This window comes from Drosophila bipectinata, chromosome 2L (assembly GCF_030179905.1).
Source record: "Drosophila bipectinata strain 14024-0381.07 chromosome 2L, DbipHiC1v2, whole genome shotgun sequence".
Lineage (NCBI taxonomy): Eukaryota > Metazoa > Arthropoda > Insecta > Diptera > Drosophilidae > Drosophila > Drosophila bipectinata.
The window spans coordinates 12,067,466-12,330,263 of record NC_091736.1 but is presented as its reverse complement, the minus strand read 5'-3'; the positions used below and the strand labels follow the sequence as shown (position 1 = coordinate 12,330,263).

General features: G+C 40.6%; 24 protein-coding genes and 4 long non-coding RNA genes across 34 annotated transcripts; 16 read left to right on the top strand and 12 right to left on the bottom strand.

The window, feature by feature from the left end:
- Positions 1 to 4,810: 4,810 nt before the first annotated feature.
- On the bottom strand, positions 4,811 to 7,875 carry LOC108125520 (aminopeptidase N). 2 transcript variants are annotated; one of them, XR_011442059.1, is made up of 5 exons: positions 7,237 to 7,875; positions 7,020 to 7,175; positions 5,590 to 6,946; positions 5,281 to 5,520; positions 4,811 to 5,225 (listed from the first exon to the last, which is right to left on the bottom strand). XR_011442059.1 is itself a non-coding variant. In XM_017241742.3 (4 exons), the coding sequence occupies exons 1-4, from the start codon at positions 7,731 to 7,733 to the stop codon at positions 5,413 to 5,415; spliced, it is 2,118 nt and encodes a 705-aa protein (XP_017097231.2). In that variant the 5' UTR covers positions 7,734 to 7,875; the 3' UTR covers positions 4,811 to 5,412. The 2 variants fall into 2 exon arrangements, 1 of the variants encoding a protein (XP_017097231.2); XM_017241742.3 differs by having other exon boundaries at positions 4,811 to 5,520.
- Positions 7,876 to 15,644: 7,769 nt separating this feature from the next.
- On the bottom strand, positions 15,645 to 20,617 carry Tep1 (Thioester-containing protein 1). The gene is made up of 10 exons (XM_017241408.2): positions 20,497 to 20,617; positions 18,995 to 20,185; positions 18,674 to 18,938; positions 18,388 to 18,616; positions 18,310 to 18,327; positions 18,171 to 18,221; positions 18,003 to 18,111; positions 17,765 to 17,943; positions 16,793 to 17,697; positions 15,645 to 16,731 (listed from the first exon to the last, which is right to left on the bottom strand). Exons 1-10 carry the CDS (start codon positions 20,556 to 20,558, stop codon positions 15,718 to 15,720), a joined length of 4,023 nt encoding a protein of 1,340 aa, XP_017096897.2. The 5' UTR covers positions 20,559 to 20,617; the 3' UTR covers positions 15,645 to 15,717.
- A 1,083-nt stretch (positions 20,618 to 21,700) lies between these two features.
- Positions 21,701 to 23,336, top strand: LOC108125338 (uncharacterized). The gene is made up of 5 exons (XM_017241468.3): positions 21,701 to 21,929; positions 21,983 to 22,042; positions 22,095 to 22,493; positions 22,681 to 22,991; positions 23,056 to 23,336. The coding sequence occupies exons 1-5, from the start codon at positions 21,847 to 21,849 to the stop codon at positions 23,295 to 23,297; spliced, it is 1,095 nt and encodes a 364-aa protein (XP_017096957.2). The 5' UTR covers positions 21,701 to 21,846; the 3' UTR covers positions 23,298 to 23,336.
- A 1,899-nt stretch (positions 23,337 to 25,235) lies between these two features.
- Positions 25,236 to 26,882, bottom strand: LOC108125346 (retinoid-inducible serine carboxypeptidase). The gene is made up of 3 exons (XM_017241477.2): positions 26,745 to 26,882; positions 25,745 to 26,656; positions 25,236 to 25,684 (listed from the first exon to the last, which is right to left on the bottom strand). The coding sequence occupies exons 1-3, from the start codon at positions 26,824 to 26,826 to the stop codon at positions 25,389 to 25,391; spliced, it is 1,290 nt and encodes a 429-aa protein (XP_017096966.2). The 5' UTR covers positions 26,827 to 26,882; the 3' UTR covers positions 25,236 to 25,388.
- A 180-nt stretch (positions 26,883 to 27,062) lies between these two features.
- On the bottom strand, positions 27,063 to 28,739 carry LOC108125310 (retinoid-inducible serine carboxypeptidase). The gene is made up of 2 exons (XM_017241439.3): positions 27,727 to 28,739; positions 27,063 to 27,649 (listed from the first exon to the last, which is right to left on the bottom strand). The coding sequence occupies exons 1-2, from the start codon at positions 28,706 to 28,708 to the stop codon at positions 27,336 to 27,338; spliced, it is 1,296 nt and encodes a 431-aa protein (XP_017096928.2). The 5' UTR covers positions 28,709 to 28,739; the 3' UTR covers positions 27,063 to 27,335.
- Positions 28,740 to 30,674: 1,935 nt separating this feature from the next.
- On the bottom strand, positions 30,675 to 64,558 carry beat-Ib (beaten path Ib). 2 transcript variants are annotated; one of them, XM_017241690.3, is made up of 6 exons: positions 63,902 to 64,557; positions 32,968 to 33,179; positions 32,342 to 32,477; positions 32,026 to 32,282; positions 31,791 to 31,962; positions 30,675 to 31,225 (listed from the first exon to the last, which is right to left on the bottom strand). In XM_017241690.3, exons 1-6 carry the CDS (start codon positions 63,969 to 63,971, stop codon positions 31,119 to 31,121), a joined length of 954 nt encoding a protein of 317 aa, XP_017097179.1. In that variant the 5' UTR covers positions 63,972 to 64,557; the 3' UTR covers positions 30,675 to 31,118. The 2 variants fall into 2 exon arrangements, with proteins under 2 accessions (XP_017097179.1, XP_070133413.1); XM_070277312.1 differs by lacking the exons at positions 30,675 to 31,225; positions 31,791 to 31,962 and having other exon boundaries at positions 32,065 to 32,280; positions 63,902 to 64,558.
- LOC108125477 (plasminogen-like) lies at positions 38,399 to 39,550 on the bottom strand. The gene is made up of 2 exons (XM_017241689.3): positions 39,382 to 39,550; positions 38,399 to 39,298 (listed from the first exon to the last, which is right to left on the bottom strand). The coding sequence occupies exons 1-2, from the start codon at positions 39,517 to 39,519 to the stop codon at positions 38,459 to 38,461; spliced, it is 978 nt and encodes a 325-aa protein (XP_017097178.2). The 5' UTR covers positions 39,520 to 39,550; the 3' UTR covers positions 38,399 to 38,458.
- On the bottom strand, positions 40,141 to 41,222 carry LOC138925717 (inactive CLIP domain-containing serine protease A8-like). The gene is made up of 2 exons (XM_070276852.1): positions 41,085 to 41,222; positions 40,141 to 41,001 (listed from the first exon to the last, which is right to left on the bottom strand). Exons 1-2 carry the CDS (start codon positions 41,220 to 41,222, stop codon positions 40,141 to 40,143), a joined length of 999 nt encoding a protein of 332 aa, XP_070132953.1.
- Positions 43,561 to 44,236, top strand: LOC108125479 (uncharacterized). The gene is made up of 2 exons (XM_017241691.3): positions 43,561 to 43,718; positions 43,851 to 44,236. The coding sequence occupies exons 1-2, from the start codon at positions 43,714 to 43,716 to the stop codon at positions 44,128 to 44,130; spliced, it is 285 nt and encodes a 94-aa protein (XP_017097180.2). The 5' UTR covers positions 43,561 to 43,713; the 3' UTR covers positions 44,131 to 44,236.
- Positions 64,559 to 65,770: 1,212 nt separating the features above from the next.
- On the top strand, positions 65,771 to 67,264 carry LOC108125475 (uncharacterized). The gene is made up of 4 exons (XM_017241687.3): positions 65,771 to 66,185; positions 66,255 to 66,508; positions 66,569 to 66,864; positions 66,921 to 67,264. Exons 1-4 carry the CDS (start codon positions 65,889 to 65,891, stop codon positions 67,127 to 67,129), a joined length of 1,056 nt encoding a protein of 351 aa, XP_017097176.2. The 5' UTR covers positions 65,771 to 65,888; the 3' UTR covers positions 67,130 to 67,264.
- A 14,370-nt stretch (positions 67,265 to 81,634) lies between these two features.
- On the top strand, positions 81,635 to 83,203 carry LOC108125474 (uncharacterized). Its single transcript, XM_017241686.3, has 5 exons — positions 81,635 to 81,792; positions 81,847 to 81,945; positions 82,000 to 82,398; positions 82,454 to 82,785; positions 82,852 to 83,203. Exons 1-5 carry the CDS (start codon positions 81,767 to 81,769, stop codon positions 83,091 to 83,093), a joined length of 1,098 nt encoding a protein of 365 aa, XP_017097175.2. The 5' UTR covers positions 81,635 to 81,766; the 3' UTR covers positions 83,094 to 83,203.
- Positions 83,204 to 83,924: 721 nt separating this feature from the next.
- On the top strand, positions 83,925 to 85,118 carry LOC108125481 (uncharacterized). The gene is made up of 6 exons (XR_001773305.3): positions 83,925 to 84,191; positions 84,259 to 84,332; positions 84,385 to 84,526; positions 84,591 to 84,796; positions 84,856 to 84,935; positions 84,993 to 85,118. It is a non-coding gene; the product is annotated as an uncharacterized lncRNA (long non-coding RNA).
- Positions 85,119 to 85,930: 812 nt separating this feature from the next.
- On the top strand, positions 85,931 to 86,822 carry LOC138925836 (uncharacterized). The gene is made up of 2 exons (XR_011442071.1): positions 85,931 to 86,287; positions 86,365 to 86,822. It is a non-coding gene; the product is annotated as an uncharacterized lncRNA (long non-coding RNA).
- A 13,023-nt stretch (positions 86,823 to 99,845) lies between these two features.
- LOC138925942 (uncharacterized) lies at positions 99,846 to 101,698 on the top strand. Its single transcript, XR_011442194.1, has 3 exons — positions 99,846 to 99,985; positions 100,159 to 101,164; positions 101,221 to 101,698. It is a non-coding gene; the product is annotated as an uncharacterized lncRNA (long non-coding RNA).
- Positions 101,699 to 101,954: 256 nt separating this feature from the next.
- Positions 101,955 to 102,269, bottom strand: LOC138925943 (uncharacterized). Its single transcript, XR_011442195.1, has 2 exons — positions 102,177 to 102,269; positions 101,955 to 102,112 (listed from the first exon to the last, which is right to left on the bottom strand). It is a non-coding gene; the product is annotated as an uncharacterized lncRNA (long non-coding RNA).
- Positions 102,270 to 103,214: 945 nt separating this feature from the next.
- Positions 103,215 to 104,179, top strand: LOC108125347 (dynein axonemal light chain 1). The gene has a single exon (XM_017241478.3). The coding sequence runs from the start codon at positions 103,324 to 103,326 to the stop codon at positions 103,870 to 103,872; it is 549 nt and encodes a 182-aa protein (XP_017096967.2). The 5' UTR covers positions 103,215 to 103,323; the 3' UTR covers positions 103,873 to 104,179.
- Positions 104,180 to 106,597: 2,418 nt separating this feature from the next.
- LOC108125301 (UDP-glycosyltransferase UGT5-like) lies at positions 106,598 to 108,317 on the bottom strand. Its single transcript, XM_017241430.3, has 2 exons — positions 107,620 to 108,317; positions 106,598 to 107,563 (listed from the first exon to the last, which is right to left on the bottom strand). Exons 1-2 carry the CDS (start codon positions 108,300 to 108,302, stop codon positions 106,651 to 106,653), a joined length of 1,596 nt encoding a protein of 531 aa, XP_017096919.2. The 5' UTR covers positions 108,303 to 108,317; the 3' UTR covers positions 106,598 to 106,650.
- An 833-nt stretch (positions 108,318 to 109,150) lies between these two features.
- On the top strand, positions 109,151 to 164,000 carry beat-Ic (beaten path Ic). Of its 2 annotated transcripts, none has more exons than XM_070277718.1 (8): positions 109,151 to 109,170; positions 137,492 to 137,856; positions 154,347 to 154,558; positions 156,101 to 156,236; positions 156,656 to 156,789; positions 161,566 to 161,688; positions 161,788 to 161,974; positions 162,968 to 164,000. In XM_070277718.1, the coding sequence occupies exons 2-8, from the start codon at positions 137,682 to 137,684 to the stop codon at positions 163,648 to 163,650; spliced, it is 1,650 nt and encodes a 549-aa protein (XP_070133819.1). In that variant the 5' UTR covers positions 109,151 to 109,170; positions 137,492 to 137,681; the 3' UTR covers positions 163,651 to 164,000. The 2 variants fall into 2 exon arrangements, with proteins under 2 accessions (XP_070133819.1, XP_017097121.2); XM_017241632.3 differs by lacking the exon at positions 109,151 to 109,170 and adding an exon at positions 125,676 to 126,480.
- Positions 127,463 to 128,236, bottom strand: LOC108125433 (keratin-associated protein 5-2). The gene has a single exon (XM_017241633.3). The coding sequence runs from the start codon at positions 127,981 to 127,983 to the stop codon at positions 127,552 to 127,554; it is 432 nt and encodes a 143-aa protein (XP_017097122.2). The 5' UTR covers positions 127,984 to 128,236; the 3' UTR covers positions 127,463 to 127,551.
- Positions 128,723 to 128,989, top strand: LOC108125436 (uncharacterized). Its single transcript, XM_017241636.3, has one exon. It carries the CDS (start codon positions 128,825 to 128,827, stop codon positions 128,987 to 128,989), a length of 165 nt encoding a protein of 54 aa, XP_017097125.1. The 5' UTR covers positions 128,723 to 128,824.
- LOC108125434 (uncharacterized) lies at positions 129,013 to 129,653 on the top strand. The gene is made up of 2 exons (XM_017241634.3): positions 129,013 to 129,154; positions 129,221 to 129,653. Exon 2 carries the CDS (start codon positions 129,257 to 129,259, stop codon positions 129,575 to 129,577), a length of 321 nt encoding a protein of 106 aa, XP_017097123.2. The 5' UTR covers positions 129,013 to 129,154; positions 129,221 to 129,256; the 3' UTR covers positions 129,578 to 129,653.
- LOC108125435 (uncharacterized) lies at positions 130,057 to 130,591 on the bottom strand. Its single transcript, XM_017241635.3, has 2 exons — positions 130,430 to 130,591; positions 130,057 to 130,361 (listed from the first exon to the last, which is right to left on the bottom strand). Exon 2 carries the CDS (start codon positions 130,343 to 130,345, stop codon positions 130,157 to 130,159), a length of 189 nt encoding a protein of 62 aa, XP_017097124.2. The 5' UTR covers positions 130,346 to 130,361; positions 130,430 to 130,591; the 3' UTR covers positions 130,057 to 130,156.
- Positions 164,001 to 166,750: 2,750 nt separating the features above from the next.
- On the top strand, positions 166,751 to 168,568 carry LOC108125466 (uncharacterized). 2 transcript variants are annotated; one of them, XM_070277006.1, is made up of 3 exons: positions 166,751 to 167,277; positions 167,790 to 167,966; positions 168,535 to 168,568. In XM_070277006.1, the coding sequence occupies exon 2, from the start codon at positions 167,802 to 167,804 to the stop codon at positions 167,934 to 167,936; it is 135 nt and encodes a 44-aa protein (XP_070133107.1). In that variant the 5' UTR covers positions 166,751 to 167,277; positions 167,790 to 167,801; the 3' UTR covers positions 167,937 to 167,966; positions 168,535 to 168,568. The 2 variants fall into 2 exon arrangements, with proteins under 2 accessions (XP_070133107.1, XP_017097165.1); XM_017241676.3 differs by having other exon boundaries at positions 167,787 to 167,966.
- Positions 168,569 to 168,709: 141 nt separating this feature from the next.
- On the top strand, positions 168,710 to 173,122 carry BicC (protein bicaudal C). The gene is made up of 9 exons (XM_017241675.3): positions 168,710 to 169,063; positions 169,135 to 169,184; positions 169,560 to 169,629; positions 169,693 to 169,772; positions 169,823 to 170,149; positions 170,209 to 170,334; positions 170,393 to 170,774; positions 170,848 to 172,062; positions 172,290 to 173,122. The coding sequence occupies exons 1-9, from the start codon at positions 168,724 to 168,726 to the stop codon at positions 172,535 to 172,537; spliced, it is 2,838 nt and encodes a 945-aa protein (XP_017097164.2). The 5' UTR covers positions 168,710 to 168,723; the 3' UTR covers positions 172,538 to 173,122.
- Positions 173,123 to 180,344: 7,222 nt separating this feature from the next.
- beat-Ia (beaten path Ia) lies at positions 180,345 to 207,077 on the top strand. 3 transcript variants are annotated; one of them, XM_043212631.2, is made up of 7 exons: positions 180,345 to 180,433; positions 200,376 to 200,584; positions 201,978 to 202,113; positions 203,219 to 203,352; positions 205,036 to 205,158; positions 205,213 to 205,411; positions 205,767 to 207,077. In XM_043212631.2, exons 1-7 carry the CDS (start codon positions 180,370 to 180,372, stop codon positions 206,183 to 206,185), a joined length of 1,284 nt encoding a protein of 427 aa, XP_043068566.1. In that variant the 5' UTR covers positions 180,345 to 180,369; the 3' UTR covers positions 206,186 to 207,077. The 3 variants fall into 3 exon arrangements, with proteins under 3 accessions (XP_043068566.1, XP_043068565.1, XP_070133803.1); XM_043212630.2 differs by having other exon boundaries at positions 205,743 to 207,077; XM_070277702.1 differs by lacking the exon at positions 180,345 to 180,433 and adding an exon at positions 200,148 to 200,281 and having other exon boundaries at positions 205,743 to 207,077.
- Positions 207,078 to 219,797: 12,720 nt separating this feature from the next.
- Positions 219,798 to 220,744, top strand: LOC108125280 (uncharacterized). The gene is given in 2 exon segments (XM_017241409.3): positions 219,798 to 220,205; positions 220,208 to 220,744. Coding segments are annotated over 2 exon segments (876 nt in total). The 5' UTR covers positions 219,798 to 219,851; the 3' UTR covers positions 220,730 to 220,744.
- A 35,380-nt stretch (positions 220,745 to 256,124) lies between these two features.
- Positions 256,125 to 257,101, top strand: LOC108125352 (protein CDV3 homolog). Its single transcript, XM_017241484.2, is given in 2 exon segments — positions 256,125 to 256,242; positions 256,245 to 257,101. Coding segments are annotated over 2 exon segments (756 nt in total). The 5' UTR covers positions 256,125 to 256,202; the 3' UTR covers positions 256,961 to 257,101.
- A 1,398-nt stretch (positions 257,102 to 258,499) lies between these two features.
- Positions 258,500 to 259,190, bottom strand: LOC108125355 (male-specific sperm protein Mst84Da). The gene is made up of 2 exons (XM_017241487.3): positions 259,033 to 259,190; positions 258,500 to 258,921 (listed from the first exon to the last, which is right to left on the bottom strand). The coding sequence occupies exon 2, from the start codon at positions 258,913 to 258,915 to the stop codon at positions 258,733 to 258,735; it is 183 nt and encodes a 60-aa protein (XP_017096976.1). The 5' UTR covers positions 258,916 to 258,921; positions 259,033 to 259,190; the 3' UTR covers positions 258,500 to 258,732.
- Between the last annotated feature and the right edge of the window lie 3,608 nt (positions 259,191 to 262,798).

Below are 262,798 nucleotides of genomic sequence, written 5' to 3'. Positions count from 1 at the left end.
CTACACGATCACTTGAATAGTTGAATACAATTAGCCTCCCACAAAAAAATGTAGAATTATTAAATAAAAATATATATATATTGAGTTAAATTGAAGTAAACACAAGAACAAAGTTAAATAATGAATTCAAGTAAATTAAATATGAAAAGAAAATCAAAATTACCTATTAAACACTTATACCTATTTTTTTTTGTATAACTTATCTTCCAAGTTTTATTAAAATACACTTTAATTTTAGAATATTTTATGAGCCGATCAAATGTATATCCTATCTTTACTTTTATTATATAAATAAACCCATATTATAATGTCTGAGTAAATAACCCTTTTTAACTCCATGCTGACCCAAGAGCCGTCGTAGGTTCAACATATTAAAAGGGGCCTAATGCGTGATTTTATCGGAAGAGCATTGGCCATGGTAGGGAGGGCTAATAACACCCCCATTTACATCTAGGGGCGTGGTATGTCTAGCGAGAAGTTCTATTTCCTTTTTCTCATCCGTCTGTCCGATTTTCATGTTATCTCTTTTCCGGCCGATTTTGAATCGTTACCAATTCGCACGCGATAAATTTTAATTATTAAAGATACAAGTGAGCACCCGTAATCTGTGTCCTCTAAAGAACACCACGACATTTGCCGACGAGACATAGCCGGAATTCAACGCGTGCGGGACAAACAGTTTGCATGACCACCAGCTCAACGTTGTTCGTTACAATTTCAATAGAATTAAAGATAGAAAATGATATGCTAACTATAGAAGTTATAAGTTTATAAGGTTGTTCGAAAATGCATTCCAAAAGATTAGTCGAGTTGCTGCAATTTTTCGATGCCAAATCTAGTAATTAAGGCGGTATTTGGCAGCAACGGAAAATTGTCAACTTAATTCGAACGGAAGCGAAAACTTTTTATTAGCTCACCAATTTCTCCGTCCTTTCTTCTCTGCATTTCAATTCACCGAACTTTTTTATCAGGCATTTTACAGTTTTCGTACTTAACTTAACATTCACTTGGCCGCCGTTTCTCCGCCTGGCAGGTGAGTGCAAAGAATGGAAGGGAAATGAAAGACGGCAATTAATGTTAAACTCTTGGGCACGGCCCAAAGGATAGTTGAGCATTTGGCCAGGCGAAAAAAGGACGAACGGCTGCAGCCGACGGGCGAGGGCGCCACGGCCAGGGATTGCTTTTAATTAGGAAAAGTGTTTTATACTCCAATAACATTATGGTAAGCTTCGCCGGATTGAACCCGGAAGACTTTGATACAAAGTTTAAAATTCGAGGAGAGCCCACCCTTTTTCGGCCCACAGGATGAGAGTGGTGTTAAAAATCAATATTGGGCTTTTAAAAATGTGTGACTACCTTTAAACTAAAAAGTTAAGATCTCAATTTTCAATATCCTGCTGTGTATGCTAAATCAATTCAATAGCAAACAATAAAATAATTTTTAAGAATTTTCAGAATACGATGTTTTTCATATTTTTCGTAGAAGGTTGAAGGCAAAAGCAATTCTGTATTTATCTCTGTTTGTCATAGTTTATGCTTGACTGATTTTCCCATTACGTACGTGTATTTTTCTTTCCAAAAAAATATTTTTTATTGTGTCAAGAGAAAAACAACAATAAAAAAAACGGAGCTCGCCGTTTTGGCTATTTTTTGCTTATGGCATCGGGAACACAGTTTCGAAGCCCAGCCTCGGCATTCCTAAGCTTTTTAGTGGGTAAACAAGATTTTTGATGCGGCATAATTCCACTTGCCCCACTTTCTCCTCCTCCGGGTAATTGGTTTTTGATGCTTTGCTGATAACAACGATGATGATGTCATAATTTTATTTCGCATAGCGCCAAAAGTCAAAACAAACAGCGTTTAAATATCAACGGTCTATGCGCATTCCTAGTAATTTGCATAATAATTTTATAATCATTTTCCACACTTATTGGCGCATAATTAGATGGTTTTTGTGGTGGGCTCTGTTGTTTTGATTTTCCCTACTAACGAATCTAAAGTATAAAATATTTTTAAAACTAGAACATAAATAGTAATAGTTACTTTAAGTTAAGCTCCTTTAGCGAACCATTTTATGGCTTTGGGAAAAAGATATTGGAGCGTACATGTGAACGCGAATTTTTAATAGACTGTGCGGCTTACACGCCGAGCACATACCAAACACACATGCCCCACGAATGTTTCGGGCCACATAATGTTTGTCTAAGATTCACAATGCTGCCCTAACCAGCTAGGGAAAGCCCGCCACCCATCTACCCAACGAAGTGGGTACTTCTCATGGCAGTCCGGGGCCCGTTGTCCTGTTCCCTGGGCCCTTGGCCCCTTACAATTTTTTGCACACGCTCCAGGAACCTTTACAAACACACTCGAGCTGCTGAACGTTGCCGGATATTGGCTTCATACACCGCCAGCCAATTTTAAATTGCCAATATTGATTTATACGCCGCATGCGTTCCTGCCACATGGGGTAGTAAAGCTGAGAGCGGGGGGCCCAGAACCTCCGAAGTATTGTTAAGTTGCAATTTCGCAGGTGGTGGCCGGGACTGCAGTGCCGAAGATGGACGTGGGGCCAAAGTAAATGGGCTAGGGATTTCAGGTAGTTAACGCTAACAGAATTTATTGGCCAGGCTTTAATAGTTGCACCCTCCATGCATGCAATACAAGTTCTTTTAAATATTCAGACGTGCAAAAGTTATATAGTATATAGGAAAGCATTCGCAAATATAATATTACTTAACCGAAATGCAATTGGATATGCCATCAAAGCGAAAAAATTATTTGGCCAACGTTGAGTTCCCCATATTCTGGTAATTTCCTAGCACCGTCTCTATCGCACTCGGTTCTTGGCTCGGTATGTGATTTCCCAAATCCCATTTAAGTATTCCCTTTGTGGGATTCGGGGATACCAGAAACACACTCTCGCCACAACAGTTGGAAAAAACTCCTTTGCATAATTCATGCAAAAACAAAAAGTAGAGACCAACTCGCATTTGACTCCCAGTGCGTTGGTTGTTTATTAGTTTGAAACAGGTTCTGGTTTTTAAAGATACATCGTGAAATTATCACAGGGAAGTGAATAGATAACCTATTAATCTGGATATTTGAATATTTTAAATACTAGTAAGCTTATTTGTTAAAATAGTTGCGTATAATATAGCAGTTCGCCCCTAAAAACTAAAGAACAAATATTCTGTGGCATTTTATAGCCTTGCCACCTGGGCAATTAAAAGAAATTAATTGCCCGCATTTACCATGAAAGTCATTATAAAGCTGTCAACTGCATTCAGCAACTGTATTATGGTCAGATCTGACACATAATGACCTTTTTTCGCTTCCTTTATAATAATTGATTTTTTTTAATACAGCATAAGACTTGTAGTTTTATTGCCTCCAAAGTGAATATTTTGTGCGCAATATGTAACAATGAAAAAATAAATAGCAGCCTTAATGAATTTCCGTATTCATCCACAACCATAACAGATGAGAAATAAAAATACCCTGAGAGCAGACTATTCTGTAACATTCATGCGTCGAAAACAATCATTATAATATTGCATCAAGAGGATCAACGTAAAAAAAAACCTGCGAAAAGCTAAATAAAAACACTATATAAGTATGTATAATGGATGCGCAAATAATTACGCTTAAAGGTAATGATGCGCAAATTGGCGGTGCAGTTGGACATAACGAGTCTCTACTGTTTTCCCCAAGCTGCTTAAACTTGTTGCAGTAAACAGAGTTATTAATGCATGGCCCCAAATTTGATTTATAAATATTTGCCATGCCCCTGGCCTCAAAGGAAGTTCCACCAACTGAAAATGGTAATTTATTTTCCAAAAAATTTAATTTGCATGGTTTTAGGCGCAATTTGCTTCCGCCAGGACTCCGCCGAGCTTTCGCTCTTTCTGCTCAAGGTTGTGGCCAAAATTTCATTATGCGTAAAATTTATTTTTCTTTCCCTTCCATGGAATACATCACGGGACTTGCCCAGAAAAAAAATCAGAAAGTAGTAAGAAAATAAACAAATCAAAATCAATCAAAATCGACTTTAACGTAAAACAATGTTGAAGGATTTAAAGGATTTCGCTTATATGGCCCTCAGTGCTGGGTATATCTTCCCCAATTCTTTACCGATTCTCAAGCGGAGTACCTTAAACGATTTCTGGGTCGATTCGCCACGATTCTGCATCAAAATCCTGAGACAAAATATTTTTTAGATTTTTTGTCCATTTTTCGTGATGTGATCCCTTGAAAATGGGGTGTTCCCCTATAGGGCCCACAGTGATGGCTATAGCTTCCCCAATTCTTTACCGATTCTCAAGCGGAGTACCTTAAACGATTTCTGGGATTATTCGCCACCATTCGGCATCAAAACCCTGAGACAAAATATTTTTTAGATTTTTTGTCCATTTTTCGGGATGTGATCCTTGAAAATGGGGTTTTCCGCTATATGGCCCTAAGTGATGACTATTTTTTTCCCAATTCTCATTCCATGTTATTGCGTTTGCGAAAAATCAGTTTTGCGGCAGCTATAGAATATAGTCGGTCGATCCCGGCCGTTCAGATTTACCATATATACTGGGTGCAAAGGAAAGACGCCTGTATGTAAAGTTTAAAGTCGATAGCTTTAAAACTGAGAGATTAGTTTGCGTAGCAACATTCAGACGTGCATTCTCATATCAACTCAGGAGGTGATCCTGATCCCTATATACTTTATAGGGTCGGAGATGTCTCCTTCTCTGCGTTGCACACTTTTGACCAAAATTATAGTACCCACTGCAAGGGTATAAAAATATAAACCAAATTGTGTAGGATTGTGGGTATTTTTCATTTTCTGAGTGACGATGTTAAATTCCTTTAAGAACTTGGACTGAAGAAGTTCATTGCATTGCCATCGCCATCGCCATTGGAATCGCCGCATTAGGGTCCTGGCTGGCATTGTCTTTAACGCTCTCCGTTATGCGGAAAAGGAGCATCGATATTGTCCTTTACTTGGGTCTTGGCTCGCCCCTCTGCCGGAGTCTTAGCCTTTATTGTTATTTCGCCTGCCGTCATTATTTCAGTTGGCGCCTTGGCACTCGGCGGGTTGTAAGTGTAGCCGCAGTTACCAGTTACCAGTAACCATCGCCCCGGCTCCCAGTTGGCCACTACTACTCCCAGCCATTGGCTCCTGCGGCCGGGTCCTTTGGCATTGTGCGGAGCTGCCGTCGTGGCTGTTGCTGTTGCTGTAGATAAAGATAAATAGTCTCAGATAACGCTCAGTTATTTGCAAACAAATACAATTGCGGTTCATTGATGGCGGTTTCATTTTGCTTGTTCGCGCAGGAGGAAGTGCCACTGGGGCTGCTCTGGTCCATTATCCTGCGGTTCCCTGGGAACCCCCAACAGCACCCCTCCGTGCCCTGGTGGAAGCTAGTGCGGCATATCGAGGGTATTCAAACTTTGCTCCTGCATCACGAACTTGTCGAACGTGTAACTGATGAACTCCGCGTACCACTTCCCGGCAATGCCCAGCCATTTCTGTAAGGGGTGGCCGGATGTTATTTTCGTTTAAAAAATGCCACTGGATGGTTAATTTTTCCCACTTACCGCAATGGAAATGGAAGTGTCCGGCGACAGGCCCCAGAAGCCGTTAGTAACCCCCACAACGAAGGCCATCAGTGGCTCGTACTCGTCCTCGTCAATAATGTACTTGAGCACCTCGAAGGCGTTGTTCCAGCTTATACGGCCCTGGCGCCTCAGGAAGAGGACATCGCTGACGATCTGGGCTCTGTTCAGAACATGGATACTACGAAAATTATTGAACAGCGCCTTGGCTAAAAGTTTCAGGTTGTGCTCATCGTATTCGACTCTGTAGTAGCCGAGGGCCTGAAGGTTGAAGATTACCCAGTCGCCCTGGGGCAGAGTAAGATTCAGATGTAGTTTCGGCTTGTCCGGAGTGAGCCAGGCTTCCGGAAGAGTGCGCTGGAAGTCTGACGATTCCTGCATGGTAAAGGTGAGCGGGATCCACCATAGCTCCGTACTGTTATCATCGAGGGCGTCACTCTGACTTACATCCAGACCATAATCGCTCCGGCTCACCGTCACCAGCGGATAGCCGCTCTGCATGGTCCACGTGTTCATGATGGTCCTTACATCGTAGCCTTCCGGGAGCGAGTCATGCCGCTCGCCTGCCAGTTGTATCGCCCGTAGGAAGTCTCCGGGAGTACTGCTATCGAAGCTGTGCTTCCATAGGTGCCGCTGTAGGCCGTCAAAGAAAGTGGTGTTGCCCAACATGGAGCAGAGCATGACCATCAGCGCGGTGCCCTTCTGAAACATGTGGGTATCGGACTCGATGGGCATTGTATCCTGGACCAGCATTAGGCCCCCTTTCACCGTCTCATGCATCAGAGATGACTCACGGCTACGGAGCATCATCCGCAGGCCCATCCGCGGCTGCATCCTCTCTATGGCCAATGACTGGAGAAAGCAAGACAGGCCCTCCAACAGCCAGAGGTCCGTCCACCAATTGAGGCCCAGTAGGTTCCCAAACCACATGTGGGCCATCTCATGGGCTACTAGCTCCATAATTTGTAGTTGTGTGCGTGTGAGTGGTTCGCCGGGAAGCTCTTTGTGGAGGATCATGTGGCTGCCATAGACCACCAAGCCCAGGTTTTCCAGCGCTGCCGTGGGGAAGTTGTCCACCACCAGCTGATCAATCTTTTCCAGAGGGAGCTGGACCTGCAATATCTCCTCAATGTGGGTAAGCAGCTGCGGCGCCACCTGCGCGGCGAAAGAGGTTTCGCGCACCTGACCTGCCGGCGAGCAGGTGCGAAAGCTAATGGGCTTGGTATTGGCCGACTGGCTGAAGTGGCAGGTGAAGTTGTTTAGGGCAAAGGCCAGCAGATATGTGGGGATTGGTGGCGATGTCTCGTGAACAGACCAGACATAGTCCTCAAACTGGTGACTAAAAAAAAAGAAAACCAAATATAAAGTACTCTGAGGTGAAGCATTTGAAGAGACCTTGAAAATGAACTCACTTGGGCAGGACTTTCTGGACCTTCATGTTGCTGAAGCTCTGGAAGCGTTTGTGATGACCATGGGTCACATTGAAAGTAGCCCTCATAGAAGGCTCGTCAAAACTGGGCATTGTGTTCCGGATGGAATTCCTATTAAAGTGAGTCACCGAGTACCAACTGTAAAGAATGTTAGCTTGGAAGAATTGAAATCAATGACAAAACAAGATTCAATACTCACTTTGTACGGGATGTTGCTCCGTCCACATAGTGGTTCACAACATATCCGGTCTGGCTGTCGTCCGACATGGGGCGTTGAAATGGCATCTTCAGAGTATAGAATTTTCCCGGTCTCAGATGCTGGTTAAAGGTGAGAACCATATAGCTGCGGCGCCTGTTGAACTTTGCCTTTACCAACTTAAAAACATGGTCAGTGCTCCACAATGATACTTCCTTCATATTGATTTTAAAGTCGGCTGCATGAAGTACTAGCTCATTGGTTTCTTTCTGGATGTGAATGGATATGTTGACGACCCCCTCGTACCTAAATTTGGACGAGTCTTCTAAATGGGTTATCAGTTGTAGGTTGTAATGGAAGGGTATCACAGTCTCTGGCAATCTTGGTTCATCGTAGACAGGAACATTGTCACACCATACAACCAGACCAAAGAACAGGACAAATAGGATAAGCTGATTGACACTTTTTTTGGCACCAAGGCTTAATAGACATATCCCCATACTGGTACTTGGTATTCATTCAAAAGAGGTTAGCCAAAGCTAATGCCAAAAGCAAAAACACAAAAAATTTTAAATATTCTTAAGATACACAAAATTTATTAACATTCTGGCATATTAATACTGGTTTACTTTTGTAAATGCTTAGAGATAATTTTAATAGCTTTCAGAGAAAATACTTTCAAAGAATATCATATGGCCTAAAGCCACAATACATTTATAATAACTTTTTCACGCCACCGGTGGTTCGTTGTCTTTTAAAAGCAATAATCGATGGAAGTACACCTAAGCGGTATACCTCTAAATAGAGGTATACTTAATGGACCATTTGAAGAGATTTAACCGGGCGGGGGAACTCAAAAGTAAAAGTTACACTTCCAGCTCTTTCTGGCGTCTTGACTTACTTTCCGGCTTTCACTTGCGGCCCGCAAAACTTTTCCAACTTTTAGCGCTACGTGCGTTTATTTGCCTATGTGTCTGTTTGTACAATTGTGTGTGTGTGACTGTGAGTGTGGTCGCAATGCGTGTGTGTCCTGGGCCGGGCGCCAAAAAGTATGTTAAGCACTTTGGTCCCAGTTCGCAGACGCACTCTTGCCACAGCCGCACAGCCCTCGAACGCTGCGAATTCGTATCTGGTTTGCGACTTATACGTGCATGTAATATGTGTAATTTATGACTGACGGGATGTGTGCCCTTAAATTATGTGCAAAATGATCACAAAAGCCGACCGGGCTTTTGGGGACTAACAAACTTTAACTCAAAACTTTGCCACCGGCCGTGCCCCTTCTCGAAAATCAAGATATTGAGTCACGTGTGGATTAGTTGTTGGCTTTGAGTTCCATATTTTCCAATCGATTTCTTTGTGAACCTTAAACTTTTAAAGGTTTTAATAGATGTGGTTCTTGCAGATCTACATATGTATGTGGAATAATTTTGACAAAACTGAGTAGGAAAATGAGATGGTTTCATGAGCGAAGAATGGCTTGAAACAACAAAGCTCATCAGATTATGCTTAGGCCCCTTTCCCCAAGACCCATTTAGTTGGAGAAACCTTTGCCGACGCATTCGTTCATCTCAATCCGGACCCTAAATGAATTTTCATTTCCAATTACTTTACAATTCTGCTTTTGTGCTCCTGATAACTCTTCCCCGGCCTGCCTCAGTGCCTGGCCTCGCTCCCTTTCTTTGTCTAAGGCTGCCACTGGTGGCATTCGATTTCCTAATTTTCAATTTTACACGTTTGGCAAACACTCGAGTCGAACAGCCGGATCGAAAACAGGACAAGAGCCCATACCTAATCCTCATCCGGATCCGGATCCGCATCCACATCCGCATCCGCATTGGTAAGGCCCCATACCAATTCAATCGCTGCACTATCCGCAGCAATGCCGGGCCAGAGACTTTTGAGAAATTTTAATTAAAATTGAATTTTCTTGCATTTAATTAAAAGCTTAGCTGGCGCGCATGAAAAATGAGAGAAGCCAAAGAAAAACTATTCTCTATGCGGATGCGGGTTGAGGGTGTGGATGTGGATGTGAGTGTGGGTGTGGATGCGGCTTTGGCTGTGTGTATGTATGGGTGGGGGTGCGAATTCGGATGCGGATGCGGAAGTGGCAGGGCAGTCGAGTAGAAGAGCTTGCATTCGCTGCAGCAGAGATATGAGTATCATCATGGTCGACCTCCTGCCTCAGCCTTTCCCCAAAAGAAAAGGAAGCTGGATGTATTCTCGTTTGTATACTTTGGATAGGATCCTTGCCCCAACTAAATGCAACACTGACAGCTACTGTCAAAATAACCGACACGCCCATTTACATGCATAGATACTGTTTAAGAGCCTGCCAATTGATTTCCAACAAAGACTTTTGCCCGAAAATTTCCATTTCACGACTGGCCGAAAGAACAATTATCATGGCAATTGGATTTCGGGTTGCAGCGGGCTAATTAGGGTTTTTGGCTCCCATTGCTGTCCCCGTACAACCGACGGAAAATTTTGTCTATGCCGCAACATTTACCACCACTTCCGGTCATGAAAATGCATCATAGATGCAAAACGGAAGTGGAATCAGTTATTGGCAAGAGGCGCCCAGGCGGAAAGATTTACTGGCAACATTTTTCTGGCTTAGCGATAATTTTTAATTGACCGAAATGAGTCATTGGGGGATTAGGAAAATCTTGTTAACATTTTCCATTTGAAATAGAAAATGCTTCACACCATGGACCCTTTCGAAGGATGGAACTGTTCTCAACCGGGTTACAGAAGGTCCAGCTCTGCTCTCGGAATTTTCCAATGATTGCCGAACTAAGTCATCGCCCGAGGGCGAGGTTTTTTAATCTTTCCAACGAATTTTAAAGAAGCAATATATACCAAGGCATAGTTGGTATTTCTCCTCGGACTTTGCCCACAGAATGCCACGAACAATTTCTTGTGCCGCAAACTGACCAGCCAAGTGATCAATGACCATCCCTCCTTCTTTCCGCAACAGCTTCGAGATTTTGCGCTCAAAGCCACATAATTGCCTTAAATTTTTCATAAATTCCCCGCAAAATGTTTCACCCGGAGAATGCGGCACACGGACTCAGTTGCTGTAGGTAAATTTTCGAGTCGATTCTTGGCAGCGCCAACGAGCCGAGACTCCTCGAGATCCGGTGGCCGGGATCCGAGGACCGGCTGCTGCGATGGCATAAATAGTTTAATATAAAGCCCAGACAAAGGCCCGGACTGGGTAGCCCTTCGCTCATCTCATCTGGGGCCGGCATAGTTCGGTCGGCTCGGACATGCTCTTGGCCTGGCCCTCTGCCTCCGAGGTTGGTAAAGCGTTTCTTTTGTCTTGCGGTCGAAAGGGGGGGAAAATATTTAATGCACCCACAACATTTTGCTCGGCTGGCAAGTGATAATGCACCCGCCCCAGGCTGCTCAACTGGGGACTGCCTCTCTCCAGGGCTGCCTTGGCCTTTGGCAGAGCTACAAAGGACCGAGGACAACCGAACCGCCCATGGCCCGAAGGACTAAAGTGGGCGAGCCACTAGTTATCAAAGCTACCCAAAGTTGGGAGCCGCCCCTCCCGGTGGCAGATTCGCTTTTTATATGCATATTCAACAGCGTGGAAATAATAAAGCCAACTTGCCGACAGTTATAGTTGCTTGTACAGTTGTCTGAAGACAGTCGGGATGGCGGAAGCAGGAAACAGGAAGTAGGAAGCACTCATTGCCGGCCCAGACATTTTCAGTTTGGGCTGCATTCGCGGTAAAAGGATCAATGGGTTTTGGACAGCAAGTGAGCTCTTCATCACACCGATGCCAGTCTTTAATGTCATGCATAGAAAGCTATTTATTATTGGAGAACACCACCTTAAGATCTTTTATTGAATTTATTTCTTGACTTTTCTACACGTCATACTTAAATATTTTATATTACGCTCACATTTATCAGCTGATTGAATCCACATCAGGCCGATGCAATGACATAATTAAATTTGAGTTTCCTCTGAAGGCAAGATGGCAAAATAGAGTCGCACTGAATTTAGCTAATTTGTCATTCAAAACACGCTTTAATCGAACCCACCGACCCCGGCACGCCAGCCAAACGAAATTGAAAGTGACATTTATGACAAAGACTACACTCGTACAGACGTCCTCATCACCATCATCAGTGGCTGCAGAAATTCCACCCTGTGGGCATTGATTTGAATTCTGTCAACAATTTCGCAATGCGGCGACATCTACGTAGGTGAGAGGAGGCTTTCTGATTGCGGCGGCAGACAGAAGAAAATTTAATTGTTGTCATTCTGACATTCTCAAAGTAGAGTTTTATGAAGCCTCTGTTTGTTAGCCGTTTTTGTGTTTAATTCAAGATACTAAATAGCAAAAACCCAAGACAATAAAATGATTGAAATTAAAATTTTTTGAAAAATATATTTGCAAGTTTTAAATATAAGTATCCTGAGTTATAAATCAAGTATTATCAATGGTAATAATAACGCCATTAAATATCCAAAATTTCTGTAATATTCTGATAGTTTAAAGTGTATGCAATTTGCGCATTCCCTCAACCCATGAAGTTTATTTTCAATGTCATGGTTGCAGAAAATTGCAGAAATATCCTGCGGCTAACCGCCCTGCTTCTGACACTGCCACTGCCCACTCGTTTTCTGTGCTAGCGCTCCTAATTTGTTAGCGTTCTTTTTTATGTTTCTGTGCCCCTTTCTCCTATAGCATTATTGTGATTTGGGGCATAATTATTTTTCTGGTTCCCTCTGAAATGCACTGGACGTAAATGCCCATTGCCGACCCCGTCATACCCCCTTTGGAAGTCTGTTGGATGTGGTCCCCGGATGTGCCAACATTTTGCTTGTCACGCAAATGTTTCGTGTCAGATTTTCCCAGCTCCGGCTACTTTTCTGCAGGAAATATTCATTTCAAGTTACATATATATTACCTAGCTATGGCGTATTCTCCGTGGAAACCATTATACATATATATTTCTGCATTAGTGTAAAGAGTTGTGTACGCGGCACGTCGACGGTCCACTTATAGGAGTCTTCTCTATTTTCCCAACCAACTGACCCATGAAATGTTCCAAAATCCAGATGTGCCAGAAGAATATTATTTAAAAAAAATTTTAAATGGTAATTTTTAAAGTTCTTATAGCTTTTAGCTTATAGTTTATAAATTATTTTATAAAACTTATGAAAATTTGTATAAGCTCTTTCCACTGTGCAGTTCTTGCTGCACGTTCTTCCAGTCGCAGGCTATATTTTTCAATTTGTAAACATATCCTGCGGTGTCGGCGCAAAAAAACCGGTCTGAAAGGACGGCTTTAGACAGCATCTGGGCACACCCACCTTCGCCTGGGATGAAATGCACTTGCTTCATTTGTTTGGCGCGCATTTCATGTCAACTTAATGTTTATTAGAAGGCGTCCCCTTCAATTGCAAGGAGTCCTTGTTGGCAGTTGCTCCTTGCTCCTACTCCTTGCTGAGATGTAATATGTCCAAACTACCAGGGGGTTTATATGCATGATTATAGAAGGAATTTCCCAACATGCCAGTTTTAGAGCAAAAAAATTATTCATTTATTCGTTCTTTATTCAAAATGTTAATTATCTCTTCAGCTTAATAGTTTTGACCTATGTCTTCCAGTTTTCTATTGATCCATGGTTGAAACTTTGCAACATTTGTGAAGACACTTGGACGCCCATCATTGCCACAAATTAGGATGCCAACCTGCCTAAATTGATTAGGGTTTCTGGGTACTGAGCAGACCAGGGGCGAGCCACTGTCGCCCTTGCAGCCAATGCTTCTTTTTCTGGCTTGGCCGAGAATGAAATAATCAGAAATATACCTACTACTTAGATTGTTCTTTAGATTTATGCGGACTTTCTTTAAGACACTAGGGTATTCCATAGAGGTTGTCTGCTCCATTCCCCAGCCATTGTAAAAGCAGCCCCCGAAGTCGCTGTTTTCGTCTGCCAGGCATACTGGCCGGATATTTGGCTGGGCGGGGAAGGGCGCTGTGAGAAAGAGCAGAGCCACATCGTTGTCTCCAGTTTTCTTATTGAATTGATCGTGTCTGACTATCCTTTTGACCTGACGGTCTACGTGGGGATAACTTTCAGACGTCGTCGAAACATTCCACTCTCCCGCGCGCACCAGAAGATCGGCATCGTCGGCGTCTTGAAGTACTTGAACTGCAGTAAGCACCACACTGAATGAAATTAGGGACCCTCCACCTATGTAGCGAGTCAGAGAGTCCCTGTGGTCCAGAACGGCGATTACCCATGGGTATTGGCCCGGCCTTGTCTCCTTTTCTTGGTAAGATCCTGAAAAGTCCATCCCGTTTGCATCATAGGCCCCGCATTCCGTGTGTAATACCTGTGGGAAATCTTCTTTATGGCTGCATGCTAATTGTTTCACAAAACTTTACTTGACTTGACACTCTGTTCCAGAAAGCAGAACTCAATATTAGCAACAGCGACAGACATAATATGAAATTCATTACACTATGGAGAGCCAAAATGAAACTGATGTCGAGAATTAAAAAAGCAATGAAACATGAGACGAAAGACGACGAGACGTTATCAACAGGCCGCTGATAATGAAACAGGGGTGACTAAAAATAATACATAATCTTCTTTCTGAGAATTAAGTCATGATTTTTCTAAGAATATGCAGACTTTCTTAAGAAGTTGCACAATATTGGCATTTCCAAACATCGTCACAATAATCATGTTCAATGTGTTATACCCTAATCTTATATCCACGCGATGCTTTGATTTTTCGAAATAAAAATACACAAAAAAAACCTGAGAGGCGCACCATTTTATGGATAAAATTTTCCATTTTTTTATTTTAAGGGTAAAGCTGTACATATGTCTTGCTTTAGAATTTGGTTAAGACGCCAATTGAAAATGATTACTTTTATGGAACTTTTTTTAGAGTGATTTTTTGTAGTATCTTATCAATACTTCTTTTAAATTGAAATTAAAATCGGGGCGTCAAGTGTTTTATTTTGAAATAATTTAAAATTGGAATGGAAATTTCTTGCTGCAAACCAGTTGTCCGAAATCACTCAGTCCGATTTGTTAATATTTATTTTTTTTTAGAGAAATTTAGCAAAAAAATAAAAATGAGAAAAGCTAAAATCCAAGTTGTGTTGCTATTAATTTTATTACACGTAAATCTTTTAGATTTTCTTTTGGAAATAAAGATGATACAACAACAACCACGAAAGCCCCACCCACTTTGACGCCCACTGATTATGATGATTATGATCTAGACATCGGACCCCAAGATCTTCCATCTACAACCACAACAACAACCACAAGCACTGAAGCACCGATATATAGAGAGCAGTGTGGATTTAACAGAACCGAATACTGTGTAAAACTAAACGAGTGTGGTATCATAGTCGTACTGGACCAATAATTCTTGAATTAGATAGACCCGAAGTAGTGTGTCATTATTTGGAAACTTGCTGCAAAGAAAGCGAAATTAAGAAATCCGTAAGCATTATAGTACAAAAAACCATAGTTGCCTTCAGTTCAGAAAAATATATATATCTTTTTACATATTTTAAAAGTGGTTAGGTTAGTTAGAAAATTTAAAAAATTTTTAAAACTAATTTTTTTGATTTTCCAGCCATCTCCACGTGAAGTCAATTTAACGAATAATCAGTGCGGGATTACCAATGTGTACTGCCTTTATATGACTGTGAAAAGCCGTGGCAATGAGGCTAGCTTTGCGGAGTATCCCTTCGTGGTAACCATTCTGGACTTGGAATCGAATCCCATATGCAACGGTGTCCCGATAAGTCACACGGAGGTTCTGTCGGCAGCTTCCTGTTTTCTGGCGACTGGGACCATCTAACAGACAACGAGATAGTCCCGCACGAAGATCGCTTAGTCAAGAAAACCATTGTGCATAACTTGGCCATGGCTACCCTGGAGAGCGCCTTTCCGCGTACAAGGCACATAGTTTCCGTCTGCAAATACGATGATCTTGGCACCTCGATACTTAACACTAGCTGCTTTGTCGTAGGATGGAATGTAATGAAATCTGCTAGAATACCGTCAGCAAGAAATATTGTTTTTAAGATGGACGTAGACACCACGAAGACATCTAAAAGTGATTGGGATGGAAGCATCAAGTTAAGAGTCAGCCTCTCCAGGCGCTTGAATTTTATGGGATCACCTCTTGTCTGTCCCAACGAGAGGAACAAATACTTTGTAGTGGGAATATGGAGCTACATTACCGACGAGAAAAAACAACCCGTTTTTGCTAACGATAAAAGAAATCGTGAATGGATTAATGAGCACCTAATGCGTGACGGGGAATTTTAAAATTAAAATCCTTAATCCAATTCTATTTCGAACAACATGAATGATATTTGAGGAATAAAAATAAGGATGTTGGCACCTTTCGTTGCAATCATTAATGGCAATTGGTTTTATTGTTATTTTTTTTAGGAAGAACGATACAAAACATAAAATTTAACATTCTTTGCCGCAGTCGGCGCCCTTGCAGATGTCGCAAAAGGAGTTTTTAACATCGTACTTCTCCACGGTACTGAGGCTCGGGATATAGTAATCGTATAGCTTGACGTAGGAGGATTTTTGATCTGCCACCGCGTGGAGTCGGGCTGCTGTCACTATCACGCAGATCGGTTGATGCGAATACAAACTGTCGAAGTAGACGATCACCTGAGTGTCCTCGTTCTTGGTTTCCGCAAGCCTAACCCCGTCGGAGGACTTAATTTTGGTCAATTCATTGTCATCAATCTCGTAGCCGGAAGGAAGCTGGATCTCCATGAGGACCATGTTGGTATGCTGCTTGGCCTGGTCGAGAGGAGTGTATTCACCGCAGACGCGAAGCACCATCTGGTGATTCGATTGGCTTTCTACAGTTGGAGTGATTTTCAAGCTGGCATGAGGCTTTCTTTGGGCCTCGTTGTATTGGATCGAGACCTGGCCCATTGCTGCACCTTGGCCAGCTGCCCTGAACATGGCCTTATATTTATGTTTTGGGATCTGGTAGTTGTGCACATGTAATGCATTTTCAGGATTTACGTCAATTTTCGCTGGCGGCATGGATGGTGCAGCCACCTCAATAACCATCTTTGGTTTCTCCGTTTTGATCAAGATTGAGTACTTGGTGAGGGCGTGCAGGGCCACCACCGTATCCTGGGAGGAACCGAATCCTCCATTGCTGTTTCGCTGTTGAATCAGCCAATCTGCCACGGATTTTGGGTTGTGACTCATTCCATTTTCCAACATGGCCAGCAACACGTAGGCAGTGGTCTCGACGCCGGTTGACCACCACATCATTCCGTTCTGTCGAATGGCCATGGAGTCCAGCCTGTTTAAAATGACTTCTCCCTTCTCATGTTTGTTCATTTGTAGTGCTAAAGCGGCGATTGACAAACTAAATTCGTTACGAGACTTTCCCGCCTCACTAGCCACATATCTGACGGCCTTGCTAATCACATAACTGTATTCCGCAATATCCTGGCCAAGAAATTAATGAAATATATTATCAATGGTATTTGAGTATGTTGTAAAAACTCACCTTGTTCTCGAGGAAAGTCAGCAACACAAATGAAGTTAGAGCAAGGGGGTCTGAGGCCTTGAAGTCCACGAGGCGACCTCGTTCGAAGAACGCGCCAGTATTCGAAGCCCTTGAAGCAAGGAAATTAAGGCCGTTCCTTAAGACTCCAGGATCTACGTAGGTGTACGGCTTGGCCAAGATAAAGGAACGAATTACGTAAGCTGTTAGCCAGGTGATTCCCTCACCACTACCCCAGGTGCTGAAGGCGCCGTTAGCGTGCTTGTATTTCAGCTCTCGCTGATAGCCGGTTGTTAGATATTTTCCAGCTAATACCGCCAGTTGTGGATCCGATCGGCCAGTCGCGTCAAGATACCGAAGTACCAGAATATTGGGTACGAAATTAATCATGTTCTGTTCACCGCATCCAAAGGGCATGTTAACCATTTTGCCCAAACCATTTATGACAGGCGCTTGGATATCGCCACCCACTGCAACATTGGCGTACACTGAGCCGGGCACCGCGTCCTTAGGTATATCCACTATCAACTCCTTTTCCAATTCCCAACCTGATGTTGTAGTACTCCTTCCCCGAGCCAGATTTATCAAAAACGGTTGGTTTACGTACTTTGTGACGCCGTCAGCCTCAACCTTGAGGGGCTGTTCAATAGCATCACCGGCCAATTGTGAAATGGCGGAGATCTTGAGGATGGTCAAACCCACGTTCTTGGGCCGAATCATGAATGTGATACTCTTGCCACTGTTGGGTGCAATCCTTAATTGCTTCTCTCTCTTCAGATTTGACTGGGCATTGGAACTGGAAGCTTCGGCGAAGTCGTACTCCTCATCGGAGTTGTCCATCGATACCTTCGTTTTGGCTGTCTCGTCCATGTAGTTAAACACTATCACTGGAATGACAATGATTTCTCCTGCGTTTTCGAAAAGTTTTAATGATAAAAGCTCAGTATTATTTTAAAATAGTTATAAATAACTTACCGCGCTTAACAGAGTATGGCAGGTTTGTAGATACAAAAAATGGCTTAAATGCTCGAATTTTCGTAGCTTCTTTGGTCAAGGCAATACCGGTGTCTGGATTCAAGGAGAATCCAGTTATCATCCAGGAGGTAATGGTATCAGGAATCTTTCGCTCTAGATATGCCACACCGTCTTGCATCCTAGCAATGCAAAGTATATACATAAGTAGTTCATGGATAGTTAAAAAACATTTTCTTACTCGGTTATGTTCTCGAAGAGCCAAGTCTCCGGAAAGTGTTTTCGGGGTGTTGGATTAGATGTTTCAGATGAGGTTGATGAGGGAGAACGAGCCGGAATCATGATGTCCCCTAATTTTGGAGAGATAGTTCATATAACAGAGACTGTGTTTAAATATTACTTGGCTTACCTTTGCTTGTTTTAAATTTATCACTTGTGGAAAAGCCGTTATGGCAATACTCTAATAAAAAGATTAATATATTCTTAATAATTGTTATATTCATAATTATATTATTCATAATTTCTTAAAATCAAATTACAAAACTCACCTCCATCCCGGCAGTCCTCTAAAAAAAAAAAAATAAAATTAGCTTCGAATTTTAGAATTTCTTTTTTGTAAGACTTACCATGGATAATATCGCTTTTTAAGTTAGCGTTCGTTAAAATGATAAGGCCAGAAGTTCCGTGAGTGCCAAGATCGCTAAATATTTTATCCGGACTCAGGTCGTTTCCTCCCCTGAGCAGTCGAACACTTTGATCCACTCCAAGGAGTCCCACAAAGGATTTGGGTTGGGTCTTTACCGTCAATGTAACATTTTCTCCGGGTTGAACGGTATCTGGCGCTGCTATTTGGATCTGGAAAGTTATAAAAAAAATAATAAATCGAAAAGACGAATCATTCAGAATGCATACCGAGTTGCCGAAATCCTTCTCAAAAGTGACTGTCTTCATATCCATTCTCATTTCCTCGCCCTCAAAGCTGTAGACATAGAACGTGGCTTCCGGAATCATGCTGAATAAAACGCTCATCTTTACAGTCCTATATCTCGGGTTCGATTTCATTGAAAGGTAGGAGTTGGATACGATAGTACCCCTGGCGACGATCGTGAGCAAAAACCTCGTAATAGGTGTTTCGGACACCACATTGAATTGTAGTCTTTCATTCAACTTGGGCCGTCTAAATACAAAAATTAATTTAAGATACGCTCGAGAATGAATCCTAAGAATACTCACTTTAAATTGTTAATCTCAATACGAAAAGATTTTTGTTCTTTATAAATTGATTCGTTAAGTCTCGCTGAGTTCTCTAAGGTAGCAATTACGTGGCAAACACTGCATCTTATGTCGGGCATTAACTTCGTTCCGGTGGCTATGCCGTTTATGATCGGCGCTTCGGTAAAGCGTTGCATACCGCAACAGGAGACGGTGTAGTTAACATTTTTATTCAAGCCAGTGACGGCCGAATCATTTAAATGCTTAACCACAACGGGAAAGTTAAGCTCCTGCTGTGGCCTGAAACTGGTTGGCCATTGGTAAGACTCCAGTCGGTATCGGTACTGGTGGAGGGTTACATAAGCGGACCCGTTCTGACTGAGGTCAGTGAGGTCCTCGGTGACCACTGCCACGACCTTCAAGGGTGATTTCATACTGGCGACGAATGGAATCTTAAAACTGACTTTGCCGTTAATGTCGATAGTATGTGCCTGGGAGCTCCCTTCGATGGATATGGTGGCCATTCCCTTGACCCCCTTGCCGAATGTATATTTTGCTGTGATTGATGCTTTGATATTTCCAGCGGTAGCCAATATGTTCTCTTCTGTCTTGACAATCACTTGAAACTTGGGCAGCACGTATTTGTCTACCTCGAAGGATTTCTTCTCCAAGGTTTCGTTCTGAATCGAGACAGTAAGCTGCCAGGTGCCCAGTACAGGCTGATCAGAGAGCGGAAGCTCTCCCGAGAATACTCCATTAACTGGTGTGATGTCGGTCCATTGTTGGATACGGTTTTGAGCTCCATCGGCGATGGATATGGTAATGGGTTTTTGGATTGTGGTGGCTTTCATATATCTATCTAAAAATAGTACTCGGAACTGAACGAGATCTTCCGGCTTGTAGGTAGCCTTATCTGTCTGGACATAGATCGAGGGCTTCTCGACGACGGTTTTAAGCTTCGCAACCTTTTTGAACTCGACACTACCTGACCCTTCTACGGTGAGCTGATAATCACCTTCAGGCAGTTGATCCACTTTGAAAGGAATGGCCTTTGTAGTCATGGGCTCGATTTGAATCCTCTCGGTCTTTTGATACGAGGGGCCACTAAGAGTGGCAACGATATTACAATCTCCACTGGCACTGTGCAGGGAAACACCCACGTTAAAGGTCATGTGCGATCTTATTGTGTCAGGAACCATAACCGAGTATATGCTAAATAATTGATAAGAACAAGAAGTGAATTCGTATTAAAATAATGCATGAAACTTTTTTAATTTTTGATTTTAGTCTTATTAGTAAAAGAAAAAGTCTTATCAGTTCTGGGCTATTCCCAATGTGAAAAACACAGCGTATTCACTAATCGCTTTCTTAAAAGCCAGAAAGTCACTTTTTATTCCGGAGCCTTATCCAGAGTAGAGGGACACACACTGCACTTTCCAAAATCTTGGTAATTGGTTTATTTGGTTTTTTTTACCAAATTTATAATAATTGGAATATTTAGAATATATTTTGCTTTAACTAACCCATTGCCGTTGATACCGGACACATATGGAAGGATCAAAATCCCTAGCAGCCACATACACATATTTAACGGATTATTTTACTCAGTTTTGTTGCATTAATTTAGCAACCGATTTGTATGAAACGAAAAGAACGAATCCATCAGACTGTTTCGTGGCTGGGTTTTTATACATGACTCTTGGCTTTCTTCTGCTGATAAGAATGATTGCGAAAACCCATATTATTTTCCAAGAAGAAGGTATTATCAGTTCCTAGAATTAATTGTATTATATATATAATTAAGTGTATTATGTATGTATTATGTATAAATTATAATTTTATTTTTTTCCCCTTCCTAACTTTCTAACTGTTTCCATTATGTAGAAATATTTTATATTGCACTGAAACGTATCTATAAATTGGTTTTCTCTGATCATAAATAGAGTGATTTGCTACCAGGATTACTCTTCGCTCAGTGCAAAACACATCGTCTCTCTTTTGCAGCACGGGTATATACCCATGCCCATGCATATACCGCAACAGCCAGAACCATAACCGCATGTGGTGAAATTAACGCCGGCGCAACGCATTACGGGCCGCATCCAGGATCCACAGGACCCCACCTATTCTATTTTGATGTCGCACCCCGCCGATAGAAGCCCTGCGGAGCATTTAACATTTTTTACTTTTACTCTTTTACTTTGAACAGACACTCAGCAACGCACAAATGTTTGTACATTAGCAGCATTTGTGGCAGCAGCAGCCTTGTCGTCACAGGTGCTGATTATATTGAAAATTATTAGTGAAACATTGCAGCATCAGCCTTCCTGTGAGGTGGTGGTATCATGGAGGTGGAGGCTTTTGGGTGCTGCATGTGGACTATAAAAATTGATTGCATACTTTGCGGCGAGCCAAGTGTGCTGCCATTTTGTTCAGAGCCATCGTACAAGAAACTTTAAGGGTTCTACAAAACGCTTAAATACTTCTTTTATCAATTTAAAATTTGTTGAGTAGAAATATAGTTATCGAAATAAATTTGTAATTAAAACCCCAAAGAATATTTTCATATAATATTCTAATTTCGTACCTTTATATATACAACACCTTGTTTATTATATTATTTTATTTTTATTTTATTTCTTTACAAACAAGATTGTAAACAACAACTGTTAGCTTTTAAAAATATTGATATCTTATATTTCGAATATTTTTTGTCTACATTTCTAGTAAGTTTCTCTCTTGACAGCTGGAGAAACTAATTTAAATTTATTTTAACACTACTCAGAATGATTGTTGAAACTACACGTTAGTTTTTTTTCAGAGTTGCTGCAACACACACACCTTACACTGCTTAGTTTAAACCCATAACACTGATGTTCCGACATAAGATTCAGTTGGTCGTTCAACCCACCACTCCACATGGTGAGGAACTAATTGAGGAAGAACTGGGCCCAGGGTAAGTGGTACTTGTATTATCTAACTGGAACTAAATCCCATATCGTGGTTTAGATATTCAGACGTGGAGTGCGAGGCCAGTTCCGAGTGGCCCTTGGAGGTGAAGTTGTCAAGGTGAGACCAGATGCAATTAATGATTCCAGAAATATGATCCACTTCCGCCTAGGACCGCCCATCATATGCTCGACTACAAAATGTACCTCGCCGCGAGGCGCATCCAGGCACATTGGCGGCAGTTTCGCGTCCAGAAGCTGCTCCACCAACGCCAGCAGGCAGCAATTACCATACAGCGTTGGTGGCGTGGCTTTTGGATGCGAAGCCAGCAGTCGCTTCACATGGAACTGCTCCTGCAGAAGACAGTTCTCGACCATTTTCAACGAGCGTCGAACACGATTCAAGCTTTGTTCCGGGGCTGGCGCGATCGACGGAACGTCCACGATGACAACAAACTAAGACGATCACAGAAGGATGCCGTCGAGGAACTTCTTCACTCCTTGGCAGTTGAGATGCGCAGGATAAAAGCTGCGGGATTCATCGCTGGCACAGAATCTTTAAGACACTCCAGGTGATGTTTCGGGAATGTTCTAGGGATTCCTTACGGGGGCCACACATTTTTCTACGGATTTTCCATTTATATACAAAGGTTTCATTGGAACTTATAACTCAGTTTGTTTTGTAAAGCAATTTACTTGGGAAAGCCTATTAACTAAATATGAATTCAAGAAATAATCAATTTTTGGTATTTTCTTCAGACTTCTTTCAAAGGTTGAAAGGATTATTGCCATGTTGGGTTTCCGCTTCCACAACGCGAGGGTACTTTCCCTGGTGGCTCGCAGAACGTCGTATAAGGATGAGCAATGTCGATATTTCAAGAGAGCAGATTTTTTCTTTGAGGTGCCCTTTGCAGGGCCGAACTTTTTTGAAATGTGTTCCGAGGGCGTCACTAACGATATGAGATTAGTGGAAACTGACATTGACGAGTGCTACCACGACATAATCTTCGGGTACGAGACCTTCCAACAAAATAGCAAATTGAGGGAGCATCTTCGTGCCAAGGCACTCCGTTAGTAATCTTGTATAGAAATACTAATTGTGTACAGTAAAATTAAAACTATTTCTTTATTTAGAAAAATTACAACAACTGCGTAACCATATAATAGAAAAAGAAAGGAAAAAAACTAGAGACTTCTGCGAAGATGTCGCTGATCATATCAGTAAATGGCCAATTTGGCAAAACATCGAATCCATGGACAGCACGTCGGAAACATTTTGTGGCGAAAAGTGTGAGTGCTTTTTCAGAAGAATGGAATATTTGCTCGACGAGTACAATGTATCCTGCTATTGCAAAGCCAAAATGAACTCCATATAGAATATTGAGAATATTAAATGCGTATACTATCTCCAATTATTTAAACATTTTTTAATAAACAAATTCTTTGCTCATGTTACGTTATAATTAATGTGAGAATGGCACAAGTGCGTTTATCAAAAGTAATTGAATGAATAGGTGGTCCGACAGCTAATAATTTGTTTGTTTTTGTCTTGAAGAAAAAAAACTGCCAACCACATCTGCAGTTGACTGTTTACTAATTAGATACCATTTTTTCACCTTTGCTTTCTTTAATTTTCTCTCACATCTCGCCAAAGCACTTTCCAAGGAGGCAGCCATATTTTTCATGCCCGGAATTTCCTTTGTTTTCAGCAGGCATTTAATTTATTTTGCTCCTAGACGACGCACCGAAGCAATTTGTGAGCTTCGAGGTAAATCTTGGCATGCTTACCTATAAATATTTGACATGGCTACAATAGCATTCGCCTTGATCCTGATTCGTGAGACGTGGCAGCCACACATCCCACTTTGCCCTAACCTGTTCGGATCCCTTGGCATACGTGCAGGGGCTTCCAGCGACCCGGGTTACTCGGGGTCCCTTCTACGTGACTCATAGCTCTGACTTGGCGTGGTAATGGCAACTGCAGGGTAGAATGTTATGTAGGTGTGGGTATGGGCGCGCAAATCTAATTTGCAGATTTGCCTATAATTAATATGCACGATATGTGCCGCTAAGTTGTGTGAAAATTACTCGAGACCTGACGTGACGGAGCACGGTTCGTGTGGAACGCGAACGAAAAACCATCTACTTCAATTACAATCTATCTAGCCGCCTTTGGTGGTCCTCTTTATTTTATTTCCCCCTCCTAAGTATTTCCTAATTAGTTGTTGATGGCAAACAGACGTGTGGGTGTATAGAAAAATTTAATTTGTAGTCATATTTGTCACTGCACTCCATATGGAGTTCGACCGGAAGTACTAATCAAATTACATTTCCGGTCAAAGGGATATAAGATAACTGGTTAACATATGATTCCACGAATGAACCTAATTGTAAGCTTGGTTATCTTTAAGCTGTACGTATGTACTTCTTGGATATAAAAAAAAAATATCTGGATCCTTGTCTCTCTGGCAAGACTCTGGCTCAAACTTGAAACTTTGAAGTGCTTCTTTGGGAAGCCAAAACGCATCCAGCCAAATCAATTTCCCTTTTTTGGTACGCCTTCAGATGAACCTTGACAAAAGGTCCTGACTCAGCGTGTTTCCGGCCCTTGTTTCCGGAATACTCCTTCATTCCACCCAATTGGGGCGTTGCCGTAGACAAACTTTTAAGTTTTTAATTAATTTGTTTTGCTGCGGTCCCCCTTCTCGGGCGGCAATCTCTCCCGAGCCCGCTACTTCTGTTCCCATTTTTCTTTCGGCGCAGGCGAAAAAAAAAAGGTTAAGTGGTTTCATTTGGCAAACATTTACCCAGACCCAGACCCCAGGCACTGGGCCAGGCCATGCCAGACCCGAGCGGGAAGTGCCCCCAGCCACTCATCAATGCCCAAGTGTGTAAGACTTTTAATAGGCTTTTGTGTGGAAAATAAATTGATGCGGTGCACCTGTAAAACGCTTTAACAATAGGGCCGTCTGAGCCAGACGAATGTCTGTCCGTGTGATGCGGCCAACCGCATCCCAACCCGAAAACTGAGAGATGAGAGGCTGCGGCGACTGGCAACCGAAATTCAGTTAATTTTGAGTAAATTGTTAGAAAATTGTTTGCTCCATCTGACTGGTGCGACTATGTGTGTGTGGCTTGTGGCCTTGACTCGAGAATTATGGCATTTAGTTGGCAGCCATATGAAGCTACTTGCATTAATTAGTAGAATTTTCACATTTTAATATATGTTTCACAGAAACTCAGATACTGGCCACTGCCCTTGGTTATTCAGAGAACAATAAATTACAGAAATATTTTATAAAATTTATAGAGTCTCAAGCTAATTATAAATAGTTTATTTGTCTTTTAAAATCATTAGATTTTTTTTAAAGAATGTTAAAAAATTACTTGGTTCTTGAATCTTCTTTTAAATGTATGTATATATTAAATCTGACTAAACTTTACTATACATTACTCATTTTTAAATCCTATCCAAATTTTGTAAAGTATTTTAAAATATAACCCATTGCCGCTGGGTTATCCTGTTGTACAAGATGTCCTGCCCGAAAGACCCAAAACATACTGAGCTTCCCACCATGCTTTTCATATCCTTCAAGTATCCCGTTGATTCGGAAAGGGGTCCGCGGTGCTTCAGAATACTCCATGCGGCGGCTCCACATCAACCTCCCAATCCAGTTAATGGTTCCTGGAGTGGCACAAAGCAGGTCCAGGATTCCGGAGTATATACCTACCTGAATTTCGGTCTCGTTAAGCAGCCTGGTAACTGAAATGCTCACTTAAATATGAAAAGCCGTTTTAAATACATGTTTAATATAAATGCTACCTATTTTTGTGGCTGGCTTGATGATGTCATGGCAGAGAGTATTGAAGACCGTTCCATTCTGCTCCATCCACCCGGGCATGTTTTCCAGTCCCAGAGCCCGAGTGACATTCGTTCGGACAAATTCGCTCATCTCCGGGTCCTCACCGTACCGGTACTCCTCGTCGACGTGGACCCGGCGCTGGGTGTTATAAATAAAAACGCCGCCCGTGCTGTCAGTGATCGCCTTTTGAACGTCGGATACCTTCATCAGGGCACGGAACCACATTCCGGCATACACATGTCCGGCCAGCTCGCCGGCCAGCTTGGAAATGGTGCGGTAGCCACTTTCGTCTACGATGCCCAACTGAAGCAGGAAGGGCGCGTATGAAAGGATGCTGTCCAGAGGAGAGGTCCAGGGGTTGCCCACCACCACCGACTTCAATTGGCAGTCGACTTGGTGCCTCTGTCCGGCCAAATGCAATTCCAGGGCGAACTCCGGAGCAACCTTGCCGCCGTAGCTTTCCGAGAATATGTGCAGGGGTACGTGGCGAAAGCGAGGGTATTTTCGAAGGAACTTTCGCATTAGCTGTACAAGATCTAGGGCTATTTGCCGATTGGTCCTAGCAAAGCTGCCGTGCTCCTCCACATACCCAAACCCGGTGCCCACAGGGCTGTCCACAAACAGCACGTTGGCATGCCGCACCCAACTGCTCTCCCGGTGACGCCCCTTAATGTCGATCGGTCCGAGCTGCTCGAAGACTCCGGTGCCAGTGGAGGCCACTCCCGGTCCCCCCTGTAGCCAGATGATAAGTGGTCTCTCCGTGAAACTACTAACATTTGCCGTCGTGTAGAAGAGCCAATAGAAGAGGTGAGCCCCCGGTCGTACTTCCACGTAGTCCCATTCTTGCTCGCCGGGTCCTAACCCAGAGCGCCCTGTTAAGAATTTACTGATCATATCCTCAGGGTAATCGAAGATTGGACGAATGGTTTTTTCTTTTATTCTGGTTTTTGGAATACCAACCTTGAACTGAGGCCAGGGACGCTACAATCAGCATAGAACACACCCAGGCTTTGCTTAGAGTGGCATCGGCACTGAACGGCATCGCTATTGTCTTAATTGTCTTAACCGAGAAGTGAAACTAAAACATATACCGCCCGGTCTGAGGGTAAATGCGCACTGATCTGGCGCATTTCTTGGCCGTTGGCTATTTATAAATTTCGAAATACACAGAGTTCTGGTAAACAAACTCAAAAGATGCTAGAAACATTTATACTTCAAAGCTCGATGTACTCTTTGGCGGATTTTCCCTTTCTTTCCAATCAATAATAAAATTAAATGTATTTTATAAAACTTTTATTAAATATTTCAACAGTCAAGCAACAATTTTTACTTTCAGAAAGTATATAAATAGTTAAAATTTAATATTTAATGCATATTTAGTAACAATAGTAGGTATACCACATTATAAGCACAAAATTTGTTTATTCGCCGCTCAAAATTAAACATTGACCACGAATGCACACCTAGAATTTTGTTTACACTTAAGTTCTTAAAATTCTAAAGATTAACATCCGTTCGACTAAATATTTGGCGAAGATGTTTAGAGCTTCATTATTTGGGCGAGTCGTTCTTGTCATATCCCGTCACGTCTTTTAGAACGAATTGCATCGCTGACGGATTGTCGTTGGGTACCAAGTGTCCCGACCTATTGATCCAGTACATCCCAAACTGACCCCCACGTTTTTTGTAACCCTGCAGTCTTCCGTTGACCACAATTGGAGTTCGTTCGGCATTCAGGTATTCGCTCTTGTTAGTCCAGGACCAGTCCTTAATTAAATTCAAGGTGGCTGCAGTAGGCACCAGAGTGTCCAATTGGCCGGAATAAATGTTGACCCTCACGGACGTCTTGTTAAGTAAATAGGGAACTAAAATAATTTATAATTTTGGAATTTTACAAAAATATAGAGTTTGAAGGGTGGAGAATACTTATCCGAAAACTTACTAAAAGTTATTTCCGATCTGAGCCGATCTGCGTGCAAGCTGGTGAGTACATCCAGAACCTGGGAGGCGTAGACACTTCCGTTGATCTGCAGAGCCTGGCTCACATTCTCCTGCATGAAGTTGGTCAGCTCGTCCCCGTAGCCGTAGGTGCGATCCTCTGACGGATCCACATGTGTTTGAGTGTTGTAGAGGAACACCTCGCCAGTGAGATTCTGCATCAGATCATAATACTCTATGTACGCATCCGTGGCCTGCTCGAACTCATGGTCCTTCAGGGCCTTAAGGATCTTGTCTTCCTGGGCATCTATCTTTGCCGCCCCATCCTCGTCGATCAGCCCGTTGACGAAGAGGTACCGCGAGTGCTCCTTACAAATATGTCGTGTAGAGATCCAAGGGTTTCCGAGGGTAATCGACTTTAGGGTGCCCGGGTTGGCTACCTCACCGGTACTCATGGCTGCGTCCAATCGGATGGCCAGCGCTGGTGCCATTTTTCCGCCGTAGCTCTCCGTAAAAATGTGCAGCGGCACGGCCTTGAACTCCTTGTGTTGCTTGTAAAAGTACATCATGAAGGTCATTAGGTCGTCTGTCAGCTCCTCATTGTTGGAAACAATCAAGCTGGTGTTGTCCACGTAACTGAAGCCGGATCCCACCGGACTGTCCACGAAGAGTAGGTTGACATGCTGTGCCCAGTTTCCTTCCCGCGGGTCACCCTTTTGGTCTACGGGTCCAAGCTCGCCAAAGTTTCCCAGCGCCGTAGAGGGGCCTCCGGGTCCGCCCTGGAGCCACAGAATCAGCGGTCGTTCCGTATAGCTGCTCACGTTCGCGGTGGTGTAGTATAGCCAGTAGAACATGTGTGCACCCTCGCGGACATCGACGTAGCCCCAGTCCTGCTCCCCGGGCCCGACTCCTTTACGCGCTTTCGCCCTCAGGACGCCGATTCCCAGAAGGAGGACCACAATAAACCAACAGCCGACGCACCTCATTCTCGTAGGTGAGTTGTACGTTCACTTGGCCCTCCACTGCCGGAGCAGTGTCTATTTATCGGGTTGGCGGCGGCTAATTATTTCGGTCTTATGGAGTGCCAGTTGAAAAGTGATTTCCGAAATTTATTTAAGAACACGTTTGTGTGCTTGACCAGATACACTCAACAAAATTCAACGCTCAAGAAGAAATATAAAGGATTACTTATAATGGTATGATTAGGATGGTAATAAGGTAACATGATATTAGGAAAATAATTTAAAAAAAGAAACGTTCATGATCCAATGATCATATTATTGAAAAAGAAAATACTTCTAATTGTATTTAATTTATTTCAAATTATGTATATATCTATGTATGTACAACCTTTTTAAAAGATTTTCAACATTTTTATACATTTTGTGTGTGAGTGTTGCAGCGATTCCCATATGTTTACCTAAGCACTGTTAAAATCAAAAGTGCTAAAAAAAAATTATAAACATATGGAAGGCCGATCTTAAAGAAGAACCCTGTGGATTTAATCTGCTATTAGTTTTTATATAATATAAAAAAAAAATTAAAATTTTTGAACTTTATGTAGCATACTTTTGGGATTTCCTGGAAATAATGCATGTACCTTTTGGATAAGAAAGAGGAAATTTATATTCCAATATTTCATCTGATTTCTGAGTAATTGTTCAGTATGTTAAGTATTTAGAAAATTAGAAAACCTAAATACCGAATGTTTCCTCACTCGAAAGCAGGGTGGCAAAAATGGAACTGAAAGGGCCTTTGACATGGCCAAAAACGACGACCCTGCGTCTTTCCCAAACTGTCGCTCCCATTACCGCGTTGAATCCTCAGAATCAGAGTGCAGTTTTAATGGAAACTCCACCTGACGGCTACGCCTGTCGTCCGTGGCCAGTTAACGCTGGCAGGCGACCGCAAACGGAAATCAATTTTGAGAATGTGGCTGACAAGGATACGGTGGCCAAACCGCAATTGCCAGTTCAATGCGTTTTTGATTGTCCATTAAGCAGCACCAGCAGCTTGCTTTTTGCCCGCTGCCAAAAGTCATTATCAAGCAATTGGCCAGGCTGCAAAGGCAATCCCACCCAAGCACATTTGAGAAGGTTTGAGTTTTCCAAAATCGCAAAAAGGAAAAAGCAAAATGGGAGGTTATTCCAAAAAACTCTTGCTGGAAAATTGTTGTTCTTAATTTAATGAATATGCTAACGTCAGGCAAATTATATTATGTTTCCTGTAAATTTTATAGTTTATGGTTTGTGTAAAATATCAAAACTTAAAAATGTTTGCTTCTGCTTTTCGGAACACCCTGGCAGGACCCCTTACACACTGCAGCCAGAAATGCAAGCTCACATGCACAATAAATTTCGTGGCACGGTGCCACGCCCAGTGTCGACCCGTGCAGCATGCAGATGCTTAGCAAAGATGAGGCTGCTCACAGATCCAGGATGCAGATTCAGTCGAGTGCGAAATTGCGAGCAGCAGCAACAAAGGCCCGGCCAACACACACTCTCTGATGATTGTCCCGGCGATGCTCGGTGGGTGTTGCCAAAATCCTTTTTTGAGACAGAAAAACACACAGATGCAACGCACACTAAAAACCACCCATGTGTCGCTGTTTTTCGTGTCAGCCCTCTACCAAATACTGAGACTCAAATGCCCGATTCTGTCGCTGGCAGACGCTTGTTTTTGTCACGTAAATTACAAGTTTTTCATTTGTGCTCCAGCTTTGAATTTCGCCTGTGCTCCAGCTTGGTTTTCTTCATTTTTATCGCTGACGCCGCAATAATTCAGAAGTCGGGGTCACACGGGCTGCAGTTTTAAATAATAATTGCAAAATGGGGATACAATGAGAATTACTGAAAAATAATTCCTTACCTTATCCATTTTGATCCTTCTTCTGAAGGAAAGAAAAACTTCCAAGTAGTGATCAAATAAAACATTCTTTATTTGGCTCTTTAGTTTTTCTCATACACACACTCAACTTAAGGTCACACTAAGGTTAATGCTATGGCTAAATAGTTGTACAGTTTTTGAAACAGACACAGACGAACAGAGTAACGAATCTGCCTAGAAACCACAATCTTAACAATAAATCCTTGACGAACCCAACGAAAGCAAACATTTCGAATTCTGCTTAGAGAGTAAGGATATATGGCTGACGATGTGAATATGTGAAAGGATGCGCTCTATGTTTATTTACATTTGACGGGGGTTAGAGTAGTCCTCGAGTCTTTTGCTAGGTATAGGTGTATATGAGTAGGTATATCCGGTTTGCTGAGGACCTTTCACTGTTGATTTGCTATGCGATTTGCTAATTTTGGGTTCCATAATTGCTGAGCCCGTGCCGGGTATTCCCTCGGGAGCCCCTCTTGAAGTCATTCTCTCCTGCCAGTGGCCAGCTTATCACCGCTCCAGGTTCCTGTTCAGATTCCCCCAGGCCCCCACAAGGCATAGGCCGGGCCACAGGAGCTGGAGCAGGGTCGGGCTAGAGAAGCGTGCAGCAGCCACATCTGAAACAAAAGAAATAGAGATTGGCTTAGTACCTACATCCGAAAGATTGAAATCTGGCTCGGAAAGGGCACCCGCTGGTCAAATTAATCTTGGAATTAATTGCTTCCAGCTTAGCGCAGAGCATTAATAAATCGCTGCCATGCCGGGCAGAACCAAAACACACAGGGATGGGACGGCAGTAGGGCTAATAAGGTGCTCGGTCCTTTTCGCTAACTTTGATTTAATGCCCCACAGTTTTTCATTGTAATGGCGTGCGTGTAAATGTATCCCTTGTGCATTTGTTTTGGTTGTAAAAACAATCGGGTCGAGATTTGTACAACCCTCACCACAAGGCCGAGTTGGGTCAGTAGCTTCTCCTCCCGCTTTCTGCCACTGGGCGTGGCCCTTTTTGCCTATCTGTGGGCCTATTTTTAAGCGGATACAGTAGCATTAGCAGATAAAGCCAAGCAACTAACGACCGGAACTTAATCATGGAACATATTGATTAACGCTATTGGTTTAGTTTGTATTTAGGGATTAATTGAACCTTCGAAGGTTTTTCTATCGGAAATACTTGAAACTTACTTGAATGTATCAGGAAAAGTTCGTTGTGTTCATCTACACCGCCAGGCTGATCGAAGGGGAACATATTAATGTCGGGAGAACGTCCTGACGCCAGTATCCTGGGGCGATCCTCTTCAATTATTTTCTCGGTCTCCTGTGCATAGATATCATGTATGCGGGCGGAGCACTTGAGCTACAAATTTTTAAATAATTTATTAAATATATTTTTGTTTCATAATGGACAGTTACCACCCACCTTCATGCGGCTCTTAATGAAGTGATGCACGGTTACCACAAAGTTGATCTCCAAGACAGCCGACTCGAGATGCTCGGCCACATGACGCTGGATGTCGTAGATGCGTAGGTAATTGGGAGGCACCTGTATATCGTTGATCCACCAGGTGAGGTTAGCCGCTGGCTTGGAGTAGTCCGATGAGCAGTTTCCGTTCACCACATCGCCCAAACGGTAGCGGGAATGGATGCCGGTGATAATAGGTCGTTGGGTGGGCAACTCTGAAGCGAAGAGACAATTAAATCCTGTCGAGTGCGGGGGTTATCCTTTCAATACTCACCCACCACCTCCATGTCGGCGGCAACGATGTAAGTGTCAAAGCCGGGGGCATCGGCGGAAACTTCGCAGGCAAACTTGCCCGAAATTGAGGTGGGCACATTTCGCAGGAAAACATGACTGGCATTCGAATGGTCGGTCTGGAAGAGTATTATATATGTAGTTAAATCCCAGAAACAACCTCTCTCTTGTGTTTCATATAAAGTTATAAAATGAAAATGTAATTGATGCCTAAGGGCATTGGTTTATGCACAATTTTCACAATTTAATTGTCATGCTTTATTGCTTCACTGAAGCTGTTCTTATCAATCATTACATGCGTGTTTTTTGTTCTTTGCAGTCCTTTTTAATATCGAAACTCCCGCAAAAGTCAACACAGAAAATGGAAGGTCAAAATTCTTAATTAAAGCTTTTTAACAACCAGAAGTCAAACAGTACTGCACGCTTGCACACCGAAAGCAGAAGCGATGTTTACTTTCCCGCCCACAAGGATGTTGTCCTTAATTCCATGCCATTGAATGTCGTTCAACATAAAATCCTTTAAGAGCTCTTAAAACCTCTACTTCGCCTGACTTTCAATGATCTTGGAAAACCTGACTATCAATGGCTAATTTGGGTAACTACACTCACCTCTACGTCTATTTCGTTTGTTTTCCTGAACGTCTTCCAGGCTGGATTCTCCTTCGGTGTGTAGCGATAGAACTCCCGCCGTCCCCGGTACCACTTTACGGAATAAAGCGTATCGTTCTCGATGTCATAATTGCAGATTAAGAGCGCATTATCGCCGCGCTTGACGGCGGATGGTATCCGAACGTTGACATTGCGCAGACCCACAGCGAGTCCTGGAAAGGAGAAAAACAGAGCGGCGGAAAGGTGTAAATGAGTGGTTGCCATGGCAAGTTGGGCAGGCTTAATATGACAAGTTATTGTGGCTTAATTATGATCCCCAGCGGATTACAAGGGATTCTTCGCGCTTGCCGGCAACTTAAACTGCGACTCCAAGGGGAAAGATACACACATAAGTCACACAAAATACAAAAAGTGTAAAAATAACACAGTAAATGGTGATAAACTGAAATGTTTTCTTAACTGAAAGCTCAGGTAAAGTTTTCTGCATTATTTTTTATTCTTTAAAATGTGTTCTTATTGTAAGGTACTCAGATTTTTCCCAGGAGAGCTCTACTAATGCTTTGCATATATATAATATTTGATGAGATATGTAAGATATATTAAAACTAAAAGATTAAAATATGAAGTCAAGGATAACAAAAAACCTGGAGAACACATTATGTACTAAACTCTTGAACGCATTTGTTTATAATTCCATCGTTTTTTAGGTTCAAGCGTCAAACATATGTACATCGGGCATATATGTACATATAAACCAGCCATAAAAAAAAGTGGGTCACAGCCACCAAAAAAAAAAGACCTCAAAGTGCCAACAAAAACCTCATGAAAACTTTAACGTATCAGACAGAAGTGGGTGCGACAGAGACAACCGGAAGAGTCTACCTCAAAAAGCTGATTATAAAATAAAAATTCGGTGATCTCAATTGTGGCCAACAGCCCTAAGCTGTTCCCCTGGTCGAATTTATAAAAAGCTTCCTAGAAAAATTAAAATCGAAAGTGAATCGCTTCGGAAAGAGCCGCTCTCTTCGAGAACCCATCATAAATCATAAGGGGGCTCGACGCTTTTGTTATCCGCCATCCGCCATGTAGGAAATCGAGTTGTGGCAACCGACCAGGGCCCCAGCAACCTCTGCTGCCCTCCAGTCAAAGGTTGATGGGCGCCTCCCTCCGGGGTCACTGAACTGAAAAGCGGGCTAGAAGCCCATTGCTTTCTAGCCGTAAGCACGTTATAACAGATGAGCGCACCCAATTAGGGGTAATTTTTGTATGCATAAGTGGTTAGATTGTAGACGCTGCTCATATCTGTTTATCTTAATTGTTAACAATTGAAACAGGATTGAAACAGAATGTAGATATCTATAGAAATTTTTCAAGATATAAAGATCGGCTAAAAAGCAACTTATAGTTTTGACGCAAGTTTTAATTCTTTTTGGTTGAAAAATTCTGAGCTATATCTTCTAGCTATATCTATATCTTCTATACCTATCTTGCATCCTAAAATAGCTTCTAGTTTCCAATTGTACAAAAAAAATAAATAAAACCTTAAACCGGTTTACTGGCGGGGGGCTAAGCATTGCGAGTATGTTAACAATTGCTCCACCGCCGATTTTCGTAGTCCCCCCCACTTGGTAACTGCTGGCGTTCAGCTTTTTATTTTTTCCGCGCGCCTCGTTTCTGGTTAACCTTGAATACTAATTGTTGTTTCACGTTGACTTTAATGTTACTCGCTGCGTACGGAGCGCGATGTCGTTGTCGTTGTAGTTGCTTTTGCTTTTGCCTCCATATCAGCATAAACATTTCATGCTGCGCCCGCTCGACGGCTGCTGTATGCCGCTGAGCGCCGGATCGAAATAGTACGAAAAAACTAATCTCATCCGCCGGGCCGGTTGTCTAGCCGGCCGCCGACCGCTGGCCAGGCCGAATTTGCGTAAATCGAAGCACTATTTGCTTAGCCGATGCGTGGAAAGAGGCTCTCGGGCGGTGGTAACGCTGGCAAAGATTAGACGTCAGACTATTTAGAAACCGTTGCTGTTCTATTTTGGCCAGGCCAACAGAAGAGGGCCAGCAACGGCGCCGCCGACTTGCCACTGACTGTTTACGTTTACGTTTAATTCAAAGAACCTTGAGGTTTTTGCCTCGATCGAACTGGAAAACCTTGGAAAACCAGAAGCGCTAACCAGCGGTGGAGCAACAATAGCAATACCCGCCAAGGTAACAATATCATAAATATACAAAAGGGAGGAGCTCAGGAAAGATCAAAGGGCTTCTAGAACAAATACTACTAGAAAAGAAGAGATACTTTTTTTTGTAATGAGAAGATATTTATTCTTATAGTTATTTGTTAATATTATAAGACTATAAAGAACAAATCTTTGTATTTAGATATTAGAAAATAATGAATGTTTATGAAATTATTAACTGCTTCTTATATTTTAGAACCTAGATTATAATTTCATCCATTCTTATTATAAGAAATAACATTGCAAATATTAATGTGACACTTAATTACCTATGTATATCAGTTAACTTTCTCTCAGCCCTGTTGTACAATTAAACCACTTTTAACACTGATGCTCCTTCAACTTCCCTGCCATTGTTAAAGCTTCCACATAAATAATAAAATAACAAAAACAAAACCCAACGAAACAAAACGAATCCGAAATACAGGCAACAAGCGAAACGAGGTCATCGTAAGCGAAACACAAACTGAAGAGCGAGCCCGTTTATTTAGGCATTATGCTGACCTGTTACTTGCTGCCACTATATTATCGATCATGTTTTGAAAGCGAAAGGGAAGGCAGCCGTCAGATGAGCTGGGTGCGTGGCAGATACAGATACAGCGGCAGCAACAGATACAGATACAGATACGAGTGGGGCGCGGCACAGATGCAGATACAGTTCGTTGGCTTGCGCTGCCTGGTTGCCTGGTCGTCGAGCAAAGCCGGCTATCGATTTCTACATAAAAAACGAAAGTGAATTTCGGCAGACGGCCGCACTGCTCATTGCCTCGCTACTTGACCCACTTTTGGGCTCCGAACCGTTTGCCGACCCTGCCCGGCAAGGTTCAACGCTCCGGCCGCGAGCTCCAAGGTGAGCGGCCGCCAACGGTGTCACGTTCAGGGTCCGCCCCTGACCCACCGCCGCTATGGAGCAGATCGAGCACGATTGAAAGAAAAATCAGACGCCTGTTGCCCGCACCAGGCGACCAGGAAATTCAGAGTGTGCCCCGGGTGGTTTCGGTTTCAACTTTTCGGCAGTTCAATGACCCTTCCTTTTTGAATTTTGAAGATCGTTGACCGTAGCGCGTTGGCGGAACAGAGATGGCAATAACTGAATGGGGGCACGCAGCCACTACTGTTGGTGGGAGCGAGAGGCGAACAGAATTCACGCTCCACAGTGGAGAGCGCTGACTTTTTTTGATGATATCAGCGAACAACACAGTGCTCCCCCGCTGAAAGTAACCAATCACGTTCAACTAATGTATGAGGTACGATTGTGATAAAGTTTCATGAGTAAGCAACCTTCTTTTTTTAGTATAATAATATAATAAATAATAATAAATTTCAATGAAAATGAAAAAGTTTTTCATAAAACTTTGTCATATTATTATTATTTTAAAATTACTACATATTATAAATAAAAAAAATATAACCTACAGAAATAAAGTATATTGTTGAAAATTATTATTTTATTATATTAATATTATATAAATACGGCGATATAATTGCTAAAATATTTTTGAAGAATCTGAACATATTCGTAGTATTATTATTCAGAAAAGTAATCTAAAACCTAAAATATTTCAGCTAAAGATTTGATTTAAAATATTTACTAAAGAAACTATAAAGTTTTTTTATATATTTGCGCAAAAAATTAAGAAGAAAGAAGTACATATGTACGTATACTTAATTTTTTGTTGTATTAACTAAACGCTCAAATCTGAACTGCCTTTATCGCTTCGAAATATACACTGCTAGAGATTTGGTTTTCATCAACTGGAAATGTTTATAAACTTTTTTGGGTGGCATCCCCCTTGCTTGTAAAACATTAATTTTTTTGTTAAATACGAAATTATAAACTTTTTGTAACAAGCGCACAGAAAGCGTTTGAAAGTCGTTTGTCGGATGCATCTAGCATGCTCCACTCGAGTGGTTACAGGGCATGCTCTGTTTGACGGGTGAGGTGGGGCAGGGCAGTGGCAGTACTGGTGCGCTGGTGGGGCTGTTGACGAGTGGGAATTTCTTGATAATCTATCTGACATATAACGAATCGAATTGTGTTGGCGACAGTTGCGCGGATCGGGCCCCTTTGACTTATAGAATATCCCAGGGTGGAGAGTAAAATATTCGCTTTTAATAAAACACTTTCGCTTTCAATCGCCGCTCTTCAAAGCTGACCATTTATCCAAAATCACAGGAGATCAGTGCTCTAGAGGCAGTGGGTATATCTTCCGCATTTGCTTTTCGTTTGGATAAAAAGTGATTTGTAAAATACACTGGACGAAATCATTTTAAAACTTGGCACGACCTGTTGTTTAATTTTCCTAAAGACATATTAACAACTATTAAAAATATGATAACATTTTTATAATATTATCACTTGAGAAGCCAAGCTATATGTAAAGATTTCTAAGGTTTAATAAAAGAAATATTGTGTTTCAGTGCACTTAATGTTTAAACAAATGAATACAAAGCTCAGCGATGATTGCTTATAAACAAATTAACCTCAGAGATACGTAGATACATACAAAAGCCAAACAAACTCGAGTATCTGTGTGTTCGTTGGGGCTGCATGTATGGGTTCACCGTACACATTCCCACTTATCAGCAAATGGCGGAGAGTCTCCAAGAGAAACACTGCCCTCGAATGCTGCTCGCCTATTGGAATTAGTACAAAATAATACCGTATTTCCTAGAAACTTACGCATTCACCGTTACGCCGTATCTCGTTAAGAGAGCCGGAGAAGACCCGACAAAAGGGCATTTTAGTACGATTTCGGTTTACCTCTCAGCTAACATTGAAGATCGCCATTTACTCTCAACTCAACGCCAGCCGGGCCGGGAATTGTTTTTATTTTCTTTAGAAATATTTAACGATACAGCGCGTGAAAAAGTTTAAAACATTTTAAATAGTTTGCTAATTGAACAGGCGATCAGAAAATGGAAGCGCTCTATACAGCTAGCCCCAAAAAAATGCCCAATTGAATTCCCATTGTGATTGTACCACACACATCAACTGATAAACGTGTGCCGGCACACTCGACATTTTCGACTTTCGAGTTAGTCATAACCGAAATGAGCTTATGAAAAGTCGTACGGTTACTCTTGGTTCTAAGAATCAACCTCGTTCGTAGTCCATCTATCCCTCGGGTAATTATTTATAATTACTTGTATTCCCTATCAGTGAAATACCTCGAATTAAAGTGTGCGTGCTTTTAATGCAAAGTATAGGTATATAGTGCAGATATACATATTAATATAGCTTCCATAGATTACATAGAACTCTCTATGTATTCTTCGAAAGATTGATATTCGGCAGAATCCTCTGCTGGTGCTTGAGAGCTATGAGATGCTGCGTCGAAATATGGTTGCAGCTCTGACTCAATCCACGGCAAATAATCGGGAATGTTGACGAAGAGGGTGGGTTTGTTGTCCATGACCCAGTCACTGTTTAAAAGGCTTACACCAGCCAAGACGAAGTTATCGGTTCTACAGACTAGACCTGCACCGATATTCAGAGGAAGGAATGTGTTGAGCTTGTCCTTGCAGCAGATCGTATTATTATCGATTGTCTCGTTAAACTCGGTGAGGCAGTCCACGTTTCCCATCACTACATAGGGTCTCTGCCAAAGGAAGTCCTTCTCGACAGTAATGGATTTGTCCCTTATATTGGTGGAGTTAAGATACCAGCCAACCGTTCCGCAGTACCTTTCTGTGAAAACTTCATTGGGCAGAGGCAGGCATATTGGACGCACATGTAAAAATTCCATTGTAAACGGTGTGGTGAGGTGGATCAGTGCCAATGACAAGTTGGTGGACACGCTGCGGGCAAAGCGATAAATTTGTTCGGTTTCTGTTCGATTCATGATGCCTGCCTCCACTACCAACTGATCGTCTGGCACGTTTTCGATTCCCTTCAAGGCCGTGATAACCACATCGTATCGGATCAGTGTCCCTGTAGCAATGAAATTTTCCGATTCATTCGAGTATATGGCCACCATCCAAGGGTGCAATCTGAATGTCTTTAAATCAGATATGGCACTGAAGTTCAAACTCGTAAGATCATTTTCGGGATGTCCGCATTGGAATCCACTCCAATCGTTAAACGTTTTCTAGGAGTATTAAAGCAAGGCATATTCATATTCAATATTAATTTACTGAATCGAGCACTAGTTTAGTTTTGTTTCTAACTCACTTTGGGTTCGACGGTCACTTTAGGTTCGCTTCCTCGCTCAATTTTGGGTCCCTCGGTCCCAAGATAGCTATAATCGTCAGATTCGTCTTCTTCAGCCGCTATGAAAACGAGAAATGCCAATATCCACAACTTTTTCATTTTTCTCAAGACTGGTGATCTTTTACTTCTGGCTGCTGAATAGCAACTGTCATCCAAACTTGGAATATACACACACAGAGCTTTTTCATAGAGAGCACCATTATCAGCACCATTGTTGAATACATTGATTAAATTAATTGATTACTCATAGTACAATTAATTAAATGATGATTGAAAACATATACATATGTGGCATACACTTATGTTTAGTTTTTGCGCTAGAATTATGTATATACGTCGTTTGAAAGAAAGTGTGTTCTTTTTTTTCGAAATTTGACAGATCTGAGGTCTTCAGAAGGTCAAATACATTATTAAGACAGAGTCGAATATTAATCATAAAAAAAAAAACAGTCGAGTGTACATTTGTATGTGTATAGACTCTAAAGATCTTATAGTGTTCTTCAATTTATTTAAATCTTAAAAACAAAAAACTCCAATAACAAGCTAATAAATAAATTGGCCAAGTTTTCTGACTTGTTATGGTGGGGTTAGTTTATCCGGTTGCGATGGTGGATAACATGTAAGTTTAGTGAGAAGCAGGGTCGTCCACAAAGGACCCACCACTGCCAGCCAGCACCCTCCAACAACTTCCACAATGCTCGAGGGCTACTTAACACGGTGTCAGGTGAGATGAAGGTTGGAAGCTGGGATGGAAGGGGTGCCGGTTGCTGAAGAATGATATTCGGCAGAATCCTTTGCTGGTGCTTGAGAGCTATGAGAAGCTGCGTCGAAATATGGTTGCAGCTCTGACTCAATCCACGGCAAATAATCGGGAATGTTGACGAAGAGGGTGGGTTTGTTGTCCATGACCCAGTCACTGTTTAAAAGGCTTACACCAGCCAAAACGAAGTTATCGGTTCTACAGGCTAAACCTGCACCGATATTCAGAGGAAGGAATGTGTTGAGCTTGTCCTTGCAGCAGATCGTATTATTATCGATTGTCTCGTTAAACTCGGTGAGGCAGTCCACGTTTCCCATCACTACATAGGGTCTCTGCCAAAGGAAGTCCTTCTTGACAGTAATGGATTTGTCCCTTATATTGTCGGAGTTAAAATACCAGCCAACCGTTCCGCAGGATCTTTCTGTGAAAACTTCATTAAGCCGAGGCAGGCATATTGGACGCACATGTGAAAATTGCATTGTAAACGGTGTGGTGAGGTGGATCAGTGCCAATGACAAGTAGATGGACACGCTGCGGGCAAAGCGATAAAGTTGTTTGGTTTCTGTTCGATTCATGATGCCTGCCTCCACTACCAACTGATCGTCTGGCACGTTTTCGATTCCCTTCAAGGCCGTGATAACCACATCGTATCGGATCAGTGTCCCTGTAGCAATGAAATTTTTCGATTCATTCGAGTATATGGCCACCATCCAAGGGTGCAATCTGAATGTCTTTAAATCAGATATGGCACTGAAGTTCAAACTCGTAAGATCATTTTCGCGATGTCCGCATTGGAATCCACTCCAATCGTTAAACGTTTTCTAGGAGTATTAAAGCAAGGCATATTCATATTCAATATTAATTTACTGAATCGAGCACTAGTTTAGTTTTGTTTCTAACTCACTTTGGGTTCGACGGTCACTTTAGGTTCGCTTCCTCGCTCAATTTTGGGTCCCTCGGTCCCAAGATAGCTATAATCGGCAGATTCGTCTTCTTCAGCCGCTATGAAAACGAAAAATGCCAATATCCACAACTTTTTCATTTTTCTCAAGACTGGTGATCTTTTACTTCTGGCTGCTGAATAGCAACTGTCATCCAAACTTGGAATATACACACACAGAGCTTTTTCATAGACAGCACCAGTATCAGCACCATTGTTGAATACATTGATTCATTTAATTGATTACTCATAGTACAATTAATTAAATGATGATTGAAAAAATATACATATGTGGCATACACTTATGTTTAGTTTTAGCGCTAGAATTATGTATATACAACGTTTGAAAGAAAGTGTGTTCTTTTTTTTGCGAAATTTGACAGATCTGAGGTCTTCAGAAGGTCAAATACATTATTAAGACAGAGTCGAATATTAATCATTGAAAAAAAATCAGTCGAGGGTACATTCGTATGTGTATACACTCTTAAGATCTTATAGTGTTCGTCAATTTATTTAAATCTTAAATACAAAAGACTCCAATAACAAGCTAATAAATAAATTGGCCAAGTTTTCTGACTTGTTATGGTGGGGTTAGTTTATCCGGTTGCGATGTTGGATAACATGTAAGTTTAGTGAGAAGCAGGGTCGTCCACAAAGGACCCACCACTGCCAGCCAGCACCCTCCAACAACTTCCACAATACTCGAGGGCTACTTAACACGGTGTCAGGTGAGATGAAGGTTGGAAGCTGGGATGGAAGGGGTGCTGGTTGCTGGATGGGTAAATCGGATACCCGGGCACGGTGCCTGTTGCACTTTTTGCACATAATCATGTCACATGAACGGACGACAGGCCAGGATATGAACAACAAGCCATCCTCCACTTTTCTCGGTCTTGGCAACATGTGACGCTTTGCTTTGGCTGCCCCTTACAAAAAATACTATATATATATATATATTATATATATGGGGAAGGAGTGCAGACTTTGAGGACCTTCCAGCTTATTTCCCGACAGTTTGCTGCTTCCTCGCTCAACTTTTCACTTTATGTTTATGTTGTGTGTTGTGGGCTGTGACGTTGGCCACTGACACTTGGCTCCTGTTGCTGCTTTTCCTGTTCTTCCGGCTTTTCCTGCTACTGGTGCTGCTACTGGTGGTGCTACTGCTACTGGTGCTTTTCCGGCTCCTGTCGCCTGTCTCGTTCTTTTCACAAGCGGATGTGACCGGAGTGGTGGCACCTGGACACGATGGGTGTTAAAATAACAGGCACCGAACATATTGACTTTTAAAATAAGCAGTATGGCGGTAAATTTTTATGAAACCCCAACACCTTCCTTCTCCAGTTTCTTTTCCTGCCCGGTATGTTCCAGACAGCTGAGTGATTTATATATATTGTTTAATATTATTATGGCTGGCAGGTGGCCATTCGAATCAGCTTCTGCCTTGGCTCTGTTCCGGCCGACGGATGTGCAAAATGCGAAAAATTGAGCACATTACATGCTCGGACTCAGATCCCGTATCCATGTCCATGTCCATGTCCTTGTTCATGTCCATGTCCACGTGTGGTTGGCAATAATTGTTATAGTAAGCGGTTGGAAGAATGCGGGCCAAATGATGAAGTGACGGCCCACAGACTGAAGTTTGGCCTGATCTGACAAGATCGGGAGCATTTAATAGTATTTCGAACTATCCAGAGGCCTTTGATGCTTGATGAAAGAGCAACGACAGGTAATAATTGCCTTGAAAACTTTGTGAAATTAAATATATGTACATTTGAAAATAAATATCACTTAGTTAATGTACGTTTTATCCACTTTGTTTAAACACAAGTCTTCACCAAATTGGAATATTCAATAAAAGCAGATGAGCTTATAACGAACAATGCCACTAACCGTTTTATTTATGCATTACCCGGAACTGGATAAATGGTTCAAGGGGAAAATCAATTAATAAATGAATAAATGCGCCCGCAATTAATTTTCATTTTGCGTAACGCCCAATTCTTGCCCGTTCCAGATTGATTGCATTTTAAATGTGTTTGTTGAATCCCTGAAACCCTTTCTTCGAACAATATAACCACGAAAAGGGTTTAATTCCGGCCCAAAAGTATACCTTGTATGTGTCGTACAATAATATTAAAGTTTTGGTCAAAAACTTTTGGGAAAGTTAATTGTAACACAAAGAAAATTTAGTACTACCTTTTAACAAGGTACTATTTATAAGAACATTTAGTAGTTCATAGGCCTCCATTAGTTGTATCTCCACCAAGGATGTCTTATCTTTGACAGATTTGTTCTATTAATATTCAGAAGGATTAAGGATATCCCAGCTAATAAATTAGAGGATTAATCAGTCGGCTTGAAAACTATGCCGCCTTTACAAACCGCAAAGTGTAATTGAGGCGTTGCGCCGGTATCTTCGTGGCTTTCGTGGTGCCAATTAGAAACGTAAAGGGTAGAGATTTTCAAAGGCAACACCAGAGCGGAGCAGGCGTAGGATCTCCCGGCTTTGAAATTCAATTCAGAAAATGAAATTCAAGTATCAAAAGAAACACCAGCCGCTCGACCCAATTAAACAAGCACTACGACTCTTAGCATGTGGTGAGTGAAATGAAATGGACTTTGGAAGGCGTTTAGATATAATATTATTAATTACTAGTCTTGAAATTGAGTTTGTGTTCCTCTTGTATTAAAGTATTAATTGGTAATAAGGTAATATTAATTTTTTCGCAGCCCTTGGAAAGGCTTTTCTCTACTTGGGAACTCCGGCCCTTTGCCCGCTCCACCAGACGTGTTCGTTATCACAGCTCCACTGCCAGTATCTAGGCGTGTGTCCCTTCTGCAGGCCGTGCACTCTTTCCGTATCGAGGATCCCGAAAACATGCTTGAATCGGTACTCTTCGTGCTAAGGCAGTTCTATAAATTCGTCTGCCCCCTGCAAATCTTCTATGAAATCGAGGAAATGGAACGGACCGACTGCAGGGAGGAACGGGAAATCTGGTATGAAATTTAAGATTCGGCGACATGACAACCAAACAAATTGATTAATGGCTGGCAATAAAGAGATCCCTCGTTTTTTTGCTCCGAGTTGCCAGTGGAGATGAGGCTGCTCAACTCGACTCCGATTCGCACATAATTTTCGCATAAATTGTCAAATAATTTAAAGCCTCTCCAATTGAGCAGGAGTCAAGGTAACTGGGCCCTAAGCCTTCAAATGAAATTTATTGCCCAGGCATTAGATGGCGGGTGGCTGGTTGAGGGTTTACTGGATGGGTGGGTGGGTGTCTCCTACTATCAGGCATCATTGAGTGTCGTTGAAATGCCAGTAATTGCGTATTAAAATTATACACCAGAGACCATTTGTCTAATGAAATGTAGCCGTGTCTGTGAGCTAATTAGGTTGTCGTTCTCCCCCTCTTGGCGTCGTATTTATGCAAAGTAATTGAAGAACTACGGACTATTGCCCCAGGGGACTAAGAGTTGTGCTCATAATCACTGGCAATTCTGGGTAAGATTTTAATTTTCTGCCTGACGAGGCCGAAGCATAACCGGGCAAGGAGGTGCACTGCGGAAATTGTCACCTCGGATATTCAATATCTCTACTTTGCAATTCAAATGCGATTCCACTGACCTCCCTTTGACCTCGTTTCAGGCATTTCAATAAGCTTCTTTTTGCCAGTTGCACACCCAATAGGCAATTTGTTTTTCTTGTCGGAAACAAACCGCCCTCGCCCTCGCCCTCGTCCTCGCCCCGCCCACACACGCACAACAACACATCACAACAAACTTGTCCTGAGAAGCTCTGACATGTTTTCCGCCCTTTTCCTATGTCTTTTTTCCTGCCGCCCCAGCAGTTGACACAATTTGACTTTTGGCATCCAAACGTTCTAACAACGTGAACTTTTGAACTAATCTATTTGTATTTGATTAACTTTGTAGCAACAAAGCTGACGTTTTTGTTGTCCTCTTTATGTGTGTTTTTCCCTTCGCTCCTCACCTGTCTAGGTGGAAATGATGGTAGGCACTGATGTGATGCAGGTCATGGAAGTTTTAGGGGCTTTTTAGGGGCTATTCCTCGAGAAGTATGTGGTGCTTTAAAAGGATAAAAAGACAAGAGTCCTAATAAAAAAACGAATAGCTTGTAACTATAAGATGACCATTGAAAGTACCATTGATTGGCTCTTCTTGAGAGACCCACTGATTATCGTGATTATCGTAATTGCATTAACTATATATATGACATTGCTTCCAGAAACCGTTGCCAATTATGAGGATATTTGAGTCCACTCCCCCTTGCTGTCATTAATACCGCAAATTAGAAGGGACGGAGCGGAGGAGCCGAGCTCAACTAATAACTTCTACTTGCGTAAACAGCCCGTAAACCAATTTCTCCCGGCTGTGCTTTCATTAGCGCTGCCCGACCGGCCAAAGCCACCACCCTCAGGAAGCCATCCCCCTGACTTTCGACTTCTAGGTTCGGCCTTGGCTGTGACTAAACGATTATTGGACTCTCCCCCGTGAGCGTGTGCACTCAGTGGGGTTATAGTCAAAGTCCCGGCCAGCTAAAGCCGCTGCCCCGTCGAATGCCAGATTTGTTAATTATGCACGTTATAATTAATGCTCGCCATCCCCACGCCCAGTCTCTTGTCTCTGCCCACCGGTATCACACTTGCCGGCTAATTGTCAATAAATTTGCCAGCTCAAAATATCATTTTCAACCTCCTGCTGTCATGCTGGCTGTCAGTTGTGCTTAATGCTTAAATGAAATCTAATCACGTTCTAATGTCAGTTAAGCATGATAGCGTCCCGCCCTCAGAACACGATTCCAGCTCTCCCCGTGACTTTTCCTTCCAGCTCTGTTCCCGTCTAGTTGTATTCCATTTCCGCCACTTAAGTGGGCCACTCGCCCCGTCTACTGTACAATTCTTTTTGGCAGTAAGCCAGTTGCGAAAATTTGCATCCATTGGGGATGGCTATCATGCAATTGAAGGGGCGTTATGTCACTGAGAGACCAGGCATAAATCAGAATTACCAAGTTGTCTTTAAAAATATAGTCTAGAATATCTAAGCAAAGTAATGGCCAAATTTATTCCGATTTACTTTAAAAAATGATTCTAATTTATACCAAGTGTTCAAGCTTTAATATTTGGGACATTTGGGATAATGTTTATACATCCATGGGATGAGTTCAGGTCAGACTACCCGCTCTGATGTCAAAGTTTCATGAAATAGTGCAACTGGATGTAAAACTCCCTCGGTGGAGCCCCTTTTTGCAGCATGCTTAATAACTTTTCATTTGAAAATGACGCCGGAGGGGCTGGGAAAGTATTTCGCTTTCAAATTAGCAAACGGTTTTCCCTTCAAAAATCTAGTTAATTAGCGTTCAACAACAAACAACTCGGGGTGGAACAACAGCGTCATCATCATCGTCGTCGTCGCACAACTTTTTCGGCGCGAAATAGTCGACTAGCTGCGGAGATGCCACGCCCCCTAGTCTGCAGTCCACTTAGCCGCCCACAGGGAACGGAAAAGTATGTAATGCAAAAGTGCTCGTGAATTAAGCAATTAGGAAGGAAGTGGGAAATGGCAGGCGAAATAAAAGCACAGAATTAGCAGGAATCCTCTTCCCGAGTAGCCTATATTGGTGTCCAAATCCAATACTTCCCCCCCACCACTAATTGACCAATATTTCGGAACTGGATTCATCGACTTTAGGAAGAGTCCTTGGCGATGACTTTGGTCTTGCTTGGAAGTTGTTATCCCCCTCGGTCTGGCATTCGTACTCGTAGGCATTCCAATCCCGGCAATAATAAAGCCAATAAATTGAATTTATTTCAGCCATCTACCAATTCCAATTTAGAGCATAAGCTTCCCTAACAAATGTTGCTTAAAGTAAGGTAAGTTCTTATAAGTAAGTTCTTACTATAATGATAAATGGTTTTAAAGTAGTATACGAATAGTTAAGATGAGTAGAGTGACATTTTCGATAACCAATTAATTAAATTTTTTTAATATATTTTAAGGATATAAGCCAATCAGTTATAATAGCATGTACCTTTAGCTTGTAAAATAAAACAATCATTTTATTCCGAATATTTCTAGAGTACTCCCAATTCGATTATGCCCACATTCCTGTTTTCCTTAACTTTTCTCGACTGCTTTTTGGCACATTGCTTATTGATTATTTTTACTAATTTATGTGCTAATAAAATTGTCAATTTGTATGCGTGCAGTAGCGTTTCGAATTGAAGCGAATTCTTCTGCTGCGAGTGGCTCAGTCTGGGGCCAGAAAAAAAAACGGTGGCTTGGCTGACAGGACCATTAGACTTAAGTGTCTTCTGCTGGCCAGCGGTTGGGCTCCCCACGGCCTTCCATCCCCCCCCAATATCAATGCCCTTACCCCTGTGAGCTCTGTTGCCCCTCTCTTTTCATTTCATCCTTGTGCCAGAGGGCAGAGTGCCAAAGGCGCTTACAGGACATCTCTGAAAATGATTTTCCGCTGAAAGCCATGCGACTGCCCCTTGGCTTTAGTTTCAGATTTCCGGTGGATGTCTGCCTTTCAGGCCGGGCTGTTCAACTGGCTTATTATGCAGCATTTGAGTTTAAATACGGGCGCATGGATTTCGCCAATTGCCCTGGGACTATTGATAATCTTTTGCAGTAAGCGATTGGATCAGTATAAATGCAAATATGGTTGGGAAATATGGCATGATTGGGAATTGCATGGGAAGGAAACTGAAATAGATTCCCAAAGGCTCGAACTAAAGACATACATTTTCTAAATTAAGACCCATATGGGGCAAATATCTGCACCGAAGGTCTACAGCTTGTTCGGCTTGATCGGGATTCTATAAAGGAAAGTACACCCGCCCCATCTCTTAAGTCTCAAGTCCGTGATATAAACAATATTTTCGCACACTTTCCTGAAGCACCAATTTCCACTTAGCAAACCTTTCTGACTTTTACACCATTTGCGCCCGTGGAAGGTTGGGAAAAAAGGAATCCATCCCCTTGAGCAAACCACTTGATGATGAAGACATTTTGCCGGCTAAAAAATCGTATTTACAACATAATTTACACTTTAAATGGATGAGCGGTGGTGGCGGAAAAAAAGGAACCTCGGGTCCTCCGAGCATCGAAGGAAGGTGTGATGGAACTGGGGGGCCGTAAACCCCATTCAAAGTGCTGCCACTCAAGGGGCACTTCGGCATAGTGGTCCCCGGGAATGGGTAGTAGCCGGGTGCTGCAAAGAAATGGCACAGTTTTACGCTCTTTAATGGCGTACTTTTAGTGGTCAATGCAATGGCTGCCGCAACAACGACAAAATCGGGAACATTAACCAGGCCTTCATCCGGCGACAGAAGCATAAAGAAATGGCAAACTGACCCGGCGAAATGACGGACAAACCATCGCCGCCGCCACTGCCATCGACTTTCCAAGCTCCTGTCCCCCCCTGTTCGCGCCAGCTCGTTCGACTTGTTAAATTATGTAAAAATATAATTTTCCCTCAAAAGGCATTTGGCGGCGGAAAAGGGAAGGTGAAAATTGTATTACTGGCAGTGGAGTTGAGTTTTTCACTCCCTTTTGATATCGTTCTGCGAAAATTGAATAAAAATAAAATTGTAATGTGTTTGCACCACACCGAGATGATGATGAATTTGCGGTTGGGAGCTGGAATTGAAATTAAAGGAGAAGTCACAAAAAGGACTCTTAATGAGGTAAGACATTTGAGCTTGATGCAGCTTCTGGCTTTCGATGTCTTGACGAAAAAACTGTTGCCAGTAAGTACATCAAAGTAAGTAAGTATAATATGTTCTGAAGCCCATATCTTTGATTGGTTTTGGGCCTGCATCAAGGCCAGTGCAAATAGAACTTAATTTTGATCAAATTGAAACATAAGAATTATGTTCTATTAGCTTTCTCGAAATAAACACAAACAGAGCTAATGTTTAATCGTAAAAACAGTGAGTAGCTGCTATTGTCAATACTGTATTATTTATACCAGACCTCTCAGGGCCAAACGAATGTACACTGAGTGGCCAAACAGTTTGGGACTGGCCCGTTGACTGTTTACATTCGATCTGCTTGCATTATGCATGACAAATCTGCTAATATATTTGCTCAAATATTAACCGATATGGGAACCGGGGAGGGGCAGGTGCTTTTGGCCCACTTACGCCTTATTGATTCTGTGGCCCACAGCATCAGCTAATTGTGTCAGCTTTCGATCAGGGTTTATTGCAGGCCAAGCCGGCCCCCAAAATACGATTTCGTGACGCACAAAAATTGCCTTTCGTCCTGCCGAAAAGGACTCCAAAGAGCCAGAAGTGGTTGCGGGGGGCGATGGCATCGAAGCACTCAGAGCTAGCTAGTCGAATGTGGAACACATTGTGGCCCTATTGCTTTTAGCCGGAGCTCGCTTCTTGTTTATTTGTTTGTTTGACTGATTTGCTGTTGTTTATTTTGATTTCCGGCTCAAATGCTCAGCGCACGAGGCACGGGCAGCGGGTGTCCTTGTCGATTTCTACATTGATTGTGTTGTCGCAGCAGGAGTTCGATTTCCTCTCCGGGACGAGTGTGTGTTTGTGCTGCAGCAGATTAGTGTTGACAAACAGGCAAATGGCAAAGGTGATGGCCTGTTACTGTGGCGGCATCATCAGGGCCTGGTAATCCCATGAACACCTACCCATCCGTACCGTTTTCAGGACTTCACAGCCCGAAAAGCTTTTGTTTAACGCCCCCATCAGCTGCCTCAAAGGGAATCCCGTCCGGGCCATCGGAAACGCCAATTCAATTGCCCTCGATAAAGAGGTTTCTCAACGATTCCTTCCTCCAAACTGTCTCCTACGTTACAGTTCGGTTCGGTTCGTTCAGCGCAGTTAATTTGGCATTATTTGCATAAAAAATGCATTAATATGAAATTTATGTATTTGTTTTGTATTTTTTTGCCCTCAGATTGGCCCCGTTAATGTGTCACCAGGTCGTAATTCTCGTTTTACAGTAAAGCATAAACCGAGTTCAGCTCAGACACGGAATAACTTTTAGTTGTTCGGTAAAAAATGTTGAATATTTCATTTTTATGCCCCTGGTTTTTTTTCACGGCTCATCGTTAAAGCCTTGGAGCTTATATTGATAATTTGAATGGTGGTCATTATATTTTCTATGGCAACTTAAATAAACATGACCATATAATCATTATTACGACTTTGGACAATCAATCGGATTTAAAAGAAATTAAGGACGAATTCAACAAAAGAAACTTGCATTTCTGAAACTTGTTACAAAATAAAATCATACAAATGTACACACATAATGACCAAAGTTAAACACTGGCTCTGGCACACAATCAAAAGGAAATTAAATTAAAATTTAATCCCTACTCTGAGACTGTATTCTGTTTGCATTTGGGTGGAGATGAAAACTAGCAATGGGCAACCGTCGGCGCGACGCCCATAAAATGTTAATTCAGCAGAAATTATGTTGCAGGCAGCTGCATTTTTAAGATGGACTCGGACTCGGGATGCCCATACATTAAGGCAGCCGTAATGCCGAAAAAGGAAGTGCGGAAAATTTCATTAAGGGTGCAAATGAAAAAGTAATTACAAGCAATTATAAACACGTCTATTCCACACATGTACACCGTATACCGACACATAACTCGCATGTCCAAAGCACAACTCCCAAAAACGAAGTGTAGCCAAAATGATCGCCAACTTTTCGCAGCCAACTTTTGCAAGCAATTAAATATATTTGTCACTTCAAAATGGGTGACAAGCCAGGACCTTACCGAAACCGCAACAGAACCGAATCGAGTGGTGCAGGCTGCTGTGGCTGTCAAACATTAAACTTTGCAGCATGTCTCAAATGTTTGGCCCAAGACGCAAGTTGCCGGCTCCATTCGGCAATGCAAAGAAACCTTCAACCTCAACATAAAGTTGCCCAGTAACTGGCACTCGTGAAAAGTTGGAAAGTTTCATTTTTCCTCGCCTCGCCTCGCCACGCCGTAACTAACTGCTGCTCCCGCAAAAGGGAAAATTTATAAAGTTTTAATCATGTAGAGCATTAACAACTCATACTGATCTGTGGGTGTGTGCAATGCACACATCAATCAAGCTGTTCCCAAAGTGGGAAATATAATTAAACACAGTATGGTGTTCAGATTGAGATTGCAAAGTGCGCTATAAATTCAAACTAAATTAGTACTTGTAAACAAAACAATAATAAAGCTTTTATCCTGTGAGAACAGGTATTTTTAGAGCCAGTTAGGCTTTAATCTAGTGCGTCCCGTAAATAATAGAAAATTCTTAAATAACATTTCGATATGCTCAATAGAAGTTGGTTTAAGCCAAATAGTAACCACACCGAAAGACAAAAACCGAACCAATTCAGAAACTTTTTGCCGATTCACCCCCAGACCAAATTCCTGTTTCCGGTTTTTGGGGCGGTAGCCAGCAGGACACTCTGAGTGCAGCCAAGTGGAATCAATTAATCTTTTCTCGCAAACATTTGCCAGCGGACCCAAGCCGAAAAAACCAACACCAACATGCTGACATCTAAGGAGTCTGAAAATGTGTGACCGGGATGGGGTTTCCGGCCCCCGGCCTCCCATTCCTGTTCTGAGTGAAACGTTTCAAGAAAGTGCAGCTTGCAGCCATGAAAAATGATAAATTTCACTTTGTAGCTCTCCCGCTTTTAGCCATACCCCCTTTTGGCCCTTTTGAGCCCTGCTTCCCCGTGCTATTTTATTATTTATCAAGCTTATTACGAAAGCAGCAGCATCCACCAGGGAGCGAAAACAGACTTCAGCTGCAACTGTGCAACACCCTGGGAGCCACCGCCCTGGACTGGGCGGGTTTGCCGCTTGGTTTGATATTGAAAAATTATTGCTTTTTATGAAATAGTGTCATAAATTATTCGTAATACATTAACAATTATTTAGTAGTTGTTTTCTCCCTGGCTCGCCGTCATCTACTCAAATTCGTGATATATGGCCAGTACTTACTCAAGCGAGTCTCGACACACAAGAGGATAAAAGTTAATTTCATTTTGCAATCACTTACCTAAACTAAGAGTAGAGATGGATGGAGCTTAGTGAAAACAAAAAAACAAAACCTTAAAGCCTTAGAGAATGGTATAGCCTCATTACCCATTACCCTTAAATCTGTTACAGTAATTGTGAGTCTGGAATTATGAGCTAATAAACTTAACAATTAGGGAATTAAAACTGAAAACCGACAAAATCTTGCCACAATTACTTGTTTACCTTGTTCAAGGATCTGAAACCAATGAAAAGCCTACTCAATTGTTTCAGTCACAACCCCACAGTCACTACTTCGTTGCATGGAAGCCTCGACAGTTTGCCATAAAGTGGAGATTAATCTTGAGCCAGACTTTATGTCACATTATGCTTCCCCTTTTGGCATATTTACATCGACAAGGGAAGCCATCAGGCGAGTAAACACCTCAAGGGGCTCCTGCCAAGGACACTTTTATTGATTTATCACGTCTGGCGTGAGTTATAATTGGATGCCAAGTGGCAGGGGGTTAAGGGGATCCGTGGGGTCTGCAGGATCTGTGTCCCATCAAGTGCAAAGTCGGCCCGGAATAAGTGACGTCTCCGGGGCAGATTTATGGCATATTTTACGAGGGCCTCTTGCCGCTTGCCGTGGCTCCTTAAAGCCTTTTTTGGCTGTTGCAAATTGGCTGATTAGCTGATGAAAGTGTAATTAAATTTTCGAGGCGGCGCTTTGAGACGAGTGATTTATTCGTAAGAAGCCGCATAATATTCCTTAAATTTATTAATTATGTCTCATTAATTTGCAAGCACATGACGATGCCAGAGGGTGCCAGAGATACAGGCTTTCATGGGAAGTTTGAGCGGATTTTAAATCGTACTCCTATACCAGACCAATTTCAATTAAATTTATTTCGATATTCAATGTTCCCTTAAAATCTCATATTTATGGATGTATTTACTCTTGGGTGCGAAACTGTAGTAGGGCTGAATAGCCGGGGCTGTCAAAACAACCCAGAGTCAATAAACCCGGCACTCTGGAATATTTTAGGGAAGCGATTTTTAATAATTTTGCTGGCACCTAAAGGAAAACAAACACTACAGTAACTGAATGTTTTGGTCAACCGGGGAAATGTTTACCCTGTGTCGGCGCCGAAAATTTTGTCAAAATATAAACAAAAATCGGCGGGCAATTAAAGAGGAGAGTAAAGTGCCTTTCGTGTTAAAGGGAGCTACCACCCTTTAACCGACATTCAATGGGATCAGAAATGAAGATAGCGTCCATAAGAGAGAGAACTGAACCCATTACCCGTAATATTACACACATTTGCCTAGCCGTCAGCAAACTGGCTTTAATGGCAGTCCCGCATCCTTCCCCTTCCTCGAAAGGCGGAAGCACTTCAGGAGCAAGTGCGAAAGAAGGAGGTAAACCGCAGGCCATCCTTGACTTCCTGGCCCAGCACATATGCTTATAATGGCTTTTTGCAACTGCCACTCGCACCCCAACGAGCAACTAGCAATTGCCAGCCAACAAGTAACTATGTATGTATGTCCGCAGGACGTCGGGACTCTAGGACACCAGGAATACCCCGAGTCTACTCGCGTCTAGCACCGCCATTGTAGTAGCTGGTGTTCGTTAGAGTTAATCGGTGATGGCTAGAAACTTTTCAAGGATGGGAGGGTATATGTGATCACTGATTACTGATCAAATTTTTACTATTTACGGTTTTAGTTGATCAATAATTGCTTTTTATGAGAAGGAAAGGCCTCAAATTTTGAGGAATATGTCGAATATTCTATAGCCACCAGTAAACTGTATTCATAATTATGTTGTAAGAGTATGGCGGATTCATCAGGATACAATCCTTTTTCCTCAGTTGTTTTTGTCATTTATGTTGCCGCTGTTTGTTGCTGCCGTGTCCGTGGCTCGTGTACTTTAATTGCGCCCTTTGCAGCAAATGTTGTTAACACACACACTGTCGCTCCGGCTTTTACAGCCGGAAGTCAATGACTTTTTGCCGGCGAACCTCCGTCGGTTAAAATATAAATAGAGACGTTACCACTGGCTTAAGCCTGGCCCGGCGCCCGGCACATGTTGTTTTTGTTTCGGCGCATAATATGACCTTTGCCATCGCTGGAGCGTGGGGACATTAAGTCATTTAGTTTTATTAGTTATATCGCGCCCGGGACTTCCAGGGCAGGCATATGGGTTAATTGCATAAATTAAAGCCGCATGAAGCGGCTATTTAAATTATTTTCCACCACGTGTCACGGAACTACCGGCGAAAAGGGAAAACCGGACGAAGATGGCGAGCATAAATCATTGTTGGCATTTTTAAATTGGCTTTCTGTGCCGAAACATTCCGTTTCGCCGTTGGCCTTGCTGTTGTCCATGCCCCTCCTGGCCGGGATTAAGGCCAACCCGAAGGCGATCTCGGAGCAGTGTGTCGGAGCTCGTAAGCCATTTCGCAAACAGGAGGAGCCGTGTAGCCATGGAGCCGTGGAGCAGTCGAGCCGGAGATGCCGTCGAAGCCAAGGCGAGGAGAACGGAAATTTAACAAAAATTGACTCAATTTGAATAAGCTATGGAAAAACGGCAAGCTTCAGCAGAAAAACAGAGGGAAAACCGGAAAAATCGACCCGAGGGGCAATGCCAGACGAATGGGAATGCATAAAAACAATAAAGGCAAAATACTAACGAAACAAAAGCCAAACAGGAAAATTCCCAAGGAATACGTCGTATGCACAAATGGAAAAGCTGTGGCAAAGTGAAAAAGAAATTTACTGCGAAAACACCTGAGAATTGTGGCTTAAACCTGAGTAAGCTTAACTAGAGGTCGGCAAACCAGAAAACAAACACCCACAACACCAACATGGGAAACCTTTGTTTAAAAAGTAATGGATAATCATGAGCATAGAAACACAACTCCATTAAAAACATCACTAGTTTAAAATTGCACTTGTAAATATGGAAAATAAAGTCCAATTAGTAAACAATTCAATCAACTATCTTTCGATTGAATTCAAGTCCCGATAGACACCCCATTTCGTGTAGCTCTTAAAAGTTTTTCGTGTTCCTGGAAAATAATTTCTCGGCAACATTTCGACAAGTTTGCCAAACACTCGAAGGCGCCAAATCGGTAAGGGGCACGCAATTGCTGTCAATTGTTGCCTGGAAATCGTGGAGTCGTCATCAAAGTATGCAAAATCATGAGCCAACCCGGGGAAAGTTTCCGCAGAGGCTAAGGCAGAGGCACAGGCAGAGAAAAGTCCTTCGGACAAAAGTTCGATTTGAATGGCTTTCACTCAGCCGCCGCCCACGATGCGGACGATGTTGTCGAGCTGTCTAATGCATTGATTGATGAGCATGTCATGAACTTATGACATTGATAGTTATAAATTATTATTATTTCGACATTGTGTTCTTGCCCAGAGCCCAATGGGCAAAACTTTTTCTCCGTCTGGGTCCCACTTCTTTTTTCGTCCTTGGATGGAAGCGTTTGACAACTAATTGACATTTAAAGTGCGCCAGTACAAATGATAACCATCTGACAGGAAACTCTCGTGATAAATTACAACTTATCGTATTTGGGTTTCAGCGAAGGGATCATTTTTATATCAGATAGAAAATATTAAATGTTCTCTTTTCATTTAAGAAATCAAAATAGTTAAAATTATAAACCTTATTCTCAGTGTTGCTTTAAAGTCCTAATGACCAAACACATTTTCCTGCTTTTACTGTTTTTTTTTTTCGATTCTGGCCAGGTCTATTCTGGCCGCATTTTCATTGTTTTTGTTGCTATTTATCATTTTGGCATCTTCATCGCTGTCATTAGGCGCGCATTTCGCTGCCCACCTGCCACTTTCAGGAATCTCCCTTGCTGTTACCTGTCGACTGCCGCCCACCTGCCGTTTTAGAAATGTTTCAAAAATACACCGTACCAGCGTAATGGAGGTAAATATTACACAGTCATAGTCCAAGGGAGAAAAAAAAACATTTATATAGAGGAAAATTTGATAAATGCGTTTTGCGGGTTTATTTAATGTTCGCCAAGTGCGTTCGTCGTGTGAAATCATAAAAAAAAAATACAAAAAAAATGAAGGAAAAGGACGGGAAACGACTGTGGAATTCGAAAGGACAGACCCTTTATTTTTTGTAAGTCCCTCGGACTCTTTTGTAAAAGTTAACTGAGTAACGTCGATTTTTTAAGTGAATTTAATGTGCCGAGACTTTAGGTCTTTGCTAAGATGACTTATTGAAAAAGTTTGTACATATATATTTCCAGTTTACTTTTAAGCTGACTATAAGAAAGCTCAGGATATATACATCAGTCTAAGCTTGTCCTGTTGAATTTAATTAGTATTTATCATTTCCTTTCAAACCTCTTTCAAACCAAAAATTAAATCATATTTGAGGCAGCTTAAGTGTTTCCGAGTGTTAAATTGGCCAGGCTTAAAGCGCTTGAAAACATTAGCAAGCGGCGTCAAATGAAATTAGCATTATTCAAGATATTTCCACAGCTATGAATATGCAATGCGAATTCCACGAAACACGTTCTATGGCTTTGTTCGACAGATCGCTCCAAAAATGTATTCCAGGATGTGTATATATTAATTTTCATGCGTCATGTTGGCCACACATGACGTCACGCTAATAATGACTGCGATGATGACCATAATGATGATTTTCCAGCCAACACAGAATTCATTTGGGAATGTGGCGCATATGGAGAAACTTTGCCGTGCTTCAACGCAAATTTCCCGCACATTCATCAGAAATCAACATAAATAAATACATGAAGGGAAACCTCTTAAATATTAACATATATCAAATTTTATTGCTGTTCAGGATTGTGTCTTTCGAGGAATGACAGAAACCTATATAGGAAGTAGGTTTTTATTCACATATCCCACATAATCAGTGGAAGTGCTGCCCAAACCTTTTATTTTTCAACAGTCAACAGTAATCAAGAACAATATTTGCGTATTTTTAATTGGCAGTTTAAGGAAGCTTGCAAAAAAAATTTAATAACAGAACAGAAAACTATAGGAATAATGTCTGCAATTGTTCGGCGCTCCATATAATTTGCGCACTTTCATTAAATTTAACCCATTTTTATTTTGTTTTTCATGCAGATTTTTGGCATTGTTTTTCCCAGCCATGCCACACTCTTATTGTCAGGTCGCATTAGCACTTGGACCAGTGAAACAACAAGGAAACTGGCCCAGTACCGCCCACAGCCCCGAAACAACAAGAAAACATTCCACTTCCTGTACGAGGACTTAATGAAAATAAATCTAAAAAAAATAATAACAAAGGAAAGGCGTCGAGGAATGGCCAGGACAAGGGAGAGCGAAGGGACCGAGCAGGTTGGGCTACCTTACACAGGTGAAAAGCTTAAACTTGGAACTCTGCTTGGGGGATTTCTTGATGACGCATTCAACAGCTTGGAAATAATAGCCCCTAACAAACAAACCAAACAAAACATTTCCCTTAAAAGAAGGCGTTGCCCTTAAAAAAATGGTGAATGAGGGCGGGAAAACTCGGAAGGAAAAACAAGCTGCAGGCGAAACCGAAGGGTATATGCTCTGTAATAAGATTGGATTTAAGAATTTAAAGATTATAGCATTCAGAACATTTTAAATCCACGTCAAAGCCTATTAACTTGACCAATCTTCCAAGGCTCAAAATTCAATATTATCTGCTAACTCAAGTTATTAGGATTATGCTTTAGTAAATACAGTCTAGTGTCTTAAAAGAAATTCCCTCGCGAAGAGTATAAAGGACTAGAGAAAAGCCAGCGAGCTTATTCATAATTTCTGCAAGTACATGTGATACGCCATGCGGAAACTAGAATTTATTGTATTTAAATGAGTCTGGCTCTAAATGGTAAAATATTTCCATGTAGTCGCCCTATTCAAATATTTTTAAATATTCCATGTCTAACTTTTAACGATTAAGACTTCATAGCTGCTTTGTATTCACCAAGGACCGTCACACATTTTAAATCAATTACGGATACGCTATGCTCAATCTTTCAATCAATCAATAGCCGTGGCTCGTTCTTCCTCGTTCACTTAATATTGAATGCCATCAATAACAATAATATTCACAAATATGATAAGACATAAATCACAAAAGTAGCAGGCGCCACAAAATGCCTGGCTTAGGGTCCTGATTCGGTCCCGTTCGCTGGCTTCCCTCTGCTCGTCGTGGCCCCTGACCCCGTTTGGGTCAGTCCTCCGACCGCCAACCGCCCTGATGGTCTGCAACACGACTTGGTCATGCGAAACACGCGCTCCAAGCAAGCGACAACACAAAATAAAAAAATAACAAAAGAGTACGGATTAATAGGCGAATCGGTAAATACCCTATCATATAATTATTAACAAGAAATAAATAATCTTTCAATAAATCTTTCACTTTTAAAACATGAATCTTTTGGTAGAATGATTTCTATCAAAAATTTTAATAAAAATGTGTTTAAAAAATAATAAGGTGAAGTATATATTATAATTTTTATATAAAAGCTTATTAAATACAAATAAGGATTAATAATTTCAAAAATAATAAAGGTTCATGGCCAATTTGCGGCTTGCCAATTCCGAAGAACATTGCAGGGCGATACCGAAATTTTCTGCACCGCGGGACTCTAACTGAATTTATTATACTCTTGCGAGGGTATAAAACAGAGCGCTAAGCAGGACCCCCCCCCCACACGATGGTGGCGGGAAGGACCTTTTCGTTGCAGGACCCGGATGAGAAGCGGTACAGAGGAGGCGGCAACGTCACGCGGCGTTGTCATGGCGCAATAAAAATAAAAATCTAATTAGTATGCCGTTGACAGTTTAATCGTGATTACGCTGGCAAAAATGTCAGCTAAACGGGTGGTGCCTGGTGGGTGGTGCTGCCACCCAAAAGGGGGTGGCCTTTGGGGGTGTCCTGTGTTGGTGGCAAAGCGTCAACATCAACATGCCAACAGTTGAGCTTGGCATTTCCGGCAGCCGCCGCATGCATCGCGTGCGTGTCACAACAACAAGTGTGTTTACGTGGCACTGAGTATGTGTGGGTGTGCGGGTGCACTATAGGAAATTTGACCACTTTTTCTGGCCAAAAACCATTTTTTGAAAGTTGAAAGATTAAAATAATTTTAACTGCATATCATTCAAAATAGATTAATTTTTAATGTTGCATACCAGAAATTTTCATAGATGGCGCCACTGCGAAGAAATCAGCTGTTAAAAACAGCTGTTGATGTTAACATTTACATGAGCTTAGAATTTACGATTTTTTGGTGCCATTTTAAAAACGCGAATACTGAAAATTTTATGAACAAAATCAAAAGTTTTGAAATGAATACTTTTCAATGTGGTTTGTATTATGTGTTTGTGTATGTGAAGTGTCCAAAAAACTTGTGTTGTCTTTTTAATAAAGTGAAAATATAAGTAGTCTAGCAAAAGAAATTTTAAGAAATAAATCACATTTTTAAAAAGAGATTTAAACCAAGTCTGGCCGAGTCGGACAATGTAATTTAGTCCATGTTGTAGATTGTTTAATTTTCTTCAAATGAGTGAAATATGAATATGACCTTTTTTGCACTTTCGAAGAAATTCATAATTTAAGGAGGCAACCTCAACACCTTCTCTGTGAATCTGTTAGCTGTGAGACCAGCGCAAAACCGAACAGTTAGCATGTTATTTTTAAATAGGGGGCGGTGCCACGCCCACAATTTTTTCATTTCTGAGTTCTTTTGACCATATAAACTCAAATCAAAAATCAAAATCTAAATATCTTGCATAGTTTTTGAGTTAGAATGTGTTTCTTAAAAAGTGGGCGGTGCCACGCCCACATTTTTTTAAAATCTTAAATCTATTGGCCATGTGAACTCAAATCAAAAATCAGAACTTAAATATCTTGTTTTGTTCTTGAGATATTATTTTTGGCCAGAAAAAGTGGTCATATTTCCTATAGTGGGGTGTGGGTTGGTGGCTGACAGCGATGTCCATGTTTGTGTGGGTGTCAGAAGTTTAGAGCTGAAAATCATTCGTCGTCCTTTCGTTGGCGGATTCCCCAGCATGTGGCAGCAAAGCAAAAACATCAGAACTAATAAGCCACACTTGGCGAAACGAGGCACAAATTGCAGCTTCATCTATTTCACTAAAAAGCTACATGATGGTTTTTAATATAGGAATAAGGATTATGCTTTGAGGAAATAAACCAAAAGCTTATTCAGGCAGGAAGTCACATTAATGAGGATCTTCATTTTTAAAGCCATTTGGTTAGTAGGCAAAAATAAGATTTTGGCTCCACCTTACCCATCTCCCCATCTGAATATTACCTAGTTATAGGGCTACTACTATGGCCTAGGAACCATGCATCATAATAAAAATTGCTGTACTTTAAACCATTTATAAGAGTCTCCGTATCGTTGTGACTCTTTTGGCCCATCTCGCAGTGTTAGTTTGGTAGTCACATTTTGTTTCATACACCCAGACACGCTCAAATCGAATCTCGCCTGAATGTTGGCCATTGAAATGCGTGTCTAGTGAAGGATCCGCGGAACGTGATTGGAATGTTTAAAAGCCATGTCGCAGTTGCCTCTTTGTTTCGAGTGGGCTGCGCCCAGAAATATGACTAACTTGGCCCAGACTGGTGAAAAATGGTGGAAGTGGGTGAGGGGTCAGAGTTAAGAGCACGTCACTTGGCCACATGCCAGTCAAAAGTCAAGAGACGGCTCTGAATTAAAATCAAGCTGTTGCGTAGATCTCACTGAGACCGGAACCGGAAGTTGCTGCGATGAATTGCCTGCTCTAGCATCCGCTTTTCCTACATTTTGGGGCTCCGTCAATTTGCGGACCAACTTTCAAGTTCGGCTTAGAGAACTGCTCGAATTTTTCAATTTTTAATATAAAATTCTAGGGATTTATGAGCGCTTCTTTTACAACTTTATTATGCCCCAATCTCACAATGAATGGAAGGACGGAGGGATAAGGGTAGGACCGGGAAAGACGCCCAGCAAAGGAATATGAAATGAAATTAAAGCTGCCGGAAATGCAGACAAAGCGACATCTCATTGCAGCAGCCATTTTGCCCGAAGTGTCAGACGGAGATGGCGGCTGCTGGCGGCCCCGGAGAACTGAAATTAAATCCGATTCATATTGCTCTGGGAAGAGCGGAGGGAAAGTGACAAACAAACAGCCCTATGTAACATAAAATTGCAGCGAGCCAGATATATTAAAATATTAATAAAACGCGTTTTCTAAAGATAAATGGCGAGAGCACTTGCCAGAGAAGTGAACAGAACCTTTATTATGTCCCAAATAGAGCAAAAGTCGATCAACAATGGAAGTCAATGGGCCAATGCAAATTACCTGGCGAAGTAGAAGGCAACTCACAATTTACATGAAAAGCTTTTTCAATTGGAATAAAGTCTTTTATCAACTGGACTTAAAGAATCCTGAGGTAAGAAATGAAAGCTTTATAATTATATCTGCTTTTGTAAACTCTAAAAAGACGATTGTTATACTGCGTCAGCTGATTTTCTAACATGACTTGACTAGGAGAAGACTTTTTGTATAAAGACCCTTTGTTTTGTAGTCAAAAGAGTTTTTTGTAAAGAATCTCAAACAATTAATTTAATGTAAGTATATTTTTTTTTTATTTTTTTCCGCTTCTGTTTTACTTTGAATTGTGTTACTACTGCGGTTCAATGCTATTTTTGTGTTGTTGCTACCAAAAAACACACACAAAAAAGCTCAATGCATAACCGGTATTTTCAGAAATGGTAACCACAGGATAATTGAACCGCAAATAATGTGAATAGTGAGTGGGTTTTTTCGTAGTTTAAAAGCCTTTTCTTCGGGGCCGCAATTTAAATTATTATAAACGAAGAGACTTAAAATATTATTGAATGGGAGAATTTAAGCCTTGCAAAGTACGAGTAAATTATTGAAAAACAAGAAAGAAAGGCTAAACTCGGGCGAAGCAGAAGTGATATAGCCTTGCGGTTAAGACTGAAAATATTAGTCGGGTATAGTAGGGAGCGCCTGATGGGGTTTCCCCTATATGGTCCACAGTGATGGCTATCTCTTCCCCAATTCTTAACTGATTCTCAAGCAGAGTACCTTAAACGATTTCTGGATTGATTCGCCACGATTCTGCATCAAAATCCTGAGACAAAATATTTTGTCGATTTTTTGTCAATTTTTCGTGATGGGATGCCCGAAAATGGGGTTTTCCCCTATATGGTCTACAGTGATGGCTATATCTTCCCCAATTTCTAACCGATTCTCAAGCGGAGTACCTTAAACGATTTCTGAATCGATTCGCCACCATTCTGCATCAAAATCCTGAGACAAAATATTTTTTAGATTTTTTGTCCATTTTTCGTGATGGGATGCCCGAAAATGGGGTTTTCCCCTATATGGTCCACAGTGATGGCTATATCTTCCCCAATTCTTAACCGATTCTCAAGCGGAGTACCTTAAACGATTTCTGGATTGATTCGCCACCAATCTGCATCAAAATCCCGAGACAAAATATTTTTTCAATTTTTTGTCCATTTTTCGTGATGGGATGCCCGAAAATGGGGTTTTCTCTATATGGTCCACAGTGATGGCTGTCTCTTCCCCAATTCTTAACTGATTCTCAAGCAGAGTACCTTAAACGATTTCTGGATCGATTCGCCACCATTCTGTATCAAAATCGTGAGATAAAATATTTTTTCAATTTTTTGTCCATTTTCGTGATGGGATAACCGAAAATGGGGTTTTCCCCTATATGGACCACAGTGATGGCAATATCTTCCCCAATTCCTAACCGATTCTCAAGCGGAGTACCTTAAACGATTTCTGGATCGATTCGCCACCATTCTGTATTAAAATCCCGAGACAAAATATTTTTTCGATTTTTTGTCCATTTTTCGTTTTTTTCGAAAATGGGGTTTTTCCCTATATGGTCCACAGTGATGGCTATATCTTCCCCAATTCTTAACCGATTCTCAAGCGGAATACCTTAAACGATTTCTGGATTGATTCGCCACCAATTTGCATCAAAATCCTGAGACAAAATATTTTTTCAATTTTTTGTCCATTTTTCGTGATGGGATTCCCGAAAATGGGGTTTTCTCCTATATGGACCACAGTGATAGCTATATCTTGCCCAATTCTTAACCGATTCTCAAGCGGAGTACCTCGAAGGATTTCTAGATCGATTTGCCACCATTCTGCATCAAAATCTTGAGACAAAATATTTTTTCAATTTTTTGTCCATTTTTCGTGATGGGATGCCCGAAAATGGGGTTTTTCCCTATATGGTCCACAGTGATTGCTATATCTTCCCCAATTCTTAACCGATTCTCAAGCGAGGTACCTTAAATGATTTCTGGATCGATTCGCCACGAATCTGCATCAAAATCCCGAGACAAAATTTTTTTCGATTTTTTGTCCATTTTTCGTGATAGGATCCCCTAAAAATAGGGTTTTGACCAAAATTATAGAACCCACTGCAAGGGTATAAAAGCTCGATGCATATCCGGTGTTTTCAGGAATGGTAACCACAGGATAATTTAGCCGCAAATGATGTGGATAGTGAGTGGGTGTGTGGGCAGCTTGAAAGCCCATTCCTTGGGGCCACAATTTCAATTATTATTTAAGGTAAATTGAGTCTCGCAAATTAAAGCCTTGCAAAGTAAGAGTAAATTATGAAAAAAAGGCTTTTGATTGATTGGGGGCTGTTACAATATTTGGATTGCGTTTTAAATACACTCACCTGGCAAACTGGCTAAATAAACAGCGGCAATGACGAGAAGTCGTCGCAGTTTAATCGCTGACCGTTGCATTCTGTTTGATTGTATTGCCCACAATTGTATTTGTTTATTGAAAAATCAGTTAATAATTGAACAGCACGCCGTACTTCAAATACGATTTAATGTCATATACGATCAATATCCGTTTTGCAGACCACAAAAATCAATTTTTCCATTCCCTAACTCGTTTTGTCGTCCCTTTGTTTTTTTGTTTTTAGTTGCTCCGTATGTGCAATTTCCTTTTATTTTCGACGCTTGATTGGTTTTTTCTTTTGACTCTGTTTTGCGGTTGCACTTAATGCATTTTTTATTCCCACCCTTGGGTATGTCCTTGCCTCTTCCTCTGGGTTGCCAGTAAGCCACAATTAGCAATCTGCCCTGTGAGTCGCATTTGTATTCGGATTTTTGCTCCAGCTTCATGCCCTGCCACTGCCATGCATGTCGAATTGTGTAAATACGGTCGGGTTAGCTGCATTTCTTATTGAACTCGATTTGGCTATTTGCATTTTTCATATCCCTTCTACCTTTTTTGCATATTCATTTCCGGCTTTCCTCGATTCCTCCTCCACTTTGCAACTCTGTGTATTTTATATGATTTCACTGAACTAGGGCGAGGACTGAACTAGTTTTGTGATTTGATTCGATCTGAAAAAGAAATTGAGTTTAGAGAAAAATAAAGATTAGAAGAAAAGCTTTTATTTTTAAAAAGAAAAGGCATTTGGCCATTAAAACTTATAAATAAACGAAAAAGGTCGATAAGCATTAACAGATCTCATGGCTTTTTGTGTGACACTTTCCCGATTGGAGTTGTCATCGTCAAATTCAATATCCCCGCCAAGATTTACCGCCCTGGAGCCGCAGAATCCTCTGGGAGTGAATCATTGATGGACACTTTAAGCTGCAACGACTCCGGAGCGCAGATTTTGGCAGCGTGGGGGCGAAAAAAAAACACAAGCTCAGTGCATTTTCCAACTGATTTGAAAATCCAAATGTTGCCCATTAGCAAACCAAATACGCACAGCCCCACCGCAGAAGGGGTCGGGAGACTTTGGAGCCACCGGAAGTGAAAGCCGACTGACTTTACATGGGAAATTGGCACAAGCCAAGCCATGAAATTGTACAACACGATTTTCACATTCCGTACATGACACCATTCCGACCGCCACGGCGGGGACAGTGGCGCACATGTGTGTAAGGCGCCCGGGTGGCAGCCTACTTTACATGCCTGCGATTCGATTTGCCGACGCTGTGTGCATGGCTAAAATTCACTTATGGAAATCGAAGATTTTCGCAGTGAGTTTCTGTCTACCCTGCGTTCTCTTTTCCCATTTCCTAACCTTTTTTTTTTTGTTTGGTTGGTGGTTGGTTGGGAGCAACCTAACGAAAACTAAACTGATATGAAGTATCAGCATTCAGTATTCAATGTAAATCCTTTAAGCTGAAAATGCGCTTGAAAGGAACCCAGGACCCCTCTTCGCACATTGTTGACTGACTGACAGCTTGACTGCGCCTCTGATTGGAGGTTCTGTCTCATAAAGAGACATCCACGGCGGGAAAGCGAAAAGCGATGGGTGTTCCCATCCCATTCAAGTCATGTTATGTGTGCCGAAGTTGTGGAGGTTCAACTGGGTAGTCATTTCCAAGAGTCTCAAAGTGAATCGAATAACCGAATATTTTTGGCTGAGCCGTCATTATTCACGATAAGTTGGCAAGTGATTTAGTTGGAAAAAATGTTGGCAAAAAGTAATGGATTGAGATATTTTAATTATACTTAAAATCTATTTTTAAAAACTAGGCAAATAAAAGTAAGAAAGCAATATTTTCAAGATCCGTCATACAATTAATCCATATGCCACAACACAGGTCACATTTAAACACTCCAACACACTAATGCAACATAATACCTTAAAAATAATAAACCCAAACACTTAAGACACACACAGTTCCTCAATGATTCTGCCATACACCCAGGTGGGACATATTAGTAAAATGTCGATGTACCAAAAGTATGATGAGGAGGGGTCACTGCTATGTGAGAACATGGAGGAGTCCTTAAACGAACCCTCCTCTAGACTCGAACCACCCAGAGGTCCAGCCTGGCGAATCCACCTCGCCCTCCTGGAATACAAGCACTACAAGGCGGCCAGAACAATTCAAAGGTTCTTTCGAGGATTTCTCACCCGCCAAAAACTCCTAGAACAGAACGAGGCTGCCACCAGGATCGCTAAATGGTGGCGAGGCTACAAGGTGGGAGTATAATTTTAAATAATCAAAAGTAAATACTGAGTATTCTTCTTTACTTTATGCATTTCCTAGGTACGCAATCTATTCTTCGAGGTAGTTCAGAATCTGCTGCAAGATCGGGTAATGAAATTTTATAATGCGAAGGCCCAGATGATCCAAGCCAGCTTCCGTGGCTGGAAAACGCGCCAGTTCCTCCACGACTTCCAGGCAATGAAGATGCTGCGACTACAGTACGCCGAGGATATGCTTAGTCAGCTGGCAAGGAATCTTTTCAGAATAAAACATGAAAATAAGCTGCCGGGTGTTTATTCCTTGCGCGAGTCTGCGTATGTTCAACATTCTAAAGTTTTATACAGATTCAGAGTCTCAACCTTTAACTTTTTCAGTCTTCTAAATCGTATTGAGGACCTGTCTTGGTCCTTTGGCTACCGCTTCCACAATGGACGAGTGCGAGCGGCCATAGCCGCGAAGAGATCTTATATCAACGACAAGCGGGAAGAGTTCAGATCCGCTAAGAGATACTTCAAATCACCATATCCGAGTCCAGATGCAGAGGCCCTCATATTTGGCGAGGGAGTGATAAACAAGGAGATTTGCACTGCCGGACAGCGTACCTTCATGGTGTATGAAAATTCAATCAGAGACCCACACATCAAGAAAGTTTACGAGAACTTTGCAGCTAGTAAGTGCCCCAACTAATCGATTTGTGAATCAGAAACATTTCTTTCGTATCTTTAGGGCGGCGGAATAACATGCAGGCCAATAAGGAGAACATTAGGACCTTATTTTGTAGGGACTTGGTCAGACGACTGATTAAGAAACGTTTGGTAACTCGGAATGCTGAGAAGAAAACAATGCGTCAGTTTCTGGAGGAACTCTTGGCGAATACCGGAGAATACAATTGCTATTGCGCACCCAAACTGACGGAGGATACCTTATGCCATTAAGGCTCCATAGTTCTGGACGAACATTCGCTTCGGTGGATGATCGACCAGAACTAGAGAACCTGTAGGGCCTACGCCTCTCTTAAAAAAATTGTCCACTGTATATCCAAGTGACACCCAAAATAATATACAATGCAACAATATAAACTAATGTTTTTAAATCTGGGCTGGTATTTAGATTTTATAGGTGAGTTGAAAGTTAGTGATCTGTGTGATTTATTGCGGGTAACAAATATGAGGAGGAAAATACTTAGAAAGCCTAAGGGAAAGCGTCTTCCGTGCAGTTACAACTTCCCCCTGACCATTAAAAATGCCCCTAGACACTGACAGACATTCCCCTTAGCCATCAGTCACAAAATTTCACAAATTCCTCGACATAAAACAGACTCTGTCCTCCGAGCGCAAGAACGTTCTCTGAAGAGCTTAATATTTTTTTTTAATGTCAAGGCAACAAAAATTGGGGAAAACGAATTCCAGTTTCCTTTGTGCGAGTGCGTTTTTAGCAGCTCACAATTTATTTGCAAACATTTATTATAGTTACTTTTGTTTTATTCGCCTGAAGTACTTTCGCTGACGGAAATGTAGGGGTCACTTTTTATGCTGCATTGTTTTACGGTCGCGTTGTGGCTTGGTAATGAAATGCCCCGTCATAAAGAAGGCGGTCCATGGCTGATAAGGCCGGTGGAGGACAGGGGACTCTAAAGGACTTCAAGCTGGAGAACAAATTAGTTTAAAGATAAGTGGGTTACACAATTTCGTGTTGCATACTTTGTGGCATTAAGTGGCTGTCTTGATTAGTCCGTCGAGATGGCAAACACAATCAAGCATCAGCACCAGACTGCACGTGAAAATGTTTAACAGCTGTCGATGGTAGAAAGGATGGGTGGACTAGAAGGATGGTTGAGGATTAAAGGTAAATAGCGTGAAGCCACTCCTCGGGGGAATTGCAGGCGGGCTTAAAGGCATCTCCGCAATGCTCCTTTGGCCAAGTGCACAGTAAATACCAAAGCAATTTCCACTGCAAAATTAACAAGCACCAAACCGCAACACGAGCCCGAGGTGCTGAAGTGGATTGGCTCGAACTGAGATGGCCAAGGTGCTGCTCCTGCCAGTAACTTTCGCCTCCGGGCTCTTACAATCTAAGCTGAGCCGCAGGCACAAATGAATTTTTCCTTCTGCTGCTCGTCTTCTACGAACTCCGTCTGTTTGTTTGGCTTTTTAGCCATTTTTTCTAGCTCCTTACAGGACGAATGCAATTAGGCTGACTGGACTGAGCCCATAACCGAAGGGTAGTGGAAAATCAAAGGTTTGCGGGATTTCTATTCAACATTCAATTGGATCATCAGTTTTTAGTGTCTGCGTAAGACCAATTATCTTAGCTTTAAAACTAACCAATGTTTTGTTGAACTCCTAATTTATGAATCCCTTCTTAAATTATAATTGGATATCGGAGAACTATTCGCCATGACCACAAAAATAAAGCGTTTATGGTTAAAGCATGTGCACATGACTAAACAATTTTCCATAATGATCACATCAGCTTCCATCAACGCACTAATCGTACTTAAACTCTTGGGAGTCCTAAAATTTCATTCACATAAGTATTTTGCTGCCAAACTGACCATTAAACGAACGCACAAAGGATTCCAATTAGAGGTCGTAGCGAGTGGCCAAACCAGCCCCGAAAACCTCGAACCATTTCCTTAACCCTAATCTTAATTATGCAAAAAAACGAGGCCATGTGCGAAAACTACCAGAAATGGACTGAATGGGCAACCCAATTCGACAATAAACTAACACCAAACGGCTCGGCCTGAGAGCTACCAAGTGCTTGGGTCATCAAAATGTGTCAGGCCGGTCGATCCATGCAAATTTCAAACTTAATCATGGGACATAATATTGCGAATGCCCGAGACGTCCAGGAGCGGCCAGGGAGGGGGTCATCCAGCCATCCTGTGACCCTGTCCGTTTATCAAATGGCCAGCACAACAACAGCTGTTCGCTTTGAAATAGTTTTCGCCCCCCGTCCGTTTTCTTCTCTCATGGCTGTCAAATGAGATTAAAATAAGCTCTTCCGTCAATCGACATCGACTTGGACTGCTGCTCGATGCTCGTATATATTTCCCACATGACAATAGCCGACCCTTCGACCCACGCCGCCCCCCCTGCTTCTTACCCCAGCTCCTCTCGCAATATAATGGGCCAAGCGAATTTATAGCAATTGTGCACTAAAAGGGTTTTATCCACGCACAACAGCTTGACCAATAAAGCAACTAAGCGCATTTGTGCACCACTTCACAAAGAGGGGGAAAGGATACTAGGTTCGTGCCTTATACTACATAGGGATCCGATGGGAGGACCCCAAAGGGTTGGCAAGGGGCAGGACATGAGCTTTGAGCGCCAGTTTATTGCCAAATTGAGTTCTCGGCCGAAAGGGAACGCGACAAAGCTTTGAGTATGGCGAACGTTGTCAACAACAGCTGCACAATTGAGATAAACTTCAATTTTCGTAAATTGTTTAGTTTATTGAAAAATCTGCGACATGTGAAGACTCTCCATGTGTGCCAGTTTGCGAGTATACGAGTATGCGAGAGTGTGTGCCACATTAAGCGCTCTGAATTTTAATTCAATTTAACTTTAGTTTCAGTTTTGCAGCTTGCGGATGGCTGATGGCGGATGGCGGGGACAGCAATTTATTGGCACATTTTATTTTACGAATTTATTGGATTTGATTGGAAGAGACCAGAACTGAACCAATATTGAATCCATGGCAACTGGCAGCTGCGAAAATTTCAATTGCTAAATATCAGTGGACTATAAGTGGTCTAAATGGATTTCAAAGAACTTACCATATTATGCGACATAATCTCAGGTAGCTTAAAAGGTATTTGTTGGAAATTGTGCCTATTTTATTATTTATACTGCTCATTCTGATTGTGGGGCATTTCCATTGTGTACTAAAATCACATATTTAATAGTTTCAAAAAAAATTATATAGTTATCTAACACTACACATTTTTTTTCTAATGGCCTGTAGAGAGAAGCCCCTTATATATGTTCTTTCACTAATGAGCTCAGCTTTAAAACTGATTTTAATTACAGAAAAATAATCATCAGCATTTTGAGCTGGCGATGCTAGTGTCAACATATCTATATATTATTATGGTAGGCCCCAAGAGCTCTGTCATGAACTATAAAATATATCACCTATTGTTGTGGGAACGATCACTTGAAACCAGGGATGGTTCCTGCTTGAAACTTTATCCGTAAAATTCTATTATAATTCTATTATTATTCTATAAATTTTTAGTTTTTTCATAGGAAATAAAATAATAGCCAAATGCAATTAAAAAATCACAAATCATTTGATTCATGCAGCAATATGTCCGATAAGTGCCAACAACTGGAGCTGATATTGCAAGTACAGATTCCCTAACATAAAATAGTCATACTCAGTATTTGTTTCATTTTATATTTTAGTATGGAAATTACTTTGTGTACTTCATAAGTACTTTCTAGAGGGGGCCTGAGAACCATTCCTCCAAAGTCTTTCTATCTGCCAGGACTCCCTCTGGCACTCAAGACAACAAAGCGTACCTAGATCGAACTTTTCTCCTCTCGAACCAAAGACCTCCGAAAAATATACATTTCTCTTATCGGAATCCCCAAAGGTCTACCTAAACATGCACACACAGTCACTTGGAGAGGCCAGACACAATATCCAAATATCCGAATGCCTTATCCAATCCCTTCCCATATTCTCGCATTCACGTACTCACATTTCCCAGTGGAAAGCGATGCCTGTGCCAGTGTGTGCTCAAATTATGCGCATGCCGTTGATATTTTTCTTTTTTTGTTGGCCTCAGCACGATTTTCAATTCAAATGTTTTCTTTTTTGGGATTCGATTTCGCAGGCAGAAGGTGAAAGATGCGGTTACATGGGCGTGGCAGGCGAAAAACTTTTCGCATAAAATAAGGCAAGATAAATTGTTAATGCGTCTGTGGGGAAGCGATTAGCGGTAAATGTGCCGAGTTTATGTTCCAGTTCGTTTCGAAACTCCCATTCCTGCACTAAGGCTGAGCTATTTAAATATTATTTTTGGTAACGAAGTTTTTGGTAACTTAAAGGAAAACAGGATTGCAGGAAAGGCCAACGGGAAACTAGGGAACGGGAAACGGGGATCGGAAAAACTTCCGGCCAGATGCATTGCGGAAATATTTTCCAAATCGACTGCAGCACACACAACTAATGTATGTCTGACTGGCAAAAAATAAGAAATCCAACAAGCAGACGACAAAAGGTAAGTTGGCTCAGTGGAAGCTAAACTCTCGTTGCCATTGGCAATTTATTTTCAGCAGCCGGGCAAATCCAGCGCTGGGATTTTGTCCTTAGCCAGGGCAATTCCTCCTCTCCAGGATGTGAAGGCACTCTAGAACGCATTCAGGTGGGCAATTGGCAAATGCAACAGCCACTGCAGGCCATGATAAATCGTTATTTATAATTTGTATTGTAAACGAAGAAATTTGTATTTTATTTTCCTAGTGGTAGTCTCGGCAGAAAGTCAGAAGCTTATCAATGCAGAAGAGTTTAAGGATTAAAATAAACAATTTATAAAAATTTCAACTATATAATAGTGTTATTGCTGGTCGGGTAAACTTTTTTCCGCCATGATTCATTTACTAGATATGTTGGCTTGACGGTAAAAGCTAAACTTTTATTTTAGGTATAATTAAATATTTGTTAAAACACACGAGAGTGCTCAGGGCCCCTCTCCAATGATTAATTTAGCTTTCAAAGTTTTGTTTGGTTCGTGTTTGCAAATATTTCCATATTGAAATTTTGCATTCGCTAGCTGCTGGCTAATGGAAAATAACTTCCTAATGAATGCTCGGCTTATACATGGCTGCTACTGACTGGAGTTGAAAGCCAGGTTCATCTGTCCCGGCCAAAAAGGACACTTGGGCATAAATAAATGCGGCTGTCAGTGGCAGCAGAAGAAGCTGCAAGCTGCACGCCGCCTGTCGGCCACTGAGTGCTAGTGACAAGTTTCTGTGGAGCCGCCAGGAGCAGCAAGAAGTGAAATCCAGGACTAAGGACGAAGCCAACTAGCCGACCGAGGTCAGAATTTTTCCTCCAGCTTCCCCCTCGGACATATTGCGCATTCCGCTGCCGCGACTTCCACTGTTGCTCACTTTTCAACGCTCCACCGAATCCTTGAGTGATGCAGGCCAACCGCCCCTCCTGAATTCCCCACCTTCCAGTTGCAGCTGCAAAATTACCCGACCAAAGTTGCGTAACGAATCAGGTGTAAAAGCAGACCCGGGCAGACAAAGAGAAGTAGCCTCCGCCACTCGACTGACAGATATTATTATTCATGTTCCACCGCTGGGCGAACTTGCTTCAGTGGCCCAAATATGCATCCGACATGAAGTGCAATTGCCAACATAAATAAAAGTTTGAAACTTTCTCAAATAGAATTTCGAGAAAGCGACCACGCCAGCGAATTTAAATTCGGGATTTAAACAACTCGAAGTTTAATGATTTTAATGAAATTTAGAACATTCGGGTTAGGGGTCATACTTTATCGGTTTAATCTTTTCTCAAATATTTTCAATTTGCCAAATCGCTGCCTGCCTGTGATGGCATCAGAAATACTCAAAGGAACCGCACACAATTTATGGTATGCCACTTTCCCAAAGTAATACTTGCGAAATCCGCCTCCAACTCATATTTATTGATTTAAAGTTTGGAAACTATTTGGGCGCAGAACTTAAAGGCGTGGTGGGGGCTGGGGACCGGAGGCTGACCCAGAACCATTGTGCCACTATTGCCGAGGCGACAATCAAATAAATCACAAGTCCTGTGTCTAATTAAACTTAAGCTGTGCGACCCTTAACACTTGAGCTCGGCCCCTTGTCCTTGCGCATTGCCGCTCATTTGCATAAGGAGCGCGTGTGCTGCCTACCCGGCAAAAGATCAACCAGGGAGCCATTTCCAGCCGCCTCTTTATACCACGCTATCCCCACTCCTTCCTAGAATGTGTCTATGCATATAAGAGAAACTTTGTCCTCGCCATCCTTTGGCTGTACCCCCTACGAGGCTCGTGTACTCCCCCACGACACCTCCTGCAAGAAATAGTGTGTCACGCCCGCGTTTGTGTCATGTGTGCCAATTAAAGTCGGTGCCACACCCCACGACGCCTTGGAAAGGATTTTAAGACACAAAGGAGATATATTTCGAAGGCGACAAGTCGAATCTGAAATGTTCTATAATGGAACTTATCATAATGTTATTCGAATTAAATTTTACCTAGTTTAGCTTAAAAGAGCTCCCCAAAGCTCCATTGATCTGCTCTCCAAAATAGCCCATGTTGGACCACAACAAACTACTACTGTATTCACCTCTGAGAAAGCATCAAGCTCCTGGTCGTATTTCCCGCACAAAGGGTATGAAAAAGCCAAGTGGCTTTCTTAGCCTTCTCTCCCCCACCCTTGGTCTTCGGTCCTGGATCCTTGCTGGTAGCTCGTTGTGAGCATTATTAGCTGTCGTTTATTTTACCCAGGCAGCCGCCAAAAGGAGGCTGGCTGCAAGGACCTCGAGTCGGGACCCCCAGCTGCTTTTGATGGGACTGCCACGGGGTCGCAGTCGGTCGGGGAGTCTCGAGCACAACAAATTTCAGTTGTCGTCGTCATCGTCGCTCACTGGCTCGTTGAGCTCCTTGTGCTGTGCTACATATGCCAGGTCCTGCATCCTGGTCCTGGGGCTGCTTATCTCTGCACATTTAAAGTCATTAGCCAACTCGGCTTTAAGAAGTTGCTTTCGGGAAAATCAATGCCGCCTCGCCGTGGACCCGATGGGAGGAATGAGCGAAATTGCAGCGCTGTCAGGTTAAGAGCCCTGCCTGCCAGACATCGCAAAAGAAATTATAAAATGAAAACAAAGTGCAAATATTTTTCTAATGTCTGACAGCAGCTGTTAAATGCTACGGAAAATCCCGACAAAAGAAAAACCAGCAGAGTGGCGGTGGAGGGAAGGAGATTCCAGCGAGGGGCCAGGACACTAATGAACTATGAAAACAGCAGACGACAAACAAAAACAAAACGGAAGTGACAAAAAAGTTTCTTTCGAGGAGAAGGCAACCCTTGTCCCACAGTGGGCCAATAAGATTTCAACTAAATACTTTACAATAATTATTTTTAAATAAAACATAAGAATGATTTTAAGAATATAACCTTAAGCTCTCTAAAAGTCCTGACAAATTTTCTTTAAATATTTTAAAAAGGTTTGTTTTTGGGGAAAAGTTTTCAACAACTCTTCCACGGTATTGAATAATTAATTTGAAAAGAAAAACAGCTCAGAGAACGAGGGAGCCGAGCAAAGCAAAGAAAGCAACAAGCAATCGCTTTTGGATTAGAAAAAATAGAGCAATATCCAAGTGCCGGACTTGTGGCATCCACTCAGCGATGCAGTCGCCACCGAGGAAGCGGAAGTGGGCGGTTGAAGGGCGGTGGCAGGACTCCTTTGCTCGGTGGCCACAAGATGGCGCTGTGCATTTACTTTTCTCCAGCTTGACAGCGCTCGAAATGAGACAAGTGGCAACAGCACCCGCAGCGGAAAATGCAGACAATGGTGGCAGGACAGGATCCGAGAAGAGAAGGCGGGTGGATGCCACGACAAAATGCTAATGCAAAAAAAGTCAAGGGAGAAGGTCGAGCTGAGGGGCAACAAAAAGGTGAGATGCAATAGGTCTGTTGCTTGGCAGCTTGATTCCTAGGGTTTGGTTTTGCTCTATTTGGTAATTTATGTGGCGACATTTTCCACTTCCACTGCCATCACACCATCCCTACTACCATCACCAACCACCACCACTTCCACTTCCCAATCGCAGTCCCATTTTCCTCCAGAATCGAGGTTGTTTTTGCCGGGGCAACCGCAAGGAATGGAATGAAACGAAAGCTGACGGGAAGCATTTTTGTGACAAGCGCACAAGTTTCACGCTTCAATGTGCAACCGAATGGCAAGCGTATGGAAGTGCAGGGGGCGTGGCAATATCCACAACAGATGACTGACCTGCTGTTGGTTGGTGGCAAGTGAGTTAGAAAATTAAAATCACAATATGTTTGGAATTTGTTTCTATTTTTAAGTCCATATGTATGTTAGGGCTTCAATCTTACTCTGGACAGATTGGCAGCTATTTAAAAAGGGTAGTAAGGAGCTTCCAAATGTTATTCACAAAAAATATTATAACAATTTTGTGTTTATGTTTTCTTTTTTTTTTACCTGACAAGAAAAAACTTTTCCGTTGGCGACATTTTCTTTAAGTTTTCGCGGGCCGCCGCTCGTCGGCAGGCTCTGTTGTTATTATTATTCAGTTACTCTGTTTATACAGGAAAGTTATTCATACATTCATGAATATACATACCCGTATAAAGCACGTATCTCCCTTTGGCGCTGCCCCACACAGGGCCTGCATTTGCATAAACACCAACGAACAACAAAAATAACCAGCCAGGGGTGTCCCAGTGAGCTCGCCAAGTAGTAAGCGGGTAGAACATCCGCAGATAGCGCGATGTGATGCAGCTTGGTTCTCTTTTAAATTTTTACTGTGTGCAATACCAGCCACAAATAAGCACTGAAAAAAAGACTAGGCTTTAAACTATCTTGAAACTACTACTACTAACAAACGAACTAATAAGCCCCTATTACTTGTTGGTAGTATAGGTACACTCTCAGTGTACCATGTAGTATTTCCTTCTTGCAACTCCTTAGACCACCGCATATTTTTATATGTACGCCAACTTATATTCATACAATTCTTCGACTCGTATGCATGTTTATAAAATTGTCCAAATTCCCACAAGTTGATTTAAACTTTCTTCGCTTCTATATGCTCTTGTATGTTGGTTCGTGCTTATATATACTTTTTTTTTTATACAGAAAAAATTGCTTTTGTTAGTTGGATGCCCGGCGGTGCAGCTCAGGACTCTAATGCAAGTATCTCTTTCGAGCTTTCTTCTTGTTTTCAAAACCCACATCGCGTATACGTTACGTTTTTGCAGAAACTAACTTGTTATTGTGGCTAGAGTACGACACAGACAAGCGGAAGCATCGTGTATTGTATTGTTGTTATTTTCACGGTGTCCTTTTGAGGTTTGTCGTTGTAGAAAATGCCACAAATTCACTCAGATATTGAAATCTGAACCGTGTCTGGGCTGGGAAAACCATCGGTTTATTTGTGCACTTGTACATATATTTTATTGTTGAAATTCGGTGCCTGCTCGTTTGGATATGAGATAAGGCAGAAGCAAAGAAGTGCCACAAAATGCTGGCATTGAAAGCGAAAGTTTGAGAGGATGTGTTACGGTGTAGTGGTGAGAAACCTTGGTGAGATATTTGGGTTAAAGGATGTGGAAGTTTATGAATATGAATACTTGTGTTATTATCATTCATATTTACTTAAAAAAATTGTGCCTATTTTTCTCTTCTCTTTATCGGGAAAGCTAGGGGAATGCTGCAATACTTATTATTATAAACTTGTGAAATGAGTTAAATGTTAGCATATGCGTATTTTAAAATTAATATGCACATGTGTATGTATTTAAAAAAAATATAACTCATACGACCTCTTGCATTTATTAAAATATTATTTATTTTATGTCGTGTTGGTCGGCTTATCAAAATATTTATTGACTGGTGTACGGGGCGTATGAGTAATTTGTACCATAACTCATACGACCCGTATGCCATGTGACGACTGCGTTTTGTTTTAGTTCGAGAATAAAATAAATAAGTCGAATGTTTCAACTTTCCAGGTAACTATTAGTGGCAAAGTAATAAGTGGCCGTGAGTAATATTGCACAACTGTACATAATTCTCGACAGCTTATCTTCGCCATGAGACACTTGGCCCACTTACCCACTTGTACCGACTTGATCCACCTAATCTACTTTCCTACATCTGTTTATAATTTCAGCAAAGAACCTTTAGGCCTCTTTGGCATTGCACTTGACTGAACTTTCGCCCGCCAGCACTCACATTCGCACTGTCATCCACTCACCCGCACACCCATTGACACACTCGCATTCACACCCACACTCGCGCTGGTATTCATGGCAGGGTTCCGTCAGCCGCTTTAACCAGCTAACCACTTGACTCAAGTGTTTGCTCACTTTGTGGGCTGCTCTCCCTGTCTATCTCTCACTTTCTCGCCAAAAAAAAGACCTTTCACCTCCCATCCGGCCCACTGGCTCTTTTGCAGACTTCTTAGTTACCGTTTCTGTTTGCGGTTGCTCTTTTTTTCGCATATGCTTTGACACGCCCTCTTTGCGCCCACATGTTTTTGTTTTCTAGCGATTTTTCCAGTTTTTTCTTTGTTTTCAGCATTACCCCATGGCATACCCATTGTCTGCCGGCTTCCATTCACTTTATTTGTACTCGTGCATCATAAGGGTTTAATGGATTTGCTGCTGGCCTAGAAGAAAACTTCCCCAGCTCAGCCTATGGTTTTGTATCATTTGCCCACTTTTCACACGCCCCCCTTGTGGGTGTGGGCCTACGCAATGATTATCATATTACGGCCATTGGTTTTGCTGAAGGAGCAACGCCCATTCTCGCAGCACTTCTTTTTATGACTTTATTTTCACCTCCCCTTCTGGGGCGGCAGTTAATACATTTTTATAGACTTGCCAAACTACTTAACCGCCCCCCGCCAAGCCAGTCTCGCCATTAGCTTTTCGCGTGCTTTGTCATTGCCGTTAATAGACTTACTTTCCTGGTTTCTCGGCGAGGCCTGGAGAGAGGGTCAGGGGCAGTGACAGACCATTAAGGCCAACTGCCCATCTGCGGCTCAGGTAAGGCAAGAGCCTCGCAACGACTTGGGCAGACGAAAATTTGTCAACACTGCGTATGCGTAATACGCATATAAAACTTCCTTTTTGTGGGGATAGGTAAAGGCGCATAAAATATATTCCGACAACGACGTTGTGGGAGCCCTTGGGCTCGTTTAGCAATTTTCTGATCCATTTAATGCTTAGGCTTAAATATGAAAGTCAATTAATAAATATTTATATTGATTATTCAATAAGGAAATTGGATATTGGTATAAAATGTATTTCAAAAAAATTTTTTTTTTCTGCTTTGGACTTATAAGAAAGCTGGAACAAGTGCAAAATAAATTCATCCAACTACCCAGTTGTGGCACCATTTCTTTGCAATCTATTTGCCAGCGGATTGTGTTTACATTTTCCAACATTTTGGCAGACTTCACATGCAGCAGGCAGCCGGCAGCATGGGAAAACAACAATGGACATGACTAACTCTGGATGTCGTAGTCTGAAGCTGTCTTTAACACACATCAAAGGCATTATTAACACCGCATACGCAAGTAGGGATTCTAAATGATGCCTTCAAGCTGGCTCAGGGGCCAAAAACCTAAAACATGTGTCGTTGGCCTTGTTTGGCCATGTGTATGTAAGTGTGTGTGTTTGTGACACTGTACGTGTGTGTGTCTATGTAAGTGGCTGTATGTGTGAGCGTATTTATGAGCCATTGTATATAGCTGGCAAGCATGGCCGCATTACATACACACATAAACTGCTTTTGGCGTGCATTAAGTGGTCTTAACTTTCAGCACAAGGACATGCTTTTTGTGGTCTTTAAAATTATTTCCTCTTCCTCTCGACCGTTCCTTTTGAAAAGACGGATTGTGTAAGTACGTCTGTAAAGCCAATAAAATTTATATTGGCTGGCAAGGCAATATAATGCGTTGGGAATTATCTAAAAAATAGTAACTTTAATATTATGCAGCGTGTATACTCTCCTGAATACCGCTACTCAAATAATTTTAAAGCTTAGTTCGTAGCTTTAAATTTTCCCAATCCGGGCATCCTTCAATTTTTTATCAGCGTTCACCGCTCTCACCCCAACTACTTGGTTCAATAAACCCACCTATTTGGCTTGTCTGAGGGGCATCACGAAATTTACAACTGCCAATTTGTGAGTCAGAGCCCGTCTGACCCTTTTTTTCCCCGTTTGCCTCATCAATGAACCAATAAAGTATTCTACAAAAAAAATGGAAGCAAAATGAACCAGCAATCGAAGTTTTATATCGTCGTTATATGTGCGATCCATACAAATACATATGAGGGGATGTTTACCTGAGATACAAGGCTAACGAATCATCATTTTTTTTGGGAATCTAATAAAAATTTAGTAGAGGTGCCTTTCGTTTTCGAGTTTCCGCAATTAACGTCGCCTAATATATTCAAGGTGAGATGAGAGTGGTGGCAACTTGGAAGCCTGATAGATTGAAATTTGAGCTAGAACAGGGAGCTGCATCACGTCTCTCCAGTTTGCCTTGTCACTTTGCTTCGCTTTCCCCGTATCCCCGAAGCTGCTCCTCAATGTCGTTGCCGCACTTCAAAGTTCGCGTTGTCGCCAAGTTCGGCGAGTAATGAAAGCTGCGTGCCTTCCGTCAGAAATTGCGGCGAAGGCCAGGGGAAAGGACGAGGACGTGACGGCATTACGGCGCAAGGCGGTTGCATTCAAATTAAATAGCATTTTGATGAATATTGATTGATTGCCTTTGCCTTGGGGCAAATTAGAAGCGCAAACCACATTGGCAAAGTTTTTATTTGCGCGCCGCAGGCGAAAGAGCGAAAGTTCAACCTTGAGGCTTCTGGGGGGCGGATTCAAATTGAAATAATTTGCAATTTCAATTGATTTCAAAGCGCTTTATTTAATTGGGCATTCGGTTTATTGGAAACCCTTAAAAACTTTAAGCTCTTAGCTTTAAAGATGGGTATCGTAATTAAGTAGATTGCCACCTTATATTCTTGTAATAAATATTATAACAAGAAAGTAGCATTTTTTGTAATTATCATAAAATTATGGCTCAACTCTTGACGATGCCATTACTGCCGGAAAACTTGCCGTCTACGAAACCAAATTTACGTTAAAGCATTTTAACTATGGAAGCTACAATGTATTTTGGCTCTGCACTATTCAAGCAAGGGAGCATGGAGGAGCCACAATGCAAAGCAACGTCCTTTGCCAGGACACAATGCCAGCAGCAACCGGAAATGAGTAAACAAGCGTCAAATAGTGAAAACAGCGGACTCAAGAACAATGCAATACACCAAAGTCCTTGCAACAGCACCCATTCTTGCAACAGCACTCACTCCTTTGGTTCTTTTTTGTGCCTCACTACGAAAATACAAATAAATGAAACATTAAACGAGACAAGGATGCAGCGCCAAGGGGCCTCGACCGGGGCTCGCAAGGGGTCGGAGTGGAAGAGATGAAGGCGCTGCATAAGGACGAAAAATGAGCGCCGAAGACAACAACCGGATATCCTGGAACTTTATAAGGAGCTCCCCGGCAGGCACCGAAAAAAAAGAACAACAAAACGCACCAGAAAGTACGGCGACGACAAGGACTACGAAGTTTATTTTAACTTTTGATTTCCTCCTTGTGGAACACACCCCGCCTCCGAAGCAGGGATCTACCGGAGTGCATTGGCAAATGATTCCATTGAGTGGCAAAGTTGCACCATCGAGGGAGTATCGAGTGAGTCAGACCTGCATTAAAAATGAATTAAATTCCCGACTCAGCCGGAGGCGCAGTTGGAGGAAACTGACTGAATTTAATTTTTACCTGGTCCTTCGGATTTGTCATAAAGAACAAAATCGTATATTTTTTTTTTTCGTAAAAAATTAAATATATTCGTTACTTGACAACTTCCTAGAGAAAGTCTGATTTTTCGTATTCTATGCAGTAGGCTGTACTAAAGTGTCAGTCCCAAATATAAGACTATTCCAAACATTTAACTCAGAAGCAAACAAACTCCCAAACCATTAACATCTAAAAAAAAAACTCCAAAACCCCACAAAATTTAAATAGTCGAATTAGTTTTAAGCAAAAAGTGAATAATTTTTTGTTTTTTTTTTCTAATATAAAATTATTTAAACCTCACCCAGGTATGTATTTCCTGAAAATTATATATAATGAAATAAAATATTCTTTTTTTCATTATATATAATGAAATAAAATATTCTTTTTTTCATTATATATAATGAAATAAAATATTCTTTTCTTTTTTTTATTCTGACAGATGACACGTGCTGATAGAAATAATGGTTCCGGAGAACTTTCAAATTCCACTATGAACAGCGAGTAGGATGGTATGGTTACTTTAATAAGATAAAGGGCCTCTTTAATTTGTGTTCTTCATCAGATAGAGTTCAAAATTCTGGTCTGGATATAACTTTTTCTAAAACTGGAGCAGCTGTGATAAAATTAAAAAGTGAATTAATAAAATTAATAAAAAAATTAAACAAAATTAATAAAGTGAATTTTCGGCCCAAAAATTGGTTCTTGAGTTTTATTGTTAATGAATGGGTTATTAGAGTTTTGGAAAATATTTTTCCATCTAGGAGAAATTGTGTATTTCAGGTTGACAAAAAAGACTTGGCCAAGTTGGGTTGGATTGGCTGCTATTTTGGTATTTTTCTGCTATCTTAGCAGGCGTTGGACTTTGTGTAAAGTGCTCGGAACTCTTTCTGAATATTATTCCTCTACTCATTCAACATAGAACATCACGACAGTAGCTCCTGAATATTAAAAAAATAAATAAAACTACGATGTACCGACACGACGTTTCCCACGAGTAAGATTAATAAAACAATCCATTTATTTCAAACATAATTTTTGCTTTAAAAAGGTCAAGGATCACGCAAGTCATAGTGGAGAGTGAATATGAAACTCTTTGCGAAGATGAGAACGGTTCCGAAGCTTATTCTTTACCTAATAATCTTTCACGGTAGGTCAATCCTCTAGAACTAAAGGTGTATAAGCTAAGGGTTTCATTGCGCAGCGCGGAAGGCCTCGTGTTGGACTATAAGCAGTTCTTGGCAGCTCGAAACATACAACGCTTTGTCCGCGGCTGGCTGGTACGCAGCCACATGTCAAATATAGACAGATCGGCAATTGTCATTCAAAGATGGTGGCGTGGCTTTATGTGCAGAAGGATGTACACATCCCTTGTCGAGGAGAAATTGCAGGAAGCTGTTATGGCATACTACAATAAATGCGCCCTTCGCATTCAGACCCTCTTCCGGGGCTGGTGGTCCCGCAAACATGTGTTCGATTTGACTAAACTTAAGATCATGCAGCGCCTTCTGGCCGAGGATCTCATTCACGCGATGGTCAAGTTACTGCACACCGACAAGGGATCGCACATGCTGCCGGGTGTCTACACGCTACGGAATAACGAGTAGGGTATCTCGACAATGTTCCATTAATTTAACTAATTTTGAAATTTTGTTCAGAAAATGCCTTAAGTTCTCGGAACAGCTGCTAGTTACATTTGGCTATCGCTTCTACAATGCCCAAGCCTGCTACAAGACTCTTTTGAATTCCTCGTTAATTTCGGAACAACGACAAGCTTTTCTGAAAGCCGAAAGATATACATACGTTCCTTACATGGGCTTCAATTATGGCGGCGTTTGTAATCGTCGAGCTTCTTTCACCAAATCGTTGAAAGCTAAGGATGGTGAACTATTCGACATAATTCAGACATTTATGTCCGGTCATCGGGCGATGGACCTGGGACACACTGGAAAGCGAGACCAAATGATTAATTTAATGTTAGAGGAAGCTCGTATGTTACACTAGAGAATTTTCAACCATCGAGTATAGTTTATAGTTTTTTAATTTCCCCTTTTAGAAAAGAAAAAGTATCGCGATTTCATCCAGAAGAGAAAGAGATTCTTAAAGCATATCGTAGCAAGTATGCAAAAGTGGAGTGGCGATGGTGAAAAGATTCTTCCGAAAGCACTATTCAAAAAGCCCTATAATATGGTAGCTCTCCTTGAAGCGGTCAAAGACAATATTGTGGAAAGGTACGGCCCGTTGGACCCTTGCATTTGCGGACCAAGCCTATCGATTACTAGCATCGACCGGATTTAAGAATCTCATCTAAAATTTGTATATTTCATATGCATCAGTTAACTATTTATATTGTATATGATTTGGCGGTGAACCATTAACATTCAAAAATAAATCAGCAATGCATTAAAGGTTTTGTTTTTAAAATTGGATAACAAAGTTGGGATATTCGAGTTTTTAAAGGGTATTTATGTGAGGTGCTTTGCCAAAACGAATCAGAAAAAGGCTGTTCAGGTAAATATTTACTAGCCGACGCTAATGAACCCGAGTATACAAAAAGGGGGCAAGCAGGCAGCCTGCAGAGTCTTTGGAGAGTTGTACAGAGTAATTCCCCCCACTGATTTGCTGGATATATTCGGTTTGTCGCCACACCCTTTAAGAGGTCCTTTTTTCCTGATACTAGCACTGCCACCGAGCATCTTGCACGAATGTTATAAGATGAAAACGAACGGCAGAAGAAAAACAGCAGGAATAAAAGAAAATTGGCTGAGGAGAAAGGAACGTGTTTGCACAAAAATTTCTTTTCTATTGATTGTAGCTGAGTGGTATTTACACATTTCCCTCCTTTTCGTATGAGGAACGCGTTGGTTGCCCATTGTAAGGCCACAAAAGTCAACAGTCGTTCTGACAAATTCTTTTCTTCTTGGACCTCCTATAAGGATGTACTGTACAGTACACACCCGGGGGGCTCTTGGCGCCAACTTTGGAATTTCTTGACAGTAACAACATTATTATTTTGATCCAAGTATCAAACGGACCATAGACTGTGAAAATATCATAGTTTTCCAGAACCAAGTAGGCCATGGATCACTTATGTCAAATTCAATCGCACCTAAGGTCGAACGGGAGCTATAATATTCAGTCTATTTCGGGATCTCGACCCGTAAACACCTCAAAATTCTCTGTATTATTTCGGCTATTTATTCAAAATTAAATTAATTTTCGGCTAGAATTAAGTAAAAAGTGAATTTTAGTTTTAAGCATAAAGTGAAAAATATTTCTCTTATTTATTTATAAGACCATTTAAATTTCGTTCCCTTTTCGTTATAAAAAAAAAAACTGCTAAACTAAAAAGGATTTGGTCCATATAACTCACCTCAAACCAAGCATACACCTTCGGTACGTGTTTACTGGAATAATTATTATTAAACAAAGCTATTAAACTTCAATATTTTAATGGTTTCAGATTAGTTTCTTAGTTTGTTTTTATCATCCAAGATCCACGCTCGGCCAGAAGTTTCAATCAAGCACACCCATATGGTAAGTGTCTACCTATCCTAGGGTGCTATTAAACTTTATCATTTTGATCCAGATCCAGACTCTGATACAGATTCAAGGCGAACACCAATGGAGAGATAACTTACTCTGAAGACTCTCTTTTAGACTTTTCCTTCACATGCCACTACCACATCGCACAGCACCACTACCACATCGCACATTACCACACCTATGTAGTAAGTTTTTACTTTTTACTTACTTTACCAGGCTAATTAAACTTAAATATTTTAATGGTTTAAGACTGCTTCAAACTAAACTTCGCTATCTAGAGCTCACACTCAAAACCATTGAACGCACTCGCCCATACGTTTGTCCAAAGAAACCACCTTGTACTACCCGGCCACTGAGCTTAAAATTTTTGGTGGCCGATCAATTTATTTTCAAGCTCAACACTGAAGACACATTCGTTATGCTCATATTCCAAAATTCGTTACCGTTGCCTAGCGGTAAGTTTTATTCTACCAGACTATTAAACTATAAAACTTAAAAATTTTAATGGTTTCAGCTGATTTATCCCACACTCACCCACTGATAATTGGCATACAGATAAACGCAATCACATATCCCACCAAAAAAACGCATATAGTAAGTGTTTATTAAACCTACCAGCCTATTAAACTAAAATTTTTTGGTGGCTTTCAGATTTTGTAGCTGCCATAGCTGATATGACGAAAATCTACACTACAATGAAGACTTACGGAATTCGATAAAATAGATAAGTTGAAAAATAAAATGGTTACAAAAATACACACCCCAAACAATTTGAATATTTTTCTTGGGCTGGGTAAATGGCTAAGCAAGTTAATTAAACCAGAAGTAGGTCAGAAAAACAAAGGCGAGGGTTTCAAAAAAAAGCTAGTCATACGGCAGAAAAAAAATTAACCCAAATATGCAAACAAGTTCGCCAGTAGAAATGGAAACAAGTCTGGACTAAGTTGCACATTAACTTCCGCAGCTCATTAAGTCACTGTCAGCCCACCAAGGATTATGCTTGAGGCCGCTGGGCTGGGGGAAACTGGCGGAAAATATATAGAAATTTATGTGACGCCAACTGGACGACAGGAGACCGGAGAGCAACCCTAGGGGCCCCTTGGCCACATTGCCCAGCGCGGGAAAACAAAAATAAAATATATTTGCTCATGTAAATTGTGGATGTGAGAAGCTGCCATGGCCACTACGTTGAATTTAGATAAATCAGTGTGGCCGGAAGAAAAAATTGTTGAAAAGGTTGAATGGAAACGTCGACGCTTTAAATGGGGGAAAAAAACTCAAAACAAATCTGACTCGTTGTGCTCCCTTAAACCCAAAGTTAAATTAGGTCGTTGGGCTTATTTTTGTATTTTCTTGTTTGTTTTTTTGCCTATATAAGAGAGACTATTATATTTTTTTGGGCCAAGCAAAGGTCACAGGATGTCTTGGGGGCCATTGGGCGAGGCAGGCCAAACTAATTAGTGGCCGTTTTGTGGGTGCTTCCTGTTTAATTAAATTTTAATATGAATTTAATTGAAATGCGTTAAAAAGGTCCAGCATGTGATTGAAGGTTAAAAAAAGAAGCATTTGTTATAAATGCCAAACTAAAACTAAAAATAAAACCTAATTTTATATAAGATAACTTACCAGTTAGTTAAAAAAAGAAACAATATTATTTTTACATTTATTTTCCTGGGTCCTTCCCGTTTTTCTTTACACTAATTATAGCGGCATGAACTGTTTTTAAAAATGCATATTGCACGAAATTAATTAATTTGGTTAATGTTGCCCGTGGTATAATTTTCCGCACTCGTCTATGCAATTAAACACACGCGCTCTGGAAAAACAGCCGAAGAATTTACGAATTGAATACTTTTGGATAACTTGGAGGAGTGTAAGCCTTGCAAAAACCGAAAAAATTCACGAATCTATGTCGGATGGCCTGTAGGCATTTATAAATTTGCCTTGTGAGTCGCAAGGAGTCTTATTTTGTTGTTGGTGTACTCGGGACTAGTGTCCTTTTTTTTTTGTATTTGTTTTGCAGCCTTGTTCACGACTTTGTGGAACAGTGCAGGTCGTGACCGGCGTGTGTCTGAGATCCAATTCGTTGCGCGTTATCAATGAAACTGCTGATTTTTCTCGTCATCGTCGCCAGCATCGCCCCAGAAAGTAGGTCCTTTCGTGACCAATCGGGCTTTCTCTCCGTCTCTGGCGGCCACATTCTCCTCTCTTGCTCTCTCATATCCTGACGAAACTGCCGAAGTGCCAGCAGGAAATCCTTGGAGCGAGAGAAAGGCAGCTGGGAAATTATACTGGTGCTTGTGTTTAACAGAATCTTAACAGCAGTCCTTCTTGGGAAATTTTATACGGCTGTCTGTATTTGCTTAATGAACGAAAATAACTTCCATTTGTCCCAAAATACGGAGGAATATGGGGAATATAAACGTTAGCTTCATCTGAACAGGAAATAATCTTATGTAAAATAAAAGTTTTAAATTATAACCCTTTTAAAATTACGGTTAGAAGTACATAAATCTTCTCAGTCAGGAAGATCCTATAGGTCAGTAAGTGTCTTAGATTTTTTTGTAAAGCTCCTCAATAAAATCTTATGGGCGCATTAAATTTTCTTAAAAATAGTTTTACTAAAACTTCTTATTAAAAAAAATTCAATTAAATTGTTCATGTGTCAAGCAAAATGTCAAAAATAATTAATAATTCTTAATAAATGGTTCAAGAAAAGTCAACACCGAATTACATAGTAAGGGGTAATTAATAAACCCTAATTAAGAATTATGTTTTCAGCTTAGTGTGAAAGGAATTAGTGTGAGCCACCGTAAATGTCGTACCTCATCAATTAGTCCATTTCCTAAGCCTAGTATGGACGTTTTTCCCTAATCCCCATCACATATTCCATACTATAGTAAGTTTAAAAGACTGTTCCACATACTCCGCTATGTAAAGACACTTACTTAAAGCTCTAAAAAAATCTTTTATGGCACATTATTAGCTGGCCCTGACTGAATGAGAATTCTGGGAGTAGCGGGAGAGCCTTTAATATGCTTAATGTAATTATGAAAATCGCATAGAAGGGCACCGCATCCCTGCATACAAATGAAAGTGTAATTCGAAAAGAAGCGAAGGCGGAGACGAACATGCCGCTGAGTGACATCCATTCCTGTGGATGTCATAAAAATGAGTACACATCCACGTGATTTTTTATTGTTTCATGCCATTCCCCAAGAAAATGAAAAATGCATTTTAAATATTTGTTGGTTTATTAAAGGTACGAATATGTATCCTTTTTTTAAGATATTATCTTAAAGGGATCGGTTAAGCGCCAGTCTCCAAAGAAAGGAACATATTTAACTAGTGTAACTATATACCAGTGGAACTATTAAACTAGATTTTCATTCAATTTCAATATTTTTGAAGAGGATCCCTCAGAAAATGTAAAAAAAAATTCATATAAAAAGTCTCGAAAATTCTAAATTTTATGGACTGCATGACCCTTAGCCACGTCTATAATATTTTGATTTACTAAATTCTAGACGGTATTTATTTTTGGAACAGTGACACATGCATTAGGTAATTGTTTCTGAAATCAGAATAATGTCCATTTTGTACATTACCCAAACTCTTGGGCTCTCCAAAACAATTAACTTGAGCCTCTTTTAAAATGAACCAAAAATAGGCAATAGATCAGAAGACCTACTTATATTTATGTTATAAAAACATATTTATTCGTTCGCTACGAAATTCCTTTTAACAAAAAACTGACTTTGCGGCTAATGCAGATGGCAGGCGAAGCGATGCGTGAAATGCTTTGTAAATTATTATGCCAAGACCGAATATGGAGGTGGATGTTCAGACGCCCCATATATAAATATTTTTTAAGAGATAAACAAAGTATTTGCACAGGGGAAAATGTGGGGTGTGTGTCGTGTAATAAATTTCAATTGACTTATGGAAACGGAGAGGACTCTTTTTCCACAGAAAGTTTTTAGCGCCCACACGTGCCTATAAGCTGATAAAAATTGTTAAAATTTTCAAAAGCTTAGAAAAAAATATGTAAACATTTATGAAAAGCTTTAATAAGACTAATAGAAAAATCCACCATATTCTATACAGAAATCTGTAAGTTCAGGTACAGCCGTTTTTAATACTTTTATATATTATTTTAAAATTTATTTATTTTTTTTATTGCCGAAACAAACTACCAAAATCTTTATAGAAATATTTATGTATTTGTCAAATTTCAGAAGGCCTAAAAAACAATCCACAAAGTTGCCACCAGGGCGATGCATCATTTTTATGTGAAAAACTTTAGAACTGCCTAAGCTCTTAATGTTCCCTCAGCTCGGAACAAAAAACTCTTCAGCGAGAGTTTCCTCCGATTTCACACTTGTGCCCAGGCACACACAGACGGTTAGACTTTGTCTCAAAGCACCCCAAAGGATATTAACAATAATCTAACCAAATTAACCCAAAGCACTAAAGTGTAAGTGACATTAAGTTAATTTTCGTGTGCGCCACTGGATGAACAAAGAAACGAGACGAAAAACCGTCGGGAAAAACAAAACGGAAAAACTGAAATAAAAGAAGTAGCAATATAATGAAGAGTGGAGGGAAAACTTACGTTTTATTTCCTTGTTTTTTTTTTTTTGCCTTAGACCCTGCTGCTCTTGGTTGCATCAACTGTGCAAAATTTCCCACGAGATCAATCAGCCACAGGCTGATCAGGACGACCAACAACAAAGCTGGTGAGGCAGGAATACGGAAGGACTTTAAACCAGTGCTGATAGACGAAGAAGAAAATAGCTAAATGCTTAAAGTCTATTTTTGAGACAGCCTTGGGTTTAAAAAAATTTATACATCTACTTTTTTTGAAGTTGTTTCATATTTTAAGTCAAAGCTCCGGAAAAAGAGGGATACCCTTATCAATATATTTAATATACCCTTTTATAAAGTTCCTTTCATCTTCCAAGCCAAGAAATATATTTTTACAAACAAATATTTTAAATTAATAAATTCTTTCTTTAAAATATTCATGTGTTATAGTCAACTACTATAACTTACTAGAGACAGCGTATTAAACCTTTGGCTTTGTCAGAACTGTTCAGCTTTTTTCCGTTTTTTTGTTATTACTGCCTCTTTGAAAGTTTTTTCTTTTGTGAAACTTTGACCTGCTCTTGTGGCAGTGTTTCTTTTCTTCTTTTTTTTTGTTTATTGTCTATAAGTAGTAGCAGCTTTTCCTTTAATATAAGTACATACACAGTTTTTGTTTTCACCTTTTGGCATTGGCCTTTGTAAGTGTGCGGCTAATGAAGCGAGGGCTGATGAGGCAAGTTGGCTCAGAGACGTGCAGACTAAAGATCTAGAGGGGAGCTTTAATACGAGTGTTTCAAATACTCAATTTTCAGTAATCAAAATTTTACATAGTGGTTTTATTCTAACGTAACTAAAGGAATAACCAAGTCTTGAAGAAAGATAGCTATTAATCATTTTATTTTTGCGAATTTTGTTTTTATAACTCCTTTTGAGAGCCACCCCTGTTCCAGTGCCCTCCAAAAAAGCCCGAGGACGAGATGACAAAAAACAGGACCTGACTTTCATTAACAGGAAGTCCTTCAAAGGAACGCATGTATCTGGGAAGCTGGGTGCTAATTGTCCCAGTGTGTGGTGTCCGACCAAAGTCAAGGAAATATGCCTCGGAAGTAAAGCTTCTGATTGATTAATGGATGTCAAGTGCCAGCACCGAGGTGACAAGTTCCCAAGTTGGTTTTTGGCTGGGGATTTGGCCGGCACTAAATGATGTGCCAAATTAGACACTGACTGCCACAATATAAAATGCTACCCCGGGGAGGTCGAGAGCGGGAAGGATGATTCTGCGGCGTCCGGCCAAAAATGTTTGCAATAAACTTGCAAAATGGCGTCCGGCAAAGGACATGAAAATTGTTTGAAGTTCCATTTCGGTTCGTAGCTCCCAATGCCTTTCTCTAGCTCATTTGGCGGAAACATTTAATTTTGCGCCCCAGAATTTGATGCAGAGTTTCTTGCACAACTTGCACTTCCGTCTACTTTTGCATTTCCGGCAGTGGCCAACCTGAGCACCAAATGGAGTTCAGGGTCCATTGCGGATGTCCGCGTGGCAATTTTAATGCAATTTTTATGCGCCCGTTTTTTGGCTTCCGATCTTTTATTTCGTTCTATCATCCTCCCACTACCACCGGTTTCATTTTCCTTCCCTTTGCCATTTACTTTTTATCGTGTGCCATAATAGCAGTTATTTCTTTCTCCAGGTGCAGTTTGTGGCAACGTTTGGGTGCCGTTGCCGTTGGGAAATGTGTGGCAGCTACTGGTTCCTGTATCCTCGTGGGCGGATGTCAGGTATGTATGTGCTGCAGTTTTTTGCTTTAATTGGGTTAGACTATCGGCTGACTGGACTACCATTTTCACGCCTTGTGGTGTCTAATTGAGTTTCGCAATAATGATTACCAAAACTTTGCTTATTTGATTCGAGTTTAAACTTTAAAGTGAAGTTTGATTAAAGGCTGTATAAATAGGTTCTAAAGTCTATAGAACACTTGACCCGTTCAAGGTTTCTAGGATACGAAACTTATGTTCCAAAGCATCCAACAAGAGCTTAGCAATTTTCTACGATTCTGTAGACCATTTTATCTTCAAGTTCTGAAAGTAGGCTAACTAACTCGTTAGCCGATTTCAGGCCTGGGACCCATTGGCGAGCAATTGTTGGTGTGGTGAAAATTTTCCGTAACTAACTTTTAAGTATTTTTTTAAAAATAGACCCACAAAAAAGTGTCATGGAATATTTTTGCATAAAACCATTTTGCTTGCAGCCACCGCAAGACAATGTTGTAAACTAAAACCATAACCCTTACCCCGATGCGTCGTCTCGGCCCTTCGAGAACTACAGCTTTTCCTCGGAAAGTTGTTGCTGCTCGAGAGCCCAAGAAAATTTCTATAAAAAGGCATAATAGACGTCAGTAAATGTCTGCAGCAGCAAAAGCAGAAAACTACAACAAAAGCATCAATAAACAGTGTAAAAGGCAGTTACCAGGCGAAGGACTAAAACGGGTGAAGGGATCCAGTGGTTCTGGCTGAGCCGTAAAGCTTCCGCACATATTTTTATCGAGGCTGGAATCAGTTGGGGGCGTGGGCATGGGCGTTGTCATACGTCAAAGATGCCCTATTGGGCCAGACAAACAAAGACCGAAAGGAAAAGGGTGCACAACAAATTTAAAGTTGTGCGGTTGTCGAACCCCCCCAGAATGCCCCTAAACCCCCGTCATCACCGATTTTCGAGTGCTGGCCACCAACAGCTGCCAATGATGCAAACAAACAAACCGCTCCAGGCGGGATTTTAAAAAGCACTTTACGAAGGCCAACAGAAGATCCTGTTGGTGGTGGTGGAGCTGGGGCACTGGTGGCACGGGGCGTGGCAGCTGCCTGGGGCAACTATGAACCGAATGTGTGTGCGTTCGGCGGTTGCAGAAGAGGGCCTGGGGAGCGTGTGTGAGGTTGGCCTGCGACACGCTTGATGCCAACGCAAATTTGCAAAATATTGACAAGCGAATCGTCGTTGCCGGGGCATAATTTAATAAATCAATATTTTATTAGCTGCAAAATATGCGCGTGCAGATGGCAGAGAAGAGAATATGGCTGACATGTTGATAAGAAAGGCATTTGTGCCAAATCGAAGCTTTGTGGTAAAATTGTAAACAATATACAGGAATTTCAGCTAAAGAATTTTATAATATTTTTGACGAAGAAGCTCTGAAGCTCGACATATCAATGGAGAACACTTCTTATTGTCCAAATGGACTTGTGAAGCCTTTCTTAATGTAGCCTGCAGTTGAGTTGGGAAGCTCGAAAACTTTTGGTTTTATATTCTTGTTGTTTTTTGGCGCTTTACGCACTCGGCAAAAATGCTCAACTGGCTGCTCTTTTCATTACTTATTTCTTTATGACGCTAATGTCCTTAATTCGTCAGTGTTAACCTAATTTCGCAGAATGGCAAGAGCGATGCTGGAGGGAAACTTCAGCGGCAACAGCAACGACGACAGGCTAAAGGAAAATAGAAAGAATTATGCCAAGAAAGTTTTCTATTTTGTCGCAGCGGGCAAAAGTTTTGCGGCCAATGCGACGACTCGACTGAATGTATAGTACGTATCCTGGCCAAGTCCTTTGTGTGACACTCACCCGACATGTTTCTCTCTGTGTGTGTGTGTGTGTGCTTTAGTGCGCATTCCCAAAGGCCATATAAATCATAATAATTTTGCAATGTAGCATTGGCCAAAGAGCATCCGAAGGAGCGTCGGCATATCCTTCTGGCATGTCTTTTATTTGCTACGTGTTGATGTCCTTTTGATGGCTCTTCTGCCGCCCCGTTCTCTATCTCTAAGCCCCCACGCCCTCTCCGCATATCGGGGAAAGCCCCTGGGGCAAATGACTGCCACAGAAAACCGCCAAGAAAACCGATGTCCTGCTCGAGTCTTCGTCCTCTTTCTGTTTCTAGCTTCAGGACCTGGTTCCGTCCTTTCTCCTGGTACTGTCCCAAGTCCTGCTGTGTGCGTGCGTGCGTGCCGCCTAGTATTTGTAATTCCTGGCAGCATGTCCAGCATAAAAATATACTTAAGTGATTTCTCTTGATTCACTTACATAGATTTGGGTTACATTTTCTGCTGGCGCTCCTATTTTTGGTTCGCCTCGACGTTCTTCAAAGCAAATAAATAATTTTTATGACGGCATGTGTCCCCCTCCACCCTATTCAGTCCTTGCCCTTTTCCGACCAAGTCCCGACTGATCCTTCATTTAATTTCGCTTAAAAGCGTCAAAAGTAAAGCTGTAATCATTTAAATGATTTATTTAGCTTGATTTACCATGTCCTTAGATCTTTTGCTTGGCTTGACATTTCCTCGTATTTGGGGCATTTCCATTTTGGCTTTCGCATCCTTCTTCCGTCCGTCTCTGGAGATTTATTTCGTCGCCGCACGGGGTTGGAGGACATTCTCAATCATAATTTGTTGTGGCGTCGAAGTGATTATAATGGATTTATATGCATATCGGATCCGAAAGGTGGAATTTAATGTTTATTTTGGGTTCTTCGAGGCTCGACGAGGGTTAAGGGATTGCTAAGGGTGCTATCTCCGTATGGAATTTCCTAATTTATGATTTGGCAGCGGGTCAGACCAAGAATTACGTTGAATAGAGCCTCCTAAATAAGGCAAAAGATTGAGGGTTAAATTTATCTGAGGGGAATTTAAATTTATTAGCTACATTTGGACACAATTAAGCCACATTTGATGTATAATTTTGGCATCATATGGCGACTATCGAATACAAAAGCCAGTTCATTGCTTATCCTTGACCTCCCTGGACACCACTAGTCATTAGGAGATTTTTGCGTTGCACACAAAAATTGTTTTAATTGTTATTTACTTTTTCTTTTTCTGGCCTGCGGCAATCAGAGAAGATGCAGAAGCGGCCGGGCTCGAAAACAACGCTAATGACTAACTTTTGGCAAGCAACTAACAAAAATGCATGCCGTGCATTGCTGGGTCGATCGGGCTCCTAGCCCCCGTCCTTGTCCTCATCCTTATCCTCGGCCTCGTCCTGTTTCTTTCCCGGCTTCGTGTGCTAGTGCTGTAGCTGTTATAGCCGCCAAAAACACTCAAAACCCATTAGGCAACACTTTATGCTTAGTTTTGAAGTTCCAGGGCACAAAAAAATAACACTAGCACAGTGATAAAATCCTTTTGAAATGACTTTGAATTACCCACTAAAAATGTTAGTTTATTTTGAACAAATGGATCCTAAAATCAGAAGAGAATATTTATAGTTTCTCTGAAACGAATTCCTATCTCAATAGTTGAAGATCTTTATTCAGGCTGAGACTCCCTTATACCCTAAAACTATCAACTACTGGGTAATAAACACACCCAGCCGACCCGAAAATAAAAAGATTTACGAAAACGAAAGGAATACAAACAAAAAAGAAACCCCGGGCGACTCAGGCCAAGTGAATTTTGCATATTAGCAGAGGATAACATTGCGTGGGGGAGAAATATGTTTGCTGGCATTGTAAAAACGCTGCTCACTTCTACAAGAACGACAACTCCGAGAGCAGGGCCTACTTACTACGGCTCGAAGGATCCGAGGACGTGTCCGGGTGCATTTGTAGTGCAATTGCCGTACGCGACAACGGAGGCGTCGGCCTTCGCAGTAAACTTCCCATCATCCCACTCGCAAAATGCAAATGAATGGGCCACGCCTTCGAGGTCTACTCCCAAACAAAACAGCACCATCACCTTGCACTTGTCAAAATTTTATGGAGACTATTCTATGATATTTTAATAATATTTTTAAAAATAATATAGGTTTATCCACCTAAAGATTATGCCTTGTCTAGATTACTTTAGCATTTATCAGTTTTTTTCGCACAGTGTTCCAGTCTGTAACATCTTTTTAGATAGAAGGCTTTGGGGGTCCTTCGGCTGAATGCGAAGCAGCTGCTGTAGGCGTTGCGTTTACATTGAAAATTACCCCACTTACTATATAAAGTGTTGACAAACGAGCTGACGATGAGCGCTCACAGGAGAAAGATAAAAAGATGAATTTGAACCAACAGTTCCTGGGGGTAAACAGAAGCTTGAAAGCTCAAGCTTAATCGAAGAAAGTGAGCAAAGTCTAACAACGTATTCACATTAATGATATAAAATTAATACAAATTGATCAATTTTAATCCTATTTTAATAATATTAGTCCTAACAATTAGACCCTCACATTGTTAGTGAATCATTTCCCCTTACAATTCCCTTGAATTCCCAGTAATCCTTCGAAGCAAGTGTTCAGGGGTTAAGTGCGCAAACCGCATTCCTTTGTACCGGCCGTACGGGTTGCGTATTAACATAAATCGAATACGCGGCGAAGGATGGCAGGACTCGTCTCGTCGACTCCTTTGACACTCGCAAATCACTCAACGCCATGATAGATGTATTCAGTATATACCACCTTTCGGCCCAACCCCGTCTGGCCGCCGCATCGTTTAACGCAATAGCGGCAACTATAAATTTTAAATTAATTTTGAAGTGCAGCCGTAGCCGGAGCCGGAGCCTGACTCCCGGAGCAGTCGGCGCACATTCGGCAAAGGGCAACCCATCAACGTGGTCGCGCTGATGGGCGAAGGGTGGGGGGCGTGGCACACAGGGACTCCGAAGTGACGACACTCACATGACACGCATTTTATTGCGCGTCAGTCGCCGCAACTGACAGACAACGGAGCTTTTGAGTTGGGTTCCGTCCTTTAATGCCCTTGCGAAGGATACTTTCAAATGCCACTTTAACTTAAACACCAAAAATGGAGTTTGTCCAAAAATATTAACAATATTATAAAAGGTATCCAATTTTTGTTTAAGACATGTGCTTAATAATACAATTATACTCTACTTTAAGTTCTTAAAGAACAGTATGTAATGTGGCGACTATGGAGTCGAAGGACCTTTATTCTTTTTGAGTTTTTTGGGTCTTACTCGGATGACGACTCCTGGCTTCTTGAACGCTTTGTTGTCTGTCATTACAAGTGCATAAATTATTGTAACCACATTTGGCGGCGACGGAGAAAAGCAACGGAGCGACTCGAGCCGGCAGTGGTGGATCCATGGTGGTGCAGTGGTGGAGCTGCTACTGTTGGCGTCACTGGCGGTGGCCATTCCAACAGTTGCCAGTTTTCAGTTGCTGATGACATGACAAAATATTTTCCCATCTGACTTTTGTTCGGAGCTCTTCCTTTCCCCCACTCGGGCTTCTCTCGATGGCTGCAAATGTTGCTTTTGACTTTGATGCCAAAGCCACGCCAAATGTGTCACTGCCACCCATTCCCACCAATACCCACAGCCGTTCCATGCCACTTCCAGCTACCCAGCATTTGCCACCCACCACCCACTGACCTTTATGCACTTGATGCGAGAAGGAGTTACGGATACACGCAGGGTGCGTGTGTGCATTCGGCTACCCCCAGCCGTTCCTTTGTGCATTTCATCGTAGATTCTATCATTTTCTACTCGCATGCTTCAGCGATTTTTGGAATTTTCAATTTGTTCAAAAATTTTCGTAACAACGTCCAATGTCCTCGCCGCCCCTTACTCCCTTCAACAGAAATTTATTGGGTTCGGGACGGAACTACTTTTAAGTAGAAACAGAGGACTTCTATTTCCATGAAACTATTTGTTCATTGAGGCTGGATAAACAAAAACAACGAGAGATTTATGAATTTTAAGTATTGACAAGAGAAACAGTTATGGCGTTTAATAAAACCATTAAGTTTCGAAACAATGACGGTATAATGAAACTCTAAAAGCTATATTTATAGTTCGAGTTAATAAATTAAGGAAGGACACCTCGGTCAATACATAATTTTAACAAATGAATCATTTAAAACTATCACAACTTTCTATCATGTAGTAATTGGCAATTCATGATAAATGTCCCTATTGGCTGTTGACCAAGTCTATTTTATTTTCCATCTCGTGTCTGACCTTTTCAACCCGTATGTATCGATTCACCCACCCAGAAACGAAATCAAAACTCAATTTGCCAAACGCCAAGCATTATTTTATACTTATTAACCCAAACTGAGCTCAGCTCCAGTCAAAATTTATGGCTGGTCAAGGAGGGCATAAATATAACTCAGATATGTATTTATTTTAAGCGAAAACTTTTGCCATTGCAGACGCAGCATGAAGACGATAGATTTATATTTATATTATCGAATCTGAGGCAGAGGCAGAGCACTGTCAATAATAAAACGCTTGATAAATGCTTAGAAAATGTGCGCCAAAATGTTTTACATGCGGATTAACGCAATAAATTTGATGCCCAACAAACAATGGCCCAGAAGATTTGTTGGCCAGTCCGCAGACACAGGCGTTTTGGGTGGGCCATGAAAAAGTTTGATTGGAAAACATATTTGTGATTTATTTGGGCAAACATTTAATAAATTGCCCTCCGAATATATTTATTTGATGCAACTTTGTTGAACAGAAGTCTTGGGGCCGCGTCCAGTTTGATAGGGGCCTATTTCCCCTCACTTAGCCCATTAAATCTCTGAGCTTCCTACACTGGGCAAATAACTTGATTAAAAAACCGCAAAAACCAATTTGAGGGCCCCCAATGACCGCAGCAACTGTTTGGGGAGTGCCAGTCCAGTTCCTTCCCTTTTGGCCACTATGTTATGGCCGCCGCAATCCGATTCAATGTGTAATTTAACACGAAATGGAAAGCGATTGGCAGGAATGTCCGTGTATGCGGACGTGTCTGAATGGTACGACCTGCACCCGCTCAGCACCTGCCCAGTCGACTTGAACCGCACACCTGGCCTGAGTGCCGGGGCGTTCCTCGTTCCGCCCGAGATGACTGCTGGCTGCCGGGTAGTCGTGGGTGTCTATCAGTGACCTCTGGGTTTCGGCCGGCCAGCCGCATTTCTAGGCCAGTTTATGGCTGGCACTGGAGTTTACCAAAATCACACAATCCCCCGGGATTTGTCTTAGTGCGTGGTAGTTATTTGTTCAACCATTCCATTCGTTGAAGGCTTTGCAAATAATTCAATTTGGGAAATCTATTTGAGGCAAAAGATTTTGACGAAAGCGGTTTATTTTTGGAAACATCTATAAACATGAAATCTAAGAAAATGGAAAAAGTAATACTTCTACAAAATATATCAAAAGTACTATCGCTTAGATTTGAAATTTTAGTTTTTATTCATGGTTGAACTACATTACTCATACGCCCCGTTGTTCGAACATTCGCATCACACACTTAAGGGTCTTATAGTTTTATAAAGAAATATTCTATAATGCTTGTGTTTGGTCATGTGAAGCCTCAATCTGAAAACTGAGAACGAAAACCCATTTGAATGTCGGGAGGGTCCACATTTTCTGCAGACATTTTCGATTAAAATGCGTTGCATACTTTTATGCGCATATTCTCACAATCAGTCACTCTCTTACACAAACAAACATACACATACTGTGATTTCCATCAAGGACTTCCGCCAAGCCCACTTCACCAGAACAAATAATTAAGTTTTTCTCTAATTTTTTTTGGTTATGTTCTCGTAGTTGGTCTCGGCTCTTTCTGGGCCGTTTCTGGGCCCCCACTCCACGACACGTACCTCTCAATGGGTAAAAACTTTTTGCATTTTATGTCCTGTGCCCACTAGCCCCAGTCCTCATCCCGCAACCATCAACAGCCTCGGTGGCACACATCCATATACAAACAAAGAACGGTGCATAAAATGTTTGTAAGTGACGTTGAAATTGAGACACTTGTCGCTTAATTGTTTTTCGAGTTTCCACACATAAAAAAGGGGAAGGCAACCAAAGAAGTAACTTCATCTGCCCACTTTTCCTGCAAGCTCTCTGCCAGCTATTGTTGTTTTTGCTGCCTGCCCTGAGACGTGCTAGGGAAATTGAAAAAGGTTTTGCCTTTTGCCTTTTTTTAAGGGGGGAGAATCACTTACAGTCCCCGGATCCGGCATTGGATCTGTTCTGTTTGCTCGACTTCTTAGACTCCTGCGTTGTGTCTGTGAGGGCGTGGCTATGGGCAGAATTGCATTCGCCTGTGGTTACTTGTCTGCAGATTATTTTAAGTAATTATCAAGCGATTTGCGTAAAGGTCTCAAGAGCTCTCAACTTCTGAAGAGGTCTCTGATGACGACGCCGAGATGCCAAGGGGATGGGCGTGAATTAAACATGTAAATTTAAACAGCTAAGTGGAAGACAGTTGCATGTAATTGCGGTGGAATAGTGCCAGGGCAAAAAGGGTATAAAAACTTTTATATTCCAGGGCGATGAAAGGATGCAATTAAATTCCAGTTAGGAAATGTTGTTTCAGCCATTCTAAGATACCTATAGTACTGTGGTACTCTATAATTACCAGTTTCCATTTCGTAGATATATCCCAAGTACTTCAAGCTTTTTTACAATTTTTTTTCATATTCTCCCTTTATTTTATCGTTTCATTATTTATTTTTTAATTTAAGTTACATTAGTCTTTGCTAACAGCATAAAGAGATGGTTTTATTTATGTAATACCATATCTTTATGCTGTTTTGTACACTTTTCAACAGCCTCTGGACGACAAGGAACGCAGCTCTGTGGAACATAGAAGAAGGTTGGAAAGTGGCTACCACAGCTGCCAGTGTAAACCATTTCCGGTAGACAAGGACCCATGGGACCGCATCGCAGCTTATAGGAAATACAACAGATCCTGTCCATTTTGATTTTTTTCAGTTGCACACAATGTTATCCTCCATAAATTCTGAGGTGAGGACATTTAGCTGTAGCGAGTGTTGAACGATCCACGGTCGGCTGACTTACCTAAACACAGAACATTTAATACAATTTCGTGTGGTTTGCGGAATCTATTTCATTTTGGAAAGGGAGGAGACTGAGTGACTGACTATTTGGCTGTCAAGCTGTGACATTAAAGGGTGAGCCTACTGGGTAGAGCTCTGCCTTGGAGTTGGCCTGTTGCCTGCCGTATGTACAACATATTACGACCATAATTAATACTAAATTCCCCAAAATGGCAACGGACAACTGTCAGCTGCAAAATCATTTGCGGCCAAGGAGCAAGTGCAGAGTATGGTGAGCCCTGTTTTTGTTCCCTGTCTTGTCTTCACTCAAAAAAATCCAGTCTAAAATTAAGTATAGCATTCATATTAACAAACACTTTACTTAAAGAAAAAGATAGTATTTACAATTATTTAAATTTTATAGTATATATTAGGTATTTTATTGTACACCTATTTATATTTCAGTGTAGACTCCAAGTCACTCATCTCATGGCTTTGAGCCGTGTTCGTCCAAGGACTGAAACTGCAGCTGACTTATGCGTTGCGTCGTTCTGCAGAAAATTATAAAATGTTGCCCTGCCGCATTTTCCACACATCGCACAAGTCATGTCCTGCAGGCTTCTCCGTTCGCCATAAACCGATGTGTCCTGCTGCATTAATTTTCTTTTTTACGACTCGTAATCAAATTAGCAAAAACCAAGAAGAATTAAGGTCACATCTTGCAGATGGAATTTCAGGAGCATTCAAAAGAAAAGCTTTTAATCGGGAAGAAAACTAATAATTCATTGAAGACTATAATTTAAGCAAATAGTAGAAAATTAACATTGAGTGGTACCTTCCTAATACTGACGATTGACATTGATCCAGGTTCTATACCTAATTCTGATTACCTAAGAAAATGTGCTTTGGAGGATAATTCTATACCGCAGGATCAAACGCACTAATTGAAGGGGTCTTTCCTTGCTGCAGGGGATATATGCTTACCTCCTCTCCCTCGTAATCTTGCAATTTCCTCAATCAATATATCGCATCACTGTTGGGGAGAAACCGAAATTTCAAGTCCCTGCCCCACCGCATAACCCACCCGGCCACGTTGCAATCGAGTTGGGTTGCGGAGCCGCAAATAGACAAGCACTCCTTCCAGTTGAGTCACCAGGATTTTGGACTAAAGGAGGGGCATACGCACTGGCGTTTTGGCCATAATTGGCTGCCTCGAGTACATGCGTGTGCTTGTGGGTATGCGTATGAGCTGTCTGACGTTTATGATTGTGGCAAACAAAGGCTACGATGACTGCACTTGAAATTGATAATTATGTTGCGCAATATTTGTGCACCGACCGCATCGTATCATTGTTTGCCTCACGATTTATTCTATTCATTCACAAATAAATTAAATAAAACACTGATTACTATTGGATGGACTCAGGGAATGCCTAAGCTATGACAAAACATATTATGAAAGTTTCTTTTGGTAAGCAAATGCCAGAAACATTTAAATCAAAGTAATCTACTTTTTTTTTATTAAAGGTTAATTTTCTGTCAAAATCTATTAACCTAAGAATTGTGAGGTTTTCAATATTTTCCACGCACTTCGGTTACGAAACATCCAGTGGCTTTGGAGACCATCCATTTGGCAAAAGCATGGCTGCAAAAATGGTATCAAATACATGACATTTGGCCAACCGTTGTGGGGTTGGCCTCCCTTGGCCAGTCCTCCGTTTTGGCTGAAACTAAACAGTACAAACAGGGCTGTCAACAACTGCAACATTTACCGCATGTCCACGTCCAGCTCGGAGCAGGATGGCAGGATGTTGTGGTTTCCAAGGGCAGCCATACCGCATCCCCTGCCCGGATTAGCCTCTTAGTGGAACAAGAGAGGCGTCCAGTACACCCCCACTCTGCCACGAACCTTTTCCTAATTGATTAAATGCATTTTATGCAATGCCCGCCCAGTTTTTGTGGGCGAAGTTAATAAAAAAAAAAACGAAAAACTTTGGGGTAGTATAAAAATATATTTTGTTTATTGACGGAGTATATTTGTATGTTTGAAGGATGGGGCCTTCTTTTCAATCTTGTATGGATCTTGTGGGATCTATCAAGGGTGTTCAGGATAGGTTGTACGATAAGGGGACATTAGAGTATGTTAGTCTTCTGCTGTTGGGTTTCTCTGTGTTGGATGGCTTTTGCACTAGAACTACTTTGTGATTGGGTTTGGGATCTTTCAGGATAGCTTGTACGAGTAGTTGTTGGGAATTTAATCGAGGAACTTTGAACGTTGTCAAGTTGGCTTTGGCATCATAATTTAGTTTTTAGATTGTTTCTTGCTTCAATACTTAAGGATCTTCCACGATAGCTTGTACGAGTAGTTGTTGGAAACTAGGTTTGGGATATTTATTGATCTTATTAAATTATGATCAACCTTTAAAATTATTATTAGGAAATTAAATTAGGAAGTATTTTTTCTTTAAAATATTTCAACTTACCCAGTGTATTGTTTTTTTAGTTTTAGATACAAAAGTCTTTTTGTTTAATTTGTTTGTAATGAAAATTACAGCCTGAAATTCGGACACCTATCGATTATAGTCTTTCAAGAGCCGACTCATAAATTAGAATTTGCATGCGATATCTATTTTTACTATGGGAACCAATTCCTTCTTTTTTCTTTGGAACCATTTCTGCAGCATTTGGGACGGAATTTATGAGTTGACTAATTTTATATGAGTTTCCACAAAAAACACACGAATTTTTCTCCAAATCAAATAAGTTTTTTGCCATTTTCAGAACGATTTTGCCAAATAAATAAAAAGGTTGAACCAATTTAAATATTTTTTCTTCGGCTTTATTTGGGCAAAGCAATTCAATAATTTATTGCCCAAAAATATCTATCTGTATTTGCGATAACAGCTGCTGCAAATATTTAATCAAAACGCTACAATTTAAAGGGAGCCAAAAATGTCCAATAAAAAAGGAAAACAAACAGAAAATTGTGTGACAAACGGCAGCCGACTCTCCTGCGAAAAAAGTGAGTCCCGAGGGGTGGCAATGGTAACTGTATTATCACCTCAAATGTGTGTAATAAAGTGCCGAGGAGGCCTCTGACACAATGAACTTTTTTCCCCATTCCCCATCCTCCGACCCATAGGAGAGGAGAGAAAATAACCGAAGGGTAGCATATGACAATGGGTAGCGGCTACACCCAAAACCCTGAATCAAAAACCCCCGCCATAACAAAGGCCCAAGCCAATGGAGTTATCATTGGGACCCAGACAAGCGAACAGACGGCGGCTGGGGACCATCAGACACATGCGCAAATAAATAAATTACACTTGGGCGGTGGAGTCATCTACTTAGTCCCCACAGGTGGAGGACAACCTCCTAAATAAGCACTTCAACGCAAAAAATAAATAAAATGATGCTGGCCTAACTTCAAGCTAAAGTCTTAAAGACAATCACACTCATATAAATCTGTTATATTTTTAAAAACGAAAAACATTGCCAACATTGCGTTGGCATTGCCATTATTTTAGTCTGTTTGAAACTTAGCTTGCTTGGGAAAACTGTTCATAGAATTAAAAAATTATATTCAAACACACAAGAGCACAGAAAATCTGAATTAATTATTGCCCAGTCATGTCCAAGCCCACCACTATTAAAGATGCCCTTACTAAGTGGGAGGACCAAAACAAACAGGAGGCGGCCACTGCCACGGAAATAGGGTTGCAGTTTCGCTACCCACCCATTGAAAAGATGGACAACACCCTCAGCTCTCTGACCGAATGCCAAAGGTTAAGCCTCTCCTCGAATATGATCGAGAAGATCTCTGGAATTGCAGGAATGAAGAACTTGAGGGTCCTGAGCCTGGCCAGAAACAACCTAAAAACTCTAAACGGCATTGAGGTTCTGGCCGACACGCTTGAAGAGCTGTGGGTCAGCTATAACAACATCGAGAAGATCAAGCCCCTCGAGTCGATGAAGGCCATCAAGGTGTTCTACATATCCTTCAACCTCATCAAGGACTGGGCCGAGTTCATGCGCATCGCCGTGCCCCCGAATCTGGGCGAGATCACCTTCGTGGGCAACCCCCTGAACGAGAATATGGATCCTGCGGTTTTCGTAGCCGACGCTGTGCGTCGTCTGCCCAATTTGAAGAAGCTGGACGGGGAGCCAGTCATTCGTTAGTTGGAGATGTTTTCAACAACAGCAAAAAACAGAGGCCTGGTAATCCTAGCACCTTGTAAACCGAACAGAAAAATTCTAAAAACCAGAATTCCATTGACGTGACCTCTGTGTGTATTCAATTTTTTGCATTTCTTATTGCCAATGCCTAGACAGAGTTTTCCAATTTTCAAAGCGTTGTTGATGCTGCTGATGAGCTCCATTGTTTTGCCTGACCATGTTTTCCCTAGACTTTTATCTCACCCCTTTGAAAAATGTAGGGGGCTTTCATTTCACTCGAATAAACTCAGCATCTATATGAAGAAAAATATATCAATTTGTTCTCAATAAAAATCTATTTAAATTATTCATTAAATAGCTGAGCAACTGAGCTCCAATCTAATGGTTCGCTATTTTTATTTTAGAAAAAAACCTTAGTTAATAAATTTTGATTATAGTGTAAACCACCTACACAATGCCCACTACTTTGTTTTAGTTTACAACCATGGACAAGCTTAAACTCTTGTCTTCCTAGTCCTGCATTGTCCGAATATTTTTAAGTCAGAAGCAAGAAGGGAGAAAATGGGAAAAGCTAGAATTGGTAGGAAGCGAAGTTTATATACCCTTGTAGTATAACTGATATATTGTAGGATAATATGAATATGAAAAGTTTCCTTTTTGTCCAAACTTTGAGACCATTGAGCATTGACCAAACTTGAACATTGAGACTTAATTATTTCTATATATTCAGTGGAATCTTTTATGGTATAAAACTAAAACGATTAAAATAAAAATTTTGGTCGTTTTTTGACCAAAATCATGATGTTACCCCTATAAAAAATTGCGAAAATGGGGTAAGATTTTAGTTGACCAGTTTTTGATGCAGAATTATCCTACTAAGAGATCTATGATCGGGAAGGTATACCATTCATCGATATGACAATTATTTTCCGAGTTATGGATATTTTCCTGAAAAAAATCCCGCCAGAAAACCCTGTTGACCAAGCTAAGAACAAGATGGCCCAAATCGTTTCTTTTGAGACACTTCCTAGCCGATATTTTAGTTATTTTTTATCGGATTTGGAAAAGGATTACCATTCACTAATCAGGAAACTCATTGGCTTAAATCTGCATCAAAACATCACCCCAATCGAGAAATCAAATTTTTGTCGTTTTTTGGCCAAAATCATAGGGGTAACCCTATGAAAAATTGCGAAAATCGGGTAAGATTTTAGTTGGCCAGGTTTTGATGCAGAATTATTCTACTAGGAGTTCTAAGACCGGGAAGGTATATCATTCATCGATAGGATAATTATTTTCCGAGTTATGGATATTTTCCTGAAAAAAATCCAGCCGGAAAACATTATTGACCAAGCTAAGAACAGGATGTCCAAAATGATTACCTTTGGGACACTTCCTAGCACATAGTTTGGTCATTTTTTATCGGATTTGGAAAAGGATTACCATTTACTTATCGGGAAACTCATGTCCTTCAGTCTGCATCAAAACATCCCTAAAATCGAAAAATACAAGTTTTGGTCGTTTTTTGGCCAAAATCATGATGTTACCCCTATGAAAAATTGCGAAAAGGGGGTAAGATTTTTAAACACAGATGAAAAACATGATGTTTAAACACAGGATGAAGGCAATTATCTTGACACTTTTTATCTTGAATAAACGTTGACCGATACTTGTCGGATAAAAGATTTTTATACCTTCCGGATCTTAGATTTCAAAATTGTATCATTCCCAATCAAAGTCGGGAAAGCGACAACTATTTTCCAAAACTGGAAGTAACTGGAACTTTTTTCCAGTAATACCATGAAAATTAAAAAAAAGGTGTCTAAATAAATGCCACATAATTTAACAAGTGGATGAGATCGCTGAAAGTTGGTACGCATTTACTTTACATCATAAGGCAACAAGTTTTGTCCAATTTTTTTCACAAAATTCAACAAAAATTCCGAGTTTTCTATTTGCCTAAATAATTCAGGCAATTGGATTTATTTCAATCAACATATTCAGTCAGCATAACTCACATAATCCATCAGCAAACATCAATGCATTTTTATACCTAAACAAAAGCCAACAGGAAAACACGGAAAAGTGAAAACAATTGGACCCGTAGAGTCTCATAAGTTGACTTGGCTGTTCTCACTCTATTTGTTTTCTGTGCATAAATAATCAACTATGTCAATGGAGGGGGCTGGCAGACAAAAAAACAAATAGTCAGACAGAGATTTTTGGCAAACAAACAACTAAACAAAATATATGAGTATGTGAATATTCTGTCAGACAGGCCGAAGGACACCAGATAAAAACGTTGAACAAAATCATAAAAACAGCAGCCAAATTTCTGCCAAACCATAAGCAAACCAAACCCAATAAAGCCAATTGCCAGACACGAAAGTTTAATGAGACTTTTATGTCTTTTCGATTTAACAGCTTCTCTATTATGGTTGTGCTTGTTGTTGCTTTGGCTCTTTTGCTGCTGCTGTTGTTATTTGATAAACAATAATATTAATGTAAACATGAAGGCCGGGCGTAGTTCGACATTTTGGCAGACAACCAGCAAACGAGACTATTGTACAATTGGTTGCACACAAAAATATTTTCTGTCAGCCAAACGAAACGCTTGGCTGATTAGATGGGGAGGGATTACAAACAAACATTTGGAAAAGCTTTAAGATTAGTTGAATTTTCGTAGAACTAAAATTTGAACCATCAATGAAAATCAATCTTTCATCGCTGAGACTTAAAAATTTTCTAAAAATGTATTTAAGTACTATTATTTACAAAAAACTAATGCTTTTTCGCTTTGTGTTTTGGAACCTTTGGTGAACCCTTGATCTTTTTTATAACTAGCCGAAAAACAAATCTTACGGCAAGGAATATGGCCAAGAGCGTGCCAACAATAATAACATATATATCCAAATTATTGGCGGCTATGAAGCTCATGTGCACAACTGGACTTTGCAGATGGGGGGCTCCATGGTGGCGAATTACGTAGTTCACCCAGTACACTAGAGTATCCCGAGCACTCAGCGGGCGATCGCGGTATAATTCGGAGAACTTTTTAACTGCTATGGTATATTTGGGATTCTCCAGCACCTCCTTGATGCCCGCGGCAAAGGACTCCTCCTCCAGGTTGACCAAGCTTTCAATCACACCAAAGCCCTGCAGCTTCATGTCAGCAGCATTACCGGGCTGGTCTCCGAAAACTGGCAGGGCCAACATGGGTTTTCCGTGGTACTGGGCTTCGGTGACACTGCCCTTTCCGGCGTGGGTTATGAACATCTTGATGTTGGGATGCGCCAGGATGTCGTCCTGGGGAAGCCACTTGGCGAAGAGAATGTTCTCCGACTTGCCGGGCAGATTTTCAAGATCGTCCCACTTCCAAATGACCTTCTGCTTCAGTTTCGAGAGCACATTGAACATCTTCTTCACCGAATCTTGTTTCAGATGAGCTCCTTTCAGATTTGAGCCCAAACTCAGAAGGATGGCCCCATGGGGAGTGTCAGTGAGAAAATCCTGCAAGTTCTGGGGCAAGGGATCTGGCTGATCCTTGACCTGTATGCCCCCCACCTCAATCACTGCGGGCACATTGGGCCTAATAGGTCCTTCGCTGATTCCGTGAGAGGAAAAGAATATAAGGGAAATATTTTTTGCCAATTCCCCATAAGCGGGAAGAGTAGGATCATCCTGATACATGTCCCTGAAAAAGATATTCTTTAATTGTGAAAAGCTAGAGTCTATAATTAATTTTCTCACCTGTATGTCTTTTCGTTGTTGTACTCAATAATGGACATAAATGCAAAGTGCCCCAAGGCACCCAAAAGGTTGGCAAAACGCTTGCCAATACCCATTACTTCGCCTGCTTTGATTGTCGTAGTCATTGCCGGCACATAGGAGAGTTCTCTGGGGTTGGCCAAGATGTGGCCCAGAAAGTTTGGGGGATTGGAGAGAGCTAACACAAGTGGCACCTTCAGCCTGTGCGCCAAAGTGAAGTGGAAGCTGCTCATAAAATATCCTACAATGACCAGATCGATCTTATTGTCCTTGTTTTCGTAGAGATCCTTAACCAGCTGGTGATCCATAACCTTGGCAGTCTTGGAAAAGGCACTGCTCATTTTTCCCACTCGTTGGAGCATTTGCAAAAACGGGTTAGTGTTATCTGTCTTGGCCGAGTCAGCAAAAACGGAATTGAAGGCCTGCTTTTCATCCTCCGAAAGGGGCACTTGGATGTGGGTGATATTCTTCGGCAGGAACGGCGGCTTCAGGGCAGTCACCACTGTAACATTGTGGCCGCTTTCGGCCAAAATTCGGGCCATGGACATCTGGATAACCAAGTGGGAGGGACTCAGGCTGGCAAAAAGACCCACGATGTTGGCCCCATGGGTAGTGGCCACCAGGCACAAGGCCACAATGGCCACAAAATTTCTAATCGCGGCCATGTGTTTTCTTCAACTGTTACTCGCAAACTACTTTGATAAACTACTGGGCCTGTGGATTTTAAATGTTCCAGAATTTCTGATAAGCACAATCAGACATGTCTAGCAACTAAATAGTACGATTTTTACTCACTTACTCATTATCAATAAGAAAAAATTGCTCCGAAAAGATAAGAATCCGGAGCAAACACTATTTTACTCTCTTAAATTCTAGCGACAATTTAAATTCATAAGCAATGATGACTGTTTTTATTTGAATTTTTTAATCACACATTCAGTTGGTATCTTCAAATATTCCCACGCTTATCAGAATGACTTTTAATTATAGATTATAGCTGTCTGCAAACAACTTATGTGGAACTCTCTTAGGGTTCCTGTTAAAAAAATGACCACAATCTAGAAGGTCGATAATCTCTTTACTGATAAAGAATATAACTAGCAGAGAATTATATTTTTCTTTTTTTTGTATAGCTATGTTCTGTTTATTAATTGACAGACAAAACGCGTCACTTTATTTTATAGATTTCACAATTAATAATAAATTAATATTAATTTTTCAATGTCTGTATACGTCTATATGCTCAAAAAATATGCCATTTATTCATGATCAGAGAGAAAAGAATAAAATTTATAAATATCCAGTGAGGAAAGTCAATAAATTCTGTGTATCATTATATACTGATGCCAGATAGAAAGATCCATTCTGCTGGGGTGTGTCGATTAGGACCAAAATTTTTCAATATATATTTTTAATATAGAGAAGATCGTGAATGTAATAAAGAATTTAATAAAATTTTTAAGTTTTTATGTGAACCACAGCGTCGATTTTAACTTAAGCTAATTGCACCTTTTTTGTTAAAAACACCTCTGGGTAAGTAATGGTTTTTTCCAAACATCCTTTCGTTTTAAAAAATATATTTTTGTTGCCAAATGCCGAAGGGTGCCGTTTGAGGGTGTGTGCTTGTGAAAGCTTATACAAAATTTACGTTGCAAGTTTGTGTGGCTAGGCTCTGTCGTGTTGTTCTGGTCGTTGGCAACTCTGGCAATGACAACACCGAACCGAACTACAACACTCCTCTTACCAAAACTATCTCGCATGTACACACATACCAACACGGTGGGTCGGTGGGTGTGCGAAATTTCAAGTGGTTTTTGCGCTGTGGTTGCGCAATCGTTCGTTCGGTTTGCTCTGAGCTGGGTTTCATTTTTTTACACTCCTTCCTACACTTGCTGTGGTCAAGGGCTGTGTCGGTGTTGCCAAGTGTTGCCGTATATTCTAAATATGTCGGTTCGCCCCTGTTGGCCAGCCAGTTGTTGGGCCATCGGTCGGTGGCAAAACTTAAAAGTGGCCAAAACGACAGTTAAACGGCAGAATGGTCGAAAAGGCCACTTGGCAACCTAAACGTGTGATTTATGCCCCAATGATGATAAGAGACAATTGCAAAGGGAGTAAAAAAAACCGGAGAGTTACCAGACGGCAAACCGAGTTCAAAAGGACCAAAGTTAAAGGTTTTTTTTCCACCTTTACACAGGTGTGCTTACATGTAGGGTAGATAATTTAGTTCTTTAAAGCAGGATTTCTAATTTTTAGAAAAAAATTATTTGGAAAGTTTTTATCTATGAGCCCATTGTAGCATTATTTATTCAAGGTTACTTGTCTGAAAATGGAAAAACTTTAAGATACTTAAAGCTCGCACAATACGCCAGTAATACTCTTTTTCTAACAGAGATTCGCATTCACATCTTGTGCCTGTCAAAGGAGCATAAATCTATTCAAAGTCTTTGCGAAAAATCCAGACAAATGCCAGAGATTACAAAAAGATTTCGGCCCACATGATGCATGGGGCCTCAACCGGAGAAGGAACCTACATATGTATGTATGTGTACATGTGGGCCCGAGTGTGTTGGCCTATCTGGCACCACAAACGTAACCGCCCAACGCACACAAAAACAATTAAAGCCTGATTAATAGTGCAGCGCACATTCGGTTGCTTTTCCACCTTTCGCCAAGTTCCCTTGGCCCTAAAAACCCCCCAAAACTCAGACTGCCATTCATGCTGAGTTATGACTTTTGCTGGCTGTTTAGCATACTTTTAGGCTCCTGACATTGTTCTCATGCCAAGATATGGATGTACATAAGTGTGTGTGGCCAACCCCGCGCATAAGTCAAATTGTTGTTAATTTCACAGAGTTAACCCTTAAACCAAAATAGCAGCAGCGACATAACATAAATTCATTCCCGTCCGTCTCTCCGTTCCCTATGCCATCCCGTCATCCCGCCAACTTTTTATCCTGCAACATAGTATAAATCATTAAATTTAATGTTTCCCAGGAGATCAATGAACATGACCGCGAATTATACTGGAGCGTGCTTTCAGGCGCATAAAAAGATTTCCCAACATAAAATGCATTTAACTCGAAAAAAAATCTGCATAAAAAGTTTCTGGCTTGGAGTTGCATTTTGTGCGGGTGGTTGAGTGTCTGTCTCACTTTACGGGATGCCAAAAGGGCAGCAACTCTTTAAACAAATTAAAAAAATATGGTAATGATATTGTGTTGCATGACTGATTGTCTAGACTATAAATTTATTGCACTGTTGTAAGTATTTCTATTAAAGTATCAGGATGATGCAAAGTTTTCCTGCATAAGTCTTATTCCTCAGGGTTTGAAAACTTGTTATTAATTGAAATATAATATTAAAAAATAAAGAATAATATTCCCTACCATTTTACTAACTAAACAACATCTGAAGCAAGCTAACACTTAAAAATCAAGTTCTTCACAGGAAGTCTGTCGAATAGAGTTCCGTAAATGAAAACATAAACTGCTCTTCCGGCCTTTTAAAGTGTGTTCTACAAGATGGAACACGACAAACAAACCAGCACACTCTTTTCATACATTTGTAGACTCGCACCCGGATTGTAAATCAAAAAGTTTTCTAGTGCAAAATAGAGGCAGCGCACTTGTAGATACTTATTTCAACGGCATCTGCCTGACACGCCCTCTGGAAGGCACTTTTACCAGCGTATTTGACATGAGAAATCATAAACAAGTTGTGCAAACTTCTGCTCGCTCGCATACACAAAACTCCATTTTGCAACAGGAAGTCACACGCACACCGCACTCACACCATTGCAGCTGGAAATGTATAAATTAAAATTTTCGCATCGCGCAGTGGCCACCAAAAAGATGCGCCCCTCCTGTAAGGGACAAGGCACTGCAGGCATGGGGAAAATTTTGCATTTTCCAGCGTTTGGTAGGAGGAAACAGTTCTGGTTTTGGCTTAGTAAGAGGTATTAGGGGTTACTAAGTTTTTAAAAAAATATATATATTTAAATATAAATTTAATAGAACAAATGTGCCTAGTCTTGAAAACTTAAGAAAACTTAACCTAAAATATTTTAGTATTATAATTTGTAGAGTATTTAAAAACTTATACTTATGTTGGGCCATATTTAATAATTTCCATTTTGTGTTTGTTTTTGCTTGTGTTTGACCAGAGCTCTGTGTGTCTGCGTTTCAGTCTTACATAAATAGTTTTTCATATTTAAATATTAAAGTTTTGCTATGCTTTGCATCATCTTGGCTGCCCTTTGCCGACCGAAAAGTTCCCTACCCAGCCCTCTTGGTTCGCATTATGTTTTCTGCATAACAATTAACTTCCGCTTTAAGCCGGGGCTCACAATCCTTCTGTTGCCGTTTGGCGTATGTTTAATTTCCGTCATTGCGTATACGCCTAGTATAGCACTAATAAACGGCATTTAATTTCACACAATTTTGCATTAATTCCCAAAGACTTTAGAAGACACTTAGCAAGCCAAAAGCCTTTTTGTCATCCACCGACTGGATCTGTTATTAATGCTGTGATTAATTGTCGTGCCTCAAGACAATAAGCAAGAACAATTTGTTTTCACTGACAACAAACTGTCACCGAGCTGATAAAGAGTATGAAATTCTTGTTGGTCTCCGGCAATTTGATATTCTGGGCAGAGGCTCGGGAAATATTTGGATTCATCTCTCCTGGCATCAAAGCAAACAGAGATTAAGGCGAATCCCGGAACGTTGTGTCAGGGAACTCTGGCTCTGGCTTTGGCTCACAACAAAAATGCTTGAGCTGACAATTTGCAAATTCGAATCTGCAGAATGCAGGCAATCCCAACATCTTACCATATACGAGCATATCTCCAGCAATAACAGCTTTACGGGTTATAAAATTCAATTATGCATATTCCCAGGCGCACGTGATGCCAATGCAAACAGATTCGCACATTTTAAGTGAAGCTGCCTCAGCATTTGTGGAACACTTTGTTTGTTATCCCCAACCGTGTGGCTTGTCCTAGCCTCTTCAGAGATTTGGTTCAGAGGTTTGCTGGCTCCCGATATCCTGCACTGGATATGAATGCAACTTATCGAATTAAAAGTAAGGTTTAGTTCAATTTGTAATTAAAATATATTCTACTTCTACAAATTATTCACTTGACAAAAAAAAGACCCTCTTTGCCATAAATCTACCAATCCGATTTCTTGCTTTCTTGTTTTAGGATACTTAACAAATTGTTTTCTCTCGGACCTTACCCGGCCTCGTCCTGATTGTTTTTTATTGCCCGTTTTGTCATCTGGCCGGGGGATCCCAACCGCCCACTTCCTTGTCGCCGGGGCTGTTGTGCAACTTCCTGTTTCCGCAACGCTTCCCCATCTTCTTCCTTTCCTCCACCTCGTGTCCTTCAGCTTCCTCTTTCGTGCTTCGCTGATGTGTAAATTAATGTCATTTCGGGCGCGAGATTTTTTCTTTGGTATCTGCGTTTTTTCGGGTTCAGGGATGCCTGCCACTCGCTTTTGTGGTCTGATTGAATTTTTATGATGCCTCGCTTTGGTTTGGCGCTTTGCATATTGTTTAGCTTGTATTGTGGCTTGATGTTTTGTTCTGAACGGACGGGGATGCAAAAAACATAATTAAGGTGATTTTATGCAGACCCTACCCTATTCCACTCATTATTATCTGTGTTTTGGACTCTTCTGCCGCTTTAATTGTTTTTAATTAATTTTTTATGATTGAGACCTCCTTGGAGGCCCGAGGACCGCTTGGCCTCGAGCATTGGCATGTGGTAATTGCGTTCGAGCGTAGGCAGCGCATATTTTTTTCGCTTCTTTTGAGCCTCTTAGGCTGTTCCGGTGATTATTTTTTTTCGGTTGCTCTCGGCTCTTGTTAATTGCAAAACTTTTCTGCCTCTTACCAAACGGACAAAAAAAAAAAACTATCCAGGCAGGCCGCCAGGATAGGCAGCCCTTAACACTTATTCTGATTGTTGTTGCGCACTCGAAAAACAATGAAATAAAATTTGTACACTAAAGTTTTACTACAGGCGCAGACCAGACCAGAACAGAACTGAACAGAACAGACTCAGACACGGACCGTATATTGCAGTGGGAGAAACTCATTTAGTTAGCATAACAAAGGGGCAGGTCGGAGCTGGGGGTTGGGCGGAGCGGCCTGGGAGGGTCTTAATAACCCACTAGCAAACACACTAATTTGCACTTGAGCCCAATAATGAGTGTGCCGACGAGTGGATGGCTGGATGAGAGCTATGAGAGATCAGCACGAGTGCCAGAGTCTGTCTAGAATCTAGAAGTGATGTTCGAGTGTGCGGGCAAGTGTGTGGACTAATTTCTAATTTGAATGGTGATTTATGCAACTCGGGAAGACCTTACTTTTGGGACTTTTGCCGCCATGGGGCTACGCAAACTCACCTGTTGAGCGCCTGCAACTAATTAAATTTCCACTAAAGCCCGCCCAGAATAAATCCTACACCTTTCCACCTCACCTAATCCCGGCGGTTTCACCCGTTTCGGGAACCCGGACAGATTTCGGGGCTCAGTGCTAAAAATTAAACCAGCTTAAGGCGAGCACCGTTGAAGGTTAATCTCCACTGCGGTCGCTTTTCATTAAATGCCTGTTCGGGCGCAAAAATAAAAATGAGAATTATTACTGGAGCCGGGCAGCGGCGTCCCAGAAAGGAGGCAGGTCTCATAATAACCATAAGCCGTCAGGAATTAGTTGCATTTTCATCATTTTCATTTCATTTCGCCTTTCAGAATTTCTAAAATGGAATGAAAGGGAAATGTGCTTTGTGGTCTGTTGAAAATGAAAAGGATACGGCTCAGGTCCTCGTGCTTCCTTTTTCTTCCCGCTACCTTCGACTGTTTGTTGTTGCCGTCGCTGCTGCTGCCTCTACTACTGTTGTTGGCAGCAAAGATTTCATGGCTAAATGAGATGGTTTTTGTGGTCGGATGAACTAAGAAATATGCTGATAGGAGGAACGGAGGAGTGCCATGGATCTGACAGCTGTTGGCCTGGAAAAGTGGAATGTCAAAGGGCCCAGTCCGAGGGAAGTAATGAAAAGTGAAATCTTAGAACGACCTACTGGGAGGCTGTAAATTTAGTTTATGGATTTTTATCTGAAATAATTTAGTTTCAATAAAATTAAATGATTTTTTCATTGAAATGCCTTTGAAATGATACTTTAACTTGATAAGTTTTTTATTCGAGAATGTTGTATCCCATTACTGCTGCTTATAAATTGAATACTTTACCTTCATTAAAATCATTTTCTTTCATCAACGAGAAGCCTTTAGTTTGTTCAACTATTTATCCAGAAAATTCTGAGAAAACTGCAGTATTCTGCGCTTCCCTGGATAACTAAACAAGCTCCACAACTATTTTAATGATAAGTTTCCTATGCAATAGCCAAACAAAGTGCAATTAAAAGTTTTTGGAAAGTCTAAGAATTTTTGCATCCAAAACTCCGTTAGTTCGCGCCAACTTTCAACCTATTTGGCTAATTAATGCAAATTTAAATATTTATAAATATTTTGGAAAATGCAAGGAGAAACCATTTGGGCGATTGGCGGTGCGTGGAACCGCTGAGTGTAACCGCTGGAACCATCGAACCGCAGAACGCAGTAGCAACAGGACATTCGTATAAATGACAGGACATGTGGCGGGCCTGCTCCTGCTAACTCATTCAGTTCTCGTTGTGTCCCTCTGTGTGAATGCTTTTGTACTTTGCACTGCAATTTAGCAAATCGATTGGTTTTTCCACCCACCGTTGCCGCCGATGCCATTCAATTTTTATGGCTTTCAAAAAGCCAGCAGACCCCAACAAATGACCTCCTGAAGCCCAACCCAACCCAGCCCTTTCCGTACCCGATATGCAACGCCATAAAAAGCGCATGCGGCTGCCTACAGAGCCAAAGTCCGGGCCATAAAAAATCGCTAAACGGCAATAATAAAGCGAGCTACGGCAATAAAACGCTAGATGCAGTGAACATCACATCGAAGGGAGATTACTCTGTACCAATTTTAAAAGGATACAATGATACTAAAAATTCTATTCGATTTTATAAGTTTAAGAAGAGAATCATCAATTTAATAAAATATTTAGGTAAATTGGATAAATGGACATTTCTTATGTATAAACAAACTTGCAGCTTAGTAAATGGAGAACTACTTTAAATAGTTAAGCAACTCTGTTTCGTGGAAGCATCGTTTGGTTTTGCAACGTTCGCTGCCAGCTTTGTTTGTATTCTCTCTGGGAAACCCCTTTTCAAAACTAACAAAAAAATGGAATACAACTTCAAATTGAAACTTACTCCAACGTGAAGGATAAAGGAAAATCTTCGCTTACACAGTAGACTTAGAGACAGAAAGGTTCTTGTGTGCTCACTGGCCCAGGATGGCTTTAAAGTTCATTTCTCCTATTTTTTGCCATCTTCAACACGTACAAGGCACAACCAGTAACATCCTTTCTGCCCTTTAATGAAAGATCAAAAGGCATTAATGTGTGAGAGAGTTTCTGGCTCGAAAAGGGACGAGTCTCACATTAGCGAAAACCATTTTAAGCTAATTTCGCATGTGAAACAGGTAGAAAGCGCACACACGATGGGACTTTCCTCGTTTTTGGATAGCAATCGACACGCGCAATTATTGCTCGACCGTTTTATTTGATTGTGAGTCTGGGAGAGATACGTGGCCTGCATTTAGTTCGTTTGATCTAAGCCATTTCGGCAATCAAACAAATTGAATTGAGATCGATTTTTGGTTTTTGGAAGTTTTCTTAAATATTAACAACGAAATGGTTTGCGAATAGGGAGCTTAAGGATATGTTTTTCCAAATAAAACTGTATAAAATGTAATGTTTAGCAATGGCCCCGATTAATGATGACATGCTCCACATTGGCCAGCCTCGTTTTCTGGGAATTAGGCCTAATATTTGTAATTTTCTTGTGCCACTTTCGTGGCAAGCCGCATGTGTGTGGTTTATTGTCGCTGCTCGCCTCAAATGCACAGAGCGCATTAATCAGCGAAGGAACCTCCTTCTGCCAGCAGAAAAAAATTAGTTAAAAGCGAAATGCAAATGCCAATGGATGAGAAAGGGAGTGCGGCGAAAGTTGACAACCTGACAGCTGACTTGCCTAATTAGAAGCCAAGTGAAATAAAAATATTACACATACGCCATGTGTGCTGCTTTTTTCACTTTTTAATTTGCATCCCAGTGGCGGCGGAGGAAAGAGGGCCGGTTAGGTCGGGTTGTAAAGCAAGACTCCAGGCTGAATTTTGAATTGACATGGTCGGGCGACCAAAGAGGGAAAAATACTGATGCAGATGTTCTTGCTGCTGTTGTAGTGCGCATTCGAAATGAGCACACGCATAAGAATCGAGGACGCACATTAATGCACACCGCCCACTCACACCGCCACCCACATACGCCGAAGCGCGAATGTTAATTTAGATGCCTCATCCGAAAACAGCAGCCAAATGCAGATTCAAATGTGCATGCAGTCCCGGGCCCAGGCGACCGTGCCAAAACCGCGCCCGTCGGGAGAATCGGGCCAAAACTAAAACTGCAAGCCAAGCCAACCACAAAAACCTGCCATGCAGGATGCAGGTCCTCACAAAAGCCTCTCCATCGCTGCCGCCGCCAACGTCGCCGCCTCCGCCGTCACCGCCACCGCCTTTATCCTTCCCATCAAGCCCATCATCCTCGTCAGCGTAGGGATTGTGGCCTGCGTTGCTGTAACTCTTTTCAAATAATAATTAACAATTTATTCCCCAAACAGAACTGGCTCGCACACGCAGTGCGCACATTCGAGTGTGCGAATGGGCCTGTCAACGTTAGTCATATCATTAGAGGCAACGTGTTGCTGACTTTTTGAGGCCTGCCAGGCTTGGGGGAAATCATGCCAATGATGCACTTTGAAAAATCGCACTAGATAGTGTCCCATAAGCACTTAAATCTAATTGAATATTCATCCCCTTCTTTTGACGGTTTTTTTGGCAAGTGTATCATAAAATAATGACTTCACTGGAACCTCTAGTTCAAAATCTTCTCGCTATGATATAGAGTCTCATTTCTGGATATTTCTGGACTTCATTTTTTGACTGACATCATTTGTAACTGTCATTTGCGACATGGAACAGTGCAGAGTATCATGTTATCGAGACTTTACTATTATTTTTTGGTTTTGTTTTTTTTTGTTCGAAACTGCCGCTGCTGACATTTTGTTTGTAGGCGCTCAGAAGTATGCAACTATATTTGTGTTTTTGCGGTTACCCTTTGTATTTGTGCAGGGCACACACCAGCACACACATTGACAGACTGCCATTGAGCATGCAGAGTCAAATGCATGTGCAGAGCATTCCGCGCCATGTCAAGCGGAAGTGAGTGTCTTTCGTTTTTGTTTACCCCTCTCAGGCAGCTCACTCGAACCCCATGGCACGCCCACCGACGCGCCGCGCCGCATTGCTGCCTCTGCCCATCACTCCTCTTTTTTTCGGATTCTCCCTTGGATGGGACGCTTACTGTTAATTAAAAATGGGCGCCAAGGAACAGGCGATGCAAGATGTGTGGGTGGGTGGGTGTGTGTGGAAGTAACAAAAACGCAAGTTGAACGGGTCGTATGAGTATTTTAATTAGTTTGCATAATTATGTTCGCTCCCTGGCCCATGTTCTCGCACACAAGCTGGCTAAAACACACACACTCGCCATACCTACAGAGCCTTTTTGGCCACCGCACAAAGTTACAAATTCCTTATATGTAGCCGACATCTCCTGCCCAACCTACCCATCAAGCGCGATTCCTTTTATGAGGATTTAACAACTTTTTGATACAAATTTGCATGCCTACATATGTGTGTGGTGGCCCGGATGTTTGATGTTGTTCTCCAAGGGCATGCCATTGTAAGTTGCAGCTTTTTGGCATCTGAAGTGGGGTTCGTTTTATTGGTGAGTTTATAGAGGTTTGTCGTATGTACGTTCATACGTATAATCCCTGCCAGTGCCATCAACATTTTATTATCCTTGGACTATCTGCGCATTAACTCACGCGAGCTTGTTTTTGGATCGAGTTTCTGGAGCGCAATGGGTGGGTGTGAAGTGCATTCGATGTATCAAACGAAAAGGATATTTATTTACTGTTTTATCCGGCTGGAATCTTGCGCTACTCAATTAAAATGCAATAAACGCCTCCACTTAAGGGCAATAGACAATTTAATTTACAATTAAATACCGGGTCCCCACTGTTTGATTTTCGCGCATAGATAAACAAATTAAGCGCACAACACTTTGGATATAAATTTATCATATTGCACAACATTTGTGGATATATATATAATTTTTGTAAAATATTCACAGTGGGCTTAGTTTGTAATGGCCCGTACACCGGGGATATTGAATAATTGCATCGTATAGCATATGCTATTGGTTTACACATGAGTTGTTAAAGAAGCACAAAAAACGACGCGCAAATATTAAACATTTGACAGCAAACACATAAAATGATTATAAACAAAACGAGGCAAAAAATATTTTTTGATTCCAAACAAACATTTGTAGAGAAGAGCCTAATTAAAAAACTGGGCTTTAAAATTTCAGCAATTAACATTGGCAAACAGATTAAGCGATAAAATGAGCATAAATAATGCAGCGAAAGCGAATAATGTCGGTTCGATAGAGACGGGTACATAGACGAAGAGTGAGAGAGGGCGAATAATATAAACCGATCTGTGGGCTGGGTAAATTGTTTTGTGTGTGCCACATAATTAATAGAGCGTATGGAAAGTCCTTTGACAAATTATTTAAATGAGGCTAAAATATTCGCAAAAAATTTATTCGTAAATCCGAAATGCCAAAGAAAATTATGAAATGGATGAAAAAATATTTGCTTAAAATATAAATGTGAAAACAAAGAGATAATTGTTTGACTGTATCATTCATGTTTCCACCAATCGGTTATGAGTGAAATGTTACAGAATTAATATTCACGGCAGACGGATATTCGTATTATATAAATTCATATGCCCTTTATGGTTCTGCAACAGTAGGTTTTTTTATTAATTTAATACTGAACGTAGCAACTTGTTTTGCCTCCAATATTCTCGTGAATATATTCTTCTAATAAAAGCATATTGCTGATATCCCATACCAAAAGTTGTCCTTCTAAGTTAAAACTCATTCTACTACAATTTACGCAATTGCCGTGGTCCTTCAATTCAATGTTCAAGTTGATTGAAAACTGACAAATTGACAAAAGCTCAAATACCTTGGAAACTTATGAAAACTCATTTCCACATAGTCAAAAATGAACAACTCACAAGATAAATGAAATATCGAAAGTCGAAAACATAGGGCAAAAAATAAGAAAAGTTTATCAGGAAGATTGTTTTCGGTTATTTTTCGCTGCTGACAATATTAAATTGTATTGTCATTCTGCAGGGATGGATGAAAAGGTGTGCACTTCCCACTGAAATAGTCAGCCTCTTTGATCTGGATGTCGACGGTGTGAATGGCGATGTCGATGATGATGATGTGGCGCAATTTCTCAACAACAACTTCAACACCATCAATTTGCTGTTGTTTGTCCTTATGTAAGAAATTGTGTATTTTTAACACCCTAATCGTGAGCAGCCATTTCCCAGAGCTATAAGGTGTACAACAAAATATTCAAACACATACGTCTTTTTTTGTGAAAAATATAGAAATATATTTCAGATATTTTTTACTGAGAGATCTCTATTATAAAACCTTAAAAGTTTAATGATTTATTTTAACTCTTCCACTTAAAGTTCCAGCCAATGAGTTAAACTTACATTTTTATGTATCGTAAGAGAACACCACGAAAGCATTTACTTTCTTTCTATGTACCAGATGTTGAATTTGTAAAGCTACACGCACACGATTCAGTGGAACCCCAAAGGAACTTGCATCACGCATAAAAGGTTGCAACTTGCTTGCAGTTTGTTGCAAAATCCTGGCAAGGATGATGAGGAGGTCGACGTGCTGCTAGCCAAGTAAATCAACCGAGATGCTGATGATGAGGAACTGGCTGCTCAGTTGCATATACTATATGGTATGTATGTAGAGAGAAGCCCTCTAAAGTATGGAGAAAAGTTGGATCAGTTGGTACGAGTACGAGTTTCACTTTCGTGCCCAAGTGATTTGCGAGAATGCGAGCGCCAGTGTGTGCTACCTTGCGGTGCACATAACAGTTAAGTAACGTCTTAAAACTTTAACCATGAACAAGGCAAAAGTATCCCCGAGCCAGACCCATCGCCGGCCCACAACTCACACACAACAAATGTGCAAATTATGCTGCCTCCGGTAAAGTGCTTCAATGAGTGGGCGTGGCCTAAGCTACTTTCACCGCAAACTTTATTAGTTGGCCTCACCTTTCTGGCTTTCCATTATACGTTTTATGCATCCCGAAAAAAGTTTACCCTGGCTTGATGGCGAAAACTTAATCAATTTTCAAGCTAGCCCTTGTACCCTTTAAATATTTAACACTTGTTCCATATTGGATGAACATTTTCGAGAGCTCGAATATTTTTCTACACTTGGAAAACTTTTAATTAGCCATTTTTAATGTTTATTTTACATTTTAAACCCTTTTTTGTTAATATTTGAGTTCAAATTCTTTAAAAATGATATGGGTTCCATAAAAAATAATCCATTTAATCAATTGAATCCTTTTTGGAAATTATCAGAAGTTGTATCGGAAAGGATTTATGTAAATAGTTACTTGTCTATATACCACTTAAAAAGGATTACCCCTCCTGACCACTTCTCTTCTTGGCGGAGCCTTTAAGAAGTCGCCAAATGGAGGAAAAGAAACTGTTTTTGTTATAAAGCGTGTCCTGTGGCAAATTCCTTTGCGCCTTGCACACACACAAGCGCACACACCCGGACATAATTGCAGTATTCTTTTTCCTTGGCAAGGCTTCAGCTGCCAATTTTTTTTGCTCTTTTTACGCGTTCCGCTTTCAACGAATTAAATGGCATGAAATTAAAAGTTACTACGAGAAATTTTTGTGCTGCATTTGCAGGAAAACGTGAGAAATTATAAGTACAAAAGCGGGCGAGGGGGAAAAAAAATGGGAAGCGCGAAAACATGCGAACCAAAGAAAAGAATAAAATGAAATAAAACTGAAATAAAGGAAAGAGAAAAGAAAAGAATTATAAAATATGAAAGTAAGTCTGAGCCCGCCGAGAGGTCGGTGGGTGGGCCTGGGACACAGTTGAAAGACAACAAGCAAATCTACTTAAATATCTCAGCGAATGGTAAGCCTTTCTTTGCTGTTTCATTCTTTGTGAATTATTTCTTCCTCCTGGCCAGCTCCCCTCTACACTTCGGCCAGGATTCCCTTTGTGCCTCGGTTAAGTCCATTTTGTGTTTTGCTTGTCCTTATCCCGTATAGAGCATTATGCAAGTTATTTTCGCAACCCTGTGGAAAAATAAGAAATCAGCAAAATATATTTATGACTTATTTTGTTAAAAGAACAATGGAGCTTTCCGCAAAAAAATGGAGACAGAAAATGAAAGTAGTAGTAGGGCCTATTAAAATTAAGAAATGCCAGGAATTTGTCTGACAAAAACTTATCACAGGGCTTAAAAGTTACCTTTACTCTTCAAAGTTTCATCTTAATTTTGAGTTCCTTTTTAAATTACTCTATTAGTTACATCATCTCATAGTCTGATGCTTGTTTCCGTTTCTCTATGCTGATGATAGGATAGAAAATTATCTCAACCATTTATGGATATTTCTTTTTATTATTTCTGGTCTGATATGGTTTTTTACTGATTTAGAGACTGCCACACAGTTTAAATTGTTGTAAATATTTGCTTTCCAACAGTGTTTGCACTCGGTTGAAATTTGCAACTATTTTTTACGACATCCCTTATCCCTGCGCCCTTTTTATGTGAGTAGTAGAATGATTTGGGTAGCTTTTATAGGTTTATTTATTATTTTATCGCTGGATTGTGACATGGATTTATTGGGGCGATCTTTTGTTTAGCCCGCTAAACAAATATTTGACGAGCAGCAGCGATACCCGCGCGTGGAATATTTTTCCTTTTGGACGTCACACGGAATATTTGCGAATCCAAATGGCAGAGCTGGAGTTAAAGCCCTCGCAGTTTAATTGAGTTGGAGACAGAGCTGCAACTGGAGAGTCCTTGGCCCGGCCTAATTGAATTCCCGCTAATCCAATAGATTAGGAGGCAGCAGCAAGAGTTGCTTCTGAGTCGCTTGTAATGCAATGCAAAAACAATAACAAAATTATGATGTCCAACAGCAGTGTCAACGGACGACGTTAAGACCATCCTCAGGGACTGGCAAGATGACCTCAAAACTATGAGCAAAGTATCACAGCGAAAGGAGGACGGCCGCAGCTGGGACTTCCAGGAGAAAAAGATGTCCTTGCCGTTGCATAGTTTCCATCATCTTGTAATTTTCATTGTTTGTGTTTTGTTTTTTTCGCAGTAAGAATTTAATTAGCTGCCAAGACCCTCTCAGGGAATGCCATTCTGAATTTAAATCATGCATAAATTAGCAGATATTCCGCAAACACATCCACATTTGCTTTGCGCCACTTTAGGCGCCATAACTAATTATATGTTGACATGACATTTATTTGACTTGCATAAATTAGGCAATTAGTTGACGAACGTTAATTAAGTTTTTGGAAATCACTCGGCAAGGTGGGATTAAGTTTCTAAGGTCGGTTAGTCAAGTGGATTGTCGTAAAGAGGTTCATCAATTATTGTATAAATAAAAGCTATAATGTTTTAAACCAAAACGTGGTACTACTTCTCTACTAGTCTTAAACTTTCGAGATTAACAACTTTTAATATTAAACGCAAACTCAGCACTCCACTTGACCGTTTGATGGTGGCCCCGAGACACCCAAGACGGACCACATACATACATAGTTCCTTTTCCCAGTCGCCACTCGGCAAGCTGGACGAGTCCTTAAAGCGAAATGGAAGGAGTTGGGCGGAGATGCAAGTGTTCGTCGTACATTTTATCGCCTGCACTCAACAGAAAGGTGAATGACGATGAACGCACCAAATTTTCGACACATTGTGGCTTTCATCTGTGGGGTGAGCTGTGCTGCCAGTAGTATACGGGGCGTATACGCAATAAAGAAGCGACATTCGAAGCTGGGGTTGAGTTCAGGTTCACCCCTTTTCCCTAGCCCCTGGCTGTCATCATTAGATTAGAGTGCTGGCCAGAAGAGAGCTGGAGTGAGGGGGAGGGAGTGTGAGAAATTTGTGCACATATCGAGGCAAAAGGACAAAAATTAAACTACTGGGCGTTGCCTTGTTAGGATGTGCGTTAAAATTGTAAAACACGAAAGGCGGCGGGGGCGTGGAGTTTGGGGTTGAATGCGGTGGGGGCGTGGCAAAGGACTGCACCCAACTGTCCACCCAGTGGTGTGCTGCTGCCAGCCATGCTGTGGTGGTCAGTTCTCGTTTATTTTGCGTATTAGACGCTGCTATTTTGTGCTTATTGTTCCCATTCACCCTGCGCTACTTGCTCGCTCTCAGTTGCTCGCTTTTCGTCCTGTTATCGCTTCCAATCCCCTCCCTGTCTGGCATGTCCTGTTATTTTTCGCTTGTTTGGTTTCTTTGGTGTCCCATTGTCAGCTCATTTGTAATTTTTGGCACAACGATTTCAAATTAAGCAACCGGAAATGAGCTGACATTTCGTATTCGGTTCGGTTCGTGTCCGTTGCGTCCACGCTCCTGTCGTCTAGCAGCTTAACGGCACTTTTGCGGTTGCTCGTCATGATCGTCCTTATTGGACCAATCATCATCATCGTCGTAATCATCATCGCTACCCAGACAGGACACCCAAGAACGGCATTTCCACTTGTCTTGTCTATTATGACAATATTAATATTTACATTTTACAGTTATTGTCTAGCCGAAGCATCCTTCCTCACATACACTCACATATTTATTTATATATGTATATGTTTGGTATGCATGTATACATATACATGTGTATCTGAATCATACCCCTTGGCAGTCATGTTTTTGGTCCCTGTGCTTTGGTTTGTTTGCTGCTGCCTGTCATGTTTGCTGCCTCGTATGCATTTGGTATTTTCTTGTTTATTGCTTTATGTTTCAACCGCTGCTGCATGTGCCACACCCCCATGCCCATCCACCCATCACCACTCCGATGTTTTATCTTGTCAATATGGTTTCCATTTTCTATGTTGTGCATTATTTCCGTTAGTTGTTGACCACTTTGGTCGCTGTCTCCGAAGAGTAGCTCTTTAGTTTCACATTTCATACTCTTGCTTTTTGAATGAAATTTTGTAAAAACCAATTTAATACATAGATACCAACTATGTTACTTTCAAATATATGTTTTACTTCAGACACTGTCGCATTAAAATACCTTTGATTTGTAGCATTTTGTTGCATTTTGACTGGCTTTTTACATTTTTTATTTAAAAATGAATTTATATGAATTAGGAATTTATATGTTGATAAATTTTTTCAAAAGCCTTCATACTTATACAAGCTATTATTTAAAAGAAGTAAACTTTTTTCTTATCATTAGGTAATATTTTATGTTTCTAAGAATCTAAAATTATTAAAAATTAATCTTGTAGAACAATTTTCTTGAGCTGCCTTGGCTTATATCTTTCCTTAATCAAACAGTTTCAAAACATGTAATCGGAACACTCTCCTTTGAGTGAACCCATCTCTGTTATCCTTACAAAGTAAGAATATCCCTTTTTCGAACTTGAAAGCTCTTTCGGCCCTGTTACAGTAACTTTTCTCTGGTTCTTGTAAAAATTTCCCTCGCCAGCCCGCCAGACAACCGAAGCCGGTTCGTTCTGGGCTTCGTTCAGTTCCGAGTACTCTTCAGCTGGCGCTCTCCTCGGCAGGATACGACCTCGGCCGAGTCCTGGCGGCCCGTAACAGCATCGGAATCGGCTCTGCCAGAGGCAGCTACTGTTGTTGGGATTCCGGCGAGTGCCGACAGCTTCCTGCTGCTGATGCTTCAGTTACATTGATAATGCCAAATCGTTTGGTCGCTCTGCCGCTGCCACCGTACCCGAGAACGAAGCCACAACAACCACGACAACAAATTTAACGCAGGCGAGAGCTAATATTTGAATCAATTTAAATAATAGCCGTATAAACAAACCGCAGAAACAAAAAACAATTGCCAACGGACAGAAAATGAATTAGCCAGTCTAATTGCCAAACGCAATTGAAACAAAATAGCAAAATCAGTGGACAAACAACTGCCGGCTAAAAAGTGTCAGAATTTGTGAAAATTAATATTTCACTAGAGATTTGAGTGCTACCAAAATAAAACCAAACAAAAAGGCAAACAGACAGCACACTGCACACAGAACAGAGACCAAACAGGACCAAACAAAACTTTTCGCCAAACTTTTATTTCGTACACACACAGGTTTTTTTTGGCCCAACGCGATTTGTTCGCACAAAATTATGAAAAATATGTGAGAAGTGTGCAAAATCCCAAAAAAACACTCGGGGAGCAAGGACCTGAGCGGCGGGCGTGCAAAAAGCGTAACTGAGAGCCTCTGGCATAGGTCAAGCTCCGAACTCCAGTGCGAGATATATTCTGGTCGGTCTCGGAATCCCCGACGTGGTTCTTCGAGGACCCTACTCCCACGTACTCCCTGAACTCCATCCTGGTGCCAGTGTCGGTGTTTTGAGTGTGTGCGTGGAAACCCGTGTAACGTGCTAAAATAAGTTAATTTATTGCCGGGACAACAATAACAACAGCAGCTCGCAGAGACAACAATCGCCGGCAGTCATAACATTTACCTTGTTTCCCAGTTCCCCCCAAAAAAAGGTAGGTCGAGAATCTGGTTCTGAATCTGAATCTGCAATCCCTGCCGTGGTTGCTTTTGTCTGAGAACTCCCACTAGGTGATGATAATATCTGTTTCTTTGTACTCTGTGTTTGTATCTCCCCCTGCATAAAAATAGATAAAGCTGTGAGCTTGGTTTTAGGCTCACCATCAGTACAGATTGACTTTTATGATTTTTAGTAGTGTGCCTTACTTAAACTATATTTTTTAGTTAGCTAAAAATACTTAGACGGTGTGGGGGTTTCATTGCTTTAAGAAGTATTTTCTCTGAAAAATATTTGAGCTAAATTATGTGACCATCAATATTATTCAAATTTTTGGTGGGTCCAAATAGTTCTCAATTTCTGACAAGATCTACAATCTGCCTTGCTCGACCATCAAAGCTTTCTTAAACTCTGAAAAACTCATTCAAATTTCCATTTAACTTAAACTGTCGAAGCAAAAAAGCGAGAACAAAGAATTTTTCAAATAAATTGACTAACTAAAGCAATTTAATGGAAAAATATTTGTTTTACCATTTCTCACTATCCGCTGACCAACAGCTGACCAACAGTTCAATTGACCAGTCTTCGCTTCTCAGGCGGGCTAAAAAATACAACAAGCGGTGGCACGAAAACTGTCAGATCCATGACCTACATAAGTACGGCGTGTAACCAAATAGATTGGAAAGTTTCCACACGCATATGCATTTTGCTGTTTCACAAAAATTTTTACATCCCTCCACACCGGGTCTAAAACCAAAACAAGTCATTTTCAGATTTTACCCATTTTTTGTATTGTTTTTTTTAGCCGCTCCATTCAACGGAAACTTTTGCAGCTATACGAGTATTTCTATTTTTTATGCTTTTCTGGCTTACAAAAGTTCGAATGTTAAATGATTTCGTGGCGCAAAGTTTGGCAACCCTGAAACTGGACCTCGGTCATTTGTTAGCCTGTCAGGGAGAGCCAAAAAACTAGCTGAATAGGAGGGAATATGTAACTTTGGCTGACACGTAAATTTATTGCATTAAAAATAGCAAAAGTTCCATCAAAAGTGCAACAACAGCAAGCACACTAATACAGCGGTCCGAAGCAGCCCCACTCGTAGCAGTTGCGGCACTTGTTGGGCACGAAGTAGAAGGGAGGGGCACAGTTGCTGGGGCAGCATGAGCTGCAGGTGCACTTCATACAGGGCAGGACCGGGCCCACCGGCCCGCAACTAAGGCGGTACGATACAACGGCACACGGCCCGGAGCCGCACGGTCCACAACAGCTGCCACAGGACCCGCCGCAGGGTCCGCAGCCGCCACAACAGGGCCCACAGCCTCCACAGCCGCCACTGCCACATGGTCCGCATGATCCGCAGGGTCCACAAGATCCACATGGTCCGCATGATCCGCAGGGTCCGCAGGGTCCGCAAGGTCCGCAGGGCCCGCAGGGTCCGCAAGGTCCACATGGTCCGCAGGGTCCGCAACGCGGTCGACATCGGGGTGTTGCACAACTCATCACGAAATTGGTTAATCTTCCGCCACTTGTGGCAAAGTGCTTTCCGCAAAAAACGTGCTAAATACGCCCGACAATGAAAGGATCTTAGACTCTTTCAATGCCTAGCCGCCTATTTAGCTCGTTTTTTGTCCGCCAATCTTTGCGAAATCACTTGGAAAATTTGGCAATTCTCGACGAGCAGAAGCTGTTGCAATTTCGTTAAATCTTTTTGTTTTTCTTTGGCAAATAAGTAAAAGTTAATGTGTTAGGAGAAATAATATGTTTGGCTTCTATACCATAGAATATTTAATATCAGTAGAAGAATAATCACTTTCTCTTCCAACTATTTTAAATAAACTATAATACGCTGCGTATTTGCAATGGTAGCTTATCTTTCAAATATTACGCATACGCAGTGTTGGTACCAATTTTTGGCAAAACTGATTTTATTATTTGAATAAAATTTTTGTGGGTTTTGTAGTTTTTATGATCAAACTTTCTATTAGGCCAGAACATGATACAATTATATAATAATTATATATATATACTATAATATATATATATATAACATATAATATATATATATAATATATATAATATATATATAATTATATATAATAATATATATATATATAATTATTATATATAATTGTATCATGGGCCAGAATAGTAGGCAGTATTTCAAAGATATTTTTTTCTCGCCTAAGGAGGCTATGAGGCGATTGTCAAGTCGAAAATCGTATCCGGCTGGGCTGACCTCTCCTCAAATCAGTTCACTCTCTCGTTCGGCCTAAACCACTCGATTTTGTGTCGGCTCCTGGCTAAGTAACTGAAAAAAAAAACTTTCACCGAAAAATTTAAGATGTGCGGCGGTTGGGCCTGTGCTTCCTACAATATCGCGTGCTGCAATCCGCGAAACTCGACGTTGCGCTACACAGGCCGCTGCTTTGCGCCCACCCCCTGCGGTCCCAACGACGACTGCGCCGTCTGCGGTGGGTGCTGTGGCGGATGCTGCGGCGGATGCTAGGCTCCTGGAATTAAGCCATCACACAATCGAGTGGGGGGAGTTGCCTTCCAAAGCTAGTTGTCAAACTAGGAGGCCTAGAAAATAGAGACCTGTCATCAAAGAACCTGACCCATTCAGTCTCAGTCCAGTCATTGCCACCTGAACACCTTTCCCTAATAAAACGGAGTAAGTTTTTTAATTTAATATTTATGGAAAACAATTTTAGTTTGAAGACATCCAATTCTTCTTTAGTTCTCTTAAAACCGCACATTTAAAATATTCATCAAAATGTGCGGTGGCTGGGCGTGTGCCTCCTACGAGTTGGCTTGCAACAATCCACCTTTGTCAACACTCAGATATACCGGTCGTGATTTCATTCCCACTCCTTGCGGGCCAGGCGACAAGTGCTATGTCCGTGACACAAGCCGCAAGAAGAACACGAATAATTGCTATGTGCCACATGTGCTTGCTCCCAAGGAGGCTAACCTGTGCTGGCAAAAGCATGGCACCAATGTGGAACAGAAGACTGAGCCAAAAGCTGAACAGCAAACTGAACCAAAATCAGATCCAAAATTGGCGTCAAAACCAGAGAGTCCGGAGAAAAAATAGGCAATACTAGACTGAAGACAAAAATATGTATCTAAATTCTCAACATTCTTATCTAAATTAAAAGTTGTAGAACATATTTTTTATTTTATTTTATTGTAAAGAAAGGATATTTATTTTTTTTATTTTAAAAATTCTAGGGGCTACTACAATTCTACATTAGTTACATATTTTATTGAAAGTTTGGTGGTAGAACTTTGTGTTTGTTGATAAATTGAAGCCCGCAACGTATTTATCTCGCGGTATTTATATGAATTTTTCCTTCATTAAAATTTATTCATTTATTCAACAGACCTTTTGAGGGTCTTGGAGTTAAATATTAAAGAAACAAACAGTTTAACTGCTAATTTGTTTCGTACACAGCTGAATTTCCCCAACCCGTTGTCAATAATCTTCTTTATAATTGCCGGGAAGTTTCCATGATAGAATGGTCCAAAGCAACCCCAACCGCCTGCATTAATATTTAAAAAGAAACCAAAAAATTAGTTTAACTGCAATTTTATTGTTTTGTACACAAAACCAAAGCTCAATTTTTCAACCCCACTATGCGTTATCTGCTTTATTAGCGCCGGGAAGTGATCCTTAGTAGAACGGTCCAAAGCAACCCCACTCGCCTGCACAGCAACATCTGTTCGGGGGGCATGTCCAAGGACCGCAAGGAGGGTTTGGACCACAGCAGCAGCTCGCGTAGTTCATGGCCGGAAGCGCAGGTCCGACTGGGCCATAGGACAAGGCATAAGAGACTGATCCACAAGCTGCTTGGCAACACATTTTGAAAAGGAGTTTTCTGAAATAAAATATTCAGAAATATATATTCTGAATATATATATTTTTTTTTTTTTTTTGAATACTTACACTTTTAAGGCAAAAGATATTAATTTTCAAAATTCCAAATTTTTTTTCGAATTTGAAATTTTTAAATGATTTTGGTTGATTTTTCTAAAGAGAGCTCTGGATGTGTACAAAACAAGGAGCTAAACTGGAATGAGCTAACCTCACAGTGCTCTGGCCTAGCTCGTAGAATGTTTTCCTCCAAGCCTACTGGGTTCTACAAAATTTAAGCTTAGGAAAAAAACGGAAATCCCAAATATCGATCAAAGTCAAGGCGGTGGAGCTCACAAATTTCACACATCGATGATTTAACATCAGGACAAGTGAGCGAGCGACAAATAAAAAAATTGAATTTCTCTAAGGACTAAACAGCAGAGCAACAGTTCTGCTCCTGTGGCAAAAAATAAGAAATCATTGAAACATGTCTAAAAAAAACCCGAGGCGCCTGGGGAGGATAACACCAGCCAACGGTAGCGTAAGGGTGAAGTGGATGCCGAAAGGATTTCTCGCAGGACTCACTCTAAACTGAGTCAAAGTCGATGTCGTGGCAGACATGAAAGTCTATTAGACTCAACGAAGCAACCTTAACGTCGTTTTCCAGCTTCCTCTGGCTTCGGGGCGGTTAATGCCTAGGCATCTGCGGGCGGGGCAGGATATTGGACGCAGGACCCCTCCGTGTGTGTCTGCTGGTGTTGTGATTCACAAAAGCTGACAAGCTCATCGATCCCTGAACATTAGCTAAACATAAATTACACACATGACTGCACAACAATTGAGGCGTTTATTATAATGTGTGTTCACACTTGAGGCTTTCAAAAGATGCACTCACACCGATAGACGTAGAGTCTGGCGGCGGAGGAGGTCATACCGAAATCCGAGGGAAAGATTTAAGCTTGGTAGCAGAGTTACGTTTGATTACACTCGGCCGTGAAAACAAACAAGCAAATCCTTTAAAGAAAACCTTAAAGTAAAATATGGAATTGTTTATGGCTCTCAAATCTGAGTTTTATTAAGCTGATTGAGTGAACTGAGATGTTATAAGAACTTGGAAATAAATGCATTCCAGAAATGGGACATCCTTAAAAATGTTTTGTAATTTCTTAAATTCAAGGTACTATTATTACTATATGAATAAGGTTTTCCCTTTCTTTCATAGATAAAGCTCTATTTTTTGTTTAATTTATTCATTTGATTGCTTTTAAAACCCATTTACATCGATTTACCAAAAACCGGTCCCAAAAGGCCGCCTCTTGATGATACATCAGCCACAGACCACAGACAGTTAAAAACTATTGCGAAACTCATTTCGAGACTGGCTAGGAAAAAGGGAAAACCAACTTCAAGACTGCAATTGAGTAACCCGCACCTCCTCCCTGCCCCAGGACAACACCCCACTTAAGATAATCTCATTGGTCGGATGCCAAAAAGTTATCCGTCCTATAAAAAACCATTCGCACACACACAGTGTATAAAAATGTCACCACAAAAAAGAAAACAGCATGGATAAAAATAAACACGACAGGGTAAACAACTAGAGAGGCTTCAACTAAAAAGGTATTTCTTTTAAATCAAATACAACAATTTTTACTGGGATTCCATGGCTCCTCCGGGCCGTACTTCTCGGCCTTTCCCTCTTCCAAGTGGACACGATGGGCACTTCATTTCACTCCAAAAACATATTGAGCCGGGCCACTTGAGTGTGCGCCAAGAGATAAGCGCAATTATACGGCTTCAAGTGCCGGACCCGGACACGAATGGGGACCGCAAAGACCAGGCCACCCGGACGGACAGCCGGGCAGCGTAAATCGTATAAATTAGGTAAAAAAAAGAAACTTAATGTTACTTATGTGTCACGGCCTTCATTGAGACAAATGTGGGGTCTTTAAGTGCATCTTTTTTTTTGCCTTTCCGTCCTTCGAATGCTTTAAATTTATTTTCTACGGAAACAGATACTCATATTGAAAAGGTATACAAAAGAAGTTGGCAATTTTTGTGAACTTTGCCATCTCACATTTTCCCTGTGTCCCTGGTCAAGTGCTCGTTATGGGCAATTCCTGCTCAAACTGCTATTTGGGTGCTTTTGTTTTACTTTCTTGTTTTTGCTGACCGCATGCTGAGTGCGGTGCTCCTAGTTTGTGGGCCTTCTTTTGAAGGGCCTTTGTGGCTGATCTCAAAAGAGGCAACTTGTCAAGCATCGGTTTCCGAAAATGCTTCCAAGTGGCCATTGAAAAGTTTTCTGGACAACTTCTCAATATATATGAAATTTATATTCGTGTGTTCTTGTTTCGTAATCATTTTTTATGGCAAGTTTTCTTTGAAAGTAGTCCTATATGCTTTGCTTGTTAAATTAAATTAATTTAAATATCTCCTTTTCGTTCCAAAAGAGGAATATTTCTGTAACTTTTCATAATCTTCTAATAATGTCAAGAAATTTAACAGGATCTCACAGCCAAAATGACAAAAATCACAAGGGCCACCCATAAAATAAAGCATCCAATTACGTTTCCTAAGAAGTACACCAATTTTGTAACTTATGTTGATAATTATACACACTTTGATACACTTGGAAAATATTCTCTACTTTTGAAATTTAAAATATATTTAATTTAATATTATTCTATTTTAATTGGGGTTTTCCAATATTTGAGTCATTGAATCTTGAGGTTAATTTAAATACAGAGTATAATCGAGGCAACTCCTTAGCCGAGCTCACTTCCCGTGCCACGTCCTTTGTCGTCTGCTTGGCACCGAAGTCGTTTTTAGAATACTCCTGCCAGTTCTACTCCTTCCCAGGACTGCCTTTGCTAAGTTCCTCGGTTTGGGTTGTGGGTTTTTTGTGCTATTTCTTTTCTGTGCGTTGAGCTGCCAGGCGGCGTCAAACGTCGGGCGCCAATCCGTATGTGCGTGGGTGCGTATGAGTTATTCCTTTTCCCGGCCCCCGGCTCCGGCTCTGGCTCCCGGCCTCTGGGTCGCTTTTTCTTCACTTTTCGTTTTTCGGTATTTTTTTTTTTACGCTTTTCGTTTGGTAAATGCTGCGAAACATAAAACATCAAATGTAAATTGAAAGTCGTTCGTGTGTGAAACTGAATGTGTCATCAGTTGAAGCGTTTATCATTTTTTTTTACAGCTTTTCGTATTCGTATTCGTTTTTAGCTTCATCTACCACTCGCAAGTCCCTGCCCCCTTGGCGGTAAAGATGAGGGTTTGCTTTAAGAAGTTTAGATTTTATTTGCCGGCGTGTCAAGTTGCCTTTAAACGGTTTCTTGGCAAGACCGGCGGTCGGGGTCGGGGGAGGCAGCAGTCAGGCTAAGTTGTTTGCCTGCCGGAGAATGTGCGGAAAATTTCATTGGAAGATGGGAGCTTTGACTGTGCAATGTCTTGTAAAATCTTTTATTTCCGTCCCGAAGACACGGACCCCACATGTGCGCCGGCTGAGGCATCGAATTTCCCATATAGTGTGTACACGTTTGATGCCAAGTTGTAAATATGAATATGAATTCGAACCACTTTAAGGATAAAAATAAAGTACTAACTCGTATTGCATAACAAAAGGGTGCAGGTTTATTCGAACATTCAATTTAAATCGTTCGGTTTCCGCAGGAAATGTACTTTTTTTTCAGACTTGAAGGGGGGGAGTTACTATCCTTAGATCCTTAAGTCTGCCTTGTCGTTGTTGAGTATTTTAATCCGAGAATAGCCTCTTGGCTTGTCTGGGCAATACTTAGAAGATAATTAAAAATTAAAAAAAATTAAAATGAGCTTGAATGGTTAATCTAAGTTTCATTTTACGCCTTTGTGTTTCTGTTTTCCATGCAAATTCCAGCTCAAATAAAACAATAGATGCGAAAATGCTCCTGCAACAACGACAGCTGCCAACTAGAGTTGCGGTTGCCTTTAGCCAAGTTGTCACTTTTGTTGTTCCTGGGCGGTGGCACTAACTTCATGTCAATCCTTTTGTGGCTTTGTCAGTCGTTTAATTTGAATTTAAAATGTTATCCCGCCAAATGCAATAGACACACCTCCTTCGCCCTGCCCCCTGCCAGCCTCGGCACTCATTTTCCACTTATTTACAATTACCACATTTTATTATGCTCCCTGCCCCGTCCTTTCCGGCCCTTTCCTGGTGATGCCCTTAACATTTTACCATTTTATTTATACTCCTGTTTATATTTGTCACACTTCTGTCTTTGTTTTCGGCACAGCTGCCCTCTCATTCCCTTGTCGTACATTTTTAACTGCATTTTTGTGTGTCTGTCAGATCCCACACAGCAGCCTCCACCACCTCCGCCTCCTCATCTGTAACCCCAAAAAAACCCCCTCGACCCCAATTGGGCCAGACCTTGCAGATTTCGATTGTATTTTTGTTTATTTTGTTGCAATTTTAATTACTTTAATGAAAGTTTTAATTGCGAAATAGCAAAAACGCACCGAACGACAGAGACAGCTAGCCCCAACGAGAACACAATGGCTGGCGGGAGCGAGAAAGAGAGAGCGTGGAGCCAAAAGAATGAGACGGGGCGAGGGGGATGCCTGTAATGAGTTTTTGCGGTCTAAGAAAGGTTGGCAGCTGCACGACAACGATGACATGAACACACTGAGAACAGCTTCCCTTGTTTTAGACTGTCAGGAAAATAGACTGCCAGGTGGGTGCTAAATTGGTACAGCTTTTGTTCGCGAGTTATTGAACAATGCATGCTCAGGTTAATTGATCTTTCCCTAGAAAGCATCTACAGAAATACTAGAGTTAAAGGATAAAGAATAAAACCAAAACTATTATTCAAAAATAGCTCTACATTTATTTTAAGCATTCAATATTTTTATAAATATATTTAAGCTATGTTTTGAGATCAAAGAAACCAAAATTGTTGATCTAAGTTCAAGAGTTTTCGGTTTATGGCTATCACTTTGACGGTAATCTGATGGAAAAACTTCACAGGCTCTGTAATTGCAGTTTGTGGTTACTTTCACTGAGATACACATACATACATACCTGAGCATTTGCATATGGATGTAAATATTTGCATGTATCCCCAGCAAGTCTCACCACTTGACACACAAAACCGGGCAAGCAAATCGGTACAAAAATGCATGTCATACTCGTCCTGCTTACAATTTCACCTCTGAACTCAAGCCGGAGTGTACTATGGAATCAAAATGTGAAAACAATCCAAATACCACAATGCGGAATGAAGCAAGTGAGCCGTAATCAAGACAGGAGAGTAAATAGGGGAAAAATAAAGCCAAATCGATTGAGAATCGGAATAAACAAGGCCAATGAACTGTATGAAATGCAAAATCAAAGATACTTTCCAGAGGAAATGAAAATTATAATGATATTAGGAAACAATACGTTACCCAAAGACCAGAAAGAAATTCAAATATGTTTAAGGCTTTAAAAAATACTTTCGGGCTTTAAAATCTATTCATGTGGGGAGAATCTTCTGAAATTTAATTTTATCTTCTAGCACTTTTTGTTTAATATTTAAATATTTTACCTCTTTCGGCTTTGGGCCATTAAATGCATTAATGCTTTGCATGCTGTGCCCAAACTGCAAACTCTAAGCTTAAAAGGTCCTGGTGTACAATTATGAACGTATGTTCTCACGGGTGCACGGCAGCAGAGAAAAAGATACGTGTAATTGCATTTTTAGCAATCAGCTTTTAATTGTGTTTTGTATGTGCTCATTACCCTAAACGCAGCCTGAGGAAAAGAATTTCTTGCCACTTTTATTCAAAATTTTTTAGTGCAGAGCTTCACTAAAAAAATCCACAAGGCTATCGTTGTCTTTGATGCATTTTGGTAAAGTTATCCTTTAAAAACCATAGTTTTTTTTATATCCTAAATAAAATTAAAATTATTTTTCGTCAAAAACTGGGTAATCACTTATCCTCCATTCAAGACTGACTTAATTTAAACCTTTTTTTTTTAATTTAATCCTTAAAGACACAACATGGCCATGATAAAGGATAAACGAGTATTAAGAGTAACCATGTCCGCATTTAAATGTTAAAAAAAAAACGTTAAATAAGACTAAAGGAAGGATTTTGTTAAATACATGTGTGGGTGGGGTGCTTCTGACACTTTTGTTTCAAATAAGTGGAAAAGTAGGAAAAGCGAAATGCGATCCAAAGGCGAGAAGAAAATTGCCAAAAGCAACGCCGCTCTGGAAAACCCGAAAGAGAAAAGAAGTTTTTACGAGGAAAACAAACCGTAAAGAGGACCTACACATGTGGAGTCCTTAATGCCAGTTTTTTGCATGTGTGGGAGTTTTATTTAAATGAAAAATAATTAAACCAAAGATTTAAGATCCTTTTTCTCTTTTTAACCCAAAGACAATTAGGAATTGGTCGTTAAGCAATACAGGAAATTATAAAAAAAACGAAATAAAATGTGAAATTGGACGTAAAAAGCACTGCGCTCTGGGGAATATACGCTATTTTTTTTAAATATAAAAATAAAATGCTGTAGGTATTCCGTTTCTTTCATTTCCTTATATTTTTTCTATGGATTAAGTTTTTGCTGGTGCTTTTAATGTTGCTATTTTTTCATTACTTTGTGAAACATACCCGAGAATTAGAGTTGCGAAAAACGGATCTTTATCCAATGTGTATCTACTCTGTCTCTCCGTTTAAAGCTTTTTTAATTAAAGTGCTTCAGTTAATTGTATTAATCACTGTTTTGCAATATAGTGCAGAGTCGAAACCACAATGTAGAGGAAGCTGAATAGAACGTAAATAAAAGGGAGTTAGGGCAACAAATAATCTATTATTTAAATTAATTTTGTTGAATTATTTATATGGCAATCAAAAACCAATGACATTACGGGTGTTTTTGTTTCAAATTCAAATCGTGGTTATTTAAATTGAAAGTGCAATGATAATGGCTGGTAGTTGTCAATGAAATCCCAGCATATATTGAATAAAATGATAAGTAATTACCAACTGAATATTTATGAATTTTATATTTCAAAACTAGCTTTAAATTAAAAAATAAATATATATGTCTAAAATATAACTTTATGCTTCAGTAAAATTCCCTTTAATAGTTGATTTTAATCTTTTTCTTAATTTTTTATTCAATTACAGCTGGATTAAAGCTTCCGAGTAATCCCAACTACAGAGCCCAGAAGAAGCCCGAATTCAATTGACATTTATTGGCCAATATATATTTATAGGGCCAAAATCGAAGCAAAGGAGATTCGAGATAAAAAAAAATCCAAAAGGGGAGGACACAAATACACAATACACAGAGACAACAGTATAAACATATTTTCCAATGGCGAATACCACTAAACAAGAGTCGCCCATCCGCAACATGCAAATGGCCAACAAGTGCATGAGGCGGAGGGGAGGGGGCAAGGAAGTGGCCTCAGTGCCATCGCTTGGACCACAAAATGGGCGTGGCCGCTTCTGCTGGCTGGCCATGATTCTGCTCCTCATGCTGGTGCCTGGTAAGTGAATTGTATTTTAAACGGGCCCGAGAATAGTCTACCAGATTCAAATCACAGCTAATACGAAGGACGGCCAAAAGTTTGACGAAAGATTTCAAAAAAGATCAACAAGACCGCCAAATAATAAATGACACTGATGGCTTTACGAGTGACAGGCTAGAGTCCTTGCCGGATCCCCGACTTCGGCGATAATTAATTTTTAAGCCGCGCGAAATGAAGCACGGACAAGTGCTGCAAATGGGTGGGCGAAGTGTCCTTTTGGGTGGAAGGTGGTGGTGGCGGGATGGCAGGATAAACAGAGCAGAGAGGACGAGGAAGGACGAAATCAATCGTTCGTAAAATAAACAAATCTTATTTTTCCGCAAACATTATTTCTCATCAGATGTAGCAGAGCCAGAAGCGGCAATAATAACAACATAGCAGCAATGACAACAACATTTTTCATAAATGCGCGCATTCATCTGCATGAAACGATGACCAAGGGGCTCAAGGGAGCTTCCAGCCAAGGAAGCAGTTAAACAAGTCGAGGGGAGCTTGATGAGTTTGAATCCTTGCTATAAAATATATAAAATAATGTTTAAAATAATTACAATTATGTGTTGTACATTAGTCCTTCAAAATGCCCATCAACTTATTCAGTCTGATTTGCCTTATGAGTTGTGAACAATAATCGAATTCCACAAACCACCCTAGTTTGAATACTCAACGGATTCAGCTCATTGCGACTTCCCACCAGACCCTCCGCAACCCAAAACCAAAATGATGATGTTGCAAAAGAAACTACGATACTAAATATCCATCCAATGCTTCTGACTGCCATCTTTGCTTGCTATATTTGGCTTTTTCCTCATTTTTTTTGTTTTTAGCCAAAAGGCGCGAGCGGGACAATGTGTAAACAAGCAAAACAAAAAGGCAACTTAACTTGAACGGCAAGGGAGGGAGATATATATACTATATATATATATACGAAAGCAATTGCTGCCTAGAGACGAAGAATATTTCATAATTTTTTGCGTGATGAAGTCGCATTTGTTGGGATTAAATGAGATTTTCTTGCAATTACCCAATGCGTGGCAGGGCACAACTTTTATTTATTTTGCTCTCCTCTTTCTTGCTCAATATAATTTGGTTCTGCAATCCCCTCCAGTACTACATATACTCATCGAAATTACAATTTCAGTTGGTTAGCAGCAGCTTAGTCGAAAAACATTCCCTGGCTGTTATTGATTTGAAACTTTTCGGGTTGCGGCAAAGTTGCCTTTTCAATTTCACCGCAGATCGATCGATACTTTCTAATTTATGCTAAATGCACACAAAGGAGCTTGCGAAGGGAAAGTGCTCTTCCTGGACGTATGTAGCATCGTATTGAGGGCCAAACAATAAACAATGCACTGCATGGTATGTGGGGGGCTAAGCAGAAAGTCCCTTGAAAAAAGAGAAAACTTTTCCATTGGTCTTCGGCCTAACGCATCCGAAAATCTATCCAACATGTCGGGTGGCCAATGCCCCGGCCCCTTTTTCTCCTCCAGAAAAATTTCCAAAATTGGCCATATCCCTCAATACAGGGCCGCCGGAAAAAGTTTGCATTCTGTGGGCTGTTTCAATCACTAAGGACGAAACAATGGCATAAAAGAGGAAGCAATACATGGGGTGGAGATGAGTTTTCAATTTGTCCAGATTGCATAAAAGTCACTTGACATTCTTTAACCGTATGGTCATTATCTTCATCGAACAGAAAGTACTGGAATGTGGAAGATATTGATGGTGCTCTGGTAGAGTTGTACTAATTTGACTAATTTGGTTGAAAATCAAGAAAATACAATTTTGACCCTTAAAAGTATGCTATGTTTTTTAACTTCATGTTTTAATTCATAATTAGATGATAAATAAGTTTTTAAATTTTAATTTTAAAGGGAATATGTAGGACATTTCTTTTTTTGTCAGAAAAAAGTTCCCCAAAAAGATGGTACTACTAACAAGTACCTGAGTGTGTACCTATCTGATAGTTTCCATCCCAGGATCTCGCCCACATACCCAGTGTGTATAAAAGCCCTCTTAGAAAGTCTCTCTCACACTCCACTTTGCATATCACATGAACTTGCACTTTGCATTTTTTGTTTCTGCGTTTTCGGTAAGACAGGTGGATGCTGGAATTAGGGAAATGGAGCTGGGCGCTTTGGTGGCGACGGGGCTGTCGGGGTGACCTGGGTGCTGAGTCGTCTTTGTCTGGCAGACATTCACCGTTTACTGTTCTGACATTCCAACTTGGCTGCAATGCAGGCAGGCGACTGACATGCCTTTTGTCAGCATCTAACTATTGTGTGAAGGGTGCGGTTGATGTCAGCCAGTTTGTCAGCTCGTTGGGGAGCAGGAGGTCATATCCTTTTAAATCTGGTGGTTAATGTGGGCTAAATATGTTAAGCTTCTTGTCGAGTTCATTGTAGAAAACCCAATATAGCTGATAAAAAAAACATAATTATCCACCTTTCCCTGCAAAATCTTACATAATTTTACAACGGATTTAAACTATTTTTTTGTTTTCCCTTTACATTTATCAAAATTAAAGCAGCTCACGCATCAAAGTTTAATCCACTCCAATGACCATTTATGAATATCTCTCGAATGCAATTGAAAATTAATATGCCAGCTCTCGTTGTGTAATCCCATAATGTACGAATATATCAACTACTAAGTGGCCTACGAACGTCATAGCAAGCTGAGCTCTGCTTAAAAGCATTTTATTTAAAAATTTGCATTTAATTTGCACAATACGAGTGCAAAAACTACCTGAAATAAAATTTCCCACATACATAGTAGTTGTGGGGAAAGAAAATATGATCAAAAGGACGTGGAAAACCGGCTTAAAATTGTGTATGAACTGGGATCCTTTAGCAACAAATACACACAGATACACACGTACATATACAAACATAACCGATTGTCGGCAAAAACCAGCCAGACACCAACAATAACACGAAGCACCAACAAGATGGTCAATGTACCCGTACAATTTTTATTATTCTATTTTTTTCATTTTTTTTTTCGGTTATGAAATATGAGCCAAGTTTTCAATGCATGCCGGATGCATTCATTATGCCGCTGACGAGACTCATAAAGAGTGAGCGGGACGAGCATGACAGAGGAGGACTGCGATAGTGAAAGCTCGTACGCACACTCCTTTATGGAGTTTCTTCACATTTTTTTACATTTATGACAAATGCATTGCACTCACTAGCCCCTCACACACGCTGACACATTCGCCATCTTTATGATCTCATGCATATGTATGCGTTTATAAATGCCAGGATACGGCGACAGACAAAGAAAGAGCTATGGTGGAAGCGAGCAGGGGAGTGTTATTAAACCATGATATAGTGTGCGATTAAAAAACGAAAAATACCTTCTAGCTGGGTATAAATGTTTATTTTATGCAACCCAAAATATTACAAATCAATAGTGTAACTTTGGGGACTATAATACACATTGGAATGAAAGGATTAAATTAATAGTAACCCATTCGTTGCCTCCACAATAGCCCCAACTGTGGAAGTAAAGAAACTCCAAGAGAGTGATGGAAAGCCATTAAAAAAAAGGTGTAGAGAACGCCGAGTCACGAGGCCAAGAACTTTTCCTGGCATGAAGGCGTTTGCTAATTTTCTAAGACATCAATTTGGGGTGGGGGAGAGCAATGGAAGTACGTGTGACAATGTCGCCCCTAGACTCCCCCCCAAAAAAACAGCGTTTTTTGCACTGATTTCGGAACGCACACATTTTGCATACTGATCAGCAATCAGTGGCAACAATTCTCTCTGAACTTCACAGTCTTGGGGCCAACTAGGAAGTGTCGAGTGCAAATTAAAATTCCACTTTGGCATTTGGGGAATTCAATTATTTTTGGCGCCACCCGAGGGCGTGGCCCTGTCCCGGTTCCCTTCCATGCAAGTTGACAGTTTGTCTTGTTGTTCAGCGTCTCTTTGACCACCAATAACCGGGGCAATGGCCCATCCCTGCGTCCACGACCAAATACCAAAGCATCTCTTACACATAGCCAGATTTATTGGCCTCGCTTCACGCTGATGCCAATTGTCAGGCAATGCAATCAGCGTGCTTATTGATTTGGAAAATTAAATATTTTCCTTGATTTCCCAGGAAAACGAATGCAAAGGAGGAAAGTCGCGCGCCGCCTTGCCATAAATAACGCAATCCGATGTGCTTTAGCACTTTGTTGTTTTCTTTATGAAATTTCCACTCCGGATGCCCTTAGAAAGCATTTTAATTAGTTAAAATTTCCGACAAACTGCCGTAGTGAGACGGATGAGGAGCCAGGTAGTTGGGTAGGATGTGTGGCATTCACCACATTGTTTTTGCTTCCGCGTAGCGCTCCGCTAAAAGCAAAAACATGTCTCGTCTGCGCCGAGAAGAAGCGAAAAAATATAGTTTGAATTTCGCTTGCTTAACGGAAATGTATAAATTGCATTTTGCGCCATCGCGAAAGAGCCTTAATGCCTGGCGAGGATATGAGGGGGCCTGGTCCGGAGTTAAGTGTGTTGAGTTTGGCTGAAACCAAAGCAGGTGCATCTGGAAGAATGTTGTGCTAAATTTTAACGCACGCACACACACACTCGAACAAAATCGCTCAGCTGCACCTGGAGGCTATGCAACTGGCGACAAAAGCGTCAAAATAAAATTGGAGCTAGAGGATATACAAAAAATAAGTATTAGTATTTAATGGAAATATCTTAAAGGTGGATTTAGTACTAAAGCCGTTTGTAATGTTAAAAAACTATATATTTTTTTAAATAAAACAATTTTTTATTCCTCTATTAGGCTTTTGTTTCTCTGCAATATTTTGTTCCCAATGGGGTTCCAGGTGGTTAACTCCACAAGCTCTGGTAGCCAACGCATAAAGGCCAAAAAAGGAAAAATTGCTGGGAAAAAAAGATGAAAGTGTTAAGAGCATTTTAGCTCTTCGTCTCGCCTGGCACACAATTCGCAGACATTTTTCGCCAACGCTCCTTGGGTTTTTTTTTCGAGGGAAAAGCACTTTCCACTAATGCACCTGGAAATTTAAAACATGTCATAACATAAACATTTATCATCGCGACAAGAACCGGAAGTTGAATTTTGCACTTAACTTGGTTTTATATTGACAAATTTTCCCATCTTGATGGAGGATCTAAAATTCTTTGAACATTAATAGTACATCACTGAGGCAGTTTTTAATTTCAACAGAGGCCCAGTTATTTTACACATTAGATAAACATCCCATTGGGGTTCTTTGCATAAATCTTTTCTCCTCGACTTAAATCACTAGTAATGATAAATTAAAACAAAACAATGCCTCCATACATTTGTCCTGGACAAAGACAAAGCAATGAGTGAAAAGACTTGAACAAAATGCTTTCAAATTTGAGCTAATTGATTTTGTTAGCAAATAATAAATACTTCATTCACCCCCCTAATTTTCTATTTCTGTCCTTGTATAGCAGCAGCCCAGAGCAAAAATAAACAAAGCAAAACAAGGCCCAACGCCCCGCAAAAGTCTCATAAATTCCTTCAAGAAATTTCGTTAACGCCTCCCAGAAAAGTAGTCGAAAGTGGCTCTTGTCTGGGGGTTGGTCCTTGTCTGCTGAATGTGTGTGCTTAGGAAAATTTTTAATTTATTTCGATTTCACTTTTAATTTAGGCACTAATCTAGGCAATTTGTACTCTTACAGGCCATTAAGCGAGACATGAAACGAGAAATTAGCCGAGATCTGGGAAGCAAAGCGATAATTAAAATACACTTCCCACGAAGCTTAAAGGTTATTAGGTTATTTTTTTAATGAACAGCCATACCAATTGACCCTAAGGCAACTAATTATGAATCTAATATCCATGGAAGCCGAAAGAACCTTGGCCATGGATATAAAATCTTATAAGTGTTTAAACTATGAGGTCGAAATTTAATACATTCTGTTACAAAATTCAAGGATCGGTTGGGTAACTTCCAGCCGATATAACTTGGGCTTAGAGATAAGAGGGATAAAAAAATGTTAGCGCCATACTCCATCGCCTTGCACAGACGCCGGCATCCCCTCAACCATAAAAATGCCCACGGAATATTTATTTGCTTTCATTTATTTTCAATAATTTCAAATTTCCATTACATTAGTTTCTGTTGTTGTTTTTTTTCTCCAGCTCCCTTATGATGTTCTTTATGCCTTTGCACGAAAAACAAACAAATTTCTGGGCGCTTGCGATGGGCGCACCCCATGTCCAATCCACCAGACCATACCAGGACCCAGCCAGGCCCCATCGACAAATTCTTGCTTTGATTACTAAACTAAATTTCTCCCCGAAAAAGTTGCTACAAATATAAAATAAATGCTATCGGTCTTGGTGGCGTACACCACCCTCCCGAGCCGAAAACTTTTCTCATTTCTACTTTGGGACCCATCGATATGGCGGCGGTCCCGGCTGTTGGATTCCCTTCGATACATTTTTCCATGGGATGTTTGGATACTTTTCGATACTTTTCGCTGCTGGCCACCACAAATCCATGTGACATTTGGCACTTGGCCTTCATCCTGTCTGTGGCGAACAAATTTACACATCTTTTGAGTTGTTTTCGGGTTTCTTTTTCCTTTGATTTTTTTTCTCAGCCCTCTCTTAGAGTTTCTTTTGTCGTATAGCTTCCGTTTCCTGTTCATTTGTTCACATTTGGCATGTCAGATGCGAAAATTTTTTTAATAAAACTGTCAACAGTTGATGTAGATTAAGAAATTATGGCAGTTCGACGAAAGTTTTCTCAAGCAATATTCGGTTTTTTCTCTTTTTTTTTTTGGGTGGAAAATCAATCAGCGAATAAGTTGATCTAATATTGTAATATTGCACAGAAAGAAAATGCTACGAAAGGATTCTGTTGAAACCAGGTAACACACAATTTTAAAACATCACTGACTTCTCATGGAATTTTGATTTGAATCCGATTCAGACTTTGTTCGGTTAAGTCCACATTTCGGTTCCCCAGTTTTATTGCCTCTACTTAGCTGTCAGAAGTCGTTCATTTTGAATTTGGTTTGCAAAGCAGTGCGTTCCTTGTAGAGGAAGCCTTGGCAGGCCATATTGCTGCTCGTTCATTGTAATTTTGCCGGCAGTGGCATCAATATCATGCAGAACTGCATTTGGTTATTAGAACAGGGCCATAAGGTCATAGAGTTCGATTAACTTTCTTTTGCAGAAGTTGCCATTAGGAATCTTCTCAAAATGGGTTCCATACGATTGTCGTTTTGAAATTGGTATCTGCAATTTAAAGTCTTTAATATTGAAAGTTCTGTGATATTAAAATAGATGATATTTAACAAAAGACAATAAAAAAGTATTATTTCCTAATATAAATCACACTTCCAGCCCACCCCACTAATCAAACCAATCAGATTTACCCAAAAATGTGCCTAATGCGAAAATAAGGACTAGAGAGCCTCCTTCCCCCGCCTGCTTGGTAGAATAGATATCCGCTAGACGAAACAGTTAAAGCACTGCTGTGCAGCCCTTATCAAAACCAAATTACAAATCCCCGGCAAAAAAAGTGAATGAAAGAGAAGAACAAATAGGGGAGTGCCAGCCCCAAGGGGATAAGCCCAACAACAATGGGATGATTGAAGGAGCAAAGTCCTTTATCAGGCGAGTGTGCCATAATAAATGCGAACAAGACAAATGTGTGGAAACCAAAACGTCGAGGCCACGTCTTGTTTCACTCGTTGACTTTAAGTTGGACAAGACTCGGCGAATCTTAGTCACTCGAACATAATCGGGGGGGCCAGTGACAGGGCCAAGACCAAGCCAGGCCAAAAAGTGGACAGAAGGGAAGCAAATCTAACCAACTAATAGGAGAAAGGACGGACTTAGTGCGGTTGTTGGTTGACTATTGATAAGCATCGAATTCATTAATTTATATGTTCGATGAGTATCAAGCGTGGAATCGCACAAGCATGAAGGAGTTCGCCTCCGTCCGTCCTCGACGGCCGTCGTCGGGATGGCTTTGTAATGTGAAACTAAGTGATTTGAGCCGGACATGTGTACGGGACAAAGCGCCTTCCTCTACGCGTGTTTGTATCTAAGAACGTGTCTGTATATCTTCATTACAAATCCTAGCTGGCTTTTGCCTTCTGGATTTCAAATGAAATGGTCTGCCTGTTTGCCAAAGCAGTGAGCCGCACCTAGTATCGAACAGTGGGTCAAAACCAGGGGTTATCTATCTGCATCACATTTCAATTAATTTTTAAATGTGTGTGGCATTTCTAATTAAAGTTCTGGATACTTCTTAGACAAAGATTTGTACGTTTTAATTAATTTTAACAAAGTTTCGTATTCTCTTGTATATCAGTTGTAGGTATAACCCACAGTGCCTTTCCATTTATATAGTGTATGGTCATAAACCAGAGCTGCCGTTGCCAGTTGCCTTTTCTTTGGGGGACTTGTAGCTTGACTTAAGTAGTAATTTCAATCAATTTGGTAGAAGCACCACTGAGATACACACATGTCCACCCACAAAGGCCACACACAGCACAGTGTGAGCAAACAAAGACGGAAACAAAGCTCCATCACCCATCGTCGGAGAACAATAAAATCTCAACTTAAATATGTCACAGCAATTAATACAAAGGCAGACCCGAAGGCCAGACCCAAGCCAAACACAGACACCAGTCCGGAATGCCAACTACAAATACTCAAACGGGTAGCATCATATCCCTCCAACTTAGGAGGAGAGTCCCCAACTAGACTAGCTTCAAATAATACTTGAAAGGAAGGTACGAAAAAGATGCTACCAAAAACAGGGAGATATTTTGATTGGACGTGCGACGGGGCGTATGCGTAATGTGTCCTGCCCGATTTCTCATGTTTTGACCCTTGGTGAAGGTATTTTGCATGTGACAGCTCATTTGTGGCCTTCTGTGAAATTTACGATTCGGTTTTTGATCAATTCGAAGGTTGTCAACTCTGCTCCGGATCCAATGATGTATGGCCAATCGAAGAGTCCGGCCCGACATGACCAAAACCATTTACACAATTAGAAAATAACTCTGGCTGGCCAATAAATCAACAATATTTACATATATCAAGGATACACCAAGCCAAGCAAACTGGCCATGTTATAAATCAAATCGCTACAATCAATTAAAATCCTAAAAACAAGGCCATTTAAGTTGTTGTGGCTTCTTTGGGAATTGTGAAGGAAGTGGAAGATTGACATGGACATCTAATATTGCTGTTTAAATTCAATATGAGTGTAAATACGAGTGAAATTCTTTGCCAGGCTCCATAACTTCTACTATAGAACGAACTAAAGCTTCACTAAATATGCTTGAAACAGTATTTCATGATTATTTTGCACCAATTTTGGGAATTCAGGCATCTTGATGTCAATCAATAATCCCAAAAGCTATATTTGAGTGGCATAAACATAATATAGAGAGAGGCAGTCCATAGCATTTTATTCCCATTGACTTTCCCTTTAGCACAGCTCGCCCCTTACATAAATTCCTTTAGATTATAGTGCCCACAGATCCAGAGATGCCAGCATGTCAAGTAGTCGCAAAACCGATGGCGGCAAGGTGCTGTGAAATGGCAGACAGCAACTGAAACTGCACAAGGGGGCTGGGGGACACGCCTCTACTACCTCTGCCGCTCCTGACCTCCAACCCACTGGCAACATTGTTTTGTAATTTATTTTGTTTCAGACAGTTCTTCCAAAGTGAAATGCAGGCCCCGAACCGAAATCAACTTGCTACTTATGCGTCGTCATTGCATAAACAAGGCACTCGGCAGCAGCAGGTTTTCTGGTCTGGTTTTCTCTAGGTTTTTCCATTTTTCTCCTTTTTTTTTTTTTGAGAAATTGCAACATTACGTGCTCCCAAGGAGCTTGGGGCCCAAATCCACTCCACTTCGCATGCAAAGCATGCACGGCTCCCCTGAGCTCTTTTCTCTCTGATAAATTGATATTTTCGGACTCTATTCCGGGACTCCGACCCCCCCGACTCCGATATTTACCTTGGCCCCCTGTTTAATTCAACTCACCTTCATTTTTTTGTTTGGTTAGGCAATACGCAAATGGCAAAACTGTCCATTAACGGAAAAATAAACAAGAATAAAAAAAAAGTAACGTGGAAACAATAAGGTGGACAGGCTTCGGCAAAAAGCTGAAATCCTTTATTGCCCATTGTGGCTCGCGGAGTTCTCTATCAGAATGCCTTAATTAAGAACGCCCAGTGTGTCTGGCCAAAGAGTCAGACTTCATTTCGATTTTTAACAGCGCAGCTGTTACCAAAAACCCCACCATTCAACCGACTCCGCCACTCCAAAAAATCCTTCCATTCTGACACAAAAAATGGAAACCAACAATTTGTAGTTTACAGTTAACAGAGAATCGAAGAGGAGGCAGTGGCATGGGCGGAGGTGGCGGCGATGGAGCAGACATGGGACACGTTATTGGAAAAAGTACTGAAAATTGGTTTGTTTGGCGGCCCGATGTCTGACGAAATAACATTCAGCCTGCATCTATACATACGTGCAGATATCGTTTATAGTTACCGTCATTGTGGAAAACTCTCGGATAGCAAAAGAAATTACTTCAGTAGAATGGACTCGACCAGACTCCCTCCCGCACAAATAAAACCAGAAAAAGGAGAACTTAAGCGATAGCCAGTCAATCAAGACTTTTTTTTACCAGTGTATTTTATATACGCAGGTTTTTTATTTGATTTTTAACCATTTTTTAAAAGTATCCCATGAAAGTTAAGAAACTCCATTATTTGGTGAAAACAAATATGTGGAAACTGAATTTTTGTATCTTATATTTTTTGAAAGAAAAAGGTTTAATAATTAAGACAACTTTAATCCTGAGAATTTTTGTTCAACTGGTCATGGGTATTTTTCAATTTTAGCAAACACTTTCCGAGCTTTTATGCCAATCATCGATGAGTGCATGGAAACCCATTTAGAATTCGAATTCCCCTTGTATGCATGGTGGAAATAGTTTTTCGCAGCAAATATTTACAAGAAATTCAAAATTTAATTTATGCAAAAATTGTCGATAGAGGCGTGCTTTATGGTTTGAGAGGGGTTTTTGGGGGCTTCGAGCCGATCCATCAAACGCAGTTGCAGCTGGCCAGGCAAGATTGCTGGTGTCGAAAACTGCGAAGGGAATAAACAAAAAGTCCGTATATTTGTATCTATGCATTTTGCATGCGGGCTTTCAGCAACTGTTGTCGCTCAGGTGGCAGATACATACGGAACATTGGCAAATGGTTCTACACACACTCAGGCCGGGAACACGACCAACCGTTTATGTTTATATTTGCCACATTTCCATAGTTCGTAACCCCCTTACAGCCCTGCAATTGGCAGAGACCAGAGACACAATAAAAAAATGGAAGAAAACCATTTTGCCTGAGTCACCAGGGATAAGAGAGATAGCCTAGAAATTATTATTTTAAAATCCATTTGCCGACATTAAACAAAGGATGTGGGATTTGGGACTGGGTTATTGTCATTGGCATTCAAGAAAGACATTTTTCGATATATTTTGTTGATTATTTCAATAACAAGCCCTTAATTTTCCCAACCAATCGATATTTGTATATAAAAATCGTAATTATTCAACAAATTGAAAAACAAATAGGTCAAGACACATCTGCAGAAATGAGTGCGGAATAATTTCCTGTCTTTGCCCATAAACCACTCCCCGTTCACCTCTCGAATCGCCAACTCATTGCATATCAATGGGAATGAGTTTTTGCCGAAAGTTCTTTTGACCCGGTGACGGCGGGTAAGGTCGAACTTTGGGCTTTGTTGTTGCCATGTGGGATGATGTTTTTGGCGACGCTTTGTCGGTCGCCTGAAAAATCGCACACAGCAGACACTCATGCAAAACTCCCAGGCCCAGCATGCCAGGCCCAGGGTCCTTTCATCTGTATCCTGGCTGGCTACTGTCAGGGGCCACCTCTGGGTCCACGAAGATGACGTGTCAAATGCATGAACAAATAGTCTTCCAAATTTTCTTCCATTATGCTTTTATTTGATGGATTTGCACAATCATTTTAAAAAACTTTCTTTTACCACAAAGGATTTCTCCTAATCCTATCTTTCAAACAGTTTATTTGATTAATTTATATGAAATATTTTTAAAACGATATTCTTGACCTCAAAACTAAAACAATTTCTTTAAAATATCTGAATAAATTCGTACAAAAATTCTTATGCATTCAGCTACCTTGTTTTCCTTATTCGTGCTTATTTTTCAATGGATGCCATTGCCGTGGCACAGACCGAAAAAAACATGACAACAAACAAGTGTCATGCGAAAAATTGCACAGATTTTCATTTAACATAATTCCAACAACAAAAAAATACATCGACAAACCTGAATGGCCAAAACAGAAAAAACGGAATAAGGGGAGACTGCTGGGCTAGAAAAGAGCGCCATTGTCGCGGCTCCAATTCAATACTATAATAATAAAATTTGTATGCAAAATAGGCGTTGAGTGTTGAATGCATACAAAGATTGCAGGCCGGCTGCTGATGATACAGCTGGGTGGTCCTGGCTGGGATGAAAGGCCATGGGGGCTAAGGGTGATGCGGGCAGTGGCTCGATTTACATATACAAATATGCCGGGACTGGCATTGTTGTCGGCGCTTTTTGCGGGGAGTGCTGAAAAATCGTAATCAAAAATTGCGCAATAATTTGCATGTTTATTTAATAGCCCCAGCGCATAGACCTCCCCAATGACCTCGCCCCTGCCACAGCCCTTTGGAAAACACCACAAAGTGTCATTTGCTCTTGTGACACACACACAGTGGGTGTGGGTGTGGCGATAGAGGCGATGCGTTGCAATGGTTGCATGTGCAAGGGCCGGGCATTGCAGTGACAAACATTTTGGTGAACGCAGGAAACTGCAAAACTCTGTTTTTGGTTACCAATTTTTTTTGTTTGGGTTGCTCAAAGACTTTTTTTTTTACAAATACGGTTACCCAGCTGGGGCTTACGCCCCCTTTTCGCTGCCATTTAGTGTCTCATTATGAGAGAATGTTTATTTTTTTTTTAAAGCTGGTCTAATGAAATTGTCTGCGGGCTGAGCTTTGGTGGCACTCTTGGCGTTTTGTTTTTGCCATTGCGGCACAAACTGAAAGAGGAGTTTGCCGCAAAATTTTATGCCACTCTCATAACGAAGCCAAAAACACAAAAACCAAAATTAGTAGAAGAAATTTTTAAGCAAGAGGGTGCTTTGTTTTTGGGAAATTATATCAATATCTAAAATAGCTTCAACGCTAACTTTAAAGACTCAATAGGACTTAAACTTCATGAGTAAATAAATATATAGAGTCCAAGCCATATAGGACTTCTCACACAACCAAACATAACTCACATAAGGAAAGGCAAACATGGCACAATATTTTGACTGTTACGTAATTTATTTGACATATTTATGGGGTTCATAAATACAGATACATATAAAAATGCGTTTATTTCTATTTGGCGATTTTTTAGTTTTTATGGCAAGCAATGAAAATACAAACAATAAAAGCAACAAAGTCAGCATCGAAAATGTGTTTATACGTGCAGGTTTTGGAATTCTTCCAAAAGCAGGGAGCTAGCTGGTTACACCCCAAAAATTCCAACCATTGTAGTTGTAGTTGCTGCATCGCTCATACGCCGCTTGGTCAAAGTTGCAATAGCAAAACATAAAACATTTTTTATGTAATGATTTCTCTGCCTCCCTTCCTACTGGTCTGTGCTATATTTTTCCAGTTTCGTTGGTCCTTTAGGTGGGGTCAGCTGCCTGAACTATTGACAGCTGATGATAAAAAATTGTTTGAAAAATAAACCAAGAGCGCTGGCTAACAAGGAGAATAGCTAGATATTGGGCCAGAAGTGAAATAGTACAAAGTACATTGGGTTGCTACACTACCCATAAATATTTTGAGTATAGTTACACCAAATGTTTCGTAATTATTCTCATTGAACTAATAATACATGGCACCGCCAATCCATTCCATTTGATTACACTTCAACGTATCCATCCGCGAATTAATCATTTTTCGCCTTTACACTTTTAATTTATGCATTTACCTTTTTTGGTTTGTTTGCCTTTCTTTATGTTGGCCAACAACATTGGCCCCCGCCACATTACTCCCCCTTCAGGAGTCTGTGTGCCTGCCTACCACCTGCGGCATTTTCGCTCGCCGATGCCTGGGCTCTTATTGAAATTCCAAAGTTGAAATGACTGCAAAGAGAGTGAAAAGACACGGCCGGGATTCGGGAGGCTTTGGCTGATGGTCGAGGACCTGGCTACAGTGTTGACAGCCATGTCAGTTGCCATTCCCATTCCCATTCCCATTGCCGTTTGGATTCCCATCCTCGTCATCGCCGTCATTTGGTTTTTGTTGCCCTTGTCTCGGCGGTTTCTCCTTTTTCTGCGGTCGCGTCTTGGTCTGGAGTCTGCTTTGAGTCTGCCCAGATATACACAATATATGTATGCAGAATAATATATTTTGTGGGCTAAACGCTAAAGTATGAGAAGCACTTACAAGGCAACCTTTACAAGGCATTTTGGCCTAAAATTGGTTTGGTTTGTTTGTGTTGTCTGGCCTTTTGTTTTGCTTCTTAACTTTTGATCAGCTTTTAATAAAACAAAATGTGCCAAAATTAAATGCACTCTGTCTGTAAAGTTTTATTTCAAATTTGGCCCCCAATGTTGTGTTTAAGAAAATAACAGAATCAATAGAAACATCCAGCAAGTAGGGCACTCTTTTACTTTAATTAGGGGACTCCCATAACTTTATTTTATTAAAAACTTGTTTTAAAATATACACTTTTCAAGGGCCGTTTGAAATTTTAAGAAGATGGAGGTGGGAGTTTACAATATGTATGATAATCCTTGTCATACATACTGTAATATCCTCTGAGTCTGAACTACCGAAGACCCTACTCTGTCCCAGTTGAGGTCTGTGCAGCTAAATGGTGCACCATTAAAAGTGGACATTTGTAAACATAAACTGACAGATAAACACCCAAAGCAGACGGGGAACTTTACCTTTACCTTGCCACAGTCCAGGGGGCGAAAAGTGAATGATACGAAGAGTTGCCCTTGCAATTTTCATTGGTTTATACACACACATATATATATATATATATATATATATACGCACACGCGGTGGCACAACCAAGGAAACCGAGAACACCATCCTCACCTACACACCCACCTATAGAAAGCCGTTAAAATACTTAACAAACGTAGATTGTAAAAGTTTTTTATAACAAAATAAAATGCCAGGGAAAGTTGTTGTTCTTGCTGCGGTTGTTCGGGAGCTAAAACGTGGAGTGGGGCCGAGGAGATCGGAATTGGTTGGTCAGTGCTAAACAACAATGTGCAGCTGAAGGACAATATTATACGCCCTTCAGCCCTCGCGCTGCGATAAATGCAGCCACATCAAGTGGGGCCAGGGGGCGGAGAAGCTAAACAAAATACTCGCTCGTTATATGGGTCAATATGCGAAACAAAAGCATTGGGTAGCAGTGGAATCAGAAAAAAAACAAGCTAAAGGCAACCAAACAAAACAAAACTGAGAAGCCCAAGCTTTGGAAATAGTTTCAAAACAAAAATAAAGGATATGTCAAATCCGAAGTAATAAATACCCTTTTAATGACCTTTAAGATAAGAAAGGATGGGATCTAAGATCGATGAACTATGATAAAAAACAAAATATAATATTTATTTAAATCAGACTCCAAAGAGTTAAAGTTCTAAAAGATATAGATAGTTTTTTGAAGTAGAACTAATATCTTTTTAGTAGATAATGTTTTGTTAAAATAATACAATTTTTTGTAGACTATTTTTAAAACTATATAGATCACCACGGTCAAACCTCACAGCAGAGTAGACAAATGATTGAAAAACAAGACAGAATGGAAACAAAACTAGAGAGAAATTGGCGGCTAGTTCGGATAGTACTTTGTTTGCCATTTTTTCTGTTGTCATACGAAACATCGGACTGCGGGCATGGGTCAGAGGTTAGATGTTCTCTCGATTATCAAAAGGCAGGTTCCCATGGTATGCAGTTAGCCTCCACCGGGCGTTAGCGTTGTGTTTTTCATCGAAGTGAAAGGTGTTGGGGGAAAGGTCTGATTGCAACTCTCCTTTCCTGGTTTTGCGCTACCCTGTAGTTGAGGTCAAAGTTGTCACTGGCATGGGGGGATTGAAAATGGCTTACTGAACAAGCTGAAACAAGAGAAAATAAGTTCACATGTAGCTTAGAAAAAACCAATAAAACTAAAGCTGTTTGTCAATTTATGAAAGTCAGAAGGTACATCCATTCGAACTTTAAATATTCTAGTTTAAACTTCAATCTCAGAATTTTTCTACTATTTTCCCGATTTTATTATACAATAACCTTAACGTTTCCATGATATTTTCATCTTACACTCACAACGAATCTCATTTTATTTGCAGATTTTATTGTGGCACTTAAGGATGTTTCGGTAATGATTCCCCAGGCGGTGAAACGTGGCAGCAACGCTCTGTTCACGTGTAATTACGATATGGAGAATGATACTCTATATTCGGTGAAATGGTATAAGGGCAAGCGTGAATTTTATCGCTACACGCCCAAGGAGAATCCTGCAATGAAGGTCTTCGCCATGACGAGTGGTCTCAACGTTGAGGTGAGTGCAAAGCAGATATTGCCAGAGATGTCTGCCTATATTCTCTTACATATATGTATGTATATGTATGTACATCGTGCATATATCCATTACGGGCACATGTTACTACAGTTGCGTGTAAATTATATCCATAATGGCTGATTGCCAGCACCCTTTAAGCCTGTTTCCCGGTGGACTTGGCTTTCATAACGACATTTGCCAGCTTATTTGTCCCACCGTTCGTTATAATTATGCCAGTACATCCGTAGAACCGTTAAGAGTTGCTGGGCGTGGCCAATTAGTCGCGCTTGCGATTGACTTGCGGCTCATTAAAAAACAATATATACAGATTGCATAAAGCCTCACAGGAGTAAGAGCTCAGACTGCCAAGCAACGAAGCTTTAAATACTCTGCAAGAGTGGGATAGTTGTCATAAGTAGTTTGTTTTTTTATTTAATAAAGTAAAAAATTTCCCAGAAGGAATTCAAATTTAAGAGCTTTAAAATAAATCATACAACATGTCACTTGACCCCTTTCAAGGGTATTAAGGTTAACGTTTAATTATTACATGGGAATACACAGTGGCCAAAATGGTATTGGAAACAACTAATTGGGTTAAACAATCAAACGAAGTTCAGTTAATGATCCTTTAGCAACCTCCGACCTCTCCGGCCGGGGCCAATCCATTGAGTAACCCCGAATAAACGAAACATATACGTATGTATATATATTTCAGCATTTTAAACACGATATTAAATAAAAATTAAATTTGATTTTTTTAAATGAATTTCTGTATGAGGTTTTCTCATTTTCTGTCGGAAAAATTAAGTGTCGCAAGGGCTTTAATCAAAATAAAATGTTGAAAAGTTAAATAGATCCCCGAAAGCAACTAAATACCAGTAAACTGCGAGTCTGTAAAAAATCTGAATTTAAAAAGGTTTGAGGGCAAATGTTCAACACGATGGTGACAAGATCGGAGATATTAAAAATGTTGTATTCTCATGAAAGTTGTGAATGGCAACTGCCTTTAAATTCTTCTCATTAAATAATGAAAAATTAGTAGATTTATGGAAAATATTAAGTCCATTTTAATTAAGGCTTGTATGTATTGGCTAGAGGGGTTTGCCAACCGAAAAGGATTAGGCTTTTTCCCGCCAAACAGCTGAGAGGCTTAAGAGCCATCCTGAGGGCCCACTCGCTTTGTGTCAAAGAAAATCTTAATCAAAGCCCGTTGACCCCTTCAACCTTAAATTCACTCTTCACCTTTATACCCTCAATTTGCAGTCACTTTTCATCCAAGTTTCCTATCTTTCACCTCCAGCAGCTGTGCTTTTCGTTATTCATAACTGGGAAAACATATTCCTATTTTCCTATTTTTTCCCCCCCTTTGTGCTGCTCTCGTTTCGCTGTTTTTCACTTTTCATCTTGGCGTTGGGTTATATTGAATTTCTATGCAGCGCGTCCAGCCAATTTTGGCTCACCTAATTTTTATTACGCTCTTCATTTCCTTTCACGCTTTCTTTGCCCGCCTCACTCACTTTCCCTATGGCTTTCTCTTTGCAGCGAAACCTTTCGAATCAGAGCCACGTCGTGCTGCAGTCGGTTCCGTTGAATATTTCGGGTAAATTTACATGCGAAATTTCCGTGGAGGCTCCCACATTCCAAACAGCCATGGTGTCCGGCGAAATGGAGGTAGTTGGTAAGTAACATAAATAAATATATACATTAGTTCAAGGGAAAGGGTTATAATAAATATATTTTATAAATAATATCATCTTCACTTCGTATATATTTTAAAATATATTTTTTTGCTAGAAATTTAATCTAAATAATTCTGAAAACTTGCGTTCAATCCACTGTGCTTCTGGCCAAGAAACAAGAAGTCAAAATATGTACGAGATTGAAAAATGCAAAGGCTAGAAAAAAAGAAAAGACTGCGGTCGCGGCGAACAAATTAATTAGAACAAATGTGTTTGAGCCCGTGGCTGCGCTTTCAGCCCTCTTTTTGGCCCTCTTTCTGGCCAATTTTACATTTCCATTCCTCGACTCACACAATTACCCCTCTCACTCTTACTCACGCTCTCTGTCTCTTTCTCTCTCTTGGCCATCTTTTTGCAGAGCTACCGGAAGAGCACGCTGTGGTTACCGGGATACAGGCACGTTATCGCATTGGCGATTTGGTCGACGGCAATTGCTCAATTAAATACTCCAAACCGGCTGCTAATTTGACATGGACTATTAATGGTATTGTGGTAAGTTTTGGTTTCGTCTGCCAATGTTATACCCCCGCGCATGCCACGCCTAATTCGCCTTTCAATTAGCGGGCAGTCGGCAAAGGTGGGGGCCTCCCGAGGTCTGAGAACTCCGATCGCTTTCAATTGATGGCAGCCAGTTTTTCAATTAGTCATTGGTTGGGAGCTGATTCCAAGTTTGGTGAGTCGGCACTTTGGGGTTTCCTGCATTTTGACTGATCAAGGATGGGTTTGTTGCATTGTTGAAAAGAAACTTATTTATTTGATATATTTATCTTGGAAATTGTTCAAAGCTTACGGCTTAATTAATAAGCTTAAATAACCGTTTAAAGGTAATACTTATAGCTTTAGCACATTCGGATTACATCGTGTTCTTAGCTTGGTCAACAAGGTTTTCTAGCTGCATTTTTTTTTTCAGGAAAATATCCATAACTCGGAAAATAATTATCCTATCGGTGAATGATATACCTTCCCGGTCTTAGATCTCCTAGTAGAATAATTCTGCATCAAAACCTGGCCAACTAAAATCTTACCCGATTTTCGCAATTTTTCATAGGGGTAACATCATGATTTTGGCCAAAAAAACGACCAAAAATTTTATTTCTCGATTTTAGTGATTTTTTGATGCAGATTTAAGCCAATGAGTTTCCTGATTAGTAAATGATAACCCTTTTCCAAATCCGATAAAAAATAACTAAAATATGGGCTAGGAAGTGGATCAAAAGAAACGATTTTGGCCATCTTGTTCTTAGCTTGGTCAACAAGGTTTTCAGGATGGATTTATTTCAGGAAAATATCCATAACTCGGAAAATAATTATCCTATCGATGAATGATATACCTTCCCGGTCTTAGATCATCTAGAAGAATAATTCTGCATCAAAACCTGGCCAACTAAAATCTTACCCCATTTTCGCAATTTTTCATAGGGGTAACATCATGATTTTGGCCAAAAACGACCAAAAATTTTATTTCTCGCTTGGGGTGATGTTTTGATGCAGATTTAAGCCAATGCGTTTCCTGATTAGTGAATGGTAATCCTTTTCCAAATCCGATAAAAAATAATTAAAATATGGGCTAGGAAGTGGATCAAAAGAAACGATTTTGGCCATCTTGTTCTTAGCTTGGTCAGCAAGGTTTTCAGGATGGATTTTTTTCAGGAAAATATCCATAACTCGGAAAATAATTACCCTATCGATGAATGATATACCTTCCCGGTCTTAGATCTCCTAGTAGAATAATTCTGCATCAAAACATGGCCAACTAAAATCTTACCCCATTTTTGCAATTTTTCATAGGGGTAACATCATGATTTTGGCCAAAAAACGACCAAAAATTTTATTTCTCGATTGGGGTGATGTTTTGATGCAGATTTAAGCCAATGAGTTTCCTGATTAGTGAATGGTAATCCTTTTCCAAATCCGATAAAAAATACCTAGAATATGGGCTAGGAAGTGGCTCAAAAGAAACCAATTTGGCCATCCTGTTCTTAGCTTGGTCAACAGGGTTTTCTGACGGGATTTTTTTCAGGAAAATATCCATAACTCGGAAAATAATTATCCTATCGATGAATGATATACCTTCCCGGTCTTAGATCTTCTAGAAGAATAATTCTGCATCAAAACCTGGCCAACTAAAATCTTACCCCATTTTCGCAATTTTTCATAGGGGTAACATCATGATTTTGGCCAAAAACGACCAAAAATTTTATTTCTCGATTGGGGTGATGTTTTGATGCAGATTTAAGCCAATGCGTTTCCTGATTAGTGAATGGTAATCCTTTTCCAAATCCGATAAAAAATAATTAAAATATGGGCTAGGAAGTGGCTCAAAAGAAACCAATTTGGCCATCCTGTTCTTAGCTTGGTCAACAGGGTTTTCTGGCGGGATTTTTTTCAGGAAAATATCCATAACTCGGAAAATAATTATCCTATCGATAAATGATATACCTTCCCGGTCTTAGATCTCCTAGTAGAATAATTCTGCATCAAAACCTGGCCAACTAAAATCTTACCCGATTTTCGCAATTTTTCATAGGGGTAACATCATGATTTTGGCCAAAAAAACGACCAAAAATTTTATTTCTCGATTTTAGTGATGTTTTGATGCAGATTTAAGCCAATGAGTTTCCTGATTAGTAAATGATAACCCTCTTCCAAATCCGATAAAAAATAACTAAAATATGGGCTAGGAAGTGGATCAAAAGAAACGATTTTGGCCATCTTGTTCTTAGCTTGGTCAACAAGGTTTTCAGGATGGATTTATTTCAGGAAAATATCCATAACTCGGAAAATAATTATCCTATCGATGAATGATATACCTTCCCGGTCTTAGATCTCCTAGTAGAATAATTCTGCATCAAAACCTGGCCAACTAAAATCTTACCCGATTTTCGCAATTTTTCATAGGGGTAACATCATGATTTTGGCCAAAAAACGACCAAAAATTTTATTTCTCGATTGGGGTGATGTTTTGATGCAGATTTAAGCCAATGAGTTTCCTGATTAGTGAATGGTAATCCTTTTCCAAATCCGATAAAAAATAACTAGAATATGGGCTAGGAAGTGTCTCAAAAGAAACGATTTTGGCCATCTTGTTCTTAGCTTGGTCAACAAGGTGTTCAGGATGGATTTTTTATAGGAAAATATTATGGATATTTTCAGAAAAAACTCAGAAAATAATTATTATAATTATCCTATCGATGAATGATATACCTTTTCGATATTAGATTTTCTAGTCGCGGATGTACGATTGAAATACTGGCTTAGAACTGTCTAAAATAACATATCCTGCCAAAAAGAATGTATTGAATTAAAAGAGCGTTTGTTTAAAAAGACCTCTTATATAATGACTCAAACCATTTTTACTTGTTCATTAAAGGGTAAACTCTTTAATTACGCCCCAGTTCATGATCAATACTCCATGGCAGAAAAAAATAAAAATAAAACTAGCTGAAACGTGAGTATTGGGTTTGCAATTTTTTATGCTGGTGTGTGCGATTTTTCATTTCTCGTCTGTTGCATACTTTTTGGCACCTGTGCGTGCGCCATTTCCATTCTCCGGCGCCACATCTTTGGCATTTATATTTGCCTAGACTCACTCCACTTTGCACTTTTTCTTCGGATGTATACATTTTTTGAAATGCCGTCAGTTTTTATGCCTTTCGCTTTTGCTGGGCTGGATGTTTTATGGCCGCAACCACAGCAGTCGACTCCAACAGGAGGTCACACTGCCTCCTGCCAGTTTGCGCCCAGCTGCTGTCAAGTCTCTCCGCATGATTGCACAGGTGTCAGAGGGAGGCAGGATGCGGACTGAATGGGAGCAGGGGCAAGGTAGGCGGTCCTGTGTTGAAACGGCGGACATGTCCTGGCATTTTCTGTTCGGATTTTCAAGAAACGTTTAGGTTGTCAGCTAGTTTTTCTTCTTGGTTCCGTTTTTATGGAGCTGCGAAAACATTACCCGCCTCCCAGACATTCGCTGGTGGTATTGTTATTGTTACTCCAGACTTCGGGGTTAGCTCCTGGCAGCTGGAGTATAGTAAATGTGTTGTCAATGTCAGTGGCCCCCCTCAAGTCATAATTCAAATTTGCGGCCTTTGTGTGGCTTGTTGGAGGGCCGAAGTGGGAAGGGTTAAGTCAATGGATAGTCCTGCGGAACATGAAGTAAGCTTTGTAGGTCAGTAGGTGTAGGATTAAAGGTTATTCTTTTAAAATGATAACAATGGAGTTTCAAGATGGAAAGTAACCTGGACAAAGCTTTGCAGTAAGGCTACTTAAAGCTTATAAATTTTCTTTAATTTACTAACTTTAAAAGGAAGTTGTATTTCTTAGAATTTCTCATTGAAATATACCCTCCATTACAATATATTCTTCGGTTTACTTTATGGTTTGCCAATAAAAGTGATACATTTTATTAAATTGGAAAATCTATCAAAATATCAAATTTGTAAAGAGTAGATGCAAATTTAACAGAAAGGAGAAATAGATAAAATTTCATTTTAAAACGAAAATCTGGCAAGTATTGCCCAGTTCTAGAGTTAATCGCCCTCCGACGGAGCAATTCAGCAAAAATATATATTTATTTATATTTTTATAAACATATAAAAATAAAGCATGGAAACTAACACAACAGCACTTGAGTGTTGCCTACACCATGCGGTGGGTGCGGCCACTTGATCTTTTAGCTAACGAGCGCATTTCAACAGGAGCACCACTCACCCACCGACCCGATGCCGTCATGTGTGCTGTCAGTTGTGGGTGTTTGGATGGTTGGATGGGTGGGTCAGGCCAACGGTATCTGGCACTTCAAACTAAACTCACCGCAAACAAAGTGGCCTCGTCTTCCCAGCACAACTCACCCATGTCCTTTGGCTCCTTCCCCCTTCAACGTTTCCATTCCGAGCATCACCATCACCAATGCCATCACCATCACCATCACCATCACCATCATCATCATCGTCATCATCTCATCCTCATCCTCGTCGTTGTCGCTCTGGTCTCTCTGCTCTAGTTAATCACTCAAGCGTAAATCTATTCATCATTCATAAGTTATAAATTTGCCTGGGCCGCTCTGGTGTGGTCTCTTTTATTTTTCGGTGGAGAAGTGTCAGCTTTTGGGATAGTTTCGCTTTCATGGGGCGCCCCACTTCATCGAACGGATTGCTGCAACTGTGTTACATGTTCTATTGATGAATATTTTCAAATTGATTTCGTTGCAAATTCGAGCACCCACTTGACACTATTCGTCTTCTTATCTTCTACTTCTCCGTGTGGTTCTAGGTACCACCGCACCACATAAAGACGTATCAGACCGAAAGGCGGGAGAACAGCACCCTGGAATCTGTCACAAGTGCCATACATTTCATGGTCACCAATCAACATTTTCTCAAGGGTCAGATGAGGGTAAGTGCCACCCATCCACACACACGGATACACGGATACAATCTGTCCCTGCTGAGGTCCTAATAAAGTTTCCTTCTCTCTGGGCTGCCCCTTTGTTAGCTCAAGTGCACGGCCAATATCTTTGACATCTTTAAGGAGGAAATGGAGAGCGTCATCGAGGAGGACCGACCCAGGATAATGGCTTCGGGCAGATCGTATGACATCAACAATTACCCACTCGATGAGAACACGAATGGCGATAGGGGCTTCGAGGATCACAATGAATCATATTTGACCTACTATTCAGGTAAGCTGAAGGGGAATTGTAAAGGGGGAAGCTTAGAACTACCTCTAATCTTAAGAAGGTTAGGACTTATATTTTAAAGAAGCCCACACACTCTTTTTAAAGTTTAATCCAAATCATGTCTGCTTATCCTTAAGAATAAAGTGATCCCTTACCGCAAGTAAAATCGCTCAACAAATACCAGACATGGACTGGAACTGCGTTGGCTTAGCTCAGCCCACTGCATCCTGCTGGAGACGGGCACACAAAGTAAATTATGTAAATAAAATTGTGCAGCATAAACATTCTTCCAGGCTGCTAACAACCAGAAGGCTTATCGGATCAAATGGCGGGGAATCAAATTGGCATAAACTTAGTTTAGACATGAAAGATTGTCGTGGAATTGCGCCAGACGGTGCAGGACGGAAGCGGTGATTGGGGCCCAGGGCTAAAATGGATATTTTTTCTATATCCTTTTTACCGCAGTTCCGTTGCGGTTTTCCTTTGCCACTTACCAGGGCCAACATTTGCTTAACACCGAGAGTAACGACAACACCAGGAATAACAAGTGTGTAAACGCATTGAGCTGAAAATTGTATTTAAAATGAAGTTCACTGCTTTAGTGACGATTTGGTGGGTGGAGCTATGAAGTGGTAGCTGGCAAGATATAGAAAAATCTGATTTCAGGCAACAATATCGTGGTTCTAGCCTTGAAGGAAAACCCCTAAAGCGGAAGTTCAACCCTCGCGGCTTCCGTTCATCGTCTATAAGCAAATGGGATGGGGAGATTGCATTCTTGCATTTCTCCCTGAACTTATGCAAATTTCATATTGATATACCCAACCCCACCATCAGGAGTGCAGTAGTTTATTTTTTAAGGGGGACATTTCAGAGATTAACTTAAATTTTTAGTAGAAAACCTAAAGCTCTAAGTCCTCTGTAGATTTCACAAAAGACTTCAGTAGCGAGACATGCGTTAATGGAATCGATGTACTCACTCCTCTCTTTTTTTTCCAGCGGATAATAGTGCATCGGGCGCCGCGACAGCTGCGAACGAAATCTTCTGGCGTTTCTGGCCATCACGACTCTCGGCAACACTTGGCCAAATGACGAAGCTCCGCATCAACAGGCAGTTAGCGGGGGCAGCTGCTTTTTTCGCTGCTTTGGTTCTGGGCCCGCTGGCCCATCAAATTATCAACTGTCAATACACAAAGCCGGTGACGGCAACAACAGGACTGGGAACGGCAACAGGAAGGGCAAAGGTGCCACAAAAACGGCAACACCAACCCACGAAGCAACATCAACAAATGCCTGGAAGCAGCAACAGGGACGAAAAGGATGTGACAGCTTCAAAGGCGCCACCATTCGCATCCGTATCCACATCCACATCCACATCGAGCGTCAAATGCTTTTATAATTGTCAAATGGCAATGCCAACTGAAAATCGCAATCTCGTCCTGCACGAGGATGATGATGATGGTGCAGCGAATATTGAAAGTGCAACGGCTGCTGCTCCTCCTTCTGATATTGCTGGTGCTGTTGCTAGTGCTGCTGGAGTCGCGAGTTGCAGCATTAAGCGGCTGTCAGCAACACTTATGGGGAGTACGGAGGGCGTGGCCAGTTGGCTGGATCAACGAATATTGATGACTTTGAGGCGGCAGCCGATGGATGCGACGCAGACGCGCTGGAGCGCGTGCTGATGCCGAATTGATGATGAAATCCATTTCCGAAAGTAGCTTAAGGTGCTCGCCACGGCCCTTGCTTACACTGTGTGAAAAGTTGAATGGTATAATTAATATATTATACATACGTATATGCGAGTATTGATTGAATTCGCCAGCTGCATAATTTGACCTGGCAGTAGCTCTTAAGTGTTATACATAAGGTCAGGGATATACGAAAGCGTGGTATATTTAATTATTAAATTATAACCGCTAAGTGGAAAGCTTAATAACAGGAAATACATTTATGTTATGTTAAAAAATTAATACCTAGATGGTGAAACCAGTTATAATTAAAACTACCCCGTAAAGTGCAGTCGCAAAAGAGTAACTCAAAAGGTTTATTAATGAAAATTTTTAAAGACTACTATAAATACTTATTTCAAGGGAATATTAATATTGGTAACATTTTTTAGTTCTAATAAAATAAAAAATATTTTGAAGTGTAATGCCTCTAGGTTTTCATTTCCAAGCAGATTAATTGGGATTACTCTACGTCATTTTGACCATAGCATACATGAGCGATTGTTTGCTGATATGATGCAAGTTTATTTTTATAATTTCTGGCAATTGTTTGACATATTTACTCCTAGATTTCTACTTAAACTTTGCATATTCTTGCCATGAAGCTTATGCTCCAAATATATTAATCAGCACAGATCTATTGCTTCAAAAGTAACAAAATAAATCATCTGAACAAAACAAAACATGAGAAGATCCATAATCTCTTAACAAATTGTACAGTTCTTTTGTGAGTGCGCTTACAGGGTAAAAAAAAAAATACGTATTAAGTCACATACACAAAGAAAAACAAATAACATATTCCATGTATCTTGTAAGGCGAATAAATTGCACTACCCTTTATGTTGCCCAGAAGAATTTTAGCATAAACAGGGGCATGTAGAACAACCCAAGTGGGTAGCAAGGGGAATCCAAAAAATATTCACAGTGTACAGCAAGCTGAACTTTAGACTGCACTTGAGCTTAGCTTTCGGGTACCGTAGTGCATTTTAAAGTGGGCTTTGGTTAACATAAGCTAGGCAGCACTATCCCAGAAACACGCAGATAAACAATAAATATATTTAAACGAACACGTATTAAGTAAACTAGTTTAGAGAAAAGTTAATGTGTAAATAGAAAATATATCCTTTATCGAAAATATATATATCCTCTGTACAGAAAGGAACTTTTTACGGTTGTGGTAATGAAAAGCAAAATTAAAAATTGAAATAGTTCTTCGATTGTAGGAAGCCAGGAATTCATAGAACAATGGATAAAATAAATGAATCTTAATTTTTACTGTAACTCAAACGAAACAAACAATTATTTGAACATTTTTGGCCATCAAAAATCCAGCGGTAAATAGTTCCTTTGTCTATATAATTAATAAATGTTGAAGTAATTGGTAATCCAATAAGAGATGAGAAACCTAATAGTAATCTGTTTACAAAAGTCTATTGTTTATTTAGTAATATTACCTTAATAAAGCGATAAATTATAGATGTGACTCCAACTAGAATTTGAAAGTAAAATAAAAACATATTGTAAATTTGTATAGTTAATATATTAAATATATTTTAAAAATATAATTTTTTGGGATTGTAACAGGTTTATAATGTATCGCTTTGTAATGGTCATTGATTACCTTAAAAAAATAATTATAAAATGTAAATACAATTAAATATGTAAGAGATATGTTATTGAATATTCTTATAAACACAAATGTAAATGTTAAAAAGTTTTAATGATGTATAATCAAAGTAAAATTAATGTGCATGCGCCTAGAGTTCTCCAATCAAATCGTGTTGTGAAAATTGTCTTCCCTTATTTGTGTTGTAATCATAATATTAATAAAATTTTGATTTATTTAAGTTATTGGAACTATTAATTATTTTTTTCCATTTAACCAGAAAGAGGACAAGCATAAATGTAATTTAATTTCTATGTTATTGTCTAAGATGTTTAAATAATAAAAAATAAAGCAGGAAAATGCTATGTGCTAAGCCAGAATTTAATCTAAAGCAAATGCATTTGCACAAATTATAAAATATTCATATCCCCCATAAATACTCGAAAATGTGTAAAGCTAAACTCAAAGTAGAACTAAGAGAACCTAACCGTGGTGTAAAATGCATAAAAACAAATAATATAAACCACTTACCAATAATGCATAGAAATAATAGAATGGTAATAACAACTTTATTGAATATTTATGTAAAATGTGAATGAAAATCAAAGCGAAGCATATAATATTAGTGTGTACCATAACCGTAAGCAGGCAAACTTCACATAAATAAACAAAAATAAATATTCAAAATGGTGTTTTGAAATTAAGGATGGATACTTCTCGTACTCACTGTAGAGCTGTTTAAGCTCTCCACCGAAACGTTGCCAGAAAAATACATTCAAAAATACCAGAAAATATCCTTTTTTCGACATTCTGGCAATCCTGAAAGCTTTCTATCCTTCCAAATTCTCATATTTTAAGGTTTTCCAACATTGAAAAAGCTTTTTTTAAAAAGTGCCGGAAAATTTTTGCGCCGGACAAAAACAAGTTTGAAAGCTTGAAGTGAATTTTTCACCACCTATTTTCATGAAAATTCATATGAATATTAATAAATATATATTTATTTTTAGTGGAGATTGAGGAGTATCTATAGTTCCCAGTGAGGCTGGAACTCGCCAAGCAATAGAACAAAGTAGGATCTCCAGTATAGAAGTCCTGCCCTATCGCAACAGGTGCTGGACAGCTTCTACAGCTTGGACTTGGAAATGATTATAAAATTTTAATAAAAGATAGTTGGATTTTATTAATATTTATGGGATTAAAATAAACTAATTAGAGTAGGGGAGAATAAACTTAAAAACTTGTGTAAAGAAATGTTTAAGGGTATACTTATTCTATATTTTACAAAAATAAGAAAGATTTTTATCAAGAACTGCATAATTATCGAATGTATGGGGGCGACGAAAAGAGAGCCAGAGAGTGGGGGGGACAACATGTGGCGAGCCCCGCTCTCTCCCAACCAAAGCTTTTCGGTGTGAAGGTCAGTTGGGACATGGACCAGGCCGAGGCAGCGCAGTCAGCGCGCTTCAATGACGACATAAGCACACCGCGCACAACCCTCTGAATAATTTATTCATTACTAATAGTCATTAAAATATTAAACGGGATACTATTAGCAAAATTAGGAGGCGCGGTGCACTTGTCTCCCCCCACTTGACTTCGGAAAAACTCTATATTCGGACAAAAACTCAGTTTCGCTTTTCATTATAATTTCATTGAATTTCCAATTTGTGTTTTCCACACACGTGTTTCTGTTACCTTCTTGCACCACACCTTACACTTCGGCAGTGGCTATTTTTTTGGGCTACATTGAAGAAAAAATATATCGACTGCCAACCGACTCCATATTTCAACTCTAATTTGACCAATTGACGGAAAATTAATTGAGCTAAAATTACCTAACAAGAGAATATAATTTTTTTTTTTTTACGTGAAACGAGCGTGTTATTTGTTAGACTGATTTTACAATTGATTGTGTTTAAGTTAATTAATTTTTGAGACATTTTTGTTTGTGCTGCGATACGAAACTCGGTTTTGAGGTAAGTGCCGTACTTGTTTTGGCGGCAAAAAGTTGTAATATTTTACAATATGCTCCACCTCCCACATTCTGGCGCCAAAATGAATGAAAATGTTGCCAAGACCCTCGCCCCACTGTTAAGCACTTAACAGTGGCAACATTCCGGCTGTTGGGGTTCTTAGCAACATGTTTTCTCTTTCTGTTTTGGGGGAGCGGTTCATTGACCCACCAACAACAATATTCAAGAGAATTTCTCCTGCGATCGGCTAGCGAAATTCATCGAAATCCCGTTCTACAGTTAGGATACCTGTGGGGAAATTGGGAATTGGGAATCGATCGGGTGCTAACTTTTAATTTCCACCAGCCACGTTCAATTGCCTTCGAGTCGCTTTTTTAAGTGGTAGCCCCAAGACGCCCGAATTTCCAGCAAGCTATTCTGACGCAACCACGACACACCCCGACCCCGACCCGAACTTTTATATACTGATTACTGATATATATAGACTGAAATATATACGCTTCGATCCCCAGTAGATCACACCCTAAATGCCTTTCGTCGAAAGATTCCAACAAATACGTAATTTTGTTATGAACGTTTGTCTCGCCGAGGCCATCCAATTCGTCCAGGACCTCTCGCACGCCATCTGCCTCGACTTCCAGGGCCTGTTCAACCTCAAGTAGGAGGCCACCAATCCTGGTGCCAATCCATCGGTAAGTGACGCCATTCCAGAAATGTGAAAGTGAAACGAAAGTGGAGCGAAAGTGTCGAGCGGTATTACGGTTTCTAGTTATTTCGATTCCCTTTTCGAGAGACCTCATGGCAGGACCGCTGCACACAATTCAGAGGTTATGTCTCAAAGTAGAATAGCAGCCTTTTAGCAACCCAACTGGGAATATTTCAAAACAGTATTCAGTTGAGAATAGGTGGCGATCATTTCCAATCACTTCATTTAGGGAATAAATTTAAAAATGTGTAAAAATTGTTAAATTTAGCATAAGCTTTTCGTGGCCATAGGAAAGTTTTACTCATTTCGTGTTTTATATTTTGTAGAAAAGCTGTGTTTTTAATTCGTTTTGCAAAAAAAGTATTAAAATTTTCGCTAAGTAAAATCAATTAAAATAAATTTTTAGAAATAAGAAACGTAAAAAATTGCTTCCTTGGAGTCTTGACACGGCTTTCCCTATCCCATACTGTATGGGATGTCAAAGAAGTCATTAGATCGGTAAGGTCATGGTAATGGGAATGATCCAAATTCTGCATTTTATATCTCATCTTCAGCTCACCTCACGAAATCACCCATACACTCACCACACTCATCCATACACATACCCTAAAAACACACACACATAAACCCATCCACCAACTAAAGCGCATCCCCATATTCGACGTTGCTGTAAGCCATCAGCGGACAGAAAAGACCGACCTTTTTTCTTGGTTTTGAAAACAAAACGACTGACCCATTACGAAATGCTTTCTTGCGCCTCCTTTAACAAACTCATCTACCCGACGGCCGCAGATGTCGCCAAATCGCCCGTGGTGGGTGTTGAGGTGGGTGGCGGCGGCGGCGGAGGTGTCGGAGTGGGCATGGCTGGGAGTATTGGGTCCCTGGCCAGCCTCCAGACCCTGACCTCCGTTACGTCGATGGGCAGCAATGCGCCCAGCGAGACCCAGAGCGAGATATCCTCGGTGGATAGCGATTGGAGTGACATACGCGCCATCGCCATGAAGTTGGGCGTAAAAAATCCAGACGATCTGCACACCGAACGGTTCAAGGTCGATCGCCAGAAGTTGGAGCAGTTGATAAAGGGTAATAGACACACCCCTAAATCTATAAGATATAGCTATAATATTGTTGCCTTATCTTTATATTTTATTTAGCGGACAGTGCCATAGAAGGCATGAATGGAGCCGAGTATTTCTTTGATGATGTAAGTATAACCTTTCTAAATAATATACATATTAATTCAACTTAGTTGAAAAACACTAGATTTCCCAAAATGAAAATACCATTTAGTAATATCTAATTTTCATTTTCATTTTCAATTCATAGAATGCCTTGCATTTTGTGTGATTTACAAAACATTACATAACATGCTTTCGAATCTGTAGAACCTTAAGTTATTTACTCTTTGAACCAAATTTTTAAGTTATATGATTCATGTCTTTCGTTTGGTTGTCCGACCCCATTACCACAAATTTCAGTGTATGCGCTAAGCATTTTAGTCACTGTTGAATTCGGCAATAATCCTTCTTGACTTGATATACTTGATTCGCAATATATCCAATATCAACTGTTTTACTAGATCATGAACACGACGGATACCTATGTGAGCTGGCCTTGCAGACTCAAAATCGGCGCCAAGAGTAAGAAGGGTAAGATCCTTTAAAAATCTTAAAATGATGGAGAATATTTGTTAAGTGCTTTTTTTTCATCAGATCCCCATGTGCGAATCGTCGGTAAAGTGGAGCAGGTGCAGCGGGCCAAGGAACGCATCCTAAGCAGCCTTGACTCGAGGGTGAGTTTCTTTTTAATAAATTTAAGAAATTTATTAAGTTTTCTATTTAGGGCACCCGTGTTATCATGAAAATGGACGTTAGCTACACGGACCACTCGTACATCATTGGACGCGGCGGCAACAATATTAAGCGAATCATGGACGACACCCACACCCATATCCACTTTCCCGACTCCAATCGCTCTAATCCCACTGAGAAGTCCAACCAGGTGTCGCTGTGCGGCAGCCTGGAGGGCGTGGAACGAGCCCGGGCACTGGTCCGCCTCTCCACGCCCCTGCTCATCTCTTTCGAGATGCCCGTGATGGGACCCAGCAAGCCGCAGCCGGACCACGAGACGCCCTACATCAAAATGATTGAGAGCAAGTTTAATGTGCAGGTGAGCTAGTGGGTAGGGGGCAAAGATCAGTATCCTTCTACGTCTCTGACGCATTCCAGGTCATATTCTCAACCCGTCCCAAGCTGCATACCTCACTAGTGCTGGTGAAGGGATCCGAAAGGGAGTCCGCTCAAGTCCGAGATGCCACTCAATTGCTGATCAACTTTGCCTGCGAGAGCATTGCAGTAAGTTTAGCACTCACATGATTCAAGATTTTTGTTCTAATGAGAATCATCTTTTTAGAGTCAAATTCTCGTGAATGTCCAGATGGAGATCTCGCCGCAGCACCACGAGATCGTTAAGGGAAAGAATAACGTGAATCTACTTAGCATCATGGAACGCACCCAGACTAAGATCATCTTCCCCGATCTTAGTGACATGAATGTTAAGCCGCTCAAGAAGTCGCAGGTGACAATCAGCGGACGCATCGACAATGTTTACCTGGCACGACAACAATTGCTAGGCAACTTGCCCGTAGCATTGATCTTTGACTTTCCGGACAACCAGAACGATGCCTCCGAGATAATGGGGCTCAACACCAAGTACGGCGTGTATATCACCCTGCGCCAGAAGCAGCGCCAAAGCACCCTGGCCATTGTGGTCAAGGGCGTGGAGAAGTTTATAGGTAGGTCCAAAAATATTAAATTATTCTTCTATGATCTATAATATTAATATCTACTCTTTGCTCTCGCTTTTAGACAAAATATACGAAGCCCGTCAGGAGATACTGCGCCTGGCCACGCCCTCCGTCAAGCCGGAGATCCCCGAGCTCTACTTCATGCCCAAAGACAAGGACCTGAGCCTGGCCTACCGAACTCAACTGACTGCCCTGCTAGCAGGCTATGTGGACAGCCCCAAGACCCCATCCCTGCTTCCGCCTGCTCTGGCGGGTCAGCTCACGCCCTACGCCAACAACAACCACCTGCTGCTGAATGCCAATGCAGGTGTGGCTGTGGGTGGCTTGGCCACGCCCACGGGTATATGCGCGCCTACTCAGAAGTATATGCAGCTTCACAACAGCGCCTTCCAGCAGAGTCAGGTGGGGACTGCTCAGGCAGGACGCCCGCTCAGTGTGAACCACAACAACAACTACCTACAAGTGCCCGGCGGAGTGGGCGGAGTAGGAGGAACGGGGCAGCTGAAGCCACCGCCCATGAACGTTTCGCCTCGAAACAGCTGCAGTCAGAACACCAGCGGCTATCAGAGCTTCAGCAGCAGCACCACGTCACTGGAGCAGTCCTATCCGCCTTATGCCCAGCTGCAGGGAGCCGTCTCATCCACCTCCTCCTCGGCGGGCTGCGCGAATCGGGCGCACTATTCTCCCGATTCCACATATGGCAGTGAGGCAGGAAGCGTGCCGGGTGGCGGCGGAGGTGGTGGTGCCCGTCTGGGTCGCCGCCTGAGCGACGGTGTCCTCTTGGGCCTGGGCAACGGGTCAGGCGGAGGGGCTCCTCTGCTGCCTGGCAGTGCCGAGAGCTACCGCAGCTTGCACTACGACCTGTCCGGATCTGGATCTATTTCGGGCTCTGGAACAGGAGCTGCCGGAAACAAGCATGCCAATATCCATCGGGCTTTCGACTTTGACATGAAGCGGGCGTTGGGCTTCAAGGCCATGGAGAGAACACCCATAGCAGGTGAGCTTCGCACTCCCACCCCTGCCTGGATGGGCATGGGCCTCAGTTGCACCTCACCAGCTCCGCTCGAGACGGCAGACGACGGCGGCGGTGCCGGAGCTGGAGCAGGTCCCGGAATGGGCAACGGATGGCGGCTGCCGGCAGGACTGGGCTCTCCGTACGGGCTAAGCGCCACTACCGGGCTGCTGGACGCCACCCCAGTGAACCGCCGAATGCATCTGGCACAGCACAAGGACATCCAGACCCTTCTCACTAGCTTGGGGCTGGAGCATTACATCAGTGAGTAGTTCATGACGAATGTATTTTACCAACTGTGAATTTGAGATGTGTTTTATAAAGTGCGTCATTGATAATGGTTATTGCTCTGAATTTTTAATGTGATTGTCCTCAAACCGAAGCCAGTAGTATTGGGTACTTTATGTTGTCCTTGTAGCCTGGTGTTATATCTAACTATGTGGAATGTGTACTGTATACAGCCACTACTTATTAATTTGTTCGTCTTTCAGAAATTTTTGTGCTCAACGAAATCGACCTGGAGGTGTTCACCACACTGACGGAAGAGAACATGATGGAACTGGGTATCGCCGCGTTTGGAGCTCGCAAGAAGCTGCTGGCGGCCATCCACACGCTGCTGGCTAGCGAGGCAGCCTGCAGCAGTATGCCCAGCAGCAGCTCCTCGCAGAATTCCTCATCGCCGCGATTCTCCGGCAGTGCGGCCCCCGGCGCTGAGCGCCGTCCCTCCAACCAGTGGTGATCCATCCCAACTACACACCAGCACCACCACCCCTTTATTTATTTACTCTCCCACAACTAGTGGGTACTATTTGCATGCATGCATCGTTTTGTAGTCGTAGGATAACAAAAACAAAAAAAAAAAAACAAAAAACACAGAAGTTGAATCCCGGAAACGGAAACCCGTAGAGAACCTCTTGAAATATTCCCTAAATGCGCGTGTGAGGACATCACACATACAGTTTGGCATCGACCTTGACTTATACTCGCACTTGTACTCAAATTCCAAGTAGCAGAGCTGTGCTAGGGAAAAGTTATCAGAAGTTCGCCCTAGCTCGTAGTTATCTTATTTTAAGCGATTAATTTATTTCGAAAATATTTATATAAAACAAACACACAAAAAGAAAATTGTATTAGCAAAAATTGTGAATTATTTATGAAATCAAACTAAACGAAATCATGTATTGTAAGAAATGAATTTATGTAAATTAACTGAAATAGAAAACGGAAAAATAGGTACTCGCAGGCTGAATTAAGTGATAAGCGAAAAAGTCACTCGCAAAAATTGATATGAATAAATTGATGTCTATTGAAAACTAATTCAAAATTCGTACGCCTTGTTATTACTCCTCATCTCGTATTGATTTTGTCTATTTTCGGATATTGAACTCGTTTCTCCTCTAATGACCAAGGATAATGAGGCTAATGACTTTGTTGTCTCCACTTGTCTGCATAATTTGTGTTGCATTATTGTTCCCTGTCTCGAAGGCGTGCCAAGAAAAACTTCCCAGCACAACAAATTCTTCCAGTATGTGTGTTCGGGTCACACACTAACAAATCGGGAGGTTGTACTGGGCGTGGCAGTGGGCGTGGTGGGGCTAATGAACTGGAAATGGCTTGCTCCAGTTGTCAGTGGCTCTTGCTGTACTGCGGTCATCAGCATAATTGCAAATTTTTATGATTATGACATTTCGGGCGCAAAGTGCGGCTGCCAATGGCAACTAATTTTCCATACCATCTCTTGGTCGGCTTCAGTTTTGTTTGGTCATTTTCATGGGTCTATGCTCCACTTGAGTGCTTTCAGAAGCCCCTTGGGGGGGACGTCTTGGCAGCCAATTTGATTTACAGTTATGCTGGATTTGGAAAAGGGTTCATCGGCCAGACAAGAAGTCGCCTGGTCAATACTGGTTATGCAGCTGCTTGGGATATGGGATGGTTTTTTTTTAAAATTTATTTTTTTTGTTGTTTAGGAAACTATATAAATATTCTACTTCACTGCGGACCATTAAAAAACTATTGTGGACTATTGTTTGTTTTACAGCCCTGTATTTTACTAACGAACTAACAATCAAACGATATTGCCAAGGACAAGATTACGATTACAATTAACGCAGTTATCGAATCATAACCTTCGCTAGGAAGGCTTTGGAAAAATCTTGTACCTTACGATTTCTATTAAAATTTCTCAGTTGCTGTCTGGCCTCCGAACAAATCGGGTCTACTATATTTTCACTATTTTATTTATTTTTCTTGTTTTAATTTTATTTATTTTTTCTGAGTCCTCCCTTCCAGGGGATCAAGTCTTCTATAGTTTTATTATTTTATTTTAATTTTTTTTCGATTTTACCATGGTTTCTTGTAATTATTGGCTCTCTGCAACTATGGGTCTTTTTAACTGCAATCGTAAGATTCGATGGGAAGGGATTGGATCACTTCTGTTTTTACTATTTTATTAAATTTTGTTTATTTTATTTTAATTGGTTTTGATTTGAGTGTTTTGATTTCTGCTTTCCCAAAGAATCAAGTCTTTTATGTTTTAATTATTTTATTTTAATTTTTGTTATTTACGATTTTACCATGGTTTCTTAAGTAAGTGCCCTGCAGGACTGTTCCTATTAAACTTTTGCTCTCAGTTAATATGTTTTAGTATTAGGAGCAGTCTACTGTCAACTATCCAAGGGTTCGTTTCTGATATATTTTCATTATTTTGTTTTTTGTTTTGATATTTAAAGCATATTATTTTTTACTTCCTGTAATTGACAAAAGTTTTTTTTTTTTATTTTTGAATCTAGCTATAGTTCTAGTTCCCTTTCTATTTCCAGTTCTAGCTTATTATTTTTTTTTATTGTTTATTATTTTTTATTTTTTTTTTTCTTAGTTGAATGTAACTTTGAAACAAGTTAAGATATTTTATGTTATATAAATAAGATACAAAATTTAATATTCTGCATTTTACAAAAGAGCAATGGGGTGAATGTTATGAAAGCAGTAAGACAAGCAGTTCAAAAAGTCAATAAAGCAGTTTAATAAAGCAGTTGATTTCGAAAAATGTACTCACCACGAAGGGGAAAGTTTGTGCGTCCACCACGACTGACACACTTTTCTCTCGCCAGAATTTTCTCTCTCTCTGCCCTCCTCCCTTGCAAGGACTCGAATGCTTCGTGATTTTCCGAAATCCTAGCTCGGATTTTCCGAGCTCCGTTCGGCTAGCCCCGCGTCCTGTTTGCCAATTGGGAAATCTGTGCAAAGGACTCGTAGCGAGGCGAACACGGAGCCTTCCGCTGCAGTTTACATTGCGTTGCCTTTGCGTAAGGACATCATCCTTTTTTGCTCCACATCTGGTAGTGCGAACAAGAGAAAAACATCGGCCAACAAAAACTGAAATAAATACAAAAAAAAAAGAAAACACAAGTAAATGCAACCGGAACGGAAACCGCGGATTGAACTCCTGCGTTTGTGATAGTGGTGTCCTTGTGCTTTTGACATCGCACTTGCCGAAATCGCAAAGAGCGGAAAAGGCGATCCGGAAAAGGATCTCGTCCTTAACTGGTTTCCCGGGTGCGTGTATGTGTTTGTGTGTTACGGTGCGAGGCTGTTGCTTCTGGTGTGATTGTGTGTATGTTTGTGCAGTCACGTGTTCTAAGGTGATTTTAACGAGTTCCGCGATTCGCAACAGGAGATAAGCAGCAGCAGTAGCAGTAGCAGCAAAAGGACGAACGAAAAGCGAAGAAACAGCTTAGGCAAAAGCAAAAAAATAAAGGGAACCGAGTACGGCTAAGGGAAGCCAAGCAACGAAAATCCTCTTTTGCCAGGACGCACAGGATGCTCGGTCCATGCGTCTTAAAGGATTCCCAGATAAATCATCTGAAAATTGCATGAAATAAAATTGTTTGCCAAATTGTGCAAAGGATACAAAGAAGAGAAAAAAAGTTTAAAAAAAACATCTTAGTACGCAAATACGTTTGTGAAATATGACTGCAAAAATACATTTCAAAAAATAAATTAAAAAAAAAAACAACGTGAAAATAACGAGCCATTTATCAGTTGAAACTTAAGGTAGGCAATATATAAGAAAATAAATATTGTTGGGAAAAACTATAAATATTGGAAGAATATCTTAAATATAAGTTTCGTTAAAATTGCAACTATCAAGGATCTCCAATATACTCTTTTTTTTTTTTACTTAATACTCAACTGGCAGGCCAATTTCTGGGATAACCTTTCACATTCACTCGGGGAGAAGATGAACCGAAAGATAGACAGGAGGGCGTGCCCCAACTTATCCGGGGAGCAAACAAAACTTGTCAATTGCAGGGAATCGTGTCGCTGGAACCTCCGTAAACATTTCCCATAGTTGCTATAGAGAACTATGCAACAATGTCTTGAACCGGCACAGCTCCTTCAATTTCCTCCGCTTTTGTTGATGTAAAATGTCAACTGCCTAGCCGGGTTTCCTCCCCTCTTCGGCTTCTCACTGACTAGGCAAAAATTGTATTTAGTGGGACAATCAATATCGGATGGGGGGCGGAGTTGGCCGACAGTCAAACATTTATTTGATTGACTGATTGATATGTGAAATGATTTATTGCCGGCAGAGTGGCGTTGCTGGAGAGCTCCCGGGCAGGGCAAACCAGGCTGGGCCAACTACTTTACCAAACAGAGCTACTTCCCAGAACAAGTCGGAAAAACAGAAAATTTATTTCACACTCTATCTTTGCTATTTCGTTTATTTCGAGAATTTCTCACTGGCCAGTTGAAATGGCTCGCTAAAAACTTTCGCAGGCTTTATGTGAGAATAAAGTAAATAATGAAAGCTATTTAGCACAGCCAAGGGGCGCATTAAGTTGCCGCCGACGTTTTCGGATTATCCTGTGACCGGCTTAAATACAACAACTGGACTAAATGCACGAATACACCGTGGAAATACTAAATAGTTTGGTCTATTTAAGTGCTTTTTGAAATTTTTCATTAAACTTTAGAGTCCAAAAAAAATAAAAATTAAACCCCATTAAAACGAGTTTAGCTTTGTTGAGAAATTCAAGAAGAAATAATATTTTTCTTAGTGAAATATCGACCATGAACATCGTTTAATGAGCTGTGCCTTGATCTGAGCTTCGCCTGGAGAAATTTCAACAATTTTTTACTGCCACCTGCAACGGTGTCGCATTCTTCTCTGGACCTGACATTTTTTACTTCCTCATTTTTTGTGTGGCTGAAAATGCAATGTTTTATGAAAGAGGTCACAACCGAACTTTAAAAGACTTCATAAAAAATGAAAGCTACTATAAATTTTTTAAAGCCTTGCTGCCAATGTGCTAGTACGTTTTAAGATATTCTGAAGCGATTCACATATAAATATTCACCAATAATTGGCTTGACTTCTTGCTCAAATAATGGCAGACTTAATTGTATTTACTGAATTAGTTCAATTTTTGATAGCCATTTAATATTTATCGCATAATCGAATTAAATGCATGAAACTGCCGATGCAAAAGCAGCCAATTGCATAATAATGCAATCAAATAATTAATGAATTCGTTTTCCGTTTAAGTATGAATTTCTGATGGATCGTAGCTTTAAACATAAAGATGAATTTCGGATTCATTTTCCTGGCGGTATGGGATGTTTTTTTTTGGTTTTGGAGAATGCTCATTCATCATTGAGGGCAAAGTGCCATCTCAGGAAAAACTTTCACACAAATCCCCATTCTAATTTTTATCTCGGGGTAATATATGGATTGAAAACGACAGAAACTTTACAAATTTTCCAGCGTCTGGATGCACAACTTTTTTCTGCTGGCCTTGCAAATCTTATATCGACTCAAACTTCGCCTGAACAAATATGAAAACACGGCGGAAAAAACCCCCTGGGCGATTGAAAATATTTCATATGTAAATCCATTGTTGTTGTTATCGGCTGTATGGCCAGTGGCTCTCCGGGACTCGGAATCCAGCATCCAGAATCCAGCATTCAGAATCCAGAATCCCGAATCCGGATCGCAGAGTGGTGCTGCCATGGATGTGGCAGTGTAATTTAGGGCTTCGTTGCCTACTTTTTGGCGCCACGGGCGCATCTCAAGTGCAACACTCCCAAGAAGACTCTGTACCTAGAATATTTGCTGTTCGTTTGCGGTTGCGAAAATGTTGCGGCATGTGGAAATTTATTTCATAATCTCTGCAACAACAAACCTTCACATATACATACATATAGCGCCCGCCCAGGAAGCAACGGAAAATGGGGGAAAACTTTTGCATATGATAGTGAAGGGACATGGGGCTGGGGAACTATGAGTAGCTAAGCATGTAATTTATATCCTTGAGTGCCCCCACCTTTTCCCTTCAAAAAACTCCAGTATCGGGCTTCCTATTGGTTTGGGTTTCTGCATCTATGCAGCTATTTTAGATGCACAGAGGCGTTGGCTCTGAAAATGTATAGGGCTTACGAAAAATGAGACCCTACAACGGCACCAAATTACATGAATAGTATTCCTTTTTGATTTTTAACAAATTTTTAGTACTTTAGCCTTAGAGAGTGACTATAAAACAATATTATTTTTCCAGTTGGTATTTGTTTCTTTATTTTTCATTAAAAGTATAAATCTAAAGATATGGTTTATGATTCTCGTTGCCATGTGATAACTACGCCTCTGTTAATATTGCAAAATATTCCCATATTTTTTTTGATGCAGCCATGCTAGTTTTCCGGTGTTGGTTGAACCAGCCATAAATTTGTTTCTGCTCCTTTTGTGGTGTCTGGTTTTTCTACGGCTGCCTGGTATTGCAGCTTCAGCTTCAGCCTTCGCTTTTTGCCGCTCCACTTCAGACCAATTTTATTTGACCACATAAATTGTTTACCAATTTTCACAAGTTCTGCGCAACTCTATAGCTATACGAGCTTTGTTTTTGGCTCTGAATGCTGAAAGCGGTTTAATAGCTCTCTACTCTTGGCTCTTGGCAAACCTATTATGATTTAGCAGTCAAAGCCGAGCAATCCATCTTGGTAGGTTAAAATTGTGTTTCATTTTCTTTGTATGTCGGAACTCTTGTTACATTGTAATCGAAATATCTCTGTGATGGTAGAATTTCAACACAAGCCGATTTCATGGCAATCAGCAAGGATGACAGGACATATTTATTGCTCTGATAGTTTTGCAAATGGCCTTTTTGGACTGCACGATTATTGATGGATTTATGGACTTAATTATTAAAATAATTGTTTACAAATTGTGTTATCTGCTACGCATTTTAATTAAACAAAAAATAAATTATATAATTTATGTAAATCAAAGTGTTTACCATTTGTCTTTAAAAGTGCACATGTAATTAACTAAGCCAAACAGGGATCAAGGCTTTGAATTTGTGTTAAGTTTTTATCCCTTTTTGTGCTTTTCAGCTCCTTTTTGCAACTTTCTCCGCTTTCCCCGGAAGAGGAGGAGACCGTATAAGAATGCACTCTGTGCGGCTTATCGCGTTGGGAACAGACTTGGCCTTTTTGTTTGTCTTGCCACCAGTCGCAGTCGGTCGTTTAAGTTTGTCAATGCATAAATTAAAAAGTTAAAAGTTTCCACCCAATTCTCCTTTGTTTTCCCTGTTTTCGGTTTTCGGTTAGTTTTGTGCTGACCCTAATGAAGCCAAAGCAATTAAGCCAGGGCATTGCGGTGTTAATGGGATATAGACAAAATAACCACTTGGTCGGACCTTGGGGCCATGTGAGCCACAATGCGAATTCCCATACGAGATGGCGTCCTAGCCTCGCTTTTGTCCTGATTCGGTAATACAATTTGCTGCTATAAAAGATTACAACTTGTTAAAGTTCCTCCTCCGAAGCTTCAGACTCTCGGCAGGTCCACTCGAGCTGACCAGGGGATTATTATAATCCGATTTCAAACTTAAAGTGCACCCCTAAAAAGAAGACGAGAATTTATGGAAAAGTGTTACACCCCCTGGCAGGGGCCCGAAACATTTGATGTGCAGTTAGGCAACAATGTGTTTTTTTGGCCAGGCACGGAACTCGCCTCCTTCTCTGTTAATGGAAAACTTTTCACTCAAAGTGTATGTGTAGGAGAGGAAAATCGCTGCAGTTTTCTTTATAGTTATTACTTTATACAGTTTCCCCTTGTTCCTTTCCGGCTGATTACAAAATTGCTTTCAATACTTTGCCCCAAAGAGTGACTATAAGAAACTCACTTTGCAACACCTGCCTCGGGGGCAACATGGCCCGGCCCAGTCGAATGCATTGGCCAAAAAGACTTACAAGCTGCAGCCAAAGTTTAACGCATTAAGAACTGGTGTTGCTGTCTGCCACCGATTCAGGATGTTGTTCCACCACGTTTTCGTGTGGGTGTTGTATACAACATCCCAAGACTTTTAGAGTCTGGTACAAAAAAAATGCTTTACATAAGCTCCAGTCACGTGAGGTTTCCAAAGTAGTGAAGCCGATAAGTGATTTTGACTTTTAACATAATTTTTTAAATATTTTAAGCAATTTTGTGGTTATATGAAAAGCTTGTATTTTATTCAAATATTTAATATCTTTTTTCAGAAAGTGGTCGTTCATCACAAGTGTTGGTTCATCATGCGGTTTCCCCGAGTTGTGTGTCAAACGGCTCTAGCCACACTTCTTCTGGCAATCAACTTTGGTAAGCTCAACTAACAATTTTATTATCAATGGGAAATAAACTCTTCCAATTCAAATTTGATAATACATGACGTAATGTTAAATTATTGCCTAATATCTGACCCACATTAATAAACCCTGAATAAAAACGATAATTATAAATTATAATGATGGCAAAACATTGAATTGCAATTATGATTGACGTGAATTAAAAATAATATTTATGTTTATTAATTTCTTATTTTATTAATTTCAACAGTTTTCCGCTGTGAGGACATGTCCCTTCCCCTGTTGGCGCCATAAATGCTAATTAGTTGCTATTAAAATAAATGTCAGAGAAATGTTGCGCGAAAATTTATGAGATTTCGGCACACAAATAGCAATAAAATCGAATTGTGTTTAATCAAACCACAGAGAATAATTCAAATTCCTATGAGGCCATTAAATGATTATATTAATAAGTTATCGGGATTTGTTTGGGATAACCACACAGTGGACTTAGGAACTATTCTTATGTGTCACTGGTTTTTGGAATATTCATTTTTCAATAAATCAAAATTTGATTTAAAGAGCCACCGCATTCAAATGGCAAAATGTGAAGCCAATAACTCACTCTGTCAGCGTCTTCTGGCACATATAGACGATTAACTCTGGCCATACTTTACACACACTTCAAAATTTTATTGCCTCGTCTTTGCGGCTTTCGCCGCCATTGGAGGTCTCATTTTATTTACCAGCGCACATAAATTCCAAAAACCGCACGCACACTCAAACTGCCGCGTATCCAGGACGCTCGTACATGCATATAAATATTTCAGCATCTGCTAGGAGGAGACTACCAAACTGATTTATTCAATAAATCACACAAGTTGCTGCGGCTTCCTTGCTGCCGCCAAGCCCCCTCCGTTTGCCGCCCATTCACCTGGCTTTAACCCTTGAACGTGCGCCGCAGATTTAAATTTTATCTGCATCTTCGACCCACTCAATCGGTTTCGGAGCAGAGTGCCAGGACATGTGTCAATAAAGGCGGAAAATATATCAAATAAATGCATTTGCCTTGGAGGAGTAGGCATGCCCCAGGCTAGCTTATAGGTCGGTAGGCGGCATCTGACAGTTGATTTTCCTCCTATGTATCTATCCGTCGCTCTATCAACAGAAACTTAAATGACAGAGAATACATCAAACGACATTTAATCCCTTCGCGAGACTGAAATTTTGGACTCTTTGTCACTTTGAACGATCCAGTCGAGGAGCTGGCAGGATTTGGGAGGAGCCTCTCACATGGCCGCCTGTTATCCTTTTTTCCACGGCTCCTTTTTCTTCTTCTCGTTAGCGCCCGACATCCATAGAGCTCTGAATGGGTCCGGTGGTCTTGATAAATGCTCTCAACGTGCCTGGCATTTGTTTTGTGTGCCATACCTTTTTCAGTCTTTATTTGGTGAAACACACTCCTTCCTCGGAGGCTGTGACAAGTGACTTTTTGGGCTTAGTTTTTGCAATATTCAACACAGCACCAACAAGTCTTGTAAAATGTAAGGATTATAGTCTTGAAATGTGGCTTTATAAAATGAGGTACAAAATGAGATAGAAATACTAGAGGTTTAAGGTTTATTTTTACTTTAAAAATGGCAAGCGTTAAGGTCAAGATTTTGTATCAACCTTCAGCTCTCTTTAAGAGGTGTTGTAGAATTCTCAAAAATCTTAAGATTCTTTTAACTAAATACTGTACAAATAAAAGGTATTATCCTAAGGTTGGCTCTGCCATGCCTATCTCTGCATCTTCTCAAATGCAGACATCGTATTTTCTTTAAATTAGCTCCATTGAACCCTGATTCACTGCCCTATGCACACAACCTGTGCAGCCCACGTGTTTTGGGTCAGCCAGAGGCGCCCATTAGCCATGTAGGAGAGGATTGGCCACCCACACCGAAAAAACACGCCCCGCAAAGGGAAACGAAAGTCTGGCCGTGCGTTCAATGTCGCACAAAAACGTTTATTAACCTGCCATTATCGAGCCGGGGCCCAAGTGCACTCGATGTAGATGAGGACATTGTACTAGACTCCGGAGACCTTTTCTCCCCCATTCCTCGTCCTTGTGGCAATTCACAATTCAGAGGGCCGATAAAAATCTCCAGCACGCACCACAATCGGTGTGAGTTGGCCATTCGGGTGTGTGGCACTCACATTTCTATTTTGTTGAACAAAACTCACATACAAGTGGCTAATTAGCTGGGGGCCACGTAAAACGGTCGTGCACTTGATTTACTTTTAATAACCACATGCTGAACCTTGGCCCGGAGCTGTTGCAAATTTGTGACAGCATTATTTCCATTTCGGCTTGCTTCAAACTTGTGTTAATGTCTTAATGTTATGGCCGACCAATTGTTTGGGGAAATTGACATTTATTCGAGTTTTGTGCCCAGACGAGCTTTGTTCGGAAAATTAGAGGCTATCATGCACAAAAGCCTGTAATTTGTATTAGCCGCAAATGTGATTTAAATTGCAAGGAGCAAGCATTCTGGGGAGGATATCCGAAAGGTGTGGCTTTCTCTTGGCTTATTGATTTTATTATGTTGACATCAATTAGAAGTCAAGTGTCTGATGGTCTGATTAGGTTTGTTTCGGGACATCCGAATATTAAATTCCAAAACGAACTTAATAACAATCTAGCTTCAAGTTAGCTTCGATCAAATAATATATGTGCAGTGTATTATTGCAATAATATTGTTGAAATTAAGGTTGTTTAATTAAGCCATTGCTCTAGTTTCCTTTGCTAATTTCATCTTCCGGAAGATGTCATTTTAGTGTCGTTTGCCGCAACTCCTTTTCACTTTGTCCCATTGCCTTTAATTAAAACGCAATCGAGGAAGCCTCTTCGGCTGAAAATCAATTCCTGTATATATTATCGAACCAATTATTGAGCATACCGTGGCATGGAATTTTTGATCCGATGACATCTAGCAAACCATTTTTCCACTCGAGACATGCCACCGCGCAGATCTCCTTTCGTCCTGCCAGACCTGCCATTCAAGGATGCTTGACTTGGCTTCGCCTTTCGCTTGGCATACTTAAAACTAACAGGCAAATCAATGGAAGAGGGTATCGGGGAGCTCCTACTGCTGCTGCTGAAAAAAAAGAAAATATGAATAAGCTGCGAGTGTTTGGAATTTCGAATTCCAGTCGTTTCCTCGTTTGCTAAAAAATCATACCAAACGCTAACACCAAACCAAACCAAAGGGAGGCGGCCCCCGAACAGCTATTATTGATGCAGAGACCTGTGCACCGGCATAGTGGCAGGAAGGGGTAGAATGGGGGCTGGCCGGATCGTTACATAAAATGCATAAAAATCTCGATTCAGCTAAAAGCTAAAAAAAGAAAGCAACGCGTCGCCTGGGATGGGTGGGCAAATTGAAGCTTTAGCCACGACTGACAAACTGCAGCTGTAACGGCCAAATGTTTTTGGCCATTTTATTTTTCATTTTCGCTTCGTTTTCGTTGTCAAGCGGATGGGACGAAGCTTAACAATTTTTATGGCGATGCCCCATGAAGGCCCGGCTCCGAAATATGGATGCCGTGGGTGGGCGGCTGAGTTCGAGCCATGGGTTAAGCGGCTTAATTGCTCTGGTAAGGTCAATTCTGGGTACGCAAAGCCCTCCAAAAGGAAACTATTTTCATGGAATGCCTGCAGGCGAAAACCGGTCCGGAGGCATGAAGAAATTTGCATAATAACAGGAAACAATTTTGTGTGTTTGAGTGCGTGTCCTGGGCCACCATATGAGATCGCATTGGATCCTGGCCATCGGCTTTGGTTTTGGTTCCGTAGCAATGCACCGGAAAACGATGTGTTAGCTTAACAAAATGCAGCTAAAGCCCAAATTACAGAGAGAGAGAAAACTATATCAAACGAAAAATAACATTTTTTCGTTTAAGGTACTCCGCTTGAGAATCGGATAAGAATTGGGGAAGATAGAGCCATCACTGTGGGCCATATAGGGGAAACCACATTTTCAAGGGATCCCATCAAGAAAAATGGACAAAAAATTTGAAAAATATTTTGTCTCACGATTTTGATGCAGAATGGTGAAGAATCGATCCAGAAATCGTTTAAGGTACTCCGCTTGAGAATCGGATGAGAATTGGGGACGATATAGCCATTATTGTGGGCCCTATAGGAAAAACCCCCTTTTCGAGGGATCCCATCACAAAAATGGACAAAAAATCTCAAAAATATTTTGTCTCAGGATTGTGATGCAGAATGGTGAAGAATCAATCCAGAAATCGTTTAAGGTACTCCGCTTGAGAATCGGATGAGAATTGGGGACGATATAGCCATTATTGTGGGCCCTATAGGAAAAACCCCCTTTTCGAGGGATCCCATCACAAAAATGGACAAAAAATCTCAAAAATATTTTGTCTCAGGATTGTGATGCAGAATGGTGAAGAATCAATCCAGAAATCGTTTAAGGTACTCCGCTTGAGAATCGGATGAGAATTGGGGAAGATATAGCCATTCCTGTGGGCCGTATAGGGGAAAACTACATTTTCAAGGGACCCCATCAAGAAAAATGGACAAAAAATTTGAAAAATATTTTGTCTCACGATTTTGATGCAGAATGGTGAAAAATCGATCCAGAAATCGTTTAAGGTTTTCCGCTTGAGAATCGGATGAGAATTGGGGACGATATAGCCATTCCTGTGGGCCGTATAGGGGAAAACTACATTTTCAAGGGACCCCATCAAGAAAAATGGACAAAAAATTTGAAAAATATTTTGTCTCACGATTTTGATGCAGAATGGTGAAGAATCGATCCAGAAATCGTTTAAGGTACTCCGCTTGAGAATCCGATGAGAATTGGGGACGATATAGCCATTCCTGTGGGCCGTATAGGGGAAAACTACATTTTCAAGGGACCCCATCAAGAAAAATGGACAAAAAATTTGAAAAATATTTTGTCTCACGATTTTGATGCAGAATGGTAAAGAATCAATCCAGAAGTCGTTTAAGGTACTCCGCTTGAGAATCGGATCAGGATTGGGGAAAATATAGACATCAATGTGGCCCATATAGGGGAAAAATCCATCTTCAAGGGATCCTTTGACGAAAAATGGATACAATTTATTTTTAATTTAAAAAATCGCTACTAAACTAATTGAAACTATTAAAAATAAAATATATAAACTTTCATTAATTAGTAGCCTGCTTATAATACTTAAGGAACGCTAGTCGTGGATGGCATGTTATTGTTTTTGAAACACACTAATTATCTGGCAAGCCCCTGAGACCCGGACAGATTTACATGCCACGGAATTTTAATATACGCACGTGGGCATCCACACACGGATGCCATGTACGCCAGCCATTATCCGGCGGACTCCTTGCATAGCCGGCAAATAGTTAATAATCATTATTAATATCTACGTGGGTAAACGCCTGGCGCATAACAGCAAAACATTGCATGCACACGCCGGACCAGGACCAGAGACAGCAATTTTCACCTCTATTATGCAGCAAACCACTAAGCCGAGGCCCCCACACTTTCCCCAATTTCCCGGCTGACCGTCGAGCTGCAGTCTAATAAAGAGCATTATGCAGGAGGTTGCTCCAGCAAAGAGTTTGTTTTTAATTAAATAATTAACATGCGATTTTCCGTCTGATGCACCCAAGAGCAACTTGACCCTTGAAATGTAAAACTATCATCATGTTTTATCATAAATAGTTGTGGAAGACTAATCAATATATTATGGCTACATACTCTTTCGTAACATTTAAATAATTGAAAGCCCATTATCCGAATTAAAATCGCAGCCAAATGTCAGGCTCATTATTTCCAGCTGATATACCTTCTATAATTGTCAATGCCCATTCCCTTGGAGAGGAAAATTTAATTGCATTTGTTAAATTGAGACTTTTGTGGAAATAATTGATTGTCTTGGGCTTGACAGGTTTAATCAACTCGTTGAGGAGATCGTAAGAGTGGCGACATATTAATTAATATTAAATAATTTGAATTCATTTGATTGTTCTCCGGAATCTAGCATTTTGTAGTCGGAAGTGAATGGCATCAGGAACTTCCTTTTCGGGCTGCCACTACGAAATGCATTGCAATTCATAACCTGGCGGACGAAAACACAGCCCCCGAAGAAAATTGTTCAATCCGGGGCACAAAGGGACTGCTGCATATTTAAAGGCAATATCTCCTTCACATGTGCGACTGCTGGCATTTGCAAGTCGGGCAATCAACAAACGGCACAAAACGTGACCGCCCCTCCATGTCGCTACTCACCTTTCACCTTTTACCTTCTGCTTTCACCAATGCTTGCGTCGAAGCAATAAAAACTTAATGCAAGTATTTTCCCTCAGCATTTTGCCATTAAAAAGTGCACGATAGTGCATAGCGCAGTAGGGCAGGCCGTGCAACAGGGATAATTTAATGGTTGAACAACTGCAAATAAAGATTGCTGCGGCTTTGTGTGCCGAGAAAGTGGCAAATTAATAAACCTGACAGTTCTCCCTTTTCTAGTAATTGCTATTGCTGTCGCAACAACAAAGGCAATAAAATTTATTGATTAAAAATTCCTTTCCACTCAATGCCATCTCCATGTGGAAACCTTAAACTGTTCCATTCACTGCCATTCCAAAGAAAAGTTTCAAGCAACAAATTATTGCACATTTCGACGTCGTGGATGCTTGGCAATTGTTGTTGCCTGACTGTGACCTCAAATAATGAACGTGCAACCAAGCTGAGTTTCCAATAAACACGTACGTTTCGAATGGCACTAATGGGTCATACGGAAACTTTTTCCGAGCATTCGTGGCATTCGCCGATTGCGATTGACATTTGTAGGAAATCGGGGGCACATGGGTGTTCGCTAATCAGAATTTGTGGCAAACAAGTTGCGAGAGTTGCTGTCAATTTAATTGATATGATTGCAAAGTGGTATTAGCAATTTGCTATTGATTTTTGTACAATCGAAGAGAATACCAAAAAGTACAAGCCATTTCGGCGTTTTATCAATAAAATAAAATGTCAAGTTCATATTTGTAAGCTTGAAAAAATTTAAAGAGAGATAATTAAAAGGGCAGAGGTATTCGTGCCCTGAAACCACAACTCCCCAGCTTCTGCACACATTTATCTCCACAGGACTCCATCAAGAAACCACAACACACCCACACTCATGCTCAAGTCCTCACACTCATGTGAGCCGCAAATCAATGAATAAAACTTCACACAAAACTCAATTTTCAACAAGTTTTCCGCATTCTAAACACATTTTTCTCGAGCCCCGCCCAGTGGAAAACAGTTCCAAAACGACACACTGTGGCCGACACCAGAAACCTCGAACGCTGAGACTAGGGTTGTTGGTTTTTGAAAAAATATCGTATTGATGATATTTGCTGTGAAAAAAATATCAATCGATAATATTCAGAAATATCACCCAAAAAAATCGATATATCGAGTATTTTCGATATTTTTTATAGTCAGCTAAATTTGAAAAAAGGTTATTTTTAAATTTAAAAAAAGGTTTTAATATGTGTTTTTATCCGCCATGAACTGCAAATAAGACATATTTTTTTATTTAAAAAGTGAATTGAAAAAACAACAAATATTTATACCCACTCTCAAGCAACTTTTATTTAAGTTCTTTGAAATAAAAAATAACAAAATTATTAAGGACATTGTATTCAAATTTATTTATAAAAAAAACTTAATAAAAAAAAAAAAAGTTTCATGGAATTCATGGAATATGTACTTAATAATTCTAATTACTTAATTCTCTTATTTAATGCTCTTAATTACTCTTAATTACAAAATAAATCTTTCTTCAATGATTTAAAAAAACTCTTTCGGTTATAGGCTGGTCTGTCATTCGACTACGGGAGTCACAGACAATACATTTAATGGCAGAAGCCAACCGTTCAGATGGAACCGAACTTCCAGGCGTGATAAGAAAACTTAAAGCAACCTTCGCTAGCATCGGCATCGTTGAAATTTGTGAGTTCCAGAATTCCAACGGATTTGTCTCCCAACTACAAAATGGCATACTCAAGTAAACCTGCATTTCCTTTCTTTCGCAACAAATATCGGAGAACACCAACTCAAAAATATTATTATCGACTATTTTTGCCCAAAAAATATCACGATAATAATATTTTTTTAAGAGAAAATATATCGATATATCGATATTTTGATATATTTCCGACATCCCTAGCTGAGACTGAAACTCGGAATTAAGGCCAAGACGTCATGATAAAAACTTTTGTCCTTTCTTGAGTAAAATTCCTTCTGGTTGTTTTTGTTTTCCGGTTTCCCTTATTTTTTTTTTGTGCTGAACTCTAGCCGTGTTGGTTTCCTGCCTTTCACACGCCAACTTGAACTTGACGCATGTTTGTTGGCAAACAATCCGACATCTCACGCCCCCGCATCAACCCGGCTGTGTTTGCCTCATTAAAATGCGCGGCATCGGGTCGGTGCCATCAAGCAAAGTTAAAACCAAGAGGACTGTGGACTGGCTGTGGCTGCCAGAGCTAAAGGAGCAAAGGACCTGGTCTGACCTGCCGTTCAGCATCTTTGAACGTCAGCCAAACAAATCTTATTTAATTTGGATTTGGCGCCTTTGCACGCCAACAGGCAAGCTCCATTCCGTTTCATTCAGCGGAGATGTCGTCGTGATTTTCTAAAATCTTAAGAAATATAAACACCATTTTTGGAAGTGGTATAAATGAGGTACACTAAAAAGTTCTTATATAAATTGATCGCAATCCTGATCTTTAATTAGTAAGTTTGTTTAAAACTCTCTTATTTAAGAACTTATATACTTGTTTCTAAAGGTTCGTAGTTAGCTAAGTTCCTCTCCAATATCTTATCCATACATTTTATGTATTTTAATAAAAAAGTTTCCAACTGTAGACATCATTAATCATTGATTTAGGCTTATGATAATAGTTAGAAACTAATTTGGGTTAGGAGAACATGCCTATTGGCTAGGCCAATCACGTCACGATGGCATCGCCAGGAGCCATTGACAGGACCCCCTCGAGTTGGCCTTTGGAAGGCCGCAGCTGTTGCTTCGGGGATGGCAAGTGCATTTGAATGGCTTGCTAACTTGCCGCCTCACTAACTCGGCGGGCTGCTGTTTGCCAAAGTGTTAAATGTCATGAAGGGTAAGCGCAGCTGGGCCGTTGAATTTATGGAAGTTTCACTGCGCATTTACATTTACTACATGCCGTATTTATTATTTATGCTCGCTGCGCGGAATTCGAAGGGAAGGGTAGGCACTTCCTGACAAGACGCACTTTCCACTGATGTCTGAGTCCTAGCCCCTTGGTCTCAGTGGAGCTGGGTGCCACCATCCAACATCCATGGGATTTAAGCTTTTTATTAGTTGCGAAACTTTTTCCGCTGCCTGTCAAATATTTCATAGCTGTTGCACACATTTTCCCCCTGAATTTGGCGCAATCGTATAGTTTTTTGCGAAATATTTTATTATGAAAATTGGTCAAGGGTGTGCAGAGTGCAAGGAACTTCCGCTTGACAGTTGAAATGTGCAGTTCTTTATTATTTAACGCTCCTGGCTCCTGGTATGTGCTGACAGGACATGCGTGTCTGGCACACTAATTAAAGGCAAATTGATTTTCCCAGGCTCCGAGGACAGGGACAGGGCACAAAGCTCTGTAAAATCAGTCATCAATTCAGTGGAAACAAAGGGTGAAGCACGAACAAAGCTTTAAGAATGTGAAAAGTTTGTGCTGGAGGCATTTCGTCTTTTATTTAAACTTCTGTCCTGGCATGCCAACTATTTCGTTTAATTTAAAAAATTTTTAAATATCTCGGGCCTTTGCCGCCCGTCATTTTTCACATTCATTTCTACTCCGCCTTGGGATATTATTCCCACAAAGTATGCGAAGCATCCAGCCTGAAATACAAATCCTCGGAAAAGATTGTTGCTACATTAATAAATTAGTTCAAGTAATTGAAACTTTGCGGTCTTTCCAGGATAGAATGGAAAAGTTTTTGTTGTTTGCAAACAAAACAGCAAATAGAATTATTGTGAAAATAAGCAGAAATCGTTGTCTGACAAATCGCTGTGAACTCTCCCGAGTATTCATCGTTCGGCCAGACCTTCCTCAACGATTGTTGACAATTGTTTGGGGAATCGGTGAAAGATTATTTAATTTCACAGCCTCGCTTGAGACGCAGCCAGCCGAGTCTAGGGACGGAAACTCATTTCGCCAAGTGGAAATTTCCAAATGAAAAATTGAACTGAGGGGAAAAAAAAGACGACCAATCTTTGAGATTCGAACAGGTGTCACCTGAAAAAAAAGTGGCAAATGAGCAATTAGCCTAATTTGCACAGTCAATAAGGTGAAGTTAATTAAGCGCAGGTTCGGTTTGGCCTCCTGCCATTATCAATTTCCGAGAAAAACAATTAATCATTTATACGCTCATTATACTTTAAAGGTGGCTAAATTCGACTTAATTTGTCCCGGCCCATCGCCCGGCCCGTCCCCACTCGGCAGCTGTCGTCTGAAATCCTCTGGCGAATTTTTGGGCGTGGAAATTGTCAAGCCAGGATGAGACAGGTCCTCCCCGGACCTCGCTCGTCCCTGCGCCTTTGCCAGTTGGTCTATTCGAGCTGGCTGCAATTGTGCCTGAAATTTGCTCGATTAGCGGAACGCTCCGACAGGATAACGGACTGGAATGAAGTTGGCCTAATCGGATGCGGTTCTTGGTGATTTGAGTCGTGACAATTGGCACACAGAGTGGAATGTTGAAAGGACTTCCGCTTGCCCCAAAACTTAAGCTATGAAAAAGTGCAACACTTGGTGTTTTGAGGGAAAATGCTTAAATTGTTTTAGTTATGCATCCAATTGAGAATTTTAAATTTATTTTAGGTCTAGGATTAAATGGACAACCAACTTTATAATAAAATTTAAAGAAAACTAAATTTTAAAAAGAAAAATTAGCAAATCCTCTGAAGAAGCACCAACTTCTATTCTGGGCTACCAATTACTGTAATTAACATTTATGGTGGTGACCTCAAAAGGCGGTTAAGACTCCCTCCCTCTCGCTGCAACCCGTTAGGTAATTAAGTAGAAAATTGCGAAAATTAACAAAATAAAAGAAGAAAAAAAAATACAAAATCGAGTCGAGTTTTTACTGTTCTTCTGGCCTGGGCTAGGAGAGATTTTCGGCCGTTGGCTGTGTGCAGGGTCTTAGACTGCTTAAGGAAAATTAATTAAAAATAAACATGGCACACGCTTGTTCTTTGGGAAATGCCAACCAAAATAGACCGCAGGCACCGAGGAAAATGGGCAAAACACCAGCAAAAAAATCCAATGAAGAGGAGAGAGAGCCAAAGCGTTGGAGAAGAAAAACCCATATCCAGACAAATAAGAAAAATGAAAGCCGAGCTAGCCAAATTCCAAACAAAAGCTCACGAAACATTTTGCGGCCACAAATCCGAGACGATAAGAAAATAAGTAACAAAGAGCAGGATGGCGGGACGAGGCTCCAACCAGAGTGGGCAGGAAGAAAGGTCCTGGCTGGAAATGAGAGAGAGTGAGCTCCAAAAGTATTTAGTAATTACGTGAGGGCACGAGCAGGGGCGTCTGCGGCGAGACTGGAGGGGGTAGGAGATTAGAACAGACTTTCCCTGGCTAGGTGAAAATTGCATTAGAGCCGTTCCGGAGTGGGGCCCGGACTACTTCCCCTAATAACTCGGGCATGCGAGCTTCCATAATACGACTCGATTTTTTGACCCACCCGAAGCGGAATGGTCAGGCCCCGTCCAGGGTCGGGGTGCTCGAACACGAACACCCCTAAGGGTGGTGGGGACAGTATGCCATCAGACACATGAAAACTTTAGCACTCAGGAAACAGGAAGCTATTGTTCTGCAGTGCCCACCCTCTGACCCCAACGGTAATTGTCCTGACCCCTCCGGGCACCTACTTTAATGCCTCCGGACCTTGGCCCCCCACTTTTATTGCGGTTGCGGTAGGCCGAGCCCGTCAATTTGTCTGATGTTTGATGCATTTATATATTGATGTACACAATATGCAGCTGGCAGGTAATTTGAGTTAAATTTGTTAGCAACTTTGACCCCGATTCGAAGGTCCATTCAGAGCAATTGCATTTGGAGCAAGTGAATGTGACATGTGTCATTGGGGTCAAGTTAACTAGAGGTTATCAATCGATAATGGACGATTTTTTCCGTATTCTTACTAGGACATGTTATGCATCACTAACTATTTAAAAAAATGTTCTCTTAATTTGATTAAGCTGTTCTAAAAATCCAGTCCCAGTTTTTCATTAATCTAGTTCCCTGCAATCATCCAAAAAAAGTAAAAGATAGCCTTTTCTTGCAAAATAATTTAAAAATTTTCCGGCACTCATTTAAAACCCCAAGGATGAACATGAACATGAACAAATTGCATTAAAATTTCACCCAAATATTGGCTATAGAATATTTCTGTAAAATGATTGTTGTACACAAGCCAGAGTAAACAAGGAATAAATCCTATTTTCCCATAAAAGGGAAAATATCGTGGCGAGATAAATCGAAGCTTGTAAGCCAAAGAAGAAAATAGCCCAAAATGCATTCTGTATCAAAAGGGAAAAATAATAAAATATTAAAATAAATCAAGAGGAAAAAACAAGCTCAAAGTAAATAAATACAAGAAGAAATATTCCCAAATTCAAAAAAAGGAAAATAATAGAGATAAGCATATTTCTGAGGGAATAATATTCATGCATTTACAAAGGACGAGTTTTCCGAGTCCTAGCAAAAACAATATGATCCGATTATCCATGAAACAGTAATATAAGTTGAAGTGGCAGACTTAGTAAGACTTTATACAAATTCCTAACTAAGAAACTACTCTTTTTTCAATACTATTTAATTTGATCAACTTTTCAATTAATTTTCTCAACCAAACCAGCTGATCCATTTATCGTCAATGCTCTTCTTTGAATGGGAAACTTTTATTGAACACTTTGTTGTTTGTCGAGACCCAACAAATCAAAGAGAATAGCTATAAGTTGGGCCTTCCATAAATTTCCAAATAGCACTGCCACAGCCCCTTATTTGTAAGTAAAGTTGATTCCACATTGGTTATTTGTGCCATTGAACTGAAGAAAGCGAGGGAAATTAACGCAGGCCGCTTTAATTTGCAATTTCGATTCAGCTGGCTTTCCTCGAATGCCCTTTCAAATGTCTGTTTGCTGATTCGTAGACAATAAAGCACCGGGGTGCATGTCGGGGATTAATATATTAAACGAAAAGACCCTTCCACTCGTTTTCCTTTTTCCGCCCCCGCACTAAACTTCCCAATCGATTCACCCTCGCCCACAAATCTTCATCCCGATCCGTCGTCGCGTGAGTGTACCAAATTTTGGCTGGCAATCAAAACGCATTGCCAATCAATTGATTTACACAAAGCCCCCTTCCTGCCAACATGCCCACCCCCAGAAAGCCGCCCCCCACTCCGTCATTGTTCATGTCTGATTTGGCAAATGGCTGTCATCGGGTTATCATAATGTCACTCACAGCGACTGGGTGGACATGGTAGACATTTCTATTTCCAACAAAAATTGGTATGAAAATAAAGTTTTGAATTTTCAAACTTTAAAGATATTTTCCTGGCCATTTTCTATTAAGTTGTTTTACTTAATATGACACCGAATTCAACTTAAACCTGAAGCATTTATCTTGTTTTGTGTCACCTCTGTACGGCTAATTAAACTAATCCAATCCTTGACCGAAAATCAACAGCCAGAGTGTTAAGTCAAGCCAAAATATATGTTACGGCTTTTGGCCAGGACCGGACTAGCTGGCAAAGGACAAATAGGATAACAAAACATGACAAAACAACAACAGCCAGTGAAGCAGGATAAGTTCCGCAAAAGACTAACTTAAATTTATAGGCATTGAGAACAGGAATTGCAACTTCCGGCACGACCGGCAAAACATATACTGCCACATACTGAGCGTTCGGGGAATTCCCCAGATTCTGCGGGGCGCAGAGGGACTTACAAGGCAACTTCATTTCGCAGGAGCTGGAACTTTAGAGAAGTTCCCATGAACCGACAAGGATGAGGATGAGGATGTGGATGAGGACGAGGACAAGATAAAATATAAATGGCTTCGGTTTGCTTGCGAGTGGGTGGAAATTTCGAAGCGGAAGTGCCACTGATAGCCGTCACATGCTGGAGATTTACTTATTAATGCCTGTTTCGAGTCCTGGGCCGACATCCTGCTCTGCTGGGGGGAATCCTGCGTGGCTTTGCTTTGTTTTCAAGCCGCCCCAACGTAACTCCCATCAGCTTGGCACCTTCCTTGGCTTTTTTTGCTTCCCTCCTGTTGACTTTCGACACCCTCCTGTGTATTTGAGACATAATTTTGCGCCCAGAAGGATGTCTCTGGCTAAGGGACACTGCAGTCAGAAAGGACAGGCTGTTGCTCTTTGCTTTTAGTGAATTTGACAGTTTTATACGATTTATGTCATGGTAAATTAAAAATTACGCGTTCTGCCCTTCTCTAAAAGTAATAGGGCTTGCTGGTGCAAGACGAGGAGGGTTAATTCCTAGGGTGAGTACTGCGTGGGTGTGCCAGGGGTGGGTTAAAATGCGTATAGTAGAATATATTAGAAAACAAGACATATAGAATAACTTTGGGGGTGGCTGAGCAACATATCTATTCTTTGATTTCATCTCCAAAGTAGTTTCTACGACAAGGGATCTGAGATAATGATGATTTATGGATAATATTTGCATAGAAAAATATCTTTTAATAACAAACAGTATAATAAAAGTCATATGTGAAGATTATTTAAGTTTATGCTGGAATTTTATTTTAGCTTCAAAAAACAACCATATAAAAATGAATTTATTCTATTCAGAGATTGTAAATCTCCATTTTACATCTCTATGGTTTTCATTTTCCATTTCCGACCTCACAAAAAATGTATAAAATTCCAGCAACGAATCTGGAACGTTAATCTCTTCGTTAAACTCTAGTTATTTACAGGTCAACAAGTCGCCAGGTCTTTTCGCGATAGAAAGTGGAAAAAAAGGGCCACCTGAAAGCCTGAAAAATAAAAGGAGCCTTGAACCCGACCAGGCCACCCGACCAGCGAAAAAGCGATCCCCTCGGCCTAAACTACCATTTAACAGACACTTGTGTGTCCCATTTTGTTCGCCTTGCCACGACAAATTGTATAAAAATAAAATGCTCCAAATGGAAAGGTGGACGAAAAAATACCGAAAAATTTAACAAATCCTCAAATAATTTGAACGTCTGGCCGTGTAAGGATGTAAGTGTTAGTGTGTTAGGGGGCGTGGCAACACGGAGCACTGTATAAATTTCCACCTGTGCTCCGTGCGAGGAAAAACACGCTGCCACTGCAATTTTCGCCTCTCGGATCGGCAAAGGAATGCAAAAGCGTGCAAAAAATGCCAAAAAAAGGAAAGAGAAAGGGAGAAGGAGGTAGAAAAAGACCGCCGATTGCCACACATGTATGGGTTAGACAGGGAGCGAAGGATCGAAAATGGATAATAAAAAGCTCATTGCAACAAATTCCTGCACAATTTCCAGTGTTAGATTAGAAACCGTGCACAAAGGAGTGAGTCAAGGGTTTTCCAAAAGGCACCAGCAGTCGGGGCCAGGAGGGTCTGAAGGGTCTGGAAGGTGTTGGTTTTAAAAAAGAGAGCAGACACCACATAAAACGCTTGGGTTTTCTACTTTTTTCATTTCTAAAATCCTTCTGGAGGCCACCATTTTTACTCGTATTTTTCTTTTATTACTTAGCCAAGCCGTGTGACTGTGTTCGCTTTCAGTTGTTTGATCCCCGGCACTTTTTCATAGCTTTTCACCTCGCGACCTCCCCAGTTCCAGTTCCACCAAACTATGCGCTATCTCTCTCGCAATCTATCCGCCCTCCCTTTCTCGTACTTGAACATTTCCCACGTTGCTTTACACTTGGCCACTTGTTCGTGGGATTTTATGAGCTTAGTTGGCGATTTAGCGATGCTTGTCTTATTTAGTTTTTAAATAAATGGCCAAGGACGTTAAGTTGGCTTTGCCTTTTGCACTCCAAAGCAAAAGTGGCTAAGACTTGTTGGATTTGTCGTTGCTCGAGGGTTCGTTCCTTGATTCTGAATCAGAACAGGGCGATTATGAAAGGTCTTAGACATAGCCAAAGGGTCTATTAAGGAACCATTATTAGTCTCTTTGATTAAAGTACCTATTTAAAGAAGTATTTGAACCTTTGAAATCTAAATTAGGTATGTTTTTAGTATTTTAGTTTTTAATAGAGTTTTAACTAAATATATTGAGGGTAAGCTTTTTTAGTTAATTCCATTAGAGTACGCCTGAGGATACTTGTAGGCGTTGGGGATGAAACACTGCCAACACTCTGGCTGAAATCTGTTCAAAGTTACATAGAAAGACATTAAATTTAATGAAAAAGCCCCAAACCCCTAAACCAAACGGAGTACAATTTGTCTGTGAGGAAAAGTGGAAAATGTGCCATTAAATGGCAAACACCGAGCAGCAAACTCTTTAAGCGTAAACAAAGAGGGGAACCCAGACTGAGACCGGGGTTTTTGTGCTTAAATTTCATAATCAACACAAAGGAAAGACACAGAACCCAGCCACAGAGTCCTGAATGTCGGCGTTGAATGGCTCCACCGATCCGGCAAAGGCAACACTGAGATGGGGGTGGTGTGGCCCAGGATGGGTTTTCGCTTCAACTTGGTCAGAATTGGTGGCACAACGAGTGCAGCGAGGAGTGCTCATATGTGAGTGACTGACTGGATGTGTTTTTGTTTGTGTTTGTGCAGGACAAACAACAACAACAGCAGCAGCAGCAGTAACAGCAGTGGCAGTGGCAGCATTCATTTTCGCCAAACCAGAAGAAGTGACATAAAAATGCATTAAGCTAGAATTGTCAACAATTTTTCAAGCCACCCCCAAAGGACGACAGACATCGAGTCGAGCATCCCCGACGCGATGGCGTCAAGTCCGCCTGAATAAACAGCCCGGAAAGGACCTCCCTTCTCGGCTTGGCTACGGCCAGAGGGAGACTGATAACCCCAGATGGTAGTCAAATCTGACTGAATAATGACTACCCAACTCGGGGACACTAATAGTGGCCGTTATGGGTTTTGCAGAGCTACATAGAACTGTGGTATTGGGTTACACTGTGAAGCGATTTTGCATTTTTAACGTCAGCACAAATTATGATAAATTTGGCGCCACAACTCCCCAGATATGTCCCGATGTCGGGGGTAATTGCTCGACAGGATTGCTAGAGAGAGCAACCCCAGTGATCTGGGCAAGTTTTGTGAACTCGTCGACCAGGCTAATAGAAAATTAAAACTGTAGATTGCCGCCTTTCCCATCTGTTGCTTGAGTGCAAGTGTAAGTCGGCGTTATGCACATTTCAAAAGCCAAGCCCCATAAACTTGGACTTTGCAAAGTTTCCACTTGGCCAAGGAACTCATAGTTATTCGCCAGTTTCTTGGGGTAAACTGTGTGGTCAGTCAGGCAAATGCTGCTCTTGGCCAGGACTTCATGTGGAAGGGAAATTATGTGCCAGTTGAGGTCATAATGCGGTGGGGTCGAGGGCTCATAGTTTGCCGAAACTTTCAGTTTGCTTCTTTCTAGTTTTAGTCTTTTCAATTAGCTGGTCTGAACTTTCCGAAACATGCTTTGACAGAATGTGTCATAATTTCAACAACTCGGGGCAAAGGAAAGGGCCGGTCAGGTAAAAACTTGAAATGTCATTAACTCCAGGGGGATAATGTATTTCAAAAGTTGACAAGAGTTCACAGCAATGAAGTATGCCATTATTATACTCCCTTCTTTCACCCTTCTCAGGTTAACATTCCATTTGGATTTACCAGATTTGAAGCCTGCAAGGACACAGCCCGTTGCCCAATTCGATTACACGCTCTCCCATAATCCAACTAAAGTCCTTGAGCTGGACAAAAGTAACCAGCCCGCAGAACAATCTGTTAACTGGGCCAACACTTGGGTCTCTTCGAGGATATGGCGGTGGCCGGGTGTAAATCACAGGGCTGCCGGACATTTGTTTGACACTCGAGATGGGACGAGTCTGGTCGCCACTTCTTAATATATGCCGTGCATGTTGCATAAACAAGATTTAAACAAAAGCACAGCAGCAAAGGCAAATATTTGCCGCCGCGTGTCGCCAACAATGAGGCCGGATGAGGCAGGATGGTCCCCAAGGACACCCGTCCCGTAGAATCTGGCATTGCCCTTTCCCTGCCACCAGTGCCACGTCGAGTGCGGTCTCGTTTTTACTTTGTATGCCACTCACGTTGTGCTCGTTATTCATATTTATTGCACACGTTGTGAGAAGTTCCACCTCCTCCGAGTTGGTCGGAGGAGTAGTCCTGCCACTGGAGTCCTGGTGGTGCTCTTCTATGCAGGCCACCTCCCCGGACAAATGGCCTGGTTGCATGTGCATTGTTCTTGCTGCGGGAGGGATGGAGGTGGTAGTGGGAGTGGGAGTGGGGATGGGGCCGAAGTAGTATCCATTCTGGGGGCCCCCTCTTACAGCAGTAGGCGTGCGGCTCGTGTCTGGCTGTAAAAACTTTGCAATTACAGTTATTTGATGGGATTTACAATGCACCTCCCACACTCGTGCCGGGTTGTTTGGACATTCATTTGTTGCCGGATTGTTGCAACCTTGTCTATTTAGTGTGGCATGAAATGGGAGCCACAGAAGGCACAAGGCGCTAAATGACAGTGGGGCAGACATGAGTGGCAGGACTGGCTGGAGAATGGAGTCATAATAAAAGGAAATTGAGGTTTGAGGATGTCTCAAGGGCAATGCAATTTGCCGGGCTGCGGTTGAGGATTTCCGTTCCATATTTTAAATGAAACGTAACTTCTTGACCACAGCCTGAATGCAGGCTGTCTTCAAAACCGATTAACTAATAAATTCTCTCATTAAATTAGTCCCTAGTGTTTAGCGAAAAGTGTTTGATGGCCTGCTAAATGCAAAAAATTTTTAATGTCATCTTTAATGTCAAAATCAGACAGTGATATATTCATATTTTATTACAGGAATGTAATAAATTCAAACAGAATATCAGAAGGGTTGGGCCACCTTAACCCACGGGCCTTTTCCAGGTCTTCCGCTTTGTTATAAGCCGATTTATTTTGCCAAGTCAGGGTGAAAATATCCTTCAATAAAACAGTGAAAAAAGATGTACAAATTTTCCTGTATTAAACATGTATGAATGAAAGTCTGTGCGGGCGCTTTGGTGTAGGAGAGAGAGTTCAGTCAGTTAGAGATTTGTGGCATAAAGCCGTGCCCAAAGTCATGTCAATACGTGATCAGACTAAATATTAAAAATGGCTAAAACCAACAGAGTCTGGTCGAAATGAATATACCCTGCTTTAACAAAAAAAATCATAAAAAATATAGAATATTATTCATGTAAAGTTCCGGTTGCATTATCCATCAGATTAAATTAATATATTCATTCATAATATCATATTCAAATCGATTGTTTATTTTTGCAGAAGGGTAAATCAGTACATCCGACAAGCATCTAAAATATCATGGGAATCGTTGAGTCAATAAAAGCCGTTTGGGATTTATTTAATAAAAATTCCAAATAATAAAACACAAAGTGTCCGCCATAAATTATGCACAACGCCGTAAACCAAAGTAGAAAAACAAGGGCGGCGATTGTCATAAAACAAAAATGAAATTGATAATAAAATAAAAGCAAATTGTAAATTAAAAATGAGCCTGTGATGATTTTTTATCGCCTCCAGTTGATTCCTATTAGACAAAGCCTGTGGGAATTGTTTATTTAGTCCCCTTTTCAGGTCCGATGCGTTGAAAGCATTATTGCCCCAAATGATTTAATGGACTTGTTGGAAGGTTTGTTTTTAATTTTTTTGTGTTATTTTTTCATTTCAGAGCTGATCGCCGCATTACGAGATGTCCGAGTGCGTGTGCCCCATGCGGTGAGGCGCAACGAGAAGGCGATTCTAAAATGCTTCTATGACATCGAGGACGACAGCTTGTACTCCGTGAAGTGGTACAAGGGAAGGCGGGAGTTCTACCGATATACACCAAAGGAGACGCCGCCAATGAAAGTCTTTCACTTTCCAGGTGTCAAAGTGAGGGTGAGTTCATAAACAAACTATGTATTTGCATACATATGAGGATTAAATTACAAGGAGGGACTCCCAAAATAAAGCAAACAAGAATATTATTTTGGCCATTTGCATTTTGAAATGCTATAGTTTCAAATCTTTGTAGAATAGTTCCTTTAGGTCCTATAAATAGACGATAAAATGATAGTTTATTCAAGGCTGTGATTTAAAATGTTGTCAATATGGCCATCAAACTATCAACAGACATTGTTCGCAACTTTGAAAGGTACTAGAGAACCTGTTATTTAAAAATCCTAAAAATATTCCACCCACAGATTTGTGTGTTGGTTCCATGCATGCCACATGCACCCCCAATAAAAAAAAAAAAAGACACGCAAAACACATGAACCAAATAAATTAAACTAAACTAAACGGGTTGCGGCTTCAACAATGTAAAACATTTGCATTTCCAGGGCATTCAAATTGAACGCGTAGCTACAGTTAAAAAGAATTGTCGGCAGTGTGGGGAGTAGATGGATGGAATCACGAGAAATTTCAATGCACAATCAAATCAAAACACGGTTTTTAACTTCCGCTTCATCGCAGTTACGAGCCGGAAAAATAGAATCGCGCACATATCCACATTCTCTGAACATTGAGATTCCGTTTCGGGACCTGAACTTTTTACCATTTTTTTTTATTTTTGTTTTTTAGTTTCGAAATACGTTGGAGGTAGCTGACAATATTTTTCAATAAATATTGGCATTTTTAAATTGGTTCAAAAATTATTCAGGCATATAAAGAAACACGTTGGCATTTTATTTATTTGCATACGGCTTTTGTGTTGGAATTTCTATTTTTCATTCAAATCTATTTTTCCAACTCATGTGAGAAAAAATAAGATAAAACATTCTTTACCATTTGAAGAGCTATTCTCTATCAAATATAGTGACAATGGCAGAAGAATAGAAACGTTTCCCGCCAATATAGAATGGCAAACACAGGTTAAAAAAAGGATAAAAAATAAAAGGTTAAAAATACCTGAAATAAAGCATTCTTCAATACCTGAACTTAAATTCGAAATAGTGATTCTTTTTGTGTAGCAATTATAAGGTATGTGAAAACATAAAACTGAATGTTTGAATAAAAGCCTCGTCGATGGCCAAAGAATGCATATTCGTTTTCATCTTTATTATTGAAAGCCTCGTAAAATGTGAAAAAAATATTTTACTACTGAATATATAGAAACCGGAAGCAATCCAGGGAGATACGTTTGTTGGACAATGTTTCATCTGGCCAGCAAATACGATATGTATAAATAAATATGAATATATGTACGTTCTGGATTTTAAAATAAAATCGAATTTTTATTGTGTGCACTCGCATATCCTCAATACCATCCTTTTTTTTTTGCCTTTTACAGCGAATGTCCTCGAACGAGAGCCAAGTGGTACTCGATGCAGTTACAATGGCTACATCCGGTAAATACAGTTGCGAAGTATCTGCGGATGCGCCCTCATTTCATACATTAATAGCGGCCGCCGAATTGGAAGTTATTGGTAAGTAAAAAAAAAACCCGGAGGCTCTCGGAAAAAATCGGTAAAAGAAATCGTTCCTGCGCCCATTATTCTCGCTTTTATTAAATAGTTTCTGGATCGGAACGGGATTTTATATCCTGAGTAAAAATGTTTGTTCCTCAAAACTTAATTAATTTTTATTTAAAGTGGCATGTCAAAAAGTAAATTAAAAAAACTTTTCAACTTTGATTCCCGGAGGCAATGCAAACTTGCCAAGTCGACCAACTGTCATATTCAATTGGGCGAACCGAGTCTGAGCCGGGGCAATGTGTGTGGGGTCTAAGACTTTGGACATAAAACTTAAAAATAAACTCCGAGTTCGAATGTTTTGGCAGGAAAGCGGACAAAGTACAAACAAATTTGAGGCTAAACGAGATAAAGATGAAGATATTTAAGCCAGCAAACAAAATAAAGACCTTGAGAGCAAATGTTTTGCCAATGGTTTAAGAGACGGTCAATAAACTGACAAACTGAACGTATATAGAGTGGGCTATAGTGGGCGGATAGTAATGTAGTGGGTGGAAGATCCTCTGACGGGCTGGATTTGTTGACGTAGGTAAGCTTAAATTGGCTTGACAAACTTTGGGAAGTGTGTATTTCATGTTTTGTGTCACAAATGCGGATGTGTGCGACTGGCTGGTCTCCATTCCGACATTCCAAATTTCCAGATGATGGACAGTAAGATAAATTATTTTTGTCGAAAATATCCTTAAGAGTGCTCGAGTTGCATTGATGTAAAGATTTTTGAGATCCAGGCTGCAGCATGCAATTAAATGGTAGGTCCGGGGAAACTGCCCTGGAGAACTCGTAATTATTTCAATTATGAAATGGCCTCTTACAGACACACACAAACAGATGGAACTGTCGGCCATTGATTGTTGCACACACACACACCCACATATCCTTTACACGCACACACCCACTTAGCAATCCCAATTGACAGGCGGACAGGTGGGGTCAGGGCTTTGGCCGCATTCTGGTTTTTCCGAATGCCGCAGAGTATCAAAAATATAGTGACAAGAGATCTGGTTCACCTGTAAACTGCTGCTATCTCGTTTTACTCTCATGCTCTACTCTTCCATTGCAGAAACGCCGCACAATCCGCCATTCATAACGGGCATACGGGCTCGATATCGGGTCGGCGACATATTGCGAGGTAATTGCACATCGCGCCACTCGCGACCGGCGGCCAATCTCACATGGACAGTGAATAATGAAGAGGTGAGTACCGCCCCCCTTTTGAAAAGCACCGCCTTAGCCCCCTGCTCCGACAACACTGCATATTCGACGCCCCTGCAAGCGCCGGGAATTATGCAAACACAATTTTCTTGTTTTCAAGCTCTGGCATCTGGTCGAAATTTATGCGTCTGTTTTTGGAAACGGGGTATAGTGGTGTCCGGGAATAGGGGTTAAGCTCGTTCTGTAATTACCAGAAAAACACACGCATTCGTGGAGATCAACGCATCCCAGCTTCTCCTATAACCATACATTATGCCGCCCATGCCCAGAACGTCAAATTTTAGGTGTAATTTTTATTTTTTTCGGCCATCGTTTCATCCATACATTTGTGCATATGTGCACATCGTATCTGGCAATCGGGGGATACGGATATGAAAATGAAAATGGAAATGGGCCTGGTTCTGGTCCTGGGAAATGTGCGGAATTAAGAGAGGTCTGAAAGTACCCTCGAGTCGGGGGACAATTTTCACAGCTTTGCATTTTACATTTCTCAATTATATTTTCCACTTGTCGAGACCTACGCCCACTGAACGTGTACACGTCCGTGGCAAGCACTCCGGTTACGGGTGAAAATTAATGTTCCCGTAGGGAGTGGGAAACCGTACCATTAACTTCTCGCATCCGTTTATTTAAATAGGCCCACCAGACGAGTCAGTGGTTATATGTCTATTTAAAAAGTTATTTCAAAGTATCCTTAGAATCGTCTAATACAACTGGCTACCCTCCAGAGTCTAGATCTAGAACTTAAATCATATTTTTGTTTAATCCTTACAAACAATGCCCTGTTTAATTTGGCGTGAACATGCCATCAGCCATATGGGAAATTAAATAATAAAAGACGCTTGCCTAAATAATTAGCTTTCATTTCCGGCACAAAAAAGGCAAAGAGCAGAGTGAGAGGGGAGCTTATCGCAGAAAGAGACGGCAACTGCAATTTCAGCATCAGTCAACAGCAAACAATGCTTATTGATGCTGCATTATAGGAGCAGCTCCACCGGAAACTGAAAACGGGTTACAGCCAGTCGGAAAACAAAGCCAACACGCACACGTCCATTTTCCTCCTTCTCACTAACACACACACACACATAAAATACACACATACAGATGCATCAATACAAACATACAGACAAACCACAATGGCGGGTTTGGGTGAATAGAAACGCGAATGGCGCTGAATTGGTTGGCGAATTGAGTTGAGTTTAGTCGAGTTGGCCACGCTTGGTCGATTGAATGTCCCTAATCCTCTACACACCTCACCCGCCACTCGCCGTCGCTCACAAAATACGCTTAAACAATACAGAAAAAAAAGTAAAAACAAAAACAAACCACCATAAACATACCACAAGCCCGGCATACGTAGAGAACCACTTGCGAAATAATCGAGTAACATGTACAAAAGCCAATGTTTCCCACAAAAACGAAATATCTAGGATTGCTAATCGGTCACTCTGGTGCATAAAGCAAATTATTCAGCCGTCCAGAAGTCAATTAAAGCTGACAAAATGGAAAATATGTCAAATATCTATGGGAGCAAAGTCCATTGAACTCATATTCATAAATGTTTGGACTTTCAACAAGCTATGTGACTGAATTAAATGTCTAGAATAAGATTGTACATCCTTTGACAAATATTCAATTTTTAAATATTTTCCTAATTTTTTTCAGGTGAATCCATCACACGTGCGTCACCACAAAGTTATTCGAGAATCCCGCAATGACCTGGAATCCTCAATAGTTGGCATACATTTTGTTGTAACCGATCAGCACTTTGACAATGGAAAGCTAAAGGTAAATCAAGTAGAATTTAATGTGGTGGCTGGTCTTTAATACTCCCCTTTATAGCTTCGGTGCAGTGCCCAACTGCATGACATTTATTGGAAGACCACCGAAAAGATTGTTCTCGAGGTGGATCCTTTCACAAAATACGGAAATGGGGCTAATGGAAATAGGGTTAGCCCCGACGAGTTCTATGACCAGTATACTCTTCACGAGGAAGACCAGTTCCACAGCAAGAAGAGTGGCCTCCTGACGCACCTGCAGGGTGAGTAGAACAGCCAATTAGTGCTAAGACACACTTATCCATATACACTAGAGAAAAAAAAAAGAAATATGAGGCTACAGTTGAACTTGTGTATTTTGAATTTTAGTTTTTATTGGGCAATCTACCTTAGGGGAGTTGGGAAGTATTCTATTATTTAGAAACTTCCATGGCTCTTTTATACCAATTTTCTACTAAGACCATAAATTGATTGACACTTTGGTTCAAGTTACACAAGTTCCCCTGTAGTCAGTTAGACGAAAAATTGCCAACTACAAAAGAACATTGAATACATGACCTGCATTTGTCTGCGTCTCTTTCTATTTCTCGCTAGCCTTGTTTTATTTTGTATTCCCAGGCGAAGAAGACGACGGCATGGGCAACGGTGTGGAGGATGGGGGCGCAGCCTGGCGAGGAGCCGGCTCGTCCAGCTCCCGTCCAAGTCCGTCGTGGGCGGCAGGCGGAGGCGGACTGTTGCTGGCGGCGCTCAGTTGGACGCTCGGCAGGCAATTAGTGTCGTCGCCGCTGGATGCGGCGTCAAAGACCGAGAATGTGTACAACACCTGCAAAGCTCAAAACTCGCGCAGCCAGGGCAACCAATGCAACCAGGGCCGCCCGGGCAGGAGGCACTGTCAAATCCGGCGGACACACGCTATGCGGGTCATCGCAACAAAGCACAAGAAAGGCCTGCGGGCCTCCGACTGCAGCTGGCAAGGATGCAGCACCATCACCATCAGCACAAACAGAAGCAGCAGATGCACCCGGCAATTAACATGATTCAATTGTCACGCAACTCTAGTGCCACACTTCAGGGATGGAAGGGATATGGAGGACATGGGATTCAAACCAAAAACAGAAACGGAGAAGGAGACGCTAACGGAAGTAGAGGTGGTCGAGAGAGTCCAGCTGAATAAGAAAGAAAAGGATATGGGAACTATTTCAGCCCAAGGCCAAGACCCAGAAGCAACTGCAAAATGTATCTAAAATATTAACACACCTACACTACCACAGAAGACACTCGTTTCAGCTAGCTCAAGTAACTTCAGAGGCATTTAAGTGAAAATACAAAATAAAATGACAAGAAAAACGCTGCAGCGATACTTATTTGTTCACCTTTCCGAGGCGGAGGAGCTAGAGGGTTCGAAATGGTTTCCGGCTCATACAAATTTCAGGAAAAGCTTTAGAGTGTATGCTTAATTAATTAATGAAATTATGAATTCAAGATGGACTCCACAAAACTATTTATATTCGAATGATTTGAAACCATTTGGAAGCCGCTCCACCCACTTAGTTTTCGTTTCATTAGATGAGTCGAAAAGCCAGAAAACGAAACATGTTGTGCTAAGCTTTTAATTCTTAGTTCACTATACATTTATATATATATTTATATATCAAAGTCAAGATTATTTATAAATCATATAAATGATGTTTATATATATGTATATGTACTATATAAAGTTATACTTAATATGCCTAAATGTATTTGCCACAAAACCAAAAAGCAAACAAACGGCGAAGTTAAGCAATTAGATCCTAAGTTTAAATATTGCCTACACATGTAAAAGAATATATGTATTGTACTTGTATATAATATATAATTGGAACAAGATAGAAAGATGGATAAAAGATATGTATATTATAAGTATTTACGGTAGATAATCAAAATAAAAATCAGAAGAGAACTAAAAGGAGAAATTCTTTTCATTTGGGGTGGATAGAAATTTCAATAAATATTTTCTTTATATTTTATTATTTATAGCTCTTCATCATCTTTTGTTCTGCAAAGACTAACATAATTAATTGGCACACATTTGTTGGAATCCCTGGACAAATTACTCATGAATCTGCCCCAAAACCATCTTAGGAGCTACACGCTGTAATGAGCTCGAGATCTCCCCTTAAACAAATGGCAAACAATAAACGGTGCCCAGGTCTGGAGGCTGGGGACCTGTAATGAAATCCGAAAGGACATCTCGCATCTGGCCGTTAGGTTGTTTTCCTTATTCTGGTTCACAAACAATTAGCATAACTAAAACGCTCAATTAAGCGCCTAAAATGCGGCTGCCCAGTGCGACCAAGATGGCCCTCCGATCTGATGTCCTTTTTGCACTCTCGGCCTTTGTCTTTAGCCCGCTGTCCCCCCAGACTAATGCAATTTTCACCTGGCGGCCGCTGCTTTCCTTTATTACCCATTTCTCTGTTGGTCCTGTGGCATTTTTTTTTACTTTTTCTTTCCTTGGATTGTGAATTTTCTTCGTTTTCGTCCATTGTCTGTCACCGCGTAATGTTTATTTTTAATTATATTTTTTTCGCCCATTGCTGTTGTTGGTTTCTTTATTTCATTTGGTTTTTTCCTTTCGGGGCTGTCTTTTTGTTCATGTGCTCTTTGGTTTTTGCCGCCATCGGTGGGTGTAATAAACGTTAATGGCGGTTGACCACAAAGAGAAATGGTCGCACTTCGTTCGGACCGCATTCGCTTGGTGCTGTGACATTCCTCTGCTTTGGATGGCATTACATTTAATTGCCCCATTTTTAATTGGGGATTTGTTATCAGCTGTTTAGTGGCCTAATTAATTTCCATTTCTTATCACTGAATCAACAGAAATTAAATCATAATTCGTCCGAATACGAAAATCGTTTGTCATTTCGAGCGCAACTCCGTCCAAAAGTTCTTCACAAAAGCGGCTAAAAGCATTTAACATGAAACCAAATAAGAAGTACACGATTGCGAAAGCCAGAGAACTTTCTATTCTATTCCGGATAGTTCTTTTTCTTTGTTGGCTGCAGCTGGCAAAAGTTTTCGCTGGGGGAAAAAAAAAAATTTAATAAAGCCAGAGTCTTAGAGGGAAAGTAAAGCCGCTTTTAAAAATGTTGCAGGCGCAACTTGGCTTTAGCTTTTCACTTAGCCAACAACACGAACACTTTTAAGAAGCTGTAGCTACATATTCATAACGCTGAATTTCCCTGATGTTTTCGTCTGTGTCACTTCCCGGCTCTTAGTCCTGCAGCCGTTGTCCTGGAGATAGAAAATTTATTCAAAAGTCTGCTGAGTTTTGTCAAGTCTGGCATAAGAGAAACGCCACTTGAAGGACTTGCCCTGCCCTCAGGATAATAACTTTAACTTGAAAAGTAGCCGAGAAAGCAGCTTTCCCTCGTTAGTTTGTCGCATTACCAGCAAACATATATTAAGGGGCTTATTTAGGCTAAGGGAAAATGTGATATATTTATAAATAGACATTATTTTTAGAAGATATCACTCATACGACGTGTTGCCAACTTTAATTTTTCATGAAACATAATTTTTCTCTTGTAAAATATTACTTACCCAAATTGTCCCTATTTACTACTAAATCGACCTTAACTATTTTGAAATCCTACTATAAGTAGGATATTTCTATATTTAGAAAACATCACTCATACGACGTGTTGCCCACTTAAATTTTTCTTGGAACTTAATAATTCTTCTCTTGTAGAATATTACTTCTCCAAATCGTTCCTATTTACTACTAAACTGTCCTGAACTATTTTAAAATCCTACTATAAGTAGCTGAGGAGAAAGAAAATGCGATTAAAGTCACATATGTCGCCACAACTCCCTAACTTTCAACACACCATTCACACCATAAACCATGACCTCGGGGCTCCATTCCACACTCGTGACCGAACAAACAAACTCACGCACAGCCCCAGTTAAAGTCATAAATTTTTATTTATATGATGATGACTTAAGTTCTACGCGCGTTGCTTTGGCACCTCAGCAGCCCCTGCCCCAGCCCCAGGCACCCCTCTCACCTGGCAGTTACAACTTCCTTCGGATGGGCTTTACTTAAGTGCATGATTATGCTTTTAGTGGCACGTTGAGGTTTTGTCAGACAGTTTGCCATGTTGGCTTCACATCGTCCAAGAATACACAAACCGAACTTCAAATTCTTTTTGTTGCAATGCGAAAAGCATAACCAGTCTTGGTCTTCGACTCGAGCATACGTGCGTTAATGGAAAATTCTCTTTGGATTCCGGCACATTTATTTTGTATGTTTCTGGTTTTGGTTCTCCTCTGCTGGTCTTAAGTTTTGAGTTGTATGGTCTGAGTATCTGAAATTCATGAAGGAAGCTCTTAAGCTTCTGGGAGATGTTATTTTTACTTGCTGGCACCCTAATTAGCCGGACCGAACATTTTAAGCTGCTTTATGGTCTCCCAGAAGTTTCGGGTTTGAGTTTCAAAATAAATTAGATCATAAGTCATACAAAGTCTCGACAAGTTCAGTGAGTAAAACTAATGCGTTTTAAAATATTGAATATAAAGCTATTCGGCAACATTGTAACAATATATCGACAACGTTAGCCACATAAAAATCGCTTAACTATCAAACCAAAAGTTATGTTCAAAAAATATTCCTTTTTTGCGAGCTTACTGATAAAATCATAAAAAATATGAAGCCATTCAATGGCGGACTTTTTAGTGCGTGCTTGGAGGCTCACTAGCCACATAAACAGGCGTAGCACCCAGAAAGTATGCAATCATCCTTGATGGGCATATGTTGAGGACCAAAAAGGAATAGCTAATAAAACCAAAAATAAACTACAATGGAATTCCAGTGCAAACATCAGACATCCCTCCTCCGAATTATGGCCACAAAAAATAATCAAGAGCTTCGCAAGGAGCCCATTGTATCATTCTGTCAGACAACAAACTAACGAATTGTCATATAAATTTTAATAAGCGCCGCCAAAGACTACATAAATGTGCAAACATAATTATTGGCGGGAATGCAAGTCAAACAAGAATTTTATGGCCGACCAACCAGCTGGAAACCCCGGGAGTACGAGTGTGTAAATTATGGTGTCGAGCCCGAGGAATTAAAACATTTCTGGAAAAAGAACTGTCAGACAGACCAGACACCAGACACTGTCTGCCATTCTCAGGCACTTCCTATGAGTCAGCTGGGAGCTTGCCAAGTAACAACAAAAAAGAAACATCACCATAAATTTAAGTCAAACAAAGCGTTTTGGTAGTTTTTGCCCTTATATATATGTATATTTTTCTACGTCTTTGAGTTGGGCTAAAAGCAAGTTTGTCTCTTTGCCAACTGTCATGGTAGATGCTACTTTTACCACCGCTACTTTTACCACCAAAATTTTGAGTTCTATGAGACGTAAACACTCAATATACTATTTTACTTTCAAAGTTTTTGACAACGTAGTACACTTCTTTAAAAAATATTAGTTATTTTTAATAAGGTCTAAAGAATTTTAATTAATAAAAGCCTTTCGATTATAGTATGATGTATTGGTATGAACTATTTTAAATATATATTCTTGAATACTTAAAGGTTACCACGACCACCACCACAATTATGTTAGAAACCTTCAGGGGATGAAAAACATTTACCCTGTCGCCTGAAAGAATCCTGCTGAAGAACAACAAAACTAGAGACAAATCACAGCGTCCATGCGTTGGCATGCGTTTCCCAGCTGCGGTTAGAGTTTTTGGAGCTCGGATGCCTCGGAATACCATAGTGGAGCCTGTGGGCTGGCAGGGAGTGTCGTCGTCTATGGTGAAATGATGCGACAAAGTAAGTAGCAAATGAGGTTTCTGGGGTTGGTCCACGGCGGCGGCTGTTCCTTCTACTTCAGTTGACTGTGTTTGCTGCAACATAAATCAAAATCAAAGCCAAAACAGAAAAACAGCACGCCTGAGGCTAGCCAAGGATTCGCATACATATTTCCCCATTTTCGGATTCACATTCAGCCGGGGGTACGGAGTGTGCACCGGAAAGGAAAATGCAGTTGTGTAGCCTAACAGTTAGATATGTTGAGATAAACAAATATTTTTCACTTTTTCCCTTAGACAGAAACAGCGAGACAAGTCGACTAGTTGATGTTGCGTGCAAAGTGGATGATAAGTGAACTGTGTTGCTGTTTTCAGCCAAATACATTTAGGTCGAAGATGTATTATGAACTTGAGGGAGAAAAAACCAAAGTTGCAGAAATTTAATATTCTTCTTTTAATAGCTGAAGTTTAAATGAAGGCGAAGAACTATTAGTACCAAAAAAGTTCTTTAACTAAAGTCAATTAAAGTCTTTTAAAGCTGGTATCTAATTTGTCAGTTTGTATTATATTTTTATTCAGATTAAAGGCAATGAGATCCCTTATAAGTTTTCTTTTTTCAAATCCGATGAAAAATAAGTAAAATATTGGCTAAAATTGTCAATAAAATTTCACGTTTTGGATACTCTAACAAGTCTTTTAAGCTCCATATACTTCTGATTTTTCTCAGAAGATTTTTTTTCTGATTTATAAATGTTATAACTTTTCGATCGTAGAATTTTAAGTACTATTTTTTACTAAGATTCGAATGTTGGCTTATTTGGTCTCAACATGGCGGTAAGGACTCAATTTCATGGAATTTTATTTTAGAAAATTACAGTAGAATACTTTATTACCCTCATTAATGGTCATAATATAATCACCCGATAATTACCAGAAATTATGAGAAACATACCTCAATTAACTTTAACTGTTAAATAGCAAAATTTCGCTAATTGCTTTCCTATAAAGTAAAATGAAACTGTCGAAACCGTGAGGGAATTTTAAAATAAGTTTGAAAACTAATTGTAATGCAAACATAAAATGCGAAAAATGTAAATAGCACACGTGAAATTCGTTGCGGATTCATTTGGCAATCGATGCGCAGAAACTTAATAACGAGTTTAATGAACAAAAAACAAATATGCAGACAAATACAAAAATAAATTCTGGCAAGTACCACGCACGTATTAGCCGATAAGCACGCGCCTGACTACCAACCGATCCTGTATCCTGCGTCTCATATATCCCCTCATTACGATGCTGATTGTTAATGAAGTGCACACTCGAAATCATTTCCCCCATCCCAGGGACGCAAATTGAACGAAAGAGAAACAAATTCAGTTTGGGGGAAAGAAAAAAATTTTGGGTGACAATTTTCGCTTCTTTCAACAGAATGTTCAAGTAAATAAAATTACATTACATTACGAAAACAGGAGAGTGTAAAAAGCAAATGCTTGCATTTAAAATTTCGCACCTGTTTGGGCGGTGAATAAATATTTTATTAGGCGCACCGTTACACTGAAATGAAATTTCCGCCATTGGTGGCACGTCCCGTCACACAGACACACTCCCCCACACTCACAGATACAAAACGTCCTGTCTCACAGATACTCACGCACCTATCCACACACACGTGCCGCTCCCGTGAAGAGAAAATGAAACCGAATATTGCGATGATTTCGAATCTAACGGCTGCCTTCTGTTTGCGCTCCCAAATATGCAATGGCATTGACTGCGCCCCGCGAAATGCCTCGTCCTCTAATGAATGGACAGAGTTGTGCCACAAAAGCCCCGAGTGGAGCCAAGCATACCCCTTTGAATGGCTCCAATATGAGGTACACATCCATAGCCGTGGGGCATATTGACTTTTGACTGGGATCAATCGAATTCACAGGACTAGCTTTTGATAAAGAAGGGTATTGTATTGTTCGATAAAGCTGTGCAATTAAATGATAGCTATTGTCGCAATAAATATAATTGTTATGTAGTGTTCAAGTGAAGTATATTTACATATATTATGCGCAAATATATGCTAATAAAATCAGGGTATGCCTTAGTCGAAACTTAAAGCAGTATACAAGTCTCTCCATTTTCATTTTTTTTGTGGGTTTTGAACTTGTTTTCAATTCCATTTCACATGAGTCTAAAAAACGCTGACCATCGGCATCGCATTTTTAGCTTTGTCTACACTCCCTTTTAGGCCTCTCACTCGATTTGTGAATTTCGCCTTTTATTAGAGAGCTTGAGAGATAAAATTGAAGATTCTACTGTAACTGTTTTCTAAGTTAGTGTTAAATTTCACAGATTGTTTTAGAATCCTTGCCAAACTTTAACTTAAAAAGTATTTGTATACATTTTTTCCCCACTTTTTCCCTTTTTTCCACAACTACACAAATATCCTACATCTGGTTGTGACCGTTGCTCGTCTTCCTCAAAGCCAGTTAGATTTCAATAATTTTTTATTAAACGCCAGCTTCCCCCTGGGCGACCAGTGACAGAATGTTTATTATGCAAATCGAATCGACGGGAGCCAAAGGGGCAATATTGAAGCACAGAAAAGAAACAGAAAGGAAGGTGCAGCGCACCCAGAACGATGTGGGCAAGTGGGTAAAATAACCAAAAGCATTAATTAATATTCAAGTGGTCTCCTCCTCCACATCCACATCGGCCCTTGCCTCGGTACTGCCACCCACACTGAGCTGTTATTTAATTCCTGGGGAAAAACGAGAGGAGATTGCCCGAGGGGAACTTATCAGTGTCAACGCTGTGCCAATAAAAACTATACTTGGATGCAAATATTCCACAATCAAACAAATAGCAGCATGCGGTGGGGACGAGGGTGATGGGAACCACAACACAAACAGGGATGTGCAAACAAAAGCTGAAGAGAGGATCCCGCAGGACGGGGCGCTGTGTGAATCCTGCAGAAATAATGCTAGAAGCTGCTCTAAGGAAAGCTGGAGAAATGGGAAAGGATAACGGCGAACGGAGAATGAAGACAGGAGAAAAGAAAGGAAAAGTCTGAGCGTGCTAAGTGCTGCCGCACGTTTTCCGTTTTCCCTGACGCAACAGGACATCGCAGGAGTGGTTCTAGCTGCTGTAGGTTTCCTTTGCCGCTTTCGGCTTTGATTTGCTAAAGAAAAGGCTGAAACACCATGCGGCAGGCACCACAATAGCAAGAAAAATTTGCATAGCTTACTGCAATTCGTTGCTTTTTTTCTCAAATACTCGACTAAAGCAGCAACAACCACTCCGATTCCCTGGGTGCCTGTCTTTGCACTTCTTTTTATTTCACTTTTTTTACTTTGGTAGTAGCCTAAGATGAAAAAAAGCACGCGAACAAGTTGCCAACTTTCATACGCCATGTGGGACGCACTTTTTCTGTTGTTCTTAAAAGTAAAAAAAACCTAAGTGGCTGGAAAAGTTGTTTTTAAACTGATAGAATTTTTGAATCCCTTAGCTGACCTTTATTGTTATCCTCCAGTAGCCAGTTAACTTTTATTTTACTAAGAAAAACTTTCAATTTTTTATTGCATAAGAGGGACGTTACAGACCCGAAGACAGTTCAAGAATCCCAATTTCCATTTTCAAGAATTGAATTAGAAAATGTGGAACAAAAATATTTTCTGTTCCATTATAAATTAAAATATTTATTATTCGTGTTCGTATTTATTTAATGTAATTTATTTATTTATCTGCATCTCAAAATATAATACTTTAAATTTCACTGCCAAGTTTATTTTTACATAAAAAACAATGAATCTTCTTTATTGGCCCTGCTCTTTTCAACCTCATGCATCTGCGTTTGGCGTTTAAACGCTTTCGTGCGAGAAGGAAGCTCAGAAAGCTACTAAAATAGAAACTCTTGGCAGCTCGAGCAACACAAAACCAACCATTTACGCATTTTGTGCAATCTTACGCATTTCGAAATACCTGATGGATTACCTGAAGGAGTGCAGCTCCTGGTGGTGGTGGAGGAGGTGGATGGTGGCAGATGAGCCGTAATACGAGGCAAGCTTGATAAACTATAAGCCGCAAATTTGCATGAAGCCGCCGTCTTCGACTACAAATTGCCATTAAATACAGAAACAAGGGGCGACTGGGAGCTCAGGCGAATGGGCGTGGCCGTTAACGAATACCCCACCGTACTTTGTACATCTTTGCACCACCTGGCCCCACCTGGCTACTGCTGCCCCACGTGGAAGCTCCAACAATAACTGACACCAGTTGCTGGCTCTGCTTTCCACTTTCCACTTTGTTGCAACAATTTGCGCGACCCGAGGCGCCGGCAGCGGATGTGGCGGTGAAATGATGATGCTACACGTAGCAAACATTTGAGGATGAATTTCCATTTATTTTATTTAAGTTATATAAAAATTAATATTTTCAAAAAACAATAAATTTACTAAAGCAATTACAATTTTATATTCTTAGGCCTTTTTTATTAAAACCATCGTACTTAAATATTTCTTATTCATAAATATTTTTAAGAAACAAATAAATAAAGCAAACCCTCCGGAACCTCTTTGATAAAATTTTCTCCCTGTGGACCTTGCTGTTTCTGCTGCTTCATTGCATTTAATTCATTTTTATTGCAAAAGCTTACAGACAGATAGAGGAAAAGGATATACATGTAGGTGTGGTGCCAGGGGCGTAGTGGGAGAAAGGCCACTTGGGGTGCTCTTTAAATTATATTGGGCAAAATTTTATGCAGTTGGAGATGCTAAGCAAGGCGATCCAAAGGATGCAGCCGCCACGTCCCTCTAGCTCCGCATGCCATACAAAAGTTTTTACAAAGTAGCTGCGGCAGCTGTTGCAAGTTTGAACAGCATCTAGAAGCAGCAGAGGAGGGCGAGGAACAGGCAGAAGATAGGTTCTTGGAGGACTGGAGGCGACGGGCAGTCAGGAAAGGACAGGGCGAGCAGACAGGCATTTTGATGAAGCTGCTTTATATATTGGGTGCTGGCTTTTGTTGGGCTGCTTGGCTCCTCCAAGGAGCTGCCGGAGCAGCACGAGCAGCAGGAGAAGCAGCATAATTTAAATAGCATGTAAATTAGACGGAAGTCTAAAATGAGTGCATAATGTCTGCTAAAAGTGTCCTAAGTGATTGTAATTTAGGTAAAAGTTGCAGCGAAAGCGCGGATATGAAGAAGGGGCTACTGCTTTAGAAGATAACTTTGGAGGGCTTAGACTGGATGAACTCTGAGAAATGTTGCATACAGATTAGAGGTTTTTACCCTCGAAATTGTGTTGTTAGATTACTTAATTAAATATTGTAAGGTACATAAGGTAGTATTTTATTTATGGCTTGAAGGTGACTGCCCCTGCTTTCTTCTGATTGCTTCATTATAGAAATGCAAGTAAAAATATGACACAACAAATATCAAGGTCCTTGCTTAAAGCCTCTCATTTTCGTCCTTTAAGAACTATTATGATTCGTTCTCTTTACGTTTTTTTCCGAACACAAAATTAAGGAGAAAACCCAAAATGAAATCGGAAACAGTAGAGGGAAAAAAACAGAAACATCGTAGCCCAGGTAAGACTCGGCTCAAAGTCTTCAAGGATTTGCTCTGGTCTTAACACCTTTCACTTCCGCATTTGGTTTTGGCCGCTTTTCATTTGGCCTATAAGGGCCCAAGAGGAATGCTCGAGAGCAAGCTTCAGTTTTCGATTTCTGCTTTAGGCCGTATGCTTAAAGTGTTACAGAATTTTTTTCTTCTGACGCAGCTTAAAGTAGTTTTTGCATCAAAAATGTAATCCCCTACTATTTGGGGCATTTGCCAAAACTTCGATATATGCATTACTACAATTTTGAAGCCTCACAATGAAGCAGATACCAAAACTTAGATATGTGCATTATTTAATTTTTAATTAGAGTAACGTCGGCTGCATTTACAATACACCTGATTATAAGGGCTCGCCAACTTAATTAGGTGGAGGCAACCGCTTGCCACTGCTCCATAGCCTTTCTATAATAACTATCTAAACTAGTTCTACCTTTGGCAAAGTGCAGTGCAAACAGACTTTTGGATCAACTTTGTTAACTTTGCCACTAAAATGCTTAACCCCATTCCAGGCCCCCCTTCATCAAAAACAAACCCACTCGAGCTCCACCGTAATCTATCAATAATATTATTATGCGTAGGTAGTTAGGATCTCTTCAGCTTGTTGCCACTCGGAAGTTTCAGCCCCCTCCCAGGGGGTCTGGGGCAGAGGCAGGGGGCTGGGATGCACTCAACGCGCCTGGGTAATTCCTTGGGTAAATTTATAATTACTGGCAGCGACTTGAACTAGTTGCACCGGGAGTTGGAGCACCATTTTCCCCCGGGTAAATGAGTGTCCACTGGGGCCGAAGGAGTTGCGGCTGCAAAAGTTATATCAAGTTGTTGTCTGGCGGGTGACCAAAGCTCTCGGCAATCTAATTTCCATTTGCCCGGATTCACCCGCTACCACCGAACAAGTGCTCCTACTTTGTTGGCTTTTTCATTAGTTTTTCATTCCATGGCAGCCACACCTGAAGCTGGCTAAAAAGTTCATTCTAAGCGAAATTAAGTGCCATTTTTATTCGATTTTGTTTCAACCAGTTTTTGGGTAGCAGTATGCAGAAGTGCACTCGGTAGTTACATTGAGTTTTAAAGAGTTCTCTTCACCAAGTTCTTCTGGTTGGAAGTTTCTCCTTTTATTGATTTTAATGAAAATGCAATTAAAAATTTAGCAGAGCTCCGAGCGTAAGTGCATTAACATAAACTGAAAAATGATTTAAACAATCATGTAGATATGTATATTCATGTGTCCTGCGAGTGAGTGATTTGCATTAAGTCTTCCCTCTTTTCCGGCCATTTGTTTTCATTTTTGTTGTTTGCAGTTCAATTTTTAATGTTCAATTAATTGCATTAAATTATGTGCGAAATTATACACTTAAAATGCAATAAGTTTCCGGCGTCGCAAAGTCTAGCCGTATGAAATTTTTATGAAAATGAATGTTGATTTTTATTATTTTGAAGTGAATAATGCACGTCAGTAATTGAGAATAATAAAAAGGATAACGAGGTAGAATAATGCGTCAAAATGTAATATACATTTTATTTTTCATTATCCTCATACCTGGCATATTTTTTAAAGTTTCCTAATGATAATTTTTGTATTTTTATTAAATTTTCAGTAGCTCTTTATGCTTTCCATCCCTCTAATTAACCTTCATCTTACGACCGCTTTATCTTTTATTTCCTGGCCAGCACATCAAAAAGCAATTAATTTTTATATTTGGGCTTTGTGTTGGTTGCTTTATTTGTTATTTTTTTTTTTTGCGGTGAGCTAACAACAATTTGCCAATAGCATCCGGGACAGAACATACGCATACAGAAGCAATTAGTCAGAAAATTTAACACAGTTCATTGGGCAAATTTGAACATGGCCGAACCTAATGACATAATTTCGCCATCGACTGGATTAGATAATGCCCGGAATACACTGGCATGTTGGTTCGTCGGCCCCGGTCCATCGCGTCAATTAATTGTTATAGGTCCTGCTCAGGACACACTACAATCTGTTATAAGCCCAGGAGCTAAAGATTAATGATTGGAAGTCCCTAATGAAGTTATTCCCGGGGATGTGGAGATTTCATCCCGTGTGCCCGATGAAGTGACGATGAAGATAATGACAAGTGAATGAAGTGAGGGGACTCTGCTCTTGGCTGGAGTGTGTATATCTGCCCCTGGTGAATGTGAATCTCTTTTTATTTATGAGCTCTTAAATTGCTGCTCTTTTGCATATTTACCTTGCTATTTTATTACGTGACGGAAATGAACCGAAATATAAAATAAAATAAAAACAGAATCTGATCTCTGGTTCCGAGGCGGCAAGCGTCCACATAAACAGCGCGAAAACATTGTCACAGCATGAAGTCGAATGTTTTTTACATGCAAAAATATTTCATTTCCTTCAGCATCAAAATGTTAAATAATAAAAAGAAAGCAACAACAGGCGGACAGAATAAGCGACAAAGTAAATTTCATACAGAAGGTTGAGGATTTCATACAGAGGGTGCGAGGGGCTCTGGCAAATAAAAAACTGCAATAAAAATCTGTTTAACATGAAGTGCGGCGAACGCACAAAAGTCTGCCGCAGCGACAATTGCAAAGAAGAAAATAGGGAGATCCTGGGAAATCATCTTGTTCTGTCTTGGGTTGCCTTTGCCATACACTTTACAACTTATGAGTACTAATAAAATTCACTCGGCACACTCACTCGTCGACAATTCGCACAAAAAAGGCGAGCAGAATTGCGCGAGTCCTTCAAGGTGTGCGCTTTGATAAAGGCAACCCTCCGGCTAGTCCTTTCTGGTTAAGGACTTGCTCAAGCACAGATCCGAATGGACAGCATAAAAGGCAAGGATTTCATTTTGAATTTAACAATATATTGTATCATTTGTTCTGGGGCAGGGGTGGGATTGGCCAAGAGTGGTTACGTTCGGTGCCTTTTGCAATTTCTGTGATAATTTCGCAGAAGAATGGGTGGGGGAGTGCCTTGAGAAAAGAATAAAAATCTCTGACAAAATCTCTGATGCAAAGTTTATTGGGTTTTATTCGGTATGCATTGGAGATTTTCTCTGTTGGTGACAAAAATATTTTCTACATTTGTGGCAATTCCCAGATAATAAAGACTGGTATTTTCTAAGAACCATTCAAAATAGAGAATTTTACGCTTGGTTTATAATCTTTGAGAAGATTATTATATTTCTAGGTCTATTTGGAGACAGCGACATGCTGGTTTACTTTTAGAACTTTAAAACAAAGTGTTACATGTCAAAATAACATATTTCATTACTAAGTATAACTCAAGCTGTCAAAAGCCATGTCAGCAAAGATATCTGTCTGGATCCCTCTCCTCCTGCTGGTTGTTTTTTATCCAAACACCAGCTTGGCCATTTGGTTTCCCTGGTACTTCCACCGATATGGATTACAGCCGCACTCCATGCGCCACGGAACACAAGGGGCTACTTGTCCACCGGGATACGAGCCAAAGTCTAATCCGGTTCGTCAAATCGACGCCCCGTCTGGCAGTCGAGCAAAATCGGGAGTAACGAATGCCCCTCCAAGACTTTGCGATGATAACCCGATATTGATGCAACTAGCCAGACTGTATGTGGTGAGTCCGGAGAGGATTGTTCTACTATTGTCGCAGACGTCGCTCACGGATTCTTGGCTCACGCCGAAATACACGATGTGCTGGAAAACATAAAGAATTCGATGCGCCTATGCGTCCTGGCGCCAGACAACATATACGGAAATCTGGCCAACGGATTGAGTTACTTCCGAAAGGAAGTCTGCGATGGCGGGGAGGGTAGCAACCGGAAGCGTTCCACCGGACTACAGCAGGCGCACACCTGCTTCAAGGAACTGCGCACTGACATGATCGAGTGTGAGGCTCCGGCGGACTGGTACGAGCGCCGAAACAAGACCAAGGTGTGCCAGATCTTCAACGATGTCCTCGACTGCTACTACACTAGGGCGGCCCTGCTCTGCGGCATCGATTCCGCCAAGGAGCTGAGGTCCTTTGCCGGTGACTGCATGAGCAGATCCATGATCCATAAGTGCGATGTGTCAAGTCGACTTCCCAGAGTGGATAATGCTATGCCATCGCCTAATGGAAATGACAAAAGCTTAAAGCCTTTTTGGGATGCCAGGATTTTTATTTTTGCATGCTATGCAATTTATTTTTTTGATTATTGAATATATATTTGTATTATCAAAGAAATGTATTCTACATATCCGTTTACTTGACTCGAAAAGGTCCTCTTACCACTATTCTGATGGACGTAGGAATATTAACGTAATCAAATAACATGCATACATAAATCCGAAGGTGCTACCAGGCAACCATCATTTATCTTCTAGTGGGCCCGAAATGCCAACCTAAGTGTTTGGCTATTTTCAACTAAATTTCAATAAATACCCAAGGGACTTAAGCTGTCGACAAAATAAGCCAATTTACTAACATAAACGTGCTGCGTATGAGTGTGTGTGTGACTGAGTGTGGGTGTATATGTGTGGGACAGGACGCGCCAGTGTGTGTGTGAGAGGTTACCGCAAATACACAAACACAGTCCTCAGGAAGCGCCGGCCGCCAAACCGATGTCGACATCGCCTCTTGCTTAGAGCCAAACTCATCAATTATGTTGACGCGGCTGGAAAATGGCTGCGAGGGCTTTCGGCCTGGTTTTGTTGGTAATAGGGATGAGTGGCGAGGGGAGCGCGGGAATAGCGGATTGCCCATGTGGGCTTTGTTAATGACACCTTTACTATTAGGTGGCTGGATGGCAGCGGTACTATTGCGGTGTACTCTGCTCGTGTTCTTTTGCACTTGCAGGCCTTTTTGAATCGAAGCCTCGCCGTAGGAAATCTTCTCTACGAAATGAACAAATGTCATTTACTCAAGGGCCCCAAAGGCATCGAGCTTCGGTTCCACTGTATATGAGATGACAATAATGAGTGGCAGTCACTAATGGTTCCTCCAGAAACACTAATAGAAACCAAAAAATAGAAAAAAAAATCTTAAAAATATTTTATTATTAGCTTTTGTTACAAATAAATGGAGAATCGATCTATAAATATTTAAAGGTATTCCGCTCAAGAAACGGATGAATATTGGGCCATATCGCTGTGGGCCATATTGTGCCTCCATGCACTTTCCCCATTTTTTAAGGGGACTCCCCAGGAAATTTGACAAAAAATCTAAAGAAATATTTTGTTATTAGATTTTAATGCAGATTGAACGAGAATAAATCTAAAAATCATTTAAGGTACTCCGCTCAAGGATCGGATGAATATTAGCCAAGATATAGCCATCGTTAAGGACCATATTGTGCCTCCATGCACCTTCCCCATTTTTGAAGGGGACCCTACAGGAAATTAGACAATAAAATCTAAAAAATATTTTGTTCTTAGATTTTGATGCAGATTGGAAGAGAATCAATACACAAATCGTTTAAGGTACTCCGCTCAAGGATCGGATGAATAGTTTCCAAGATATAGCCTTCGCTGTGGGCCATATTGTGCCTCCATGCACTTTCCCCATTTTTGAAGGCGACTCCCCAGGAAATTTGACAAAAAATCTAAAAAATATTTTGTTCCTAGATTTTGATGCAGATTGAAAGAGAATCAATCCACAAATCGTTTAAGGTACTCCGCTCAAGGATCGGACGAATAGTTTCCAAGATATAGCCTTCGCTGTGGGCCATATTGTGCCTCCATGCACTTTCCCCATTTTTGAAGGGGACCCTCCAGGAAATTTGACAAAAAATCTAAAAAATATTTCGTTCTAAGATTTTGATGCAGATTGGAAGAGAATCAATACACAAATCGTTTAAGGTACTCTGCTCAAGGATCGGATGAATAGTTTCCAAGATATAGCCTTCGCTGTGGGCCATATTGTGCCTCCATGCACTTTCCCCATTTTTGAAGGCGACTCCCCAGGAAATTTGACAAAAAATCTAAAAAATATTTTGTTCCTAGATTTTGATGCAGATTGAAAGAGAATCAATCCACAAATCGTTTAAGGTACTCCGCTCAAGGATCGGAGGAATAGTTTCCAAGATATAGCCTTCGCTGTGGGCCATATTGTGCCTCCAAGCACTTTCCCCATTTTTGAAGGGGACCCTCCAGGAAATTTGACAAAAAATCTAAAAAATATTTCGTTCTAAGATTTTGATGCAGATTGGAAGAGAATCAATACACAAATCGTTTAAGGTACTCTGCTCAAGGATCGGATGAATAGTTTCCAAGATATAGCCTTCGCTGTGGGCCATATTGTGCCTCCATGCACTTTCCCCATTTTTGAAGGCGACTCCCCAGGAAATTTGACAAAAAATTTAAAAAAATATTTTGTTCTTAGATTTTGATGCAGATTGAAAAAGAATCATTCAACAAATCGTTGAAGGTACTTCGCTCAAGATACGGAAAAATATTGGCCAATAATTGGCCTTTTAAAAAATATTTTGTTTGTAAGTTATTATAAAAATTTATAGGGAATCGAACAAATCGTTTAAGGTATTCCGCTTAGGAAACGGATCATAGTTGGAAAAGATATACACTTCGTTGGTTGTCTTATTGTCCTCTCATGCATTAAAAATGGACTAGAAATGAAATATATTTAAATTTATATTTCAAGTTAACCAAGTTATCAAGTAACCAAGTAATCTTGCCATCAAGATTAACAAACATTTCGCCGCAAAGAACGTTTGATTAAAAATCTCTCCTGTTAAATCTGAACAATTAAATAATATTGTACAACGTAGCGATGCTGTTGGGAAATATTTTGTCGTTTGTCCTTTCCTGGCTAATAATTGAATAATCGTGTTTGAATTCTCGCAATAATTTCTATTGTTCCGCAAATTGTCGGCCATAAAACGAAGGTGGCAAAAAGTTATGGCTGCCAATACTAGAAATTTAATGCGATAATTAAGCATGGCCATGAAGTGTGGGCGGTAGGAGGGAGGCGTCCCGAAGCGATCCCGTTAAAAGCACGCATACAGGGCGGGCGGGTTAGGTGGCCAAAAGGGGCGTGTGGATGCTCGGGTGTGAATACAGACCCTCCCACCCATGCAAGAATCGAGTGTGGCGCCCGTTTTGTGTCGCCATGGCTGACGTTGTCTACTCCATTAAAATGAAGTTGTGCTTTTGTCCGTTGTTGTTGGTGCTCTTTTTGCAGCTTGGCGCCAACGAGACGACGAAAACAAAAAGCAGATTGTTCACAAACAAAACACGGGCCACATTTCAATGGGGTTTTACCTGTAAATACAGCCACCCGTCCAGAGATACAAAACAACAGGACGGTCTGTCCGCCCGACAATCACCACGTAGCTGTTCTCCAGCAGATAAAGTAAATTTTTTCTCCGAGTCCCACATTTTCCTCGGAACTATACACTCTATCTAGAGGTATTTCAAACTAAAGTAAGCAATAATAGAAGGGGTTAAATTTTTATTATGTATTTGTTAATAATTGTAACATTTTACCTTGTAATTTTTAAATATTCTCTTAACTAAAATATGAAGGATTAAAATTAGTCCATATTTTTCTCAAAAATTAAGTAAGAGAAACTGTTGCTTGGATACTTTTTTGTCCTGACCTGCCTTTTTTCTGGTTTGCTTTTCTTTGGCTAAATAAAAATAAGTGCTGTGGAACAGAGAGCTTTCACTCTATGTATGTATCTGAGTCTGCTGCCTTCAATTGACAATAAACATGGGAGTTGAATGGTAAGGCTAACCGGACTGGACTCTAAAACTTTGCTCGTTCCCTGGGATGAATGTCCTTTGGTTGTGACTCAGTTAATGATTTTGGACACTGCCTCCATTTTTATTAAACTCGGCTATATTAACTTTCTGTTAACTTCTTATCTTACTATAACACCTATTATACAACAATTTTTCTTGATATGTTTTCCTTAAAAATTTGTAACTTACTAAAAAAGTATACTGTGTAAATAAGTTACACTTTCCAACAGTAACTCTACCCATTGAATTTGAAAAAAATTTATTTAAAAAACATTTTAAAGGATTATTTGCAACGAATATTTAAACGTTACTCTCCATACTCTTTTTTTTAGAGTGGCACCTCGTTTTTTGCGCCCAAAGCAAACTCGATTGTTATGGAAAACTTTATCAATAATTCAGCAAATATTTTTCTGATATAACTCATTTCGACTCCATTCAAACCGAACTCAATCACGCCCTCAGCTTCACACCTCACCATTTCATCAGCATCAATTCAACCGCGTGGACCCGAAGCCACCCAATACGCCAGGCAGACCACATTTGTTTATGCTATTCGGGCCATTCAAATGCTCCGGCACGTATCGAAAGCCACAACCAAAATAAAAAAACGTAAATAAATAAATAAAATAAAAGCAGACAAAGACAAATTCCCAAAAAAGGAACAGAGAAGTGAGCATATTTAATAAGTTGACAAAACATATTTCACACGCACAAATGCGCCGGCTTTCGGTTGGCTTCCATTTTGTTGGCCCCAACTTACAAGCAACTGCCTACATATGTCAAGCATCATTATTAACAGATTTTTGGGTGCGACACGCACGAGACCCGAAATTCCCACCTCCTGAGCTCTCCATTTAGCCGGGGGGCAGGACAGGGGTCTGGCTGGAGAAGCCCTTGTGACAGGGCGTGTGAAAACGTTATTGACGTCTATTTCAATATTTATAAATGCACGCAGAAAATGCTGTCAGATGGTGCGGATGGTCATGGAAGGATTTTTCGGTTTCATTAAATATGCCGAAATCAAGAGGGACTTCATCTCAAAACACAATACCAGCAACCGACCCCGAAAATCAATCAAAATCAAATCATTATCAGCACGGAACTCTAGGCATGCAAGCCATTCCCCATTGCAATATATAGAGCTCTCGAGTCGGTCCAGACAATCTCAGTTGGGCGTGTAAGTCACATGAAATATGCATCATTTAACGTTTACGGGGGCAACTTCTTCCTAAAGGCCAACTTCTGGCCAGGCTTTTCGAGTGACACTAATATGGAAAGCTTGGATGGACGACTAATAAGCGTGTATTGAGGTGCGGCAAGCTGGACCTACCATCTCATGGCCAACTGGCCATTCAATGGCCAAGGCTCCCGTAGGAACAGGGTCAAGTCAAGGAGCTGGCATTGCTTGTGTCCGAAAGTGCAACAAGCAAATTAAACCCACATCAAACTGGAAGCATTGAACTGTTATAATCCGGGCTAGACATCGTTGTTCCAAATGCCCAAAAACGGAGCATTACAGAAACGTGCTAGCACCAAAGGCTCCTAAAATATTTCCAGAATAAAATGGCAAGTCTATGCGGGCTGTATGTTGGAAGACTCATCTGTGGGGTAAATAAAATAAATCTTGAGTTAAACCTATACAAAAATTATTAGCAACAATAGAAAACCCTAGGTCATAAACCCTTGCTCTAATTTGGAATTCCAAAAAGAGATTGAAACAAAACCTTGTTTTTGTTTCAGAAATTCTCACAGTGCTCCCAGCTTCTTAGAAATTTAAATCAGCGCAAAGGCGAAGCAAATTTGAAAGACACGTCTCAGACATGCAAAAAAATCAAATAAATTCAGCACGAGGGCGATGATGGTGAAGGGAAAGCGAAGGAAAATTCTCGGACGCTATATCAGCCATATCATTGGCATATTTATGTGCAATGACCGAGGAACTGTGGCTGACTTCAAGGCTGGCCGAGAGTTCAATGCATTGATTATTTTTGGGTTGCGCATACGCCATGGTGTCCCACACACCAACAAGTCAATGTACAGACGCCATATTAAATTAATACATGGTCGGACCAATTTGTCTTATTTATTGATTAACTCCCGAGTCCCAGATCAAATTGAAATTCGAACTAAATGGAACAAATTGGGGAGGTCTGTCCAAGGGACAACCTTGAAAATTTCATACACAAATTATTTCCACCATCTTGCGATTGCACACATTTAATTTGAAATGGAAATCACTGCCCCGACCACAAACTGAGGCAAGTCAATAAAAGTCAGAGCGAAACTTGTGGCATTTGTGCTTATTATTGAGCATTCAAGTTGCCTCAAGCATGAATTATGTGCGGCCAGCGAATCAAAATTGGCTCAAATTCCTGGATCGCTTTGTTTGCCATTGAAACTCGGCGAAATGAATGCAAATAAGCGTAAAGATTCGCTTAGTGACTTTGACCCTAAGTGCTTAGCATTGTTCGATGATAAGTTAATTGAACTTTTGTTTAGTTCCGTGCGGATGGCGGAACTCTGAAAGGTGAGGTCTTTCAAATGGTCGCTTGTATTTCAAAGAACACCAAACAATATATAAATTCTAAAAAAAACTACATTTACTTCAAGCCGTACTCATGGCAACTCAAGTTGTTGCCATAACCGAATAAGTCACAGTTCATGGCCAATCAAGACACTCGCAAATAAGTTTTCCCACTTGGTTTGACCTATTTTTGTTGCAAGCATTTCCAAATGATTTTCTCTTGTAGGTTAGATTTAGAAGCGGTTTAGCCAAGGCCTTGACCAATCTTCGCGGCCCCAGTAATAAAATATTGAAATCCTCTGAAAGTCTTTTGGCTGCGTTCATTAAAACGCAGATGCCCCACGAAACCTCAAAGACAAACTCAAGTCTTGAGTGAGTCAAGTCTGTTAAACACTTTCGACTGAAGACTCGGCACTTCTTGAGTCGCAGACCCGGCTTGCTCTTTTCCCTAATGACGTGCAATTTAAGAGATTTTAAATAGTGGCACACAAAAGTATGCCACCAGGATGCGGCATGTCAATGTCATTATTCAAGAAGTGGCAGAGTGACGGCGCGACGCCATTGCGGTGGCGGCAACCATTTTTGTAACTGCGATTTCACACGGCTTGAATATTTCATACGTCGTAAATACACCGACAAACACCAACCGAACATTTTATAGGAAAATGAACACATATTGTATGAACGTGAATATGTATGAGAATGGTACACATAACAATAAATGCATTTTTAACAGAAAACATATATGTGTTTATATGATGTATGTACAAGCGTTTGCCTGGCTGCGCTTTTCAAGAACTGGTCGAGGTAGAGCGGGTTTGTAAACCATTTTTATGCTCCAATTTACAATCAAGCCACGCACCAAAAATTCATTGCCACCTGGAGCATGTGTGAGACAAATAAAGCTGGCCAAAGGCAAACGTCGAACGACTATAAGAAATTCAACTGGTCAATGCCAATGCACATTTTCCTTCAATCTTTTGAGTTGAAACCACAATTCAGAGGATCCTTGGAAGTAGTCTTTGCTAGTTTCTGTAAAATATTTATTGATTTTGGTGGCTTATCCGTTTTCTCCTTTGAATGACCATGGTACATGACTTTAAAACTTTTTATTAATATTAAAGATTACATAAAAGTCAATGTTATCAAACGAGATATAATCAACTTAGACAAATCAAGTCAATGTCTAAAATTATAATGAAATTTTTGGCTAGAATAGCTGTTCTAAAGGCAAGTCTATCCTGTAAGCTCCTTTTAAAAACAAATCGAAAATAGGAGCACCTGAAAATGTTTGTGTGATAATATTACTTGGTGGCAGCGGGGGAGAAGCAAAAATAATTACATAGCACGCAACAGACAATGCAAGGTGAAAATTGCATTTGCCAGAAAAGGAAGAAAAGCTGCCGAGCTAGCGTAGAAAGTAGGGAAAGCTGGAAAAGCAGTACTCACATTACATGCTCCTTAAGTATCTTAAGACTCATACGTGCCACGCGTTGAGGCTAGGGATATTTACGAAAACTTGTGTATCTGTGTATCTTTGCAGCGCGGAGGAGGTTCTGGGCGTTGGATGGCAAAGGGGTGTCGAGAAAATACATTTAACAAAAACTTGAACGAAATTGTAATGTAAAGAAAAGGAAATTATACAACTTGTTGTTCCCGGATACTGAAACTGAGCAAGTCAAGAAGTTCTCTGTACCATTGTGCCCCCACTCCCCGTTGTACTCGTAACATAGAAGTGACTTCCTTCCTTACCCACTTCGTATACTTTTCCAGCTTCTTTTCTTTTATTTAATTTTTTTTTTTTTTTTTTGTACTTTTTTTTTTGGAGAAAGTGAAGTCTTGGCACCTTTATTTAAGACACCGCCCCAAGGAGCTTTTTCAGCTGCAAGCTGGAGATTTAATAGCGGGCGGTGGGGATGGCGCGAGAGGGTATATTCAGGAACGACATATGTTATGTTTCGTCCGCCCCCGCGGTGTTTTCCGTAGTCTGCCAGCATAAAGTCATTAAGTGGGGGAAATGAAAATAAATTTACGCTTGGTAAATAAATCTTTTTGATTCTCCCCACTTGTTTGCCTTTTTTTTTTTTGTCTTTTTTGCCGAACTACTCGAAAATCCTTTAATTAAATTTGTATGAAGTTCTCAAGTTGAGAAAGTGCACGAAGGAGAAACAAGATAATGGCATAATGAAAGGGAATCTTGGTTAATTAATAAATAAATTGATTTTCTCGCAAAGTCTTTTTGTAAGTAATTGAAGCAAGGAACCATAATTAATGGTAAATTGAACGATTATGTACACTTTGAGAAACTATGAGATATGTTTGCCTTCATATACCTCTCAGTCAACGTTAAAACCCGATCTTTTTGGAATGGGAAACACTGGTTATAAAAGAGTAGTAAAATCAGTTATTTCAATTTCATCGCTGGTTTCTGGCATGCCCTTTTCCAGTTTATCATTCTCCACTCTGCCACATATTCGAGCGTGCTTCATCTTTTATGTGGCAGAACATGCACAGAACTTCGCCAGTTTGCTCAGTGGCTCACTTAACCCATTTCAGCAAATGCGTAAACATTTCACGTAATCGCTCAACACCTAATCAGCATTCAGCTTCAACCCTTCTGCTGGTGCTACTACTGCTGCTGCTGCCGCTCTTGGCATTGTGATGCAACAAAGTTTCCAAAAGGGGCATGGCACGCCCCCGTTTCTTGCCAATTTCTTGCCTTTCTCCAGTGGCAGCAAAAGCCACAAAAGTTGATGCAATGAAGAAAAAGAGGGGAAACGAGCAGACCAGCGTTTATCGCATTTTCTTGTTGCTCCCAGATACTGTTGTTGTTGAAGTTCCTGGTAAGCATATAAGCATAAAGGATATACGTTGTAAATTTTCATTTTTATGAAGTTACACAAAGTACAGAAATGTGGTTACATTTTGGATTAAACTAAGGTAAGTAGGTATGCAAAATACGGAGAGTATGTGCTCGTTTGCATGGTCATATTTTGTGGATCTAGCTGGCAAGTTGAACATTTTAAACAGTCTCTATTGAAGCTTCTCTATTAGTAAAATAGCATCTGCGAGCATTTATTTAAGGTCCACATTAAAGCCACACCTTGGCTATTCTTAGTCAAAACTTATTTTGATGTATCATTTCCTCAATCAGTCTCATCTGTTAGTCCACAAGGAAGGAGGCCGCCTTCCTCTCAACTCTCGACTTCTTGTCTGAGAAACCTAAAAGGGAAACTTTCTTGCCATTCCTTTGGTTTTTAGCCCCAGTCGAAGAAACGAGAAGGATGTCCTATGGTTGATTTATTTTACATGTCACGACATAAGCGCACTTCCAAGTGCCAATCGAGGGTCCCTGCTGTAAGGATGGCTGATCGGAGTGGAATGGGGATTGTCTGCAAATGTGACACGTTTGTGTGTTTTCGTGCGTGTAATAAATTTTTTATATGCAGTGCGGACGAACAAAAATAATGCTAAATTCTTAATCGACACCTGTCAATAAGGCAGCCCCTGGCCCCATTTCCTTTCCTTTTCCATTCAGTTGATGTGACTGTGAGTGTCTCCTGTCAGCGCCGCAGAGACTTCCGACTCTTTTTTAATATGCCTCCCATGTGCTTAATACATAATGCTTTGCATATTTGCGGGCGCGGCACTCCCAGAGTGTGGGTGGAAATTCAGGAGGGTTGCTCTGATTAATATCTGCAAGTATTGACAGCTGAGATTTTCTGTTCGAGAGGTCTCAGAGCTGAGTTAATAAAACATCGAGTGACATGTTTTAGGATGGGAACGTGCGTGAAATTCTAAAAAACTGCAAATCCTTTGCGGTCCGTGCCCTTTCATACAGATACGCCATTGTGCTAAGCTTAGCTCTCAAATTGCTGTCCGTATTTTTTATTAAATATTCTGCATTGAGTGCAACTTTTATACAGAGCATAAGCAAACATAACTCATACGCCATGTATACGTTGCCCCGCAACCGCAGGCCGTGGTTTTCCACTGAGCTCCGGCTGGCAGGGGTTCTGGTTCTGGGTCCAGAGCTGACCTCAACTCTCCACCTGAAGCAAAGTAAGTAAGCTCCAATAGCAGCGGCCCAACAAACATGGTCTAATGACAGAGATTTATGCTGTAATTGCATTTAGAGGGTCAAGGGGCAGAATGAAATTCTTGATTAAAATTTATGAAGAAGATATAGTACCCTTACCAAGTTATTTTTATGACTTATGATAGAAAAAATAGGTAATAAAGAATTTTATTTTTACTCAAATTATTTTAATAGATTCTACAGAATTTAAAGATAAGCCTTTATTTTTGTATACCTCTTTTTTACTCCAGGGTATTCGTTTTAAAAGAAATGCGGCATAAATAAGCACTGAAACCAATTATAAGTTTTGTTCTGGAGCTCGCAATTGCACATTGCTCCTTGCTCATTGCACGGTGACATCGAGCAAACAGGCGGGCAGCACAAAGTTTAATGAAATTGAAAATAAATGAGGAAACATTTTACACGGCTCCGATTCAGAATTTTAATTGCAAAGTGGTGGGGATAAACGTCCGCTTAAACTGTGGAGCGGAGCGGAGCACAAAGCAAGTGCAAGTTTAGCCCCCATCAGCAGTGAATCAAATTCAGTGGACAGTGGTTTGAAATTAGTTTTTCATGAAAGTCCCAAGGGGAGCATTTAATTCTTGATATATTAAGTAAAAAGCCATGAGCAGAACCTAGAATTATTTTCTCAAAATATCTTATGAAGATACAGTCACAGGTTCTAACTTACTCTAGAATGTTACAAAGACTAGAAGTAAACCTTTTTCTGTAATTTAGTTAATCGCTTTAGGGTACACTGTCTCGCATCGACATCATCCAAAACAAATGGCCAAATTAGCATAGTCCTGCCCCTTCCAGGACACTTTTCCGGCTCCTCACACGTGCGCACTTCACTCGGACTTCATTGCACTTAGGGAGGAAAGAGTGGAGCACATACTTGTGCATTTTATGGGTCAAGTGTTTATTACGCCCACGGGCGTGGCACATACTACAAACACAGAATACAGAGTCCTGAGGAGTGAGCAGTGAGCACTGAGGCACTGAGGACGTAGCTCAAAGGCGATGCAAAATTGTAACACATTGTTCCGAGAGCTGACGGCTTGAGGAGTGTTTTTGTTTACTTATGTAATTGTGACGTTTCCGTTTCCAGGCTCCACAAACTGAAGTGGAGGAAAACTTTTGTCCGAACTGAAGGCGGCTTTAATTGAAACCTAATTGCGCGAATATGTTACCCTTTTAATTGGCAGATGTCTCTGGAAAGCAGGCAAATCAACAATTTGTCATTCAGTCCGACGAACTATTTATTCAATATTTCGGCAAGTGACTAATTAGGTGAAGCCAAGTGAAGGGCATGTGTGCTGAGTATCTATTTTTCGGACTGGTAATTAGCTGTAATTGCTTTTTGATCAATATGTTGAGGACGTATCTGCTGTTTGCCTGGCCTATACCAATATTTGGAAAGAGATAAATGTCCATCTTGGCCATTTCGAGTAATTGAAAACATATCTTGGCAGTCAGTAACAATATATACTCAATTAAAAGCAGGCCAGATAGTAGAGACCATTACAATTTTGCCTTCAATGTGTGGTAGGTCACATTCCCTTTCGAGCAGAACAAAGCCAAGCGTTAACCAATAAAAAATGGCATTCATAGTAATCTTTTATTTCATTACGGATTAACACACATTTAATATTACATATACTTATGAATTTTAAAAGCCCAACAGTTGCTGTTTTGCCAAGCAACGGTGACATAATTTAAGCTACCAACACAATTTACCAATTAATTACCGGAGTGATTAACGTTCTGAGCCCGAAGCTTGATGCTATAGAAGCGTGCAAATCAATTTTTAACGCCTTTTTGCTCTTTTCATAAGCAAATTGAAATTAAACTGTGCAGAAGGGAGCGACTTAGAGGCAGCTGCGGGGCAAATCCGTACAAAACACTGGGTGAGAGGAACTTTCAAGTTAAAACAACCATGAAATAACAGGAGACTGTGCATCCTTTTGGATGTCAAGCCACTGAATGAATAGGAAATTTGGTGGATATTAAAGGCAGGTCAAGCGTGGCAGCTTATTATCTTTTTTTACTAAACAATGCAGAAAATTAATAATTCATAGACGGTGTTTCCAATCCACATTTAAACATCAAATATATAGCTTTGGTAAATCTAAGCTGACAGACAACAAAATAAATATTTTCATTAAAGCTGATACAGAAATCAACTTCATTACCTTATGTTTATGTTTGGCATTACCAACCAACATCTTTTTCCCCGAAAGCAAACAAGTATGGCCAAGAAGCTGTGTCCCAAGCCAAATCGTCTAATTAACTGGCAAACACCAGGCCGAATAGGAAACTTGATTCACTCTCCCCCGGGCCATTCTGACCTTATAGGATCATGCATACCTACCCTCGACCCATTTGCCAGGACTGTGCTCATTCGGCAAACTAATGACAATAATTTGGCAAACTCTCATCACCAGTTTGCCAGTTTCTGGAGAACAATAAAATAAATATACTTGGGTCTATTTGGCCACTTACATGTCGTTGAAGTAACTTTTGAGGCTGTCATTGTCTTAATGGGGATTACAAGAGAAACTTTGTCGGGAAACAGAAGTGGGAAGTCAGGTCGCATATACTATATGAAGATGGATACGTGTGGCATATTATGCACGGAAATCAACTCTTTCCGGTGGCTAGATTTAAATGAGAGTGAAGAGTGGGAATTCGGTACAATATTTGTCACGTTTGCTTTAGGCAAATAAATAGTTTGCACTGGCTGCACATCCTCGCGTATACGTGATGTTATTTCGTTTCACATTCCCGGCATCATCGTCATCGTCATTATTGGCCATCAACGGCAGTGGCAGTGCCGTCATTGAGCTTTATTGTTCCACAAATCGAATTCATTTGTATTATATGCGCTTCGGTAATTTTTGTTTTTGGTTCTTAATTTATGCAAAAATTGCAATAAACTGTCGCCATTAACAAAAAAAAATTTAGTTACCAGATGTCGGTTTTGTGTCGTAGCTAATAATACTGTAATGAAGGATTGTAACCATTTATTTAAAGTTTCGTCATTATGTCGACTAAATACTTAATATGTATCAGAAATTTTCTTACAAAAAATAATATTATACATATTCTAATTTTTACTAAATAATCAAAGGACTATACTCCTACTATACTCTAACTCTCTTCAAAAAATGTAAAAAGCAAAAGAAACTGTATTGGTTTTTCATTTCAAGTTTATTTGAAAGCGGGATTTGTTTTATCCTTACACGCTAAAAAACAGGAAGCTCTCAGGTAATCACAATCGTAATATTCAGATACACAAATAAATTGACGCATTTTATAAAATTAGCATAAAAGGGTGTTTAATTCATATCAATAAACATTATTCAATCATTTTTCATAATACTGTTGATGGAAACGGATTATACTTCAAAAAAATGAATAATCCACGTGACCCAATAATTCTTGACATTAATCGGGGCGTTTTGATTAACAACCATTAGTCTTGTTATTTAATCCTTAACAAAGCAAATATTATTTTCTTCTGATTTATTTCCACAAAAAAAAAAACAGCCTATTAACTTCAGGGTAAAGGAGGGCAATGACTCTAAAAATATTCTTGACAAAAGTTAATATCCCATAACGTATCCATTGTGTCAAAGCCATGCCAGGATAGAGCCAAGATGAGTTCAAGTTACGCCACAAAAATGAGGGGCAAGAAAAAAAATAAGGGAGACATTTCGCAACCTTTTAGTATATTTTAGAGCAAAGAATCGTCTGAGGGTCGCCCATTGGCAACCGCAGAATCTTTTCTCCTTCTCAACTGGACACAGCCATTGTGCCGGGCAGTTATTATATTTTTTTTTGCATGAATGGAATATTGAATTACACCTAATGGCCAGCTTTTTTATAATGTGAGCTCACAAGAACGCATTAAATAACATATTTTTTACGACGATAAGAAATATATAAGAACCTTTAACATTATTTAAAGACTTCTGTTAGTATAAGTACATTTAGTTCAAAAAAACTATTAGCTAATTCGAAAAGTCCACAACGTTTCAAATGAAGCTGGATGCTTAAAACCAGTCGTGTGAAAGACTCTGAAAAAAAAGAAGCTCGTTGAGTGGATCGCTTGCCTTTTGTTTGATGGCATAATAAATATTTCGCTTGCCCTCAGTAAATAGTGCCAACAATGGAGACCTCTACTGTCAACTCCAATCCGAAGCGCAAACCTTAAGTAAAACCCAATGTCCAAGGCGTCCACACAAGCGGAAGTCCTTGGTGTTTGCATAGGCCCAAGAACCAAGGCTCTCTGCAAAGGTGGTCAAAGGATGGGCCAGTCTTTTGTCAAAGCGGACTGAAAGACAACTGCCTTGAAACCGCTTTTTATATGCCATTGAATCGATGCTCTTGTGGCGTGTTTGCCCATTTGACCGTTTCCATCCAGCTTTCCCTTTGTGGGGATGGACAATTTTCCGATGGTATGACTGCTCGAGACGATTGCAAGTCCTTGAGAAGCGGTTGGAAATAAAATCAACCACCTAATGGCAATCAATTAGCAAAGATTGAGCTAGTCCACGACTGCTCATAAAGGGCTAAACCCTTTTTTTCCTTTTTTTCATTTTGAAGTGTTTACATTGAAAAGGCGTTTATGCTACTTCCTTTTGGCCTCCTCTCACCGTAAATATCCCGAACAAAGAAGGACACTAGGTGCTAAAGCTAAATAACAAACTTGTTTTGGTTTATCCGTGCTTTCCTCGGGTGTTTCTCACTTTTTTTTTTAAATTTCCCCCCAAACAAAGCACAAAGATTCAATGACAATGGCCAGGAAGGAAAAGGCTACGCACACGGATGTTGCCTTTCATTGAGGTTTTCGGCTTTTCTCTTCTTTATTTACTTTTACATTTTTTGTGTTCTCGTTGAAAAGTAAATGAAGCCGTGTTTGTCGAGGGTCTTAGGTCGTAATAAAGATAAATGATAAGAAAGTGATAAGACATTTTTTTAAATAACCCACAAAAAAGGACGAAGGTTGGAGCTCCAGTGAAATGAAACGTATAAAATGAACAGTGAGGTACAATATATTACAAATTTTTAAAATTAAAAATAAGGTTCAAGTTCAAATTGTAATATATTTGGTATTAGAAATTTCAACCACAAGCTAGAAATTATTTTTAAATAAAATCATAATACCATCTTATGACTAAAATTATACATAAAGAATTTTGTCAATATTTGGTAAACAAATGATTATCCTCTGGAATTTTTTGGGTGTTCTTTTCAAATGACATTTCAACAATAAACTTGGCTTACATTTTCCCTGAGCCTCGGAAAGCGGCTTAAAGCAAACCGAATTCGATTACATTGGAAAAGCGCAATCATAAAAGCCTTATAAGAAATTGTGAAGACCAAACCGGAAAAACGCGATGTAAACAATGAAATGGTTTAAACAAAATAAATGCTTCATGCTTCAGAAATTTCTTAATAACGCAAAAATGTTTTAAAGTTAACTGCCAAGGGCAATTAGGCCGAACGGAGTTAAAATTAAGTCGAGGAAGTTGAAGCGGACTAAGCCAATATCCGGGACATGGAGCAATGCCTCACCAAATATTTGGGAAATAAATATCAAAGACACTTCCACCCTCCCGTCGACTTGTATAAATCAATTGATTGTCGTCGCCGTTACGATTTAACTTTTTCGAAGTCGATGCGTAAGCCAACCTCATGGGGGGATGATGGCCAAGGAGGGATGACTTCCACCCTAGTTTTCTTGGCACGCGTTGAAAATACTTTGCCGAGAACTATGGCCAACATTCGATCTCGTCATGCTCGCAATTTTCTCCTTGGGGGTGCGTACCATGCGGGGTGGCCAGGACATCGCCCGTCGGCCAGAGCCAGGGTGGGGGTGGTCTTAAATGCCTAATGTATTAATTCCACTGCTGCAGGGTGGAGGTTAGGGATTTCAGATTCTCATAAAATTGCAAATTTCTGCTCTGTGATGCTTTGAGCAAAGAAAGTTTGCCAAAGTCGTTGGACAAATGTCAAAATTTGTGGCTATTGATTTGACTTCCTTTGGCTTAAATCGAGGGGTTGGAATCCATTGATTAATGGCAAGGGATAGCACAATATAAGGAAATGACGTCTGCTTTCGTATGAAGACATTTATAGACAAATTGGAAAAAAGGGGGACAAGGCTATATACTTTGTACACTTTGTGTGCGGGTGCATAAAATGCATTTTAATTTGTCCCATTTCTCAATGGGTGCTCTGAAAAGGGGCGCATTTTTGTTAAGGGGGACTAATGCTAATGGTTTGGTGACCATTAAGAATTTTAAAATGAAATTGCACAAAATAGGAAATTTAGGGTTACTTATAAGAGTAATAGCAAAGGCCTAAGGGTTGGAATAATTTATCTAAATAGGATATCGATAATGACAATGGTGTGTCATCTGCCTTTCTGAGATATATTTCATTTTAGGACTAATCATATTCTCACCTAACCGAAGTATAAACAGAAAACCTCGGTTCAAGTTGGCTCTCTTTACTGCTCTTGAGTTTTTTCAGCTTACTATTTTTGTAGCTCTAAGTCCCTCAAATTGGACACACTTTTTTCGTTCATGTTCACACCAACCCGTGATGGAGACGGTGTGTCCAGCAAATCCTATTGGCAGCAATCAATTTAACATCAACTACCCAAGACCAACCCTATCGAATTCACTCGAATTTCACTTCTCTGAAAAAAAAACTGTCAACCATCTCACGGCTCTAATCCATTTGCGAGAACAAGTCCGATAAAATCGGTGTATCTTAAAAAAGAAAAAACTTGTCTACCTATGCGGTGGAATAAAAAACACTGTATAGGATTAAAGGAGTTTGTGGACATGCAGTACGTTAAAGAAATGTATTGTTTAACAAAATGTATGGTATAATTCAGAATTAGTTCAGAAGTAATATATATAAAAATAAAATAATTCTTATACAAGCTGAATTAAGCTAGTTATAGGATCATTTGTACTGTTTTATTAGAGTCAACAGAATAGTCTCGACTGTAAGTAGATTTCCTCTTTTGGAATAAAAAGCTTCTCTATTTCAAATTCCTTTAAGCTCGCTGCATTGCCAAACATCCCAATATACCCCGTTCCCCAGCACCTGCAGCTATGTCACCAATGCGATTTACGACCATTATTCAATCAGTATGACTGTTTGTCATTTTGTGCGAACATTTTTTTCACCATCTACTCCCCAGTCTTTGCCAGCAGGAGCCCGGCAGGAGGTGCCGGCGGTGGGGGGGCTTTTTGGGAAGTCCTTTGGGTGCGGGATGTGCCGGGGTTCTGATGTGGAAGTCAAGTTGACGCCGTCTCGTCTGTTGCATTGTTGCGAATGCATTTTCTCTTCGTTTCTGGTCCTGCTGGCCCTGTCTCGTCCTGTTGCCGTCCCTGCTCCCTGGCAGAATCCTGTCCGTGGACCCTGTCCTTGGCGATGTCCCCGTCTCGTCCTGCTCCCGTAGTCAGTCAACGTTGACGCGCTTTTAATGCATTCTTATGTCATTTTTTGCACTGCACTGCACTCGAATGTCATTTCTTTTGTATAGCTGGCTGGCTGGAGCACCAAACCACTCGCCCCCGCCGGTTCTGGCCCACCGAAAACCCTAACCAACCTTTAACCACTCTTCGGCGTCGTTGTTGTTATTGTGCTTTTCGCTTTTCATTCATTTTTATACTTTTGGAGCGGCGGGGCCTTCGCCAAACTTGAAATTGTGGGCGCATTTCATTTATGTTGACAAAAGGGTTTTCCCCTCCGATGGCCCTTTTTTTTGCTACCCAATTTGCCGACTCCTCTCTGGAGTGTATCCTTGTTTGCCAAGTTACTGGTTTTTTTTTCCATTTCTCCATTTTTTTTTTTTGCCTTGTGTCGCTTTCTGGCTTCATTTGGAGGAGTTGATGCCAGGCGCTTTTGTTGCCTGCCATTGTTGTTGCCTCGGGAAACATATGACAGGCTCTCAGTGTGTACATGGACGTAGGCTGGGGGGGAAATTGGTGCAAGCATTCGGCATTAGGACATGTTCCATCTGTATATCTGGGGGGAAATGAAATGACAACAATCGGTAGCTTAGTGCTCGGTGCGTTAATTGATTTTGATTGAGATGTCCAATGCCAGACGATCTATCCCTGTTTTTAATAAAGATCGATGGGGAAATTGAATCAGAGTTTGATATTCGAAAGACTCTTTTGGTTTTATCAGATTCTTTTCCAACCTGGGTCAATGGACTCCAACAAATAGCTGACAAATTTCAGGCTTCCTAGACCAATTCGCAGGCCAACGTGGTCGGAATAAATTGGGGTCAATGGGAGACAGCAGAGACATGCTCCTTTCAAATTAATTCGAAAACTTTCTTGATTATTTGCGAATCACCTGAAGAAGTCGAGTCGCAGGTGAGTCGCCGGCAAAACAAGCAACAAATGTTTTCCATGTTTCCAGCAAGGTAGCAAGACACGAAACACTGTGTTCCTGGTCTCTCCGGGGAAAACTTTGACTCAAAGCCTCGCCTCAGAGGTGGTATGGGGTGGGATGTCAAGTAGTTAACTAATCTGCTGCTGCGAACACACGGCTGGTTAGTCAAACAGAAAAGATAAAGAAAAATCTTAACTTGGTTTGATTTAGCTTGGTTGGCGGTGAAAATTTGTTGGTGGCTTGTTGTGCGCGTGCCATTTAAAATTGTGCAACCGTGCGTATGCGTAATGTTTTTCATATGAACTCTGGCCAAACACGGCCTTTTGGGGTGACAGGCCAGCGAAATTGAAATTCAGCAGGCACACCCATCCAAAGAATCCAGCCGAACTGAATCGAGTTGACTTGACTCAAGTAGAGTTGACTTTTTGGCTGAGTGCACCAAATGATGATGTTTTAATTTTTTCGGTTAACCAAAAAAGTCAAATAAAACAAAAACCAACGTTCAGGCAAAATGTTCTTTACTCAACATCTCCTTCGTCCTCGGAACGGGGAAAAAACTAATTTGTATGCCAGGGAGCAGAAGTCGTTAAGTCGTTTCAACCAGGCGGAGAACCAACCGTCTTGGCTTGTCTTTGAAGTTAAAATAAAAAAAGTGAAAAAAATAATAATAATAAAAGTAAAAAAAAATTTAAAATAAACGCAGCCAAATTTTGTGTTAGTGCTCTCCTTCTTGGTGGTTCTGGTTCTTGGAAAGTGCAAATTGAATTAGTTTTGCTCGACGTAGAAAGCTAATTAAAATGCGGCACATCATTTACTAGAAGATGCATTTTAAATAACACTTGAAAACTAATGTGAGTGTTTCCCATAAGAAAATATCGCGTGCAAATGTTTGCGAAAAAATTAAGTCCCTCTTTCCAAATTGGAGTCGCGAATTTTAATTAAAATGGTGTATAGTTAACAAAGAAAATGGGGAAAGTCGCGAAATTTTAGCTGGGAAAATATTTTTCTTGTTGAAATAGCTGGAAAGTTAAGAATTTCGCCACAGTCTTAAGTAGAATGGGTTTTCAAATAAAAAATACATTTTGTAAAATGTGATTATGGATGTTTAATTTTAAAAATACTTCTGAGTAAGACATAGGCAGTTCTTATAGAAAACATTTTTAAAATTATTTAAACAGCTCTATTTAAATGTGTGCTTCTATCCAATATGCAAATATAAATTATATTAAGGAAATAATTGGCAAAGAAATTCCCCAATATTATACACATACATATACCAGAATTAGTTTATAATATAGGAAAGAAAAAGAATGAGTACAAAAAGTACCTGCAGGGCAGAAAATTCTTAAACCCTCAAACGGCAGTCCAAATTTTATTATTGCTCAATTTTCCTTCTGTCTGATGCCATGGGTTGAAATCAAAGCTCATTTTGTTAGGATTCTCCGCCCTGCCACTCGAAAAGCTGCTGCTTTCCTTCAATCAGAATCAGAATTCCAATTCGAAGCCCTCAATTTGGCCACCCTGTCGTCCCCAATTCCTCGCCGACCTCGCCGGCAATACAACATACTTTGCGTGTCCTTTGCAATCTTACCATACATCAATTTTCATATTCATACGTACTCGCAAACATACTCTTCTCCTTGTTCGACAATCGGATTCCTTTGTTCGCCTTTTACGCACGATTTGGCTTGTGTATATATATTGTTTCTTTGTCTTCGGCAACCCAGGGTTCCACAAAAATAATGGAGAAAAATCATAATCATAAGCGCTTTGCAATAAGTACATATTATAGATTAAATCTCCAGAATTTCAGGAGAAAGGATTTACTCTATTAGCTAAATAATTAATAAAATTGAATGCAAAGATTAATATTCATAGTTTATATGGCCTCTTGGCTTTATTTTTTGGCGGTTAGACTTAAGCCTTTATTAGCCTTTCTGAATGAAATATTAATTATAATAGATCTATAAATTTGGACTCATTCCTGCACGCAATACACACTTTTATTTATATGAAATAAATAAATTTAAATACATTTTCACAGAATTTCAAATTTCGCAATTTCGATTAATTTATTTCACTGGGCAGCCGCATTTGGAAATTATTGAAAATATTATTCCATCATTGACAGCTGCGGCATTGCATATCAAATTTGCATTTATCTATCGTTCAGCCGCTGGTTATAAACATATATATTTGCGGAATGACAAACAATTGACCGAATTTTGATCCCCGGAAGGGGGTAAACGCCGCGGGACGGATAAAAATTGTGGGCGGACAGGAAGTCACTGTCAGTAGTTGATTTAGTTCGGGATCTCTAATTTAGATGTGTGGTAAATACCCGGTGCAGTCAGCGTTTGTTTATTACACTTAAATGGATAATAAATACGAGGACCCGATTGTTGGTTCACTGGAGAGGTCAATTGGTTTTCGGGGCTGAAAATTGCATAAATTAAAGGATGCCTATTAGTGATAATGTTGGTCGGTAATCGCAAAGATCATAATTTAATTAGACGATTTAATTTCAAATGATTTACGAGAGCGGAATTTCATCTTATTGAATGATAACATTTATAGCTCTATTAGTTAGAAACACTATAGAAGTTGAATGTTTCCCCAAAAATATAATTTATTTGCCGGCAAACAACCAGCAACCAAACCCATTTGTATAGCTCCATAATCTTCTTAAACGGAAACTTAACTAATTTCTCAATTTTTCTTTTCTTTTTGGGGATGACGAAGGAATTGAAAAGTGCGATAAGCGACTCTGACACACATTTATCTGCGGCACATGCAAATTTTCCCCTTCAACTTTGCACCCACACACCGAAAACTTTTGACTGCAGCGTCGAAAGGCGAAAAGCGCCAAAAAGTATGCCACATAGATAAGCGAACCGCACCGAAGCCCCAGCCAACTGAAATGGGTAGCATGCGACAGGAGTCGGAAGCCGGGTGGCGCCGGCAAATGTCATTGTCATTGTTTGCGATACAATTGAAAAGTATAATTAATTAGACAGACGCAGTGCGGGGGAGCCGAGTATAGATACAAACACACACAGGCAGACACACTGAAAGAAAGAGCCTCTCTTTATTAAATTTTATACATTATGTTTAACAAAAAGAAATAAAAGAAATAGTCAGATAGCTACTACATTAAGCCACATTAAGTCCTTAAGTATGGCATCAAAATACCCTTGACTCCTCGTACCTACCTCTCAATGTTTCTCCAAGTGCACATACTTCTATAAATGACACTTCACTAAAGCGGCTTAGGCCAGACATTGGAGTCGGAACGAAAGAGTTAGGGGACTGAAGGGGCTATCCTATATGTTCTCCAATCTGCACAAATCCCGAACCGAAATGAACGACCCAAACGCATTGCAGTCACAGACACACATGGCAGCCGGATTGGACGGGAAACCTCTCAGCATTGTTGCCTGCAGTGTAATTAGCATATTAGACAGTGCAGTCGAGGGTCCTAGACCACCGATGCGGCACACGGGGCCAAGGGAAAGAGACTTTCTGAAGGGAGGGACTTGGGGCTGCCATCCGAAACGAAGGCGTCCAACCTGCCCCAATTCAATGCAATTAACGTAAGGCGCCAAGAGCCGGTCCAGTTGATGGAAAGGGGAATGTGAGCTAAAGGGATCCTGGGTATGGGGGCAATCTCAGCTCCATTTGGAGCTCGGTTCCATCTGTTGATATGACAATTCAGATTTCGCAAATTAGCCGGCTTGTGTGTATGCTGGGAAGTGCAACTGGTTCACACATACCAGTGGCCCAATATTTGACGAGGACTAGATAGTCCAACAGGAGAGCATAGTTGCATTCCATGGGGTATAAATTGACAAGAAAACTAAATACAAATTATGGCTTATGAAAGACGTACGTTCTTAGGGTTAAGGTAGCATCTAAGACTGAAAGCTTAAGAGCTAATGTCCAGTAGATTTAACACAGAGAGGGTTTAGTATATTTCCAAGCAAATATTGATTTATATTTTAAGAAATTTGTTTATTAAAGTTTTAACTATACAAATTATTTGATGGTCAACCACTTAAGACACAACATTTACAAAAACATTACTAAGCATATTTAATACAGATTTATTTCAGAAGATTAATCGTATTGTCTTACACCTACTACAACTACTTACAACCCCCTAGATCCACGCCACTGTGTCTCAATATAATTCATGGCTCGACCAATTATCTGACCAGGGCATACAGAGACTTTGTCGCCTACCCTTGGGAAGGGAAATGGGAAGGAGAAGGGCTGAAGTTGCACTGTACTGTTTCACAGTCACGTTATCTTTTGAAATTGAATTGTAACTAGCTCCTGCTGGGCGTAAAATTGGGGCCAGCAGGACCAGACAGTACAGGACAGTACAAGCTGGCCAACACCAAACAAATATAATGTTGGTCTTAAATTTATAGATATTTGCGGATCGCAGGCCATAGTTAAGACAAACCTGCAACAACCGCACACAATCAGCCGAAAACAAAGCCAACTATAAACGCAAATGAAAACAGCATAGTCGAAGGATAACCAAAATAAGACAATAAAAAGCCACAACTATGTGCCAGCCAGTCACTAGAGGGGATTGGTGAGGTAGCGCCGGACTGGAAACAATGTCCAGGCCAGGATAAAGCTCGCAGGATTGCAGTGCGCGACACTTGCAGCGAATGTCCCTACCATGCGACGCGTTTGTTTTCGGTCCGTAGTCCAAAGGGACATTTTTTGTGTGGGGATTGGGATTGGGGGCATAGGATGGGGGGCAGTCCAGGCAAATGTTGCAAAAAGTATGCGTTTTATTTCTATTGGGGTCATCAAGTTGAACGCGTCTGGTTATTGTTCGGTTGTCTGGTCAAAGGTCGTCTCATCCCCCCAGCAATTCGCTAGATTGCGTTTTGTGTTTTGGCTCTTGTTTTGTTCCTATTCCCCGCCAGCCGATTATGATAGTCTTTTATAATGTCCGTTGTTGAAAGAGCAGCATAATTGATGGCTTTACAATAAAAAGTAAAGTTTTTCCTTTAGACCAGGTAATAGAAGCAAACTTTTTTTGTAATTGAGAAAAGAGATTATAGGAAAAAGGGACGTTTAAGGACACAAGGTGTATATAACGAAGACTATTCAATATTTATTTACTTAGAAATTAACATCTGATTACTGAACCGTTGCCATGGCCATTGATATTTTTATTTTTCATTTACATTAAGCAAATATATATTTGTCTTCTTTATTTTTATTATAATAAATCGAGATAATCTCAATCAAAGGCTAGAATTCCACCCCAAATTATATTTATTAAGGACCCACACACGTCCACGACAAATAGCCAAGGGCCACAACATAATCCCATACCGAATCAAAAGCCAGGATCAACGATAAAACGCCTGCTCTAATTACACACAATGGGCAATAAATAAAATATTGACAAGTCAAGATGTTTTTGTGTCTTCATAAGGTCACTCACCGCCCACCGCCCACTGCCCACTGCTTACCCGCCCAAAACAACAATATCATCATCATCATCGTCGGCAAGTTCCGCCCATCGAAAAAAATAACAAAATACGAAGGGAAGCTTAGCAAAAGGGAAACCAAAATCACTTGATTATGTGAAATATTTTGCCATCATTAATCTTCGGGAAGGAACCGAGTGTATATACTTATAATAAATGACCGCAACACATCTATATTAATAACTAATAGATGACAGCATAATTGTGATTTACAAGAGCGAAATAAATAAATTTTTATTAGCCAACAATGAAAGCGTGACTGAGAAAAGATCCGTGAAATCAAAAGTGTCTTATTCAAGGCTTTCAATTGTTGGAAGTTAGTATTGTGACCATGTTTTGTTATCCACATTTAAAGCCAACTTTCTCTCAGCCAGAAAAAATGCTTAAGTGGCCGCGAACAGCTCGTCAAAGGCAACTTGAAGCAACTCCGTTTCCCCTTTCCATTTGGCCACAGTCAAGTGAACCTGTTGGCAGTTTAGAATGCGAAAAGTGCATTTCAGCAGGTTTCCTCGAAAAGCTTAATGGACATTTTATAGCACTCTCCCTTCGAGCACACACCCAGCCACATAGTCCAGAAAGGCACAAAAAAACACTGGAAGGATGGGCCTGGAGTTCTAGTCTGGCTTGGCTGCCATACATCATTTTAGCATTTCAAATACGTAGGCACATAAAAATCTCTTAACACCAAGTCGACGGCAAAAATGAAGCAAACAAAACGCACCAAAGTGCGGCAAGGGCAAAAAAATTGCAATTGTAATTCAACTTTAGTGTTTTCAAACTGTCGGAATGGAGCCTCGGGCGGTGGGTGGTGTTTTTAGAGGGGCTTCGGGCCAATGCCGGCAATCTGACTGCTCTCAAAATGAAAAATTGAATTTGTTGCCAGAGCTCACCCCCATCCATCCAAAAAACCTTAAAAAATATATATAGAAAGCAAAACGAAAAAGAAAAATGAAAGTCTAGCTCTTAAATTGAAACGCTCGTTACGCACACTTTGCACTGTTTATATGCGTGAGACTCTTCTTGATTTATGCAACAATTGCTGCGGGGGGATGCGACCTCGCCACAGGTTATGCATCCAAGGGGGTGTCCGTATAACCTAATAGGAATAAATGCGCACCACAAGGAGTTGGTGCGGCAAGTGCATATAATTGAATTTTATGAGGGAAAAATTCAGGTAAACGTAAAAAGATGAAAATAGGATGCAGTGTGGAGTTTATGGCTGGAAAAATGCAAATTATCCCATTACTCAAGCCATCAATGGCTACTTTATATAGATTTGGATATCCCATAGTTATTCCAAAACTGAAAAAAATCTAAAATAATAATCCACCTTGAACATCTAATCTATTCGTTAAACTCCATTATAATCAAAACTGCCAGTAAATCGATTTAAACTTTTTTGAATGATTTAATGTAAAGTTAATTTCTTTTTATCATCGCCAGAAAGTTTGCCTGCAAATTAATCCACTTCTAGTGCCAGTAGTTTCCGCCATACTCCAATGCTACTGTTGCCCCCAATGCCCCAAGCTGCAAGTGATGCCCGAAGCTATGGCGAAACTATTAAAAATTATTCATTAAATACGGAACACAATAAGCTGAACAACAACAATGCCGGGAAGTGCATTCAGAGGAACATGGAAATGAAAAACTTGCTGGGCTTTCCCATCTCATTCCTCGGCGTCTTCCTTCCACCCCGCCGAACAATTGCGAGGTGCCGCCTTTTCAGGGTTTTTATGCTCGCAAAAGTATGCAACGAAATTACAAATGTACGGTGCACTGTTGGTTGAGGTGAAAGGAGGCGGAGGCGGCTGATGGCAGGGACTTTCAGGGGGGGCATGACAAGCCCTCACTTCGCTATGGAAGGATGAAAGGGAGTAGGACCAGCACTTGGGTTTGAAGCCAGGAAGCCACTGCCGCTGCCGTCGAGTAGTGAGCTGAAAAACGCCAAACTAACTAGACTTTTACTTTATTATTCATGAAAAGTGAAAAGCGTGCAGTGCAACAGCCACCAGAAGATGATGGAGCATTCCGCGGGGCGGGCCAGGGATCAGTGGTGGATTGCCGAAATGACTGGCAAGAAGTGATGTTATGTGGGGCGTGGCTGAAAATTAAATGAAATTAAATGCAGGCAAAAACGACGCCAAGGAGCCAAAAGAAATTACATTTAAATTAAATAACGTTGCCTCTTTGCATTTGAACAGAGCACACAATACAGAGCGCCGCACCTTTAATCAATTTTAATTAATTTTTGGCCCCCAAACACTGGTGTGGTATAATTTTTATAAATAAGGAACACTAATCGTCCATGGTTGCACTAAAGGCCGGCAATTTGTTTCTATTAACAAAGCTGCGCCTACAAATTGCACATCATTTATCAAGGCAACTGAAAGCCGCATTATGGAGTGGGTGTCCGGGCGTGATACGGATTTGGGTGTGTGTCTCAAATGGTCAGGGTAGGAACACACCTGAGCAATTGGTAATGGCCTGGCATTTCCTATGCCCGAATATCAGCCAGATAAATTGGATTAACAAAAGGAAAACGACTTTTGGCTTCCCCCGGCATCCATCAAGTGTCTAAATAGTTGTAGAATCACAAATGGAAATTGAACAATCGAATTTTATGACTATAATGCTTTTCAAACTCATCATAAAACCCGCAAATGTAGTATCAAGTCTTGGAAGAAAACAAAGAAAACGACACTCGCACACGTGTTTTTGCCGTTGTAAACGGGCCATCAAATACAAAGGACTACACGTAGGTGCCGTCATCATCAGAGATGGCCAATTTGAAGTCATCACTCAACACGGACAAACAACAGCCGGAAGCCCGGAAGTCGGTGGTCGAGGCGGAACCGGTGCCGTCGAACTGATAACATGCTCTTACTTTTCAACTGTACAGGCTTACACTTGAAATATTTTTTTGAAGGTATTTCCTTTTTAAAATACTCATACATTATCTATAAAATTGTATTATATTAATAGTAAATATTTTTAGTGGACAAAAGCCACCTAAAGTATATTTATTCGCTACTCAAATTAACCTGTTATCCCCCAAGAATAAAATCCTTCGCCCTCCAAAAGCAGCTTAAAGAAACATAGTTCACCGGAGAGTGTTCCGCTAAAATTGTCTTATGATTATATTAAAGCAAGTGAAATATGGCCCCAGGAAATTACGTGCTGGTTTAGGGTCACACATTATTTGAAGTGTAGGAGAGAACGACCCACCCAAGTATGGGTGCAAGGCAGCCAGAAAGTTGGGAAGTCAGCAGTGAGCCGGGTCGACGAGCTCTGGCATAACTCACAAAAACACATCAATTATGCGAGGACTCCACACATGTTGTTGTGTGCGAGTGTGCCATGTGCCCGGTGCTCTTTATTAATGACAGTTAAACTGTCAGTGGGTGTCTGTGCGTGCCCTTGCAGGTGGCAAAGCCTCGTCCTTGCCGCCCACAAGATTGCCCCTTTTTGTGGCTGCGCCCCGTAGAGCGTGTTTTGAGTAATGTTCGCTTGTCAAACTTCAAGCGAATAGGACGGACATAAGTCAAGTATTTCTTGATTGTGGTAATTTTGGGTTACTATGAAACTTTAATTGAAGGTTAGGCTTCTTTCTTTGGAAATCTTAGTAAATAATATAGAAAAAACTAATTGAAATATAAGCTAAATTGAAATTTCTCTTAAGAAAATCGGATTAAATTGATTTTTACATGTATTTTGTAATAAAAAATAGAATATATACTCTATATCATTCTTGTTTGTTCCATCACTTTCCCCATCGTTCATCAATTCGACTAAGCACTTGCCTCTACTCTTCCAGGACAGGCTATTAAAACTTAAATCGACTTCCCTTCCCAAAACAACGAAATCCCATTCACTTTAATTGCTATACGGAGAACAACAGCTAACCCCCTCGATATAGCCAAGTCCTTCAGGATCTGTAGAATTTACTATGCAACGCCTAAAAGTATGCAATAAATTTCATGCCTACCACGCGACCTGCAGGAAGTTCTATGGCCAAACAACGACAGCGAAAGGAAACGAAACGAAAATAGAAAAAAAGAAGCAAACATATGAATGACTTTCATTACTATTTTGATGCGAAATGCTTTAGCATCTGAACCAGAAACCAGATGTGGCTCGTTGTTTTCGTCGTTCATTGTGTCCTTACGGGGGCATAGAATGTATATCCATTGTTATGTAATCAATGACAGCCCGAGATTGAGGCTGCTGGAGTGGATTGAGATTCCCAAGCTGCACTCGGAAAATAATCAAAACTAAGCTTTAAGGATCTTTAAATTGAAATGGTTTTTAAACAGCAAGGATTACAAGGCAATAAACAAAAGTGACTTCTGTTAAATACACAAAGGATCTATTTTGTTTATATTTTTACTATTTTATTTGGCATTTTTTTTCACAAAGTGTATCGGCTTTATATTTTGCATGTCTGCCTACCATTCGCTGAAAAAATAGCGTATGTGGGAAGAAATCATTAAAGTTCATTGAAAATAAATGATGGCATTATTTTGATTTGATGTTTGCTTTGATTGCTTTCCCACATTCGGATGGCATGGCTGGATGGAACCTGGCAGAGATGGAGAGGGTGTGGGATCTACAACAAATGATGTTGAGGCAGGACGCAAAATAGTTGCAAATGGCCCACACACATGCACACGGACAACCCACTCACACATCCGCACATCTCAGTTGTCCTGTGTGTGACGTTTTATTTTGTTGGTTGACTGATTTAGCTTGTCATTCAATTTCATGGTCACTAGCTTTCCACTTCCAGCATAAAAATCTCCAAGAAATGTAAAACAAAATATAAAAAAGATACAGAATAACACGAAAACAAAACAATGCCAGCAACAAAATCATTTGCATTGTCCAAACCAAGGAGGAAAATTGATTTGAAAGTGAGTTGTACGCAGCTGGGATGGAAAAACGGGAGAGGAATGAAATGGCCAAGTATTCAGGCTTGTGAGCTTTACGCCTCTTGCCATTTTACATTCTGGAGATATCCTGGCAATGATACTTCTTGGGATACCGAAACGGTAACCGAGCCCCAGTTAGCCAAGAGGAAACAGTTTGCGGTATGTAAACAAAAGCAAAAATAAGCCATTGGAACCCGGAGATTGGGGGAATGCTGGAAAACCACCAGCTATGTCAACGACCAGACCTTAGATACTCTTCTCTCAGTCTCTTAAAAATAACCACTCGAGGGTAACCAAAATCTTACTTCAGTGGCGACAAGCTTTAGATTGAATAAAATAACTGATTTTAAAGCAATTTGGGCTAAAATAATCTTTAAAGGACTAGTTCCAATGACCAGGCCAACCAGTGACATGTAATCCTTTAAACCGCTAAAGCAGTAATAACAAACAATGAGCAACTAACTGGGAAAGTGGCAACAATTCCACACCAGCTGAGTGACTAACAGGGAAAGGCCAGCGCCAGAAGCTGCGGGCGTCAAACAACAAACAACATACCCAACAAAAAACACAAACAACGAACACAAAAGCAACAAACAGTTTGAGCGCCACGGGAGAGGCATGAAAAGTTGTTTGCCATTTCACTTTTAATAAACACATTGAGCACTTAATTGCGTACTTGAGTGTCTGAAGTGAGCGGCTCCTGGATCCAGCGTCCCGGATCGTGAAGCGTTCTGGGCGTTGATTTGGAAAATATTCCCCGCTGACAGATTTCAGGCAAGAGGAGAAAAAAGATAGAGTCTAATGAGGAAGTTGCAGTTGCAGTTTGCACAGATTGTGGGTAATTGACGGGAGTTCCCGCTTTCCACTCCGAGGAACTCTCAAGTCGCCTTACGGCCTCCCCCGTCATCGTGGCTTTATAATTATTGTATCTTAGTACCTCGCGTGCCTATGTCTCTTCATATCTGCGAGCGCAAACAATGGAAATTACACTTGAGTTGGCACCACTCGAGTCCTGTCGGTTTTGTCCTTGCCGCACATTGCGTGCGCTTAAATGTTTCAATATTTACCGTTTATTAGCTGTCATAATGGGTGGTGGGTGATGCCTCAGACAATGGCCAGCCTGTCGATAAGGTGTGGCAAGTGTTTAAATGCAACGAATGTGTCTGGCGTGAAGTACGCTTTCCCACAAAGTGGCTTACCTATGAAAAATTAAATGGGTAAATAAGATGTGATAATCTAATGGATAAGGAAACCATAAATAAAAGACATTAGGAATAAATTTAATGCAAAAAAATCTATTTTAATTCATGGTAATAATACCATATTTATCAAAAAAAGTCTTCAGACCCTTTACTTATTTTTTCCTGTACAAACAAGTGTCATTCTTTGTTTATTGAGTAGTTTATTTAAAACACAGAAACATGGAAAAATGAAACTTTTTTGCATATTAAACTAATCCGAAAATATTCCATCTATTTCTAGTTCAGACAAAAGCTAAAACCCCAATCAAAAACACAGTCCCCGAGCCATCCCCCGCCAGATCGTCTGAAAACTTTTGTGAAAGTCAAAGCCACAGACAGTGGCGGGAAATCGAGGCAGTCAAAAAATATTAATAAACCGCAAACGCTGTCTCAGACCCCCCGGATTCTCTGTCGCCCATCTCTGTCGTTTGGGGAATGATATAAACCACAGGATAAAAACTCAAATATGCAGGATCGACAATTTTCCACAGTCATGTCGGGGGCGAAAAAGAAAACTATGAAAACATCATAAATTTCCCGCAGTTGGAAAAGTTTAAGAGAGCTAAGCTGAGCTGACTCACTCGCCCACGAACATCCTCAAAAATTTACACACATGCAGACTCATCGAATCCAAAAGAGGGCTTGGACCGAGGATAGCTGATTATCCAAATGATGCGTTTCCAGGCCGTACCAGTGAAAATTGCAAAAAGATCCGCCTGCCCCCCACAATTAATGCCCCCTCGACGATGGCTGGGAATGTTGCAGTTGAAAGTGCACCAATTCCTGCCGAAAATCCACTTGCAAAGGTCACAGCATTATGGCACTCATTTGGGCAATTTGGCTGATGGGGAAAGATATGACTGAGCTGCCCGATTCGGGGACTATGCCCCGTAACATGAGTAGCAGGAGCTTCTATTTGAGCCGGATTTGGGATTTTTAATTGCCTTTTTCATTCATTCGATTCGAACATGAGCTAGCTACGATATACTTTTAGTTTATGGTCTGTGCCTTCTAGCGAGAGGGCCAAACCTACGAGAAATAAAACTGATATTTTTTATATATCTATAGCTTTCATACATTTAGCCAATTACCTGCTATTGGCTGTTTAACCCTTCCGGTAAGGTAAACTTGGCTACCACAACACTACTTGTTTATTTTCTTCTCTTTCAATGGTTTTGGTATGCCCGCCCGCGTAATATACCCCTAATTATCATTCGAACAGGCGGAATAAAAACAGCCAAGGCCCGGAGTAGGAATTATTTTGCAAAGACCCCCGGGAAAGAGTTCTGCAAAAACATTATTAGCGTATGTGGGGCATGACCCCACCGACACAGCACACACATACACACAGATATTCAACAAGGACTTTTCATTTCCCGGAAATCTCACAAAATTTCTGTGGAGCATTGTTAGGACTCGCGTATTTTGCCGCCACACACAACTTTTTGCCATAAATACAAATATTCTCCTTATGGAGTGCTTTCCCCGCCATCCTACCCCCATCTCCTCGGCGTATTTATTTGTTTTATTATAATAATCTCTGCCAGCTCTCCCAAAGGCAACACTTGTAAGCGGAAGTGCAAGTGACTGCCAACTTTCTTGCTCACTTTTGGCTTTACCAAAATAATTTTGTTGTTTTTTGTTTATTAGAAGTGTACATGTTTGGGGTTATTTCAGCGTTGGAGGGAAACTGTGTAATTATAAATAAAAGGGAAAAAGATTCAGCGGATTACATAGTTTAAGGTAAACTTGTATATTCTTAAAGTTTTGCAATATCTTAGTGAATTATTTCAGATGTTTAAAAACTGATTTCCAAGGTATTGGCATGGCCTATTACCATTCAATTGCTAGTCTGCTTTGAGGAAAGTTCTATCCTCACCTTTGGCTGAATCCCTCAGTCAACAACTTTATCGTCTTGCAGGAAAATCGTCGAAGCTGACACTCATCAACAAAATGGAGTTGGGCAACACAAGGAGGAGAGCAAAAAAAAAAAAAAGAATACATCACTGTATAAATATTGTGGCAGTGGCAATATTTACACTTTTCACGTTTTTCACGATTCGCTACTGACTTTTCATTTTTCCATTTTTTGCCATCATCTCCCCGCCGGATTTGGCCCAACCGTCCATAAATTTTTGTATCTCTCTATCAATCCATCTAGCCGTCGAACTTTTCTGCACACTTTGCTCTCCTTCAACGCTTCGTTGAATCCTCACTGGCATTGGCTATGACTGGGTGGCTGGGTTTGCCAAAATAATATTCGTAAATAATTTTTACACCTTGATGTGATTTGTGCGCAAAAATATTTTCCAAATGATTTGTTTACCTGCGTCTTTGCTTTCATCCGTGCCGTTCGGCCAGGCCAATAGCCAGGTGCTAGGCGAGGGCCGGGAATGCCGGGCCAGGAGCACTCACTGTAATTGTATTTGCCTTTCGAGCTTCCTTCGCGCCATTTTACGCCCACACAGTGAAAGTCAAACACAAATAAATAAATCGTTAAAGAGAAAGCACTGCGGCAAAGGAGCCAAGGACCACCAAAAGGACGAGGACGAGGCGGAGCTGTGTTGGGGAAAATGTGTGCCGGAAAATGCCGATGCACATTGATTAAATCAAATAAAATGAAAGCAAACAAGAAAATTGGATAAAGGCAATACAACAATTTTAGTTCATCAAAATGAACAGCTTCTGCATACCAAGGAATCTTAAAATGAAAATGAATAAGTAGGTATTGTTGTTTAATAAAACTATAAAACCATACTAATAAAGTCTTAAAATCTAAGATTCAACTACTAATACTGAAAAATATATTTCCCCGATTGGATTAGTATATCTTTTCCACAGTTTTTATTACTAAATCTTCGACTTCGTCTCGTCTAGAGAACACCACTTATATGAAAAACATTCTAGTAACTTTGAGGAAAGTTTGCAATTTTCGCCACCACTCTCATGTGGTGTGAAAAACGCATGCATGTGCGAATTGCGTGACGCGGAAAAGTGTATAATTTAAATATGTATTCCTTTGATGGCTGTAAATGGTGTGTTTGGGCTTGTTGTGCGTCAGTGGCCGCTACAAATTGTCGGTCTGTGGCAGCCCGGCAAATGACTCAGTAAAAAATTGTTAACCCGATGATGGTGGCGGCGGCGGCTGGAGACGATAAACAGCTTTAAAGTAATCGAGTCGCATTATAAGCATAAAATATAATGTTCATACAAGCCAACAATGTTCTTGGGGGTAATATGGAGCGGGAAAAATAAAATAAAACTCGATGGATAAGTTGGGAAGTGAAAATTGTTTACCAATGCGAGGGATGCTGGTTTTGATGGCAATGATGATGTCATCAGTGCCAGGCGGGGTTGTTCCCGAATTATGCATCCCGGTGGATGTATCCGCATTCAAGGACTCCTTATTTTTCATTCACTCTCACACTCATATACACCCCCACTCACACTCATACCACCAAAATCGATAACAATAACAAGAGCTTTGAGATGAGCCGCAGACGTCGCCAACTCTCCGGCCAGACGGGCCGCCAAAGTGGCGCCAATATTTTTAGCAGTCTCGCTTCCGGTCCAGGGTTGATTACCTCCCCTCAGCATCCCCCGTGGCAAGCATCCGCCCTCCTCTCGCATCTACATGTCACTGTTGTTCCGTCTGACTTGTCATGGCTTTTTGATGGCTCCGTATTTGGTATTTCCAGCAATAGTTTTCACAGTTGGTCTGCGAACTTTTATGCAGACTTTTGGCAACAGCTTCCTTTTTCTCTTTTCGTCCTGCCGCATCTGACTCTGACTCACTGTTGGCTGTTTGGGGCATTTACCTTAAAAGTAAACATGGATTTTCTTTGAAAACCGAGCATTTCCTATTGGAAATTTAATTCCTTCGGGCTAATACCAAATTTTTAATTAAAAACTGAGAGGGTACTTTGTAAAAAATTGGTTTCTGCGTACCGTTTTGATATTTTTCTGTTACAAACTCGACTTTCATCTTTTAAGTGGCCTCTGGTGTTAATTGAATAATTATTAATTATGTACTGACAATTGCAGGTTGATTTCCCCACACCCGGAACCAATAGAAAACGTACACAAAATTATGAAAGTCCTTGGGGCAATATAGCAGAGCGAGTTGTCAGAAATCGAAGGAACCTAATATTCCATTGCCTTCGAGTCCATTACCTGACTTTTAATGAATAGAATTTAGTTGCAATACTTTTTGAATTTTAAATACACCATTTCTGCAGTTCCATTCATTCCATCTCCATAACTAACGCCCTCCTTACTGCCACACCCAACTGGTCGCTCTAATTAAATAATAAATTTAAGTAGAGACATGTTCAGAACTTGTTGTTCGTTCCTTTTGGCCAGCATATTTGTTTTATGTCATCGTCATTCCATAAAAAGCTTTTGCAATGACGACGCCGGCGACAAGGACGAAAAGGACGACCTGCACTTGCATTCTGCCAGCGCATTCACATTGCGTTTCTGTTTCTGGTTTCTGGTAATTACTCAAGCAGACGTCGAGGATTGGAGGAGCTCCTCTCCAGTTCCCCTCCAGCTTCTCTCGTCGGCTGGCAAACATAATGAACATATGTGACTACTCGTGCCACGGCACAGTGGCATAAAAAGGCTCGCTCTCTCTGCCACTCACACCACTCCACCAAAGTGGGCGGCCACTGCACTGCCACTGTTCGGGGGCGTGGCCAGGGCATTACGCGCACATAATTCTAATTAGTGGCATATGCCACCAGATAGCATGCCTGCCACACAGTACGCAGTCCATCTCTACAACCGAAACACCGACAAAAAAATTATGTTATTACGCCTTTTGAGCACGAGCAACTTTTTCCCGTCCGGTTTTGATGGCTGTGGTGGGGGAAGACAGTATAGTACCAGCGATTGGGAGGGTTTTCATCTTAAAAGACTTAATATTTTCACATTTAAGACACGCCATTAAAAATTTCTCAAAATCTTTTGCAAATAAAAGGTTTGTTGTCAAAATAATTGGCCAACAATTATTGAATAAAAAGTGTAATACTTTCGATTACAAAACAAAGCCATTATTTTAAAAATATTTCTATCGAATGAAGTAGGCCTTGAAGTACAAAATAACTAACCCGTCAATAGTAACTGTTCAAACAAATTTTGGTATCTGAAAGATCAACACGAAATTTAAATTTTTCTCTGGAAAAAATCTGAATCAATATTACCACGTTAAGATGTCCACTCTTGATGACTTCTTTGCCAAGAAGGACAAGAAATTGTTAAAAAAAAAAAATCCAACTACCTGGCAACCGACGAGCTGTACAAAACGCTGGAGGAATCGGCAAAGCTGTCCCAAGATGCCTTTGTCAATCCCGAAAATGGTCGTGCTGGCGATACTATAATGGAAGGACAATCTGGATCCAAGGATCCTGCCAAGAAGCCACTGGAGTTTGGAATACGTTTCTCGGACGAGGCCATGGACGAGGACAACGAGTGGTCTGACTTCACTGATGAGAATCGCAGGCAGTATACCCATCTGCCCCGCTCCATCCAGATGACTTTTAGCTGTGGATCTATGGCTCCATTTACTGTCACCGGTGAGGTGAAGGTGCAGAAGTCCGAGCAGCGCGAGTCTGCTGGCGATGGACTCGACATAGGCCAGGGCCCCAAGGAGGCCTTGGCCTTTTTTGCATGCCCTTGGAAGTTAGACGGCCAAATGTCCAAACCATTGATTCCACCAGGGGTGCCGCAGAACCCAGTGAATCTGGAGAAGATTGTCAAAGCCGAGAAGCCGTTGGAAGCCAAGCGCCAGGTCTATGTACCACCAGCCCTGCGCCATTGTCAGGGCGATATCAATCCACGCCCCCAACCGGAGTCGCGTCTTCGCAAGGCCATGTCTAGCTATTCAGGGAAGCAACAGGCCCCAGATCTGAGCAGCTCGGAGTACTTCCCAAGCCTCGGGGGCTCCCGTGGGCTGAAGCGCACCAAGTAATCCAGCATCGAACCATTATTCGTTTCCCTGTTTCTTCGATGCTGATGTTTTCTTGTTTGATGTTTGAATTAAATGCGATCAACTACTGGGGTAGGAGCTGCCCTTAATAAAGAAACGAGCTACACCGCTCCCCCCAACATACTTCCGCTTTTCTGGGGTTTTCTCGTAAACAAATTGGCGCTCAACAGGCCCATTAGCATTACACGACTTTGTGGCAGGTCCCCGATGTATCGTTAGCTGTAAACGAGCCAAATATTTACAATCAAATCGGTTTTAGCCCTAAATGCACCCCGTGGACTGGTAGCAAAACCAAAAACAAGCACCATAAACTCCTCTTAAATTGGCTCCAAAAATTGTTACCATCTCTGGATGGAAATTTAATTTTCATAATTGAAAGTTCGAATGGCAAGTAATTTTTTTTATCACCATTTAAGCAGACCACAATGTAGTAAGGTCTGTAAAATAATTCACCTTATCACCGTTTATAGTTGTTATTGAAACAAAATTCAGTATGATTGTAAAATCATTTTTATTTTAATTTGAAGTTAAAACAAGAAAGGAAAGCTAACTTCGGGCGGAGCCGAAGTTTATATACCCTTGCAGCTAAAACCGGATATATATATCGCAAACATCGGATATAGTTGGCCGATCCTTAAGAAATGGATGGATCAAAATATAATCTGTACCAAGTTCCAGCTTTCTATCTTCAAAAACACAAAAGTTGGGTCATTTCCGATCGTTCAGTTATATGGCAGCTATAAGATATAGTCGGCCGATCCTTATGAAATTTGGTAGGTTGGATCAACTAACCAAAAATAGAGTCTGTACTAAATTCCAGCTTTCTATCTTCAAAAACACGAAAGTTGGGTCATTTCCGATCGTTCAGTTATATGGCAGCTATCGGATATACTCGGCCGATCCTTATGAAATTTGGCATGTCGTAATAATTTGCCAAAAATAGCTCTCATGTCAATTTTGAACTCTCTAACTCTAAAAACACCAAAGTTATACCATTTCCGATCAATCAGTTATATGGCAGCTATAGAATATAGTCGGCCGATCCCGGCCGTTCCGACTTATATACTGCGTGCAAAGGAAAGAAGGGTGTGTGCAAAGTTTCAAGTCGATAGCTTTAAAACTGAGAGACTAGTTTGCGTAGAAACAGACAGACGGACAGACAGACGGACAGACGGACATGCTCATATCAACTCAGGAGGTGATCCTGATCAAGAATATATATACTTTATAGGGTCGGAGATGTCTCCTTCACTGCGTTGCACACTTTTGGACAAAATTATAATACCCTCTGCAAGGGTATAAAAATGATCAGATCAAGCTGTAAATTTTTAATATTTTTTTTTCAAAATAATTCTTTATTCATAATTTTGTTAGTATTGTTCCACCTGGCTGTTCCACCTTGGTCCACTACTTTGCTTTGCTTAATCTGTCATCTAGACCATATTTATTTGAAAAAACTTCGATTGTAAGAATTGTTTTAGTACCTCTAGACCACATTAAAAAGACCAATCACAAGATATATTAATTGATACGTAAAAATTTATTGACGACTATGGTGTTGGTTTTAAAAAAGCGCGAGATCCTCGAAAGTTCCCAGCATCAGTCGCGACAACTCCTGGCACTAACAAATGTTTTGCATCCATTTCAAACTGGTACTATTTCCTAGGGCTCCACTCGCTGGAAGAGGCTTCATTGCTGCAGCGATTTCCTGTTTTAGACATCCTTTGATAAATCCTACTTTCCTTCTAAGCAGGCTAACAGTGACCACCGTGAGGACCGTAGCAGGAACAACAGCCGTATGGTCCGCAGGGGCCGCAGCAGTGGTTGATGGATCGGAACCATTGGCCGTTGTAGGGTCCGCAGAGCATGCAGGGACCCAGTCCGCCAGTAGGTCCACAGCAGGTTCCGGGCATAGAGCTAATACACGGGTTGCACATCTTGTTCTGAAAAAAAAATTATTAAATTTTGATTAAATTTCAAAAATGTTTAAATAAAATTCAACATAAATTTAATAAAAATTATATATATTTGATTTAAATTGAATTTAAACTCACATTAGCCTGGTTACGGAAGTAGGATTTGGAATTAAATAAATTTGGTTTTTTTCCAAAAGATGTTTGTCGTATGAGAACCGAAACGAGAATGAGGTCTGTGCTCAGCTCACACAGCTCCTGAATTTTTCAAAATGGAAAATTGGTTTTCAAGGCCTGCTCAGTTCATAGCCTACTTGATTTCCAAAAAAAAATTGAATATAATTTTAAATCACATACATATAATACATATATGCACAATGGCTCAGTTCATTGATTAGTTGCTAATAATGCTTGGCAATATTGCGATTGAAAAATGTATTTCTAAAATTCTAAAAAAAAAAAAAATTACTCATACGACATGAGTTCCAGAATTTTATAAATTTTAGATTCTAGATAGTATTCTTTATTTTTTATTTTTAATCTTGCTCAATTATAGCTCCCATAGTTTTCATACTGAGAATTCTCTTAAAGTAAATCCAAGCTATCTTTTAATTTAATATACTTTCACTCCGATGCCCTTTTGTCAGAGCCGAGTGCTTAATGGCGTTGCTGAGAGTACTTCGATCTCCCCAGCTCCCCGATGTCATAATTTAGCCCAAGGCGCAACAAGTCCGCGACTGATATTTATTTTTCCCCCGTTTTCATTGTTTTACAGAGACCAGAGTTTTCTTAGGCGTGTCGTTTGGGGCACAAAACCCACAGACCCAGACCCAGAGCAGTACTTCTTTTTAGTACGTTTGCGAACCGAAGCGCGATTCGTAGACATAGTGAAGTTAAGTCATTTGACAAGTTTTGTCACGTGCGTCACATGTTGGAATGCCTTACCCCCGGCGACCTCTTCTGTGTGTTTCCACCCCCTCGGAGTGGCCTGCAATCTCTCGGAGGCGTCTCGGCCCGACTGTTGCGTTTCTGCCTTCTCAACATTTCAAGCAATTTTCCAAGCATGCCTTACCGCTTCTGCCGTTGTCGTCATTGTTTTCAAAATTGTTGGCCAAGTTGTTCTTGTTGTTGACCTGGTTTTCAGGCATTTTTTCCGCTTCCTCAGCAACGCTTCTTGGTTGCCGACGAGCCTCGAGTTCTTCAGTTTGTTTGGCTAAATGTGTTTGTGATTATTTAGTTATGGCATCTAATTGAGTTTTGTGTTTGTTTTGTTTGTGTGAGCGTGGGTGTGGAGACATGCCTATGGAATGGCTAATTGAGTTGATTACTTTAACGTTTCCGGCATTATCGGCTAAACGATAAAAAGGTACGACATTAAGCATAGGTGCTCAAAAGTTAAACATTATAATTAAATCTAACAAAGTTTGTTGAAGCTGGGAGGCTCTGTTAGCCAACAATTAATTTTGTTTACTTGTGTTAAAGTTGATACAAGTATTTAAAGAGAAAAAAGGTGTTAAAGGATAGTTTTTTTTTAAAGTTAATTGAGCTTTAATTAATGTTCAGACATCATTGTTTTCAATTTTCAAATGTTAAAGTTAGATTAGCAAACACGTAGCTCTATTATAGAACTGTTATCAACCAATTTATTAGATTAGTTTCTTATCTTAGTCGACATAAAATTAAAAGTCTTCCGTTTTCTAAAAATTGCTCCACTTGTCGACTGCATGAATACTTTTTCAGATCCATAACCATTCGAATCCAGCACCCGTATACCCGTAAACCATACTCCCTTTCCGTATCCGTGCATCGCTGCCATCGCGTGCTGGTCTCGTATTACCCCAGCGTACCCCAGCAGTGCATACTTGCAACGGCGTGCGCTCCCATTTGATTTGAAGTTTGTGGCAACTTTAAAGAAAGCGTCACAGAGCCAAATATGTTGTGACTGTGAAGTTTAATGTTACGTGCGGCTTTGTGGAAGTTGTTACTTATATGTATATTTTTTTCGGGCTTCTTTTTAGTTGTGTTGTGTTATTATTTTTTAGCAGTGCCTAGGACGCGTGCTAAGAAGTTCAATGTCCCGACGTCCGACGTGCAACGGAAATTTAGGGGCGATAAATTTTTTGTTACCTTTGCTTATATTTATGATTTATTTATTATATAAATACTAAACTCTTAAAGCTGAATCAAGTTTGATGTTCCTAAATACATAGTTTCGAAAGACTGAATATGTTAAGCCAAAGAATTGAATATGCGTACTTAGGAGGCACTCGTGGGCAGACAGAATGGCTCCAGTCTGGCTCAGTCAGTTCTGAAGTCCGTATATCGACATCAACAGCACGATTATCCTTGTGCGGGAATTAGTGCGAGTCAAGTGAACTCTGGCACTGAGGCATAGCTTATGCCCATTGTAGTTATGCATTGAATGTTTTATTGAAGTGCATATCCAAACAACTGCTCAATCACTCGCTGAATCACTCAGTCACTCAGACTCTGAGTTGGGCAGGGCAGTTCTCCATACAATAATCGAAAAGCCAGTACAGAGCCAGCACAGAAGAAGAAGTTTTGTTGATTTCCAAAGCGAAGCATATTATTATCCGTCCAAACAGAGCTTGTCTACAGCTATCGCTGCAGAATTGGTATTGATTATTATTCGAAGAAAGCCATTTTCTCTCCCAGGATGATGGAAAATACGTTAAATTAATACTGTAATTAAATTAATTTAAAAGCCATTAACGCTTTAAACTTTTCAGTAAATATTTTTCATTCGATTTTTCATCTCGCACATAAAATGACCCTTCATAAACCATTTGATCTGATTTGCACTCTTGACCATTGCCATTTAAGTACATATACGTATCGACATCAAATTAATTTTTTTCCCATCAGCAAATTAAATTGATTTTCTCCACTGGCCAGAAAGTTTTCAATTATACAGAAAGGTTTTACACACATTTGGAATGCACACAACAACGAGTTCAAGTGCTCAAACGAATGAATTTAAATTTCGGCTATTGGCCAGAGGCTGATGAAAAATGAGCCCATAAATCATTCAATTAATCTTAATTAGAGTTACTAGGCCAGGTGTCTGACTAATTTTCCATAAATCGAATAAATGGCCTCTTTAAAGTGTCGTTAAATGTGCCGGCCACAGAATGGAATCTTTGAAGACGTTTAACCCTCAATGGACTTTCTTCAAAGGAGTGTCAGAAAAAAGTTTATAATTAAAACTTTACGCACGTTTTGGCTAAGTAAATAGCACAGACAAACACACGCTCACTAACGCCCAACCAGGCAACACTAAAACCAACAACTATACAAACAATATGGCAGTCAGTTGTTGGACTTGGCTTTTTGGTATTTTTGGTAAGCTTGCAGCGTACGAGAATTTTGTGTTGCATACTTAAGTGGGCAAGTCTTGTGATGGAACATATGCTAGGGATAAAAGATTCAGAGCAGCTCTGGAGGGTAGCGGCTCACATTAGACTGGTGTAGGGGCTCCGAGATTGACACTAATTATGTGACCAGTTTCTGCCGAGAATTCCCTTCTTTTAAATATGACTTTGAAGGTCCTACACATCCTCATGCGGACCCACAACTGGATAGTTGGCTCAGTCTTTCAGTTTCGCTACCGACTCGTAACAAGCAAACATATTATTCATGAGCAACGACAAAAAAAACAATAACAAAATCGTAAGCCAAATGAAAGTTCATATGCAAATATTTTCACCATGTTATGTTTGTTTTAGAACTTGGCCAACCAGTTTGAATTTGGTCAGTTGATTGTTTGCCGTTCTTGTTGTTGTTTCTATTTCTGTTGCATAAATAAATTAAATTGTTACTGCACGAACATGCCGAAAATTTTCAAAAAAACTTTATTTTTTCGGTTGCAGCGATAGTTATTTGAATA

Coding starts and splice junctions, on each gene's coding strand:
- LOC108125520 (XM_017241742.3), bottom strand. CDS start 7,733: ATGGGGATATGTCTATTAAGCCTTGGTGCCAAAAAAAGTGTCAATCAG. Junction 7,176..7,236: donor GGAGCAACATCCCGTACAAA/GTGAGTATTGAA, acceptor CATTCTTTACAG/TTGGTACTCGGTGACTCACT. Junction 5,521..5,589: donor ACACTTCCATTTCCATTGCG/GTAAGTGGGAAA, acceptor CACCCCTTACAG/AAATGGCTGGGCATTGCCGG.
- Tep1 (XM_017241408.2), bottom strand. CDS start 20,558: ATGTGTATGTGGCTGCTAGGGATTTTGATCCTTCCATATGTGTCCGGT. Junction 17,944..18,002: donor CTCTTCGAGAACATAACCGA/GTAAGAAAATGT, acceptor TTGCATTGCTAG/GATGCAAGACGGTGTGGCAT. Junction 16,732..16,792: donor TGACTTTCCTCGAGAACAAG/GTGAGTTTTTAC, acceptor TTTCTTGGCCAG/GATATTGCGGAATACAGTTA.
- LOC108125338 (XM_017241468.3), top strand. CDS start 21,847: ATGTTCCGACATAAGATTCAGTTGGTCGTTCAACCCACCACTCCACAT. Junction 21,930..21,982: donor GAGGAAGAACTGGGCCCAGG/GTAAGTGGTACT, acceptor ATCGTGGTTTAG/ATATTCAGACGTGGAGTGCG. Junction 22,992..23,055: donor TCTTCGTGCCAAGGCACTCC/GTTAGTAATCTT, acceptor TTCTTTATTTAG/AAAAATTACAACAACTGCGT.
- LOC108125346 (XM_017241477.2), bottom strand. CDS start 26,826: ATGCCGTTCAGTGCCGATGCCACTCTAAGCAAAGCCTGGGTGTGTTCT. Junction 26,657..26,744: donor GTCCCTGGCCTCAGTTCAAG/GTTGGTATTCCA, acceptor AATTCTTAACAG/GGCGCTCTGGGTTAGGACCC. Junction 25,685..25,744: donor CAAGCCAGCCACAAAAATAG/GTAGCATTTATA, acceptor TGAGCATTTCAG/TTACCAGGCTGCTTAACGAG.
- LOC108125310 (XM_017241439.3), bottom strand. CDS start 28,708: ATGAGGTGCGTCGGCTGTTGGTTTATTGTGGTCCTCCTTCTGGGAATC. Junction 27,650..27,726: donor CAGATCGGAAATAACTTTTA/GTAAGTTTTCGG, acceptor AAATTATTTTAG/TTCCCTATTTACTTAACAAG.
- LOC108125477 (XM_017241689.3), bottom strand. CDS start 39,519: ATGAAAAAGTTGTGGATATTGGCATTTCTCGTTTTCATAGCGGCTGAA. Junction 39,299..39,381: donor AAGTGACCGTCGAACCCAAA/GTGAGTTAGAAA, acceptor TAATACTCCTAG/AAAACGTTTAACGATTGGAG.
- LOC138925717 (XM_070276852.1), bottom strand. CDS start 41,222: ATGAAAAAGTTGTGGATATTGGCATTTTTCGTTTTCATAGCGGCTGAA. Junction 41,002..41,084: donor AAGTGACCGTCGAACCCAAA/GTGAGTTAGAAA, acceptor TAATACTCCTAG/AAAACGTTTAACGATTGGAG.
- beat-Ib (XM_017241690.3), bottom strand. CDS start 63,971: ATGCAACGGTCAGCGATTAAACTGCGACGACTTCTCGTCATTGCCGCT. Junction 33,180..63,901: donor TTATTTAGCCAGTTTGCCAG/GTGAGTGTATTT, acceptor TCTCCTTTCCAG/GACTCGCTGTGGGTCTGCGC. Junction 32,478..32,967: donor CAAACGAAATAGACGTAGAG/GTGAGTGTAGTT, acceptor ATACTCTTCCAG/ACCGACCATTCGAATGCCAG.
- LOC108125475 (XM_017241687.3), top strand. CDS start 65,889: ATGATTCTGCCATACACCCAGGTGGGACATATTAGTAAAATGTCGATG. Junction 66,186..66,254: donor AATGGTGGCGAGGCTACAAG/GTGGGAGTATAA, acceptor TGCATTTCCTAG/GTACGCAATCTATTCTTCGA. Junction 66,509..66,568: donor TATTCCTTGCGCGAGTCTGC/GTATGTTCAACA, acceptor TAACTTTTTCAG/TCTTCTAAATCGTATTGAGG.
- LOC108125474 (XM_017241686.3), top strand. CDS start 81,767: ATGTACCGACACGACGTTTCCCACGA. Junction 82,399..82,453: donor TACACGCTACGGAATAACGA/GTAGGGTATCTC, acceptor AATTTTGTTCAG/AAAATGCCTTAAGTTCTCGG. Junction 82,786..82,851: donor TTTAATGTTAGAGGAAGCTC/GTATGTTACACT, acceptor TTCCCCTTTTAG/AAAAGAAAAAGTATCGCGAT.
- LOC108125347 (XM_017241478.3), top strand. CDS start 103,324: ATGTCCAAGCCCACCACTATTAAAGATGCCCTTACTAAGTGGGAGGAC.
- LOC108125301 (XM_017241430.3), bottom strand. CDS start 108,302: ATGGCCGCGATTAGAAATTTTGTGGCCATTGTGGCCTTGTGCCTGGTG. Junction 107,564..107,619: donor AACAACGAAAAGACATACAG/GTGAGAAAATTA, acceptor TATCTTTTTCAG/GGACATGTATCAGGATGATC.
- LOC108125433 (XM_017241633.3), bottom strand. CDS start 127,983: ATGAGTTGTGCAACACCCCGATGTCGACCGCGTTGCGGACCCTGCGGA.
- LOC108125436 (XM_017241636.3), top strand. CDS start 128,825: ATGTGCGGCGGTTGGGCCTGTGCTTCCTACAATATCGCGTGCTGCAAT.
- LOC108125434 (XM_017241634.3), top strand. CDS start 129,257: ATGTGCGGTGGCTGGGCGTGTGCCTCCTACGAGTTGGCTTGCAACAAT.
- LOC108125435 (XM_017241635.3), bottom strand. CDS start 130,345: ATGTGTTGCCAAGCAGCTTGTGGATCAGTCTCTTATGCCTTGTCCTAT.
- beat-Ic (XM_070277718.1), top strand. CDS start 137,682: ATGGCGAATACCACTAAACAAGAGTCGCCCATCCGCAACATGCAAATG. Junction 154,559..156,100: donor CGAGTGGTCTCAACGTTGAG/GTGAGTGCAAAG, acceptor TTCTCTTTGCAG/CGAAACCTTTCGAATCAGAG. Junction 156,790..161,565: donor GGACTATTAATGGTATTGTG/GTAAGTTTTGGT, acceptor GTGTGGTTCTAG/GTACCACCGCACCACATAAA.
- LOC108125466 (XM_070277006.1), top strand. CDS start 167,802: ATGCCTTTCGTCGAAAGATTCCAACAAATACGTAATTTTGTTATGAAC.
- BicC (XM_017241675.3), top strand. CDS start 168,724: ATGCTTTCTTGCGCCTCCTTTAACAAACTCATCTACCCGACGGCCGCA. Junction 170,335..170,392: donor TTGCCTGCGAGAGCATTGCA/GTAAGTTTAGCA, acceptor TCATCTTTTTAG/AGTCAAATTCTCGTGAATGT. Junction 170,775..170,847: donor GGGCGTGGAGAAGTTTATAG/GTAGGTCCAAAA, acceptor TCTCGCTTTTAG/ACAAAATATACGAAGCCCGT.
- beat-Ia (XM_043212630.2), top strand. CDS start 180,370: ATGCGGTTTCCCCGAGTTGTGTGTCAAACGGCTCTAGCCACACTTCTT. Junction 203,353..205,035: donor GGACAGTGAATAATGAAGAG/GTGAGTACCGCC, acceptor AATTTTTTTCAG/GTGAATCCATCACACGTGCG. Junction 205,412..205,742: donor CCTCCTGACGCACCTGCAGG/GTGAGTAGAACA, acceptor ATTTCTCGCTAG/CCTTGTTTTATTTTGTATTC.
- LOC108125355 (XM_017241487.3), bottom strand. CDS start 258,915: ATGTGCAACCCGTGTATTAGCTCTATGCCCGGAACCTGCTGTGGACCT.